A 243793-nucleotide genomic window follows, 5' to 3' on the forward strand; every position below is an offset into this window, starting at 1 on the left:
CATGGTCAGGGTGTCCACATATGAGACACTCATTCCCTATCATTCCCTATACCCTATTTCCAGGATATAGTTTGAAGGTGCATAAATGATGCAGTAACCTTATGTTATCAAACCTAAGCAGGTTTGGCTTAGATAATAGACTGCTGAGTGACCCTCTCTGGATAACTCTGTGTTCCATGGAAGAAAGACAGTACTGTATATAAATGTAATAAAATCGTTAGGGGAAAAGTGGTTATTTGTAAGAAAGGCCCAAATCTTGTGAATACTTTTATATCTCTTATTTGAATTAGGTGGGCTTTCTGAGGTTTGTACACATATGTAGAAATGGGCATAAATAAATAAATGAGACTGTTGCGAGTATAGTGGAGTCCTGAACTCTAGTTTTTTAATAAGATACTGATGTGCCAATTCTGTCATAAATCCAGAGCAGCAATTTCAAAGTATTTGTTTACCTTATACTCTGCAGTCTATATTTGCATAATTATTAAGTGGGAAGCATTAAACAGAAAATCACTGCTCTGTTTGAGATCTAAACTGAACTTGTATTTAAATTTATTTGTATTATAATTGAGAGTGTCATGGGGCTTTCATAGCTCTGTGCGGATGTTTTGTGCTGCCTTTGCAATAGTAACTTGAGCCTGCTAGATAAAATGATTTGCTTAAGATAAATGTTGCATTCTTCCTAAACCAAGACAAAGGGCTACTTGAGTTTGACATGTAACTGAAAATGTTGCAATGCTACAAAGAATTTCCTGATTAATATTTTTAGCACCACAAAACTGCAGTGTGGTATTTACTGTTAAAATACTGCATACCTGACTTTGCAAATGTATTTAGTTCAGTGACATTTCAGGTGACAGATCAGGCCCGTGCGCAACTCTTTTAGAGGTATTTTTGAATTCTAAACCTATCATTTGTTTCTTCACAGAAAAACATGGGGTTCCCCAGTGATCTCCTATCTAGCTATTGGTCATGCACAGATAATTTATTTTTCCAAGCCATGACTGTGATGACTTGCATTTGGTGGGACTTTCCTAAAGTGACAGATAATCTAGTTTCCCTAAAGAGCCTACACTTTGTATTTCTCTGGACAGGGGTATAATACTGTCAATGAATTGTTGAGAGTAGGGCAAATGGGTCGTAGGTAAGAGATTTTTGGGGTGTTTTTTTACCTTGTCACATTCCCCACCCCACCCCCACCCCAGAAAAGGTAAATCTGGATCGAATGGGAGGAAAACATGGGCTGGCATTTTGATGCTGGTAATGTTTTGTTGATGCTTCCAAAAACTTGCATGTATGAGCAGCAGCACCATCCTACATCCTAAGCACCAGTCCAGTCCCCTTAATATCCCCCACCCCCTCACAAGGTTTCGTGCATGAGATTAGGTCTCTCTAACAGAATCCTCAGAATCCTCATAGAACTACAATTCCAAGAATACTTTGGAGAAAGCCATGACCCTTAAAACTGGTATAGACATGTAGTATAGTTGGGTGGGTCCTTTGTGTTCCCTTTCTAGCTCAGAGCATCTGTAACCAGGTCAGGGGTAGAAGACAGGTATGCTTTACCTACCTCATCCTACAAACTCTGGAAAGGTTCAAAATTCACTCTGGAGAGTGAAGTACAGGAGTATTATTTGAAACAGAAGGAACGCAGCCCTGAGTCAGAAATGTCATCTTCAGAACATCTTCTGGTACCCCTCTCCCAATATGAACCTACTGGGCCTTCAGATCTTTATCTGAGACCCTTTTCCAGGTTCTTCCTCTGAGGTAGGCTAGGAGGTGGGTGACAATAAAGGGGGCCTTTTTTTTTTTCTTGCTGTGACTGCCCAGTGACGTCTGCCTGGTGTCTTTGGGGCCAAGTCAAGACTTGTCTTTTTTCCCAGGCCTTTAATAGGCTGAGTTGATTCTGTTTTATTGCCAGTGTGCTGCCAAAGCTTCCTATGGCTATTGGCAAGGGTTGCATATTGTATTAAAGAGTGCTTAGGTTTTATATGATTTTTTTCTTCTTCTTTCTCTTCATTGTATAATGTATTTACATCTATGCTTTAAATGCTGAAGATGTTTCAGGTAACTGGCAACTAATAAGCTTTTACTATTACATAAAAAAGGGCCATTTTATTGGTTTATTTGCATCTCTTTAGAAAGAGAGTACTGAGTAACAATGCAATTTTATGCATGCTTAATCATGAGTAAACCCCACTGAGTTCAATGGGACTTACTCCTAGGTAAGTGGGTATAAGAATATAGCCTTAAGCATTATTCCTATCCCTTTGTCCAAAGGAGGGTGAATCCTGTTTGGACTCAGAAGACTTCGTTTGTGATTTTGATTGGTTTTACTACCAGTATTAATTAGTCTGGGAATGTTTTATAGTAATTTTCAATAAGAATATGCAGAATAAAGACAGAAAGTTGAAATTGCTGGTGAGACAGAGAAGCTAGACTATATTTGTAATTAATCAATGGTTCCCATCAGGAAATTGCTGAAGGGTGGTATTGAGTTTTACTCAAAGCAGACACACTGAAATTAATGGACTTAAACTTAGTCATATTAATTTATTTCAGTGGTTCTACTCTGAATAAAACTTAGCTGAATAATACCCAATTGCTTTGCTCCGTTTTAATTCGGTGTCACAAACCACTACAGCCCCAGCTGCCCATCATTATTTTGATTTACTTTTTCCATGAATCTGGTAATTCAGCAGGCAGAGACAGAGTGAAGCTAGACCTCTTCACAATTAACAAAACTTATCTTATTATAAGATTGAAGACTTAACTTTCAGTGATGGGCAATTCGCCCTCATACTGAGTTCAGTGTATACAAAGGGCATCAGGAGGGATGTGGAAGAGGAACAAACAAGAACAAATCAGAGTTCCTCAAGAAAAGTTGAGGAAGTGTTCGCTGCCATCAACAACCACATATACATAGACACACACAAATTGTAGGTGTGCTTTCCATAGGGAAGTTTGCCTACCATTTCCTTACTTGATGACTTCTGTCAAATTTGTATGCATGCATGGTGACATGAGGGGCAGAGCTCATGTGCAGGCGCACATATGCACATACATGCCTGCACATCAAAAGGTGCTGAGGCAGAAGATTTAAAAGTTACAAAGCTCAGCTCAGCTACTAGTTTTGCTTTGCACATTTGCTGAATTTGGCCATAAGTTATACTATCGCTGTTGTTTTCTGGCGCTCTCCCAGATTTGTCCTGCTAAAAAGGCCTTTAGAGGTTTCAGCGTGTAGCACTTCCAACAAGCAGCTGGTGTAAATTTGTAAGAATATGTCCTAGTTCTGCTCCCAAAATTAGATTGTATCTCTGTAACCTTTTCACTCCCAAGCAGGCCTGAGCTCACTTGACAAGCATTTTTTAACTAACATCAATTCCTCATTGCAGCATTCAGATTACACTACCAAGGGAGTTGAGGATAAAGTCAAGCTTGGTCTTGCTGGCTGTGGCTGATGGGAGTTGTAGTCTAAAACATCTAGAGGGCACAAGATAGGCGAAGCAGTAGCTGAAGCGCTGGTTTAGGATTGGTGAGATCCAAGCACAAATCCCATTCAGCCTAGGTGACCCAGGCCAGTCAATAACTCTCTTTTGGCATTCTAGTGACTGGGTGGAGGAGCAGCTCATGCACTAAACCTGCACGCAGAAAAATGAGATTGACCCATTTGCAATACAAGACTCCCATCCAAACACCTATAAAATTGATAAGGTACCTTTAGTCCAATTCATTTCTGATGCAGGAAATGGTAAGTCAGTGATGAAAGAAAGGAAGTTTATTTATTTATTTTTTGCAGGGACACCACTATTATTTTATGACACTGGGAATTCATTGTTGTTCTGCAGTCACTCAGATCTCTTTTCAGTGTTCACACCCCAAATTTCTGCTAGGAATAAAAGGGAACTGCCTTAGTCCATATGGCTCATTGTTGTCATAATGGCTGGCAGCAGATTTGCAGGTGGGGAACTGAGCCTGGACTCCTTCGCATGCAGACGCAGCCCCGTCAAGGAATACTAATTAGGAAGAGGCATCTTTGTCTAGACACAGAGCACTCTGTGAATCTTCTCAGGCCAGCACATAACTGGGATTGAGGCGATGGCCCAGAATGGGTGGCAATCCTAACCACTCACAAGTAAACACCATTGAATGGGGCTTACTCCCAAGTAAGTGGGCTTAGGACTGCATCCTTAACTCGGGAAGGGGGGGGGGAGTGTGACGTGGCTTGCAAACCGATCCTATGCGTGCTTACTCAGAAGTAACTCCGTCACCCAATGCATGCAGGCAGCTGGGTAATTTTAAGACGCTGGCCTTAATGGTCTCGCCGGAGCTCACATGGCAATGAGTTATTTGCCCACTTCAGAGTTGGCGATGCTGCGCTTGGGGCCTTTCCGCTCATCCTGCGGAGCGAGGGGCCCCGGACGGACCTCTGACCCCCTGGCGGTCCCAGTGCTTCCCCGCACACTGATGTCCTAATTCCCTACCGAGCGCGCTGAGCACCGCACCCTGGACGCGCCCGCGGCTCCTCCGCTCGCCTGCCACGCGCTACCCCGAGCTGTAGCGCCGCGCTTTCGCCGGCCAGCTGTCCGTAGCGCTTTAAGAGAAGACGCGATGCTTCTAACCCCGCCCCTAACCTCGGCGGCCGCCTCCTCCAGGTCGCGTCCTAATTGGCTGACCAGGGTATGAATATGTATACCTCCGAGCTGTGTGAATGAGCCGCTGTCCCCTCCCTCGACGCTGCACAGAGTGGCTCAGTGTGCGCGCGGGTCGCTCAGCAGCTGCAGCAGCCGCCGTCCCGAGCAGAGCCCTTCTCGCGTCCCGGGAGCCGGCGCTGCCCTGCCGACGCCGAGCCAGAGGCAGCTCCTTGTCCCTTTGGCGCCACGGTCTCCCTTCCTCCCTCCCGGCCCGCGCCGTCTACGCGCTCCCTCCCTCCCTCGCCTCAGCGCCCCGTGTGCGCCTCCGTGCCAGCCCCGTCGCCTCAGCTCGGCTCTGCCCGCCCGTCCTTCGGCGCCCGCCGGGGAAATGCGGGGCCTGTCCGGCTGGGTGGTGCTGCTGGCGCTCGGCAGCTGGCTCCGGCTGCGGGCGAAGGGCGCCGTGCCCCTGGCTGACTTCTACCCCTTCGGGCCGGCGCAGGGGGACACGGCCACCCCGCAGCAGGACGACGGCGGCTCGGGGCTCCGGCCCATCGCCGTGAAGTTCCCCTTCTTCGGCGCGGCTCACATGGCGCTCTACGTGAGTAGTCTGCCCGAGAGAGACACCCCCTTCCCCCCCTCAGCCCCGAGGTTGCCTACCGCGGAGTAGTTACCCCGGAATGCTCTGTGCCTGAGGGCCCCTCAGAAATACCTTACCCAGCATACTTGGTCCTCGAAATGAAAGGGAGACTGGAGCGGGGAGGGAAACCCTACCGGGCTCACGGCGTGAGAGGCTTTTCTCCACCGACCGGGATGCTCTGCGTTGAGGTTTGCAATGCCACGCCAGGCGTGCTTTCGCTGAAGCAGGTCCCACGGCAGTTGGGTGAATCTCTCTCCCTCCCTCCCTGGGAATAAGTGCTCCGGGCTGCAGCCGGAGACCCTAAAGCAGGCTTGGCGCTTCAGGTGTTGTTGGGACTCCTGGCCGTAGGCTAGGAGTTGAAGCAGCAGCGCAAGGATGTCTGGAGGAGTGCCTCAGGTTAGCCAGCTCTGCTTTAAAGCTTATAGCATCTGAACTGGGCCAAAGGCAAGCGGGGATCTTTCACTGGCTTTCTCATTCCTAGGGATGAGTGTGGTGCAAAAAGCCCTGCCTTGTTCTGCAGCCAGGTAAAGGTGGTGGGGTATTTTGAAAAACTTGGTTTCTTAGACTATGTTCACATGGATTCTGTTCGATACAGATATTCAGTAGCCTATGTCAGGGATGAGGGACCACACATCTCGCCACCCCTGACCATTGCCCAAGCTGTCTGGGGCTGGTGGGAGCTTGAGTCGCAACAAGATATGTTCCCCATATCTACTTTCTGGAGCTCCTGGGGGACCAGTACAGATGAACCACAAGTGGCATGGTAGCTACTTTAAATCTGATTTCTGCAAACTATTGATAAGAAACATCTGCCACGTAAAGAACTGGGGTTTTTGCACACCTGTTTGAATGTGTTTGCTGCCTTTCTGCAGATATGTTCTCAAAATAGCCCATCAAAACATATATAAATAGGCTAAGTAATAGTGCACTGGTGGGTTTCCCAAAGTCCATCCATTTTTCTTCAGCACTTTGACTTTCACATGACAATCTTGGCTATGGGATTATATAGTAAATGACATGTAACAGGATAGCATGGTGGGGCTGAAATCCCAGTGAGAGGAGGCACCTCAAAACCACCAAAGAAGCAAAAGTGGAGGGTGGAGGTGGGGTAGGAGCCTCAAGATAGTGTCTTGAGATAGGATGCACCAGTGGTCTGTTTTAGATACATGTTTTTAATGTGTCTTATTTTGGTGTGCTGCCTTGACAATGTATTCTTGTTTATATCATTGTATATTGCATTGTTGTAACCTGCCCATGGTGAAGGATGAGTGATAAATTTTGTAATAATAAATAATAATAAATAAACGAGCATCGACTGATAATACCAGAAAAATACATGATAGGTACATCCAGACATGGCTTGATAATGTAAAGGAGTAGTTTACGATAGTTTTTTTTAACTCCTCCTTGAGTAAATCCAGATTAAATAAGGGGGTGGGGGATGGACAGATATTTTTATGCCTGTGATGCCATGTGGATGCTGCAGAAAATTGCAAGCATGAAGTGCCTTCAGCCCACACTCAGCACCCATCTGGAAGCACCTAATGACACTGCCCTTGAGGAAAACACTGAACCAAAGGCATTCTGACCAATCTGCACATAATTGGTTGCAACTTGCAAGCACCAACTTCGGACCTGCTCCTTTGCACTAAAGGGCTGTTGTCCAGCCAGCTGAGTGTGCTAGCCAGCAAGAGTAAGGTTACCAGACGTCCCTGTTTCCTGGGTGCAATCCCTGCATTTACAAATCAGTCCCCTGACAAAATCCATCTATTTAGTAGGAAGTTGAAAAATGTCCCCGGATTCATTGAAAAAATATCTGGTAACCTTAAGCAAGAGGAACCAAAGAGTTAAACTACTGCTAGCCACAAATAACTGTCATGATTCCAGAAAACTGCATGGTGGATTTAGAAACAAAATCTCAAAAGACAATTGCTTGCCATCTGTCTTCCGGGCCTTTCAGTCCTGTTACCATGTTTTTAAACTCTTCCCTCCACTGCAATCATGATCATTACAACAACAAAAAAATTCTTCCCATCTCCAAAAGCAGATTTTCAAGATTCTAATGACAGCAAATATACCACTAACTGCCTTGGCAACCGCATAGTCCGCAAGCCAGATGTTTGTACAACCAAAACCAAATTTCGTTAGCCAAGATAGTTAGATAATATAACTTTGCACTTAGGTTGGCTTTAAAGTTTGGTTTGTTTTCCAGCTGCTCTTTCCGTGTGCCTATATGACTTGGCAAGCGTTGGAGGTGGGATAGCCAAGCAGACTATTGGTTAGGCAAGGCTGTTGGGGTTGGATATAACACCAAGCCAAGGTTTGTAAGCCAGCAACAAACCATGGACTTCATCCTGTGGTTTTCCAGGAAACAAACCAAGGTTAGTCTCTGGAGCTGGGTCTACACCATGGTTAAGCTAAACAAACCATGGCTTAGCATTATGTGCAAAACAGGCCTGTGAGTAAAATCTCTAAAATCTGTTCTGATGATGGTTGGAAGAAAAACGTGCTGTGGTATATGGCTTGTGATCTAGTCTAGCCTGGTGGTAGTAAAAAAATAGCACCATTTACATGTTCAAAGCACTTCACATGAGCCTCACAACAACCTTCGTAAGGTTCAACAGTATTATTATCTCCATAATGCAGGTGGAGGGATGAGGGTGAAAGAGACTGATGCACCACATTATCAGTTCATTGCAAAGTGAGGCTTCAACCAAGGTCTCTCTGATTCATCTTTGTCTCTCGAGCTATATGCTCCAGCAAAAACATGTACCCAAGCCTCAATGGATTGGACCCTAAAGTTTGACAATCTGATCAAAAGTTTGTTAATCTAACCTAGTGCCTTCCAGAAGTTTTACACTACATCTCCCAGCCAGCACAGCCAGGTTGGGAAAGACAAAGTTAACTTTGGAAGGTCAAAGGAGGACAATTTCCTGCCCCATCTCCCCTCCCATGCTCATTGTTCAGGAGCCGCCCCCTGCCCCCCTGGAAAGGCTTTTCAAGGATCATAAGGGAAAGAATGGCACATGAAATTTCCTTGTCTTATGATTCAAGCCAATAACTGTAACATCCATTGATTCACAGTATTTAGACTGATGGTTTGTGCTGTGCAAATAGATCCTTGTTTTATACAACATGACTGGCATCTTTAAATCTAGCTGCCTTTTGCTTGGTTCCTTTTCTTTCTTTTTTAGGTCACTTCAAATTATTCCAAAGTCATATGGATTTACTTGGGGACAGTCAACAGTTTTAATTTAATTTAAGGCATCAAAGCTGTAACAGGATGTTGCAAATTGGCATGTCTTTGCTATATTTGGCAATTACACTCTGCCGCCAAGGGGTTATAATGGCCTAAAGATTCTGGGTTCAAGGAAAATCCTTGAATGGCTTGGCCTCTTCCACTGCCTAATTCTATTGGCTGATTTGACTTTGTTAGCTCTCTGAATATGATTTGTAATGCAGTGTTGCACCTTTGGGTTGTCACTGCCAGTACACGAATATGAGTTTGGCTGCATGAAACTCACCACAAGGACATTCCTGAAGAGTAGGTGTAAAAACTAGGTGACTGTAAAACCTTTTCCTTGCCTGCCATGATAGGAGACAGGAAATTGCTTACAATGATGACCAAGCAAAATCTAATTTCCTGGACACATTAATAGATGTTGACATTACCTCAGGAGAGTCTGTTACTGCAGCAACACAATCCAGTAGCCTTAGAAGATGTCTCTTTCTCTGCCTGTGAATAATTCACATGGAGGAGAGTCTTGTGGTTGAGCTTTCATTTAGTCTTGGTGCTATAAGCAAAGAGGGTGCTTCCATGATTGATAATTACTTCAATGTTTGTTTCAATTTCATGCACTGTCGTGACATAGGACAAACAAATGGCCCTCTTCTGTTCCATGCACAAACACCAGGAAATGGTTACCAATGCAGTATGTGTGCAGGGTGCAATCATTGACTTACTTGGAGGTCCATATTTGCTTACGTTCATCCTGTGTGAAGCTGTAGGTAACAGAGTCCTAAAATGAGAAAGCTGTACTGGCTTGGGTTTAGCTAGTCCGTTGTCTGGCATTTACTTTATCTGCTTATGAGGATACTTTTTGGAAAACATCTTTTACTAGCATGCATTCTTCACTGATCATCCTTTCCTGTGCCTTGTGCCCAAGCACTGTTTGTTAGAATATGGCAACACTTTGGTGCTGTGAGGAATACACGCCCTATACAATAACGCTCTTGGAAATGGATGGTTAGTATACTTGTGCATGGCTGGGGTCAAATAATTAATCAAGACTCTTAACCACTAGCACATGCTCTTGTCCCTGACTTTGCACTACATTTTAAAAATGCAACAAAGGGTCAGAGGCGCACCAAAGCACTCTCCTTCAAACTGGCTTTCTGGGCCTACTTTCCTGGTGGAATCTAACTGCCTTGCAGATGCAGGAGCAAGCCAGTGTAGCCATTGTCCCCCTGGAGCTCAGAGCTAGCCAGAGGCAGTGGAGGCATGCTGGTGTTCAAACCACCCAGTAGATGCTAAGGCAAACTTCCAACTATGGGCTCATCCAGACTACCTTTCGTGCTGTATTTCTAGGCACAGGACTGCACTTTAAAGTGCTATGTCCAACCCCTGCCCCCCCTTTTCTCTCTGATACTTTCCCTGTGAAAACCTGCTCTTTACCACTGAATCAGAGCACATGACAATCTCTAGAAAACCCAAATTGCTGTTTATTCTGATTCAGTGTTTAAGAGTGGGTTTTTGCAGAGAAAGCACAGAGGCGAAAAAAGAAAAGAAAACCATTCAGGCACGGCACTTTGAAGCTCAGACCTCTGCCTAGAAAGCATGGGGTAAAAGGTAAGCTGAGTCCTATATTTGGGCCCAAGGCAGATTTAGGGCAGCGTGATTGGTTTCGCTGCATGGGATGCAACCTTGGTATCCACATTATGTCTAGGAAAGATAATGGTATAAAATGCTGGAAAAAGTGCTGGCAATCAGTATAGACCAGGGGTCAGCAACCTAAGGCCCATGGGCCAGAAGCAGCCCACAGAGGTTGTTTGACCGGCCCATGAGCCACCCCCAAACTGAGCTGCTTGCTCGCACGCTGCACTAAACCAGCACGGTGCAGGGACTCGCTTTTGTGGTGCCGAAAACCGCGGGTGCGCACAATCTAGCCCACGGAGTGATCTCCACGGGACTGATCCGGCCCAGGCAAGATAAACCTTGCTGACTCCTGGTATAGACAATAAGGTAGTTAGACCAATGGTTTCACTCTGTAGTGTAGAGGATAGCTTCCTATTCCTACCCACTCCATGGAAAGTTTATAACCTAGACTACAGCTTGTGGTTAGTGATGGGGAGGGGAGAGAGAGAGAGATTAGCCAGAAGCCTGCATTTGGACAATATGGTAAGTGAAACCTTGGCTTAGCTCAACATGGTGTGGGTGTTTAAAAAAAGACCAGGAAGGCACAAAATATCTGATCCCCTCTCCAGGAGCCTGCATGATCCCAGTAAGTTATCATTTGGCTTATTGTGACATGTGAACCAGGGCAGCCTCTCTGTGTGATTAAATCTGGCTGCGTGCTAATGTCACTGAAGGCAAACAGAGTAGGGGCAGTGGTTCCTGGACAGGTGAAAATGACAAAGAGCTTTGCAGCATCTTTAAAGGATAACAGACTTACTGTAGCATAAGCTTTTGTGGACGCTCATCCCACTTAATCAAATGCATGAACTGTTAAGTCTTTGATTGACAGATACGTATACACCTGCCAGCTGAAGATAACAGTTCATGTGCCTAATTAGGAGTGCTGTGAGTCCAGGAAAGCTTGCACTACAATAAATCTTAAAGTGCAAAGAGATGCTTTGCTGTGTTTGCTGAGGCAGACTAAGATGCCTGCCCCTTTGGAAGTTGTGATCCTGAACACTCTTGCACTCTTTTCACACTCCTGAATATGCTTGTGGAAAGCAGTACTTCTGGTTGAGCTCTGTAGAGTTTGGAAAGAGAGCACTGCTAACCCCTTTGAACTGATATGTTCAAATTAGTAAGGAGTTATCCAGGGCAACCATGATAACTTTATAGGGGGGGTCTACAGGGAGAGAGCAGGACATAATTTCCTGTCAGTGATGGTTTATTTTGCTTGACCCACTTGCAGGAGTCCCGAAAGGGCTCCAAGGAGGGGGGCTAGATGAAGAACAGGAAGCAAAGCAATTCACTCCTAACCCCACCCAGTGTCTCAGTCCAGATAAAACCATGCAGTGGAATAAGCAGAATAGAATGGTCGCATTTTTAAAATACACTTTTATATTTTTATTTTTTAAAAATACTTAAATGCCAATGGAAAACCAGCACATTCATAAAATGTGTTTCCTTGTTCTGTTAGTTCCTGGATTTATCTGGCTTCTTTCTTTTACCGTGGGGGAGTATTCAATAATTGTACCACCCATATATCCACAGTCTGAGGTGGCACATTCCAATCTAAAACCTCTACATATTATTATTCCCATCAAACATAGGTAAGTGCCAGTCCTTTCTGTATCAAGAACAGTGCCATCCATGTACAGAAGGAAGGTATTAGCTAGGGGAACCCAAAGTTTTACAGACGTACAAACAATATTTAGAAATAAAGCCCTAAAACAGAGGAGGAGAACTACAAAACAGACCTAGTGCAGACTGAGCATGCTCTACAGCCATAGACCCCTCACATACACGGTTGTAGTGAAGATAAACTGGAGGTGGGGCATGTGTTGTTCTTTAATCTGATTGGACAACAAATGTGACAGCAGATGCAATTACTAAATAACATATATCCCATTCTCAGTTGCTGGAGACAGGTACAGGGACCACAGCACAGTTCTGGCTGTTTGGGTGGTAAGTGAGGGGACACTCTTTCTGCTTCCAAAGGATTAGTCCTCATTGTTTGTTGAAGGTTCTACACATGAAGCAGAAACGTATCTCACCAAAGTCAAGAATGGGCAAATGATTAAACAAACAAAAGCTCATTTTGCTCTTCTGCCAGTTTGTACACTTAATCTTGGAAACAGTGCCTTACAAACAACGGTGATTGCATTAAACAATGAATGTGGGAGAGAAAAGGTCAAGCCAGGACAGTGCAAACTACTTGCAGAAGAAAGTAGAAGGCGTAAGCGGATGCTAGTTGCAGGATTTCCATAGAAATGTCTTTGGCTTCCCACAACATCACAAGAAAGATCCAATGATGAAAAGCCTGTATGCGGATAGAACATTGGATAGTTCATTATATCAGGGGTGGGCAATTTATAAGTTACAAAGGGCTACACTGGAAGTACATAATTAGCAAGGGCTGTGTTTAATTTGCACATTTGAATATAATTAATGAGCAACTCGGCATTGGTAAGACCTCATCCGGAATATGGTGTTCAGTTCCTGGGCTCTAATGCCTTGAAAAGAATTGACAACTGCAGAAGTATTTGGAGAAGACCAATGTTGATGAGGAAAAGACCAATGAAGGGAGTGTGTTTCTGTAGAAATGGAGGTTGGATGGAATGTATGGGTGAGTTGTATGAGGTTGTTGGTTTTTGAAATTTTCAATGTGTCACAATAAGAGGCATAGTTTCTTGAAAGGACAAGAGACACAATGATTTTATACAAAGACAGATTGTGGTTCAACATTATGAAGGTTTTGAAATGGCCTTTCTTGTTGATCTCAGGAAGAAGCAGGCCAGGCATCTGGTAGGGATGCTTCATATTATCCCTTTGTCACATTTGTGTCCCACACTTTCCCTTTTAAAGCCCAAGGAGTCGCACATGAGGTTCCTGTTTTTATTGCTGTAGCAGCTCTCTAAGATAGGTTGGGTTAGGACACTATGACTTCACCAACACCACCCAGTAAATTTCATGGCTGGGTGGGATTCGAGCCTGTGTTCTGCACATTGAACCCCTGCCCTGTAGTTCTTATGCAACACTGGTTCTTGCAGGGACAGAGGCTGAGCTAAAAGAACTACCAGTATTATTCTGTTCTTGCTCACAGTTGGGGTTAGTTCTCATATGCAGCAGATGTGGTGGTAAACATGTTTCTAGATTGTACCACTTTAGACTGTAGGGTTTATGTGATATGAATGCTTCCCCATTTAAACCAGTGGTGGCTAGTCCAATGCTGAGGGCTTGATGCTGCCCTCCACACAGTTTTTTTCTGCCTCCCACCCCCAAGACCCTACTGAATTTGGCAGTGGCAGCTATAATAATAAAAGTACACTCCACACTGGGGTGGACAGAGAAGTTTTAAACTCCAGCACCCTGTTGGCATGTAAATCACCCCCTCCCCAGTCATCAGTTTGATTGTTTCATGAGCAGTGAGGGGTTCTAACCCCCTTCAGTTCATGTAAGGTTAGGCCACATCCATTGTTAACATGCAACCCCTGAAGGCTTAGCAAAGAGTGAATGCAGCCTTTAGCCACACACCCCTGGTTAAACAATACAAAAGGCTGAGCTACATACAGAAGATGAATAATAGAATCATAGAATTGTGGATCTGGAAGGAGAAAGCCAGACTAGAACCATACACTCTTGACATCTAGCTTTCTAGGAAATATGTTTTTCCCACTTTGCCTTTACCTTCTATGAGGAGCTAGTGTGGAGGGTGCTGGAATCAAGCAGGAACCACAGGCAGATTCTGTTCCCTCCCCACTCCACTCATGAAAATGTTCCAATGGCCATTGTTAACTTTTTGGTTTCTACTGAGATTAGCATGTGTGTGTTTTTTTCTTAGCCTGCTGTGTATCTTAAAGGTCAGTAAAACATACTGTAGTTGGTTTGACTTGTTTATAAGATGCAGTTGGATAGAAATGTTAAAAACATTACTAGCTATTTAAACGAGAGGAGAAGCCAAGGGTTTATTGATCCATGAAAGCATTTGCTTTTACTAAGAAGTGAAGCCAGTCAGTCTTTATTTTATTTTATTTTATTTTAGTATATGGGCAGTTCTTCAGAAGAAACTTTGCTACTTTGAAGCAGCAAAATATCATATATATTAAAACCAATCTGATGCTTCTGATTAATGGGGAAGAGGAAAAGTGGGACATTCTGGGATGGCTTCTGTAAATCCAGGACTGTCCCTGGAAAATAGGAGGGTCAGCAATAATTCTAATTTTAAGATATTGCACGCAAGAATCATATTATGTTGAAATAATGCTTGTGTTCTAAGCAGAACTGCTCCATGCTTATACTCACTGCTGTGACTGTCACTGCCCTTTCCCCACCTTAGGCAATCACCACAATCACCAACTTAGTTTGTGCTACTGTGAGCCAATAGTAGCTGTACCTCATGGTATTTATTCTTCCTGTGTGCATCCCATTCTAAAGATCTACCCAAATCCTTGCTCTTTATGTTTTTCTTCAGCCAGCACCCCTTTGTCACGTCCAGGTTCACTAACTGTTTATGCAACAATATCTGTGTTGTACTAGCTGGCTGTTGCCACTCTATACAATATGTCTGGGAGCTGCTTTGAACTTCCATTTGTAGTTGTTTTACTGGCAATCTTTCATCTTCTTTTACATTTGGCTTCTGGGAGCATCAAAGTCTTTTGTAATGTTTTGGTTCATATCCTGCCAGTGACAATCAATTATTCCCATGTTTGCTGTCATTCATATTCTGTCATAAGGTTCCCAAGCGATATGTACTTGCAGCTCTTTGTGAATAATTGTAGACCACAAACATGACGACTGTGTACTGAATGTACAGAAAGTCTGCTCTGCAAAATTTGAACTTCCAGTAAATATTATTGTTGACCTAAAATAGTGGATTTGGGAGGCACTTCCCAAAAGCTTGCCACATGTATTAATCTTGCAGCAAAGAAGTGGGAGCATTTTTGCAGCCAAAACCTTACAGCAGTTCTCCGTTCTGAGTGGCAAGCCCATTGCTGTGGGTTTTGATATTTACACCAGCAAACTTATAAGTGGATTGCATGCATATGTCTTTAAATATCTGTGTTCATGCATTTGTTCATGCATGTGTTTGCCCTAAGTGGGCAAACAGTTTCTCTTCAATTTTGAGGCAGGGTTTATGTTTAAAAATGATTTGGCATGCCAAATGAAAACTCTGCTCTAACATGCTCTCTAGTTTTAAAACAGATACAATACAGTGATGATGTTGCATAAATTTTTGAGATGCTGCAAGATTTAAGGGGTATGTGTTCAGGGACAGGGGACATCCATGCTGGAAATGAGTTTTTCCCCAGTCTTATTTTCTAAAATGGAAGGTTCTGATGTCCAATCCCATCTGGAAGCTGAGCCTCTAAACCATCTCTGGGGAACCTGTGGTCCTCCAGATGGTGTTGGCTCCAATTCCCTTCATCCTTGACCATTGACTGATGGCTGGGGTTGATGAAAGTTGGAGTCCAAAATCATCTGGAGGGCTACAGATTTCCCATCTCTGCTGGTAATACTAATAGTATAAGGATTCAAGACAAAAAGTCACATACTTGCACCCAAACCTCATGCGATGTTGGAGATCAGAGGTTGTGGGATACACAGTATTAAATGAATAAATACACCCCCCAATATTAAGCTGTTCCCTGTGGTGCCTGTGACTTCTCTTACTTGTAAAAGTTACAGTTTTGTATATTCGTCCTTATAATGCCAGCAGGAACCTACAAGCAAATAAAACCTTTCTGCCTTGTTATAGTAGGACTAATAACACTAAGGTAGGTTGATGAACTTTTTCTTAAAATACAGTACGGCTTTAGAAACCAAACTCAAATCACATTTGTTTGACATGCAGATCTCAAAATTCAGCCTTGACCTGCAGGGAGCAGCTGTTTTTGCTCTACGCTCTCCATTTAAAAAAAAAAAAAATTGGTTGCTTAAGGAAGAATTTTACATGCACATAATGGTACGAGGTGAAAAGAGAACTCCCCCCCCCCCACACACATTCCTGGTTTTGGCAGAATCTATACTTGAAAATTCCTTAATCTAAAAATGCTCAAACGTATCCACGCACCCCTCACTTCTCTCATCTTTGCTTCACCAGTTTAATTCTTCCCTTTGTTACCCTAATGTGTTGGGGTGTAGTTTTGTAGCTTGTAATAGTATTATGTAATAATTTTATAATCCGCCTGAGATCCTGCCCAGCATATGGTTTTGGAGAAGAGTTGTGTACTATTTTCCTTTCCATTGCTTATTGTTAGCGAGGGTTGGGTGTTTTGGTTTTTTTAATCAGTAAAATCACACAGCCCTCCTGCATACGTCGCCCCCACCCAGACCACACTGGCTGAGCTCCAATCTCTACAGAATGGCTGTAAAATGCTCCTATCCTTTGTAACCGAGCCAGACTTTTAGTGGGTTGCCTTTGGCAGTGCTGTAAAAGGCAACACCAAGTGCAAGGCAAAGATGAGTCAGGCTGAGAAAGTCTCCACTAGATAGATTTTCTTGGTGCAGTAAAAGCTTTCTTCCTCATGGAACATGAAAAGGGCTAACAGGGAGGCTAGAATCTCAATCACCACCCCTCCTCCTCAAATCCTATCCGAAAATGTGTGTGTCCATCCTCTGCCTTGCCTCCCAGGTCACACAGCTGGTCCCTGTCACTGATAAGGACTTGTTCCTGGCACTGGAAATGCTAGCAGTTGTCCTCTTTCACACAAGGAGGTAATTGAACAAATCCTTTAGCAACATCACACATGCACACTTGGCACTCCAGTCTGCCTCTCTTCTGCCCTCTTCCAATATGGAATGTGGAAGGGGGCTCCTTTTCAACATGGTGCTTGCAAGTGGCGGAGTGAATGAGCATATGTTTTAAATCCAAATCCTCCCCAGTTCTGAGCGATTTTATCACCGCCATGGGCAAAATATTTAAAAATCAACTCCTTTCTTGGTTGTTGCTCTGAAACTTTCATTATGAGAAGGGGACATTGACAGCAATAGCATTTATGCATTGCCTGCGAAAGGTCCCAGGTGCAGTTCTTGGTATCACCTGGTAAAAAGGATTGTTACCAGCTGATAGGAAATATCTTTGTCAGGGATCCTGCAGAGCTGTTGCCGGCCAGAGTAGACTGCACCAGCTTAGATGTGCAAATTGTCTGGCTTAATATAAGTTGGCTTCCTATTTTCGGAATCTTCCAACCCTATGTTGGCTCATTGATCTTGTCAGGCCCAGTTTCCGTCTCCCACACTCTCCAACATTCCAGCAAGATCGTTTTTTGTCTTCTACTGCCATTTTCCAGCGCCTGCCCATGACCAGGACTATACATGGTGTGTGTGTGTGTGTGTGTGTGTGTGATTCTAAAGATTAAGTGCAGCCAGTGGTAATGGTTGCAAAGCTCAAGCAGTTTTTAGCTCTATTTCTAGGCTCCTCTTGTGAGGAATCTGAATAGGTTTCCATTTTGTGCAGCAGAGAGCGGGGGGGGTGGGGTGGACTTTAAATATATGTATAAGATTTCCAGGTCCGTGGCAAATGCCATGTGCAACATTTGTCTTTTAGAAAATGAAAAACCAAAAATGTGGTAACTGCTGCTGGGTAGCTAGTAATACTGCATATCATTTTGCACAGTGTGTTTGACATTTTATTAATTCCAACAAAAACTAGAAAAAAACACACAAAATTTGGGATTTCTTTTGCTACCACTGGGACAATAAAGGCATTAGTGACCGTGAATTTCCATAGTGTCTGAGAGGACTCTCTCTTGGCATGCCTATCTCTAGTGCTGTGGGACAAAGCTCAAAAGAAAGAGAAATCTGCACAGGTAGGTGGAGCAGGGTACACGCAACTTAGAGTATTTGAGAAGCTAAGCTTGGATAATAAGTCTTATGTCTCTAGCCTCTAGCTACTTATATCTTTAAGAATTTTATCCTGAATATTGGATTAACAGCAAAGCAGCAGATTGTAGAAATATGAGGCGCCAACTACTGCAGCAATTCCTTTCGTGGCAGGAGATGAATGTACTTCTCCCGTTTTCACAGGTATTAACAGCAAAAGGTTTAAGCTTCAGTTTCCATTCGTGCATGATTTCAGAGCTGACCCCTACAGCCTGCATTTCATATGTTCTCCATAGCAATGTTTTATTTGGCAGTGACCACATGGGGAGGACTCGAGGGAACCAGAATGCACTAAAACGAAATAGCTTGATGCATGGGTCCTTTGGGAAGAGATGGGTGTAACTTTAAAGGAGGTTTTCCCTCATTAGCATACTGAACTCTGGTTTCTGCTGCTGGCTGTGGTGGAAAAGACTATGTGAACGGCCTACGTCTTGGCTAAGGCTCTCTTTCCTCACAAACTTCAGAGGTGAATGTGCGGGGAATCTTGCACAGCTTTTTCTAGTGGGCCGAATTGACACCATTGCAGTAGTGCTCTGTGCTGAAGAGGGAGTCCTGAGATTTTATCTGAAGATATGGTTAAGTCACTTCCCTCAAAAGCTTGCTGCTTATATTCCATGCTATGATAAGGTGATTTGAAGTGTAAGATTTAAAGGGACCTTTCCTGGGGTGTGTCCACACACACACACCCTAAATAAATATGCTTTGTTGACATAAACGTACCTGTTTTACAAGGAAGGAGAGTGCTTCAAGAAGCCCTGACAATCAGCTGGGATCAGTTCCACTATGGGAATCCCTATAGTGCAGCTGAGGGGGCAGAAGGAGGCTACCTGGACTCAAAGCACTTTAAATCCAAGCCACTTTCTGTGGAAAGAAAGAAAAAAATACTGCATTTTAAAACAGCATATATTTCTTTCCCTTTCCAGAGGAAGCAGTTTGTATTCAGTGCACTGGAGAAAGCACTTTGAATACATCTTATTTCTCTGCAGAGAGGAAAATGATCCATTTTTTAGAAGCATTTCCCCCTCTGCTTGAAGGACCAATCAGCTGGTTGGCACTGAAAGATCTCCAAAGGAGGCTAACTTAACTGCTGCTCAACACTTCCAGTACCTTTCTTTGGAGATGTGTTTTCATCGCCAAATACATCCACCTGTCAGCCTCCAGGGGGCAGGAGAAATAAGGCCTGCCTGGTGGATTCACTTCCCTAGCCCTTTTTAAGATGCTCAGCTGGTGAAATTAAAGCCTAGTTTATAAACTTGGCTTAACTGTACATGTGAACCAGGTTACTTTTCTATTGCTGGGGTTGAAGTAAGATTCAGCTTCCAGTCCAATGAGCTTCTATACGGTGAATGGCATTGGAGAGCAGCATTTTGTCAGCCTTGGTCAACAAAATGTATTGGGTCAGCTATGGTTCTGGGGGCTTTGGGTGGGACTTCTGGCCTATTTGGGATTAGCACCCACCAAACACATTGATCTGTATGAGTTCTTGGAAGCATAAGAATATCTACAGCTCAAAGTTGTCAGTCCTTGGTTTCATGTTGGATTTGCAGTAACACTGCAGTCCTATACAGTGGTACCTCTGGTTATGAACTTAATTCATTCCAGAGGTCCATTCTTAACCTGAGGTACCACTTTAGCTAATGGGTCTCCTGCTGTCACCGTACTGCTGGCACGCGATTTCTGTTCTCATCCTGAGGTAAAGTTCTTAACCCGAGGTACTACTTCCAGGTTAGCGGAGTCTGTAACCCGAGGTGTTTGTAACCCGAGGTGTTTGTAACTCCAGGGATTACACATTTACCTAGGTGCAGCAGACTCACTTCTGTGTAGACATGCATGTGGTTGTGCTCTACGAGACAAATTGCAAAGAAGTAACTGTGTTAAGGCATGCAACAAAAAATAAAAGGGCCTGTGACACTTTAACAAAATTGTGGCTGATGCATCTGGCAAAAGTGTCTTACAGTATTACAGGCTTATTGCTGTAATACATTTGTTAGTTTTTAAGGTGCCATAGTCCGAACATTCCAAAGCACCACTTGCTTTTTGTTTGTTGTTTTCCACTAAAGGAAAATCAGTACAACCTTATGGTGGGAGCGGGGAGGTCTTTCGAGTTTTCAAATGGATCCTCTGCTGCCAATTGTTTGAGCTATTGAAGAACTGTGTTTTTGAGCTTTCTTAAATGTCAGCCACTAGAGAAGGGCACCACATGTTTCCGAGCATGTTAAGCTGATGTTTACTTTTTGTTACCCCTGTCCTCCCCCACCCCACAACTCCCTCGTGAGTGTTAATAAGCTGCAGGGTTCACCCAGAAGATTGTGCTGTTCTTTGCACCACTGTATGAAGCTTGGGAATGTTCTATTTTTATCTTTAAAGACATTGGCCAGGATGTGACAAAAGCTCATCTGGAATAAGTAAAGATTTTTTTTCTTCTTCCAATTGTGGGGCTGTGACTTTTCCAGATAAAGAGAAAACTTCTAACTGTAAATGGGAGAGGCCCATTGCTCTGTAAGAACACCAACTGCCCTTTTTGCTAAAGTGGATTATGTTTCTTGCATGAGATACATGGGTGGTGTCCAGATTGGCACATATGTTTGTGGGTGCGTTACTTTTTGGATTTCTTCTTTGGGGGTTAGGTATTATTTGGCTTGGGAGCTTTCTTTCCCCCCTTCGTGATGTTTCTGGGTTTAATTTAGATTTTCTCCTAATTGTTTTGCTTTCATGTGTTGTGTTTATCATTTTCCTGCTCGGTTTCTTTTTTAGATTCCGAAAACAGTTTCTGCATGCGTGCATCATCCATGACATATGTCATCAGCAGGTGGCTCTGACAAATGGCAACAATTAGAAATGGGGCGCTCTCTGGGAAAGCTTGTGAACCCCCTTCCTGGTGTGGCTTCCTGCAGTATCTGCAAAGTGTGGGTCTTGTGATTCATATACCTCTACTCTGTACATACATGGAGCGCATCTGCATTTAATTTAGGAATGTGCATTTTCAAACAGAATCTAGATGCAATGGCTTTCCAAAAATAGTTATTTATAATTTGGAAGCCACATCTTAAAGACTTTGTTCAGCCAACTCTCCTAAAATATAAATGACAAGAGCATCTTCAGAGGAGTCCCACTCTAGAGCTTGCCTTGAATGGCTAGTGAGGAATGTTATCCCCTAAAGAAGGGTATACACCAGACTAGTTTGGAACAAACAAGAGGGAGTTCTTTATAATGCCATAGATGCATGTACAGTCTCTCACCATGTGAAATGGAAGCTGTTGGGCTACATGGGATAATAGTTGGATTGAGTAAATATGCAGTGTATGCCCCTAGGTGATCCTAGGCTATCTCCAACTTCAGCTGAGTGTGCTTAAGCTACATTCCTAAGCACATTTGTGTGGAAGTACATGCTGGTGCTGTGGGTTAACCACAGAGCCTAGGACTTGATGATCAGAAGGTTGGCGGTTCGAATCCCCGCAATGGGGTGAACTCCCATTGCTCGGTCCCTGCTCCTGCCAACCTAGCAGTTCAAAAGCACGTCAAAATGCAAGTAGATAAATAGGTACCGCTCCGGCGGGAAGGTAAACGGCATTTCCATGGTTCCATGGTTCACGGCATTCTGGTTCACCAGAAGCAGCTTAGTCATGCTGGCCACATGACCCGGAAGCTGTACCCCGGCTCCCTCAGCCAATAAAGCGAGATGAGTGCTGCAACCCCAGAGTTGGTCACGACTGGACCTAATGATCAGGGGTCCCTTTACCTTTACATGCTGCTAGAGCTTATTTCCAGTGAAGTGCACTTAGGACTGAAGTTTTAGTTTGCCATTTAAAACTGTGAAGGATGAAGAGAGACATCAGAAGGTGCCTATCTGGAGACGCTGCAGATTCAGTCAGGGATATTTTGCATGCAAACCAGATGCTCTATAACAGAGTTGCATCCTTTCCCCTTTGAACTTATATCCTTCCATATTTTGACTTGGTATCACTTAAGTTCCCCTGTATATGCATATAGAACTGATTTCCGCCCATGACTACGGGCAAGAAATGAATGAGCCATCTTGTGAATGCATGAGCCTTTCCTGAACCCCAGCTTTGCAGCAATGGGAAATAAAACTACTCCCTGCATTATCTGTTGTAGTCAGAGGACAAGGCTTGGTAGAACATTCTACTAACTCAAGACGTGCAAAGCATTTTCAAATGACAAACTAAAAACTCAAGCCTCCTTTTAAAGTAAACGCCACTGAAATCAGCAGCACTTACTTCCATGTAAATGTGCTGAGGCTCTCAGTGGCTGTTTGCTGTGACATCCTCGTTTTGTTTTGTTTTCTGTGGACATGCTCCTGGCATCTAAATAACCTGGATTGCTTTGAAAAATCCCAACTAGCTTTAGGCAGCTCTTTCTGAAAATCTTGGCCTCTGCTTCATCCCATATTGCTTTAATAATAGGAAGAATGTTCCCATGTGGACATTAAAAGGTTACTAAGAATTTATGAAACAGTAATCTTATTCCCCTTAGTCATGGCAATAACTCAACATGTGTTTACACAGAAGGGTTTGCCTCATACAGAATGCTGACCTGAGGGGTTGCTATACCAAATTCTTCAGCAATATGCTCCGGTAAGCTCTAGCCCTAGCATCAAGAACATGTAGAGGTTAGAGGGGTTTTTTTGTTTTTCATTCTCCCTGCAACCCAGCTGGGAAACAAAGCAACAGTGAACTGCAATGTGTGAAAAAATTCTTGGGCTTACAACCTTTTTTCAGGAAAAGTGTATGTTGATCAGTTTGAATAGGAATGTCAAAAAGGGTCACAAGCAGTGTGAATTTGTTAACTTTTGAGGTGGTTTTGCAATCCTTCTCTTACAGAGGTTTTTGAGCCATGTAGAACAAAACCTCTGTTGCTTGCTGGTGAGATTATTCAACACTTATTTTAACCATCTGGATGCAGGGCCCGTATTAATATTTGGCAGCTATGATTTTCAGTTAGCAAATCTAGAGGTTCTCTGGGCTAGTCATATCCACACTACGTTTAAAGAACTCTTAAACCACTTTAAGAATCCCAGAGAATTCTGGGAACTGTAGAATTCTGGGTAGTATAAGTCTGTGAGGTCAGCACTCTTGATAAACTTCAGTTCCCACGATTCTTTGGAGGAAGCCATGGCAGTTAAAGTGATATAAGAGTGCTTTAGATGTAATATGTGGATGTGACACAAGGGGCCATGTGTGTAGGCTGCCCTAGGTGTGCATGCTTTCTGTACATTACTTAGGCTGTGTACAAAGTTCAGCCTTTGAAGTGCTATTGTTTCAGGATTCCTAGAAGCAGTTTTGTAGGCATCACTGCAAGTGTCCATACCTGTATGCCATGCAGCCCACTTGAGGAGTTGTTAAATCATTGTCATCTGTACACACAGATGGCATGTCCTCTTCCACTAGTGTGCATTGGTATCATTGCTCCCTTCCCTATCAATGCCAACCTCACTCCAAATCAATCAATCAATCAATAAATTCAATCCTTCGAGTTTATTGATATACCAAAATGCTGGTAGCAGAAAAGGGATAGGTTTTGAAAACTAGGAAACATGTTTTAACCCGCATCAGCAGTCTAAGCATTAGGTTATATGATCTGACTTACTTACTATAATTTATTAACTTTGATTTATTAACTTTAACTTTTCTTAGCAGAAGCTTTTTGTGATAAGATTGCTCTCAAAGCTCTTAAACGTCATCTTATGTAGAACTTCATTGGGACTTATTTGCATGAAAAAATGTTTGATAAGCTGCCATACTCTCAGATGCATCCATAATTGAAACTGCCTTATTTTCCTTGCAAGAATTGGAGATACATACCTGGTACAAGTGGTAATCCTTTTTGAGTAGAGAAACAGGCCGTGTTAGGGCGTTGTAGGGTCATTTAAACAGACTATTGATACATGAAATAATAAGGGCTAAAAACCTCTTGTTTTCCTTGTAAATGAATCTCCTTTCAGCTACATTCCTGCCCATTGTTCACCCTCCACCACCAACCATGAATTCTATTCCTCTACTATAAAAACTGAAAAAAAACAAAAGCTCGTTGTCTTTCAGTGCCTTACATGATTTTGTTCCAATTATAAATTTGACAGGGCCAGTCTGATGAACTACTCCCAATGGGATTCCATTTTTGTTTTGAGTCATAAGATGTACAGTGGTACCTCGGGTTACAGATGCTTCAGGTTACAGACGCTTCAGGTTACAGACTCCGCTAACCTGGAAGTAGTACCTCGGGTTAAGAACTTTACTTCAGGATGAGAACAGAAATTGCATGGCGGCTGCGCAGCGGCAGTGGGAGGCCCCATTAGCTAAAGTGGTACCTCAGGTTAAGAACAGTTTCAGGTTAAGAACGGACCTCCAGAACAAATTAAGTTCTTAACCAGAGGTACCACTGTAGTCTTAAAATCTGTCCAATTGATGCTCATAAATTGTGCCAGAAGTGATATTGGCGCTTCCATCTTTTGCCTATGACAGTTCCATTTCTTTGAGCCAAAATGGTTCCTTCCTTAAAATCTCTCATGACCTCAATGACTTCTAAGAAGAATGCACTTGTATGTTTTCTCATGACTTCAGAGCTCCCTCTGTGTTTCTCTGCCATCCAGACTGCAGGTAAGCCCTACTTGGGTGCTCAGACTACTTGTGTGTAAGGAAACATGCAAGGGGAAATTCACTGCCAAGTCCCATTCCCTCTCAGTCAGTTTTGATCCTTCCATAAGCTTGAGGGGGACACTGCTCTATTGTACTTAATGCTGAGCTCTCCAAGCAATTTAGAAGCCCTGAATTTTCAGGGTTCTGAATCATGTGGTGAGTCTCTACAAGTAGAGCTGACTCCATACTTCAGACCTTCACCCTCAAATTCATTGTGGATGGTAAACTCAATGAAGGTGTTGTAGGCTTACCCAGCACACATCCCTTCTTCTCCTTTTGTGCTTCCTTACCTGTGTTTCACAACTGAAATAATACACATGGTTGTTTAAGCCCCAACCTTGTCATAAGGCCATCAAATCCAGGGTCTAAAATTACCTACCTATGATGTCCAGAGCATTGTCTTCGAGAGAGGCATCCTCCCTTTTCTCTCGCATAGGTGGGAATGCCTCTTCTAAGAAGATGGCTGCTATTGCTGAGCTTAAGCAGCCATGCATTCCTCCAGTCAACAGAGGGCAGGGTTAATACTAACAGATAGGGAAGATGCCGTTCCTAAGCTCAGCAGCTGCCTCCTCTGTGTTTTTTCTCTCCTCCTGCAAAAAGCCATGAAACTATCTCTCACGATTGTAGGCTTAGAATCCAAAGCCATCCATGTGCACATGAAGTAACTGTTAAGTAAAGAACCTTTTTTTTCTTTACCTATGGGACTCTGTGCATTTTTTTATCCTATTATGCAATGCTAGTGATGTGTGAATGAGACAGACGATGGGTGGTGAGTTAGCTCCTGCTTCCAAACTATTTTTACTCTACTCACACACACACACACACACACACACACACAATAAGTCAACAACTTTTATTTTTTTGAAACATATTAGCAATAACACATGTGTTCCCCTAACAAAACTAATGATTCTTGATTCAGAATGATTATTTTTCACTCATATGCATATCTAATTGATGAACTGACTAAAACTCCTATTATTAATTGACCAAGTGTCAGATCCAGGCTTAGCCGTGCTTAAAACATGGCACATTGATTTCAATGGGTCGACTCTAATGATGGCTAAGTTTGCATCTAGTGCTAGGGTTTTATAATTGGGTGGTCGCCCCAAGAGGAAAGTAATGTTGATTGTTTGGAGCTGGCCCTTACTGAGACAGCTTCTGGTAGCCAACCAATGCTCTTCAAGGTGCTCCTCTTCCAAAGCAGAGCACATGCAGGTTTCATGTTGCCTGTGTTAATCTGCTTTTAATCTGTTTTACATCTGCAGAGGGACTGGACTCTACATTCACTTTGCTGTGCTCTGCTGTACAATGATGCTGTGATTCGCAGGCTCTGCTTAGATTCCAAGCCCATGACTGGCCACTCACGCATATACACAAAGCATTATTTGAATTCAGAGTTTGCTCACCAGAGTGAAACAGCCTCCTCTCCTCACCTCCCCGCCTCCCAATGTCACACCTGCATCTCAGACCACATTCCATCCACAAACAAGGCTTTAGCTTCTTTCCCCAGCAGAATTTTCCTGCTCCTTTCTGTACAGGCCAGAGTTCAGAAGGTTTGTGGTTTCTTCTCATTCCAGAGAAGTGAGTGATCCTTGTGTGCACATGGAACACGAAGGAGTCACCAAGCCAGAGGGGGCTTCCTGGGGGTGGGGGGCAAAGGACTAACTTGGGCTTGGGTTTCTCTTGTGAAATGCTCCTTTCGGTGGTAAGCAAGGCACCGCTTGCAAAAAAACAAAAAATGTTGGCATGCCGCACATGGGGGCTCATTATTACTAATTCCCTGCCTGCTTTGGAAAATGCTACGGTAAAGAGAAAGCTGTCGACAAATGCTTTGCAGCATAGCCTCGCCAAACTCAATGGAACTTGTGGTTTAACTTAGGAACCCTCTAGTTTCTAGTCTTAGAATTGTCCTTGCCAACTTTGGAGTCAAAACTCTGCTGCTTGACCAGAGAGGTACACACTACAGAAACCATAATATGCTTAATTTACTAGATGATTAATCAAAACAACAATGTGCAATATACTAATAAAAGCAAATCTGAATCAGCAGCAAGATGGATGCCTTAGGTGACACAATTTGAAAGGGACAATAAGGATATCGTCTCCAAAGCTGCTGTGGGACCAGTTTTGCACAGAGGAGCCCGCATCAAGAATGCAGTGGCTGCAGTTAAAGCTTAATACCTTGCATGGAGGCATCTGCAAAGCAGCTCGCCCCTAGAGCAGGGGTGGGGAAGCTGTGGCCTTCCAGATATTGCTGGCCTGCAGCTCCTATCATCCCTGGCCATTGACCATGCCAGCTTGAGCTGATGGAAGTTGGAGCCCAGTATCCGTAGGGATGCAGCTTACTTCACATGATACAACCAGAGTCATTCAGTAGTGAGGGAAGGAGCAAGAGACCTTTTTCAATCTGGTTCTTCAAAAAAATGCCCCTCCAACCCAATTGGGACATAACCCAAATTGGTCAACTGTGATCTGGCTGTGGGCCCAGAAAAATGAATGTGATAATCACCCTTCTTGAACTGCAGCAGTTCAGAATGAAGGCAAGAGATTGCATGATCAAATGCTCCCTGCCCCATTGAAATTTTAGCAGGCTGAGGAATATGATTCCATTCCAGGTAGTTTTTTAAGCATTCAAATATGTAGTCAACACTAGCGTATTGAACTGTAAAGTCAAATGAGGGCTGTGCTGGATTACTTCTCTGAATGTGTAGATTGATCCTGGTTCTTCCTTTTTCATGTGGAAAATTCTATTTATTACTACCCTGCCTCCTGTATCTGTTGCGTCAGTCACAAATGTTGCAGGCTCAGGATATGATATTAATCAACAAAGGTGTATAAATGGAGTGAAACAGTCCAGCGTAGTAAGGAAGGAGGGATGACATCCTGCCCGCAAGGGTTTTGATTTTAAGAGAGGGAGTGGTGTCTCTCCTGCTCCAGCAGAGCTGCTCGTGTATATATACCCCGGTGTCTTTACCTTGACCAAAGAGGCAATAAATAACCTCCTCCATCTCCTAGTCCCTTCAGAATAAACCCTTTTGCCTCTTTAACATGAGGAAGTGAATAGTAAGTCCTGCTGCCTTGTGAGGTGAGTGACCCAAACGAACTGCACCCTGTTTGTTCAAATCACTGTGGCTGCCGCAGTTTTCTCAGCTGTTCCTCCTTCGTTCCTCCTTCCTTTGGCCCATCTCCGGCAGGAGAACAGGGCATGACTTGTTCTGCCTCCTTTCTCAGATCCCTTGGCCATGGCTCTCAAGCCCTCATGTGCAGCAAGCAAGTGGCAGGAGTGGAGAGAGTGGGAAGGGGGGGGGGTGTTTGAAAGGAGAGGCAGTTCCCTGGATTATTTTTTTGGCACACAGTTTTTCATCTACAAGCTAAAAGGGTGGTGTGCCTGCATTTTAAAGGCTAGGAGGGGGAACACGTACTTAGAAAAAGAAAACTTTCTAAAGTGTGAGGCTTGTCTTATGGGGCAGATCCTTCCTGAATTTTTCTGCCGTCTCTGCATCCTTTTTTTAAAATCATCAGTGGAAGGCATGCAAGAGAACAAACAACCTTCAGGCATAGCAATGTTTCTACCCTCTGCACAAAGTCAGGGCCCACAAGTTCAATTTAATTCAAATCCCCTGATTGTTTATCCTTTTTCCTTTTTCACCATGCCTCACTTTTTTCTCCTGTCTAGGTCAACAACAATGGAATCATTTCCTTTTTGAAAGAAGTGTCTCAGTTTACACCAGTGGCTTTCCCCATCTCCAACGACCGGCGTGTGGTTGCTGCTTTCTGGGCGGACGTAGATAACCGGCGTGCAGGCCAAGTGCATTACCGGGAAACTAAGGACCAAGCCATTTTGATGAGGGCCACTAAGGACATCCGGCAATATTTCCCAGAATTCCCACAGTTCTCTGCCCAATGGGTATTCGTGGCCACTTGGTACCAGGTCACCTTTTTTGGAGGAAACTCGCTTTCTCCAGTAAGTGGTGAATGATGTTGGCGTTGGGTATTGGATAAGGGGGTTATTTTCCATAGTGGATATTGGGATAACCAATGTGGTTGAATTACAACTCACATAATCATTGGCCATGCTGTCTGGCACTTACGGGAGCTGTAACCCAACAACTTCCGGAGGGTACTATGTCAGCTATCCTTGATGTATATTCTATTTCATGTTTTACAGTTGCAGACTACAATGTGTAATGAGCAGCTGAAGCAGTTAAACTTTTGTTTATTTCAAACATTTACATTCCACCTTTCCACTATGTAAGCCTTCATGGCAGATAAAAAAACATTGTGGGGTAGGGATTTGTTACACAATCCATTAACAAAAAGAATCACTTTTAAAAACTAAAACTATAAAATTAAAAAATCATAATAGCGGGCACAAGAGCCCAAACAGAAAGCATGTTGGAAAGTGGCAAAACGGGTTAACTATTAAAAACCTGGAATGCCCTTGCTGAAAATTCAGGCTCAGACCTTCTACCTCTTCCTGAGGTTGAATTCTGTAGAAGGCAGGTCCTATGGCCTGAGAAGGGATTAAGAACCATTGTGGCTGACTTTCCAGATAAACAGTCTGGCTCAGATTACTAATTCTGCAGTTTATTGTCGCATTTTCATTGCGGCTTTTGCGGTGCTGTTCTTTTTTCTTTCAGGTTAACACCTTCCAAATAGTCCTCATCACCGACGGCATGCTGTCCTTCACTATCTTCAACTATGAGTCCATCACCTGGACCACCGGAATGCATGCCAGCAGTGGAGGAGACTCAGCAGGCCTGGGAGGCATTGCGGCCCAGGTAGACTCCATGGTCACACCTTGCAAGCAAGTCTTCTTTCTAATACATGGCGTGCATTTTTCCAGACAGTAGTTTTGAAATAGCAAGGCAATATTTCCTCAGCCCCAATTTCTCTCTCTTACTCTCTCTTCAAAGCCATATCGGGGCCCTTGTGATAGAGCAACCACAGCTCTTTACATTGGCCAATGCCACATGGTTCCTTCCCATCACAACCTTAAAGAGCCACCCAGCAGAGGGGTGCAGCAAGTACAGCCTCCCTTTGGTATTCCTGCCCCCCCCCCAAATTCTGGTGTGCTGTTTTCTTTCTTTTAACCAGTGGCTGTTCAGATGTGTGAATTTACCACTAATTGATCTATGCTTGGCTGGCTGCCGGCTCTCATCTGAGCGTCTCCGGTAGGCAGGAAATTGCAGGTGTAAAGGAAATGGACCCATTTTCAATCCCAGAAATTCAGAAGTGCAGGCTTTTTATGACTGTAAACAGAGCAGTAACCACATGCTTTGGAATACTGTACAGTGCTTCAGGAACACCCTGCCCCAGTCCAGCCAAAGCAGGAGAGAGAGAGGAAGTTGAAAAGTTTTTCACCAGGCTTGTGACCAAGTTTGCAAAAACGTGCTGCTGTAACTCGCAAGGCGATAGTGCGCCTCGGCACGAGCACCTCACGGCTCAGCATGGCAAAGGCTTCTGCTTGGCTAGAGCTAGCAAATCTGTTCTCGTTTCACGGAAAGGAGCGAGAGTGTCCAAGATTCTCTTGGATTCACCCTGTGCAGATGAATGAGGATGAAAATAGGCTCAGCGTTCTGTGTGCGTTCCAGCAAGTGAGTCATGGATGTGTGGGGATTGCTGAGGCTTTATGGTGCCAAGAGCCATTTGGGAGAAGGGTTGCAATAAGTAGATCATCCAATCCCTCTCCCTGTCACCTTCCCCCCCCCCTTTTAATGCTGACAGTTCCTCATGTGTCATAGCCAAGATCTTTAATCATAGCTGACATGCAAAACAGTTACAGGATGCCTTCGAGGATCCTTGACTGCTCAGATGTTCTGAAAGCAACTGAAATCGAGGCTCCATTGTGATGGGTGCCCTGGAGAAAGAATGCTTGCCTCAAAAGAGCCTTGCAAATAAGTTGGTCGCCCACAAAAATGTGCACTAACTGCCAGCGAACATTAGTCATTTATGGCCTGAGAAGAAAGAGCGAGCCAGCTTCTGTAAACTTTCCTCGCATGGTGGCCACAGATAAATTATCTTCATCACAGGTGACCAAGCAAATGATTGTTTATATGGCTGCTCAAATAAATTGCATATATTTATTACATTCGTGTCCCAACTTCTTTTTATTTCCTGTGGAAATAAAGGTGGTATACCTAGGGGAAAGGAAATGAAGTCAGGAGGTTAAAGAGAACCTCCGAAAAGATATTTTCCTTTTTCTTTCTCTTTGTTTTTCTTCACTTCTTTCTCTTTCTTTGCTTCCCTTTACTTTTATTTCACTTTTTTATGTTGGATATTCTATATCTTTAATTCTGCTTGATGGAAAATAATTGTCGAAGTTGAAATTATAAAACCAATAAAAAAAATATTTACATACATAGAGTTCTCCCATTCAGGCACTGATCAGACACAAGCCTGCATGTTTGCTGCATCATGGGCCTTCAGACCATAGCCCTAGATCTTGCATGATAGGGAATGAATGGGAAAAGACATCCAAGTCCTGGAAGGAATTATTTTCCAGGAAGGCAAAGTGGGGCCATTTAGCAAACTGCTGCCCCCCCCCATCAGGGACTGGAAGAGTTGTTGTGCTGGGGGCTGCACTGCCTCTGATCCAAAGCAGGAAAATTTCAGGTGGGAAGTGGCTGTAGCAGTAACCAATATGCAGAGGAATGCTTCCCTTCCTTGTGTTCTTGCAGTCCATTCTTCTGCAGGGCACTGGGGGGGAAGAGAGAAGTCCCTTGCCTATCCCCACAGCTGCCCTGCTTTCCCCAGCGAGAGGTTTCACTCTCTGCCCTTGTCTCCCTAGGCAGGTTTCAATGCCGGTGATGGAAAGCGGTATTTTAACATCCCCGGATCCCGCACTGATGACATTGTCGACGTGGAGATGACGACAAATGTGGGTATCCCCGGGCGCTGGGTGTTCAGAATCGATGATGCCCAGGTGCAAGTGGGGGGCTGCAACAACACAAGTAAGAGGACAGCAGTTAGGTTTATTTAACCAAACCAATTCTTCCATCCCTTTTCTCTGTCCCTGTGAAAATCCCAGCGCTTATGAAAGAAAGGCAGCCGCTATGCAGCTGGGGTAGTTTGGGTGTGGCAAGTGGAAGCCCTGTTTTCCTCTGTGCATAAATATGGCCAGAAGGTCATAGGAAGCACTGGTGGAGGAGCCATTTCAAGCTGCAATTTGGGAGGATATGACTGTATTGCTGCATGAAACCAAGAGCGTATCTCTGGCTGCTGGAGAGCTATGATGTCTTTTGCCACTGCCGGCTCAAGTTTTAGAATGAGGCAAGGGGAGAACCTGGAGATAAATGAATGTAGGATTATGTGTAAAATGGGCCTCCAGGCTTAGAACTGCAAGCTTTAAATAGTAGATGCCCTCTGAATGGTTGTTCAGTCGTGGGAGTTGATTGGTCATAGAGTAAATAAGTGCAATCCTAGACATGTCTACTCAGAAGTAATTCAGTTGGGCGTACTCCCAGCTAAGTGTGTGTAGGATTGCAGCCCTGGTTTAATTGGGGTGGGCCAATTGGGGTGGGACTGTGAGTTAAGGTCATGCATGTTTGGTTTTCAGCTACTTTGGTGTTACCATAATATGCGATGAAAAGCAAAATATTAAAGATGGCCTTGCCTTTTAACAGTAACTGGAACTTCAAATGTATCTCCCAACTTACTTTGTTTCATGCACTTCTTCATTGCCAGAGTACTTTATAGCTGTTTCGCCTGTGCATGTGTGTGTGGTGTTGCTGTTTTGCATATCTGCTATTTAATATTGTAAGAATGGGAAAATTCTTAATAAAAAATTGCAAGAGAAAGTACACTTTTAAGAATCTAAGGGATTGTGTGCATCAGAGTTTACTGTGTGTTTGTAACTGATTGCGTTCTCATTTAATTTGTGTAGTCCACATGATGTTACCTTCCAACAGTACCAGTCGTGATGCTTTCCCCCTGCAAATCTAAATTTACCCATTAGGGGGATAATCTGTTAAATTGGGGAAAATCAGGCTCCAAACTGCTCCACATGGGGTTGCAGCAATGTGTGTGTGTGTGTGTTTGGGTGGGTGAATCAATCATCATTGCCAGTCCCCTTACCACCCCCACTACTGTATTTTCTGGCATCATTTGTCAGTATTTCTGGCACACTCTGGATGGGGGTGATGATGATGATGATGATGATGATGATTAGGATCCTTCAGATATGCATAAAGCTAGAAAACTGCACAAGCAAATTTACAATTGCTTGACCGGTTTAATTTGAATGAGGAAAAAGTGGATTACTTTACCTTTAATGCTCAAATGTGGAGAGGCTTTAACATGCATAAAATACCACATTTCAGCTCTGTGATCAGTTAGTGTAATCCTAGTAGAGATGTCTCTGCCACCATTTGCTTCTTTGGACTGCAGAAGGAAGATGCTCCTAGGTTCTACTAGAAATGTTGCCATTTGCAAATTTGTTCCATAGGGCTCGTAAAATACCTCTCTACAAATTGGTGAGGAGCCTAAATACAATATGTATTACAAGTATACTGTAATAGTCTTCCTCAAACTGGCTATTGGTGTATGCAATGTGAGAGTAACAGTAGTGCCCAGTTTCTTGTCAGAACAATTCCCCAACATTGGCACATATTTCCAAACAAAAACATATACCCAGACTTTACCAGATCTATGGCTACTTAGGCTCACATGAGTTCTCTTCTGACTCTGAGACCAAGACTTGACTAATCTGCCTATATTAAGGCTATGCACCTCTCTACAGCTCTCTGGGGCTATATTTCACCCCCTGAGATTTCCCCATCTTGGGAAATCAAGTGGTTTGCTGTCTGACTGTTTCCCAAACCATTTTGCCTTTGCTTACCATTGGTTCTTGAAGATCTAAGCTTATTTTTAAGCATGCATGCGCGCGCACACACACACAAACTTTAATTTTTTGGTCAAAGTGTTATAGAATGTTGCTGGCATTTACCCAGCTCTTGATTCTTGGTTTTGTCACCAAAATATTGTAACTTTCCTAAAGGCAAATAGCATGTCTTTGCAGAATGCATGTTATGGGGTGTGCGCAGTGGGACACAGAGCTGGTCTAAACTGTTGCATGTTTGAACGCTGTTCAGAATTTCTAAGCAGAAAGGAATACTGGTACAGTCATTAACATTTTCTCTTTGTGAACTACTAATAGTTTGCCTATAAAGAAGGATTAATTTGACATTTGATGGTCAAAATGATAATGTAAGACGTTTAGAGAGCAAACAAAAGTCTTGACATGAACAGCAGATAGCAACACACACACACAAAACAAACAAATGGAAACAAATTTAATATACAGTGTTCAAAATATTTTGAGATCGTACTATAACTTCCTACAAAAATTCAATCCAGTTTAAATGTGGATGTGCTAATTTGAATTGGAATATGGCACTTCCACCTATGAGCCCAGTGTGTTAATTTAATTACAGAGCAAACAGGGGCCGAAGGCCGCAGGGACAATGGAAGCTGGATCAGTTCAATGTTATTGTTGATGCAACACATTCTAGTAGTTCTCTAGCTATGCTATCATTTGTTGAACACTGGGTTTGCTTCTTTGTGCAGCATCGGTGTGCCTGACACTCCGCCCTTGTCTGAATGGAGGGAAGTGTATTGAGGACTGCATCACAGGGAACCCCTCCTACACTTGTTCTTGTCTGGCTGGCTTCACTGGAAAGCGATGCCATATTGGTGAGTCTTGCTCATACTTTTCTCGCAGTCTTCTATTGAGGGGCTTCAGTGAGCTTAAGAAGAACCTTGCCAGATCAGACCAAAGACCCATCTAATCCAGTATTCTGTTTTCACAGTGACCAAGTAGATGCTTATGAGAAACCCATATGGAGGACATGGTCCTCAGCTGTGGAATCCAGAGATGTACTGCCTCTGATATTGGGGATAAATAGCCATCACGACTATAACCCACTGATAGCCTTACCTTACATGAACTTGTCTTTTTGAAACAATCCAAGTTGGCCATCGCCAGACCTTGTGGTAGCTAATTCCACAGCATTCATCTATCCTGAATTTCTTCAGCTTCATTGGCTGATGGGTTCCAGCATTATGATAGATGGAGAAAATTTCAGCATGTATATTTTTATATACCTCTGTCATGTGCCCTCTCTTTTTGTCTTTTTTATAAACTAAAAAGCCCCAAATGTAGTAACCTTTCTTCATATGAGTTTTGCTCCAATCCCTTTAATCATTTTGGCTTCCCTTTTCTTAGGGGCTGCCCATCCTGTTTCACCACTTGCGGTGAAATGGGAAGGTTCTGCCCCCCCACCCCTGCTGCTCCCCCCCCCATCCCTTTCGGTGAGATTTTCCAGTGAGTGTGGACTGGGTAGAATTCTGCAGGCCAGGTAGAGATGCCTGGAAAGCTTCCTTTGGTCTCTGAGGTTCCCCACTACTGGTATAAAGCTTCTTCGTTTGCTAATATTTTAATTCATGTTTCTCTTGTTGGCTTATTACTGCCCACCTGCAGCTGCTCCATTCCTTGCTCTAGCTGTCCCATTCTTGAAGAACTGAATGCCCATGAGAACTGACCTATGTTTGTCTTTGGCATATTGTCATTACTAAATTAGCCAGTTACTTCTCTCTTGAAGTGTCAGGGTGAACGAGGAACACATTAAAGCTTTCATTTAATGAAGTCTGGGGACACTTCTAGAAAACCTCTTTGTTGAGTTCTCTGCTTGATTTGTTTGCAAGAAGATTAGATGATGTTGGCTAGTTAATAAGCATTTGTTCTGATTTGTTTTCAGGGAGGTTAGATGACATGTCAAAGAAAGTATTATCTCACACTTTGCAGTGCATTTTTCTGTCACTTTCCACGTGACAAAAGGTTTAAGTTTTGGGAAAGTGGGCTTTTTGCACAAGACCTCCAAATAAAATATAATTTTACCACCTGAATTTGTCGGTATGAGATTGTATGTCATCCAAAAATAGCAATAGTCTGGAAGTGCCCCTGGTGACTGCTGCCATAATTAATGCTAATAGCTACCGCAGTGTTAGAAAGTTAAACCTGTTGACCTTAGGGAAGTTGTTTCTAGCCTCTCAACTCCTATAATCCTCCACATTCAGGCTGTCGCCAGAGAAAAGGGTATATAACCCAAAGCATCTTAGCATAATCAAAAACATATAAAGGAAGGGTTTGTTTTCTGTCTTTGCATGCAATCCACACTTCTGGGAATGATGTATCCATAGTAGACATGCCTGGTTAATTACAGATGGTAATGCATGTGAAGTGTTTCGATTGAATGTATGAGAGCACACCCTACTTTTTCACTTCCTTCCCATTACCTTCCAGATGTGGATGAGTGTGCTTCCAGCCCATGTCAGAACAAAGCCTCCTGCATCGATGGCATTAACAGCTTCAGTTGCTGGTGTCCACCAGGATTTAAAGGAGCCACGTGTGAAGTTGGTGAGAAACATTGTGTAATTGCAAAAGGACAGGGAAATCAGATAACAGCTTACAGGCAGGTCTAGGTGGACAAAGTGTTTATAAAGGCATTCCAGTACCAGTACCCAGTACTTTTTTCTAGAAAAATAGGTGCCAGTGCTCACCACGAAGTTGTTACAGTAAGTGCCACACTTTTAAACAACAACAAAAAGAGGTGCCAGTACTGCATGCCCTTGAGTGCCCCCTGAAGAAGAAGAAAGCACTGCCAGTACCTCTTTATTTCAGTTCTAGTCTGGGGATGGGGCAGAAGTTAGGGATGGCCTGCTCAAACTATGGTACTTTGTGGAACAAATTGGGATAGAAAGCAGTTAGCAGTTGTAGTGTGGGAACTGTATGCAGGAAAGTTGTCTTTCTAATTCTCTGCTGAAACATTCTGAATCGGAAAATGTTAGACTGTACAAATCATAAGATGGTGTATGTTTAGGTGTTGCCCCCTCCCTTTAATCCTAGTGCCAGCATCCTTCCAAGTACTAGAGGGTGGCTAGTGTGCAGTCACAATAGTTTTTTAATCAGGTCTGGGGATGGGAGACCTTGGTGCAAAAGGTACAGGTGCCTTTCTGCAACACATATATACACAATCATTCCCCAGAAGAACAGAACATATGTTCCCACAGCCTGCATAGGATAGAAATATACTATGGCTGGAGAAAAGCGAAGAGGTAAATGTGATTAGGTTTTGTACATGCAAGTTCGTGTGTGTGTGTGTGTGTGTGTGTGTGTGCCTCCATGTCTCCCACACAGCTCTACCTGTGGCTGAATTAACCATGCAGCATACCTGAACCACTGCCCAGACAACACCTCTAAACAGAATGCCTTGTTCAGGGGCTCCTGTCTGGCTTGCCCTTTCCCAAACCAGAGCATTCCTTGGAGGCAAATCAAGTCAAGCGATTGATTCATTTGCCTGTTGATTGTTAAGAAAGTAACCATGCAATGCCCTTCACGGTGTGCTATTCACTTGGCAAGGAGGTAGGGAAAGGTGGACATAAATTTGGCATGTAAATGGCCACTAAAAGGAGTCTTTGTGGCTGCTGCAGGCATCACCATCCTCCCCAATATTATGAGAACACTCCAAATTTATCTGGTTTCAGAAGTTCAGTTGCATTTTTCCAACCTTGTAAGAGCCATTGACTGCAAACTATAAGGTGTACAACAGATTCATAGAAGGCGGTTGTTACCACAAATTGGCTTTTTGCAGCATCATTTTTTTCTTGCACAGAGTCTGAAGAGAGCTGTAATTGAATCATATGCCTAAGGAAGGCACTTGAGCTTTGGGAGACCATAACTTCCTATATTCTGCCATTTCCCAGACCCCACATAGCTTCTCACTACCTATGGTGTTACAGCCAAGAAATACTACTAATTCTGAAAGCAGGAGAAGCATGTCTGGGAAAGGGACAAACTAAGTCCCTTGTCTGAAGCACCCATGCAGCAGCCTTGGGAGGAAGTCACACCACACATGCTTGTTTGTATCAATGGAATGGGCAAATCTTTTGTGAACTAATTTAAGCTCCATTTCTTGTTCTAAAACACTACAGAGGAGTCTCCATGTGAAGCCAAAGAGTGCCAGAATGGCGGGGAATGCCAAGTGGCCAACAGAACAGCTGTGTGCCTTTGCCAGCCAGGTTTTACAGGAGAAGATTGTGAGACAGGTGAGCTAACAATGAATACATTTAGGCCACCAGTCAAGGAGACAAAAAGAGGTATTTGGAAGCTGTTCCAAGGTAAGTCAAGGGGATTCTACTATCAGAGGCTGGGCCGCAAAGAGCCTATGTACACACGTCCACAGTCCAGCAGCAAGCATGTCTTTTTCTGCATACACATGGGATTCTTTGCTCTCTTCCATTGAGTGGGCTTATGATACCATGGGGAAGCTTCACAACAGTGATTCCCAACTCTGTTTCTACCTCCATTCTCATGAATGACAACCCTTAAATCATCCATATGCAGAGACCTATATTTGTTTTAAACATGGCTAGGCCTTCAGTTGTGGTCAGGTGTTGATCTTTTTGTTGTTGTTTCTCCTTCGCAGAAATAAACGAATGCGATTCCAACCCATGCCTGAACGGTGGGCGATGTATGGACCTAGTGGACAATTACACCTGTGTGTGTGTGGCGCCATTCACAGGACAGCGTTGTGAAACAGGTGCCCTGATTTCATAACTGCGTGGTGGCACCCTCCTTCTCCTCCCCACATAGCCAGATTCCTCTCAGTGGCGGACTCTTTGCTCTGAGCCTCTCTTTCTTTACTCTGTCAGACTCTCTCCTTAGGCCCAGCCCTGTACTTATTGTTGTGTATAGTTATTCAGCTGCGTTGGGCTGTACTGAGGCTCCCTACTCTTCTCCGCTCTAGATCCTTCAGCCTGTGAGGGCAGAAACTGCAGGAACCGACAGACGTGCAACTATATTCGCCCAGGGCGCTACATCTGCACATGCTCTCCAGGCTACTATGGGAACAACTGTCAATATGGTGAGCAGGATGACCCCACATCACCTCAGAGAGATTGTCTAAATCAGGGATGGCAAACCTGTGGCTCTTCAGTTATTATTGGGCCACAACTCTCATCATTCCTGACTGTTCCCATAAGGCCGAGGCTGATGGGAAATGGAATCTAATAATATAGGGGAAACTGTTTCGCTATCCCTGCTAAAGTAGATTCATTGAAAAAATCTGTTCACCCTCATTTTCGTAATTGTGCACCCTTTGATTTAGGGTTTTGTTTTATGAAATTATTCAGCTACTTTGGATCAGATCTACTCAAATTAATCAAGTCATGTATTTATCTAAGGTTCTTTTGCAGGCTTCCACTACTGAAAATTCCAAAACACTGTAGCAACTATGCAGTTAGGATGCTTTTCCTGATATCCAACCAAAGTCCTTTGGGCTGCAGTTTGCACCCTGTTATCTTCTCCACTGTAGACATGGAGAACAACTGAACCCCATCCTCCTTCAGAGTAATAATTCATGTGTTTGAAGAACACCTAGCCCTTTTTCTTTGTGCAATTATTAACCGGGCATGTCCCCTCTTTCCCCATGTTGTTGATCTCTCACAAATATTTTGTAGGTGGGCCCAGAATGCCCAGTGCCTGCATGTCCAATCCATGTCAGAACGAAGGCACTTGCCTTGAAAGCAGCCAAGGATATGTGTGTGAGTGTGCGGAAGGATACACAGGCACCGACTGCGAAGATAGTAAGTGTACCCCAGTCTGTATACAAACTACGCATTCTCTTTGCAGGGAGGGGTGCTTTACCCAAAGCAGCTATGTTGCAGTCTAGCATGAAAGGTCATATGGACAGGGGAGCCATTATATTGAGAATTGGGTTTTCGGTTTATAAACACAACGGTAGCAGAAAAGCAAATTAAAATAATATAATATCAAAACAGGGGTGGGAGGGTGGAAGTGGTGCTGGTCAGTGTTCATAGCTTTTCTCACTTTCAGTTTACAGGGGTGTGAGAAAATGGCTTTACATTCAGCTAGGGATGGAGTTCAGTTTAGGCTTCCCAATGGAGGCAAGTTATTAAGAAACAGGCATGCATGGAAGAGATAAGTGTTCCCCACCATAATAAGTATGTCTGATTCAGACTCTGGCTTCTCACTGTTGCTTTGGGTAAAATGAAACCCCACCACCAAAAAAAAACCCCAAAAAACACCTCTTAGGGGAAATATGGAGAATTATGTGTGGTTGGGCACTAAAATATATACATGACCACTTGCATGTAGTGATGATGGCACACACATCCCAGCACAAGTTGCCAGTAGGGGAAGGACATGTTAACCAGTGCTAGAAACTCTCAATGTAACGCCAATATAATGACTTAACCTGAACTTCACACACACAATTTTCAAGAGCAACCTGTGATCTTGGCAAGTTCCCAGAGCCAACAAGTGCTCCAAAAGATGGCAGTCCTTTGGTTTCCATTAGGTCAAAATGGGTTGTTTACATCAGCCCCTAACTGTGGGACCACATTCAACAAAGTCAGAGGTTCTTCTACCTTTCTTTTTTATACACTTGTGTGGAGCAAGCTCTTCTTCTGATGATTCAGGTCCTATAACAGCCCTTTCCCAGTCTATATAGACTTCCATCACGCCGTTGCAATTGCTAATGCATCGCAACGTGGCCAGGTGGTACTTCATTTAATGGAGAGTCTCCTGTGCTAAATTTATTACACACTCTGCAGTATTGTGGGAGCTGCAATTTTCTCCATCCTATCACTACGTCTTCCTGTTCCCCACCCCACTTGCCCCTATAAGTCTTTTTTGCAATCTTCCATTTGGAGGCAGTGACCCCATGCAAGGAAACACTGGCTCATGTCATTCTCCAGAAGGAGAGGGGAAATGGGTTGAGTGTGAGGTACGTCTCTTACAAGAAGCAATGAGGCTCATTAGAGTCACTGAACAGAGCACAGATAGGACCACAAGGGAGCCTTTGAAAGGTGGAGCTTGATGACTCCAGTGGGGAGCAGCAGCAGCTGGTTTGTAATTTGCAGTCTCTTGGGTGTTAATTAAGGTAAATATCTGAGGTCATGAGAAAGGGAGTAAAGGTTCTGTCACCACAACACTTGTAGCCAAACCTAATCCAGTTCCCTCCCCACAGCAGCCTGAACAACACTCTGTTGGTTACTGGTGGGGGTTGTGAAGGCCTCAGTAGCTTGAGCTTTTGCTGGCACAGATGAGCCTCATTAGTCCCCCCCCCCCGCCCCCTTGGCTTTTTGCAGAGCTCTCAGAGGACTGCGAGTGTCGGAACGGGGGGAAGTGTCTGGATGGAAACGTCACCATATGCCAGTGCCCTCCAGGATATTTTGGTCTTCTCTGTGAATTTGGTAGGAATGTTGTTAATAGCTACTGATAGGCTATTCTGTCCACCTTCTGAATACTGGTTTCTGTAGCTCAGTAAAGCTCTCCACCAATGAGCTCTTGCTTTGGAGATAGATGAACATTTTTCAGACAGCTTAAGGCAGGTTGAAAATTAGGTTGTTGCTTGTGTATACACTCATCCCACTTTTACTTATGGCAGGGACATAGTCCATATGCTGTTGGACTCCATCTTTGATTAGCCCAGCTACTATGACCAGTGGTCAGGGGTGATGAGAGTTGTAGTCCAGTGAGACATGGTGGCACTGTGGTCTAAACCACTGAGCCTCTTGGGCTTGCCGATCAGAAGGTTGGCAGTTCGAAACACTGTGACAGAGTGAGCTCCCATTGCTCTGTCCCAGCTTCTGCCAACCTAGCAGTTCAAAAGCATGCCAGTGCAAGTAGATAAATAGGTACCGCTACGGCATTTCCATGTGCTCTGGCTTCCGTCACAGTGTTCCATTGCACGAGTAGTGGTTTAGTCATGTTGGCCACATGACTGGAAACCTGTCTGTGGACAAACACCAGCTCCATTGGCCTTAAAGCGAGACGAGCGCCGCAACCCCATAGTCACCTTTGACTGGACTTAACCATCCAGGGGTCCTTTACCTTTTTTTTTTAAGTCCAGCAACATCTGGAGGGGGGCTGGTTTTCCCACTCCTGGCTTGTGGTAAGTGGGTTTTGCAAAACCTGTTGGATCAGAGACAGCGGTGGGACAAAAAAATACAACCCACCATGTATACCACAGGAACTGATATTTCTCTCAAACCACTTCAACACTCTTAAATAATATTGTCCATGTCTAGCCTTTGTTTCTGCCTAAGACAGGAAAAGGCGACTCCTGTAGTGCTTTCGTTATGGAAATCCAGCTCTTTTTCAGTTACCAAGTCATCAAGATGACTCTGAAGATTCCCACTGACAAGGATAACTGTCTTGATTTTGAGTGTATCACTGTTACATCAGTCATGCTCAGTTTCAATCTCCCATCTAGAGATATAAAAGCTAAATAATAATAATAATAATAATAATAATTTATTATTTAGACCCCGCCCATCTGGCTGAGTTTCCCCAGCCACTCTGGGCAGCCCCCAATCAAGTGTTAAAAACAATACAGCATTAAATATTAAAAACTTCCCTAAACAGGAAATATTTTTCAAGCCAGCCATGTTTCCACAGGTTACACCCCAGTGCCCCCCCCATAAAAAAAAGAAATCTAATGCAGAGACAGTGGATAACATTGCATGACCCTCTCTGCTCTTCTGATCATCACCTGAAAAGCATAGAGGACTCAGTTTTCTTCTTCCTTGGAGTACTGGGTTGGGCACAGAGAAGTAAACCTCTTTGCCCAGCTCAGCACTGCAATGGTGAGTAAAATATACATGCACACTGCAAGGATCAGCTGAGGAGTGGAGGCGGGGCTCTTTGCATGTTTGTGTGAGAATGTGGGATGTCTATACCCACTTTTGGGCCACAGTCACTATAGGCATGTGGCCCCCAGGGGGGTTGCAATGGGGCAGTGTAAAAAAGTTAGCCTCCCCAGTGTAGAATCCTCTCAGAGTTAAAAGCAATTTAGAAACATGACATAAAATCTATTTTAAGGGAAAGTGCCTTCAGATCCATGTATCTGCTGGTTTTACTTGTGTGTTTCTTAATGCAGTCGTCACCCCAAAATGTTTCTTTAACTGTTGGGGTATTTTTAAATAAAGCTCGCCTGCATGGTACTGAGCTGCATGACAGGGAACTGCTGTGTGTTTGTTTCCTCCCCGCCACTGCAGAAGTGACCGCAACACCTTGCAATATGAACACCCAGTGCCCAGATGGAGGCTACTGTATGGAGTACGGTGGCAATTACCTTTGTGTGTGCCATACGGATTACGGCACAAACCACAGTAAGTAGGATAGGGAGTCTGGGCACATCAAAATGGGCTTTGAATCTGAGGATCAAGGTGGTGGGAGAATGCCCAGTATTGCATACGAGAGAAACTAATCCAGAACCCACTCTGAGTTGTGAATACTAGGTAGGGTCCATACCCTGCAACATAAATGAAGCAGTTTCTTTGAATGCAATAAAGACTTGGAAAGGTGCAATGCAGTTGATAGAACGTTAATTCTGAATGCCGTGGTGAAGCTGCATGTCAGAACCCCTTCTGAGCAATTCATATCTTCTTCTGTTACCTCCTGCTCTTCACATGCAAATCAGATCCAGGTTGAAGTCCCTGAGCAAATCGTTCCTTCCCTGGTAAATGAGATAAGAGATGATCTTCAGGACTGCTAAGTTTCCCTTCCATGCCTTCTGCAATTCTTATAATAATCAGCCCCACCCTTCTCATGCTAGTTGTGCTTTTAAAAGCCTGCAGCACATTTAACATCAAGTTTAGTTTGCAGTGGCGTAGCGTGGGTTGTCAGCACCCGGGGCAAGGCAAGTAATTTGCGCCCCCTAACCTGTGGATTTGCGCCCCCTAACCCTAACCCCCAGATGTTGCGCCCGGTGCGGCCGGGCCCCCCTGCACCCCCCATGCTACACCACTGTTAGTTTGTATCCTGAAAAGTGCTGTAAGCATGCTTTTTTTTTATTACAGAGATTGTGTAGCTGGTTTGCAGGCACTAGGAAGATCCCCATAAATAAATATCCTAAGAAACAAGGAGTTGTGGGCTAGAGGACCCCTGGGCTTATTAATTCAAAGATGTGTGTCCTTTTTTCCATGTCATTTAATTGAGCTCCTTTCCGTGGGGCAGGTGGGGTTTTTATTTAGCATCAGCCCATGTGAGGCCATGTCTGCTTTTGCAGCTGAGCCACCCTCTCCTTGTGACTCGGATCCTTGTCTGAATGGCGGATCATGTGAAGCTCAAGATGACTCCTACACCTGTGAATGTACCCGAGGCTTCGTCGGCAGGCACTGTGAGAAAGGTATTTGCCAACCCTGAATGGAAGAACAGAAGCTGCCTTTCCAAATCCTACTTTGATGCTATATATAGGACACACTATCATTTTTTTCCCTAGTGCAGGGTGATGGAATTGACTGCAGGTAATGTTCTTCCCCTCCTTTTCTCTCCTGTGGCTGGTCCAGGGCATGGTTCTCTCTCAGGTCAAAAAGACATTGTGAGAAGCCAAGACAAACAAAAAACAAAAAAAATTTCAGGTTTTACTAAAATGTATTCTTCTACACAATAACAGCAATGCAGTAAAACAGGGTTTCCCAAACCTGGGTCTCCAGCTGTTTTTAGACTACAATTCCCACCATCCCTGACCCCCATTCGTGCTAGCTAAGGATGATGGGAGTTGTAGTCCAAAAACACCTGGAGATGCAAGTTTGGGAAACCTTGCAGTAAAACAATTCTGAACGCAGTTAAAAAATAGAAATGGATATAGCTTAATAGCCTGGTGCCAACAAATTAGCACTTCCAGTTGCCAAACATTCAGAAAAAAACAGCTTCTAAACACCAAAATTATATTCAGCATACATTGTAAGGCAGAAAAAATGACATAGCAACCTACCGCAAATAAACACCACTTTCAGTTGCTGTTAGTCTGTTCCAGTTGAGCAACACTTTTAGTTGACATAACTGTGAGACTGAGCAACGGTGATGTGCAAAACTTAAGCTCATGCAGACATCGGGACTCCTGCTTTGGAAGCAAATTCAATAAAAATTAATGACGCTTTATGTGGAAGTACTTTTATTTTGTCTGCCGTGGATCTGTTGCCAGTCCTATTTCACTGGATTGGTCAGGGAAGGTGTCAGGGACACAGTTTAACCTGGCAAAAGGGCTAGAGGCCCATTGAGTGGAACTCCTCCTTCCACCTGTCTTTTAAAGGGGCTTGTAACAAGTACGGATGCTTTTTTCCCCTTCCCAGCAAAGCCAAAGCTGTGCAGTTCTGGGCCCTGCCGCAATGGAGGGACGTGTAAAGAATCAGATGGAGAATACCACTGCACCTGTCCTTACCGCTTCACGGGGAAGCACTGTGAGATAGGTATCTCCACTGCATGCACTGCTGCAATTTTAGCCGAGGGGATGGGGACGTAAAGGGACTTCTTGGGAGGTGTTAGGGAAATGTTTGCTATGAAAACTGGACCTTCTCTTTTCACAGGCAAGCCTGACCCCTGTGCCTCAGGGCCTTGTCATAATGGGGGGACCTGTTTCCACTATATCGGCAAGTACAAATGTGACTGCCTCCCAGGATATTCCGGGCGACACTGCGAGATAGGTATTAGTGTATTATTTATTTCATTTATGAATCACTTCCCATGAGGCATTTGCAATGTTGAAATATATATTTGTGAAACAGTTATACACACACACACACACACACACACACACACACATTTTAAAGCAACCGTAGCAGCACATCCCACATGGATGTTAACTGGGTTCAAGATCTCCATTTTGGAGGTTTGTTGAAAGAGGAACACCAAAAAACAATTGAGAAGGGGAGAGTTCCAAGTGTAGTTATGGGATTGGAGGCGTCTTTCACATGTGAGCAGCACATGTGAAAGAAAAGGCATGCCCTTCGGGCACTGACTAAGCCAGAGGCCTATTGACATTAGGCAGCAGGTATGGTTTCTCTCCCCAGAGGGTAAAGCCATCAGACGGGGTCTCCTTTTGGCAACCTAAGGGAGTTAAGAACATAAGAAGAGCCTGCTGGATTAGGCCGATCAGCTTCTTCATCTCACAGTAGCCAACCAGATGCCTATAGGAAGCACACAGGCCGTACCTGAGCACAACTCATAATGGCTAGTAGCCATCCAGTCCAACACTGTTGTTTTCTTTATTTACTTCATAAAACTTACACGCCGCTTGGTTGTGAAACCTCAGAGTGGTTTACAAAAGATATAATGGCAAAGTCAATAAAAGTTCAGAACCCTACTTTCAAAACATACAAAAGTTAAAATATTAAAACAGATTAAAAGTACCTCAACTTTCTAAGCATCTGGGTTGACTGAACAAGAATGTTTTATGCAGGTGCTGGAAGAGTACAGTGAAGGAGCCTGCTTGATCTCAATAAGCTGGGGTCAGGATGTTGAATCTCCAAGGAGTTAGAATTTGCTGAAATCCCTATTTAGAAACACTCAACTAAATGAATGAATGAATGAATGAATGAATGCATTGTTTATATTGCAGATTTGAGCAAAGTGTTGAAGATTTGATTGCTTTCCATTGTAGAGGTAAAAAGTAAGCTAGATGCCAGGCATGCTATGAAATTAGGAGCTGGATTTATCCTGAACAGCAGTCAAAAGTACTGATCAGTGGTCTAGGTTGAACCATAGGTGGATGCTCAGAACATAGCTGCTTGGGTGGAATAAGGTTGTGATAATTATGTGCCTTGCAGCTAAGTCACTGAACTTCTAAAAATTAATCATAAGCACAGTGGAATGGGCAGTTTCCATTGATTCTACAGTTCTTTAGGAGAGGAGGTTTAATCTTCTCCTTCCCTTCTGTGATCCCAATAGCAATCCCCTCTCCCTATGCTGCCTTTAGTGATTGGGGGTTGACAACTTCCATTGGCACCAAAAGGAGCTTCCACCCTCCATTGGTACCAATAGAAGTTTCCCCACTCCATTACTAACTGGAGCATGGGAGGTTATTTTCACTGGAATAGCTGCTGGTGAGGGAAGAATTAAATCTCCCCTCATATACTGCATTCCTGGAGGAAATCCAAGGGGCCTACATTTGTGAATAAATTCAAAATTCCAACATTGATGCAAGCCGAGCAGTTAGTGTAACACACAGTTAAGTCTCTGGTGTTGGTGGTGTAAAATATCCTGCAGTGTGACTGCATTACTAGGGTTAGAAATCATTTGTGTTACTGTCACATGTTGTTTCATTTTTTAAAGGTGCTTTTGTAAGCTCTGTTTGGAATACTAAATGGAACAATTTTGTATTGGTGGGCTGGGCTCTGCTTTCACAGCTCCTTCTCCTTGCCTCCTGCATCCATGTGAAAATGGAGCCACTTGTCAGGATCTTGGCAACAGCTATTTGTGCACATGCCCAGCTGGCTACACAGGAAGGCACTGCCAATCAGGTAAACACTTAGAAAGGTAAGGCCCCATAGTCAGCTGTGATAGGTCATCTGTCCTAGTACAATGGGCCATGCCAACATTTTCAATTCTTTTAAAAAGCAAAACCATTCAGCTAATGTTCTGGACTGCTTCCGGAGGTTTTTGGAAGTTCTGTCTGAAAATTTCAGCTTCTGTGAAATTTGTGTAAGGCAGGTTGGAACTTGCAGCTCAGATCCATGCTAATTATTTGCAGCACCACAAACTGCATTCGGGAGCTAAGAGCAGTGTCTCTTGGAACAAATGATGCTAACCACTGAAGGCTTGCCCTGGCGACATTAATTTTAGAGGCTGGCATTGCAGTTTTTGCTTCTCTGATGAAGGCAGGCCACAGCATGAGAACTTTTCTAACGTAACTCAGCAAGTCACTCATACAAAAGGGAATGTCCTTTTAGGTTCTGTGTGAGGAACTAGGCCTTCACTATCCCCAGTGCTCTCATCAGGGCAGAGCCCTTATTTACATCAGTGTTAATTGTGCAGCTCATAGACTATATAACAAATGCATTGCTCTATAACCTTTCTTCTTCCACCCCTCCCCCACTCTTTCTTTTCCTTATAGAGGTAGATTGTGGTACCCCCAAGGAGGTGAAGCATGCCCAGGTGGCATTTAACTCCACTAAGCTGGGCTCTCTGGCAGAATACCAGTGTGATCTGGGTTATGTTCTTAGTCCCCAGAATAACCCCAGGGTATGCAGAACACAAGGCGTCTGGAGTGACCCTCCAGAGTGCAACGGTAACTTGATTTTGTGTTTGAATGAGTGAGTGAGTGAGTGAGTGAGTGATCAGGTCCTTCTCAACTTCAAGCAACAGTTTCTGGTGACTTTAATATTTCATCAGAACTATAGTACTGTAGGGATGCGGGTGGCGCTGTGGGTTAAACCACAGAGCCTAGGACTTGCTGATCAGAAGGTGAGCTCCTGTTGCTCGGTCCCTGCTTCTGCCAACCTAGCAGTTCGAAAGCACGTCAAAGTGCAAGTAGATAAATAGGTACTGCTCTGACGGGAAGGTAAATAGCATTTCCGTGTGCTGCTCTGGTTCACCAGAAGCGGCTTAGTCATGCTGGCCACATGACCCAGAAGCTGTATGCCGGCTCCCTCGGCCAGTAAAGCGAGATGAGCACCGCAACCCCAGAGTCGGCCACGACTGGACCTAATGGTCAGGGGTCCCTTTACCTTTTATAGTACTGTACTGTACTCTTCAGTGTCTGATACCTGCCTATTGTTCTTGTGAGAAGACAAAGTGGAACCAGACCAGTGCCAGTTTTGGTTCCTGTGATTATTCTGGAGTTCTAGCATTCTTGTGTATCTTGGAAGTCTGGGACATGTAGTTGATAAAAGGAGAGAGGAAATCCTCTTGGGGAAACCATAGCACTTTTCAAGCTTAAGGAAACAATGATGCAGATAAGCCATTATAAAAGAACAATAGGTGCAAGCTGGGCAATGCTGACATAGCCCATACTGTGAAAGGGAAGCAACCCCTCTTGACCAGCAGCTAACGGGCAGCATGTTGCCCCTGACTAGTGGTGCTTACTGTGTGACTAGATTTGTGTTTGCACCTCTGGTTCCTGTTATCCCCGGTTCCCATGCTGCAGTGGGAGGGGTTGTTTCTAACATGTACCTTTCCTAATGTGTAGGCTGCTCCAATCCACATGTCCTGGTACATAAGGGTGGGATGGGTGTGTCAGTGTCTCTTTCAGGGCTTTTATGGTCTTCCATTACAGCTAGATGGTCATCTCTCCCCTCTCTGTTACAGAAATTGATGAATGCAGATCTCAGCCGTGTCTGAACGGAGGCTTATGTAAAGATCGAATTGCCACTTTCCTGTGCTTGTGCAAAACTGGCTATACAGGACACCACTGTGAGTTGGGTAAGAGAATGTGCAAGTATGTGTGCCAGAAAGTTGCATGACATTGTTGCCCATAGCACCACACTGGTGGTATGTCAGGGCGTACCACCAGTGTTACCATAAGCCCCATTAAGAAAGCCCTGGCCCATGAGGGACTTAACATCGAGCCATTTCTGAACCGGGATTATTTCCTAGGAGACTTGCTGTGGCCCAGAGATTCAGCAGCAAAGTTGCAGCTGGAACATCTGAGGACTGGTGGGGAGGCTTCTAATGCTTTTGCTCTCCCAGCACTTCCTGCATCTGCCACTGGCACTAGATCCTGTGAGAGTCACAAGCAGCAGCAGCAGCAGCTTAAGAAACCCAGTGAGGGACTAACATCTGGTTGCTTCAACAATCCATCCCAGGCCAGGAGCTCCAGCTGCAGAGTGGCATTTGTCAAAACATTGGAGAATTGGGGCATATGTGTGTGCATCGTTGTACTGTTGTGTGTTCAATGTTTTTAAATAAGAACTTTGGTTAGGGAGGCCGGGTATGCATACACCTAAAATAAAAATGTATAATTCTTTTTAGAGTACTCTGGTTTTCAGAGTAATGTAGCTCTTGGTTTTATTTATTTCCTCTGGGCGGTTAACAAAAATATAATAGGAGACCAAATCTAACACAGAATAAAATCAGCAACAGAGAGTGGCATCCAGCAGAACAAATAGAAAAAAGCAGTCAAATAAATATTTATGACTGAAAATTTTGAATTCAGAAAGGACCAGGAAGATTTTAGCAAGAGACCTGCCTTTCTGTATTAAGGTTCACCCACCTGCAGAATGGGAATGCTAAAAGACAAGAAGAGTTTTGCTTCATCAGGCTTAAAGTCCATCTAGTCCAGCATCCTCTTCCCACAGTGGCTATCCAGCTGTTTATGGGAATCCCGCAAGGAGAACCTGAGTGCAACGGCACTGTTCCCACCTCTGAATCCTAGCAACAGGCATGCAGAGGTATAATGCCTCTGACAGTGGAGGTAAATTCTTTATTGAGATGGTCTTGGTATAGCAGCTATAGTATAAAGAGGCATTATCAACAGCAAGCTTCCCCTTCCTCCTGACAGCAGTGAAGAGATTTAGCTGTGCAGTTCCAGGTGGGAGGCCCACTTTGGGCTAGGGATGAGAGAATGAGGAGATGGGAGAAAAGGACAAAAGCAGAAGTGATACTGATAGATAGATGATAGATAGATAGATAGATAGATAGATAGATAGATAGATAGATAGATAGATAGATGATAGATAGATAGATAGATAGATATAGATAGATAGATGATAGATAGATGATAGATAGATAGATAGATAGATGATAGATAGATAGATAGATAGATAGATAGATGATAGATAGATAGATAGATAGATAGATAGATAGATAGATAGATAGATAGATAGATAGATAGATGATAGATAGAGATAGATAGATAGATGATAGATAGATAGATAGATAGATAGATAGATAGATAGATAGATGATAGATGATATAGATAGATGATGATAGATGATAGATAGATAGATGATAGATAGATAGATAGATGATAGATAGATAGATAGATAGATAGATAGATGATAGATAGATAGATAGATAGATAGATAGATAGATAGATAGATAGATAGATAGATGATAGATAGAGATAGATAGATAGATAGATAGATAGATAGATAGATAGATAGATAGATAGATAGATAGATAGATAGATAGATAGATAGATAGATAGATATAGATGATAGATAGATAGATAGATAGATAGATAGATAGATAGATAGATAGATAGATAGATGATAGATGAGAGAGAGAGAGAGAGAGAGAGAGAGAGAGAGAGAGAGAGAGAGAGAGAGAGTCCAAAGGAAAATGAATAACCTTTACTGGATGAATATTTGGTGAAGGCCAGTGGATGAAGTCTGATCCTGCCCAGATGTCAGTGTCAGTTTTATGCAGAGATCTGTCATTATAAATTAATGGAAAGGGTTCCTGGAACCCCAAGGCCATTTGAACTAGAACACTGAGACTTAATAGCTTTCTGAACTTTTTCACAGCCTGTGTTAGTTATTTCTGCCGCCGCCAGATTTATACTGTTTTATTATCTCTGCTTTTACTATCTACCTTTTGATATTTAATCATTTATGTATTTTCCCATTGCTACTTGTTTTGATGTTTCTTACGGTTTTTACACGTAGCCTAAAACACTTCAGTAAACCGGGCGGCAGGTTTGAAGTAAAATTTAAAACCCCATGCATTTGTGAGATGCAGTTTTTGTTGCACTGCATAAGGAGAGTTATATTTCTCAGTATTAATTTGCCAGAACTGGCTGTGCACCACCTCCTAAGTTAACCCACCAGTAGTACTTCTTCTGTCTTGCCTGGATTGAGATTGTGTGTATTGGCTGCCATCCAGCCAATTACAGTTGTGTGAGTAATGTGAATGAATGGGTGTGCATCATAGTATATAAGGGAGTGGATGCAGGGGATGCTGATGAAGAGTTGATGGTAGTCCACTTGGGTTGCTGGCTTGTTGAGGTAGCTGTGATAAGTGTTGTGGTGGCCCAGTTGAATGCATAGAGGCCTTGGTCATGATGGTGAGCACCAGGAAACTAAGGCTACTTAAAGTTTAGCAGGACTGCAGTTCAGATAAACTGTGCCAATTAGGCTTCTACTCTGTGTGCTCTCTACATCTGAGCGCTTTTAAAGCTGTGTACACACTATATAGTGTGCTGGACTATGCTGGATTTCGTCATCAATGCTGGCCCTTGTGGAAAGATAACTGCCTAGGTAGGAGAAGTGATTGACATTTTTCAACGTTACACCATCAAGTTGGATTTGTGGCACTGCAGAGGGGTTATTTTGTACTTGTTGGTGCAGCACTTTGGTTTTTTGGATGTTGAGTGATAGGCCAAGCTTTACATAAGGTTCTGCAAAGATACTGAGGATGGTTTGGAGGTCATCCTCTGAGTGTGCGCACACTATGTTGTCACCAGCATACTGAAGCTCTATGACGGAAGTTACGGTAACCTTACTCTTTGCTTTCAGCCTGCTCAGATTGAAGAGCTTTCCATCTGTTCAATCTATGATTTCTACTCCGGTGGGGTGTTTCCCTTTGACAAAGTGTAGGATCATGGCAATGAAAAGAATGAATAGTGCTGGGGCAATAACACAACCCTGTTTAACACCAGATCCCACTGTGAATGCTTCACTTTGAGAGCCATTGTTATCTGCGATTGTTGCTGTCATATTATCATGGAGGAGCTGATTTTTTTGATGAGCTTGTGAAGTTGTTGTGTAAGTTCAATTCCGCCCAAATTGAAGATTTTGGCAGGTATCCCATCAGGTCCACTGGTTTTGTTGTTTTCCATTTGGTTAATAATCTCCTATCTTCCAATAAACTGGAAAGAGATAACATAAAACAAAACAATGCTTTTTAAAAAGCCACATTGACTGATTGTGGGGAAAATAACAATGTCATTGAAATACCCAAGTCATCTTCTTGAGATGTGGTATAGAAAAGCCCATCTTGCTAGAAACCATGCCTTAAAATATGGGGGGGGGGATAAACTTTATTATGTAACAATATTTCAATTGTGTTGCTTAATATCGCCTTGTTTCTCTGTGGAACGACTTTGTGACTGGGAGGAGAAATTGGCAAAAGCAAGCTTTGGATGATCAGTGATCTCTTTCATGAGAGTGTTTTCTTTAAACTTGCTGAACTGAGTAACAGGGGAAGACTGCATAACTTCCCATTATATTCATATTTTCAGATAGGAAAAATTCTGTTTTCAGGTATGAGAAATGAAGACACAAAACCAAGCCCAAGCCCTTAACACAGTTGACATAGAAAGCCCTGCCTTCTGACAGGAATGGAAGGAATGGCATGGGACACACCTACTTGCTTATTAAAGAATGGAGCAATGCAGGCTTGAAGAAATGCCATTGTCTATTAATGAGGGGGAGGGGTGCAATATAAAAACAGCCAGTTGGTTCACTAACCAATATTTTATAATGTAGTAGTTATTAATTTTCTTTATTCATATAATACATTCCTATCAATTCTAAAGTACTTTTAAACTTGCATAATGCTTCATTTACAAACTCTTATTTGTGCTTGCAAACAGGATGTGAGATGTGAGGTTTATTATTCTCTATAGCCTTTGGAAATCCCCTTCCTAAGGTCAATTATTAGTGCTAATGTGCTCTTAAAGATGACTGTTCATTTCTTAGGACGCAGTGTTAGCAGTTCTGGGTGTCCCTTTCTCTTTTTCCATCCCCACCTAAAAGCTGCTTTATGCAGAGCTGCTAACTTGGTAGGGTTTCTTCCCATCAACAATAAAATAGCCTCTTACCCTGGTGTCGGGGACCTTTTGGTGAATCCTGTGTGCTGTTACCAGGCAAGATTATATCTGTTAATGATGTGATGATTTTAAAGCATCAATTGGTGAAGTACCGTATTTTTCCGTGTATAAGACGCCCCCATGTATAAGATGCCACTTATTTTGGGGGACTCCAAATTAAGAAAACACCCCGCAGCACTACCCGTGTATAAGACGAGCCCCAATTTTAAACCTACTTTTTTGGTTTTTTTAAAAACACACCTAGTCTTATACACAGAAAAACACAGTAATTGCTGCATAAATGTTTGACATCAAACCTCCCTGCAACCCCATTGTTCTTTGCAAAAATAAATATTAATTAATGTACTGTAAACAACACTTACACCATCATATAGCTATAGCTGGCAAGAGTTAAAATTATCTTGCTTCTCCCCTCCTCCTGCCCCACTATTTTTGCAGAATTAAAACTGTTTTGCCACAACAGAGTTTAAGATGAGGAAGAAAAACACAAAGTTCTTCACTTTCTACCCCATTACTGCTGGTTTTCTACCTTTGATAGTGTTGTTGTGCTGATGAAGTCACTGTACTGCTCCCCCTCTCCCTTCTGCATTCTCTACAGAGATTGACGAATGCCTGTCTGATCCATGCAAGAATGGTGGGACCTGCACAGATCGACCAGGATCCTTTGCCTGTCATTGTCCTGAGGGTTTCATTGGAACTCAGTGTGAAACTGGTAAATAGTCTGTTGACCCTTCTTGGAACTTCTGTCACTACTTCCTACTAGCAATTCAAGATCACTGGAATCTCCCAAATATCCTTAAGCTGCTCCATCTGTTCCGCTGGTACTAACATATCCCACTTTCTTTTAGCATAAATTTCTTAATATTGGTAACAGTTCAGGTTCAAAGGCAAAGCTTTGAAAGAGGTTATTCTTGGAAAACCTGAGTTATTTTCTTTAACCAATTCAGCTGCCATAGGCTGTGTGAGCCTCACACAGTAGTCATACGAAAGTTAGCATTATTCTAACCCATAGAAAATGCTATTTAAAGACCTTTCTAACTCAGAAGGTTTCAGACGGCATGGTATCATGCACTAGCTGGCTAATACACATTATCAACTTTAAAAAATAGCAAGGTTGTTCTTTTCCTCAATTTGGATCAAAGCTGGCTTCTGGGGAAAATATCCAAATGCTGCATTTCATGATAGAATAGATACAGGATAGATAGGGACGTGGGTGGCGCTGTGGGTTAAACCACAGAGCCTAGGGCTTGCCGAGCAGAAGGTTGGCAGTTCGAATCCCCGCGACGGGGTGAGCTCCCGTTGCTCGGTCCCAGCTCCTACCAACCTAGCAGTTTGAAAGCACGTCAAAGTGCAAGTAGATAGGTACCGCTCCAGCAGGAAGGTAAACGGTGTTTCCATGCACTGCTCTGGTTCGCCAGAAGCGGCTTAGTCATGCTGGCCACATGACCCAGAAGCTGTAAGCCGGCTCCCTTGGCCAGTAAAGTGAGATGAGCACCGCAACCCCAGAGTCGGTCATGACTGGACCTAATGGTCAGGGGTTCCTTTACCTTTACTTAGATATAGATTGTGGCTAATGTTGTAGATAGGTGTACGCAGCCAAGGTCTCCCCATGGAAGCAACTCATCTGTAGTGAATGGCTATGGTCTAATAAGAGGTATGCAAAATCTTGAACAGGAAATTCTGTAACTCAGAAGTAAATGGTTTGGTGCTGCATGTAAGCAGCAATTAGACAGGCTTAAGGAAACATGCCACCATCTATCTTGAATTTCTGCTGATTTCTTATTTACCGGGGAGATTAATATACCGTGCAGATGGATGGCCCCAGGGAGGGTTTTCACGTGGAGCTAATGCACTGTACCACAGCAGGCATCTTTGCAAGGGATTCTCCACCAGATGCAGAGTCATCCTCTTAATTCCATGTGACACCTCCTACAGATATCTGAGTGAGTGTATTTATGCCCTCCAGAAGTGGATGCCTGTGAATCAAACCCTTGTCGGAACGGAGGAGATTGCGAAAATTACAGTGGCTCCTACCTGTGTGTCTGCCCAGAGGGCTTCTTTGGCTACCATTGTGAAATAGGTAAGCTGATATAGAATGGGAGCACACGTAGTACATGCAAAGGTTCTTAGTAGCCTTTTAGGAAAGGTAGATGTGGGGGGGGGACAGTATTTAGTCTGATTCTCTCCTGACATATTTTCCTAAGGGAGCCTGCACTGTCTTGAAGAACCACTGTTCTGAACTGTTCGTTTTGCACTTCTTCCCCAGCTAGTGACCCCTGTTTCTCCAACCCCTGTGGGAGCAGAGGCTACTGCCTGCCCAGTAACGGATCTCACATCTGTACCTGCAAAGTGGGCTATACTGGCAACAACTGTGAGAAAGGTAAAAAAGCCATTTCCATAGTTGTCTGAAATAGAGTCATTGCTAACCATGCTGATCCCAGAAAATGGTAGACATATAGCAGGCAATAAAATCCTTTTAAAATAGGTTGGGGTTTTTTATTGAGTTTTTCAAAATGAATAACATCACTTTTTATATTTTACAAATAACAGTAGTAAACTACAAAAGAAAAGGAAGAAAAACACAACATTCAAACCAACATTGTACTTTACAAAACGCAAAGCAAACCTATTCAGAAGGTGATTAAAATCAGCATCAGCTTAAAAGAACTAAAACACATGCAACTTCTATACAGTGGTGCCCCGCAAGACGAATGCCTCGCAAGACGGAAAACCCGCAAGACGAAAGGGTTTTCTGTTTGCGAGTTGCTTCGCAAGACGAATTTCCCTATGGGCTTGCTTCGCAAGAAGGAAGCCCATAGGGAAATTTCCGGGGACCTCTTTTAAATGCTGGCGGTGGGGAGCAAAGCCTTTCCCCCCCCTCCGGCCTTCAGAAGAGGTCCAGGAAGGCCGGCGGGGGCCGAAAGGCTTTGCTCCCCACCGCCAGCATTTTAAAAGCCGTCTGGGATAGCAGGGAAACGCTTCCTGCTATCCCGGACGGCTTTTGAAGGCAGGCAGGGGGGAGCAAAGACTTTTGCCCCCCGCCGGCCTTCAGAAGAGGTCCTGGACCTCTTCTGAAGGCCGGCGGGGGGCAAAAGTCTTTGCTCCCCCCCGCCTGCCTTCCCGGGGGCTTTAAAATCGCCCTGGGACAGCAAAGAAGTCCGCTGTCCCGGGGCGATTTTAAAATGCTGGCGGGTGGCAGCGCTGCCGCCCGCCAGCATTTTAAAAAACCCTGGGACAGCGGAGAAGTCCTCTGCTGTTCCAGGGTTTTTTAAAATGCTGGGGGTGGGAAGAAAAGCCCTTGTCCCCCCCCCCAGCCTTCAGAAGAGGTCGGGGGACAGACTGTCCCCGGACCTGGTCTGAAGGCAGTTTTCATAGGAACGCATTGATTGATTTTCAATGCATTCCTATGGGAAACCGTGCTTCGCAAGACGAAAAACTCGCAAGACGAAAAAACTTGCGGAACGAATTAATTTCGTCTTGCGAGCCACCACTGTATGTCTAAACATGCAACTTCTATTTTTTCTAAACAAAAAATGTTTTCATCAGGTACCAAAAAGGAAAGAATAAAGTGAAGGTGCCTGCCAGATGTCAATTGTCAGGGATTTCTAAAGTGTAGTAGGTGATGCCACATGAAAAGACCAATTTCTTACAAATGCAGAACAAGTATTACATGGCACCTTAACACAGCCAGTTTCACAGATCAAATCAGCTGAATGGGCATTTATGGTGTAAGGCAATCCCAGAAGTAAACCGGTCCCAAGCTGTGAAGGGCTTCATATATGTTTGTTGAAAGTTGGGTTACTTTGGTGATTCTTGTCCAGTTGAACTGAACTGAAACCAGAAGAGAATATCATTCAAGGATCCAGTGCTAGATCTTAAGAGTCAAATGAGTAAACTAATGGGAGCCAAGGGCCCACAGAACCTTGCTGTAGCATTACTACCCAGTATGAATGCTCATCAAGAACTTGTTCCTACTGGGGCAAAGTAGATGAGCACATTCCCATCTGTTGTGCTCATAATGCACCATGTGATGTGGATTCTCTTTGCAGATCTGCATACTCGGTATCCCCTCAAAAAAGTTATGAAAGTTAATGCAGTTCAGAATTCCATATTTGAAACACAGCATGTTTAACGCTAGCATTCTGCCAGTCTTGCCTTAATATATTAAGTTTATATTAATCATAAACTATGGATTCCCCAACCTTGGGTCCCCAGGTATTATTGGACTTCAGTTCCCATCATTCTTGATCACGCTGGGTGGGAATGATGGGGGTTGGAATCCAACAGCAACTGGAGACCCAAGATTGGGGAAGGCTGCCTTACCTGCTCCTCTTGTATGAAAAATACGATAATGAGATGAGGGAGGGCAATAATTCTGTTTGTTAACATGTATTATGCTTCCTTTTCTTTCATTTGCATTGACACCCTGAAGAGCTGCTGCCACCAACGTCATTAAAGGTGGAAAAGGTGGAGGAGACAGGGCTGACAATCTCTTGGCGCCCTCCCATGGACCCGGCTGCCAAGCAAATGATTGATGGCTACGCCGTGACGTACGTATCCTTCGACGGCTCTTACCGCTGGACTGATTATGTGGACCGAAGCCGTGCTGCCCACCATTTGCGGGCACTAGCCTCCGGCAAAGCCTACAATATTTCTGTCTTTTCAGTCAAACGCAAATCGAACAACAAGAATGATATCAGCAGGCCCGTCATGCTCGTCACTCGTACTAGTGAGTAGCTCATTCAGCGGGATAGAGTGGTGGGTGCAGAAATGCCTGGCTCCAGCAGTGAGGCAACTGTGTTTGCAGGTCTCTTTCAGACCCATAGAGGCACACAGCACGTTTCCCAAGCGATACGAAACAACAGAGCACAATGTCTTTTGTTTATAAGAGGAGTTTCTTCCCTACCAATCCGGTGTCATTGCTGTCACACAACAAATTAAGTTTATATATTCAAAACACAAAAACATTGGCCTGCACCCATGAATTTCCACTCCTCCACCCCCGGTACTTGTTCTCCTGCAGTGGCATCTATAGAAGTAAAAGTTGCTGTTAAAAAGAAATATGTAGTGGAAGTTGCATCTCCGAAACGAAACAATTGCCACACGCCACACAACTGTCACTCGAGAAACATTTGTAGAAGAACATCTTGTTTCGCAGTGTCTACTAATCCTTTAAGTATAATGATGTAATAGAGTCCAGAAGAGGCTAAATTGCTTGGATTTTGCTTTAGGTGCATAGCAAATATTGTAAAAGGAAGAAGGAGAAAAAAATGAAGGGGGAAATGCAATATCCATTCCCATTAACATGAAGAATCCAAAATCCATTAAAAAGTTAAGAATGATGCATCAGACTTATTTAAACATATGCATTTATATAAGCCATTGAAGTTGGTGTCCAAATGAGATTGCCGATTATAAGATATGTTCATATGTCAAAATGGACGTAAGATCTTCAGACCACTAATAGATGGTGGGTATTTGGGTTTTTCTAGTGGTGTTTGAAATGCCTCCAGCAAGGTGTTAAAGTGCTTGTTCCCTGATAGCATTCTATGCCTAGCTTTCTTCGCTAAGCCACCAGTAGTGGTCTCTGAACTATATGTAATAGCTGGCTTTTTTATTTATCTTTTTTTAAGCATAGAATTTCTAAGAAAAGGAATAAAAAATATAGTGGAATCACAACAGTGGATAATTCCACTGTATAGTGATGCTCGTTTGGAATGTATGTTTGCTCAAAGTAGAGTCCTGGCGGGCAAGGGAAATTCCATCTAATCAGAGAGTATGATTGAATTTCTTTTTTTGGTAGGGAAAACAGATGCCAACAAAATGACAAATGATCTTGGGGAAGATCTGCTTGCACTCTCTCCCCCCCCCCCCCGACTTTCAATTTTACTGAATGCTCCCCCCCCCCCACCAACGCCTCTCTGGACTTTAACAAAACATGCAAGGAGCATTCAGTAAAATTGAAAGACAGCATATTGAAACCTGATGAAAGAAGAGGATTTTATGCTCTTATAACCTGCAACAAGATAATGATTAAAAGCAAACGGAGAGGTGAAGCAGAAATTTTATATTAGGTAATGAGGCTGCCCTGAGAGATGTCGCAAACAATAGACTTTTTTTCCTAGAGGAGGGAAAATATCTCTGCCTCAAGGGCATGAACTGATAAAGCCAGAAAGAAACCACCCTGAGGGTAGATTTATTGCATAACTGTTATTATTTTACTCTGAAATTCTTAGTGATGCTCACTGTTTCGAAAGAACCAGATAGACCATTGCGCCAATCTCTTCTTCTATTGTGCTGTACATATTTCTTGTCAACCAGCTGAAGTTGGAGGCCTTTAATACAGAGCACACATTATGCTTAAAACCAGGCTTCCTCAACCTCGGCCCACCAGATGTTTTTGGCCTACAACTCCCATGATCCCTAGCTAGCAGGACCAGTGGTCAGGGATGATGGGAATTGTAGTCTCAAAACATCAGGAGGGCCGAGGTTGAGGAAGCCTGCTTAAAACCTCCTTGCTATAACTATTGTGTATATCCCATGAAGTGTTGAGGGAGCTGAGAGTCTCCCATCATTCACCATCAGAGACTTTTGCTGCTTTGTAATCCTTTAAGAATTATATAGAAAGGGCTTCACTGGTAGTTGTCCATCATCAGTTTAGCCTGTAACAATCCATTACTTTAGGCATTTCCATATGCAAGTGTGGTTTCTCCCCCATGTCAGTTATGCCACTTTGTCAACCTTAATGGGATGGGGATTGTACTGTTTCACATGACGGAACTAGCAGGATTGGTTGAGTGATACTGACTGAACAATCCTGGTGCACAGATAATTTATAGGAAACAATGCTGCAGATTTGCCATATGCATTCCTCTGTAGCCTTCTAACTCCTTCTATAGCTTGTGGGATATTTGCATGCATATGATGTGTCTTACTCCCATACTAGTTAGCACCCTTTGCTTTTAACTACTTTCCTACTCACTTCTGCTTTAGTCCTACAGCATTAAGTTGGCCACACAGGAAGCTGCCCATCTGGACGGAGCCTTAGTTCACAGATTTATACCATCGAGCTTTTTTTTTAATGCTCTTGGGCAATCAGCTGGTAACACCACATCGGCAGATCTCAGTTTGACAAATCACTTAGCGTATTCACAGGAACATCTTGCTGTTACCAGTCAAGAACAAGCCAAACGCTGTACATAGTTCATACATAGCAAGCCCTTCATCTCCCTCACCACTATGAGGTTATATGGAGCCTGTAAATAGAAGAAAACATGCTTTGAATAAGTATGGTGGCAATGTCTGCTGAGAGCCTACCTTGATGTCTGGGGCATTCTGTGGTTTCTATAAATTGTAGGTTTATCCTGGCTATGCTAATCCTCTGTGTGATTTGGCATTAAAGCTCTTTTAGGTAGGGGTTAGCTGTATTGGACTCTGCTGCATGGGAAGCATAACTCACTCTTCCTAGGTATTGCCATCCATGTGGGCTAAGGAGCTCAAGGTGGCATGCCTGGTTCTCCTCCATTTTATACTCACAGCAACCTGGAGAAACTATGACTGGTCCAACATCAACTCTATGGTTCTATCACCTAGTGAGCTTTATGTCTGAGTGGGGATTTGAACCATGGTCTCCCAGGCCCTACCCTTAACACTAACCACTACGCAACACCAACTTTACTAAGTGACTGTGCCATATGGTGTCTTATGGGTGACCCTTGAATGCAAAGAAGGGTCCCATGAGGTTGCAAAATGTCATGTCCTATACTCCCAGTAAGGGAGGGAGCCCTCTGCTGTAGAAGTCCTGCCAGAAAGCCCAGACTGACCCTTTTCTTCTGTAGGAAACTACTGAGATGAGAAGGAGGCCTCCAGCGGGGCAGGGCTCACCCATGAGGATCAAGTGAGTGTGTCACTGTCAAGTGGGGTGAGTCGTAACCGCCTCCTGCGTTTCCCCTCTCTCATCCTGCCAGGACCTCACCCAGTGGAGGGATTTGAAATTGCCAATGTGACTGCTACAACCATTACTGTGCAATGGGCTCTCCACAGGCTCAAGTACGCTACGGTCAGCAAGGTGCGTGTGTCCATACGGCAGCCGGATGATGTGGAGGATCGTGCTGTGGAGTTAAACAATACAGTGACAAAATACACATTCTGGTGAGCAAGAAGCAAGAGACTTCCTGGGGGTGGATGGTGAATGAAAGTAGGTCAGGTGGTGGCTTGTTACTTAGCCAGTCAGTGGTGCTGGGAGGCAATGAAGAACATAAAAAGACCCTGCTGGATTCAGCCATTGGCCTATCTAGCCCAGCATCCTGTTCTCACAGTGGCCAACCAGATGCCTGTGGGAAACCCACAAGCAGGACTCAGTACAAGAGCACTCTCCCTTCCCTTGGTTTCCATTGTGGTCCTGAGCTATTTAAGGCTTTCTAGGTCAAAACCAGCACTTTGAATTGGGCCCGGAAACTAATCGGCAGCCCATGCAATCAAGCCAGAATTGGTGTTATAATGCTCAAACAGTCTTCCCAGCTGAGCAACCTGGCTGCTGAATGTTGTACCAGCTGAAGTTTCCAAACCATCTTCAGAAGCTGCCCCATGTATAATGTGTTGTAGTAATCTAACCTAGAGGTTACCAGAGCATAGACAACAGAATTTAGGCTATCCCTGTCCAGATCGGGGTGCAGCTGTGCTACCAAGCTGGTGGAGGGCACTCCGCACCACCAAGGCTACCTGATCCGCAAGCGACAGCAATGAATCCAGAAGTACCCCCAAGTTATATACCTGTCCCTTCAGAGGGTATGTAGCTACGTCAAGAACATGCCACTTCCCATCCATTTGGTCTAGGGAAATGCCCACTAACAGTGCCTCAGTCTTATCTGAATCAAGGCAAGACCACAGTCCAGCACATCCACATATACAGGTGTAAGAAGTAGAGTTTTGTTTGACAATATACTTCAAAGCATCAGGTGACCCTACTCAACAATTTCATGTAGATTTTAAGCAGCATGGGGGATAAAATTGAACCCTGAGGAACCCTCCAAGGGGCTGAAGAGCACTCCCCAAATATCATCCTCTGGAAATGATAATCAAAGTAGAACCAGAACCACTGCAAAGTAGTGCCACCAACTCAGGCAGCTGCTCCAGAAGGTTACCATGGTTGATGGTATGGAAAGCAACTGAGAGGTCAAGGAGAAATTAACAGGGACATTGTCTCTCTCTTGCCAGAGATAATAATCAAAAAGGGTGACCAAGTAGTTTCTTTGCCAAAACCCTGATTGAACTGGATCTAGAAAATCAGTTTCCTCCCAAAGTGCCTGGATCAGGTCTGTGACCACCTGCTCAATAACCTTAACCAAGAAAGGGAGAGTGGCAACTGGTCAGTAATGACTTAAGATTTTACTATGGCCGCCTTCAAGCAGGCAGGGACCACCCCCTTTTGCAAGGAGGCATTAATCACCTCTCTGGCCCAGGCAGCTGCTACTTTTTTATCAGCCAACACATTCAACACATTCAACACATTCAACACAACAAGACTAGACTGTACTCTGGGCACCTCTTGAGATTTATCTGTTCTAACAGCGGAGTCAATTGATTTTATCCTCAAAATGCTTTGCAAACAAGTCACAGTGAGCTACTGTCGGTTCTGCTACTTCCTTTGGGCCAGACTGTACTATCTGGAAAAGCTCTGCCAGATGGCATAGTGAGGATGCAGTGGAGGCAGCAGTAGATAACTTCTTTGCTGCCTTCACTACTGCTGTTAGGCTAGATGATGAGCCCTCACCAGTGTTTTCTTCCACTTGCGTTCAAGCCATCTCCCAGCTTGTTTCATTGCCCTGAGCTCCGAGGTATAACTTGAGACTCTTCAATTAGAAAGAATTTGAGGCTCAGATGGGACGGAAAGGAATTTGGAATTGACATTGCTTTCAGGTATTTGCCTCATGCATTCAACAGCTCTCTGTGTGCAGTAGATATTTGTTCACATTTCTATCTGAGTGGGTAGTTTATGCAAGTCTCTGACTCAGCAGCAGTCAATAAGCTTGTTCTTTGTTCCCAAATCATAGCATCTGACTGAGACTTACCCAGCGTATCTAATCTTCCAACAGGGACCTTCAGCCAGGGCAGAAGTATCTTATTCACATGTGGACCTTGAGTGGCCTCAGTGCAGAAGACCATCCCACTGAGAGCTTTGCTACTGCACCCGTCTACGTGTGGACACGTGAGTTTGAGAGAAAATTCCCCGACTTGCTTCTTGCCTCCCCACCTTATTGCCCACTAACCAACTTTTTAAAAGCACATTTTCCCCTGTAGTGAATCGTACTTGGCCTGAGCATTAGGTTCAGAGTTGGAGCTCAAAATGCTTAAGGGTACAAGAGTCAGGTACAAGAGTCCTATTTAACAACAAACTCCTATGAGGCTATGTACCATACTACTTTTCATTAATATATGTTCAGAATAACTGAAAAGCTCTTTTCCATGTGTGTATATGTCCATTTTATATTTAATGTTGCACAACTGCAACTATCAACTTTTTTTGCTAGATTTTTGAAGCGCTTTAAGGAGGTACCTGCTAAATTTGGAAACTTCTTTTTGCAAGTGCAATTAGCAGTCCTATGGTACAGGGTTGTTGTTTTTCTGCAGAGCTGTTACAGGCATCCTTTGGATAGTGCCTATGACAGTCCTTCCTTTGTCCCCATGTCTCTGAACAGTTTCTCTTTCTTCTCTGGGAACGCAATGCCTGTTTCCTGGTAGAATCCCAATGGCCAAATAACAACTGAGCCACCCAGAGGCTTGCAGCAGCCTAAGAGGGCACCTTTGTTTAACCATTTGAGAAAGCATGGTGGAAAGAGAACAGTTTTGCCTCCAAGGGCTCCCTGCCCCTTGTTTCAACTGCCCAGTGGATGAGAAGAATAAAGGGCAATTGAAAGGAATTCCACAAGGATCTTCCTCCTTCTCCCTGAACAGGACCTCTTCCTCCTAGAAACCTCACAGCATCCAGAGTCACAGCCACCTCTGTTCAGATGGTCTGGGAGCAGCCCCTGGTTGGCACAGTGGAAGGTTACATCATCAATGTCACCACCAGTCAAAGTGTGAAGAGCCGCTACGTGCCCAATGGGAAGCTATCTTCCTACACAGTGCGTGACCTGAACCCAGGTCAAAGATATCGCCTATCAGTGATGGCTGTTCAAAACACAGATCAAGGACAAGTAACTAGCGAGCCTGCCCACCTGTACATTACGGCCTGTAAGTCCAGCCTCCCATTCCCCATGTTCATAGCTTCCTGCAAGCCTTTTGCTTCTTTTGTAATATGACATTATGTGGGCCCTAGCCTCTTAGGATGTCAGCATGTATATTCAACATATCGAGAGAGAGAGAGAGAGAGAGAGAGAGAGAGAGAGAGAGAGAGAGAGAGAGAGAGAGATCCATCTACAGTCATACCTTGGGATGAATACGCTTCAGCTTAAATATTTTCAGGTTGTGCTCCGCAGCGACCCGGAAGTAACAGAGTGCATTACTTGCGGGTTTTGCCGCATGCGCAGACGCACAAAATGACGTCACACGCATGCGCGAAAGTGGCGAAATGCGCAGACACACAGTCGCGTCTTACGTTCGCTTCAGGATGCAAACGGGCTCCAGAACGGATGCCGTTCACATCCAGAGGTACCACTGTACAGCAAAAGATAGTGTTGACCCATAGTGATTCTCTGTGATGAGGAATTTTCTAAGCGAGAGCAGAGAATACCCATTTTACATGCTGCTGCCCTGGGGATATATGAATGAGCAAGAAACAAGTAATTACAAAATTAGAAAGGTCCTCTTTAACACCCCCCTTGCTTTTGCTCATTTAGAATTTAATATCCTTGCAGATACTAAGAGAGCAAGTAAATTGTTGTTTTTCAACAACAGAATCAGCCAAGGAAGAGGGCTGAATCCAATTAGAATTGTGACCTTCGGAGGACTTAACCCATTCCCACAGTACTGTGCTGTCTGCTATTTTGTTGGTGTGGGAGCAGGGTCATTGAGAAATAAAACTACCACCACCACCGCACCAAAGCCTAATCATATCTACACACCCACTGCTGTAAATATTTTTAAGGGAGTAGGAGATCCAGCTGGAGAGGGGTCTCCAAGGCAGATCTTATTATGTGGGCAGGTTCAAGTGTAAAGAGGCAGTCCCTGAGGTACTTGAGTCCTAAGCCATTTAGGGCTTTATAGGTCAATAGGTAAAGGTAAAGGGACCCCTGACCATTAGGTCCAGTCGTGGCCGACTCTGGGGTTGCGGTGCTCATCTCGCTTTACTGGCTGAGGGAGCCAGAGTACAGCTTCCGGGTCATGTGGCCAGCATGACTAAGCCGTTTCTGGCGAACCAGAGCAGCGCACAGAAACGCCGTTTCCCTTTCCTCCGGAGCGGTACCTATTTATCTACTTGCACTTTGACATGCTTTCAAACTGCTAGGTTGGCAGGAGCAAGGACCGAGCAGCGGGAGATAATCCCGTTGTGGGGATTCGAACCACCGACCTTCTGATCGGCAAGTCCTAGGCTCTGTGGTTTAACCCACAGCGCCACCCACATCCCTTATAGGTTAATAGACGTACCCTAAATTGTACCTGGAGAAGGAGTTGGTGTAGTTGTATTAAAGCTGGCATGATTTGCTCAGTCCCAGTAAAACATAACCTTCTCTGGTCTGCAGTGCAGAAGGATGGCACCCCAGAAAGGCGCTGGAGCCAAACAGGGCATCCCCGTGTGCTGAGAAACCGGGTCCCCCCGGCATTCCTGCCAGAACTGCGTCTGCTTGCTGATCACAATGCCCCTGAGGAACCCTCACAAGCACCTAGGTAAAGAATGGGGCTCAGTTGCCATGCAAAAACGAAACAGATTACACATTGTGACTCATGAGGTGCTGAAATCGGAGTATGTCAGTTCAGCTGACATTATATCACAAATGGGAATGTCCAAGTGTTTTTCTTTTTAAAGGTTTACAGAGCTAGTGGATGGCAGAGGGAGGATCACCACTAAATTCAGCAACTTGCCCAGTAGATCTGTCACTGTGAGAACACGTAAGTGCCCTTCATCCTCCCTACTTGTATTCTTTGTCTCCTAGTGGTGCACTAATCCTCAGGCTAAGGTATTGTTGGCTTCCTTTTCTAGAACCTGAGGCTCCCATGAAAGTGGAAGAAAATGGGGAGGAATCAAAGAAACAGGTCAGCCAGGCACTGCACCTATCAGAACCTGAGAACAGCAAGAGGGAAAGTAAGTTTAAAGAGATAACAAGCATCTCTGGAATAATCCAGAAGTCAAAGATGGTACAAGGCCACACAAATAAAATGCACACATAAAAGATAAGTCTGCTAAAAATGAAAATACACTTAAAAGCCTGGGATAGCATCTTTGTCTGGCACCAAAAGAATAACAATGTTTGCAACAGGGGAATTCCACAAATGGGTTGCCATCCACCTTCCATTGGAGAAACACCTCAAGGAACAGGCAGTTTAGGGGAGAAATATATTTGTTGTGATAATAATTAGGATTACTCTCTTGTTCTAAAGAAATAGTAATTGCTGGATGAGCCCAGCTAGAGATAGAACTTCTCTCCTTTTTATTATTTGTCATATACTCTCACTGCTACTTAAACCACCAGTCAGTCTAGTCTAGTGTTCTTTGATAGGACCTCGCTGATGTGAATTGAACAGTAGACCATGATCTAACTACTACTCAGTCCAAATATATATATATTGTCTAGAACATTTTTGTAGGCATAACACTAAGGAGGTTAAAGGAGGATATCTTGCTGCTGTATGTGTAATCCTGAACGATATGCACAGGGATTGAGTATTGGTCTCTGTATATACCCTGATGGGATGTCATGTGGACCATTAACTACACTAACAAATCGAACAAAAACGGGCCATGTCTGATCAGTAGTGACATTCACAGGGATATAGAAAGGAACAGCAAGATAAAATTATGCATAGCCTGTTAAATAGTAATAAGCTTCTGTTTTAATAGAGACACATGTAAGGATGTGCACATGTATTTGTCATTAACAATAAAGTGCACTTCTTGAATACTGTTTTTTTCTGCAAGAAAATTGTCTCTTAGGTGACAAGTTATCTCGGGGACACTTCACAGACAATCCTAAGTTTTAGCTGGAGCAAGGGGAAAATCTTTCCAGTAACTAAGAACTAGGGATTGCTCCTTATGATGTGTACGTTACATTGCACTTTTCACCTCTAGCAAACAGGTTTTGTATTGTTTTAAAAAAACACAATAGAAGTGTGTGTGCACGCAAATGACTTTTTACTTTCTCAAACACTTTTTTTACTCCTGCTTTTTTCCAACTAGCATGTGGGCAAACTAGTCATATACAAGGTTGTTCTTTGGCTTGGTGGACTAACTCATGATCCCAGCTTGGGCACTTGCATGGTTGACTACACTAAATTATTGCAGTTGACAATTCCCACCCTCACCTAAAGATTTGACATAATAATGAACCATCCGAGGAGTTTCCCAGCCCCTGCAGGATCCCATGGCTTACTCCTGTACACAGGACCAACATACTTGCAAGTAACTGTGAAGAAAGCTAAGCAACTTGCCTTTGATTCACCTACTCTCAAATCTGAATGCTAGCTCCCATTTTCCTTTCTAACATAAGTAAGACATAGTACTCTGCCTGTTGCCTGGAAGTACTATTGATGCATGCTTTAACTGTTGAGTGCAAATTCCAGGATATATTCCTTTATGCAGCCATAATTTTTCCCTTGGCTTTTTTGCTGGCCCATGTAGGACCAGCATGGATAGCTGGCTTGGGTGAATATCTGATGTTTCCTCCCTTTATGGTCTTGATTTATGGGCTACTACTAAAATGAGGCTGCATTTTTAAGCTGTATTTTAAGCCGTATTTTAATTGTTTGTTGTTGTTGTTCTCTATTATGTTTTATTGTAATTTATATTTGTAATTTATTTATTGTAATTTATATTATATTTGGTGTTAGCCGCCCTGAGCCTGGCCCTGGCTGGGGAGGACAGGGTATAAATATTATTGTTGTTGTTGTTGTTGTTGTTGTTGTTGTTGTTGTTGTTGTTGTTGTTATCCCTTTCATCACCAATCACCAGGTGGCAAGCAGAACTGTTCCATAAACTTCTGCCAAAATGGAGGGACCTGTGTTGCTGGCCCAGAGTCTTATCACTGCGATTGCAATCCTGGATTCAAGGGCAGACAATGTGAACTAGGTGAGTTAAGAACAACACAGGCTTCTCTGGACTCTCCTAACGGTATGATACTATGGGTGCTTCCAGATGTGGATGATTTTAAATTGTTTAGTCAATCTTGACCTTCCTCCTAAAGGAGCCCAGGGCATCAAACGGTGAAGTGAAAAAACAAGTGATAAAATAATACAATTAAAAATAGAAAAGTTAAAATTTTAAAAACAACTAAAAACACGTGAATATTAGTAGCACCCAGTTGTTCCTGCTCTACTGCAAGTAGAAGAGCAACTCTGATTCCAGACTTTACACTCTGCAGCCAAGTGGGCAACCCCAATTTTCCCAGTGTGTATGCCATACAAAGGCACTGTGGGTTGGTGGTTCCTGTATCTGGGAGACCGGCCAGTTGCCTATTCTGGATGGAGTTCCCTCAGAAAGAAGAGTTTTGGGGTGCTTCTGGGTCCATCTTTGTCTGGACGCTCTGGTTGCCTCAGTGGCTAGGCATGCCTTTTACCAGCTACAGCTGTTTGTGGACAGGGTTAGTCTGGCCACAGTAATTCATGCAATGGTAACATTAAGGCTTAGTTATCACAATGCACTACCTTGGGCCTGTTCTGGAGGCTCTAGCTAGTGCAAAACGCTGCACCCAGGCAAGAAAACACTTCATGCAGTGCGTAGTCAAACTACAGAGCTTGCTCCCCCAGGAGGCAGTGATGGCCACCAACTTGGATGGCTGTAAAAGAGAACTAGACAAATTCATGGAGGAGAGGGCTCTCAGTGGCTACTAGGCAGGAGTGTCAGCTTGGCCCCCCATGTCGTGGGTGCGATGTGTGATGGTTCAGAATTTATCTGGTTAAATTCCCCTGGTGTGTGTCACCTGCTGACGTCAGCTTACAGAAGCTGGGCGGAGATAGAAGCTGGGCGGGACAATCCCTGTATTGTTCAGTTCCCCTGTGATCCTGAGGGGAGAAAGACGTACTCTCTGTGTATCTGAGAGAGAGTAATGGCGGCCAAAAGTGACGGACTTTGATGCTGTAATGTTTTAATAAAGAGCTGTAAATAGACACACCTGTCTATGTGTGCTTGCCTGGAAACTAGGCTGCTTTACACGCTGTGCTTCTACTCTGCTACAAGCCGTGACTGAGAAGAGACAGCAGGAGTTATTGCGCAGCTTCGGAGGAAGCGTGCCGGACCGCTGTAAATGATTGATTGGGATCGTAAAGCTGTCTGAGATCGCGGCCCTATCGATCAGGGGGCAAGATCGATATCTCCACAGGTTATGGAAGGTCAGCCAACGCTCGTAAAGCAGTCGGTGTGAGCCTCAGGAATGTTTTTGAAGTCAGCGGTCTGCGGCTGAGGAGCAGAACGGGAGCTGACTGGGTGCCGGAGAGCAAGAATGATTAATTGCCTGCTTCCGAGAGACAGTGAGAGCTCCTGATACACAGAGAGCTGGAGCTAAAAAGCAGCTAAAAGCTGGGAGCTGAGACGCAGCTGATAACGTTTCTCCACGGAAGGGAGAGCCAAGCAGCTGGTACGGAGTAAGTACAGCTTGGGGCCCCTTGGGAGAACGGGAGAAGATGGCTGAAAGCCAGAATATACCGCTGGAAAAGCTCACTCTAAAGAGTTGGGCAACGTGGTCCAGACAAATAAGGGGATGGTTCTTGGTCGAAGGGCTCTGGGAAGCAAGCCAATGGGAGCCAAAATCACCCCTTAGCCGGCCAGCAGCTGGAGCAGGTGAAGCAAGCTGTGGGGCTGTGTTGGCTGAAGATAGCCAGAGGCTGCATCAAGAGCTAGAGATGCTCAAAGCATGCGTCGATGCATCACTGAGGCCTCATTTGGAGGGCGTAACGACAGCGTGGGCTGCCTGGAATTTGCTGAAGGGCTTGTGTGAGGCATCAGCGAAAGGCCAGAGCCCAGGAGAGGCTGAAGGGTGCCCAGAAAGCCCAATGGGGGCTGAGACAGTGTTGGGGAGCTGTTGCAATGCTTCTACACGTCTGTGTGATGGACTGAGTCCTGGAGAGGCTGGACTGGCAGGCCCTGTTCCCGATGTCTTGGCCTCTAGGAGTGCTAGTGAGCAGATCGGGGGGGCGAAGAGTTCCAAAGGCAAGTTTAAAGAGCTTTCGCTTTGTGCTGAAGCAGAGAGGAGCTTCAGGGGGGGCCAAGCTGGTGGAAGGCGCCGTTCCAGAAGGAGGAAGGCCAGGCCAGCTGGGAGGAGCCCCGGGCAGTGTTTTTCCACTGGAGTTCAACGTCGGCGTGGCAGTTGCCCCCACCGGAGCAGAGAGCCGATGCAGGATGTTTGCAAAGACTTTTCCCATGGGAATCAGGCAGGTTTCCATGGCAACAGGCCTGGGAAGACAGGCAGGCGTGGAGCTGAGCCAGGTGGTTGTGGTAAACAACAGGAAGAGTCTTATCAAGTTTCTGCGAGTATGGCAGTGTTTGAAGACGGCCGAGTGAGAAATTCCGAAATGGCCTTTGTAATAGACTCTGCAGCTAACCGCAACATGGTTCCAGAGACCCCTGCAGTCGAGAGGTGGAATTGCACGGCAGTTCCGAAGGGACAGACTATTAAGTTCGCGAATGGACAGAAAACTAGAGTTCTCAAATGTACTAATGCCTATCTTTCTGTTTTACAGGAGACGGTGGATTTTTGTATTGTTCCGGAGGTTCATCACTGTTTGTTATCTGTGCCTTATTTGTTAAGTAAGGGGTTCAAGGTTTGTTTTGAAAATGATGTCTGCACAATCTCCAGAGAGGGGAGGTTACTGGCCAAAGTGCAGAAGGGACAGAATGACCTTTTCATTCTTAAAACGTCTCTTGGGGGTGAGGGGAAGGTTGAGAAAGCACAAGCGTTGCGTGCTACAGTTCCCAACCAGCGTGCTACAATTCCCGCTCATCATGTTACATGTGCATGCGTATGGCATCAGAGAGCGATTCACAATCCTTTAGAGGATTTGCAGGCGTTACCCGAGGTTGTTACAGGTTGTAAGATTAGAAATTGTCAAAGTGCCATTAATTGTGACACTTGCAAGCAAGCAAAGGTGAGAGGGTGCAGTTACCCAAAGGTGGAACGTGTAGCCACTAAACCTTTTGAGTTGGTACACATAGATTTGTCCAGTCCTGTCAAGGCACAGAGTCTAGGGGGGGCCAGGTTTCTGCTAACTTTTCTGGATGATTTCTCGCAGAATTCCTGGGCTCACGGTCTCAAATCCAGGGAGGATGCAGCACAGCTGATCAAGAGCTGGATTGAGGGGGTGGAACTAAGGTTCTCCACCAGGGTTCAAGCGATCATCAGTGACAGAAATGCTAAGTACACTGGTTCTGCGTTGCAGAAGTTCTTGCAGAAGAGAGGGATACGCCACACAGTTACTTCACCCCAGCAAGGGGGGGTGGCAGAGCTGAGGAGTGGAGCTCTGGTTAAGGCTGCACAGGTGATGCTGGAAGAAGCCAGGTTACCTCCTGAGTTTTGGCTGGAGGCTACTAGGGCTGTGTCATTCACCTGGAATCGTGTCTACAACTCACTGGTAGGCGACACACCGTTCTCTTTGTTAAATGGCCGCAAACCCCAGGTTCACTTTCTGCGGACTTTTGGGACTCCTGCGCTTGTCGCTTTGCCTAAGGCTTTGCAAGGGCCAGATGGAGCCAAAGTCCAGAAAATGATCTTCTGTGGGTATGAGCCAGAAGCCCGTGCATGGCGGTTTGCTTACCCGTCAGGTGATCAGAGTAAGGTGCTGATCAGTAAGCATGCTGAGTTCTTAGAGGAGGGTGTAAAGTCAAAGACTCCTGTCAGGCGTGATGTTCTCTCAGATTGTCTCTCTGACCCAGAAGACAGTTCTGATGAGGCGGAAGAAGAGGCTGAGGCTGCTGATGACGACCAGGTCACTGACCGGGGTCAGGAGCAAGATAGGGCATCTTCACAGGCTGTTAAGAGACTGCCCAAAAGTGAGCCTAGTTCTCCTGTGAGTGTAATGGAGAGGATTCGAAGACGCTTTAAGTCAGAGGGTGAATTCCATGATGCAGAGGACACACCTGCTGATCAAAGTGAGTCAGAGGGAACACCTGAGTTTGTGCCTAGGAGGTCCAGTCGCACAACTAAGGGTATCCCACCAGAGAGGTATCAGGCCACAGGTGCGTGGGTAAGTTTCGCACAGTGCGATTCTGAGAGTTGTGAGGTGGTTCCACAAATGCCAAACAGATTTGCCAAGGGAGGGCACAAGGCATTGGGGAAGGGATCGATCTCACAAGGTGTTACTGAAGATGTTGCACAGGTATCACGCAGGGACACAAGGGGGGGTGTGATGGTTCAGAATTTATCTGGTTAAATTCCCCTGGTGTGTGTCACCTGCTGACGTCAGCTTACAGAAGCTGGGCGGAGATAGAAGCTGGGCGGGACAATCCCTGTATTGTTCAGTTCCCCTGTGATCCTGAGGGGAGAAAGACGTACTCTCTGTGTATCTGAGAGAGAGTAATGGCGGCCAAAAGTGACGGACTTTGATGCTGTAATGTTTTAATAAAGAGCTGTAAATAGACACACCTGTCTATGTGTGCTTGCCTGGAAACTAGGCTGCTTTACACGCTGTGCTTCTACTCTGCTACAAGCCGTGACTGAGAAGAGACAGCAGGAGTTATTGCGCAGCTTCGGAGGAAGCGTGCCGGACCGCTGTAAATGATTGATTGGGATCGTAAAGCTGTCTGAGATCGCGGCCCTATCGATCAGGGGGCAAGATCGATATCTCCACATGCAGCATGAATGGCCCTGGCACCAAAATCTATGAGTGCCCAGCCCCTTCATGGGGAATTTTGTGGGTGCTCAGGCACCCAGGGAGTTAGCACCTATGCTACTAGGCATGATGGCTATGCTGTACCTCCACAGCTAGAGGCAGCAATGCTTCTGAATACCAGTTGCTGGAAACCAAAGGATGGGAGAGTACTCTTATGCTCCCTGGTTTCTAGTTGGCTATTCTTATACTCTTTATGTTGATGAGGAGAGACCACTGCAAGCAGATCACTTCAGTGCTCAAAAGGTTGGGCTGTCTGTCCATAGGATACTGGGAACAGGTTCGAGGTTCGTTATTAATTTACAAGGCCCTTAGCAACTTGAGTGTCCGGTTAACTCAGGGACTGTCTGATCCCTTAGATTCCTGCTTGATCACTGAGGTTCAGTGTGGTGTAGTGGTTAAGAGCGGTAGTCTCGTAATCTGGGGAACCGGGTTCGCGTCTCCGCTCCTCCACATGCAGCTGCTGGGTGACCTTGGGCCAGTCACACTTTGAAGTCTCTCAGCCCCACTCACCTCACAGAGTTTTTGTTGTGGGGGAGGAAGAGAAAGGAGAACGTTAGCCGCTTTGAGACTCCTTAAAGGGAGTGAAAGGCGGGATATCAAATCCAAACTCCTCCTCCTCCTCCTCTTCTTCTTCTTCTTCTTCTTCTTCTTTGAAGGGGTTGCTGTTAGTGGTCTCCTGCGGCTCAGATGCATAGCTTGTATCTATAAGGAGCCATGTGTTCAGGATGGAGGGCCCAGTTTTATGGAGCTCCCTTCCAGTTTAGCTGAGAGAGGCCTCTTCCCTGTTGAACTTCTGGCGCTTACTGAAGACATCAAGATTTCTTTGGTTATGGGAATAGAGTGCTCTCTTCTTCCAAACTGTTGGTTTAATGGGTCTGCTTATCTCCCTTCACTCACCAGCACTTGGGACAGGAATGAATTTAGAAGGCATTGGTTCTAAGTCAACCTGCCTTTGAATAATAGGAACATTTAACAATGCTTAGAAATTGGTCTTGAAATATCTCTCTCTGCTTATTATAGTCCTCCCTCCTTCCCTAACCATGCCAATTTCTCTCTTCAGCCTGCAAGAAGGTGCCTCAGTCTTGTACTCGGCTTTACTCAGAAACCAAATCCTTTCCAGTCTGGGAAGGAGGTGTCTGTCATTATCTGTAAGTACTGTCTCACAGAACATTAATTCAGAGATCAAATTAGCTCTCAGTCCCATTTTGATAGATGATAGGGCCTTGTACTCTCCATTTTTGTTGTCCTGCTATTAATCCCCATACACAGGAATATAATTTAAAAGTACATGAACCTCTGAAAATACAAAGAATTCTGTGAATTAAATATTCCCTGTTCTATCAAAAAAATGGTTCCTAGGATCCTAGAGAGGAGGCAGGAATAAACGCAGACAGTAAGCCAACTGAAGTTTGTAGTGCAGACATACACAAATGGTTGCAGAATGTGATTGCTGTGCAGCTTCTAAGATGTGATAGATCATGAATGATGCAAATGGTGAGCAACTCAGGGAATGGTGAGGAACTCATAATTTGGCTGCTGGTGGTTTTGGAGGGGCAGGCACTTGGGGGAAGACAGGAACTTGAGGATATACAAATGTCCATTTAGTGCTGGAGGTTTCTGTCAAAGTAGGAATGTTGGTGGAAATTATGGAGGTCCAAGCTATGTGAGAGGTTCACAACCAACATACTATTCAACTGTAGCCAGACTTTCCATCATTCCTACTCTTAACTTGCATTTGCTGTTGTGGTAGATACAAGAGGATCTACAAAGTGCACCAAGATGTCTGCTACAAGGAGAGCTGTGAGAGCACTGTTTCAAATAAGGCACACAGCAGGTAAAGGAATGTTGGTGGCTTTGTGGGAAGTCATAGCTGTGGGGAAAACCCTTGGAATGCAATATCCAACTCCTGATTTCTGACATTACTGATGGTTTAGGTTAGCAGCAACCATCTAATCTTGATGTTAACTTATGGGTTGTTTAGACCACTGGAGTGTTTAAACTTGTGATCATTTACTCAGTCAATATTATTGCTACTTTAATTCTGCTGCCATTGCCCAACATGCTGCTGGAGCAAAGTAGCATTTAGAACAAGCAGAGTATGTTTGAATGTTTTATAGATTTAACGTTCTCTTGTTTGTTTCAGAAAACAAAGTAACAGACACTGAAGCCATATAGTAAGTATCTTTGCAGGAAAATATAGGGAATGACGGCACCATAAACCTCTGTGCTGGATAAACCACAGAACAGGGTTGAGGAATCTGTGGCTCTTCAGTAGTTGGCTACAACTCCCATCCCTGATGGGAGCTGAAGTCTTAACAATAGCTGAGGCCCATAGCTTCACCAGCCCTGCTAGAGTTAGGGGTCTTGTAAGGAACAAGTTATCTAGAAGCTCGCTGGGTGGGGCATATCCTTTATCCTGCTACTTGCAGCAAATTCCTTTTGAAAAGTTTCCACAGCTGAGGATGTTGTGGGTGTTCTCTAACTGCATCATAATGGTGAACAAATGCTTTATTTATTTAGATTGATTTGTTTATTTAAAGTATTCCAAGAGGCTCTCAAAGTAGCTTATGAAAGATTTGCACATATAATAAAAATATAACTTGGTGACAGGTATCTTCAGGCAACATTCCGCCCCCCCCCACCCCCATCATTCTTTATTTTTCCTTGGTGTCACCAGGCCACAGGCCTACTGAGGTGAGGAGGGCTGAGCAACTGGATCTTGCTCCATCTATGGTGGAGCAGTCTCTTTGCTGGCAGAAAACTTCAAAATATTGATGGGTAGGTAGCTTGCTACTAAAGGAAAAGTGGCAGTGATTATTGACTACCACAGAAGATTTCATGAAAGGTATAAGGGAGACAAAGAAAACAGCACCCTGATCTTTTATTCCAAGCAGATGCTGGGCGTCTTTAGTACCAGAAGGCTCAGACATGACAAAGTGACAATCTCAGAAAATTTCAGAGAACACCTCAAGAGTGTTTATACATATCTGACACTTAGGCCTGACCTTTCTACATTACAAAGATAATTGTCAACCAGTTTTCTGCCTACTTCCCTACACATGCTGAGGAATGAAATGTCAGAAGCAGCCTTTAGCATTCTTTGATTCTGCTCATTGAAAGCAGCATTTCTTTCAAAGCTCTTTCAGTGTGACTGTGTCTCTCTACCCTCCCTAAAAAAATTCATTAATGGATCCCAAAGCTGTACCAACAGAATTCCTCACCAGGATTCTCCTTGCTGTGGGAATATCAAGGATCTGCTCACCAGTGGAACTTTGACATTTTACTAAAGAGTTCAGTGTAAATATGAATAACGAGTAAATCTGCTTGTTAACTTAACACAAGTGAAATAAACGTTTTAGCAATGAAATGGAGGAAGAAAATAATCTTTGTACCTGTGTTTTATGCATGCGCACATAATCTAAATGCTAGCTGTTGTGTTTTATTTTTTCCTTTGTAGGTTCCAGAACACTCAACATTTCTTCTAACTGGATTGGAAAAAAGGAGAGACCCTCCAGCAAGATCTATGGACTTTTCTTCCTTTGCCTTGTTCAGGAGGTGTTCACCAAATAGCCATATCCCTCTCTCTTTGGCAGGATTATAAGGGTCCGCTTACCTTTCTTCATAGCACCTGAATTTATACAAGATGAGTGACATGTTAGAAAAGTCTCTCTCAGGATTGAAGTCTATTATGGGCCACTTGCCGCAAGGGCAGAGCCTAAAGTTTCACCAGTGATGGAGATACTGGTTATATAATCTGTGGCCACTGGACTACCTTAAAAGAAAAGCAAGCCCTGAAACAAATGTTCTGGATTATTACCAAAAGGAGAACCTCCCTGGCATAAAATTTGATGTTCAAAGCTAATCACAAGTCTAAAATACTCCCATTTGCAAACAGTGTGTCTTTTAAAAAAACACTAGGTTCTTTTCCTTTGTTTTTCCCTTTGCAAGATTAGTTAATGAAAAGCAACAAATCTGACAGCCAGCTACTGCTGTGCCTTTTTATTGCTAACAAATTACTAGCATTTCAAAAGTTATTCTAGAGCAGGGGGGAAAGGGCTGCAGAAGCTAGAAGTCTATATCCATTTTCAACAACAGATCAAACAGGCTTTTAGTTATTCAGCCTGTGGACATGCTATTCCGTAAAGTGATTAGAAAATGCCATGCCTTAATAATTAAAAAAGTTGAAAACCCTTCTAACCACTCTATGAAGGGTAAATAGATTGCTTTCCTATTTAAGTCAGGATTGTGATCCCAATGGAGGAAAAATAGCAGAGCATGTCCTCCTTCTTCCCAGATGTTCACTTGCTACAACTCCCAAGAATGGCCAGCTACTCAAGGAGCCTTAATATTTCCTAGATTTGCGAGTTTGTATGACTAAATATAAAATTGTGTTTAATATACATACACTGTATATTTTATAAATTAATACAGCCAGAGGTTCAATTACAGTTTACCTATTATTATTCCCATAAGTGCTGGTAGCTCTCTAGCAGCCCATTCGGCAATTGCAAAAAAGAAAAAAAAAGGGGGGGAGCAGCCTTGTTCCCTAGAAAGCTAATCCTGGCAGCCTTAAAGAGTTGTATATATAGTTTCTTCAGCAAAAGATAGCACCAACCATACCCAGCAGGAAAAGGCCCTTCCCACAGATATCACAAAAGGATAGCCTCTAGGAGAAGGGCTCACTGGAACCAATAAACATTTAGGTTTATTCCAATTATTTACGTAAGTTTTGCAGCAGTATTAGCTAAAGGATCCCCCTCCCCACAGAAACTGCATTTTTCACTACAAGCCTTCTCAAAAGGCATGGGCTGTAAGAGAAAATCATATACTTAATATGACTAATACAAGATCTCCAAACTCTCCCCATTGCAAATTGTAGCATTTCGGTTGGATGTTCTGTAATTTGCTGTTTTATGAAAAGAAATAGAAATCTGGATTTCTCATTCAGGGAAGGTTTCTTCAGGAGAACTTTTAAGAAGGCCTAGCTTGTATAGATTGGCAAGAGTAGACACAACACCAAAGGACCACAGATTGCATTGTCGGAGTAGTGTTAAAACTACGTTTTAAGCTTTTCTAGCATTTTAAGCACTGATTTGTCTGAGCAGCCAATCATGTACTGCCACAATGAACCTAGGCATTGAGAAAATATGCATTTTCATGTTTCATTAGCAAGTAGAGAATTTATCATGCCCTCTGTTTCTGATGTTCAGGTTGTGAGCAGCTTATGTAGCCAAAACAGCACCAGGCTTTGGGGGGGGGGACTTAATGGTTTGCAAAAGTACAAAAATAAAATCATATGGGGGGGATGACTAAAAATGGACAGAACCCCAAAACAGCCATGAGGCCACACAATGCTGATGGGAGGGGAGAATTGGAATGAAGAGGTGGAATACTGAACAGATGCACTCCACCTGCTACAAGCACTAAAATCCCAACTGCTTCAGTTTAATTGGCTTGAGGGTACATGGAGGCAATCTCACTGTTAAAAATACAGCTTCCAAGGTGCAAAAAAAGGGGGTGGGGGAGGAAAGGGGTAGTAATCCCGTCAGCTAAATAACACATTTTTCCAGGCCCAGTAAATTGACAAAAATAGTGAGAGGTCCTCAAAGCCAGTTTCTTGTCTGCCACACAGCAACACTGGTTTTCCCCCCAGGCACAGTCTAAAGTAGAACAGTCTGTATCAAGTCAGTATTTTATAGCCAGATTGAGGCATATATAATGCAGCAATAAACTAAAAAAGATTTTATTCTGTCAAAGTTATTTTGTTTTGCATTTTAGATTAAAATACAATTTATTTAAAAGCTAGTCTGCTTCTTTAAGAATTCGTGAGGATGCCAGTTGGCTACCAAAATCCTGTTCCTTTACCAACAATTTTAGCAGTTGTCAGCCACCAACCATCAGCAAAACCTGTTTGCTATCCTGAGCATGAAATTTCTGCTTACAAACTGCACCTAGGCCCACATTTCCTCTCCCATAAATCGTTATCTATGCTTTGCTTCACAAAACCCATTACACCTACTTCTCTGTTCTGAGAACAACATCTGACTTTTTATTTTACAGCCTGCATTTCATCTTCCTTGACAATCCATCCCTAGCATTGCCTATTTCAAGTCCCTCAAAGAAAAACAAAATTGTTGCCATTCTTAAAAAGAAGTGCATTCTTATCCTCTAGAGGTGGGTAACCTGTGGCTCTTCACATGTTCTTAGACTTCCATAATCCATGACCTTGTTGGCTGGGGAGTTGGGAGAGACCCTGATGTAGAGGAATTCCTCAGTCCAACTTGAGAACTCCCACCTCAAGCTTACCCCACGATTCTCAGTGGTTCTAAAGGAAAAAGCCAAAGTAATAACAGGAGATCACAAACATTTTGGGTTCCATTGCTTTTACACAGCTGCTGAGTAGACTTTACCCTTATTGACCACCACCTCTCATATTTACACAACTGATGCATTTTCATTCCCCAATGTTCAAGCCAATTCTAGACTTGAACAGATTATACCAGTACCAAACTTTAGAGATTTTTAAATTTTATATACTTAGTCTGAATCAGACCCTTTGCCATCACTCTCTGAATCTGAGAGATCGTTTTTCTCTGCCGCTTCTTCCTCTTTCCGCCTCCGTTCTTCTTCACGGGCCAGCAATTTCTTAAATGTATTATACTCTTCCAATGAGGAACAGGCCATTTTTTCTATAAAGTCACTTTCAGAAGCTCTGATTATGCTTTTCAGTTTGGGGTTGACAACCTGGGTCTGTCCTTTCTTGTCAGGAGTTTGAAAGAGTCCCAACCGCTCCAAGAAAATAACCCGGTTTTTTATCTCAGCCAGTGATGCTTGGAACAAACCAGAATTCACGATTTCTCTGTGTTTAACCCCCATCCTGAAATAAGCAAACTGAGAAAAAGAAGAAGGAATCAAACCTTGAATAAGATATTATCAATATTCGATGCTAGACTGTGAACCAAGGGCTGGAAAGGGTTTATTATTTGGCTAAACGTGTTTCGGGATCTTTTCCTTTGCTTCTCTACTGTGCCTCTTTTCCTGCCTTTATAGTCAAATCAAGGAGGTTACTAGTTCACTAACACCAGTGCCATTGGATTTCATGATGTTTCCCCCCTAAAACTGGAAAAACATCTGAAGTCCTTAAGAAGCAGCTGTGGCAACAAAGGTTGAGACAAGAGTAGCCATCCAGAGAAATTCCATACAAAACTAAGAGTGAGATACCGCACAGCATGGATGGGCGTGCGTCTGCAAAATGGTTTCTTCTCTTCTTCCCCTTGCAGCCCAGCAACCCCTCCCAGATCTTGAGTGGGTCGAACAGATCCCAGGGTGCATGGGAGCTGATGGAGGAGGGGGAAACCTGAAATGTCATTGCACAAGCAGGCTTATGTTGTGCAAGCAAACGACCGTCACTTGATGTGACCCAAAGATATGAAGTCACAGCCTTTAATGCAATAAATTCAAAAGCATGTCCATTAGATAGCAGAGGAAAGTCAAATGTTACATTTCTCAGGGCCCACGTGAGAGATTCTAGAAACAAATCGATGGAATGGGAGGCACAAAAGCAAAGTTTATTCTAGCTTCCATTACCAATATCAGTACTTGGAAGAGGGGAAAGAAAAGATCCTATTTTTAAAGCACATTCTAAAAAATGAGTTATATGGAAACTCCCTGCTAAAACGTATCTTTGGTCTTTGCAAGATCTGTGAGTGGGATCTACTGCGACTGGAGGCCTACCAGCTAATCCACTCTGGGAATGTGCACTAACACTATATATTTGATATATAGAAACTGTCTATTATGAATTTCTGAAAATATAATGCAGCATACATTACCTGGAATTTGTATTCCACATCACCTAGCTCCTCCAGCAAAATATTTGGGCATGTTTGCAGAATTTTTGATATCTGCTGCACAGAGAAAAGGCATTTTTCTTTGAGGAGATTCTCTACGACCTCAATTCTCTTTTGTGGCAAGGTAAAAATTCTTGGGAAATGAACTGCCATGTGGTTAAGGCCCACTGTTAAAATAAAGAGGGAAAAGACATAAACAATCATACCCTAGGCTTACTTTTTTGGTTTGCTCCTCAGTACTCCCTGTGTACCTACTATACATACAGCCACCCAGTCCTTCAGGCTAAAAATGTTTCCTGAGTATATGTCCGGCTCATTATTTATTGTGCAGAACTTTGTGTATTTGCATGTGTATGTACTGCAACTGCACAATGCAGGAATAAAGGAAACACTGAGGAGCGAATGAAAAAGGAAATGAAACAATGATTAACAATACAGAAGGAATTCTTTAGACGGAGAAATACAACTTTTTCATATAAAACAAATTTGGAGAGCTAGAAGAAAGCTTGAAAGGAAAAATTATGCTTTTACATCCTTTTCTAACCCAAGTTTTATCATGCAAGCACTTTTAAAATCTGCAATTCAGTTTCAAACTTTCCCTTTTCTGTTGTATTTGTAGCATCTGGGAGCACCTGGAGATGCAGATTTGACCTTTACATTCCACCTACAATTGTGGGCCAAACTTTCACAGCTGGATCTAATCTTCTTTAAAAGACTATCTAAATCTGTGGTGTGTAAAGTGATCGATGAACATATATTTCTATCAACATAATGGAGCCATGGTTCCTATCACTGCATGTGCAACTTAATTTGCACCCTTTCCTAGAGATCAGATTTTCTGTCATTTATTCCATATAATGCCCACTAGAAGAGTTAAAGATAATGCTCACAGGCTCCAAACAGGGTTACAAAAATCCAGTATGGCCCACAGCACACAATTCAGTACAGATGTTCCACTGATTGCATAGCACAAAGCATTACCTTCCTTGAACGCCAGCCTCCTCAGCAGATCTGCACGGTCCTTTATATGCTTTGATGACATTCCCAGCAATTCAGGGCTCTTCTGTAAGACATTTAGTGTGGCGTCTGTGCTTAAACCCAGAAGAAGGAGCTCTGAAACGACAGCCAACCTGAGCTGAGGAGGTGCATATGGCTGCAAGCTGAACAAGTGTGTTATCTGAGCAGGGCTTAGCCCCATGGCCAAGAATGGATCTGCCACCTTCCCCAGCTTCAGGAGATCTGAATCAGCTGGTCTCTCTGGCTCTACTTGGGAAGTAGCAAGAGTCTCTAGAAACTTCTGAGAGGCTTCATTGGTGTCTGTTTTACAGCTTCCACGGGACACATTTGCTTCACTTTGTCCAGAAGAACTGGTGCCAGTCAATCTGCAGCCCAGGTGTTGAAGAGAGCATAGAAAGTCAAGTGGTGATGCCTTCAGATAAGACAACTGGATAGAGCGACAGGCAAAGGGGACAAATTTGTGCTTCTGCAAGACCTAAAGGAACAGACAACAAATTTTAATATATTATAAATTACAGTCATACCTCGGGTTAAAGTTGCTTCAGGTTGAGCATTTTTGGGTTTCACTCTACTGTGACCCGGAAGTAATGGAACACGTTACTTCCGGTTTTCAGTGCTCGCTTCTGCGCAGACGCTCAAAATGATGTCACGCATGCGCAGAAGCGGCGAATCGCGACCCGCGCACACGCAGGTTGCATTCACTTCAGGATCAGAATGCAAATGGGGCTCCGGAACGGATACCGTTCGCATCCAGAGGTACCACTGTATTGTGTTGTTCAGAAAACTTTAGGCATCAGAACTAGGGGACCAAAGCATCCTTGCAAAAATGAAACTACACAGTCATTCTAACAAGTTTTTCAAGCCATCAGACTAGTAGTATGAGTCCATGGTGGTCATTTACTCTGTCAGTGTTTGCATTACAGTGATGCCCACAAGCACCATGAAGACAAATAATAATCTTTATTTATAATCATAAAAGGGGTCATGGATTACTATATACAAAACTCAATCCGGTCTGGTATAAGTAACAAATACAATGAATCTTACACTGCTGATCCATCTCAGATCATTTGTTAGCCAACACTTGCAAAGCACCAGTTTCAAAGCAGCTCTCACCATCCTGTAAAGTAGTATGCTCTCAGAATCACAATGCGGACTAAATGTATTTTAACCCATTTACAACAATGGTGTCTGAAGATGGTTTTAAAAGGTAGTTTCCAACACCTCCAATTCATGCTTAAAGGTAAAGGGACCCCTGACCATTAGGTCCAATCGCGGATGACTCTGGGGTTGCGGCGCTCATCTCGCTTTATTGGCCGAGGGAGCCGGCATGCAGCTTCCGGATCATGTGGCCAGCATGACTAAGCCACTTCTGGCGAACCAGAACAGCGCACAGAAACGCCGTTTACCTTCCTGCCGGAGCGGTACCTATTTATCTACTTGCACTTTGACGTGCTTTCGAACTGCTAGGTTGGCAGGAGCAGGGACCGAGCAACGGGAGCTCACCCAGACGGGGATTCGAACTGCCAAACTTCTGATCGGCAAGTCGTAGGCTCTGTGGTTTAACCAATTCATGCTTACAGACTGGCAATTCTAAACTATATTAACTACTGTATTGTTAAAAACATGGCCATTTCCCCCAAATTAAGAAAATACAGTACTATGGACGTATATACCTGGGAGTAAGTCATATTTTACTTGGTGGAACTTACTTCTGACCAATTAAGTTTAGGATAGCCATTCACATACGAAACACTAAGCAAACCTTAGGAGGATATAACAGTGAAAACTAATCTATTACTTATCCATTTAAATGCTTGTATGTCCCATCTTTTTTCACCAAGTTTACTTGGAAGCTTAAGCATCAAATTTCAAACAACACAAACAAACCAAAACACACAACCAGAAAAGGAAAGGCGGAATCTCTAAGTTGCCATTAATTGACTAGATGCCCTTTCAGGCAAACTGCCATCTTGCTGCCATCCTACCCCCACAGGCAACATGGGGATACCAATACCAACTTACTATACACCCTTGTTGCAATGATTCAGTGATTAAAGTGCTGTTATTTACTTCAGGGGTGGGAAACCATTGTTTCCCCAGACGTTGCTGGACTACAATTCCTATCATATTTGCTGCATATTTTGGGATCTCTGCTTGGGTTCTCTCACCAAACAGTACTTGCCCCAAACCTGGATCTTTGCATCCAAGAAATTATTCTTTTATATATATATATATATATATATATATATATATATATATATATATATATATATATATTCCTCCTTACTTGCCAACCAACATTTAGCTGTTCTTATTTTATCTGTAAGCCACCTTGAGTCTCTGTCGGGGGAAAGGCGGTATACAAGAAACAAATGTATAATAAAATAATAATTCTAAAGAGGCGGCCGGAAAGGGAAGTGGGCAAAGTGCCACGGACTCTAATGAGAGCCGTGCCAGAAAAGCCTCTGCAAGGGCAGGAACGAGCCAGGCTGCAGGCACAAGAACACGCGTGTATCTCGCGTGTCGGCATGCTACCACGAACGGAAGGTTCAACGCGCAGAGGTAACGCTTGGGCTCCACTCCGTCCAGGCTGCCTCCCACCGTGAAGCTGGGAGTCTCTCGCACATCCGCCACGGGGCGGCGAAGCAGCTTGGGTTTCCCGTGAGGGCGCGTCGCCTCGGGGCCAGAGCTCCACCGCCAGGCCCTGCCGCCAAGCCTCCTCCCTACCTGCGCGCAGAAGCGCCCCAGCTGCGCGCCCCTCATCCTGCGAAGTTTCCTCTCCGGCGCGAGGCTCTCAGAGGAGGAAGGTGTTCGGGCAAACGCCTCCCCCCTCGGAAACGGAAGCTGAAGGGAGAGTTCCGCCGCGCGGTTGAGGGCTGGGGAACCTCTTCCCGTGCAGGAGAAAGCTAGTTTCAAGGGCAATTGAGTTTAGGAAGTAATCTCTGCTATTCTCCCGTAAAGAGTCGCTTCAGATGACATTTTTAAAGTCATACCCTTAAGATTTGAGTGCTCCGGGTGGGAAATCTAATGCACACACCTGTCTCACTCAAAATAATGCAGCTACACACGTCCAGTAGATGGGTTTGATCCCGGCCCTTGTTTACCAAAACCGTGTTCGCTTGGAGGCAAACGAGGGATTATTCACACCCCACTATGAAGATATATATACATTGCTGGATTTACCTGTAAGCTAAACAAGCTGTAGCTTAGGGCCCCACTCTTGGGGGTCCCAAAAAAATTAAAAGGAAAAAGCAACTGGATGTACATTTCCAAAATATAAGATAAAAAATAAAATAAAACCTACATACAGCAACAGTGTTTTGTGTTGTGTAGGCTCCTATGATGTAAGTAACGGGCCCCATCTGCTAGCCTGCTCCCTAAAATATCACTGGTCTGCTCATTTCTATATATAGGGCACCAACATTCTGCATGGACTGGTTGCATGGCAACATGTGCAAATGGCTTTAGATACCTATTAGGTCCATAAATTACCATATGGCATATATTCAAGACAAAAAACAGCTACAATTTGTTGTTGACAAGGGACAGCTGGACATATAAAGGGTCCCATTACCTTCAGTAGCTTAAGGCCTCATCAAACCTAAATCCGAACAGAAATAAAAGCTGAGGACAGTAGAGGAGACCTCATAAGATGATTAGCTGAAGCAGGGTTTTGAATTAAGGTTTCCAAATTACTACTGGGGGTTTTATGTGCTGGAGGGCCGCCACCCCACCCGTGAAACCGACACCAACTTTGAGGTAGAAAACATGATACTTTTCACAAGAAAACCATGAACAACGCTATTGTCTAAGCAGGTCTGGTGAAGTCCCAAATAGGGATTTATAATTGGAAACCCTGATGGAGCCCGCCACCATCATACACCATGTAATGAATGGAACTTCTTACCGGCCCCAGTGGAGGGGCATATCCTCCAACTAGCTGTCTTCCTCTACTCAAGGAGGGAAGCTGGAGAAACAACTGATGTTACAAACATATTGAAATTGTGTACAAAAATAAGATGAGAAAATAACTCTTAAAGGGTAATCTAACAGGCAAAGCCATTCAGTAAATTGGGATGGGCAGAAGGTAGATCATCTGGTAGCTCTCTGGATTATATTAAGTGGTTCAGAAAGGACGTATGGCAAATCTAGTACTCAGAACAAATTCCTGGGTTCAGAATTCTTAATGTATACCTTTAACATTTGGCTCAGGTTGGTAGATTTAAATTCTAATGAAAAACATAAGTCTGAAATCTGTCCACTCCTAATTTAAAACTGCTTGCGTACTACATATAAAACAAAGCCTTTGCCTACCACTCCTAGAGTTTACCATAAACATTGAGTCAACCACCCATCTCCTACTACCCGCCTGAGAAAAACCCCACCCCACCCTCCCGCTATATACAAGGGTCTGGTGACTTCTATTTCATGTATCTGAAGAAGTGTGCATGCACACGAAAGCTTATACCAAGAACAAACTTAGTTGGTCTCTAAGGTGCTACTGAACAAATTTTATATATATATATATATATATATATATATGCTTTCGTAGATTTTCACGGGTACAGGAATGCAGGTTTTGGTGTCCTCGGGTGTCTTCCCGTGTAAAAGTTGGGGTGTCTAGGCGACGTTTCGACGAGGTCTCACTCGTCATCTTCAGGCTGGTGCTTTCGGCTTCTTGTTACTGGAACAGAGCAGGATCTCAGTGTTTGAGTTCCTATAAATACTGTTGAGGGGGTGTGGTGTATAGCCTCCAATGTTCTGGGCAGAGAGGAAGTTCCCAGGCTAGTGTGCCTTTTCTTCTTTTGTTCCTTAATTACTTGAGGGATATCTTGAGTGATTTCTTGAGTGATATCCTGAGTACCACTTAGGTGGGTCATTAGGTGTGGATTAGTTGCTAAAGTCTTTGTGTCTTGACCTCTTGAACTTTGTGAAGAGTTTTTCTGAGAAGATGGCTGTACTGCACTTAGTTGTGCTCTGGCTTGGCTTCGTGTATAGGGGCGAGCTGTGGTTTTGTGGCCTGTGTCAGCCAGATCTGTGTAATGACCCACCTAAGTGGTACTCAGGATATCACTCAAGAAATCACTCAAGATATCCCTCAAGTAATTAAGGAACAAAAGAAGAAAAGGCACACTAGCCTGGGAACTTCCTCTCTGCCCAGAACATTGGAGGCTATACACCACACCCCCTCAACAGTATTTATAGGAACTCAAACACTGAGATCCTGCTCTGTTCCAGTAACAAGAAGCCGAAAGCACCAGCCTGAAGATGACGAGTGAGACCTCGTCGAAACGTCGCCTAGACACCCCAACTTTTACACGGGAAGACACCCGAGGACACCAAAACCTGCATATATATATATATATATATATATATGCTTTCGTAGATTTTCACGGGTACAGGAATGCAGGTTTTGGTGTCCTCGGGTGTCTTCCCGTGTAACAGTTGGAAACCTTCCAGCTGACAAGAACCTACGAGAAACTAGAAGTCCGAAGAGCCACCATCTTATGTGATCTCTTGTTCCTACGCAACTGCCGAGACAACAACTTAATTCCCACATGCTTCCAACTTAAATTCCATTCTAAAACCCCAGCTACCGAAAGGATCCTGAAACGAACTGAACTATCCCTAATCAGAAACGAACTACACAAGAAAAGATACCTACTAAACCAAACCAACAAAGATCTGCTCACTCTTCACCTCAAACTCTGTAACAAAATCCACCCTGCACTCTGGGACAAATGCAAACAACTAGCCGTCTGGAGAGCTGAAACGGAGACCTCACATAAGACAGACACACACACCAACAAACTCCACAAACTAGAGAAACGCCAGAAGCCCAGCCACCCTCCACAACAACCCATGAAACAAACAGTACATAACATATCAGACAGGATCCTCACCACAACTGAAACCAAAGTACTCTCCAAAGGTTTCAACTTTGCAGTCGCCCCGAGACGCATCCCCACGGAAAACATCATATGCGGAGTCGAAGCTAGCCTAACCAAAATCAACCCAGATGAAGCCAATAAAATCAGACTTGAAGTCACCAACATCCTCTGCTCCAGCAAACCACCCAGAAGCAATTTACACAAAGAAGAACAGAAAGCACTCACCAACCTGAGGAAAGACAACAACATAATCATTCTCCCAGCAGACAAAGGTAATGCCACTGTGGTGATGAACACATCGGACTACCAAGCAAAACTATCAAATCTACTCCAAGATCCTACCTACCAACCTATAAAAAACAGATCCCACCACCTATCTGGAAAAAACCACCAAATCCAAAATAAAAGCCTCTCCTATCAGTGAAGAAATCCAGCTAAGAATCATCCCCAGAGAAAAATCATCCAGATGCCCCAAACTCTACGGCCTCCCCAAGATACACAAAGAAGGAACACCACTCAGACCAATAGTCAGCTCCATAGGCTCACCTCTACAAAATCTCGCTAAATTTCTCGCCAAGCAACTTCAGCCCTATGCAGAATCCATCTCTTCACACGTTCCAAACTCCTTCCAGTTCATAGAAACAATAAAGAAGCAAAACCTACATCCTAATGACCTACTTGTGAGCTTCGATGTTGTATCTCTCTTCACACAAGTGCCCATTAATGAAGCCTTGACAGCCATTCAAAACAAATACAATCCCCCCGAATACATCTTGGACCTGACCAACCACTGCCTAACCAACACGTACTTCATCCACAATAGACAAAGATACAAACAGATAGAAGGAGCACCTATGGGATCACCCCTCTCACCGGTCATCGCAAACCTGTACATGGAACACTTTGAAACCAATGCTTTAGACAAGTCAGAACACAAACCCAAACTTTGGCTCAGATATGTTGACGACACCTTTGTAATTTGGCCACACGGGAAGGAAAAACTGGATAGCTTCCTCACACATCTCAACAGCCTACACCCCAAAATACAATTCACTATGGAAATAGAAGCCAACAACCAACTTCCCTTCCTTGACGTCCTAATCTACAAAAAAACCTGATGGCTCCCTAGGACACACTATCTACCGGAAAAAAAACACACACCAACCGCTACTTACATGCACAATCACACCACCACCCTGCACAAATAAACTCCGTAGCCAAGACTCTCATCTCCAGAACCAAACGCCTGGCTGACAAAGACCACTTGACAACTGAGTTACAGAATCTCTCAAATGTGTTAATTGCCAATGGATACCAGCAAAACAGGGTTACGAAGCTAATCCAAAAAGAAACACCCCCCAAAAACCAAGACACAGAAGAAAACAATGGCATGGCCCTCCTTCCTTATATCAAGGGCACTACAGATAAAATTAGCAAAATCCTCCATAAACACAATATCAAAACAGCCTTTTGCACCAACCAAAAAATAGCCAATATCCTCAGAAACCCCAAGGATAAAATCCAGTTGGAAAACCAAGGGGTCTATGAAATACCCTGCAAAGTCTGCCCAGCCACGTACATTGGACAAACAAACAGACGAATAAATGCACGTATCGCAGAACACAAGAATGCCGTCAAAAAAGAAGAAAAAACTTCCTCTCTTTTCCAACACATGAAAGAAACAGGACACGAAATTAATTTTGCAGATTCCAAATTGCTCTTTAACATGGAACATCACCACAAGAGAATAATCATGGAAGCCATCGAGATAGAGAAACACCCTCACAACATGAACAAGCGTGACGACACATCCCGCTTGCCAGACATCTGGAAATTAGCCCTCCCCACAAAAACTGACACCAGATCCAGAGGCACACAGAACGCCATCACCAATCAACCACACCAGACCCAAACCCAGACCCTCTCCACAGATAAATTACAGACACCATCCAGTAGCCAAACCATGGTGGCACCTCCGGATGCTGCACCCCCCTGCAATCCCTACACAGATCTGGCTGACACAGGCCACAAAACCACAGCTCGCCCCTATACACGAAGCCAAGCCAGAGCACAACTAAGTGCAGTACAACCATCTTCTCAGAAAAACTCTTCACAAAGTTCAAGAGGTCAAGACACAAAGACTTTAGCAACTAATCCACACCTAATGACCCACCTAAGTGGTACTCAGGATATCACTCAAGAAATCACTCAAGATATCCCTCAAGTAATTAAGGAACAAAAGAAGAAAAGGCACACTAGCCTGGGAACTTCCTCTCTGCCCAGAACATTGGAGGCTATACACCACACCCCCTCAACAGTATTTATAGGAACTCAAACACTGAGATCCTGCTCTGTTCCAGTAACAAGAAGCCGAAAGCACCAGCCTGAAGATGACGAGTGAGACCTCGTCGAAACGTCGCCTAGACACCCCAACTGTTACACGGGAAGACACCCGAGGACACCAAAACCTGCATTCCTGTACCCGTGAAAATCTACGAAAGCATATATATATATATATATATATATATATATATATATATATATATATATATATAAAAACTGCGTCAGACCAACATGGCTACCTACCTGACTCTCCTAGAGGTATTGCCTTTCTGACACCACCTCTTTTGTTCATTCTCGTAGAGAAAACTTTCCTAACATTCCTTGATGCAGCCTTCCTGACCCTGCTTTTGTTCATGTACCCCTGAAAGTGACATTTATTATGGTCATGAACCTCACTTGGTGTCCTGGTCCAGTCACTCAGTCTAATGCAACTCAACATTACTGCAAGGATTGGTGGAGAGAAGAGCTACATATTCCATCTCTTGTTCTTTGAAAGGGGGAATAAAAATACAGAAGTTTATTCTGTTCCTGTTGGAGAGGAACATTAGATCGTAATGGCAAGTGTGCAGAGCAAAAAGGGTTGCAATAGAAAAGGGAACAAAACTGGGCCACTGCTGTTGATAACAAGAGCCTTTAGTAAATGCATACAAAGCGATTCAGCACAGTTAAGATGTAAAATCATAGCCCTCAACAAAATACATTCTAAAAAGTTACGTTTTAAAATACAGCCTAAGTTAAAAGTCATGACACATGACTTGCTAGACCATTTAGCTTAAAGGTATCACAGCAGGTTAGAATTGTTTTGCTTCAATTCCTCCTCTCTTTAACCATGCTGTAATGTAGGGCAATTCATAAGCAGTTTGTACAGTAAACACTCCAATAACAAGTACCAAGATGCTTATGTAACTTTTAGGGGCAGACTATATTAGACTATTGTCTTAGAGGTACCTACCCAGCATCATGCCTGTTTGTGTTAAACAGGCACACAATGAGCGCTAACATGACTAGGTATTTTCTTCTCTTCTGAATAAACTGATAGCTTCCTTCAAGATAAAGGAAATGAAGGCTAGCATTGGCCTAGCATTTAGTTACCTCTAAATTACAGTTCAATAAAGGTGAAAGTAGTAGGGACTATTCTGTACATAATAATTTGCAGATAGTTATATTATTGAAGTGCCTACCTTCTAGGTGCATCAGAGCCAAATACAACTTTACCAACTCTTTTCAGAGTGCTCACCTGTCAGGTCATCCAGAAATGGAGCTGGTACAGAAAAGTAATCTAGAACACAGTTCACTTGAAAAATACGAACTCTTCCCAAAAGATTTCAAAACAGATCTATAAAATGTAGGTTGACATTTTGTTCTTAGAATATATAAAAACAGCTAATGCTTCCATGAAAATTATAATGTTGCCAATTACCTGCAGAATCCATATATATTTTTAAAAAGACTACTGAATATGAACTACCTAATGCCTGATTCTTTGAGCAGAATCGGTGTCCTTCTATGTCAACCAGCCAGAAATATCTGACTAGAGCTTTTTCTGGACAAAGGAAAGGATTTCAGTTTCAAATCCAATAACTGAATAAAGCTGTAGAAAAACTTTCTTTTCTCTGGTGAGCAAAAAAAATTGACCTCCCATTGATGTCTACCAGATACAAAATGTCACCATTTATATGTGAACCTCAGAAACAGGGTCAATCCAAGAAGCCAAGACATGGAGTGTTGTATGCTCCAATTGATACGTTTTTTGCCTTTGAATCGTAGATCTGCTCCAAATTGTAAGGAGGAAAATAGAAGCTCTTCAGAAACCCTTCCCTAGACAAGCCTTACTCAGTTGTCAGTTTGGCCAATACAAGGCTAAAATTCATAGTATCAGTCATCTCAAACAAAATGACACCACTTGTGGCTTCCCTTTCAAACATGCCTGGAGTATAGGACATCTACATCTAAGTGCCTAAAATCAAATACCAGTCCTATCCGTTCCTATCAGTTCATCACTCAATGCAGCTTTTGTAGTAAAGGTTCTGTTGGGATGAGTAATTACAACAAACAATATTAATGGCAAATGGGCCAGCTCACATGAATATACCCACTATGTAGGGTGGGGCAAGTGGGATTGTGGTTGCCTGACTATTTCCCTCCACCATGAGCACCTGCTGTCTCTTCTCCAGGGCTGCCAGATGTTCAAATATAGGTGTTGCTTGTATAATGCCTGCACCCACAAAATCCAGTGTATAGGTTTGAATCACATGGTTGCTTCCTAGATTCTATGTAGCATATTTGTCACGCCATTTGAGTCTATGAGCACTAGATCTTTTTGTGAATAGGCATTGTGAGAAGCCGGTACCCACATATACATTTCTAAGAAGCCTACAGGTGTGGCAGAGGAGTTCACAGTGAACAAAGTGAGCTACTGCTCTGACTCTGGTATTCCATATCACGTTGGCAGTATGTTTGTCAGAATTCCACATCCCCGGGGCATTTTTGTAAGGACTGGCAGGTGAGTGAGGAAATATTCTTCAAGCAAGTACAGAGGTAGATGGCCCTTGAGCTGCAGAGGTTGATGGCTCTTGCCCTGAGGCAGCAGTGGCTCCTGTCAGCTGGGAATCCATCAGCTCATAATTACTGGTGTCATCACTAAGGCTCTGCTCACTCTCCAGACTTGGGACTGCCCAGATACTACCATGGCTGCAGCCAGAGGAATTCATTTTGAAATGGTTGTTTTCTGAGGAGTAAAAAAATAAAATAAAATAAAAGCTATAAATGTATTGACTATTAATAAACACTAAGCCACAAATATTGTTCAACAGCCATTACATACTATTACTGAATTGCTCAGGTCGGCTGGCACTCTGCACATGCCCTAGAACTACTTTACTAAGCTTTGCAAGTGAATGTGCAATAAGTATGGGACTTGCAAACACAACAGGTGGAAGCAGACATTGGTTTATGCAAGCTATCCTCCCTAACCATCTTTTTGGCATATTCTTTTGATAAAACAAAAAGTGGGACAGTCATTTCCACTTATTCCTCCAAGTGCAATAGCCACTGTGGCATGCAATAATCTCCAAATTAAAGATCACCAGTACTGTACCTCCATATGTACAAGTGTAACTTGTGAGTTCACATACACATGCAAATAGGGACATGGGCAGGCCTGGTAACAATATTCCGTGAACAATGAAATCCTTACATGCCTAGGTGTAAATCCCACTGAACTCAAAGGAGCTATGTAGAAATATATAGGACTGCAATATAAAACTCTAATGCTGACTATGGTTGTCTAGGAGGAGTAAACCAACTTAACACAATAAAGTGTACATGCCAGCAGGCATACACTGATTTGAACTGCACAGCAGCCACACAGATCCATTTCAAATTATCAAGTCTAGTCATTCCTTTACAGAATTCATCGTAGACCTTTCTTGTTTGGAAATTAAATAAAAGTTTTGAAGATAGCTTTTCGAACCTTGTCTCCTACCTGGCTTGGCAGAGGCATATACTCCCTCCCATGAGTAGTTAGCAAGGTTCAGGGGTTGTGTCACCCAAGGATCCTCCACTACCACTTCTAGAGTTGTACGATCCTCTGGAAAAGGCTGCAAGAGCCCAGTCAGCAGATTCATCAGGTCTGAGGACAACAAGGAGATGAAATAATATCAGCAGCTTTTATGCTGGTTTTCAGCTTGCCTGTCAATTGTACTTAGATTAAGCACAGCCAATGCAAGTTTGATAATCTGAGCATAATCTTTAGCATCCATCCCCATAATTTAGAAATGTTGTACATATTCCTCCCACAGCTTCTTCCTCCTTCCTTCCTTCCTTCCTTCCTTCCTTCCTTCCTTCCTTCCTTCCTTCTGTCTTGCAGGATAACCTTTGCTTGGCTATGAAAATGACTGAAATGGAGCCAAGGTTGCCAAATACACACCTTAGACGGTGCAAAACAGACCAATACAAGTAGACAGGTGACTTTCTAGTTCAAAAGCTAGGACTTATGAACTATTCCATGAAATACGCCCCCCAAAAAAGTGGTTTTTAAGCACTGACATTCATTATTTAATAGACAAGACACATGAGAACAACCCAATAACTATTGAATCCCACCAACTTCCTGGCATGTCTGAGGGTGGACTGGCACATTACATGCATATGTGCATAAAAAACCCACATGGCTGCTTTTCCCGCCTCAGGATGGGAATCTGGAACTGAGAAGGGATGAGAGGCAGGAGAAAGGATGAACACCTTCTCTTCTACACAAGAAACTAGCAATACAGAAGTTTGGGTTAACTTTTACGACACATGGATAGCCGCTACAGCCAGGAAATGGTTATATTGTATATATATATATAATTAATGCCCAAGAACAATTAGGTTGGTGTTCATGTCACACCAATCATCATAGATTGAAGTATATGGGCACAATGGGCCAATAGTAATCACCTCTGACAATGCCCCATGATGATGCCTAAAGTCACAAACTAACCTGCAGCCTTGTATTTCCAAGCTCACTGGAGTCTTGACTGGAGATGGAGGGAGGCATGAAAGTGATCTACTTCCCTACCCTCTCCAGAGCATCCAAACAGAGCAAGGGGATATTTCCATAGTCCCATTCCCACTAACTGAAAACCCCATGTAACTTTTGGGGGGCATGTCAAATTAAATGCACACAGAAACCAAATATAGTTGACTTGCCCAAATTCCATTCCCCTTCCTTTCAGTCAGTAACTCTTTTAATAATTAGTGAAATACACACCATCCGACACTTTGTAAGGAGGTCTTAGTACAGCATCCATAGTTTCTTCCAGCTCACAAAAAGGATTTTCTCCAAAGACTATGGTATAAAGAGTTATACCAAGTGACCACATCTCCAGTTCTGGTCCCAAGTACCTATAGAAGAATGCATAGTTGGAGTCAATAATGTTCACACACACACATACAAAACTCAAGCAAATGGGGAATTTACTTAAAAGAAAATGCAATTAACTATCATGATATCCAGGCAGCAAAATAAACTGAAAATGATTCCTTACCAACAGCCAATATATTTCCCCTCCCTCCCTCCTACCCACAGCAGATATGGTTGAAGAAATGGTGGTTGTGGGTGGGTCTGTGATTGGTCAGGGATCATAGCTGTCAACCTTCCCTTTTTTTGCGGGACATTCCCTTATTCCAGTGCCGTTTCCTGCTGCTATCCCAGAATGTTAGATATCCCGTAGACTGTCCCCGGGACAGGTGAGGCTGCTGATCCCTTATTTTCAAATCTGAACGTTGACAGCTATGTCAGGGATTACTAATTCAGCAATAAAGAGCATGGAAGATAAAAACCACTCTGTTTTTCTCTACTTTATTCTTAAGTTTGTTTTACAGGTCCTACCCCCAACCAAATCAAGCTACTGTTGGGCAAGATCCATAGGTTTTCTTTCAAACTCATACATACGGATTTCCTGAGAGCACTTCTGGTGAGCAGTACTCAATTGTCCCACAAAACGTATAGAACAACTTGTTAGGTTCCAGGTAAGCAGCTGAGCCAAAGTCTATGAGCTTGATAGTGAAATCTTCAGCAATTATAATGTTCTCATCCTTGATATCTCTGTGAAGGATGTTCTTACAGTGCAAATAGTTCACTGCAGACACCAGCTAATGAACACACAGAAAAGACCAGAGATCAAAATAGGTATCATTGCCAATAATATTTACTAAATGTAGAAATATTATTTTGGCTTTCCCCCCTGAAAGGTTTAGCTATTTAAAAGAGGATATACATAATCATTTGATAGATTTGTTTTCCTCTTTTTTATAGTAACTGGTTATAATATTTATCAGTTTTTTAATCCCATCCTTCCTTCAAGGAGGTCAGAGTGGCTTACATCATTCCCCCATTTTATCCTTACAACAATCTTTTGATAATGTGATGACCTATATCAAAGAGAACAAGATGCATTTCTAAGTCTCTCTGAAATAAAATTTCCAATAGCATGAGGGGTTGTTGTTGTTGTTGTTTAAGTAAACAGCAGCTGCAGAAGTCCCCATTCTAACTGAGATTGTGACACAGGAAGTCTTTAGCCCCTACCGTGAGCTCAGTTCAAATCCCTCAACCACCATAACTATGTTCTTCTAGACAGCTTTCCGTACAATCAACTAACAAGTTGCAGATCCAGTTCATTCATGTTCTTTCTACAGATTTCACTTCAACCAACTCTTACCTGTCTGAATATGTAACTTGCCAAAGGCTCATCCAAATTAGGTTGGTTATCAATGAATGTGAAGAGATCCAGGCCTGACCCATGTCTCTCCATCACCAGCTGGAAGAACTGCTGGTTCTCAAATACATCTAGAACCTGGTGATAAAGAGTACTGCTTCAACTTCACACACTTTACACCCGCTCCCATCCCTCCTTGAATAGGAAATGATCTATTAAGTGCAGGCTTATGTCAAGCTTACATTATAGAACAATTAAAGTATATTCCACTGATCCAAAGACTAATAAGATCATGCAAATCAGGAATAAGCAATGGAAGTTTAGGAGGATTTCAACTTCCAAGGTTTTCTATGGAAACATTAACTAGATTCCTTGTACAGGATAACTACTTAAGCCACATGGGCGTTACTGTATGGACACCTGCCCACATGGTATCTATTAAAAGCCACATTTGTTAAATAGCTGTCTTCTAATTACATTTTCATCTTCTAACACCAAACAAAATGAATCTGTGCCACAACATCCAAACATGCAAGGAATTCACTACAGTGGTACCTGTGGTTATGAACTTAATTCATTCCGGAGGTCCGTTCTTAACCTGAAACCATTCTTAACCTGAGGTACCACTTTAGCTAATGGGCCTTCCTGCTGCTGTCACGCCGCTGCCACACGATTTCTGTTCTCATCCTGGGGCAAAGTTCTTAACCCAAGGTACTACTTCCAGGTTAGCGGAGTCTAACCCGAAGTGTTTGTAACCCAAGGTGTTTGTAACCCAAGGTGCCACTGTATATGAATTTAGATATGCATTTGCATATTGGATGAACAGTACCTTAATAATATTAGGGTGCTGCAGCTTTCTCAGAATTGTAATCTCCTGAGTAACTCTCCCCAGCTCAGGATCGTCTACCCAGCAGTAGTCCAATACCTTCCCTTTCCAAATGAACTTCACTACAGCCTGGGAACAAAGCAAAGCAAATGAGGTAAAGTTGGGGAGTAAACTACTTTAAATAAATAAAACCTTTAATTGATATTAACATCTAATCAGTGAATCTTAAAAGACTGTACATTTTCAGAACAATTCTTATTGGATTGGGGGGTGGCATAGTGGAGCTGTCATCTCTTGAAAAGCCTTGCCAGTTCACAGTAGCCAGCAATATACCAATGCAAAATTACCTAAGACTAATTTTCAGTTTATACAGTTATATAGATTCTCTAAGAGAAAGTGACCCAAAATATGAGTTTCCAAGTGTCTACTTATAGCCTGTACTGATAGGGTCACATGCATATCACTTTGGAAGTAATTCCATAACCACAAACCACTTTATTGTGGTCCATAGACCCACAATACACGGTACAATAGTAATATCAACAGTAAGGTGTAAAATTGGGCTTGCTAGCCAGCAAAGAAGGTGAATTCCATAACCACTGGGGCCATCAACAAGAAAGCTGTCTCTTCTGCCCACCAACATGATTCATCTTGCCTGTGAGCAAGCCCTCCGGCAAAGTTCTTAGCATATAACGTTTGTACATGTAAAAAGGTGGTCTTTGTGGTGTTTTAACTAATGCACAGATGTGCTCACACACATTCATTACTAGCAAGGAGAGAAAACACCAACTGAAAATTGCAGCAAAGGCTAGTTCCACTGACCCTTCTGAAATGCTGTTTATATTGAACCTGTGAGAAGCCACATCTACACAGAGCTTTAACAAATGTTAACAATTTATCTAGAGCAGTGTTTCCCAACCTTGGGTCTCCAGCTGCTGTTGGACTACAATTCCCATCATCCCTGACCATTGGTCTTGCTAGCAAGGGATGATGGGAGTTGTTGTCCAAAAACAGCTGGAGACCCAAGGTTGGGAAACACTGATCTAGAGCATAAACTCTTTAACACAGTGAACAAGACCTGAAGAAGAGCCCATCTAGTCTAGCATTCTCTTCTCATGGTAGCCAACAAAATGCTTTAGGTTGGTGCCACAAGCAGGGCATGAGCACAATACTCAAATCACTGGGGGTGAAGGAATCACTGGCAGAAAACAGTGTCAAGCAACTCACTTTGATTGGAAAATAAAACAGTACTATGTACGCTCATATCTGAACTCTGAAATCTAGATATGTGAAGGATTTTGGAAACTACTAATAAGCACTTCATTCCAAAAATCAGAAGGATTATCAATGAATAGTTCTGTTAACATTTGATAAGTAGTTTTGCTCTTTCACCTCTTTGCAATCCTTTTTGCACCTGGCTGTCCAAACAAATCCAAACGCTCCTCTGCCAATGAGTGTAAGTGTGTCATATTTCTTCCCATAGTCTCCCTCGCAAGCTCTCAGTCTTTCTAATTCTTCAGCTCTTCGTGAATTCTCAAACACAGGGGTCGCTTTGATCAACTGCAGCAGAAAACACAGACAGATGCTACAAAATCAGAGAACTGACTAACATTTGTCTAATCTAAAAAAATAATGAAATACCCAGTACCCTTTGTACAATCCTAGCAAACATGCCAGTGACCAGTCCCAGCAAACTGGCAATTCCAGCAATCATCACTAATTGCTAATGCATCATGGTCAAACCTGTCAGTCAGGCTTCCCATACCTTTTTATTGTTAGGAAGACTGCTCCAGAATAACCAGCAAATAGCTAGAAGGTGCCTGAGTGTTCTGAATGGGCTAGGGGGCATTTCTTCTCCTCCCCTAGCTAAGGATAATACAATATACCGGTAGGTCGTGGTGTATCTATAAAGCAGGGGTCAAGAATGCTTTCTACTCCACAGGTCAGATCCTTATTAGGATCAGTCTCATGGGTCAAATTTGACAGGTGGGTTCCCCAATGGTCAGCCACAAGCAATTATGATATCACATGACTGGCAGGTTGGCAACCCTACCATCCTCTCAAAATCCCTTGTGCAACTATTAGAATCATTTTTTATATTTGATTGCGGATGTTTTTTTCTGTCAGAAGCAGTCACTAGGCCACTGTATTTTCCAGTCAAAAGTTCCATCTACCTGCCGAAATGTTTTTGGGCAGCAGATTTAGGAATTGGCATTGCATCCCATTTCTTGGGATGCATCCAAACTAGTATTCTCATCATATTTCATTTCATTTTTAACCTTCATTAACCCAGCAATAAATCTTGGCACTCTTTTTTTTTAAACAAACCAAACTAAAGCAAAATGAAGCTGACTACTCCGTTTTCTAAATAAAACTGAATTTGTGAAATTACACCTGGCACCCATGCATGCTTCTGAAAATACAATGCAGTTTGCAAAAGGCCAACCTGACAATGGCGGGGAGAAGGCAGGTTTACACAGTACTGGGAGTGGACTATCTGGGGATTTTGAACTAAGTCAAGTTAGTTTCTGCCAGAAGCAATTGACTTGTGATACTAAGGGTAGATGAAATTCAACATCAAACCAAGGCAATTGTTCCACCAGTGCAAGCATTTCTGCTTGCCAGACTGAGCTATCTCTTCTCTCCTCCCCCTGTACAGTGTTCTGAGGGTTCTCCAGGTTCTCCTGACCCCCCAAGCTGACAAGGGAAGGGTCTTGCTGTGCTGGCTCCCACTAGTACAATTCTTTAGTTGAATGTGACCTAGAGTGTGTTGCACATCATATAGCTGGTTGTTTGTGTAAAAAGAAACAAACATACCAACCAGCCAAGTTAGCAGGTTTGCCTACTATTTTTATTTCATTCCCAAAAGTCAGGGGCAGGGCTTAAAACAGACAGAAGATCCAATATACTTACTTCTGCCAAGCTAAGTGCAGAGACGTCACTTAGGTTTGGGGAGGAACTGGCCAAACTGGAAAGTAAGAACTGCGTTTTTGCTGCTGCTTGTTTCCGACTCTGAAAGTGGTCTCTCATAACCCAAATGCAGAAGAGGGCAGCAGGGTCATGCAGTTCCACACGTTTCACTTCAAAGAGTATAGCTGCAAAAATAGAAAGCTCATCAAGAAGGCACTCTAATACCCTAAATAAATGGTGATACATATATTTATTTAAACCCTTACCCTGATAGCGAGAATCTGAAATTCACAAATGTTTTTTCACTGGATTGGCTTTTGAAAATATAAAGCGTGTAAATTCTTAAACATGAGCAAAAAGGGCTTAATTAAGAGCCAAGTAAATAAATAAATAGTAGAAGATGGAGTTTCATCACTGAATCTTTTCCAGCAGAAAAATACTCAGTCCTTTTTAAGAAGCAGGTTGATCAACATCATAAGCACATAAGATCATTCTAAAGCAACCCATGTAGGAACACCAGAGCTTTGGCCTTCAGACAGCCTGCTGTTCACTTTATAGGACTGACAAGCACTCCGACAGCTGACCAGCCCATTTGCAGTGTAAAAAGTTAACCATAAAGCTGCTTGATGAAAATTAAGGAAGAGTTGACAAGCTCTGCCTAAATATTTTGGCACACCAGAAGTTCTCTCTCCTAATTTCACTGCCAATCAAGTACAGATTGAATTCAAAATGTTAGTAAAATCAAATTAATGTTTTCCTCTGCTACTGTGTTTTTGCATTCCGATCGTGGATGACCAATGCATTAAACCACAGCTTGTCTCTTATTCTTGATTCAACAGGTTTGTTTTATCATTCCTTGCCCGCTTCGCTCACACTGAACACCAGCTTCATGTAACCTTTCCATGCACACTTATGCCCAATTAAATATACTAATGCAAGAAGCAAAAATGTCTACTTTGAACTTACCGAGTCGAGAACCATCTCTGTGGTAGCAGTTACCCGAATAGTTGCCTTCTAGGATCTCGTTGTTCAAAGTAATTGCTGAGGACTGTACAGCTTCTTGTTTCACAGGAGTTGATGTTAACTGTGCCATGCTCTGCTGCATTAACGGCATGAGATCTTCCTGGGACTGTACATCACTGTGCAGTGAACCTCCTTCTAAATGTTTCCCCATTCTCTCTGCAACACTTTTGTCCTCTGAAGCACAGCATGTAGAGAGGTCAAGGTCCACATACCCTGAATGCTTGCTAGAGAGTAAGCCCTTCCGATGGCCTATTGGAGAACCGTCGCACAGTAGGGGGTCTATCTGACCACTTACAGAAGTATTAATTTTCTGGTCCATGGGCCGCTCAAGATCTTCCTCACTTAACAATGGAAGCTTTATTGGTCTAGAGGCAGCAGAGAAGTCTGAATTCACCTCTCCGCTAATCCTCAATGTCAGGTCTGTCAAACCACAGCAAACAGAATCAACCTCATCACTTGGCTTTTTACCACCCACAATCTCCACTGCAGAGACATCACAAGGTATTGATGATCCTGCTGGAACGGGAAGGCTGCTGCTCCTTTCATCAGGTAACAAGGCTGATGAATCCTTTGCTGAATTTTCTAGTTCAGTATTTTCAAACCTCAAGCTCTTTCTACTACTTCTCAGATTTACTGTTGGCAGGTCATCTATCATCCCGTGAGTGTGTTTGGAACACGGGACTTGCTTGCTACACATGGGCTCGTCCAGTGTGGGAGTCCCACAGGACACCTGCACAGCATCACAAGTCACACTTGTCCCAAGCCCTAAATCCTCTTCTAAGAAGCATGTCACAGAAGTCTGATCACCCATGAAAAAATTCTCTCTTTCTGAAGACGTAGTGGCATAATGGCACTTCATGATTTCATGTGGTGAACCAGAACTGTGTATCTCCAAAGGGTCATCTTCTTCTTTATGAACTAGATCAGATGCGCACCTGGCAAGATTCTTCTCTCTCAGTTTAGTTCTACCTTCCAACATGAATGGTTCAGAATGAAATCGTTTCGGAGAATGTATTTTGTACTGCTGGCAGTCGTTTAGTTTTGCAGCCTCTGTCTCAGGGCAGCCTCCATCCTGTGAACTCTCAGAAGGCAGCGCTTCATTATGGACCAACACATAGTCCCTGCTGTGTAAAAAAACAAGTTACTAGTTGGGTCATAATGGATGAGGGAGCATCTTCCCCATTACGTTACATTCCTTGCCCTTCCCTATCCCATGGTGTAAGATCAGGAGATCCCACTGGAGCTGTCCAGTTCTGAACATCAGTGGCAGCTGGATACCCAATATCCTTTGGTAACTGGAAAAACTTGCCACATGCAAGTAAAACCTACCCATTCACTGGTGTGACTGACTCTGGAAGAGATGATACAACAGAAGGCAGGCCACTCCCACTGTCCAGCTGGGCATGGAACTCTACTCCACCGCTGCTCATTGTAGCGGCAGATTGGCACGTCATTATTTCATGTGAACCAGAATCACGCATATCCAATGGCCCATCTTCTTCCTCAGATGCACACCGGACAAGGTTTCTGCCTCGCGCTTTAGTGCTACCTTTCAACACACACTGTTCTGAATGAAACCGTTTGGGAGAACATACTTCGTACCGCTGACAGTTAGCAGGTTTTATAGTCTCAGTGCAGCCTCCATCACATCGACTCCCAGAAGGCAGCACGTCCTCATGGGCCAGCACATCGCTGGAAGTTGTATAGCCCCTGCTGTGAAAGAAGACAAGCTGCTGGTTAGGTTATGTTGAACGAGAGCAGAATCTTCACCACTCCCTGATAAAACATCAGAGCCAGCTGCGTTTGTAGTGCACTTTTGTGACTGTCAAAACCTACCAATTCGGTGCTGCAGCTGCCTCCCGGGAGGATAGCAGAACAGAACACAAACTACTCCCACTCTTTGGCTGAGTTTCCTTCCTGGTACAGAGTTCTGCTCCATCACTCCTTGCTAAATCCTGTTGCTCTTGCAGCAAAGCCACATCTCCAGCAAGAAGTGGGCGAGTGCCTGGAACAAAGAAAGAAAACTGTGGTAGGTTGCAAGTTTTCAGCAAGGCATGCACTGGAAGATTCTATGGGCCATTCAACATGTTAAACGTTTTTAATGGCTAAATGGCTCCCCACAATGTCTTTTCTGCTGGATATGAAAGGTTAAATGAGATGTAAGTGCTTAAAATGTTAAAAATTTAGCAAGTATGTCTTGTAACATTTACATACTGACATTTTAACACCTCAGGCAATCCTTCTGTAATGGCACCCAGAATGTGGAATTATTTCCCTAGAGAGTCAGCTGTCCCTTACAATTAGTTACTTTTAGGTGTCAACTCAAGACATACTTGTTTTCTCAGGCCTAAAATACTGGTTGAGAGGAATTGGCTGTTGGACTGTTTTGCAATCTGGAATTTGGCTTATGTTGTTGTTTTATTTATATATATATATAATATAATATAATATAATATAATATAATATAATATAATATAATATAATATAATATAATATAATAATAGTACCTCTCACAGTTAGCTAAAATTATGTTCTTGAAGTCTCGAGCAGGCCATTCTAAGGCTAAAAGAGCAGTTGTTTACGGGAGGGACCGGAACGCTGCTTATTTACTGTGGACTGCCCTTCCAGGGGGCATGCATCAGCCAGCCAGACAACAAAGGTTAACACCCTATTTCCTTGAATTGCTGTGTAGCAATTCTCTAGTGAGGAACAGTTTCTAGTATCAAGATCCATGAGACATATAAATTAAACCATGTTTCAGGTAACTCTGTGGTACAACCATTTCAAGTTGTTATCCTTTTATTTTTGCAGATGGATATGTCCGAAAGAAGTGAGAACAAAAAAAATTCTATCAAAAGAGAAAGTGTGAATATGACATTCCATTCATTATAATGTCAGACCCACTCCACAGCCTATTAAAAATAAAAAAGCATAGCTTTTTGTTGCATTTCCCACCTCCGTAAATTTACCTTCACTTCCTTCCACCATACCACAGCCATCTACCTCGGTTACTTTGAAGCCCCCAGAGGAGCTCACATTTTCTGAGTCCACATCGTAACTTTCTCTAGATTGTGGGAGTTGCAAAGAGGAATCATCAACTCTATCCATGTACTTATAAAAACCAGGAATCAAGAATGTGATGTTCTGAAATACAAAATAAATGTGATGAAATCCCTCTTTTACCCCTCACTGCATACTGAGAAATACCAGAATAATATGTGACTGAATAAAAATATCATACGAGTAATCTTTGTCCAATATGCACTTTAAAAGCCATTGTTGTACAATGTAGTTTGCTTCTGAAACTTTGAAAGTGAGTTCCCCCCTTGCTTTGGCAGATCTTAGCTAATTTCTGACAACTTAGTTACAATGCACCACTCTATATTATGCCACTGTCGAATGGCATCCCTCCACCCAACTAAACCTCAGCAATCAGCAGTGGACTGGATATACTTCCCAAGTGGTAGCATTCCCATGACTTCACCAGGATCTTGCTCTAGAGGAAAACAAAAGCAACAACAAAACAATACCTTCCCTAGCAGCTCCTTTTTCTCATAACCAAAGAGCATTAGAGAAAACGTATTGTTGATTCCATAAATTGTACCATCCGCTTGAACAGTGATTAGTCCACTGATGGTGGTGAACACCCAGACGGAAGCACGGAAAGAACAATCTACAGGGGAGGTGATGCTGGTCTCATCTTCTAAAATTTCAGCATCAGGTACTGGTGCAGGCTTATCTGCTACAGGGATGGTGTCTTCAACAGGTAAGTTAACTTCCAGTTTCAGGCTGAGAGGAAATGTTGTCCCCTCTCTTGCTCGGCCAACAGATCTCTGAATTTTGATATTCTGGGGAGAGGAAAAGAAGACTTGTAACATAATGCAAATTTAAGCAAATTAAAAGCTCAGTGACAGTGGCCAGGAAATCAGTCACATGAATTTTGGCTGAAGGCCTTAAATGACTATCACAGAGTTATGCACAAGAATCAATCCATGCAGAAAACTTTAAATCTTGTGTAGTGGGGACTAACAGATGGACAACAAAGTGGATCTTGTGAACCTTTACAATTACAGAAAGGCCTATATTTCAAGGCTGGAACTCTAAAAACACACCATCTATTACTCAGCAGTTTGAAGATCTAACTGCTCCCTCTGTATATTTGCATGTGTATCTTATAATCAACAATCTCATGTAACTATTTGGACATGGCTTATATTTATACATTTAGAATACGTTTTATGAATTGTTGTTTTTTATGCATTCTTATTGTTAATAAGAACAGACCCCCCCTTCCCCTTTTCCTTCTATATGCAATAAAGAAGAAAAAAGAAACAAATTACCCAAATAACATTTAAAAGAACAGCTAAGTACCGTATTTTTCGCTCTATAGGATGCACTTTTTCCCCTTCAAAAATGAAGGGGAAATGTGTGTGCGTCCTATGGAGCAAAGACACCATAGCCCCGCGACCCTCTCCTGGCTGCAGAGGTGACGCACAGCTATGGCAGCAGTCTCTTTAGCCGCGCGCCACCTCTCCAGCCGGGAGAGCGCACGTGGGGCTAAAGAAGCACCCCACAACCCTCTCCCAGCTGGAGAGGTGATGCGCAACTATGGCAGGAGCCTCTTTAGCCACGCGCCACCTCTCCAGCTGGGAGAGGTGACACACGGCTATGGCAGGAGCCCCTTTAGCAGCGCACCACCTCTCCAGCAGGGAGAGCGTGCGCGGGGCTAAAGAAGCCATAGAAGCTTTCCACTGCTCCCCGACCTGCTCTTTGAGGCTAGTGGTGGGCTTCCCCCCGCCAGCCCCAAAGAGCAGGTCGAAAGGAACCTGAAGCCTGGAGAGCGAGAGGGGTCGGTGCACACCGACCCCACTCGCTCCCCAGGCTTCCAAGGTAGCCAGCTGCCTGAAGGCGACTGAACGCACCTTAAACGGCACCTTGTTTCAGAGGGGGAAAACGAGGGGGGAAATTCTCCCCCTCTCTGCGCAGCGCCTCCTGCCACTTCGCTGAAGGGGCGCTGCGCAGAGAGGGGGAGAATTTTTTTTCCTTGTTCTCCCCCCTCTAAAACAAGGCGCGTCCTATTGTCCAGTGCGTCCTATGGTGGGAAAAATACGGTATAATTTACATCACGGTACCTTTGGTATTTTCTTGCCGGGTGTAGGAATTTGAACAGATGGAATCATGTCTGTTATGTACTGACCAACTACTTCTTCTGATGAGGCATAACCATAGAGATGAGCAAAAAGGAGGTCACAGGAAGTAATCTCTCCCTTAAAATGAGAGTTACAAGAATTAGGGTCATGAGGATACTGCATTCTAAAATATTAGTTCTTGACAGTAATTAAGGTAAAATGGCCAAAATATATGCAAAGAGGGTAAAACTATTCAGCACCACTAATTCAGCAGACTTGGTCTCAATGAAATGCCACTTTAAGATGGATGATGAACTTCCTCGTGGTTGTTTCTTTTTATCCCCTGAAATCTAGCTAATTTAGATGCATTTGTTTTATTTACAATATTTTTAGGATGATTTTCTGTCCTACAAAAGCCTCCAATAAGAAACAATAATTATTAAATCACATTTTTTTAAAAAAATACAATCATTTACTTTCTTGAGTGCCTTGCAAAGCCAAGCAATCCCTTCACATCAACAAAAGTTCCTTACCTATCTCAAATTACAGCAGCAAGGTTAAATCATTTCTTTAAACAATTCCAATCCCCAGTTTGTTGTTTTTAGGGAGCCTCCAGTCTCGTGGGCCTAATGAGACACGGTCCTAATTTGACCCACAAGGGCATTTTCCCCAAACCATGCCCATCTGTTATATATCTGTTATATATTCCATTATACAGGAATGGAAATCTCAGCTTTAAGCCTATTCCAAATTGTTCCTTGAGCAACTAGATTCACTGGCAGTCCCTATCAGCTGATCAGCCTGCCTGCAAACCCCACTGAAAACAGCTTCACTAGGGAGTTCTTCATCACAAATCCTCTAGTATAGAGGACCTCCAAAAGGGACTCACAATAACCACCGATCACCTGATTAGTGGTGCAGAGAGCCTCATTGAAGTTTTCTGTTTGCAGGCGTAGTTTGATTTCAAACCATAACTGCAAAGAGACATTCCACCACCACCACCACCAGTCTGCAGAAGAAATGCCCATCTGTGTGCATAAACTGAATCCAAATCACACCTGCAAATGGACTTCAAAGTGACCTCTCTGAAGTTGGTACCTGATGCCATAATGACTTAAGATGATAAGAAGGCAGGCAACACTGTCCACCTGTCAAAGGTTAGCCCAAGGGAGGTGGGGAAAGGGAGGATCCTGCACACCAGCCAGATCTAGTTTACCAACCCATTTTAAGCAAAATGTTGTTCAAAGGAAATGGGTCATATGAAAATCACTAGCACAAAACAACTGATGAGCATTTAATATATATATATATAATGACAAAAATTGGCTGGTAAATTGCTTTGTGTGTGATGAAAACCAAAATTGTTTCAATAACTCCTAGTACCCCATAACTGTAATTGATAGCTAGTTGAAAGACATTGCTGCAATTTAAGCTAACTGGATACTCACTCTGCTTGTGAAGAAAACAGAGGCAGAAAGTCTTTCCACAGGCTCTAAAACCACCACACAGTACTGACTGCAATGGGTTTTCATTCTTCTCATCCATACAGAAACTGGGATCTTTTCATTGCTATGGGAAATAACATCTACCTATTGATAAAAGACAGTGTTAAATTTCTAATCTGTAGTGCTTAAAATTTGATCAGCCATGTGACAAACTTTCAGTGACTGACTTTCAATGCAAACCTTTTGTGTTTTTATTTGTGGAATTTTGCAAATATAATAGCTTTACTATATGGGATGTGCAAGTGTGTAAGCAGATATGCATACAGTACATTACTTCTGAAGTAACAACTTTTAGGTGTTTAAAAACCGAACAAATTTTAAAGTACCACTTCATTAAATATGAGCAAGAGCAGCTTTATATTTACATGTTGGCTTCCTATAGGCCCTTCTGTGGCTATTAATACCTATATGAGTAGTAGTAAAAATTCAGAAATTGTAGCATATACATTGCTGCTATGATAAATATTCTGTTCTCACGTACCACAGTTCCAGGAACTACTGCTTCATATTCAGCATCATCATGCTCTTCCTTCAGTGCTTCCATAATATCCCAATTGGATTTTGAAATCATCTGAGATAATTTCTGGCCAATCACCTCCTGAGTACTGTAACCAAGAAGCTTGCAGGCTTTGTCATTTGCAACTAGAATCTAAAACAGAGGAACAAGAAAAGCAAACTCAGCTTTTCTTCTTCTGTTAAAAGTAGAGTTTGATGCTATTTCAATGGGGAATGAGCTCTTAAATTTACATTGATAATCCAAGTTACTGTACTTTGTACAGAAGCATTCTTATACATGCTTACTCAAAAGGCAGAGGGGAGCAACTGTAACTTTCTCCAGATCATGCCCAAAATATATGACCAGGACAAATGTCTGCTAATCACTGTTTCACAATTTACCCTCTAAAAGAGATACTGTTTTCTTTCCAGTTTTATCTGCGTACTGCTCAAATAAATGTATTGTATAAATATCCCATTAACAGTGCACCATAGCCTTGTTTGCTAACATGCCTTCAGTAAGTGATTCAAGCTAAAATACCAACAAGTCAGACAACTAGCAAACTACAATATTATGGGTTCTCGGATATAGGCAGCAATCTCCAGTTAAAAGAACAATTACTTAATTGGCCCTTAACAATAAAAGTGGCATACCAAAAACAGTTATTACCAAACCACATCCAGCCCCATTTTGGTCTACAGTTTTAGAGACATAGCCAGCTGCAGCTGCTCTTAGTGAAAGGGGCTGTTTGCAACTCCAACCATACACAACAATGTAGCAGCAAAGCGAAAAATTATCCATATAGATCCCATTACATTTTCAAGATAAGACATGGAGTAGACACTCTTTTCCAATATTAAAAAAGAGCAAAAGCAGCCCGACACTATTCTTTAGCTATCAGCCAGCTTCCTTTCACCCCAACTTGGCTACTCATTTAACAAACTAGTTAGCAAATTCAAAATTGATTCAGTAATCTGCCTTGCCTCTGTCCCATGCTTCAGCTGAGCTGTCCGATTTTTTTTTTTAGTTAATTTGTACAGCACAACAAGGATGTTCATTCATTTGGATGCTAATCTGGTGCAGTATCATTAATATTTTTAAAGTTTCAAAAAGCTATGATCAGCTTTTTAAAAGAAGAAAAACTGTTCCAGAAAGAAATTTGTGACATTACAGGGATCAAACAACCTGCCTTCTGAATGGCTGACATCTGATTTAACAGGAAGAAAGATATTAAACCCTCACCATAAAGTCAGTGCTCAAGAATAAACTATAAACCTGTACAAACTGTAGGCAGTGCAATTCCCCAGTTCAAGTTACGTACATCGCTACATGCATCCGCATACTACCATTCCTCTAACCACTTAGTTGTGCAGCGGCAGCTTAGTCACCAAACTTTATTACACTGGGCCAAGACTCCTCACTACACCGGTACAAAGTGAAGATAAGCACTCTTGTACAAGTCAATGAAGAAAATACTGAACTAGGTGGACCAGTGCTTTGACTCTGTGTAAGGCAGCTTCTGTGCTCACATATTTGGGGTCTCGTCATGAATCAGACTGATATCAAAGGTTGCAAGCATTGTTAATGATTTTTATACGGTTATTTTACCATAGTTTTCTACATACCACTAAAGAGAATATTTGTATACTAACAAATGTACATGTGAGTCTTTAGGAAGTGGGGGGGTAGTTTTCTGCATCTGAAAAGTATGATTATCTTATATTAGTGCTGCACTATTAAATTACAAATATCTTTAGTTTGTTTGATTTTTCCCCCCCTCACACACTCTGCCTGACCCAATCCAAAACCACTCGTTATGATGCAAATGAATTACTGCAATATATGTATAGTACAACTACAACAGGCTTTCCTACCCAGGGGTCCTCTACATACACATTCACAGTGTGCAATTGTGTGTAAGGTAACACTTTACAAAAGCTAATTATTACCTCAGTTGTTCTGACATCCACAGTGAAAACAGCTTTGTTTGGGTTGCGCACAGCAGTTGCCAGAGCCTGGATGGATTCTTCCAAAGTCAGAGCATTTAAGAGAGAACATGAAGAGGTACTGCATATCGAGCAAGAAAGGGAATTGTTTTCCAAATGAGACCAAGTGTTGTGCAACTTACTAGCACAGATGTTCTGGGCAGCTAACGAAGATAGGCAAAAGGAACTCCATCCATTTTCTGAGAAGAAAGGGGGGGGGAATTCCACAAGTATCTGTCATTAAAATATATTATTAAAAGATTTCAAGACAACCACGTATCAACTGTTAAAAAGAAACATAGTTACAGGCAATAATTTGTTTTTTAAAAGTTACAGGGAAGAACTAAGCATGAGAAAAGATTAGAAAGGCAATTGTGTTTTAATGAATTAACCTAAAGAGACAAATGACTCATTCTCTGAATACTGTCTCAGAAAGCACAGGGCACCTGTACCGGATATCAACCATTATATGACAAGATCCCATCAGTGGGAAGGAAAGGATCAATAATGGCAAAATGCCAAGCATCTAGTCAGCAAGGCTCAGCATATTACAAAAAATCATGGCATGCCTACAAAAACATTCACAATTCAAAGACAATTATGATCTGTTTCTGTCCAATTTTCCAATAAACTCCTCTTTCGTTTCTATCCCATTCCCTTAGTGTTCCTTTCTCAAAGCTCTTTTTGAGAAACACAAGCATGTCCGCATGATTAAAGAGTTGAAAATTACCCCTCTGTCTTTGACTAACAAGTACATTTCATACATCTCCACCTGCCAAGTAATCACCTGACAAAGATGTTTTCTTCTTGCAGAGCCTGGAAAGCCCACTCTTCCTTTTCTTGTTTATCCAGGGAAATGACTTGCTTAGTTCTTCACAGACACCAGGATGGGACAAGGCTATTGTAGAACCCACAAGGGCCTCTTTGGATGGTGACATGGTCATGCACGGACTAGAGCACTTCCGCCTAAAAAATCCAGCCTCTGTGAGGGAAACAGAAGTTGCACATTAATATCTCAGGCTGTACATAGCATTCAGTTTGACTGAACAATATTCTGATATGTTGGTAAAGAGGCAGCAGGGCAAAAACAGGTATTGTGGGGCATGGGGAAGTTGGACAGCAAAGAGATGGCCAGTGAACATAAGACAACTCAGCAGGAGAAGGATGACCTGAAGCACTGAAACAGGGGATAGAACTAGACAGAAGCCAGCAGAAACAGATGCCATTAAAATGCTTAACAGCAATTACAGTTGGAAAACAAAACCTGCATTTAGGCAAACAGCAGCCAGGATAAAAGCTACTGGGTTTGCCACCCAAATTGGCAATTTATTTCCCTAGTGGAGAGCCTACCAAGAATGAGCTGGTGGGCAATGGTCGAGGCTGCTATTAGCAGTGGAGAAAAGTGGTTGAAATCACAGCTATATTCTGACAGCAAATAACCCCCATCACATGATGGGAAAGGGGCACCCAAACCAACCCACATTGTTTGGGAATGTAGTCATTGACTGATAACAATCGGGTGTTTCCAGAGTCTACTATATGGAAGCAGGGGAGAACTAAGTTTACCCAAACAAGAAGGAAGCGCCCTCTGCGCATGTTCAGAGGTACCCTTTATATTTAAGCCTATATGTACCGGAGCTGGTCCCTGGGGCTGAAGACGTGCTCCGGGGCTGAACCGAAGCACCTTCCTTCCCGCTCATCCCAACTTCTCTTCACTCCTGCCCGACTTCAGACGCAACCGCCTTCCTGCCCGCCCGCGGGTTTCCAGGGGTCGACCTGAGTAGGCCGAGAGCAGAGTCTAGAGCCAATGAGACGCTGCAGAAGTAGCGACGGACAGCTGGGCAATCCAACCAATTTCGAGGCGGGGGGCGGAGCCAGCCCCCGCGCTCGGAGACAAAGAAGTAGAAAATCCCGCGCTAAACGGTTGCTAGGGACGCGCCAGAAACGTTTTATAGAGCCATGGGGACGGGAGAGAAAGAAGCCCAACTCCGTCGCTTCCCAGTCGTCAGGCGGGGAGGGAAAGGGAAACATGACGACTTTCTCTTGCCCAGCGAAGAACTTTCTCAGCATGAATTTCTTCCACTGCCTTATACACGTTTCAATATATCTGCATGTTTATAGTCCTCACGCACCTTGTGGTCCTTTAAACACAGCATATTCCAAATTCTGAGTCTCTGCATTCCCTCGTCGTTAAACAGGCACTGGATGTGTTTTCGGGTCAAGCCAATGAGCCCCTTTCTTCCGTGCTATACGCAGCTTTGACTACCCGTCGCCTGTTCCCGCCCCGCCGCCCGTTTTTATTGCCGTTTCATCTTCCGCCCGAAAGTTATTTCCCCGCCTTTTGGTCTTCCTTTCTGTATCCTTGAGGCCAAAAGCCAGCCACCCGCCACCACGCTCACTTATCCTGCGTTCTCCTTCTTGCCCCCGCCTTAGTATTTACCTCCTGCTCAACTCCTCAACTCCAAAGCTAACAAGCAAATTCTGGGCTTGAAAAAGCTTCAGGAGGCACCTGTTTGGTTCCGCTTTACTCAGACCGATTAAACTGGGGCTGCGTATACACCTGAAGCAATTTTAAAACACGTTTCCCTCGCCTCCCCACCAAGAACCCCGGGGACTGTGATTTGCCCCTCATGCTACAATTCCCAACAGCCTTAGCAAACTACGGTTCGCAGGATTCTGCTGTGCTCTGAACATTTCCCTAGGAAATTCATTTCTGTTTTGGGGACCATTCTGTGGGGGGGGGGGAATAGGCCTATAGAGATGCAGAAGCAAGGAGTTTCCCCTGGGGCATCTAAGTTCTCAAATCCTGGCAGCAGGCCAACCACAGTAGTCAAACTGCTGGCAAGCCAGCTGGTCTTCCAACATACCCACTGCTGCTGATTATCAGAGCTGGCAAAGCCCTGTGCAGTTTGATTTCAAACTGTGCAGGCAAAGGAAAGCAGAGGGCAGAAGACTATGACACCAGATGATTGACAGGTGGGCGACCTTGCCTACCTTTCAGGTGGCCCATGGGGGTGAAGAAGAAGAAGAAGAAGAAGAAGAAGAAGAAGAAGAAGAAGAAGAAGAAGAGGAGGAGTTTGGATTTGATATCCCACCTTTCACTCCCTTTAAGGAGTCTCAAAGCGGCTAACATTCTCCTTTCCCTTCCTCCCCCACAACAAACACTCTGTGAGGTGAGTGGGGCTGAGAGACTTCAAGGAAGTGTGACTGGCCCAAGGTCACCCAGCAGCTGCATGTGGAGGAGCGGAGACGCGAACTCGGTTCCCCAGATTACGAGACTACCGTTCTTAACCACTACACCACACTCGCTCTCAGAAGGAGGTAAAGATCCAGCCCACTGAACAATCCAGTTTCCCACCCCAGTGTTGAGTCCAGACAGTAAGATGGGGTGGGTGTGTTAATTGGCTCTATGGTGCATATCAGGGCACCATTTTATCATCAATGCTTTTAAACATCTATATGAAGCTGCTGGGAACAATCATTAGGAGCTTTGGGCAGGATGTCATCATTATGCTGGTGCTGACTACACTCAGCTCTTCTCCATTACATCTTAATCAGATGAGGTTGTGCGAGTCCTGGACCAGTGCCTGGATGCAGTGATGGGCTGGATGAAGGCCAATATACTGAGTCCCAAGAATAGCTTCCTAAAAGAAGCAGTGGTGAGATTTCTTTTATTATTATTATTATTAAAAAAAACAAACCTCCCTGAATCCCATGGTATTTTCAACCAGTCTCCAATCTTCCATTCTTTGGCAAGGTGTCAGGGCTTCCTGGATGAAATGGATTATCTGGATCAATTTCAATCTGGCTTTAAGTCTGGCTATAGAACAGAGACTGCTTTGGTCACCTTGGTGGGTGATCTATGCCAGGAACTGGACAGTGGGAATATGTGCCTGTTGGTGAGCTACAGCTCTCCCAGCTCGTAAATCACCACGGCCGGATTCCACTCCACCACACTGCCCAGCCACGGAGACTCTCCAGGTCCTCCTCGTCCACCGGCATTCTGGCACAGCTACTCCTTCGCTCATTCACAGCAAACACTCTGGCACCGTACAGCCAGACCTCCTCAACACTCTGCTCAACCTCGCAGCAAAAAAACATTCTGGGCGCATGACCTGTCATGGAATTCTACTCATAGTGATCCAGAGCAGAACTCCAGTGTATAGTGAGCAGAGCAAAAACTTAAACACATTGCAGGATTCCCAAAAAATAGACCAGAGACAATTAATATTTCATCCAACAGAGCTTTACTGCTACTGAAGACAAATGAGCATAATGGTCACAAATCCAATACATTTAGGATTGCCACTATCCATAAAAAATCCAGTTGCAGTAGACTTAACTTAAACTTAAAATAACTTATAATAAGACTAAAGCTTAACAATATACTGAACACCACACCAGAAGAGAGATAGAAAGATAAAGTGAAACCCTCGCCTATTTCTGGCTTATTATAGTCAGCATGACCTTGACTGAAAGAGATAACAGACCAAGTTTAAGCCAGCTGTACTCAGCTTCTCTGAAGGAATAACGCAAACATCATGAATCTTCTGCTTGTTTCTTTCACACAGAAAAGCTTCCAGAACCCTCTTGAATTAATCAGAACAGGAAATATCTCTACACATCAGATCAATACTTTTTGTACTAAAAAATGCAGACTGACACTGTTGGGCCTCTCAGCAGATCTTGGGGTGGGATTTGGGGGCACTATTTTACAATGGCTCCACTCCTTGGAGGGGCAAATTCAGGTGGTGATATTGAATCCCAATTTGGGATATAAATACACTAGATAATAATAATCTGTTTTGCTGTGTTTTTAGATTTTGATTGATTTTTTTTTTAATGTAAGATGCCTTGGGTCACTCTGCGAGAAAAGTATCTAACAGATATAAGAAATATTTAAACAACTCTGGCTCATTACAAAAGAAAGCTCCACATAACAAGCCATTAATTAATGGAATTCACTGCCACAAATGCTATGAACTTGGATGGCTTATAAAAGAGATGAGACAAACTAACAGAGAATTAGTCTCTCAACATGGTCATTTGGGCATTATATCTAACAGAATCTCCATATACAGAGCCAGTGTACCACTGAATACCAGTTGCTGGAACGGGGCCAACAGCAAGGGTTACTGGATTGTTTGGTTACTGTTGTAAACCACCTTCACAGATAGTGGCTGGGAAACCCAGCCAGATGGGCGGGGTATAAATAATGTATTATTATTATTATTATTATTAATAATAATAAATATTAAAACAAATGAATTGTAAAAAATACAGAACAGTAACACTAATATACGTCTTGCTGTGGGTTTCCTGAAAGCAGCATGTTGGTCTCTTTCAGGGCCTTCCCAATACCTTTTGAGGCCTGTGGCAAGACATGCCACCTACACTTCCCTGCCCCCACCCCAATAGGGTGGACGGAGCATCCCAATATGGGTTGCCTCAGGTCACCTCATTGGTGCTCCAGCCATGCTGGAGCAGCAAGCTAGCTTAGTTGCTGCAGGGCGGACCACATGGCACACCTTTCTGGCCACTTTCCACCCTTCCGAATTTGCTGTGTGAGGCAGCTGCTACACTCTGCCTCATGGTAGAGCCGACCCTGGTCTACACATATTCCTTTGATCCAGCAGGGGTCTACTTGTGTATGCATATCCATAGTTACAGTATATGCATTTGATATATTTGGCAAACTTCTGGCGGGGAGAGTAAACAGCACAACATTGCAATGAAAGCTGAAGAAAAACAGATGAGCCCATAGACCGCACACTAAGATCAGCCACCAAAACCCAGTTATCCAACACAGGAAGTGCAAGCACCTCCTCCCAAGATCTCCGGGGATGGGCGAACGGCAGGGAAAATGTAGTTTAGCCCTTTCCCTTCAGCCACCCTTATTTCCCCCATTCCCCACACCCCCAAAATTCTTATTTTTTTTTGTTATCCGAATTGCTGGCATGGAGACAGCCAGCCTTCACATCCCAATCCAGGGGCGACCATGACAGCGCGTCCCTACAGCTGACCGACAAGCACTGCGGGGGACGTCCGCTGCCCATCCAACCCCCCTGAGATTGTTCCACCCGTATTTCCTTGGCTTGCCGCCGAGTCTCCTAAAGGAGAACTACATTTCCCAGAAGGCCGCGGGTCCAGGCGCAGGCGCAAGAACCCCCCTGGGAGCCGCTGCGGCGAAGCCGGCCCTGTGATTGGATGCAGGCGGTTCCGATCGAGCTGCCCATTGGCTGTCCCGAGCGCTGTGCCCGATGCCGGAAGGGGGAGGGGGTGGAAAGCGTTATGGCGACGACGGTAGCTGAGACGGAGAGCGGGGAGGGCGCGCAAGAGATGATGGAGGGTGAGAGGCCGGGCCGTAGCGCGCGGGGTCCGAATCTGGGTTGGGGCGGGCGAGGTTGGCTTCGGCCGTTGCGGGGAGGCTGCGGTTCAGGAGCCGTTGGGCGTCGGCGTTTCGCGGGAGGTGGGCGCTGTGGAGGAGGCTCACCGTGTGTTGGCGGGGAACCTACTTATGGGTGCAGGGGGGGCATTGGGAGGAAGCATGGTGGAATAATGGTATTGGGCAGGGGAAACGGGGGGTGTATGCAAAGCAGAGGCGGGGGGGGGACTGTAAGAACCTCCCCGAATCTATATCCATATCCAGTGCATGTTCTGCATGCAGCTTGTTGGGTCTCTCTCCCCCACCCCCAATTCCCCCCCCCCCAAAAAAACACTTGGGTGTCTGACTTCTGTTACGCTGTTTGCGTGACCTACAAAATATATCCCTCCTGACACTGCTAATATAATTTTAAATGGGTGACATCTTTTCGAAGAAGAGGTATCTGATAACCCTCCCGCCAGATTAAGCGCTACCACTAAGTGGTCACTGGAATCCTTGGTGTCCGCAGTTTAAACTGACACACAGACGGATCTTTGATATTCTTTAGGACCCCATTAGTTGCTTCACATGCTGCCTCTTGCCTCCCCTTCAGTGCTTTACTTTACCTTGGAAAATAGTGCATTGAGGTGTTCTGTATGGTAATGTAGGAATTGAAATTTTAATATGTATGACTCTCTTGTACTGTGAACAATAATGTGTTACTGCTTTTTGTGGGGACAGGAAAATTATTTAGGAGAACTCTGTTCTTGGACCTTTGAGGAGGAATTGCTGGTTTTGTTAGTATTTAAGAACGATGGGTTATGAATTATGAAAAAATATTACTCTGGGGCTTTTAATCCCAAAGGCCAGTAACCATATTAAGGCATTAGACCAGGAAAACAAAACACAATGGGTGCTCCATCAGTAGTGCAAAAGAGCACTGCTTTGGCCATCTCTATGTGTGTTGTGTTGAAGAACAGTAGGAATAGTCATCCTAGCGTCTTAGTACTTTCCCCAGTCATTACTAATTCTATTCTGCAGAGAGCAAAAAATATTAAGAGCTGAAATTTATTCACATGCACTGTTTCAGTAATCCTTACAGCAACTCTATATGTTAGGTGAATATTATGCCTGTATTACAGGTGCAAAATTAAGACTGACAGAGTGATGTGCCAAAAAATAGGGAAAAGAGTAAGTTTATGATGCAAGCTAATCTGAAATTTGAATCAAAAACATCCTAGGGCAGGCTCTACTCTAGGGGTGGCAAAGTTCACGCTTGTTCGATCTGTTGTTTTTTACTAGAACCCCAAAATCTGCTGACAAGAAGCAAGTGCAAATGATGTACAGTTATAATTAAAGGGTGTCTCTGAACACATTCTGAACCTAAGGATTTGTTTTCAGTACTGTACCAGAACTGAACTGAGCTCACAGTTATTTAACACAAAAGTTCACTTCTGGTTAGCTTTCTTCATTTTAGCAGCCCAATATTTTATTTTATTTGGGGCAGGGTTTTTTGTTGTTGTTTCTCTTATTTAACAATTGGAACTTAGAAACTCTATCTGAATTACTGCTAATCATCCTGAGATCTACTAGTAGATACAGATATGCCTTTTGCCCATACCTGCTGTACCAGTTCCCTCCTGTAATCAAATCTATGATATAGATTAAGCACAGAAATTTTAAAAATGAGTCATCTTGGTCCCTAAGCAGGTAATTTTAAAGTAAGCTCCATGTAGGCTTGATATACTTAGGTTACTTTGTCAGATTCTGTACAGCTACTTTTTTCTTTAACATCTGTTTAGACTTTGTGATGTTGGATACATATGGCAAACTAGATGTGTATGCAGTGATCACACATGGCGATCTGTGTGTGGTTGGTCCTCTTTTTCTCACATACATAGTATGTGCAGGAAATTCATAACATCTGAAGCAGTCCTGAAGTCTGTGGTGGTGTCTTGGAAAGATTTCTATGCCATGTGTTACATGAAGTAATTATAATCTATACCTGCAGACTAGGTGGAGAAAAATGTACAAAAATCTTGGCAGGGTGCTCTTTCCTTCTCACTGAGTTGCCATAGAACAGTCCTTGGGCATCTGGTAATAAGGTTTCTTCAAGGAAGCTTTGAGAAGAGGAATCCTTGTTTGGGCTAATGTAGTAATTTATAAAAACAAAGATCATGTAAGCTAAACACACATGATAGTTCTATGCTCCCCACTTGGATCCATAGAGAACAATTACAAGTCATGTCTTACTTTTAGCTGGAAACTGCGTGAATATGGCAGTTAGCTAGTAGCTTGTGATAGCATTGAGCATTCCAACTAGCGATGTTGTTCTTTGAATCCTATTTTAAGGCTATAGACATCTCTGCATAATACCTGTGGGTGAGTCCTGTTACACTCAAGTCTTGTGGCAACTTAAAGCCTAACCAATTTTATTGTGACATAAATTGCTTTTTGGACAAGACTACTTTAATCACTGAAAGCTTATATGCCATAATGAAATATTAGTCTATTGCAGCAAAATCAACAAAGAATCATGGCTATTTCTCTGGAAAGAGATGAACTTAGTTGGGCATACTTGTGAGTAACCATGCATAGGAGCAGGCTGCCCTTCTCTTATGTTGCAAATATAGAAATTCCAATAGCAGGAGTGGAGAGGTTACCTGTGCCTCTCCAGATGTTGTTGGACTACAACTCCCATCATCCCTAACCATTGGTCATGCTGGCTGGGTCTGATGGGAGTTGGAGTCTATCATCTGCAAGATGGTCACAGGTTCCCCACACCTGCTTTAATACTATTAGTAGCTTATATGTGTGTCATTGTTTGCTTCCTTCCAGAAATAAAACTTAATTACAGAGTGTTTCTTTTACACAGTTGACAGGAGGATTGAGTCTGAAGAGTCGGGAGATGATGAAGGGAAGAAGCAAACGGTTTGCATAGTAACAGACCTCAGTCAGCAGAGTTTGAGGGATGAACAGAATGGCGAGAATTCAACAGGTAAACTGTTATTCAAGAAAGAGAGATCATATGCTGGTATACACTTGAAGACATATCATAACCCATCACTTTAAAGCTTTAGGAGATGAGTTAAAGCAGGAGTAGCTGAACAAGCATTCCCATCATCCCTGACTACTGGCCATGTTGACTGGGACATATAGGAGCTTGAGTCCACCGACATACAGAGGGCCATAGGTTAACCACCTATGTTTTGGACCGCATTGTTACTCATTTTCTGATAGTGTGCTGCTGCTGTTCTTTGATACACTAAAAACTTAATGCACTTTGATATAAATTAAGATCTTCTGGGCTGTTGTAGAATATAGCTGTTCAGTCCCTATGAGCAAGATTTTTTATTTTTGTTTCTGTCTTTTTCACCCCATATAGCATCCACATTGGCCTCTTTGTAATGAGAAGTGGTTGGTTGGTTAGTTCCTTGCCTAGCAGAAGGGTGTACATGGTTCAAAAGAGCTGAACACAAGAAGATTCACAATTGTTGAAAGTGAAGTTTGAGCTTATGACCTCTAATGGGTCTGCTCAGTAATTTTCCCCCTCAAAGTCTTACAGGAATACATGTTTGAGCATGCCATCTTTTAGAAGCAAACAGTGGTGTTTGGGCATGCCTGTGTCCAATGAACAGCAATTAAGTCTCCTCTAATGTTTTTAATGTGATTTAAAATTAAATTAAATTGAAACGCAAAACAAAAGATGTTTATGGTTGATACTTTAAGCTCAGTACCTTTTCTTGTATTTAGGCTACTGTAACGTTTTCATTGTGAAATCTAATATTGGCCATCAATCAGTTTTGTTGAAATTCTTACTTTGCAGAAAAATTGTTTGTATTTGGCTTGATTTGAGAGCTCCTACTTTAATGATGGGTTAGAGTTCAAACTATTGGAGAAACTGTCTTGGCTGTTTCACTCATCCAAGCTGTTCTTGTTCTAATCCAACCTCTTCCTTCTGATTCAGTGCAGCACCCATAATATGTTTTAGAACTTTCTGCTGGCATTCTGTTTTGACTTGGAAATCCAAAAATAAGCTAATCAGGTATAATAATATGCTCCTTTTTCAGCGAAGTTTAATTTGGGGCTTTTGCAGGCAAAGTCAGACTGGAACATTTATTAAAAGTCCTCTGTCATTCAAGGCAGAGATGGACAGCTTCCCTGCTTGCTTCAACTTGCTACATTTGGATAACCTGCAGAGTCATATAAGGACAAACGAAACTAGAACATGCTGGAAATTAAACCCACTGTGGTCTGTCTGAATCCAGAGCATAAGCATGGGTAAAAATACCTATTTGTTGCATACACTTTTTCTTAATCTGCTACTGAATGGAAAACAGAATGTTTCTTAATCATCCCATTTATAAAATGTCATACACCTTCTTGCCAATCCTAATAGCATTTTTCTTAGTTATAGCACACACACATATCCACAAAGAAAATGTGGATCTTTTTGTATGTATGCACACCTTTCAGTATAGAGGCATATTCCTGCAGTGGCCTCAAGTCATACCAAATTATAGTTACCCTCCTTGAAGGGGTTATAAAGCTGGATTGTGTTAGGTAACACTACATAAGGAGCCCATGTATGCTAAAGAGATATCCAACATTTGGGGTGGAATTGAACATCACACTATTACAAATGTTCTGTCTGCATAAGAATATCAGCTTACCAGGTGGAACGATCCCCGTTCACTGTTCTGGGGTTTCCCAGCACCCTCAAGAGCCAATTTTGGGATGGGGGGAGCCCCAATGTGTGATCCCTTAGTTCAGTGATGGCCAAACTTGGCCCTCTAGCTGTTTTGGGGCTACAGTTCCCATCATCCCTGACCACTGGTCCTGTTAGCTAGGGCTGATGGGAGTTGTAGTCCCAAAACAGCTGGAGGGCCAACTTTGGCATTCACAGCCTTAGTTGAATCCTGCCTATTGTTTCCAACCTATTGCATAAGAAACATCTGTTGTTCCTGGAATCTATTTCAGATGGCATATGTTATGTGGAGTTGAGAAACAGGAGAGCGAGAGTTTTGTATTTAGAATATCATGCTAATAATATGGCAGATGCACCAATTAATATCTGAGGTGGAATGATTATGTTTAGCTGGTGATAATGTGAGGTTTAGCTGCTGATAACATTGCAGTGTTTAGTTGGTGAGCTATCACGATGTTGAAAACCAGATTTCACCTAGCTCTTACACAAATTGTGATTCGCGATATATTGCCACCTCAAATATTATGAAACAATTATCACGATGTGAACATACCAGTTTTGGACAATATTTCACCCAGTCCTATCATGCATTTTGAAAATTCTGTGAACAATCTGGGCATAATGGCAGCATTTGTCTGGCTGTGAGTCTGGCAGGAACTTCCTGAACAAACTGCTTTGCCACAATGGGTGCAACTGGGAGTAACTGAGATGATTGGAACAAGCTCTAGTATTGTGTTCCTAATGCTGAGATAGCCTACTGTTACACAAATGACTAGTTTTGTATTAATTGCCAAGACCACTGTTGGGTTTTTTCTAATCCTGGCCTGGGGCGGGTTCATAATCTGGCATGCAAGTTTGGCACGGCAGCCTGCTTCTTTCAGCCCAGTTTGTTTTGGGCTGAGGACTTGCAGCCTGTATTTCATCTCCTGCACATGTGCAGTTTTGGCATTCTGACAATTTTGAGCTCCTTTATTGTACTTTGCCTACGTCCCTGTGGTGCGCTCAGAGGGAATTTGCTTTCAGCCTCAACCACATGGTGGCAAAAATGTCAGCTGACTTCCCAACAGATTGTGACAACCGCTTTGATCATGAATATTTGCTAAATTAATAATAGGCGAGGTGGGCAGGTGGTTGCTTTGTATGTGTTTCAGTATTAACTGAATGATGACATTTTCACAGCAAAGTGTCTCTTCTGCTGGCTTGTAGTGTTGGAGCTGCACACTGCTCATCCCTAAAATGCAAGAATTCTTGCTTTACTGGATTTCAGAACATTGGTGGCTTAGGCAACTATTATTATATCGGATTGCTATCCGTATTTGTCCATGAATGAAATATACTGAGATGAATTCAGTGCTATTATGATCATTCTGTCAGCACAAGCATTTCTACTTGACGGTGTGAACATGCCCCTCTCTTTCCCCTACACACTGCTTTTGGGGTTCTCCCAACCTTACACACACACACACACACACACACACACACACACACACACCAGAGTAGTTTTTTTGGAGGGGGTAGGTAAGCAGGATTTGTCATGCTGGCTCCCGCTAGCACAACTATTTAGTTATATCCAGTTCATATCAGCCATCCAGTGCTTATCAGGTGGTGGGAGTGTGTGTGGAATTCGGGGGCATAAAAGTCGACTGTAGCAGAGTAAATAGGCAAGAGCATCCAGTTGTTTTCCCCGCACCTTTCTTTCCATTGGCCCTTCTTGCTTCCTGTAGCTGATGATTTGAGAGCGGAAGCTTGCAGAAAAGGATTTGGAGGAGAGAGGGTGGCTTTGCACATAAGAGAGCAGGTGTGGGGCACCTTTGGCCGAACTACAACTCCCTTCAGCCCCAATGGGGCCAATGGGATGGTGGAAGTTGCAGTTCAGCAAAATCTGGGGAGCTAAAGATTCCCCTCGCCTGAGTTAGAGCAAGGGGTAACTGGCAGAGTTGTTTATGAGATCAGGAGACCAGCTCAAGAGGGGAGGGGAGCGAACGGTTCGGTGGGTGTCACAAATCCTGTGTGCTGGAATAAATGGCTTCTGTAGCCTTCCTGAGTCATTATTTGTTCACAAGTTTGTCATTGTCTGAGGGGGAGATTGCCATGAGCCGGTTAGTCCTGTCCCTTCCATTGCATTCCTGCTTGCTTCTCCTGCCACATGTTGGGAAAGGAACATCTATAGTAGGAAGCTCCTTTTACTTGTGCAGGTTCTGTGCACAACTAAGAACCTTGACATTTCAAGGTTGTAAATTGCTTGGGGAGCCTGCACAAGTACAGTTAGCTTCCCACTGTCAATGTTTGCCCTTCCATGCTTGGAAGGTGGTGAAACTGGGGGTGTGACAGAGGAGATTGGAGCCCCTGCACTCTTCTCCCAAAGCAAAAACAGGCCGCAAAACCAATAAATGCATTGCTGACAAACTTTGTTTTGAAATAAAGAGAAAGAAACTTCAGTTGCTTGGCTGCTACATTTTGGAAACGTCCTTCATTGGGAACACGTTTTATATAACAATTTCCATCAAGTACTTGAATCACAATACTGGCTTCTGTTTACTATAGTGGCTGGTGAACTTGATGGAAATTGCTATACACCTGGAGTTCCTTTTTTCCTGCTTGTTCCTGCTCATTGTGTTGAGGCTTGAATGCCTGAAGAGGGCTTATGTTGCTGAACATTACGTGAAGGAGAAAATCCACCCACCTGCCAAATGGAAAGCTTGCATGAATTATTCAGCACAAATCTCTGAAGTCCACCTCCACTCATGCATACAGAGTGAGAATTGCATTTAGGAATGAGGTTGGGTTTTGAAGGGGGTGGGAATCAAAGCAGCAAAACAGTTTCTTCAAACAGCTGGTAATACCAGGTTCCCAGTGTACTCTAATGAAAAAAGTGAGACCTAATAATATAGCTTGCAAATGTATCTGGCTGACTTTAGTCATGAAGAATGTGGCTGTAGTTCTTCAGGTGACTAGACCAAGAAATTGGTGTTCTGCCACCAGATAATCCTTGTGATTTTTGTTTCTTCCATTCCAAAAACTGTGCCATGTTACCCAAAGGGAGCAGGCTGCAAAGATGGCCGATGACTAATCTAACATTTCTGGTAACAGTTATATAGTTTGTACAGTTAGCCACTTTGCCGGCTATGACTTTCCTCCTTTAGCCACTGAAGCACAACTTCTGTTAGTGCAATGTTGTAAATGTACTTTTTTTTTTAAAGGGTTCATCAGTATTGCTTCCTTCAGTGTATATCACACTTCTTATTGGCAACGTGACCACCGGGTTAGGAGGCCTAATCCACTCTGAATACGTTAGGTGTTCCCTCTCTCTTTTGAAGGCATTCTTTCTTCTATGAGAGAGCTGACATTGCAAGCTTGAGTTCAGTTGATGAGCAGCATGGGGTTTAAGCAGAGTGCATTTGTTCTATTGCAGCTGAAGCCGAGACGCCGGTGGATATGGAGACGATTAGCCTGGATCCGGAAGCAGAGGTAATATAGATTTAATTTCCATTGTAGCAATACATGGGAAGGGCCCACCGAGGAAGAATTCTGAAGCCTGTGTGATCAAGAATTTCTTTTCAAGAGTTAACAGATTTCCCCCCTTTAAAATGTATATTATGTTTCTGTGCTGAGATCTAGCGCAATGGTGGACAGGTATTTGGTATGAGAAGAGCTGGATCACAACAGCAGAGAAATTGGGGAAGAGAGCTTCAAAGGCAACAAGATACTTTGCTGATGGAAAGTTGATACAAAAAGGGGTAGAGGCATCTGCCATTCTCCTTTTTGTCTTTGAAGATCTGCACTGTCAAGCTGTTTTCAGATTCGTTGGTATGGTGGAAAACTTTTGATTAGACAGCATGTCAAAGGGGCTCCACTTTCCCTATAGAAGACTAAAAAAAGGAATTAGCTGCCTGCTCTGTGTGTCTCATTCCCCAAAATGCAAAAGCAAGTGGCACACATGGTGTATTTATAAGCATATAGTTGAAAAGCATGTAACTAACACTTTCCCCACAGGATTTTCATTTCATTCAATCCTGAATGCCTTGGTTGTGATACGTTTCAGTTCTCGAACACCGGAAACCTGTTTCAGAAGCCGAATGGGCTTCCGGAATGGATTTTGTTTGAGAACTGAGGAACCACTGTACTATGGTAGTAATGTAACCAGAAGGAAGAATCGGGTGGCTTTGTGTGTTGACAGACATACATTTGTTTACATATTTACATAAATGTACATGTGCTTTTTAAAAAGGGGAGGGGGCAGCCAACTTGCTTGGCTGATGCATGGGGAGGGATTTAGCCTGACATCTGAACTAGCATTGATATCACCGTGTACATTTGACTTTTCATGGCAAAGTTGAGGAGCTGGGCAATGTCCCACAGAAGAAAAATAGGGCCAAATCCTTGTGTTTCTGATTGCTGAAAAAGATGTAATATATTCAGCACAGAGCCCCTTCTTTTAGGAAAGAGATGTGAGTCCTGCACAGCAATTGTGCTGATTTGTTTCTCTCTAAGCAGAAGGCCCTTGGGCTTTGAGGGTTTCCATCTAGTTAACAAAGGCCAGCTTTTCTGCACACTGATGGTATCACCCACCCTTGCAACCCGCATGCTATAGGCCTACAATCTACCTTCATGCTACTTTAGAAGTAATGCTGAAATAAACCTTTGTGTGAATACTAAGACGGCTTGTGGCTTTTTATTGCCTTTCAGGATGTTGATCTGAATCACTTCCGAATTGGCAAGATTGAAGGGTTTGAGGTGCTCAAGAAAGTGAAGGTGAGACTCTTAAGGAGCACTCTCTAGTTGAGCTGATACGGCTCTGCCATGGTTGTGTAACTGAGAGTATGCGTGGCAGCCAAAGTACTTTGCTATATTTCTCTAGCTAGAGGGATGCAGCATAATGGAATAAAGGCTGCATTTGAGAAGAGTGACGCAGAGGGCACCCAGAAGTACACTAGTAGCATTCCACTGTGGGTCAAATTACATATGAAGAAGAAGAAGAGGAGTTTGGATTTGATATCCCCTTTATCACTGCCCTAAGGAGTCTCAAAGCGGCTAACATTCTCCTTTCCCTTCCTCCCCCACAACAAACACTCTGTGAGGTGAGTGGGGCTGAGAGACTTCAAAGAAGTCTCTAGTCCAAGGTCACTCAGCAGCTGCATGTGGAGGAGGACCATGACTGGATCTCCCAAACTCTTTAAAAAGCAAATTTGAAATCAGCCGCTGAGTGAATTAACAGTGAGCGAATGAGCAGTGCTTGGGTGCAAGAATGTTCATTCCTTCACCATACCCTAAGCATTTCCTCCAATTCAAATTCTCATGCGCACACAGAGCTACTAATAGTTTCACCATGAGAAAAGGTAGACACAATACAGATACTAATATCCACTTCAAGGGCAATTTTAAGCTGGAAAGTGGCATGAGTGCAAGCCTCATTGACCTGAGCACAGTTGTTTTTAGGCTTTATAAAGGACATTGGAAGATCCAGTAATTTGTACCACTTAGTTTGATTCACTATCTCCTTAGCTGGGCTGTGCAGTGGTATGCTATAGATGAAATTTCATTTTCGCCTGGCCCAAAGACTGCCAGGATTGGCAACAACGTGTGTCCCCCCCCTCCCGCCGCCCCAGTGAAAATGCACAGTAACCCTTTTTGGCCACTGCAGCAGTCTTCATCTGGTGGGGAATGGGTGGAGATATTAAGAATTGGTGGAGGAGCAGGAGAAGAACAAATAATTTGAGTGAGGGCAGCATCCACCTGCAGAGAACTTATTTTCAAAGCTGTTTCATACACCGTATTAAGTGCATCTGTTGGGAGTGAGACTTGTGTGTTATTGTTTTTACATCCTTTGTTTATCTTCTCTCTACACATCAGACTCTTTGTCTCCGTCAGAACTTGATTAAGTGCATTGAGAATCTGGAACAGTTGCAAAGTCTCAGAGAACTGGATCTCTATGACAATCAGATTCGAAAGATTGAGAACTTGGAGGCCCTGACAGAACTTGAGTGAGTACCTAGGCTATATAGGGCTTTAAAGGCTTTAAAGGTAATTGCCAGCACTTTGAATTGTCTTGGAAATGGACTGGAATCCAGGAAAGTTATTTCAATATTAGTGAGAGATGTTCCCATGTTTGTCTCCCTCTCTCAGAATAGCTATCCTCATTGTAACATGCTTCTTTTCCTGGATCATAGATCTTATTGTAGCTTGCATGGCTATGTAAGACAATGGCTTCATGCAGACACCATTCCATTGTTAATTCAGACATTGTGCCTAACTATACTTAGTACAAAACATGGTTTTTGGTTGCGTGGCCAAATTTGTTGTTCATATAAAGAGAGACTACAAGCTATCATCCCACCTGCAGAAGCTTCTTTCAGCCAGTATATACAAAGCTCTTTGATTTCCTCAATCTGTTGCTGGACTGCAATCCCCATCATGCCATTCTGCTTGCGGAGGTGATGGTCGTTGGAGTCCAACAACATATGGAGGGCCACAGATTCCCGCCCTCCTTGGTGTAAAGAGTGAAGTTACAGATTTAGACTGGGGGAAATCCAAGTTCAAACCTCCAGTGAGCCATGAAGCTTGGACCAGTCCCATGCTCTATCATCATACCCCACTTCTGAGTCATTGTGAAAGTAAAATAGGTACCAGCTACATATATAGCACTATGAGCTCTTTGGAGCAAGATTGGGATGCTATGCCTTAGAAGATATCTACATTTTAAAGTATTTTCCTTTGTTTCCTGTTTAGGGTCCTGGATATTTCGTTTAACATTCTACGGCACATCGAGGGGCTGGACCAGCTCACTCAGTTAAAGAAACTCTTTCTTGTGAACAATAAAATCAGCAAAATTGAGAACCTAAGCAACTTACATCAATTACAGATGTTAGAGCTGGGATCTAATCGAATCAGGGTAGGTATTTGATGGTGGTCTGTAAGGATCCGTCATTGGTATAGCTGAGAAATCAACCATATCAGACAGGAGTGGGGAGAAGTAAAAACTTTCAGGTTGCAAATGTGCTGCTGCTGACTGCAACAGTGACTTCCAGAGGGAGACTTAAGAAGCATGGAAGAAGTGTCCATTTGGCCTCCAAATGCTTTCCTTGGCTACCTCCCTGATTTCTGTTAAAAAGGGTGTTGCTCCGCCTTCTGAGAACAACTCAAGAAAAACATTTTAAAATGCAAGAGGGAAACTCATTACAGTGTTGATTGTGGTTGGCACATGGTGCTTTCAAGCAGCACACAGAAAGACAACTTCAGGTTGTTACATAAGGGGACCCAAACTTTGAAAAGTACTGCAGGAACAAAGGCTTGTAACTGTATACTACTGACAGCATAGATTTGAAGGTGGAAGAAAGCCAAACTGTAGACTTGGCAAGATCAGATAGTACATTAAGAAACTATGATTTTAGGAAACAACCCCCCTCCAAAAAAAAAAAAGATAATGAAAGTAGGGTAAACAGCTGATAAGCAACAAGAAGTTGAGTGGAACTAGTTATGTGAAAGCGGCAACTCAAGCTAGAAGATGAAATGAAATTTTGAGACACAGATAAGCAGAATATTCTCTGTTCCAGTACATAATCAAACATCAGTGAAATAATATGACTAATAACTATTTATATTGAATAGTCAGCATTCTCTCTTCCAATCACTTGTTTTGAAAAATACTTTTAAACATAAGATACTTTTTATTTCTTTTATTGACAATGCTGACCCTGTCTCCACCCCTGAATATTCTGGCAGGTGGAATTATCTCATTGTTCCAGCTTCACATGGATTCCCCAGGTGCTTAATAATTAAGAAGGTACATCCTGCTAATGGGATTCTGTAGGCCACTTGTTCTGAGTGAGCCGCCCTAAAGATTCTGCCTTCTTAAGGAATTTCTTCTCAGAGCTTCTTTGGGAGTCCAAATGACAAAGAACTCAAACTTGAAACTGAAAGTTGCTGTTCTGCAGCATTTCCACACAGCTTAACTATGGATACTGTGTTAGTTCAGCTTGCTTGACCAGTGCAAAGTTGAAGTCATCAGTCATACAGCATGAGACTTCTGATCTGAATCATCTCATGAGCCACCTTCAGCATACAAGTTTGTGATAAAGGAGTGGGTGGGGTGATGTTGGGTAATTGACTGTGCTACAGTCTTACTAAGTAGTGAATGTGTTGCAAGAGGTTTGCTTGCTAGAATCCAGGATTGTAATGTTTACTGCGGTCAATTTGCAGGCAATTCAGAATATTGATACGTTGACTAATCTGGACAGCCTGTTTCTGGGAAAGAACAAAATCACCAAGCTTCAGAACCTGGATGCATTGACAAACTTAACAGTGCTTAGTATACAGGTATCAGCCCTGGACTTCTCATTCCATTTATTTATTTATTCATTTATCATGTCTGCTTTTCTCCTTCATATGAACTTTGCAGCAGTTTAGACCTTTCAAAACTAGAATGACAAAAGGACCAGTAATCTCTATGAATGAAGGGAGGCAATTATAGTTATAGTTCAGATTGTGGAAGGAAGGAACTGTCAACCAGTTCTCTCAGCTTATCATTTTCCAGTCTTAAAATGAGTTCTCTACATTTCTTCAGCAATTTGCAATTGAAAAAAATGAAAATTCTTCAGCATCTTAGTGTGAATTTATTCTAATAAACACATTTGTGTATACAGTTTTGATTAATGTACAGATTTTTACAAGCAATTTCTCCTGATGCATTTTTGGTATGATATTGTCACTAATAGTTTCATTTTTATGCGTGCTTTCCTCTTAAGTAATGTCCATGTGCCAAGGTGTACATATGATATAGTGCAGCTGCACAATGACTCCAAGACTTGTATAAAATGTGCCGTGCAAATAGAGAGACATGTAATTTTTTTACCTGAAAAGTCTGGTTCTGTCATGTTAATCCATTTTTTATCACCACCCTAGAGCAATCGGTTGACCAAGATCGAAGGGCTGCAGAGTTTGGGGAACTTGAGGGAGCTGTACCTTAGCCATAATGGCATAGAAGTCATTGAAGGGCTGGAAAACAATGTGAGTTGCATATTTATTGTTATTTATTTGGCACCATCCTTGTACATGCCATTTTACAAATAATGAGCAGTCAAGTTTCTACCCCAAGAGGCTTATAAACTAGACACAGACGCAAGGGAGGCAACAGAGGAAGGGGACAGAAATGGGGGGGATATGGAAAGATCACACATTTATTTTAGTTACACATGTATAGGCTTAATTTCAGTAGAGCATTGGGACTAGATAGTTGTTCTAATGACTTCATGGAACGGGTGAGTTTTGAGGAAGGAAGGAGTTGCATCCTAGAGACCTCCTGGAATGGCAGCTGAAGGATACTGGCCAGCAATGAGGAGAGCACAGAGTTGTGTGTGTGTTTGTGTTTGTGTAAGCAGAGTCTTTTGAGGGAGCAGGAAACCTTTGGATTACTGAAGGTGATTGGAGATAGATGACTATAAGCCACAGGCAGGGATATGTCTGGATAGAAGTGTGTGGAGATAAAGGAGGAAGGCCATGGAGGGATTTAAAGGTAAGGGAAAGAAGCTTGTGTGGTGAAGAGGAAGCTAGTGTGAGGATTTAGGAAAGGGTGTTAATGTGGTCAGTTACAAGAGAGGTAAATAATTTTGGCAACAGTACTGGATAGAAGTAGGGAAACCAATGTGAGGAAGCAGAAGACCAGCAAGGATGATGCGTAATGTGAACGTGAGCTTCTGCCAAAGGCGAACAAACAAAGGGTTGTATTTTTTGTGCTGTGGGAAAAGGAGAAGAATAGAGTATTTAGCCACGCTCGGTTATATAAAGCAATATTGAGGGAATTCCAGCACACTAGTAGTATTTTGGGAAGCGGCTTGTGCTTTTCTCTTGAGGCGTTATATTTATCAAAAAAAAAATTGAGTTTATGTCCAAAATTGGCCTGCTAGTTCTGGCCAGTTCAGTAATTTTTTCCAATCCTGATGTTTAGATGCCAAAGGTCAAGTAGGGTTATACCTTAGGGAGAGCAGTTGACTCTGCAGTATGTATGGTTGATGAACTTTGGCTATTTTGCTACATGGCATGTCCCTTTATGCCTATTAATGTTTTGTCCAAGGATGCACAGTTTGCAAGAAGACAATAATGAAAATAGAGACTAAAGTTTTCTTTATGCTTGTTTCAGAATAAATTGACAATGCTGGACATTGCGGCCAACAGGATCAAAAAGATTGAAAATATTACCCATCTAACAGAGCTCCAAGAATTTTGGGTAAGTCTATGAGAGGGAGACCAAGAAGTGCTCAAGGACCAGCAGCATAGCCACGATGGCTATGTTTGGTCTCCACTGTCAGAGACAGTGTTTGTCTGGGAATCATAGGTGGGCAGAGTACTGTTGTGCTCATGTCCTGCTTGCAAGCTTCCCATAGGTATCTGGTTGGTTACTCTCTAAACAGGAAGAGCTGGACTAGGTGGGACATTGGCCTGAATCAGAAGGCTGTTCTTAAGTTTTTAGAATGGTGGTTTAAGACCCTGATAACCTGATCTAGTACTGTCGCTGATGGTGTGAGAGAGTTTCCAACTCTCTAAAGTTCTGCAGTGACAGAACTTTAATTCCAGGCTGTCCTGCCAAGCGGTCAGAAATTGGGGATCCAGAAAGGCACCTTTAATACAGCGCTCAAATAAAATTATTGTACTGTATTTTGGGGAGAGCGGATGTCATTCCCATACACTGAATTTGCATGTGTGTGAGAGCAACAGCATGGGAAGCTGGGCTCGAATAATTAAGTCTACCACGTGCTTCTCAATCCAGTCAAAGGAGGAACAAGCATGCATCCTCCTGTCCCCACCCTTGCCACTTGTTGGGCCTTAGGACTGCTCCTTAGCTTATACCAGTCATGTGGGAGCTGCAGCAGCAAGGATTCCTTTTGTGCCATTTGACTTAATAGGAAAAGCCCTGGCCCATCTAGGGCCACGACCGTGAGATTAAGAGTCTATTCTTTACCGACTCTCAAAAATTGCTGGCACTTTTCTTTTGTGTGTGTTTTACCCAGATGAACGATAACCTCATTGAGTGCTGGAGCGACTTGGATGAGCTGAAAGGAGCCAAGAACTTGGAAACAGTCTACCTGGAGCGAAACCCACTGCAAAAAGATCCCCAGTACCGACGCAAAATCATGCTGGCCCTTCCATCTGTCCGGCAGATTGATGCCACCTTTGTCCGGTTCTGAACCCTCTCCAGTCCCTTACCTCCTTCCTTCCTTCCTTCCTTCCTTCCTTCCTTCCTTCCTTCCTTCCTTCCTTCCTTCCTTCCTTCCTTCCTTCCTTCCTCCCTCCCTCCCTCCCTCCCTCCCTCCCTCCCTCCCTCCCTCCCTCCCTCCCATTCAGAGTGTCACAGATGGGATTTTCATCCACACTTCATCCTCTGTCTTCAACCCTCTGACACTTAAAGAGCAAACGGCTAACCAAGAGCACTGATAACAGACCTTGCGTATAATGCACACACTTGTTGTTTTTTGATTATTATAATTATTATTATTATTAAATCTTAAATGTGTGAGATTTCCTGGTTGTGACAGTGTCTGTTCCTACTGGGCAGTCTAGTAGCATTTCAGAGATGTACTCTGAAACCTGAGCATTTTCTGTCTGTAAAGTGTTGGGCGCTTCTGTTCTTGCAAAATTGTGTGGTGACCCATTGGTCCCCTAAGCTCTTTCCCTGTCACTGACACCTAGTAGTAATAGCCCCTGAAACAACTGTTCAGAGCTGAATAGCATCAGCGTTGTTTTACATATTGAAATAAGCCCCGGAAATGGGGACAGGGAAAGGATGCTCACACTGCGGAATGCAATCTGTAATTCTGTTCCCTTTCCTAAACTGAGGAGGCAGGACCATCTTGGATAGCCTGTCTAATGAGCATAGTAGCAAGAAGTTGCAAGCCAGCCTCTATTGTGTAGTTTAGCAGCTTCTTCCAGTCTACACTTTGATCTGCATTCCATAATGTAACAGCTGGGTGTTGTACCTGTCAATATTTGCACTGGAAATGATAGGTCACATCCTGGTTCTTCTCATTGTGCAAGCATGCCTGTATTCCATATGCTTCTATTTGCCATTCTAGCCCTCTCATCCGCAGGCGTGCATTCTAATGGGATGCAGTTTAGCAGCATGACGTTTCCATTTGTTTACATGTACTTGAACTACTTGGATTAGATGACCCTCGGGGTCCCTTCCAAATCTATGATTCTATGAATACATTGCATTCCTCCTGCTGATTTATAAAGGCAGACTCCTTTATAGTGGCAAAACGAGCTGCACCACTTGTGTGTGAAATTCATATGGTGTTAATTTGTTGGGAATGAGGGAAGAATTAGCAATTCTATTGATGATCAAACTGTGACTATTATTGCCAACTAGTTGTTTTATTTATTACAATTAGTTATATTTCTCATGCACCTTTCAAGATCTAAATCCTACCAAGGCAGCTTACAAGTAATATTCAAGTGCATACCTCAAAAACACAATAAACAATACTAATATATTAAAATACATCAGAATCCTTCCAGAGCAAATCTAGGGGTGGGGTGTTCTCCTGTCTCCCGTTCCTAGAAGCCTTCCTACAGGAGAGTTGATGGTAGATTATCCTGGTGGGAAAAGGGGGCAAGAGAGTAGGGAAAGGGGTCAGGGTGAGATGGTGCACAGTTTTATATCTCTTATTGTGAAGTTATCTTTCAGCAACTCTTGAGAGAGCCCTCGGCAAATAGTCAGAATATATTGGTTTGAAATCGTCTTTGCAGAACAATTTTCTCCAAAAAACTGAGGGCATTACATTGTAACAATATGGCTGAACAGTGAATTGAACCTGGGTCTTCTTGGTCGACCTAGTGCAACGCTGTATTCAACTTATCCCATGGCTCTCCTGCAGAGAGTGCCGAACTTTTCTTCAGGAAAGCAATTCCGGTCAAGCTGAGCAGAGTAATGTGTGGTGCTGTACTGGCCTTGAGTAAAGAGATTTCACTCCTGAGAACTTGGCACCACAGACATTGCAATCTTTATTGATCATCTACCTAAGAGTTTTCTCTGCATGTTGAAGTGATTTCTAAATTGACCTCTCTGTTGTACCCCTGCAGCAGTATGCACTAGTCACAAGAAGGAATCAGAAAGCTGAAGAAAAGCCAATGGAACAGCTGGCATCTAGAGGAAAGAACTGGGAGGGGGGAGCAGTGTTAATGTTAATACCTTTCAAGTTTATCTTGGAAATAAAATGTTAGTTCAGTTGAGGACACAAACCACAGGGAAATGGAACCTATAGAAATGTAGAGTTTAAGGTAGACGTGAAAAAAGTTGATGCTCCACTATGTGTATGACTTGCGCCTAAATGTTACCCATCTTGATTGATCCCCGGGTACCTGTAGGTGTGAGGAATGCATATCCTGTAAAATTAAGTACTCTGGTTTTCCTGGTCCTTTCCTTGCCTGTGTTTTCCCCAGTTGCCTGAAGGTTTTCCTGTTGTCTGAAGACTGAACTTAGAAGTTAGTTAGGTTTGTTGGTTTCAGAGCTGCTGAATGCCAAGCTTTCCATCACTCTCCAATTATGATCTCATAGGCGACGGCTTCAGAACTCTCACGTCAGCAGCAGCAGGTGAGGTTTTAACAACTCTCCGTAGGACAGATTGTTGTCTAGGCCCTCCCCAACCTGGAACCCTTCAAATGCTTTGGATTACGGCTGCCCTCCACCACAGCTAATGGAGGAAAAGGCTATCAATGGTTACTAGTCATGAGGAATGTGTCCTACCTCTCCTATTGGAGACGGTTTGCCTCTGAATACTATTTGCTGGAAAATGACTCCAGAAGAGAGGCCTATTTTGCCTATGTCCAGCTTGGGGACTTCCCATAGGTAACTGATTAGTCACTGTAGGGAACAGGATGCTGGACTAGAGGCCTTTATTTGCATCCAGTAGGGCTCTTATTAGGAAACAGGAGGCATCCAGTAGAGTGAAGGAGCAGTAGTCCCTCCTCCCTTTTTTTCTTCCCACCTCCCCTTCCTTCCCATTGATCAGACAAAGACTCACTTGACATGCTAAAACCTGACAAAATGTGGCTGCTTACATTTATGCTCGGTTCTACAGATCCACACCCTCTTACCAAACAAAGGCAAGGTCCGGTAAAATTATTAAACAGGAACGGTCTTGGGAACCTGCCTGCAAGTTTCAGATTCCTCCACCTTATGCATACACCCAGGAATCTCTTGGAGTGGATGGTGAACGGCAACAGAGTGGAAAAGTAGAGCAGTGGCATTTTACTGACTTCAAAACTCAAGGGAAGGAAGACCAGGAGGAGGAGGAGAATAACAGTACGTTTAGCATCCTTTGTATTTCCTTGGAATCTCACGGGATACGTGCAATGGAGCCACTATCTGATAGCAACTCAGCAGAAGGAGGGAGAGTATGGACACAGTAACTTCATCAACATTACCAGGTATTTTACAAGCAAACCTTTCTGCATATAAACTGGAAAGCAATGCAAAGTAGTGTTTGGGCATCAGGGGTGTTTGGGAATTTTGAACTTTGATTGTCATACCATGACCAGATTCAAAGTCCCTCCCACCTTGCATTCACCCCAGCTGAACTGGGAAACTCAGCTCCAGTCAAGCCTAAGTCTGTCTCCTGCCTAGATTCCTTGTTTTTTATGTCTGTTTTTTTGCCATGATAGAATTTGACACCATCCACAGTCTGAAACAACTGGAGTGCAGCAGGTAGCTTCATTACAATAGCTGCATCTGTCTAATGAAGTGTTGGTTCAACACCATCCACTAAAACAGGTAGCCAGTGTGAGCTCTCCAGGTATCATTGGACTACGGCTCCCATCATTGTGCCATTGTAATGGGCTGGTGGGTGTTGTCGTCCTACAACATCTCCAGGGCACCACGTTGGCTACCCCTGCACTAAAACCCCAAGCAAGCAAGCAATGCCACAAACTGCAGAGTAAAACTTCAAACTCACTAACCTAATCTGCTTGGGATGGAGGAAGAAATCCTTCCAGAAACTCAAATCACAGGTCAGCCCAACCCAACTTTGAACTTGTGGCCACCACTGAAAGAAACTGCTAGGGTGCAAGTCCCCCTGATGTGTTAGCTGTGAAACAGAAGGGCTTTTATGTATTGCAGTGGTAGGATGTTGCTTTATTTATTTCTCAGGTCCCTTTGGCATTGGGCTGAGCATATTTCCTGGTGGCGGGAGATGGGAGGGAGAAAGACTTGCAGCAGGACATCTTCTCACACGTTTCTCTGGATTTCATCTTTGAGTCTGATCTGTACTAGCACTAGTTCTCCAGGGTTTCAGACGAGGGTATTTCCCAGCCCTAACTGGAGATGCTGGGATGGAACCTGGGAAAGTTCTGCATAGAAAGCACGTATTCTACCACTCAGCCTTTCCCCCACTTGCACTAGTGGACATCTACATCAGAGAGATGCATTCCATCACTAGTTCCAATGCAGTACAACCCTGCGTTTGTCTAATGGGATGTAAGTGTTATTGCGTTCAATAGGACTTAACCCCCAGGTAACTGTGTATGGTAGATGTGACTAACCTGTAGCCCTCCATATGTTGGTGGATGACAACTCCTAACATCCCTGGCCCTGGCATTGCTGGTTGGAGCCAATGGAGTACCAAAGCATCAGGAGCTCAGAGAACCACAGGTGAGCAGGATTGCAGTCCTGCTCCAGAGAAGTAAGAAGAAATATCTACTTTATTAATTTATATGGGATATTTCTAAACCTACCCGGACCCTGAGATCATCTTCTGGGGCCCTCCTTCATGTGCCGCCTCCTTGAGAGGTCCAGAGGGTGGCAACATGAGAACAGGTCTTCTCTGCAGTGGCTCCCCATCTGTGCAATGCTCTCCCCAGGGAAGTTTGCCGGGTGTCTTCATTATACACCTTTAGGCACCAGGCAAAAATGTTCCTTTTTAACCAGGCCTTTGGTTGACCTGATCAACATCCCATACCCATTTAAAATGTGGCTCTTTTTGGGGGGGGGGAGGGTTATTATTGGGTTATTGCTTTTAATTTTATTTTTTATACTGTGATCTTTTTATGTGAACTGCCCTGAGACCTCCAGATATAGGGCGGTATATAAATTCAAATAATAATAATAATTAAACAAACAAAAAAAACCTGTTAAACGTTACCAAATACCATCCTGTTGTACAACTGCAATAAATAAAACCGTTAAAAACAAATTTCCAAAGAGAAATTGGATACTGTCCCCAAGACAATCTTCAGTTATTTATATTCAAATGGTTTGCATCGGTTGTGAAAAAGAGCTGGACATTGGTGCAGGATTCCATAATTAGGAAGCCTAGTGTAGAATTTGAAGTCCATTTAGGAAGTTTTTTCCAAATGGTTGAAAGGCATTAATTAGTTCAGGTTTGCTATCAATTCACCATGCAGTGAATGCAGCTTTTTTTTTCTTGGAAGCTAACATTTTGTTTCTAATTTCACCCTCCAGTCAACACACAAACTGAAGTAATAGAGCCAATAACCACAACTAGCCTCTTGTCCTTTTCCTGAATCCTTTCTGGTCAGACAGGTTTATACTGCTCATTTACCATAGTTACACAACCCCAGCTGAGCTGCCAGCTGGCAAATTCAGGAAGCTGTCAATTAAGGGTGAAGTTTGCTTTCACTTCCTATGTTTCTAATTCGGACCCTTGATTTGAATTTCAAAGCCAAGGTGTAAAAGAGCTCAAACACAAAATCTGCATGTCTGTTGTTGTTTTGAAAAGATATATTCAACATTTTAGTTATGTAAAATAGTCTGGCATGGTTTTGCTGCTGCGTATCACTCACTATATTGGATATGCACTAGGGCAGTTCAAGAAGAGAGTTTTACAGCCGTTGTCCTGGCCCTCCCTGCCGAATAAAGAACTCAAGCTCCCAGTTCAGTTTCTGCCAATGCATAAATCAGATCGGTGCAGAGGTAAAGCACAGATTAATTACAAGGTGCAGCACAAGCTAAGCCATTGATCCAACAAGCCACATGCCCCCCTGCACCTTGCTTTTTGAAGGGCAGGGCGAGCACAGCATTTAGTGCAGCAAGCAATGGGAATCTCTGGAGTGAGCAAACAAGCGGGCGCTCCTCCCTTTACACCTCAACTACTCCCTTGCCTATCCTCTCTCAGCTAGACCCTCCCCTCATAGCTTTGCCAAACCCCTCTGTGAAGCGGCTCTCCCCCTCCACTAAAGAGCTCACCTGAGCCCAAACTGCTTGCTCACTTGCCTACCACTCTGTTATCATGCTAGAGTGGGCATGGACACCTACTGGTGGTCACGCAATTTGCAGCATGACAATAGCCTTTTTAATATGTCTAGGAACATTTCTTAACCCGAAACCGTTCTTAACCTGAGGTGCGCTTTCGCTAATGGGACCACCCACTGCCAGCACGCGATTTCCATTCTCATCCTGGGGCAAAGTTTGCAACCCAGAGCAACTACTTCTGGGTTAACAGTGTTTGTAACCCCAAGTGTTTGTAACCCGAGGTACGACTATTCTAAAATTATAAATAAGACGTTTGTAATCTCAGCAGAGGCATCCTGTGAGGGCTTCTGTGGTTAAAAGGCGGCCGTTCCCTTTTTTATTTCTCCCCTCCCCCCCCACCACAACTAAGTCCCTCATGACAATGTCTGAGGAGAAAATTGTAGAGAGCAAAGGGAGTTCTAGGACCAGCCATAGCTTGGATATACAGACATAGTTCCTCTCATCTAATCCCATTTGATCTTCTATGCTCTCACGAGTTTAGAATTCCAGGATATTGGGCAGTATATGCAAACTAACAAACAAATAACCACTTGGAAGAGCTATCCCCATGTGCATGTTCATAACTCTGGCCTTTACTGGCTGGAGGAACAAGAGAGGCTACCTTAAGGGGTTTGGCTAGCTAGAGAGCCTTTCTCAGCCTCCTTCCTTAAGTCAACTTTTCTTAGGTTCCAAGTCTAAGCGTTTAAAAGTTGTGGCTCAAATTAGAACACGAGTGTCAGTGAGTGCATATAAGAGTTAAAATTCCTTGTAGGAAAAGCCCTTCAAAACTGCCTTTGGGCCTGCTCCCCAACATTTGAAAGTCAAATCCATAGGTATTTCCATTGTTTGCCTAGCGAAAGGAAATGTCCGTTCTGCTGCTTAGCAGGCTGCTTCAGTACATCTGGTGTGGTGTTGACTATTCTGGCAGTGAACTACACTGAGCCATTTCCTTCTTTCTGGCTACTCAGGTTGCATTCCTAAAAGGTGGAAGCTTTAAGCAAGTGAGCGGGTGTCTGTGGCTACTCTGACAACACTGGCTATTTTCAGACGTGACTTGAAGGAGCTACGTCTGCCTGCTTTTCTTGCAGTGCAGTCCTCCAACTGGACTTTTGGCCACGTGTGCTTACCATACTCTTCCTTCCCCTTTCCCATATGACTTTACCAGGATGTTCTGCTGCCTTTGTAAGCAGCTGGACTGGTTAGACAGGGAGCAGATTGCCAGCAGTAGTGGTTGCATTCAAGCTGTCTTCCTGAGGAGAAGGGGTGGGAAATTTTCTCCTTGCAGCACACATGCTTGGACTCTTCTGTGCTTTCCTGCACACTAAGTTGTTGGCTCAATTCCTCCTAGACGGCTTGATGGTGGCATGAAAAATAAAGATGCAGCGGAGAAAGACCAAAGAGGATGACACTCTGATCACAGATGAGCAGGATCTCCAGGAGGCCGGTTATGGGAGCTTAAAGACCACAGAGGACTACATATATGAATTCATCACCTTGGGCCCCGAGAAAGTCTCAAAGCAGACCACATATGAAAGCTTTGCTGATAACTATGGGCAGAATATAGAGGATGCCAAGGGTGGGAGGCAGCCCTTGAGTTACCCTGAGGTCCCACGGGTAAGAAAAAATTACTTGTCTTTTTTAGGGTTGAGGAAGAACTGACTGCTTAGGTACATATTTTCTAGGCAGGGGTGGGAAAACTCTAATGGCCTTCAGGACTCTATGTGCCAATCTCCACCCAAACCCCCTATTCCCAGGACTCAGGACTCACCCCTCACCAGCCCTGCCTTGAGTGTTTTTGCCTCACCATAAAGTTGTCCTTGGACTCAGATAATGTCTCTTATCCTTTGTACAGTAGACTACATTCCAGTCACACAAGAATTAGAAGTTCCTCCTACACACGCACCCCTTCCTATCTTCCAGGGCCGGTGAGAAGCGTGGCCCAGAAAGGAAGAGAGACTTAGGGAAAGTTCAAAGGGCCAGACGGAAAGGCTCTGAACACCACCTGCTTTAAAGTTAGAGGCACATCTTCTACAGCAGGGATTCTCAAACCATTTTCCTCTGGGCCACACTTTCAGAATAAAAATTTGCTCACACCACATTTTTAAAGTGATAAGATACACTGGAAAACAAAAAGAAACAACTTGCAGTGCTTTTAAAGATCCATATCCTGCAAATAAAAATAATAATATTTCGATCCTATCCTATCCTATAGGATATGTTTAAATATTTCTTTGATTGCCTCTGAATCTTCCTGCTGCACTTGCCACCCTCTCCTGCCACACCAGTGTGGTGCACAACACTCTTTGAGAACCACTGTTCTAGACAGTATTGTTACAAAAGCCCGGCGCCTGCCTCCTCCCTCTGCCAAGCAGTGGCCAGAGCGCATGGGGTCACAGGCACACATACAGGGTCTGTGTCCCTTCAGAGAACAGAAGGCACAGTGGAGGCTGCCATGCTTTAAGAAATAGGGTTTATTTGTCTATTAATACCTTCCATCTGCATGGAGGGCGTCCAGATCTTACAGCATGGCCCAGAGCATGGGCAGGCAAACTAGGGGCCGGATCCGGCCCAATCACCTTCTAAATCTGGCCCACAGACGGTCTGGGAATCAGCGTCTTTTTACATGAGTAGAATGTGTCCTTTTATTTAAAATGCATCTCTGGGTTATTTGTGGGGCCTGCCTGGTGTTTTTACATGAGTAGAATATGTGCTTTTATTTAAAATGCATCTCTGGGTTATTTGTGGGGCATAGGAATTCGCTCATTCCCCCCCCCCAAAATATATATATATATATAGTCCGGCCCCCCACAAGGTCTGAGGGACAGTGGACTGGCCCCCTGCTGAAAACGTTTGCTGGCCCCTGGCCCAGAGCATTGCAGGCAGGCCTTCCTTCACCCTCACCAAGATGGACCTCCCCTTTCTTCCTCTTCCTTTTTCCCAGAAGCCACTTGCCCTCCCCCAGAACAGTTACCCTGGCAACCTTCCAACTCTCCAGTCTCTTGTCACACCTGGGACAAGGAGTTGTTGACCCTCAATTGCTCTCTGTTGTAATGCTAACAGCTCTGCTCTTCCCTCAGCCAGCCAGACTGGTTTGCATAAGGCTGTCCAGGAATCCCCCTGCAGTTTCTTATTCTCCCTTCATATCACAAAGAACCCCAAATCCTAGCATTTATTAATTTCTAGGGTTTAGAGGAGTCCCCCCTATTTCTATAATAGTATAATTCTATAGAGCCCTATTGTGGAGGAGGTGAGCAGGGATGGGGCGGAAGGTGTTTTTGCCCTCACACTTGAACTGTTGGGAGAAGAAAGGTACAGTGGTACCTCTGGTTAAGAACTTAATTCGTTCTGGAGGTCCATTCATAACCTGAAACTGTTCTTAACCTGAGGTACCACTTCAGCTAATGGGGCCTCCCACTGCTGCTGCACGATTTCTGTTCTCATCCTGAAGCAAAATTCTTAACCCGAGGTACCACTGTATTGAGGCGGAACAACCCAGCCCTCCACCAGCCAGCATTGTGATATCAGACCTGACATGAGAAACCTCTGTTCTCTAGCAACAAGACCTAGATTGATTTACACCCCACTTTATGTGAGTGGGATTCCACTCATGCCAAGGGACTTCCTCTTCTCCCCCTTGAAACCCCTTGTGTCTCACAAAGGGCTGCTCTAGTAACAGTTCCCGAACCCTCACGAGCAGATTTTGAGGGGCACTGGGGTGGGGGAAGGACAAAAAAATGAATTTCTGCCAAGCAAGTAGAAATCTGTTCTGCTCATGCACACAGCTTTGAATACAACTCATGGTTACTGTATATGACTGGTATATTATTCAAACTAGCTTGTCCTTGTTGAGGAAGGAAGGGGAATAGGCAGATTTGGATGTAGTAGTACAAGGTGGTAAAACTGGGCATGAGAGAAGCTAAATGGTAGTTGGGTCAGCCCTACTGTGCAACAAAGTGAAGCTGGTGGCTTTAGGAAGTGGAGTTTAGGGGAAGAGATGAAGGTACGGTAGTATTTGGTGTCTCATGGAGGGAGACTTTTTCAAGTGCTAGCAGGTGATTTGGTGCTCTGTTTCAGATGCAACAATGGCTTGAGCCAACATTGATAGGTTGTTTCATCCCTCTTCTAACTCTGCAAAGTGAGACGTTCAGCTACAGGAACTTCTTTGAGGTTATGGTAATAGTTGTGGAGGGCTGAGGAGAGCCATTGATTGTATTAGCACGTAAATGATAAGCCATGAACCTTGCATGCATCCTAATTGTTTCCACTTCATGTGAGTGGGCAAACAATCTATAATAGCTTAAGGTTGTGTCCCAATCCAGGATTGTGGTTTGTTTCTTCTAGGCAAGCCAGGATTCATAAGCCAGCAGCAAACCTTGGCTGACAGCAAGGCTAACCATCTTGGTTTGTTAGAGAGAACAAGCCGTGATTCCAGGATTTTCCTTTCCAGATGATTTACCCACTTGCATGAAGGGTATAGTGAAACAGATTAGGAGAGATCAGGCTGTGTGCATCAGTGTGCAGCCCATGCAAAGCGCAGTATATTAAGCCAATGTTCTTGCTTTGGCATTATGGGCAAACACTGCCATACTGAGAGATTCAGCACTCAAGACTGGAGCAGCAAATTCCTGCTTCTTGTATTTTGGTGATGATTTGGACTGACCAAAAATGATGGCACCATTCTAATCTCAATTCAACAGCTAGTACTGCTGGACTGAGAAATATGACCCTATCTACTTTTTCATTCATTACTAACGTTTTGTTTACAGAGGAATAAACAAGCGCCATTAAGCCATGCTGTAAAGAGCACTGCGAACCTCTTCAGTGATGAGACAGCCAGGATAGGTAAGAGAACACAGTTCATCACTAAATGCACAAGCTGGGTAAAGATTTCTGAGATCAGCAGGACTTCCCTTTTGAAAGGATATCATAGAATCATAGAATTGCAGAGTTGGAAAGACCTGAGGGTCATTTAGTCCAATCCCCTGCAATGCAGGAAGCTGAACATGTAGTTCCCCATCCAATTTGAAACCATACCCGAACCTACTTAGCTTTACCAATGTGCTAGCAGATTTATTGCTGCACCACTAGGAGGTGGTCATTCTTGAAGCAATGCTGCCTCAGTTCCTTTCCATTGCTCTGAGAACTCAGCAACTCTCTTATAGACACGTTTTACAAGTTTTATTCTTTTTGCAGATTTTAACTTGTTACAAAACCAAAAAAAATAAAACCTGAATAACATACTTAGTTATTCAGGTTTTATTTTTTTGGTTTTGTAACAAGTGCATATAAAACCCCCAAAAGTTCAGGAACACAGTGACTGGAAAATTGATTTGTGCATGAGTTCCTACTCCTAACTGCTGAAGTATTACTTTTCTCAACATAGTCAAAGTTAACCCCCCCCCCAATTTTCTCTTTTCTGTTCTGTTCTTAGATAGAACCATATATGATATTGAAAGGCTGAATTTGTTTTGAATGTTTTGTAATGTCGATCCTTCTTTTTCTTTTAAAAATCAGTTAAAAACAAAACAGAAATGTGATTTTCCTGTGCATTTGCGTGCTCTAATTGGACAGCAGGAAAAGGTGATAGGTAGTGCAGCAAGAGTGAGTCCCTAGTCTGTTCCTACCTTTCCTGTAGCACCCCGCTGTCATCTAGGATTCCCCTATGTCCACTCCATGCTGTTCCCCATACTTAGGATGTGACAGATGTTTAGGGTGACTAATTGCCTTCCTACTTGGCTTACTGCTGATGTTATATTTGTATTGTCTGTGTGTGTGTGCTTTGTCTCAGACTTTATTCTGGTATGGGAATCAGATTACCAGAATTTGGAAGGACAAGGTGATGTGGCTGAGAAATCAAATCGAAGGCAGAAGAGATCGCTTGAAATACATAGTGTGTGGCGAGAGAATTTTCTGAAGAAACTCCAGAAGAAAGGGATTAGAATGGAAAAGGTAACCGGACTCTTCTGTTCTAGTATTTTGTGGGTTTTGTTTTGGTTAAGTGCTGGGTGTAGCGGAGTGGGGGATGGAAGAGACTTCTTCTTTTAGCTTTTCTTGATTGTTACTGATGTATCTGCCCTCCTCTTATTTAACCCTTTTAAAGTTCCACTGCTCAAAATTGTACCTGAAGAGTGGAGGGCAAAACAAACTCAACTGTAAGCTCAGCTCCAGTTCCCCTCATCAACAGAGCCCTACTGGTCAAAACTGTGGCTGTGTTTGATTACTCACAAGGTTAAAAATTAAAGCATAACAATACGGGTGGGTCAATCTACATCCTTTCTGTAAATAGAAGTCCCAATACCAACATTTTGTGTATTTATTTTATGGAATTATTTACACCCTGCCTTATTTGTAGTCCAAAACAACTGGTAGGCACCAGATTGGTGAAGACTACACTAATGCAATGACATGGTTCCAGACATTTTTTTTCCTACTGCATCACTGGTTTATGAATGTGTCCAGTACTGTGGATATGACTATACCTTTATGGCAACCTGTGGGTCCCTGGATGTTTTGGGACTACAACTCCCATCACCCCTAGCTAGCAAGGCCAGAGCTCAGGGATGATGGGAGTTGTAGTCCAACAATATCTGGGGACTCACAGGTTGAGAACCGCTTCTTTATGGGATCAAAGCTAGTAAACTCACTTTTGGGAAAGGAAAAGTTGAGATTAATTTCAGCATAGTATAGCTGTATGAAAGTAATGGAAACAGCTGCCCTATGATGCAGAGGGCTACATACATTTGTCCTCAGCTGTAGAAGATTGTTTGAGTGCCTCATTAAAAAAATACTTGTCTTGCAAAGAAACTCCATGTAGCTGACTGACCCTAATGCTTCCCATCTCCTTTTTCCTTTCTAGCACATTGCCCAGAATGCAAGGAAGCTGGTGCACTTTATATTGCTGAGCGCTCCTTGGAGTGTGCTCTGTTATTATGCTGAAGACCTCAGGCTGAGGGTTCCCTTGCAGGTGAGAATGTTATGCAGCTTAAATGCCAGTGGGTCAAACTTTGTTCTCTGCTTAGGTTGTAAGTTTCAAGGTGGCAATGCTTCTGAAAACCAGTTGCTGGAAACCACAGGAGGGGAGAGTGTTCTTGTGCTTGAGTTCCCACAGGCATCTGGTTGGTCACTGTGCAAACAATATGCTGGACTAGCTAAGCCAGGTCCCTGCAGTGCTTGTCAGAAGCCCAGTCCTGTTCTCAGCATGACAGTGTAAGTCCAGCAACTCTCTTAGCCAATCTCTTGCAGAAGCTGGCTTGACTTGTTTTTTAGGTCTTGCTGAATCCGTTAATCAAACCCCACATTTACTAATACCAGAAATTATGGGGAGAACCTGGCAACCAATAATTTTAGGAGAAAGTTTCCACCTGCAAACCCATAACAATGCAAACAGCAAATGGGGCAGTAAGATTGTTGTTCCTGGACTGTGTCTTATCAGACTGCAGGTGGAGGCGGGGGGTTGCATATTTAAATGCTACCCCATTAAAAAGGTTTTCTACATAACATTCTATGTTGGAAACAAGAGTAGGCAAGAATCTGATTGTGGAATCTAGTTTCTATGTACAGGCTTTTGTTTTTATTAGGCAAAAGGTTGTGTCATTTGGTCCTCCACCAAAAACCCATGGGTCCCCTCTTCCCTGAAACTGGGCTTGAAAGAAGCATTCTGTTGTAGCCAATAGAATAGTGTTACAAAAGCTAGGTGCCTGCCCCTCTCTGCTGAGTGGTGGCTAGAGCCCAAGGGGTCCCAGGCACACACACAGGGTCTATGTCCCTTTGGAGGATAGAAGACACGGCGGAGACTGTTCTGGCTTTAAGAAATATGGTTTAATCACCTATTTCCACCTTAAGTCTGCACTGATCTTATGGTATGGTGCTTTCCTGAAGCAGTTGTGCAAGCAGTTTTGCCAGCATCCCCTTCCAGCTTTTCTTCCTCCTCCTTCTTCCCGGAAATCTCTTGCCCTCCCCCAGAGCAGTTACCCTGGCAAGCTCCCAAATTCCCAGTCTCTAGTCACACCTGGGGTGGGGGGGGGGAGGAGTTCCCTTGTATTGTTAATGGCCCTCTACGAACCGTTGCTCAGTCCCTGCTCCTGCCAACCTAGCAGTTCAAAAGCACGTCAAAGTGCAAGTAGATAAATAGGTAGCACTCCGGCAGGAAGGTAAATGGCATTTCTGTGCACTGCTCTGGTTTCGCCAGAAGCGGCTTAGTCATGCTGGCCACATGACCCAGAAAAACTGTCTGCGAACAAATGTCGGCTCCCTCGGCTAGTAAAGCGAGATGAGTGCCTCAACCCCAGAGTTGTTCACGACTGGACTTAACTGTCAGGGGTCCTTTACCTTTTACGAAAAGCTTGGCCTATCGCTCAACATCCAAAAAACCAAAGTGCTGCACCAACAAGTACAAAACAACCCCTCTGCAGCGCCACAAATCCAACTCAATGGCATAACGTTGGAAAATGTTGATCACTTCTCCTACCTGAGCAGTTATCTTTCCACAAGGGCCAATGTTGATGCCAAAATCCAGCATCGCCTGAGCTCTGTGAGTGTGGCTTTCTCCCAGTTGAAGTGCAGAGTGTTTGAGGACCGGGACATTCACAGGGAAACCAAAATGCTTGTTTGCAAAACTATCATACCACCAACTTTACTGTATGCTTGTGAAACATGGACCACTTAAAAACGCCATCTCCAACTCCTTGAAAGTTTCTATCAATGGTGTCTCTGAAAATTTTTACACATCACTTGGGAAGACAGGCAAACTAATACCAGTATACTGGAAGAAGCAAAGATCACCACTGTTGAAGCGATGATTCTTCAACATAAACTTCATTGGACTTGTCATGTTGTGTTGATGCCTGATTATCGTCTTCCAAAGCAACTACTCTATTCCGAACTTAAAAATGGGAAGTGTAATATTGATGGTCAACAAAACAGTTTAAAGACTGTCTCAAGGAAAATCTTAAAAAATGTATTATAAACACCAACAATTGGGAAACACTTGCCTGCTAGTGCTCCAATTGGAGAACAGCCTTTACCAAAGGTGTCATGGGGTTTGAAGACACTCGAACTCAGGACGCAAAGGAGAAACACGCAAATGCACACCGTGATCAACTCCTGCCCAGAAACCAATGTCCCCACTGTGGAAGGATGTGTGGATCCAGAATTGGCCTCCACAGTCACTTACAGACTCATTGTTTAAACCGTGTTTATGGAAGACAATCTTACTCGGCTACGAGTGATCGCCAAAGAAGAAGAGATTGTTCTTTTGATAGCCATAGCTCGCCAGGTTGGTTTGCATAAACAGCCCAGGAATTCCCTGTCTGGTACATATCCCCATTAATCAAAATCCTAGTACGGTATTTATTCATTCTTAGGATTTAGTGGGGACCCCCCCCCCTAGATCCATAGCAATAGATTCTGTGTGTGTGTGTGGTACCCACAAATGGGCCCAAAAATGTTGCCAACCCCTGCTTTAACAGAACCTCAGGTTCTTTCACCTTCTGCTTGGTCTTGCCTGTGTTATTTCTCTTTCCTCCCTGTCTGTTAAGAGTGTCCCCCTCCCTGCACCTGCTTAGCATATACAGTAGAGTTATCTGTTGTTTTATCCCTCAGGTTGTGCCCAATATTCAGGCTGTAGCTAACTGGTCTCACAGGTTGCTGGTGAAGCTGGGCATCCCCAATATGCTCTATGATGAGGTTCCTAACTTTCCCTTGGATTACTACACCTGTCATTTCAAGGCAAATAAATTACCCTGGTAAGAATTTGGAATTAATTATTCTTTGACCCACCCTCTTCCCAAATTAGAGCAGACATTCAGCTATATATAAATGTCACTATTTTGGTTTTATTTGCTGTTTTTGATTTTCCGCTATCTGCTGCTTTCATGTAGCACCTTCTCGTTGCTTTTATTGATGTTGGGAGATGGCTTTTGGAAAGCTCCCTCAGGAGCTCTTCATGTGGAAAAACAGGGCAAAATTTTAAGAAATACATCTTACTACTGGCTTTAAGGTTGCAATTCTATATCCACATAACAAGGGGTAAGCCCCATGAAACTCGGATGGACTTCTTAGTCGACATGGTTAAGACTGCAGTTTGTGGATAGAAAAAAGTCACAATACCAGTCATATTTGGGAGTCAAGTGTACCTTAGTAAACCCATGTGAACAAGATACCTCATGGATGTTATTAGGCATGACCCCACTTGCAAGTTTAAAAATATCATGCCTTTATTGAGACCTTCCCTTTTCCAATAAGACAATATAGTTACGCAGAAGTTTTGTTTTTCATGTATTACAAATACTTACCTTTTAGGATACATCTCCTTCCGAGTCTGCTTACAGTAAACCTTAAACTAAACTTTAATCTTAAAAACCACAATGAACAATATAAATATATTAAGAAGTAATCAGGATCCCTCTAACAAGGCAGTTGGTGATAGAATGGCCTAGTGGGGTGGGGGAGGGGAGACCAAGTGAAACGGGCCTTGATGCCATCTTTTTCAATATCGCATCCTTCTCTCTCTAAAATGTTCTGCACATTGATGCTTGTTTTATATTCTATTATACATCACCTAGAGACTTGTTGCATGAGGCGGCTGATAAAAAAGTAACTGGGGTCAGTAGTGCCTCACAAACTATATGTGAGGATCTGAGGGCTTATGTACACTTTCCTTTCCTCTGCTCTTTCCAGGCCAGGTATCCTCTGAGATTTAAAGCTCTGTGGCCGAAATCCTTTTTTTCTGCTCTGGAGCTTTCTTTGCAAAAAGCTGATCTTTAAAGCTCAATTGGAGCAAACATCAATCCACAGAAAACCCAAATTGACGTTTGCTCCAATTCAACTATAAAGAGCGGGTTTTGTGGAGAAAACTTGGGGCAACACAATGCACCCCCGCACGCTCTGACACGGAGCATTAAAGCATGGACCTCTGCCTGGAAAGAGCATGGCAAAAGCTAAGTGTGAATAAGCCCTAATTGTCTCAGAAGTTTTTTAAACACACACATTATATTTTACCAATAACTTCTCCTTTTCTCGGGTTGCATACACATTGCATATACATTTAAATCACATTCAAAGTACATTTCTCCCCTCAAATAATTATGAGCACTGTAGTTTACCCTTCAGAGACTTACAATTTCCAGTAAGCTTTAACAAACAACCATTTTCTTGAGAGAGAAAATATGCTGTGAATGCGCTCTAAAGTTTCAGTGTGTATGCAGCCTTGGTGTTAGAAGTGGTAGGCTCTGGGATATCTGAGGCTGCCTCTCTTGACATTCCTGGTGATCTGCATATGTGTCTAGTCTTTTTTGATCAGAGATCTATAGTCTAGACCATGCAGTATTCTTCATATTTGTTAAGGATTAAAAACTATTACAGTGGTACCTTGCTTTTCGAACATAATCCGTTTGAGTTCTGAAACGTTCGAAAACAGAAAACTCAATAGCCGACAGCTGGGCCTCAGGATTTTGCACTCAGCAGAAGCCGCGTGGCATGTTCGACTTCTGAGGCATGTTCGAAAACCGAAGCATTTACTCTCGGGTTTACGGCATTCGAAAACCAAAATGTTCATCAATGGAGACGTTTGAAAATTGATGTATTACTTTATTTGGGATTAAAAGCAATTATTCTCTCCTGCTTTGAATTTTCAGTAAGTTGTTGTTGCTGTTAATATTAATCATTTCTCTCCAAGGTTTCTTGGGAGTGAACATCACGATACCTTCTTCAACACCACACAGCGACACAGAATAGTAAGTCCCAAGTCCACATGGTGAAATGAATGCAAGCCTGGTGAAGTATGCAATGGGAACTGGAACTTTTGACTGCAGCTTCAGCACTCTTGATGGGTTTTGATATCCACCCAGTATGGTTACTGACTGGGCACAGAATCAAACATACAAACATTTCACTTTTTCCCCTCATCCTGGCCTTTATTCTCTCTCTCCTTATTCAGTTTTTATCTGCTATTTTCTTCTTTGGTTGTGACTTTTTCTCCCTTCATCTACAACGCCTGGCCTGTTTTGCCATTTCATTGGTCTCAAGATTCCCTTTCCTACTTCTTAACTGAGTGTAGCAGGTAGATTTATCTGTGATGACATTATGTTAAAAAAGGTAAAGAAAGAAAAACCAAGTACAGTACTGTCATCCAAATTAAAGTATAGCCAGACTCCTGATAATGAGAGAAGGAAATGTAAAGTGAGAAGTAGAATATGAACAGTTAATCAGAATGATGGTGGAGAGGTACTATTGCAGATTTACTTTTTTAAAAAATATGGATGATGGCTGCTAACTGTAGAAGTCAAAATAACCTCTTTGTGCTTCCCTTCAGCTATATGAGATCCTGGCCACCACGTCATATGGCAACCCAAAGGCAGGGCAGGTTGGAATAGAAAGGCTGCTGAATGAGGAGGTCTTCACAGCTGCATTCCCATTGCATGATGTAAGTTGGCAAGTGCTCTTCCTATTCCACTTTCACATGGGTTAGTTAGCCCATAGTGACACTGAAATAGAAAACAGGGAGATTTGAAAACATGAGCAGGCTGGCAGTGGCCTCAGGCGAAGGTCTTTCCATCATCACCTGCTACCTGACCCTTTCAAAAGTGTGGTGAACCTTTGGCCCTCCAGTTGTTGCTGAACTACAAATCCCGCCTGCTCTGTCTATTGGCCATGCTTACTAGGGCTTGGCGCTGTAGGTTAAACCACAGAGCCTAGGAATTTGCTGATCAGAAGGTTGGCGGTTCGAATCCCTGCGACGGGGTGATCTCCCATTGCTCGGTCCCTGCTCCTGCCAACCTAGCAGTTCAAAGGCACATCAAAAAGTGCAAGTAGATAAATAGGTACCACTCTGGAGGGAAGGTAAACAGCATTTCCGAGCACTGCTCTGGTTTGCCAGAAGCGGCTTAGTCATGCTGGCCACATGACCTGGAAGCTGTACGCCAGCTCCCTCGGCCAATAAAGCAAGATGAGCGCCGCAACCCCAGAGTCGGCCATGAATGGACCTAATGGTCAGGGGTCCCTTTACCTTTACTAGGGCTGATGGGAGTTATAGTTCAGCAACAACTGGAGCACCAAAGGTTTCCCTCACCTGCTTTAACTGGAGATGCCAGGATGCCTTCTGCATGGTAATGACCCTGCCACTGATTTTGTGGAAATGTATGTCTCCAAGGACATCACAAAACTGTTCACTCTCATGTATACAATCTTCCTGAAACAGCAGAATACAGGACGTGCTAATTATGTATATAGGAAACAGGATCCTATGTAAAGTCTAGAGTGGGAGTTGTATACAATGAGCTCCACTTTAGAGTGCACTTCCTTGCTGCAGACTGCTGTTTATATTGGCTAAACAGTTGTGCCTACATATTACCATAGATGGCAAAGAATCAAATGATCTCTTTTAAATCTTCAGCTAGGTCTTTTAAGTAGGCATTTTGCTCCTTTACAATACTGTAGTAATTTCACAAACAGAACTTCATTAAACCCAAGGGGAGGCTTCTTCAGGTATCTGCAATGGCACAGGAAAAGTGAAACTAAAGTAATTATTTTGGCCCTAGACAAATGTTACGGAACATCACCAAATGCAAACAAATAGATATGCTGGATTCTTTCCTTGTAGCCTAAAAACACCAGCCTTATTTGGCTTGCATTTGCCTTTGATCTGTCTGCATTTGGAATGGAATAAAGATTTGCAGGACTTGCTGAGCTTTCAAAATCTGAGTTCTGACCTACTTTGGGATCTAAACAGCTATTTGCTTTATTTTAAAAATAAGTAAATTTGATGTAGCAGAGTTTGAGAACCCTGGCTTTAAAGCTCATGAATTATTTTGACTGTGCTGCAGATAGTTGGGGGGGAGAAATTCAGTTCAGTTAGCATCACAATGCGAGCTTACCCAGTTTGTTCTTTCCAAAGCAATACATGAACCAAAACGCAGCCTTCCTTCAGAATTTGCAATTGATGTGGAAAAATGGGAAACTGGACTTAAGCTTGGAAAGATGAAAAACTGAGTGAAACCAAATTTGACAGATTCCTTCATCCCTAGCTGAGTGTAGAGCATCTGACAGGGTTTTGGCAAGCAGAACCCACCCCTTTCAGTTATCATCTAAATATCTCCTTGATTGTTCGGAAGACAAACAATATACTTACAGTTTTGGATTTTGTTCATGCAATTCTGTGAAAGAGTAAATAGGTTTAATACTGGGCACCCCGTTTTTTCTGTTACAAATGAGGAAGCATTGTTTTTTTGTTTTTGTTTTTAAATACATATTAAAATTATGACCTATTCATGAAGGCTGCAATTGATTATTCTATTTTTAAAAGATACGTTATTCAACTCTTAACAGGGAATTTCTGCAAGTTAATATAAAACACAGCACATTTTAAACAAATCTGTACTTGATATGGGTACTTTCCCTCTTCTGCCAAAAGGGTCCCTACAAGATTCCCCAGAAGGAGATTCCCCATATTCAGCTAAATCAGAGGCAGATTCTTTTCCACTACTGGGCCCAGTGGAGTAAGTGGAATAAGTACCAGCCATTGGATCACATCCGCAGGTACTTTGGGGAGAAGATTGCTCTCTACTTTGCCTGGCTTGGTGAGTAAAAGGCCGCTTATGTCCATTTCCCTAGCATCTTGTTCTAGTGCCAAACTGAGCCCAGCGTGGTTATTCTGAAATGGATTTCCCCTCCTATTTGCTCCATAGGCCATAGCTGTCAACCTTTCCCTTTTTTAAAGGGAAATTCCCTTATTCCGAATAGGATTCCTTGCAAGAAAAGGGAAAAGGGACAACTATGTCCATAGACATGGGCATGTCAGTCAGTATAAACTGTTAGCCTGTTCTCCAACATGCGCATTTTAGTAAGCCAGGTAACTGGTAATGGAGAACTGGGGGCATTTCAGCATTAAAGACTTTAACTGGTTTTGTAGTCATTCCCTGGAACTAAAGGAATTATGGTTCACTGGAGGAAGAGATCTGGAACCTCTGACAACAATATAGTTGTCAACTATTCTATGGGAAAAGGCATGACTGGGTAGTATAAAACCAATATAAGTCTGTAGTGTAGAATAGTGTTTTAAAATCGTGATTCATTTTGCTGTATGCGACTAAGAAAGTTTGCCCATGGAGGAAATAGATCAGTGCTTTTCTTGCAGTCAGAATGCACCCATTCACATCCCTAGTCCTAGCACTTTGCTATGCTTGGAAATATAAGGCTTTTTTGTAAGATGGGTCCTTTCCACAAAATGAATTAAATTGGTTCTGGAAAGCAAGTTGGTGATGGGTAACATTTAGACATAGGTAGTGAGGGCTCCCCTTCTGCAGTTCTAATATGCTTTTACCTCTCTTCATTTAGGTTTCTACACTGGGTGGCTTTTGCCAGCAGCTGTAGTGGGGACACTAGTCTTCATAATAGGCATATTTATGATGCTTAATGACATCCCTACGTAAGTTCTAATTTATTCTCTTCTTTCTCACTTTTCTGCTTGTAAAACCATTGACAAGCCATTTGGCTTTGTAACCCCCGGCTTTTTCACAGATCTGGAGCAGAATGTGGCAGAGATTTCTGCTCATTAGAAATAAGTTCCTTGGGGATATCAATAGAATGTGAATGGTGGCTTTGCCTATGCAGCTAGTGTTAAGTAGTACCTAATGTGGCCATACCTATCCTTGCAAGAATGGGAAAGGCAGCCTTAGGAACAGCAAGAGCCAAAGGCCTGAAAAACAAAGTGTTTTTTGAAGAGAAGCTATGAGTCAGTAATTTTAATGTGGTAGGTTAATTGCTTTTTTCCTACCCTTTTATTTTTGCTCCCATCTGCACAACAGGAAGGAGATCTGTACCAGTGAGGGGAAATACAACATGTGCCCACTCTGCAAAGTCTGCCCCTATTGGAACCTCTCCACCATTTGCCCAATGTTTCAGGTACAGTTTGTGGCTCTGGGACAGCACTGATTCAAGCATAACGGTGAAGCATTTGTCAACACTTCATTAAAGTCATGAGTTAGATTAGGAGTACGTTGTGTGTTCTCAGATAAAGGGTTACACAGAAAAGTACATTGGATTTACTGTGATATGCTGATCTTCTACACTTCCATGTGGTTTAGATAGCCTCCTCCACACTTACTTTGCCTTGAGCCTATGTACTTGCCCACAGACTCAAGGCAAGACATCAGCTATGTGCTATCAGCTTCCATGTAAAAAATAATTTGATCCAGCCTCTGTTGATCTTTCACATTGCGTAACACGACTTTTTGAACTCAGGGCTTGCTTTTAGTGCATAATGCAACTAGCTCCGCCTTTATCTTTTGGGGCCAAACTACATGCAACGTCAGCATGTCTTAAAATGTAGGTTTGCCTTTAAATGCATGTAAAGTGGGTGACTGAGATTTAAAGGGACTTGTGGGCAGGGAAGGTTTAGCAGGAACCGTGTTTGTCCCCCTTTGCTTCTTTAAACCACACCCCTGCTCCTTTGTGATTTGGGTAGAACTGCATTTTAAAAACTGGGCTATCTGTAGTTTGCCCTTGATACAAATTCAACTCTGTCCCAGTCTAAGAGTGTTTTGGCACATGCTTAAGTGCAGCTCCTTCCCTTTTCCCCCTATTCTTTTCAGGCTGGTCGCCTCTTTGATCATGGTGGGACTGTCTTCTTCAGTATCTTCATGTCTTTATGGGCAGTCACATTTCTTGAATACTGGAAGCGGCTGAATGCTACCTTGACATACCGCTGGGACTGTTCAGACTTCGAAGATATCGAGGTACTAGTCTTGGGGGGGGGCTCTAATACCACAAAAGCCCAACGGTGACACGGAGCCCACTTCAGGTTTCCTTTGTTGTAGGAACGTCCACGGCCCCAATTCACTGCTACGGCACCCATGACAACCACAAATCCAATCACTGGAGCGGAGGAGCCCTATTTCCCCACACGGAGCCGTTTCAAAAGAATCATGGCTGGATCAATGGTCATCATCATGATGGTGAGGGAGCTGCTGTTTGAGGGTGGAGGCGTCAAATAGGATGCAATCCTCTTGAGTAGGGATAGGGGAGCAATTTGATACAGTTCACATTTAGTGGTGAATCTATCTAATCTGCACTTTCAAAAACAGCATGAGAACTGAAACACAGGCATCATTTGAAATTCGTACTTATCTGAATTTTGCAATACAGCTCTCCAACCAATGTTTACAAAAATGCATACATTAGGTAAAAGATGTGTTCAGTTGAATATATTAGTGAACATAACATAAAAATGCATTATATTAAATCTGCTTAAGTCCAAGTCTGCTGTGGCTGTGGGAGAAGCCAGAGCCTCATGGATGTTAATGCCCACTATCATAGGCTCAGGTTGTATATATGTGTAAATAAACCATATATCATAAAGACATTACAGTCTCTACTGTGCCTCATTTCTAAAAGGAAACACATACCCTGGGTAAGTGCACCTGGTACCCCTTGAATCTCACACCACTCAGGGAGATTGAGATGGCATGTAGCAATATGTTATTTCTGCCCTCACGTCCTCTCTCTTGGTTACCACTACTACTTCTTGCTTTTTGTTTGGATCAAAAGCCAAGGAAAAAGCCACTCAGAAGGGAGGAAATCGCGGTTTCTATGTCTGTTGTGGCTTCTATGGTCATTATTGATGACTGACTCCTCACTGACACTCTTCTGCCTCACTAAGGGCAGTTCCACACAACACATTTAAAGCAGACGATTCCCACCAAAGAATCCTGGGAATTCACTGAGTGACTTTAGGCGAGTTGCCATGTCTTGCAACCTAACCTACTTCACAAGGTGGTTGTGATAAAAAGTTGATTCTATGGAGGAAAGACATGATGTAAATGTAAACTGATAAAAAGAAATAAAAATCAGATAAAACCACATGTCACCTTGAGCTCATTGGAGGCAGGAAGGATGGATATAAATGTAAGTAAATAAGTAAAAAAAAAGTCCTCCCCAAGTCAGATCCATTTACAATAATAAGACAGCAAACTCATATTATTAGTACTCATTCAGCCTGGTTCTGTCTTCAGATTGCTGTGGTGGTGATGTTCCTGATTTCGATAATCCTTTACCGGGCCATCATTGCCGTAGTTGTAGCCAAGTCTGGGAAATACCTTCTTGTAGCTTCGGTAAGACACTTCCATGACTCTCTACCACTCTAGCTTAGGTGTGCTATTTGCATTTGGACTTCACATTCTCTCCTGTTTCCCCCTCTTAGGCTTCTCGTATTGCTAGCCTCACTGGCTCAGTGGTGAACCTCCTCTTCATCCTCATCCTATCAAAAATTTACACTTCATTGGCACTTTTTCTTACCAAGTGGGGTAAGTAGGCTGTATCTGGAAACACCGAAGCAGGTTCTCAACCTGAAGGTGCAGCTTCTTGAACCAAAACATTAACCCGGGGCTTGAATTTGTGGGAGAGGGACAGGGGCAGGTAAATAGAAGATCTTTATTGAAATCCACAAGCCTTACTTCCTAACTCACCCTAATATTAACTAAATTGTGCCTTGCCATAATCTTCTAAAAGCACCAGCTAAAGTGGGTGGCACTAAACGTTTTTATGGTGGTGCATAGAATCTCGAATCCCCAAAAGAGGATTTTTTTACTATCTTCTTAGTGCTTGGTTTAGATCTTAGCTGTGAATTTTGGATGACATTTTGGAATATTGTCTTGCTCTGACCTTTATAGTTGTTTAAAAGTCTGCCTCTTATTTTTCCTGCACATTCTTCCTGTTTAAATTTTGGGATCTTGATTGCATGACCATCTCCCTCATTAGTAGGCAACCCTCTACAGACATCTGCACTCAGTTCACAGGCATCCAGAGAAGGGTTTGAGTGAGTCTGGGGGCACAGCCTCACTCTCCTTCCATACAGTACCACTACATATAAAATAAAGGCGTGAATATGGCTTAAATCAGAAATTACAAGAGTTGTTTTTTGTCCATCTCAGCCACAGTATTTAATTAAACTAGAAGGTACTTGCAACCCACAATGTGCATTAGAATTCTGTGACACTGAGATGGTTGGGGGTGGAGTTTGAGTCTCCTTTGTTCACTTAAAGAACTAAGGATGCTTCTGTTGTGATTTACCACTGAGAGGACTTGGAAGTTCCCACCATTCTCGTGGTACTCTATTATGTTTTTTCTTCCATAGAGATGCATCGTACACAGACCATGTTTGAAGATGCGTTCACCTTCAAGGTGTTTGTCTTTGAGTTCATCAATTTCTACTCCTCTCCCATCTACATTGCGTTCTTTAAGGGCAGGTAAGCTGTTTTGGAGATGGGCAGCTTCTCTAAAATGGATGCCATTTTCCTTTGTGGCCTAGGCATACTTGAAAGACTCATCTGCACCATTGAAATATGCCCCTACTACACGCTCAAATTTGTATCCTCCTTCCACATAATTCTGTTTCCATAACATGATATCCCATCTGCATTCAATTTAGAGAACAGGACTACTTTCGTTAGTGTGGGAAGGATACAGACATACTATTGCCTTCATACTATTGTAGGCAACAACAATAAAAAGCTCTGCAATGTTTTTCAGCACTGGGTCTCCAGGTGTGTTTAGAAAAATCATTAAACTGCCTAACCAAATCTATACATATATATTTTTCTATGGTGTAGATGTTGGGCTGAAACTCCCATCATCCCCAGTCAGCTTAGTCAATGGCCAGGCATGTTGGGAGTTGTAGTCCAGACATATCTGGGGACCCAAGGTTGAAGAGCAGTAGTCTAGGCCACACAGAAAGAGAGTGGAACTCAAGAAGGTGAGGACTTCTAGCCGTTCTTTTGAAGTTGTGGTCTTGCTCCACCACTCTTACCCTCATCCAAGTTAAATTCAGTAGCAAAGTGATGCTTCTTCTGATCCAGCCAAGTCTCAGATGTAGCAAAACTCAAAATTCAGCAGGAATTCTAGCTGCAAGTAGTTGCTATTGATAGCCATTGAGGAAAAAGTGAGGCCCTGTTGCCATCTACTGCCCAGAAGTAGTTATAATTTATAATGCGAATCCTCAGCGGTGAGTATTAAAAAGTCAGACTGGTGTAGGTGAACACAAGACTGAATGTGCCAGCTATGTTAGTTTGTGATGTTTGCAATGACCTGGGGATCCTGAATCCAGGCATAGCTGGAAGGTTATGGTGGAAAGACTGATTTCTTCAGGTCAAACTAAATATTATGCATAAATAGTAAAACTCTACAGACCTTAAAAGAAGAAAAAGAAGCCATTAGGAGGTAGTGGTTTGAAGTAGAGAAGTCCTGGAGGAGATCTTGACCTGTAAGTAAATGTTGCATATAAATGTGTGTAATAAAATCAATTGGACCATCTTTAGGACACATCTAAAAACCTGGCTACCTGTGAGGGTGTGAACAGGCAGGGGAAAGGTTAAGCACCTCTCAAGGCTTCTCTGCTTCAAATTGTCCCTGGCCAAACTGACATTTTCTAAAAAAGAAAAGGGGAAAAAAGAAAAAAGATGAGGCCCTTCTGGTTGTTCTGCAACCTGCAGAGATCTTTTTGTGCATTTTCAGTAGGGAGGCTTTCTTATTGAATTAAGGCAGGCACCAGCACTAATGGCATTTTGGTGTCTGCTAAAAATCATTTGTTCTTTTAAACCTTTGTTGGACATTGATATTTCGACCCAATGTTTGCTGCCATGTTATTTATTCTGTAAATAAGTTTTAATGTTGTTTTGCACACCACCTTGTGATTGTTGTATGAAAGACAGTTTAGAAATCATTAAAATAAAAATCAGCAAGGGACCGTTGCAGATTCTTATGTACATGCTTGGAGAGAGAGTGGGGAATTCCTGCCCCCCTTTCCCTGTAATGTGCTTGGACCACCTGAAGTTAGTGCTTTTCAGGATTATTGCTGTACAGTGGAACCTCGTGTTACGTACCGTCCTCCTTGCAAACCCTGCGGGTTACGAGCTCTGCTAACCCGGAAGTAGATGCTCCTGGTTGCAAACTTTGCCCTGGGATGCGAGTGGAAGTCATGTGCCAGCAGCGTGGCAGCAGCAGGAGGCACCATTAGCGAAAGTGCGCCTTGGGTTATGAACAGTTTCAGTTTAAGAGCGGCCCTCCGGAATGAATTAAGTTTGTAACCGGAGGTACCATTGTACTCCTCTTTTCTATGAGTCTGAGGGTTGTGTTGGCTGAGCCATTTGAGGCAGCAAATTGTAGGAAGGCGCCTTGCGATTGGTTACAGTAGATGGCATTCTGGTCTCTTTATGCGCAGAGTAGGGTGTTTATGCCTCGTGTAAAGAAAGACCTTGCAGCTGACTGTCTTGGCCTTTTATTTTTATACTTTCTTCACCTTCAGGTTTGTAGGCTATCCAGGACGCTATTCCACATTGCTGGGTATCCGCAATGAAGATGTAAGTATCTAAAAAGAGAGCAGTGCAGGACATGGACTCTAGAAATAACAGCTGATTAGGGGTTGTTCTAGAGTGGCTGGCACCATTAGCAGCCTGTAAGGTACGTTTAAGACTGGAGTTAAACTCTGTATAATAAATGCAGCAATAAAATAAAGAAGGCACCCTCTTTGCCAAGGAAACAGGGTCAGCCATTCCAAAGGCAGAGGCCAGATAAAGAGGGCATCAGGCTCAATGCTGGGAGTGGATGTTTCTCTAAAAACCAAAATAATCCCTCTTCTAGCTCCATCTATCCAATGTCAAGTGCTTTTAGCCAGATTATTATTATTATTTATTGAATTTATATCCCACCCTTTATCCTTAAAGAGCACAGGGCAGCAAACAGATATACCATTTAAAAACAAAACAAAGCAGAAACAGATTTAGACGTTCTGAAAGCGATTACATTAAAGGACATACAATTAAAAAGACTCATTCATTCTTTCCTTCCCCGATGTTTTAATGTGGTGGAAATCTTTTAAGTAGGCATGATGTGCTCTGAGACCCCAGTGTTTGGTGTAGAGATTCCCAGGGGAGTAGAGAATTGAGGTTTCCTTTTCACCAGCAGCAAATGAAGTAGCTAACCTGTCTCTAGACTGTTTCTCTACAGATGAGGGATCACATGACTAAATGCTTCTCCATATAATTGTTTCTCTGCTGCATCATCCTTCTAAAGCCTCTCTCTGTTTTCTCCAGTGTGGTCCAGGTGGCTGCCTCATTGAACTTGCCCAAGAGCTGCTTGTCATCATGGTGGGAAAGCAAATAATTAATAATGTGCAGGAGCTCCTCATCCCGTGAGTCTTTGTGATCTTGTGCTTTGCTGCAATGGACTATCCAGACGTGGCCAGACCTGTAGAGAATCAACAAGATGAACAGACATATCATTCCCCAAAATATATAGATTTTCACTAATGTATTAATTTTTGTGCACATTTCCCCCTAACATAATATACATTTTTGTAAAGGTTTGGTTGGAGAACTGCATCATAAAATCTGGATAAGTGCAAATTTTGAAGGAAGGCTATATTTCCGTTCTCATGTTGTTTCAGGAAGTGCTAATTTGATATGCTGCTTTAAATGCAAACTGAATAATCTTTTCTCCTCCATCCCTACCTCAAGATGTTGTGGCACTACACCTCTGTCAGCCCTAGCCAACATGGTCCAGTGGTCAGGGAGGACAGTAGTTGTACTTAAACAGCTTCTGAAAGATGCAACGTTAGTTACTCCTACTCTATAGATTCAATTCTGGGGCTAGATCAAAACTCTGTCTAGGCCTAGATGCAGACATGTAGCTACTAATTGATCGTCTCTTGTTGAACAATAAGAGGGCAAAACCTGAGCATGTTAACTGTGTCTTCTTGCTCTCCACAGGAAGTTGAAATCATGGTGGCAGAAGCGGAAGTCTCACTCTAAAAGGAATGAGGGCCAGGAAAGCTCCACGAAGCAGCTCTGGGAGAGTGATTACGAACTGCTGCCCTATGAAGGGCTCTTTAACGAATACCTGGAAATGGGTACGAATCATTTGGGAAGGAAGGAGATGAGCAACTGAGGACAGTTTCCTGACAGTTGAGGGCTTAGTCTGTGTAAGTGCGTGAGGCACACTGAGTCCTGTATCTCGCTTTGACTATACCATGTTCTCAGGTCAACCGTTCTGGTTCAAGAGCACTTGTGCTTGTTCCACTCACCCACCAGCTGGTAGCCCTAGAGGAGTGACAATTAGAATACATGGGGTCAAAAGCTTTACTCAGGTCAAAAGAGTGCGTGCATAACCTCCTAAGAAAAGGAACAACTTAGCAAATGCTATCCAAAGTTCCTGTGGACAGAATTCTTGTATGGGCTCACCTACATTATCTCCTGCGTGGGATTTCTTTGTGCTTGCCTTCCCTTATAATGTCTTCTTTCTTTCCTCTTCAGTCCTGCAGTTTGGCTTCATTACCATCTTTGTGGCCGCCTGCCCCTTGGCACCTCTCTTTGCCTTGCTCAACAACTGGGTGGAAATTCGCTTGGATGCTCACAAATTTGTTTGTGAATACAGGCGGCCGGTTGCTGAGCGGGCCCAAGGCATGGGCATCTGGTTCCCTATCCTGGAAGTCATCACACACCTGGCAGTCGTTAGCAATGTGAGTAGCGCTGGGTCAAGGTTCTCTGCGTGCAGCAATACTGAGCTGACTTAACGGTCTGACTTAATAGAAGGCAGCTTCCTGGGTTGCTATGACTTTGCGGAAACTTGATACACATGTTGTGTAAAGAAGTTGGAGTAAGACAGAAAAGGGGGTGGATGTGTTCCATTTAACACCTGGAAACGAAATGGTTCTTTAGACAGAGACCATTATTGTGCCCATCTTCTTCCAGGCCTTTCTGATTGCCTTCACCTCTGACTTCCTCCCTCGACTATATTACCAGTACACTCATGCCAGCGACCTACAAGGCTACATTGACTTCACCCTGGCCTATGCCCCAAAATCTTTTGTCCTGGAGCACAATGTCACATGCAGGTAGGATCTCCCACTTTTCTGTCTCAGCTGTCTTCCTCATGGGGGACACTGGACAGGTCCATTGCTTCAAAAATTAAACAGAGGGCATGTTCTTGAAAAATAGCTTGCCTATTTTGGGACAAAGTGTTTTCTCAGAAAATCAGATAGTGCAGGATTTTTTTAAAAAATTGGAGGGGAGAATCATGGACCACGGCACATGGAATAACATACCACATACTGTCATAAACATCTGGTATGGCAACCATCCCTTGTGGGAAAACTGGTATAATATTCACCAAGAAACCAAATACAGTGAGATGTGTTTACTCAGACGTACGTCTCTATATGTTCTGTGGGAAACATAGGAAGTTACTTTATATCAGGGGTCACCAACCCTTTTGAACTAGTGGGCATATTTCAAATTTTGACAAAATGGTGGGGCCATCAATTTCAAAATGGCTGCCATGGGGGGGGGAGCATAACACAAAATGGCTACCATGGTGAGTATGGTATAGGACGCAGAGGCAAGTACCCCAATACAGTGGTACCTCGGGTTAAGAACTTAATTCGTTCTGGAGGTCCATTCTTAACCTGAAACTGTTCTCAACCTGAGACACCACTTTAGCTAATGGGGCCTCCCACTGCCACCGCGCCGCCAGAGCACGATTTCTGTTCTCATCCTGAAGCAAAGTTCTTAACCCGAGGTACTATTTCTGGGTTAGCGGAGCCTGTAACCTGAAGCATATGTAACCTGAAGCGTCTGTAACCCGAGGTACCACTGTACAAGGAAAAATATACAAGGTAGCCACACCACTCTACAGAAATTGCTTAGAGGGCACCCACACATTTTGTCTTATAACTTTCTTCCTAGGAGGACTAGGTGCTGTGTTGGTGACCCCTGCCTTATGCAGAGTCCGACCATTGGCTTCAATATTGTTCACAGTGACTTGGCAGCAGTAGTCCAGGGTTTCAGGGGACATTCCCAGTCCTACTTAGAGATGCCAGAGACTGAACCTAGGTATTTCTGCATGCAGTGCATATGCTCTGCTTCTGAGCTATGTTCCTTCCCACCAGGCTTGTTCCCAGAAAACATGCATAGGAATTGCAGCCCTGAAAATAAGCATCTTTTGGCTCCCCCCCTTGCTATAACCAAGTGGACAGACAACTTAATATTAATATTTAGAATGACAACCAGGATCTGAATGCAGAAAATCTACTCAGGTCTCTCTTAGTTTAACTAAAGGGAATTTAGTGGTGGCTTACAGGAAGGCATGGAGAGAAGCAAGACATTTAGTTTGTTTCCTGCAAATGTATGGTTGCTATGCTGACTACTTCAGGGCTACTCAGCATACCTCTTTAACTTACAGCTCTATCTCCTCAGGTACAGAGCATATCGAGAACAAAGTGGCAGGTATTCACTAGCTTATTGGAATCTACTGGCAATCCGCCTTGGCTTCATAATTGTATTTGAGGTTTGTTTCCCTCCAAGTGTCCCCAAAATGCTGCTCTACAAACAAGAGGTCCCATTCACATCTACCCACCTATTACAGCACTTACCATATTTGGGCAGTCCTGTTTGGATTACATCACATGGTGGTGGAAGGAAAGGGGTTGGGGGAGATGAAATGGTTACTGGAATATGCCCCTGACCCAAAACATAACTTTTTGCACTGGCTGACTTGTTGTTTGCAGTCCTAATGTCATTATTTGTTTATAAAGACCCAGTGTCCTACAGTAAGGTAAAGGTAAAGGGACCCCTGACCATTAGGTCCAGTCACAGACGACTCTGGGGTTGCGGCGCTCATCTCGCTTTATTGGCTGAGGGAGCCGGCGTACAGCTTCTAGGTCATGTGGCCAGCATGACTAAGCCGCCTCTGATGAACCAGAGCAGCGCACGGAAACACCATTTACCTTCCTGCCGGAGCGGTACCTATTTATCTACTTGCACTTTGACTTGCTTTCAAACTGCTAGGTTGGCAGGAGCAGGGACTGAGCAACGGGAGCTCACCCTATTGCAGGGATTCGAACCGCCAACCTTCTGATCGGCAAGTCCTAGGCTCTGTGGTTTAACCCACAGCACCACCCGCGTCCCTAGTGTCCTACAGTACAAGATGTCATATGTTGACTGGAGCCTCGGAGACAAGGTTCAAATCCCACTCAGCCATGAAACTCACTGGGTGATCTTGGGTCAGCCCCTGTCTCTTCACCTAACCTCTCTCATACTATTGTTATGAATATAAAATGGGGAGGGAATAGAGTCATGTACTACACCTTGAGTTCCTTGGAGGAAAGGTAGGATATAAATGTAATAAATAAATAATCCTCTCATTCTGAATTCATTTCAGACATTGGCACGTAGGCAACTCTGTTGTTAGTGTGTAGGACCTTAAAAAAAAAGGAGCCAACTGTGGTTGCAAAGAGGCTATTTAGCTGCCTTAAGTCCCAGTCTGGGGAAAAAAGGCAGGTGATGATGATGATTTCAGGAACCGGTGCTGAGATGGCTTTGATGGAGCTGCCGTTTCTGCAGAATTTAGCAGCTACTGCAGATCTGGTCCAGGCAAGATGTTAAATCGCTCCAACTGGATGAGGTCATTGCTACATCCTGGTCAAGAGTCTACTGACAGTGCCACCAGGATGTGCCTTGTTCTGTAAATAATCTACAAATGCACCTTCTTGGTGCTTGTGGAAGTCCTCTATCCCAGCTTATTCAAAGGGAAATGGAATTTGTATAGTAGAGCAATCTGTATCCCATGGATAGCTTGCTCTGTGCTGATCTGTACGTAGTACAACACTAACTACTTTTCTATTGAGTTTTGGTGTAATAAAGGTGTCACATTTTAAGACCACTGTAGTAAAGCTACATGTGCACTAGTCCTGCTTTCTGGGACACAGGAGATCCCTTATCATCTTTGATAAAGCACCCCTTAATTGGTGAGATAGGCTCCAGTCATATTTTCACTGCAATTCCATTTAACTGGCAGGGTGGAGGGAGGAGAGAACACATACACTGGAGTCAGACATGCAGCAGGATTCCCCATCCATCTAGTTCTGAACAGCTGGGCCAGATTGCTGCTGCATGGTCCTGACTTGCTTGCTCCCACTCTGGCAAATTGGGTCATTGACTATCTGCAGCTTTCTTGCCTCCTTTTCCCAGCACGTGGTCTTCTTTATTGCACGTCTGATTGATATGATGGTGCCCGACATCCCAGAAGTGGTGGAGATCAAAGTGAAGCGAGAGCAGTATCTAGCTAAAGAGGCTCTGGCTGAGAACAAGGTAATCGTTTATTTTTAAATATTATTTTGAATCGGTACTTGGATTTTCTCTTCCAAAGACCATCTAAAGTGCTTAATGCCATAAACCTTAACCAAAACTGAGTCACACTGTTCCTGTGGTGAATCCCCTTCTTTGTCTCCTGGAAGAGGTTTCCTTTTACAGGACTAGGTAAAGCAGCAAGGTTCACTTGCTGTCAGAAATATAGGATGTCAATTTCCCTCCCTTTCTCAGTAAGCAGCCTTGCAGCTTATGAGGGTAAATATAACCTTTGTTTCCTGTCTGGCACATGAGTATACGTCCATTGGTCTTTGTCAGGGAATCTTAAGTCTCTGTGCCCACACTGTGAACCATGATGGGGGAACAAAAGTGCTCAAACACAAGAGTAGCACCTCTACCCTACCTACATTCCTCCCCAAATAACCTATTTTTACCTTGATACTGTATTATAGAGTTGTATCTGGTGAACTTGTCCTTCTGCTTGCACAACAGAATTGCCCTACTCCATTCCTTGCGTGTTTGGGAGTTCCCCCAACCCTCCAAAGCAGATTTGTTGGCGGGGCAAGTAAGTTCTGTTGCACAAGCAGAAGTCCTTGCACTAATTGGACAAGTTCATTAGGTACAAACCCACAGTAACAGTGTTTCCCAAACATAGGTTTCCATCTGTTTTTGAACTACAATTTCCATCATCCCTGGCCACTGGTCCTGCTAGCTAGGGATGGTGGGGGTTATAGTCCAACAACAGCTGGGGACCCAAGTTTGGAAGACTGTGTTAAAATAATAGCATAGTAATTTTCTTGTATTAGATAACTAGTGACACCGGTCTATCTGTTGTGGGGGGTGTACCTTATTTTTGGAAGCTGGTATCAAGAACTGGAAATTTCAGCTGCTGATTGTGTTAAGTTCCAGCCTGTATGTCAACACCAATCTTTCTGACACATGCCTTTTAGGGGAAGGTCTTATATTTTTCCTAGTATGTGTCATTTGACAAAGCAAAGTAAGATTCTGGAGGTTGGCTCACCCTTTGATCACACATACGGCTCCTCTGCTATCATTCAAAGCATATTGTGCCAACAATCTATGGACAACTCCATAGAATTTTTCTAATAACAAGCCAAGTTTCAACTCTCTTGGTCTCAGGTGTGTTGACTTCAAGGTATTAGGAATTTTGGGCTTACTTTTTTGAAGCAACTTTACTGCTGGCGTGTTACGGTTGAGTGAGCTCTTTGCTTAAACTGCATGCTCCAATTACTTTACCGTATCTCAAGGATGGCAATATTGAGGTTTGGGTAATAAGCAAATTGAAATGTAAGCTGTGTAGAACTGACACAGCTATGTATCTTTAGGTGGTATAGCAGCTGTCAGTGCACTGGCATCGCTTACCTGGCTTCCCATCACAGAAGTCACTGTAGGGCCAATCTGTCATTCCACCTACAATGTGTTGACCTCACCATCATTGTCTTGCCTGTTAGTTATCACCAGCCGTTGGGAAGCCAGGTAAACAATGCTTCTCTACCCTGTTGACTGTTGATTTCTCTTGTGACAGGCCCTCACCGAAGTGATAGATGTGAGAAATCCAACCCCTCTGGCAGAGAAAGCACCATAGTAGGCTCACGATGCTGAAAGACATTCTGGTTTTGATCCAGGCCAAGTTGCCAAGCTTCTGGAAGAGCAAGGGGTGGGGAGGTGAGCAGCCTAGAAGAATTTGACAAAAAGTGACACTTCTCTGCACAAGTGCTGTACTGTAGAAGAAGACTTGGAGCTTTTAAAGGCTTCAGGAATTTGATCGATCCAGCTGCTGCTTTAAGGACTTTGAGAAGTGTTAACTTGGCAAAGGACAAGATATACATGGACAATGGATTAATCTAACCAACCCATCCATCAGCTCTGCAATCATTTGCCTAACTGAACAGCTTTGTCCTCACGCCCAAGAAGTGATTTCTACTGATATTTATAGAGTTATAGTCTAGCAGTGAGCACAGAGGAGTCCTACATTCCTGTTTACAAAGAGGGAGGGCTGCTTTTTAACTTGTGAAGAAGTACTGCTTAGCGACAAGGAATCTTCCAAAGAGGGAAGAAGCTGCATCACTTGAATGGCTTATAAGAGTGAGAGCTGCTCTGATGAGCTAAGGGCAGATTATTGGAGAGTAGCTGTGCACTTTTGCTTAGTATGCAGTGGCCAGCTTAACAGAAGATTACTGCTTGAGAAGGCAACCATTTGAGAGCTTGTACTGAGCTTCACAAGCTGCCTGCTCCCCTCTTCCTCTCACACAAGCAATACAAGACTGAGCATTTTCTGCACATCAGTTTGAATCTGCTTTAGCTGGAAGCTGCAATGTGGCATATGCCAAATACTAGTGATTGCAATCATGATTAAACAGTACCCCTGCTGACAGCAAATGGACAGAATCTGTCCAACATTCAGTATGAACAGCTAAAAAGTGCAAGTTCTTTTACAATTGTTTGGAATTAATTGTGAAAGGTTAAGAGTTAGCAGCTGTTCAGTATTTCATTAGGAAGGCTGGTAGAAATTTTGAATTAGTGACTTCTTAAAAACCCACACTAAAGTATACAGAAAATAAAGACAACCACTCAAAAGCTGTTTCAGGTTTTATTTTATTTTTTTAGAATTTATAAAATTCCAGTGTCATCCATACTCATGAGCCTTTATACATGTTTTGCATATAATCTCCAAATTCCAAAGTTAAGGCCAAGGGATCATTGCCATGGAAACATAATATGGAAGACATTAAGAGGACATGGAGCACACCTCCGCAGAGCATCTGCTGCAGACTACATGGGACAGAGGGGGTAGAGTACTCTCAACAGTTTGAACAAATGGCTGGGTTGGGGGCCATGCTCAATGGCAGTTGAAGCCTAAAAACACATGTGCAAGTGATGTGACTGACATTCAGACACCAGGTATACTACTGGCAATACATTAAAACACTACTACCCTGTTTGTCTCCTGCTCAGATAGTAAGAGGGCTTGTCCTGCCCCAAGTGGAATTAGCATAGAGAAACAAATCTCTCCTCCCTTCAGCTAGGTTTACTGAAAGAAAGAGGCTTTCCTTCCTGTTGGGCTAGCGGTCAAGAAAGACAAGAGCCTTGCAGACCTTTTCCCAGTATGTATTAACGGGGGCATAAGCAATCCTGGGGTTCGGTTCTTAGCTAATGGCTCAGAAAAGCTCTTTGGAGGGGAAGGGAGGCAGTAGGCAGAGAGCAGAGTTGGCACCAGACCAGCCCTGGCACCAGCACCTTCGGCAGAAAAGATATATATATATATACCATGTAATGGCTGGAAGAGCAGCTTTAATACAAGCAGCCTTGTATCTGTTTATGGCAGCAGCTAGAATGCAGAAACTACTGTTGTATGAGGGACATGACAAAAGGACAAAAACATTTGCTGCCAGACTACAGAAAGGCCTTTGTTGAATGTAGGTATTCTCTCCTCCCCTCCAAGAGAGGCTTGATTTAAGACTGAACTGCAATCCAGCTTCTTCAATTTAAGTGAGAGCCACTCCTTACCTGCCTCCCTCCCCAAGGCCTAACTTTTTGTCACAAGACTACAGGCCAAATTATGTGACGTGGTTAAGACCATCTTAGTAGGAGGGGATGTTTGATGGCATGTAGCCAGGCTGAAGCCACACACAGATCCCTCTGCTCACAGAGGAACAACAGTCATGATAACAGGAAGCAAGAGGGGCTTGACTGAAGAAGCAGGCCACTGTCATTCCGGCTTGAGGTAGAAAGAAGGCAATAGTAAAAAGCAAAAAAGACACACTCTGAACCCTGGTATTTAAATGCCATCACTATCAAGCCTGGGGAGGGAAAAAGAGTAATGTACCCTCTAACACCACACTAATAGCTCACCACCTTCTGTGACATGCTACCATGGCACTTTTGGTTGAACCAAGTTTTGTTAGACCCAATAATACTGTCAGTTTTCTGGTTCCACTCAGCCATACTACTGCTGGGAAGGGAGAACAAAAAAGAGTGTACGTGTCCAAACACTGGTGATGAGCCGCGATTCAATACTCACACCAACAAGGGGAGAATTTTGGTACACTCAGCGATGCAGACTAACACAGCAAGGGTTATGCCCCTCTTAGCACTTCCTGGGGCCGTATCTCCAGGCTGAACCTCCACCTATCCATTCTGGCCGATTTCCTCTCCCATAGCAGTATTAGATGGGTGCGTTTTTTGTTTGGCAGTTGAAAGGGAAAAGTTGATTGCACTCTACAAAGGTAAGGCCTTGGAGAAACAGGGCAGGAGGGGAAAAGAGCAAATATTTTGGCTTTGTAGAAAGTTGAGGAAATGCATTTCCTGAGGTTGAGAGACAGGAAGTAGATTCCTAGCTGCAGTGAGGAGATCTCCTAATGGAGCCTAGAGTGCTTTTTGCAAGGTGTACCTGGGAGGTTTGGTTACTACACCATGGCCAACATGAGATTGAGTGAAAAGTTGAAAGGCAAAAAAAAATAATGTATGTGTTTTAGGTTGGAATCTACGTGGAAAGTTTCTTCCAGGGCAAGGAGAAAGGAAAGAGTCAAACTGAAGCATAGTGAGGCCTAAGCGCAGGGACAACAGAGAACCTCAAAAGGGGTAGCACTCTAGTTTCATTAAGAGACCCCCATGGGCAATCTGCACTGGATCCAGCCACTAGATCAGAATTCAGAAAGGAAACCTTGTGGCAGGTGGCTGGACAAGATTGCTGCTTCCACGCTATTACCGCTTAGGACCCCAAGGTAGAGTTTTGGGGGCCACCTGAGCTCCAAAACTTGGGAAATCTTCAGAACTGGTCATGTCAGGGGCCTGTAAGGAAACAAAAGCCAAAACCATAACTAGTACAAGTGCTATTGCTGCATTAAACAACATCACTGACTGTACAGGAAGAGGAACTTAACTTCTCTACAGATCACTACCAGCCCCGAAAATGCACCAAGAATGATAAGCTTTGAAGGTAGTGTCTCATCCACTGCTACTACAGACAGCTTGAGGGAAGATTTTTCCAACAATAGTAAAGCAGCCTCTTCCAAGATGAGCCTTTAAAAAAAACCAGCTGCACACTCAAGAATGAGGGCAGAGCAATACAAACCTCCCTTCAAATGGGGTGGGTGGAGGGTTTGGACTGGAGAGAGGGAACTCTCCAGGCTAAAGCTGGCTTGGTCTCACTGCCATCATGTGACAGCATCAGGCCCAACTGCCCTGCACCCCTTTTTCTGTGGCAGCTACCCTGCCTGCAGGGAATGAGGATATAGAATAGAGTTCTACAGTAGTATGATGCAGAAGCAGGATGGTGGAGGTTGCAATAATCCACACCAGTGTTCATAACCCATTGGCAATTTACAGTTTTTTTATGAGTGGCGCTGGGAGGAGTAATTGGCTAGGTTAAGATGTATCTGGCCTAGCGTCTCAGGTTGTAGTGCAAAAATTCCTGGCAGCTAGGGGGAAACAGACACTGTTGGAGGGCAGGTATTGGGAAGAGAGGGAAAAGGATAATAAAAACAAAGGATGACAGAAGAGAGGGGCATACGTATTGCGCTTTTCAGGGGTCAGGTGTGTATCGACTTCCATAGTCCATTTTGCACCTGTGTGCTGGCCCCCTAACCGGATACAAACATTATGACAACAAAAGTGGTGCCAGAGTCTCTCGCACCACTCCATTTCCCCTTTCCCCTCCTTTTTTCACTCTACACACTAATAAGAGGATTGACTCTTAACATCATAATGAGGACTCATCTCTCCAGCCGAAGTCCTGGCCATCCTTTCAGTACAAAAGGTAACTATCGAGGAAGCAGCACCTACCTTCTCGGTGTTTCCTGGTGTCCAGGGGGCATCTCTCACGACAAATCCCTTTGATGCAGCCTTAGCTTCCCCATGAGCAGGTGGTTTCATGTAGACTTGCATTGCCTCATTGTCCACCACATCTGCCAGCTGCAACACCATACAAACAAGTGTGGTCCAAGTTAGAGATGTTTATCGCAACACAAATTCATGTGTATTTCCCCACACACACACACACTGCAAAAGGAGCAGTATTTTCTTGATATCACCCATATGTGGTGTATACATAAGATGCAAGCTGAGAAGTTTGGAAGGTCCACATACTGGTGTCTCTCAAGTACTAAAAACTACATGGATTTAAGAACTCTGACACTCACATATTCCTCCTCCAGGTTCAGGATATGATCAATGGCTTCCTCCACATTCTCAGGGAGTCCAGTCACAGTCACACAATTTGGATCAGCAGCTCCACTCTGGGGGAAGCGGATGTCCACCTGGAATGACAAAGATTTCAGATCAGCTAACAAATTAAGAGAAAATAGGTCTTTAATTGTCTCATTTCCCTGCATGCCATACACCAAAAGGCTAGAGAAAGCAGAGTGATGAAGACAATACCAGAATATTGAGCGGCCTGGCTTAATTTGTTTAGGTCCCCATATAATAGCGATGGGAGAATCAGTAGTCTTCAAGACGGTGTTGAACTACAACTCCCATCACACCCAGCCTGCATGGGACAATCAGGGATGATGGGAGTTGTAGGTCATCAAGATGGGCAGCGGGATAAAGTGGCACACAGGCTCCCTATCCCTGGCATATAAATCAAGTTGTAGTCATCTTTTCACAGTTGTACAGATTTTGTTTTCTGTGCAGTGACTGAGTGGAAGCCCTGTCTTGTGCAATTCAGTTGAATCATCAACATTTTTTCCTGACATGCTCTTAAAGGTGTTTGAACACCATCTACAGTTACTCCTAAAAGCAAGAGTGCATGTCTGTGCAGCCACTAAGTTATTTTCTCACTACAGTTGTACATTGGAAGTCGAACGGAATCTTTTCCGGAAGTCCGTTCGACTTCCAAAATGTTCAGAAAGCAAAGTGTGGAACTCCTGCAGCCAATCAGAAGCCACGGAAGCTCCATCGGACGTTCTGCTTCCAAAAATAGTTCACAAACCGGAACACTCATGTTTGGGTTTGCGGTGTTCAGGAGCCAAAACGTCTGAGTACCAAGGCATTCAACACCAAGGCTCGTGCTCATAATCTCACTGCACAACCAACCAAGTGCCAGGGTTCTTGAATGCATTCATTACACTCAGCAAAAATAAACACCTCTGTTGTCACAGATGACAACATATGTCTATCAGATACCATGTGCCCTTTACATACCTTGAACTCATCCATGATCTTGCGGATGGCTTTTCCCCGCGCTCCAATAATGCGGGCATGAACACGATGGTCCAGAGTGATGTCCTCAGATACCATCTGCTCCAATTCACCAACAATCTTCATGATGGCATCTCGGGCAGATTCAGTATTCTTCTCATAACCAGTGATGGTGATCTGATCCTGGGACTGAGGCGGAAGTTTGAAGAGTTAGTCCCAGGCCCTTAAAGACAGCAGCACATAGCACAGGCCTCTGTGGCACGCAAAGGCCAATAGCCTGACAAGGCTGCCAAAGAGGCCATGAGGGAAATTGAGCAGACGGTGCTCATTGGAGCTCTGCTCAAAGGAAAGCCCCCTCCATTCTGTGGATGTGGGTAAACAGCCTCCGCCATACCAGCCGCTCTCGCAGAGTTCCTCACCTGAGATTCATCATCCTTATCTGGAAACTGTATAGTGACATCATGCTCTGTGCGGATTTGAGTGATCACAGCCCCTTTCCTGCCAATGATTTTAGGGTGGTATCTGGGCTCCACAGCAACAGTCAGCTTAAAATTTCGCAAAGCCTAGAACGATCAAGAGGGATGTTTTTAAGGAGCTGCACAGCTGCTGCCTCTAATTAGGTGAATTATTTGTATCCAACTTTGGTAAATGTCAGATTTAGCTACATAACAAAGGAGTCCTCATACAATAGTAAAAAATATGTTTAACTCCCATCACCTAGAGCTGATAATGCCTTAATATCAAGCCCTTGCTCACATGGTTTTAATTTTTAGAAAACGTATTGGAACATTGGACCTGAATCACACAAAACTTGCACCTTGCATTGTAAACACTGGTCTTCATAAGAAGTATTATCTTACAAGCCCACAGAGCATCCCTGCCTCCTGTTGTCTCTCCCATATTGGGAGAATACTTTTGCCTTAGCCTTCCACTCTCTTCTAGGTGGCAGCGATGTTATATAAACCTCTTAGATTTAAATCTTAAAAGGTAAAGGTAAAGGTACCCCTGACCGTTATGTCCAGTCGCGAATGACTCTGGGGTTGTGCACTCATCTCGCTTTATTGGCCAAGGGAGCCGGCGTACAGCTTCTGGGTCATGTGGCCAGCATGACTAAGCCGCTTCTGGCGAACCAAAGCAGCGCACAGAAACGCCGTTTACCTTCCCGCTGGAGCAGTACCTATTTATCTACTTGCACTTTTTGATGTGCTTTTGAACTGTTAGGTTGGCAGGAGCAGGGACCGAGTAACAGGAGCTCACCCCATTGCAGTGATTCAAACCGCCAACCTTCCGATCAGCAAGTCCTAGGGCTCTGTGGTTTAGACCACAGCGCTACCCACGACCCATAGACTTAAATCTTTTTACTCCTAATTCTCACGCTCCAAATTATTAAAGCCCTTGGCTCATTTTTCCTCCTTTGTTTTGCTTTATACCATCTCTTCATGCCCACACCAAGCTTTTCCTTGCAACCAGACTCAAAATTTCATGATTCAGAAATGTTGTTTTGGTACATGGTCTGGGACTTCAATCTAAGCTTCAACTGCAAGTTCTGCCAATTGAGGCAGTGCTAAGACAGCAACAGTGACTGCATGGCAGGAATACATACTAACCCAGAACTACAGAGAGCCACACTCCTCACCTTCCAATATTAGGCATTAAAGCATTGTCTGCATTAACTCATCCTGCTTAAGGCTGCTGACAAGATCCCACAGTCTCTTCCCACAGCACCACTCTTAAATAAAGCAGGACTAAAATATAGATCTTTTAATTGTTTTTAATATGACAAGGCAGCTGGGAGAGACTGACAAATCACAATGGTTCCGGCACAACACATACCCGATCCTCTTGCTCAGCTTGCAGCTCCTTCACCCTCTCAAGAAGTCTGGCCTTGGCACGGTCCAGGTTAGCAGCAAGCCCACTGATAGAGATGATGTCAGACTGAAGCTCTGGGGCAGGGACTTGGATGTTCACCTACAAAAAATTCCAGGCAGCTATCATTATGCCAGGAGTGGGCAGTTGTTGTATAGGAGCATCTTTGCAGCCACCCATAACCTTCACAATCAATATTTCTTCAAAGAACTGGAATTCTCAAGTACTTAAAATTGCAACACCCCCCCCAAAAAAAACCCACTCTTAATGTATCATTGCTGGGTTTATACAGGCTACTTTAGTTTCTTATAGCACAAAAAAACACTACAATGAACAACAGGAAATATGTTATTGTACATCTCAGGTGCATGTTGCAAACACATGGAGGAAAAATTGTGCTTGACCTCTTCAGTGGTCTTAAGACTGTTTCAACATTAGGATAATCAGTAAGAGTGGTATTCATATTTTGGCCTATCTGTTCTCCAAAGCCCCAAAATGGAAGGAGTCAACAGAGAGCCTGCTCACCTCAAACTCGTCCATCATTTTCCTGATTCCAACGCCCTTCTGACCAATGATGAAACGATGAAGGTCAAAAGGAACTTCTACTTCAATGGTAACTGGAACCAGTGCCTGAAGAGGAAAGGCTGAAATTACACCAGCTGCAGAACTTATAAGCAAAAGAATCACTTTGTCAACAAGTACTTGTCCAGAACCCACCAAACAAACTCTTATCCCAGCAACACATGAAGCTGTCAAACCAAAGCCATAGAGTAAAATAATATTCAAGATATTGAGTGTGGGTGCTGCATAAAATGTCCCACAGATAATCACCTCAAGAGGTCAATTATTTTACCTTTTCCACTCAGGCCAACATCCTGCTTCTTCAGTGGAAATTATTTAATAGTCCCTGCAGCCATGTACAATTAAAAGATCCTTATGATCAAAATATGGCTGGGCCATTTTACAGCACCTAGTAAGCAAAGCTGTATTTTTTCAGGGCATAGCAGCCAACAAATAATCTTACCTGCAGGGCTTCTTTTGCTGCCTCACACTTCTCTCGACGACCAGAGATTATGATAGTATCACATTTCTTTGGGGAGCCAGGATCTGTTTCTTTGTTCTCCTTCCCTTCTCCACCCTCTTTGCCATTCTCCTGGGCTGGCGACTCTGCAGTGGGAGCTATGATCACAGAGGTGAGAAGAGTGACTACATTTTCAACTGGTTAGCCTGAAGTTGCCGGCTTGTTATCTCCAGGGCACCCAGGGGTATGGATTGTTCTCACTGTAAAATTCCTGGCCTAGGCAGATCATAGAAAAGCCATGTCTGAAGTGCCACTTATCATTATCCTCTGTTAAAAATGCAAGAGCCAACTTCCACACCAAGTTTCTTTGGTTTCCCAGTAGTGATGTCTGGCTGGCTGGCATCTTGGATGTGGCCTACTGCTCATAAATGAACTACAAAGAATTACCCACATAAATTGTCAGTTCTCAATGTGTGGTGGGATAGCCTTATTTGGAGAGGCACAGAATCATTAAGAGTTTGCCATGTTTTCCCTTCTACCTTGGCTTTTGGAAGACGATTAACCAACTCTGAAAGTATGCTGCCCTTAAGACAAGTCTGTAGTAAATGGAGGCCACATTCAGCCGACTCCCAAGGCAACACATCTGGGTTTAAGGAAATTGCGTTGCTTAAAAAAAACAACAACCCTATGAAAAATACCCATTTCACTTCTAAAGCACGATTACAGATTTTCACAGCTCTGAAAGCATCTCAGAAGATATGAGGCACTTTTGTGTTGCTCCCCACCCCCGCAGGTGCCTGCTTTTACTGGCAGGCTTGTAAGATCTCGTACCCACGTTCTCCTCCCGGTCTGGGAATTTGATCTGAACACCATGGTCGCGGGTGATCTGCTGGATCCTGGAACCTTTGGGGCCCATTATAGAGCGGTGATACTTCTGAAGAATGGTGCATTCTATTGTCACCTGGGCTTCCTAGGGGGAGGAGAAAAGAATTTATTCCTATTTTTATCCCACTTTCCAGATAATGATTGCCTCCCAAAGTAACTCACATCAATTTTAAACTCTACGGGATGAGATGATCCCTCACTTCCTGTGTGTGCTGTTTTAGGGTGTGACCTGACCCCACCAGAGCCAATCTCAGGGGGCCCAGCCCTATGGGCAAAAGGACACCCTCCTGCTGATGAGGTGAATCCTGCTCAATATTTTCAGAAGATTCGTGCGTTATACCATTTTTATTACTGTGATTTTTATCAACTTCTCACAGTGTCCTTCTGCGGCGTGCCTTCCAATACTGCCAAATGTTCCTTTTAGAATGTCTCTGTTTTCCTTGACAATCTCATCTCTGTCCTTAGGACAGCAAAGTTCTATGGGGTTTTTGGTTATGTATTCAATCTGCCAGGATCAGATTGCATGCTGTACTGCATTTATGAATTGTTTGTTTGTTGACTATAATGTGTGCAATAATGGAAGAAAAGTATGACTGCTAGGAAATACATGCCAGGGTTATAAGAAATTAAATCACAAAGAACAGGTTCCTGCACGTCACGGTCAGACTGTTCCAGCAAACCCTTTCTTTACTTTGGCTGCAATTAGAAGGCTATAATTAGTAATTAAGAATTCTTGCCTAAAGCTTAGAATCTAAAGAGGCTAGTTTCTCAGGTGTTATGAGTGTTTATGATACACCCAGTTTTTGTTTTTTTTAATAAATGCTAGACCAAAACAGAAACAAAAACACCTAGACTAGAAAAAAGTGACCATGGGGAAGAGAGGCTCCTCTAACATGGACACTCACCAAGTCATCAATGATCTCCAAGATGCGCTTCTTTGCCGCTTCCACACAGTCCTTTGCTCCTTTAAGGGTGACCTTGTCACTCTGTGTGCCGGGGCGTGGAAAGCTGACCATCACACCCCCATACTCCTCTGCAATGGTCCGTAGCACCTGCCCTTTCCGGATGACAAAGTGCCGGTGATGCTTAGGGTCCACCGTCATGGAATCTTCAATCACATTGTCCTAAAACACACAAGGCATCGTCATTGCCTGAAAATTCTCCAGGGCAATTATCTCCCTTAAGTCCATATGTCAACATCAAAAGGTTATGAAAAGATCCTTTTCCTCACCAGGTTCTTGATGAGCACTTCCAGCTCCTTCTGGGCCTCTTTGACAGCTTCCTCTGTTCCCATGATAGTAATCAGCTCCTGATCTTTGTCCTCCGAGGTGGGGAAGATAATCCGGGCACCAGTATTATCACGCACCTTGCGGATGTTACCGCCTCCTTTGCCAATCAGGAACTTGTGGTACTCCGGTTTGGCACGCAAGTCCACAGTATAACTCTTTGTTTGCTAAACAGCAGGAATAAACAAAAATAAACACATCAGGATTTGGAGGTATTTCTTTACATTCTTGTTGCCATTTCTACTGGAGAAAACTAATATGACAGTCCTACTGAAAAATCTGTGGAGGTTAACGGCTTTGAGATCCAGATGCTCGGAATAAATCAGGTTAAAAGCCCTTTTCAAGGCATGAAAGGTAGGAGTTAAGCAATGTTCATACACAGAAGCAGAACTCTGTTGGCAGGTTTCAGAGTTGCACTATTAGCTTGCACAGATGGTCGGTCTCTGCACTGCTCTGGGGTTTTTCATGACACCCCCAGAGCCAAATTCAGTTGGGGGGGGACATGGGTGGGAAGCACCTTTGCACAGGGTTTCTGCTGACGTGGTTTGTTAGGTGAATCCTGCCCTGTATACTTAAACAAACAAACACTGCAGTCCAGCAAAAGTCAAATTATCTGTACAAATCATGCTAAATTGAATAAGTTTGCATATAGCTACTTTGCTTGTCACAGGAAATATTCCAATGGCTCTATAAGCAATCCCCTCTATGCATGTGCAGCGGGTGCTCACGTTAGAGAGGATCATGCCCTAAATATATGTACAATGAATACTTTTTCTAAAGTTAGATGATAAAACCTGGGAAGCTGTTTGATGTAGAGTTAGACCATTAGTCTACCTAGCTCCGTATCATTTACTGTGTGTGGCAGTGGCTCTCCAAGGTTTCAGAAACAAGCCCTTTCTTGCCCTATCTGGGAGATGCCAGGAACTGACGCCGGAACCTTTTGCATGCAAAGAAAGTACTCTGTCCCATCATTTCAGCGCTCTTCCACCACACCCTCAAAGGGCGGTACAGAGGAGAGTAGAACCAGAGAAGACTTCTGTTCAAATCTCTGCTTAATCCCTGACACTCACTGTGACCTTGGACAAGACACTTTCTCTCAACTCTTAACCACCCCTGAGAGTTGCTACGAGGGCTACCTTCAACTGCACCGAAGAACGAACTGAGAGCTGCATATGTAGTAAAAGACAAATGAAATGCTTCGTCTGCTAGAAACCAGGAAAGTATGCCAAAGAAAGTGCTTTGAGATTCTGCATTGGCTCTGAATTTGCCTCTAGTGGAGAGACCAGCCTCAGGGCTGCAGACAAATGGAGTGAGACATTATAGCTAGACAGAGGAGCTCAACAGCAGCTTGCTGTTAAGTAACCTGACAGGGCCAAACGCCCTGCCATTAAATGCAGCGTAGGCAGATTCCACCTGTTCTGCAGATTTAGGACATGCTGTTTTCAAAGCAGCACCTAAGAACTTGCACGTAAAGGGTGTTTATTTAGTTAGTAAACAGAGAGAGTCAGTTCTGAGTAGCTCAGGATGAAGCCTGGGCCTGTAAAGTTCCAGGAAGTTGCTCTGAAGGCTCCAAGAGAAGCCAAAATTCCAGACAAGCTGCATATTCTTTCGTACCCAGCTGAGTCTCCAACAGAAGGAAGGAGCAGCTCAAGTTGCCCCCCCCCTTTCAAGTATAAATATAGTCAGCTGCAATTATTAAAGCAATGATCCCCTGCTCCAAACACTAGACAAAGCGAGCGAGGGAGAACTTTTTCATAGCACAGTGACGTACAATAAATTCTCAATCACCTTTAGCAACCCTGTTGGATTAACTATTAGCAAGAAGGGAATAAATTTCGGGAGCAGCCATATTTTAGTGGCAGAGTAAATGTACTGCATGTCTGATCTTTGAGTCCATAGTTAAATTGCCTTTAGGTAGCAGGTCCAGGCAAGATCTATGCCTGAGACCCTGGAGCACTAATTCTAGTTAGAAGAGACCAGGAGTTCTCAAACTTTCTATCCCCAGGGATCACTTGAGAGAGCTGAAAATTTCTAAGGCCCATCAGTCAAAATATGATGGTATGGGGCACAGCCAGCGACAAAATGGAAGCAGAGTTTGGCATAATAGGCTAGCAACTGCCAACTTTATTTCCTATTAGTAGTTAATCCCCCACTGGGAATATGTAAATTTTTGCCGCAGTGATTTCCTTGTGACCACAAATCCAGAGCTTATCCATAGGAACTGTGCCGGCAGCACCTATTTTTCCACATCCACGGTTCCTACCTTCTCTTCTGCCAGTTGTAGGAGCTGTTTCTTGGCCTTTTCAACGTCCTGGGCAGGGCCCCTGATGGTGACTGTATCGCTGCCGGAGCCTTCTATGGGGAAGTGGATGTGAACCCCACCACATTCCTCCATGATGGAGCGGATGAAACGACCTTTGGCACCAATGAGCGAGTTGTGCAGCTTGGAAGGAATGGAGACCTCCACCTCTGCAATGTTAGCCTGGGGCAACAGCAAGGGGGCAGGGAGAGGCACGGACAGAAAAGAAGAGGTATTTAGGCTTTCCCCCCTCTTCCCTCATGCAGAGAAATTGTAGGAAGGCACAAAGAACTCCCTCTCCCCAACTATGTGCTCAGGAAGTCCTCCCCACCCTCATTATTTCTTATTCAAAACTAAGACTGGCAGAGGGAATCTGGGACTCATGCCAGGAACCAGCTGGATGTGTCAGCAAATGACAGTCACTGACTGCATCAGGCAGCACTACCCCCACAGAAGCACGCCTATGTGCTTCAACACGGAGTTCTAGGGGAGTGTCCTCCTCACAGCAAAAGGAATAGCTGTTATTCAGAGATACCTTCATATTAAACCTCAGATCAGATGGATGTAAGTTGAAAAATCCTGCCCTTTCGTCTCTTTTTTACAGAGGTCCTCAATTCATTGCATATTAAATGCACACAGAACAACCTGTTTAGGTTTCTCTTTTCTCAGCTGCTGGTGAAAGTGGCAGAAGGAAAGTGGAGAGAAGAACTGAAGCATCAACAGCACATTGCTTAAAACATACCTCTGCTGCTTTCAAACAAATACCTAAAGAGCTAGCCACAAAATATGGCTGGCTGCTCAATTTCTGCATGCCAGCGATGAGAGGGCAGATATGACATGGCAATTCTTTTTGCCTGAGAGGGTTCTATTTAAAGGTAAAAGATTTCTGATCCAGTAGCAGGGGGAAAGCAGGCAAGAGGACAACCTGAAAATGCAGGGATGTGAAAGCTACAGTCCTCCAAATGTCATTAGACTGTAATCATCCCTCATCACCTTTGGTTATGCTGGTTGGGACCAATGGGACTTGTAATCAAACAGCAGCATCAGAGGGCTATAGGTCCCCCATCCTTGTGCCAAAACAATGTGTTTCAGATATACTTTGAGATCTTCAGCATGGAGGGGTTTCTGGCTCTATGTTCATTCTACATGTTTACTGTAGAAGATGTACTATATAAACATATTTATTTTATGGTCAGTCAACAAGGGTTTCCATAGTATATAGTGTTCAGTGGGTTGTTGTTTTTAGTTGTAGCACACACCGTACTACATGGGGAGGGGAATCCCTTGAGGAAAAGCTTCCAAAGAATCTAAACTGCTGTGATTCAAGGACTTAAGTGCAACTCTAAATCAGTAACTGACAGAAACCTCCCACAAAGCCACCACCACAAAATCTCTCTTGCAAATAAACAGTGTGATTATTTCTCAGAACTGCTACCTCTTCAAATTTGACTTCTGGAATTTACTTCATAATCCCTTTCCACTTGAGGGTTACTGTAATACAAGCCCAAACATCTTCCCAGCATTGTGACCTTTTGATTATGTGGCTTTTATCAGGAACAGTTGAGGGGCAACCAAGATCTTTTGATTTCTGGATGGCAGTTCACCTGGAATATTTGGTGAGTGATGTCCAATAAAGCCAAAAGGAAAACTAACACACATGCCCCCAAGAAAACCAAGACGTTGCCCAAGAAAGTTGTGGTTTCTCTAAGGAAACTGAATCAATCTGCATGCAACTATTTTTTTTTACTGGAATTGGTAATAGCTGTTATGCTGAAAGGGCTGTTTGTCTTACCAACTCTTTTTGGATGGAGAGAATCCGATTGCGAGCAGCTTCACAGTTGGCTCTTTTCCCTGTAATGATAATTGTCTCCGAATTGCTGTTCTCTGCTGGGAGATCAATCTTGGTGCTGCATTCTTCACGGATCTACAGCAAAGACAAAAAAAAAAGTTAAAGGAACAGACATGGCTGCCTCCTGGACCAAATATCTAACAGGAGGTATCAGAAATACTGAGAAGAGAAGTAACAAACTACAAGGATAACAAGGAAGAATCAAGGAAGTCTCACCTTTTTGATATTTGCACCTCCTTTCCCAATGATGTTCTTGTGGAATTGTTTGAAGATGGGAACTGAAATGGAGTAGCTGTTTTCAACCTTACAAGAAAGGAAGCATGGATGAATGAATGGAATAAAGAACAGACACAAAGTTGTATGAGCAAATGTGACTTTGCCTATGTTTTACTCATTTCTCTGGTGAAGTCTTCCTTTGCCCACGTGGTTTGAAAGCATTGCCAATCCTCTGACTCACAGTGCCAGCAAACCCCACTTTTGGCAGGGAGCTATGTCTTTTCCTGACTCACACTCCATGTCCTAAATTACACCAGCTGAAGCACAGGTAAGTGTGGCTTGCAGGAAATGGCCTCATGAGCCAAAGGAATAACCCTGCTGGATCTCATTGAGGAGTATATACCTCTGGTTCCCCATGCTTGATTTAGTAGAATGCTTAGCACTAACAAAGCCCCTGCATTTGCAAACCAAACCAAAAGCAGAGGCAGAGATGATCACCTACCAGATCTGCCACCATCTTCTGCATGTACTTTGTGCATTTTTCCACCTCATTCTTGGGTCCTCTAAGTTGGACAATGTCACTCTTGTGTGAGGGATCTGGGAAGTTGATAATAACCTACAAGAAATAGTTAATCCAAGATAATGTTAAACAGGTTGCTGAGTCCCAGGAGGTTATTTCCCTACTGTGGAATTCAAAACTCAGAGTTTTCCTCTGTGCTCCAAGACATGGCCCTATACTAGTTATTGCTATATGATATCATCTTGCTATAGGTGAATTAGCACAATGTAATATGAGTGAGAAGTAGATAAAAGAGAAGGAACAGTAAAATAAAAACCCCACTCTGCTGCAATAGTTGGCTAACACCCACAGCCACCCTTTTTTGTATGTTTCTAAAACAGCACCTCCAAACATTATTTCTTAAGAGGCACAGAAATTAAGGAAGGAAGGAAGGAAGGAAGGAAGGAAGGAAGGAAGGAAGGAAGGAAGGAAGGACCGGGATAGGAGGCTGCTTTACTTTGGACGACTTCAGGTGAGACCCAGTATGCTTTGAACCAAAGACAGAGCTTTGATTTTCTAAATTATATTATTGATTTCATTTCTATACCGCTTTATATTTTAAAGAAAAAAAATCTCAAAGCGGTTTACAGCACATTAAAACATCAATTAAAATAATCCAGAATAAAACATTACTGGAGAAAGTCAAACGTAAAGTTTTGGCTATCTCCTTCCCGCTATGTAAGCTGAAAGAGACAGTGTTGTCTTGACTTCAATGAAAGGCTGTTTTACATTTATGAGGAGAGGGATGTGTCAGAAAAGCATGAAAGAAGGAGCCTCCTATGAACAGTTGAAACTATTTTGAGGGAGAAAAAAAACACAGACAGGATGTACCAAATAGGCAATGATTCTGCCAACCTGATGCCTTTTTAAATTTTAAATAAAGAAATATTGGGGCCAAGTGAATGTTCTAGGACATTAGAGTTGCTGCGGAGTGTGAATAGGAAGCCACTAGGGGCCCCATTTAAGAGCACTATGCAACCCCGAATTGCATGGGGGTTCCATTCCTGGTCACCGCATGCATCAGCAGGACGTGCGCAAGACTGCCTCGCCCCACACCTTTTAGGCACTGAAAATGGTGCAAGTGTCAGCGGTCACATGCATGCTGATCACGTGCAAGCGGGGAGATGCCTGTAATCGAGTCAATATAAAAATACATTTTAATCTGTCTCTCTGTCGTGTGTGTGTTTCAAAGACTTTTGTTACCTCTGGAAATTTATCCCGGGTATCCCGAATCCGTTCACCCTTCTGCCCAATGATAGTTCTATGGAATTTCTGGTCAATGATCAGGTCCTTTGTGCGTTCATTTTCCTGGGGAGGAAAAATGGGGCGGGAATCTCCATGATTAAAAGTCCCCATGTTTGAAACACATGCTGTATTTCATTCACACTTGCACAACAGGCAGATCTACCAACCAGTCAAGCTGCAAAGTTTGACAAACCCACAAACGTCACCACAATGACGCACCACCCAGGTAGAGAGATAAAACAGAATCGCTTCCCTGGTGTGTGGGAAAGTTTGGCAGGAAGCCTCGCTAGTAGTTAACACTTCTCTCCTGGACACAGTCCAGTTCTCCATGGCTCACCATACGCGATGCAAGTTCCAGCAGCTCTCTCTTGGCCTCTTGAACTCCCTGAGGGTCTCCTTCAATTCTGATGAGGTTGCTCTTCTCATTGTCTGGAGGGATCCGCACAGACACTTTGTACTGATCCTTAATCCTGTTGACTGCAAATCAAAAAGATTCTGCTAAGAACACTCGTCCACTGCATATGCTCTGCAATCAAGGCTTCAGAGTTTCAGAACAAGAGGCTTTCTCCTTTAAGGATTACTTGCGCTGTAGGAGACACTGACCTATTCACAGAGGACAAACTAGTAGAGGGGGGAGCGGGATTTCAATGCTTAGTCAACACGATGTTTTAAGAAAGAGACACATATCTTCCCATATGAACTGTGTTCATTAGAATAATTAGGAATTGAGTGGGATGAGGCATGCAGAGGTTATTTCCCCAAGATCCCCCCCCCCATTTTCTGTTATCTATTCTAACCAGAAACAAACTAAGGAAGTTTCTCAAGAAGGACCTCCCCATTTTTGCAGAGAGCACATTATTAGTTCTCCAGAACACCTCAGTCCTAGAGACCCGGAAGTACAGCTAGAGACCCAGAGAGATGAGATTGTAGATTATCTCTAACAGGGACAACAGCAACGCATATTACACACACAGGGAGACACTGAACAAGCGTTTAACTCACTGTTGGCTCCACTCTTTCCAATGAGATGTCTGTGGAATTTATGGTCAATATTGATTTCAGTATAATCCATCCGGTTAATCTGCAAAGAGCACACCACAGTTAGCCAGAATCTGGAGCAAACACATACCCCTCTAGCCGAGGAACAAAGAACAGAAACAGGACAGCAACATCAGCCATGACACAATAGATAACTAGCCACTATTAGATCCAGATGTTCTGTTGAGGAAAGTAGCTCAAGCCTGAGCAAAGAGCACACAGCTTGGGGACACTCAGCAGTTTCACCATCACTTGACCCAGATTATGTTTCTAACACAGCTCTTTGTTCCCTTTATGGCCATTCCATTGAAAAAAATCAACAGCCTCCTTTTGTCTCCAGAACTGCAGTCCTAAGCACACATACCAGATGTCAACTCCACTGAACTCAGTGCACTTGCTTTGCTATGGAATATAAGTTGCATATTTAATCTAAGTAGGAGGACACAATATGAGGCTTGATGGTTTTTCGTGATGGCTTGCATCTGTACCTTCCATTTTGAAAAGATGGCCACACAAAGTCAAACTAGGGCTTCTTAACTCACCAGATCCTTGACCATGTTCTCAATTTGTTCTTGAGCCATGTTGACATCTTCAGTGGGTCCCTCCAGAGTGATTCTATCTTCTCCTTCAGTGAATTCTATGTGAACCTTCCAGTAAGGGAGAAAATTCAGCATCAGCATGAAACTACTGAAGAGGGATCCATGTAATGGCAGGGGAATGAATGTGGCAATGTGGCTTTTGCCTGCAAGCGAAGATGCTGCAAGAAACCCCTTGAACTTGTGTTTTCTAAAGATGGGAAGGAGGGGTAGGATCTAGGGAACTACTTCATGGTTAAAACCATGTGCTGAAGCCTTATTCTAGCCAACTGAAGCTTTGGGTGAGAGACAGTTGCCTAGTAGAACAAAGCTTTCTTTGAGGTGGCGCTCCATTGGTGGAATTTCCTCCCCAGCCTCACTCAACAAGCATCTACTTGACTAAACCTTAGGCATGAGCTACCCTCTTTTTACAGATGGTATCACATACTAACAGCTGGTCAGAGCCATTATAGCCAGAAAGACCTAGTAGGTGCCAATCTTTTATTGTGGTATAATGAAGTGTGGGATATAGCCTTTTTAGAAAAGCTTACATACAAATTAGGAGTTGGAAGAGGACAAAGCAAAACAATTTTTTGTGATATGGGATGTATGGCTTTATTTCTTATGTCCATGATGATTCACACAGCTTAAATCTGCACATAATAAAATAATATGGTTGATTCAGTAAAATATACTTCGACTAAACCGTGCTCCACTTTTTCCAGTATGTATATCAATATTTAATTTCAATGTATCTTGCTCTAATCGTCTTTTTAGAAACTGTATGGAAGGCCTTCATCAGTACACTTCTGTTTCTCTGTATTTTATAACTTTCTGGGTTTTTTATATTCTTATTCTGTATAATTTTAAAAGCTGCTCTTTAGTGAATGTTCAGAACAAGGTGCTTCAACACTGTATTTTCCCATCAAATATTTAATTAATAGGTTATTTACAGGAAACAACTTAGGCATTAGTTGAAAATTATATGCAAATCTTTAGCAGCACTACATTTTTTCACTGGCTGTGTTTAGCTGCTATTTGGCCCTATTTGTGGTGAATTTGTGTGTGTGTGTGTGTGTGTGTGTGTGTGTGTGTATTCAAGTGTCTCTGAAAAGCTAATCCTATCTAAAATGGGAGATGGTGACAAGTGGAATCGGCTTTCTCATTTTCTGTCTTGCTGCCAACTTAATTTCTCCCAATTTCACAAGTGTAGAAGTTACTTGGAATCTCAGGCTCATGTTTCAGAATGCCCCGAAAGTGTGGTAAAAAGCCACAAGGGCTTTCAAGGTTTCAATTTCTCTATTCCTTCTAGGAAGACCAAGATGAGACTCTTTGCAGACTTTGTCCCTCAGACTACAAGTCTGCCTTTCAACACCAATAGGTGAGAATTCACTTTCTAGGTGCTCATACCTTTGGCATTTGCTGGGTGATTTTGGCCAGGTTTTGCCCTTTCTTGCCAATGATGAAACGGTGAAGCCAAGAGGGGGCGGAAACAGAGGAGACTGTGAAACTGTTGGCCTAAAAAAGGACAGTATTGTTATGAAGAAATTTAAAATTCAATTAGCAATATGCATTAACTCAAACCACTCAGATGCTGGATCACTCTAGTTCCCATCGCAATCCAGTATCCTTAGCTGAAGGATCTTGTCTGGTACCAGACAAGAAGTTGCAGCGTTCAGCAAAACACAACAGCTTAAGAATATTATTGTATTATAACAGCTATCTATTAGCACTTTTATGCAGCATTTGTGAAAGTTTATTATCACATAACAATTGCCCAAGGCCCAACTGTGGGCCTCACCCGAATACCATGAAGCCCACACTGCACCTGAATTCAAAGCTCACCCCCACCCCGCCCAGCGAATTAGCCCTAGGAATAGCTAAGTGGCACTCCAATAGGAGCTCTCCTCACCTGTTCCCAGCACTAAACAACTTAGTGTAGCAGGGGGTAAGCACATGACAGAACCTCCCCATCCCTGCACAGAGAAAGGGTGAAGGCTGTCTGTCTGTGTCTGGGGTAGGGGTGTGGAATCTGTGTCCAGTTAATGCCCGCTGCCACCACCCGCTTCACTCACATGCAGCAAAAAATGTTGTCCCCATTGTTGACTGTAACTGAACACACTATCTGCATGTATTCTGAGCCATGCTGCATTCCAGCAATTTAGCAATCCTAACAAATGTACTGACTACCAGAAAGGCCTAGCTGCGTGGCAACCTGGTTACCTTGGCATAGACTTCAGTCAGTGCCTGCCCAAGCTTTTCAGGTTCGCCACGCAGTATCACAGTCTCTGAGCTGCTGTCTGTGGGTGGTATCTCGACTGAGACTCCAGTTTTCTCCAAGATCTCCTGCAGGGAGTTCCCTTTGGGACCGATGACGTACTTATGCTGGGACTTCTTCACCTCCACAGCAATGGTGGTAGTCTTCTTCTTCTGTAGGGAGAAAGAAGCTAGGGCATCAGTTATAAGGACTAGGGAAAAACAAAGGGGGTGCGTTGGGGAAGTCACCAGGAAATCTCTAGGATTAGAAATGGGGCAGACCAGAAAAGGAAACTTGTCTGTGTGTGCTCTAAAAGGAAGGGCTGGATTTTCAAACAAACAAACCATGAAATATGCTAAGAACACAAGCCATCTTCTTTGTCTTTTTATATAGGAAAGACACAGAACAACCACATCTGTGAGCAGTTCAGTCCGCCATAAAGGCTTCCTGTGGTTTTGCTTCAGCTACGACTTTAAATACAGCTACATAATCTTGATTAGCTAATCAAGCCATCAGTGAATCTGTGTTTGTGCATAAGTTCCAGTGAGCAAGTCTCATGATTCTGTAGGTAGTGTGCTCTCCTGGTGTGCATCTGTCGCAAGCTGCAAAGAATGAGAACACTATACGTCTGTCCCAATTCACATTTGTGGAGGTGAAGGGAAAACTAGACAGGGAAGAGCACCCCACAAATCAGAGGAAAAAGACAGCTCAGGGCTGGTCTGTGCAATGTGGCACTGCTCAGAGACCACGAAGAATCTTACCTTCTCCTCGTAGATCTTCTTAACACAAGCAACTGCTTGGGCCAGCTGCTCCTTTTCTCCAGTGAAGACTATCTCCGTTCTGTTGACGCTGGGAGGTGGGATGTTTATGCGTGTCCCTGTCTCCTGCATGATCTCACCGACCAGCTTGTTGAAAGGGCCAGCAATGAAAGGATGATATACCTTCTCCACCTCCAACCTTTCAACTGCACGCTTATCCTGGGAAATAAAGCAATATGTGCACGTTCTATTGTTTTTCCTACACAGCAAAGCCTAATATTGCAAGGAAAGAAGTGTCCCAAGCAGATGTTACCAAAGGATGTCAAGCCTACAGGAATTTCACTGAAATTCCTATACTCCTTAGTGTGAAGCTCTTGAGACTGATGTTCACATGCCTCCAACTTTTCCTGAAACATTATTCCTCCCTTCCCCAAAAGTGGCACCTTGGATAACCTGACCGGGCTGCAGACATACGGCTTCTTAAAAGCAGAGCCTGGATTAGAAGTGCTGTGGAGTGTGGGATAAAGGAAGGACATTGAAGGCAGAGGGAACTCAAAACAAGAGTCCAGAAGAACAAGGAAAAGAGTGGGGTGCAGGAAGACTATAATATGACACAGTTCACCGAGATTGCTGCATCAGTGTTTATTCTCAACATACCACGTAATCCCCAAATATATGGAGAATGGAACAGGGGACTTGGTTTTGTTTTGGACAGTCTGTGGACAGCATTGCATATGCAGTAGTTGAAATTGCAGATGCAAGGCAACTGAAATAACCAAAAAGCCTAGGAGGTAAAGGATAATCTCCATATTCCAGAGAACCCAACTCAAGAGTAACCTGTTTCCCAGAAACCCTCCAATTGTCTAACCAGCCTCATGCCTTAGGGCCTCTCTACATATTGATGACTGTTGTGGGAAACATGGGTATGTTATATGTGCGTTTCCTGGAGTTGTCATCAAAAGGTGGCGCCACCTAGAGTTTAACCCACAACTATTTGGATGCAGGTTGCTTCTCAGCATGGTTGGACCTGCACATTCCATATACATGGCAGGTACTAGAGAGCAGCATATAGAGTCTTGGGCTGCAACCTGAATCCAATCCACCCTTAAAGCTTTGGGGAGCCACCATTGCACCCGCTGCCTGGCTACTCACTCTAGCTGTGGGGTGGGAGGCAAGATGCTCAGGCAGTCTTGCTCAGGTCTCACAGCTGATCTGGCCTACCATCAATGCTTGTATGCCCCTTTGCAGATAGCATCCCCACCAGTTCAAAGCCTCAGAACAAGGTGCTCCAAGGGCAGAGAGGGTGTGGGACTGAGCCACATCTGTTTGGTCTTACAGGCATCACCAGACAGCATCTGTCCCAATCCAGACCTGATCACTGTGCTGATGAAAGAGACATTTGGATTGCTCTGCCCAATCCTACATAGCTTCGTATACAAAACATCTTGTTGCTCTGTTTATCCAGAAGTCCAAATGATGTTAATGGAGCTTATTTTTCAGATGTGCATGTTTAGGGCCATATATTTTAACCGCCTGGAAAAGCAAAACAGCAGTACCTGTAATGTCTTATTTGCTCAATAAAGTTGCTTATAAAACTACCCAATCTGGGAGTTGTTCTGGTTATTGTAAATGCTCTGCAGAGGCCAAGAGTAAGACAGCTTGTCTTAAAAGTACTCCCCTCCGAAAAGGCATAACAATAGCAATGTTCCTCAGAAGCAGTAAGGGTGGGAATGCTGCTTACCTGCTCAGCAGAGATCAGCAGGATCTCATGCCGCGCCTTCTCAATCCCTTCCTTGGTGCCGGTGATCTTGATCTGGTTGCTGGGGTCATCCGGGCGGGGGATCTGGATCTTAGTGGCAGTTTTGAGCTCAAGGTCCTGCAACTTCTCTCCACTTTTGCCAATGACAAAGCGATGATGCTCCTTGGGAATGGGCACCGTTGCTGAAGCCTACAACAGACATCAAGATGCGGGATGAAGCTCCAGGCCAGTTCCATGACACGGATGTGTCTCTGTCACCTTAAGGCAGGGATGAGAAAACCTGTAGCCCTCGGCCTAATTTCATGCAGAAGTGAGGGGAGAGGAGGAGAAGGAAGTTGAAATGGATGGTGCAATGGAAGGAGGGGGAATAAACCCTCGGCAACTGAGGGATAGAGACTTCTGTCAAGAGCTATATGCTTCTCTCCCGGCAGACTGCTGTGTGGGGGAGTGTGTCTGCCCACCACTAGCACCTGACAACTTATCCCCAAGAGAAAATGGCTGTATGTGTACACACACACACACTTCTCCATTCCGGCCCTAAAGGTTGGGTTGACCAATCCAACAGAGCTGTTTTGCCCTGAGTGCCATAATGGAGGACAGAATTTCAGCAGTGCAATTTCTCCCACCATATGCAGGCAGCGGCGGCAGGGGACTGTGCATGTCCAAGTTCACCACTGTATACAACTATCAGAGATAGGAGGTGTTTATCCAGCAGAATCAACTAATAAAGATATTTGCATGAACTGTACTACTTGAGGTTTCAGGTAGAAAAGCTCTCTGTCTACTGGCATCAGGCAGGCACGTTTGCTGAGCTCTTTTTAGTGCCTGCTTAAATCATTTTTTCTTTAGGCAAGCCTATCCAGACACATAGATGCTGAAAAATTACAATCTTTTACTTATTAATTATTGATCATTCCAATATTTCTGGTAAACCACTTAGAGGTACCTACATTTGTTTTTTTTAAAAAAAATATGTTTGACTGCTTCCCCAAATTAAGAAAAATAAAAGTCCCTGCCAAGTTCTCCCAGGCACACATTCTGTCCACTCAGCTTTATTAAGACTCAACCTAGCCTTCTCCCTCCCTAACATAGCATTTCATTCAGTAAAGTTATGTGGGTAGGCGAATGCCGTGCAGACTCCCATCTTCATTTAAATTTCTCAGTCTTCACTGGAACAAAAGACTCCCAGCTGCAGTGTGAACTGGAAACACTTCAGAACCAGCTCAACCACTCAGGCTAGCCTGACTGTATGATCTCTAGACTCCAATGTTATCACAGATGAAGCATAATTATGTTGAACATACCCCTCAAGCTATTTCCTGTGTCCTTTCTGAACCTATTAAATTTTAGATAGAACGGGATATTAATATTTCCCTTGGTGGAGGGCATAATGCCCAAGTAAGAGTTTTCCATTGCCAGAGGGGCTTATGGGATAAATCAGGATGCTCTAAAGCCCTGACCAAGTGTCACTCGAAAACTTAAGTCATGCTGTCACAAATACAGAGAGTTAGTTCAAGGTTCTCATTTATCCAAACACAGAAGTTCTCAACTGCAAGCTAAATTCTGGTGGTTGGCAGACAGGCTACAGAAGAGTTGAGAATATATGTACTTGCCCATGCACCCACTTTCTCTTTCCTGGTGATGGAGACAGAGCTCTGCCCATGATTTTCATAGCAGGATTTCAGACCAGGCAGGCAAAAAATAGGTCACTTAATGTCACTGTGATATCAAGTGAGTCACCATGCCAACCTGTCAAAATTTGGCCCACAGTGTGTATGGAGATAAGGGTCTGGCCTCAGCCAGCCAGTTCTAGGTCCCTACCCGTTTTAGACAGTTACCAATTCACAAGACAATCCATCGTTTTATACTATAACTGCTATGTTTACTCAGCTACCTTTGAGGGACTTCATACACCTACCAAAACCTTTTGACAGATGTCCTCATGATCACCCCATCTACATATTTACTGACATCCCACCTTTTCCTAAACACAATCCATTCTAATAGAATTCTTTGGGCCATCAAGTCCAAGCCTCTGCCTTGGTACATAATTAGCCAACAGCTTAGGGTCAATGGGCATTAGCCACCTTTAGGGATGCAACACCCACCACAAAACGACGTAGGGGACTCAGTCCACTTTCTCTCTCTTGCCAAGGGAGTAAGAGGGTTGGATGCTGCTCTGCCCATCACACATGCCTTGCCTCTCTTAAGATAGCTGTAACATCTCTCCTCTAATGTTGCCAAGTGCTTTACCACAGAAAGCAGTGGGGAAGAGATCCCAATTTCAATGTATTTCCCCACCCCCTCCTCAGGGAGCACTGAGCTTTTGGAAGAAAAAACTTTGAGGAGTACACAGTGCTACTGTTCACCATAAAAACTGATCCCATTGTACCTCGTTAACACCCATGAATGCACCATCTATAACCACCACCAGGTTCTGGCTTCTGGAGAGATTACTTGCCTAACATTGGCTGCTAGAAAAGTATGTGGGGAGCCATGGTTAATTAAACTGCAATTAGCTTTTGAAGCTCCAGTGACCTTCCATGCACTTAAGATGCACTGCAAAAGTGAGCCGCCCTACTAAAATCTATGTTTGGTTTTATGAGCACCCACGCCTTGTGGAAGGTCACACAGTGGGAAGAGGAGAGAACCAAGTTGCTCACCTGTGTCTGAAGCTGAGCTACGATCTTCTTTCGAGCCTTCATCACTGCTTCTAGCTTGCCAGAGACCATGATCGAGAGTCCCTGATCCTTTGCGAGAGACAGCTCCAGGTGAGCTCCCGTCTTCTGCATGATGTCCAAGCAGATTTTGGCCTGCTCCCCTTCCCCAAACTGGTTCATGTCCTTGTATTTCCTCTCTTCCAGCGGCACATGGAACACCTGCTCAGGTAAAAGGAAGTTTTGTTCAACTTAGAACAATGGTAAATTTACTCCCCTTTTGCAGATGAGCAGAGACACTTCTGCTGTAACAAGACACTTAAGCACTCAACTGATAAATACATACTGGGCACAACCCTCCATGATGTGATTAAGTGAACCCTTAGATTTTAACACAAAAAGATACTTAACTTTTAGAGTGGAGGCTACTTTCGGAGGTCAGCTACCCTGACCACCCCTTTAGTTTAGCACAGGATTAATGTAGCATTCAGGGCTCTGATGTCACTAACTGAGTAAGGTCAATATCTGGGAATGCCTCAGACTACACCGACAGAATTCTCCAAAAACTGATTGATCAAGCAAATGCCGTCCTGCTCCAAATAGTCTTTAAGCTAGCTCTGGTCACTTAGTTATCTTTATTGCAACACTTTCTCGCCTGCAACAACATGCTGGAGGGTTACTGAAAAGCATTTGTCTTCAAAGCTTACAGTAGAAAACCAAGTGTTGGGTAAAAGAGGAGGGAAATCCTCTTTTGTACTGACCTGAGTGATGACAGAAGCCTTGATTGGTCGGATTTTGCTCCAAGCACCAGCAGGTTCCTGGGCTGGTTCCAAACATGCTGCTTTCTCAGGGAGAGGAGGGAAGGCATCCTTGTAAGTTGGAGGGTCATTTTCTTCTTCAGCATTTAAAGCTGCAACTAGAGTTGAGCAAGCAAAGAAACAATGAAGGATTTCATACACAAATAGTGCTCACCCTGCTGATTTCCAAACACGCTCGAGTTCAGCGGCAGAAAACAAAGGCCAAAACTTCTAAAAGAAATGATTGAAACCACCAAACAAAATTAAGCAGCTTTCTCTTTGGTAAACCACCAGTGGTTGTTTCTGTCTATCAAGCGATTAGGAAACCTTTATCTTTTGTGGAAATCAGAGTTCATCTTGACATTTAACACACATGCCCTGGACCCTCACCACCCTTTTTCTTACTGCAGCCAATGGAATTATGGGATGCAGGTTTGGCATGAAGAACAAGTGGATGATCAGTTCAGTCACCTCTAGTGTCAGAATGACCCCGGCCTGAGAGTTAATTCCAAACTACTTATTGACACTGGCTGTTGTGTAGCCGACCTCTTAACAACTTGCTGAATTGGCAAATTATTTTCTTATTGAGAAAGGGAGGACCAGCAGCTAACTGATCTTCCTCTGCTTCTTTTGTTAATGTTTTACTTGGGAGGTAGGACATATTTTGCTTGCAGGCTGACCCATTGGTGCTGCTTGACTTCAAGGAGCCCTTGGCCATCTATAAAATTCATTTCGGCAATTTTCACATGGCTTCATGCATCGACTTGGGAGTCCCTTGACAAACTAAACTGACCTGGTACCTGATCACGCTTATTAAACCCCATTCATTATTCAATTTACACCTGCCTATCACTTACACTACCTTGTGACAAAATAGTTAGATACTATTTTCTTGATAAGAGCAGCTAACAGGATTGTATGGAAGAATGATTAAACACGGTAAAGTTAAGCAGTGTTGGCTGCTGCCCATATACTGTAACTTGCTCAACACAGCACTATGAAGGACAGAGAAGAACAAATATTTAATCGTTTTGGTGGTTGTGATAAGGCTTCCAATATAGAAAAATAGGATTAAGAAAGTCCAAAAGATCGTTTAGCTCACCCCCTTCTCCTGATTAACCTAGCATTAACCCATGCGATGAAGTGTATATAAATACACCACATGGAGACAGGGTGCACATTAAGGAACAGCTTGACAGAATGAAAAGAACTAGGAGAAAGAACCTGCAGGTCGGACAACACATACAGTGGTACCTCGGGTTAAGTACTTAATTCGTTCTGGAGGTCCGTTCTTAACCTGAAACTGTTCTTGACCTGAAGCACCACTTTAGCTAATGGGGCCTCCTGCTGCTGCCGCACCGCCAGAGCACAGTTTCTGTTCTCATCCTGAAGCAAAGTTCTTAACCCGAGGTACTATTTCTGGGTTAGCGGAGTCTGTAACCTGAAGTGTATGTAACCCGAGGAACCACTGTATTCTGAGCCTCTCTTACCCTTGTATTTTGTTGTTAGCCCTTTACCACACGAGTATCAAACTTACTGTCTCATTCAAGCAACAAAGACCCCAGGACTGCATTCTACTTGGCCAACTCTATGGTAGCTTGGCCAACCCTCCATCACCAAAAGGAGTATGGTCAAGGAATAAGTGGGCGAGGCCACACACACAGTATCTACACAAACACACACGCCTTGTAAAAGGTTTTAATGCTTTCACACCCCAGCTGAACCCTCTGGGAAGGTTCTCCCACTATAATTAGACTAGAAAAGGCCTTATTAGAAGGCTCCCCCAGCCTAAATATGGTGCAAGGGGCATTTCTGGAGGTATGTTAACTTTTCCCTTCACAGCTGTAACCCCCATCCCCTTCTGTGCCATAATTAGGCTTGAAAAAAGCTTTCTAAAGGAGAGAGGGGAAGTAGGAAAAATAGCAGATGATGAGGGCTGGGTAGGGAGGCCTCAAGGGCCACATCCAGCCCTCAGGCTAGTGGCTCCCCAGCAAACTGAGATGTTTGCTGGGGTCCCCAGCAAACTGAGATGTGTTAGAAACTGAGATATGAAAGCTAGGAGCTAAATGGCACCTTAAAGCTAGGTTCTGGGCGCAACAACAGAATTTCTAGGCACTCTTTTCTTATAACAAGAATACAAAGCTGAAAATGAATGAACCGTAGCTAAAATATTATGTTCATTTTTCACATGATCTAGTCCTTCCCCTGCCCACCCCCCTAATATTCTGAAGAGGGTCTCTTATCCAGTCTTCAGAGAGTAGCTGGAAGTGAGGAAACAGAAAAAGGTCCTCCTTTCCTTCCACTCTGCAGTTTTATCCTGAAATCTATGGTGCAGTACTGCGCCCAAAGCTCAGAAAATGGGTGCTTTAAAGAAATCCCCGGTCACAAAATGTGCCTAGAACAATGGGAGTTTTGAACACTGCCAGCAAAGTAATATTTGAGTATGTAGTAGAAGCTGAATATGCCACTTTCATGCAGAAGTTATCAAAAAGGGATTTTCCAGTAGCCTTGCCTTGCAGTCTTACCTTTCACTTGCTGCTGAGCAAGGCCGCTGCGATGTTCAGCAAAGCTCTCCTGGGTCAAAACTGCCACGGAGCTCATGGTCGATTTCCCACCCACGCACAATCCGGGTATGCCACTGGTAGCGCAAAAGGGGAAACATCGTAATAATTACTAGCAGGATGCATTTAAATAGGGAGGGGAAGTAGAAGTGGCGTGACTGGCTACTTGCCTGGCACAAGCTGAAACTGTCCCTAGCTGAGTACCTCTTCCTAGCCCCAACTATTTCTCCTAGGGCTGTAAGCAGTGCCTTTCTTCCCAGCCAGCCTGGAAAAACACTGATCCATTGCTTTCGCTGCTGCATGGTATTACTTCCAGTTATTCCTTTGAGGCTGGGAAAGGTTGCTGCAAAAGCACTTCTCCTTCTGGAAGCAACAGTAACATGCCCACCGCCTCCTCAAGCAGCCTTAAACGTCAGTGACAGTAAGTTGCACTAAAATGAGGAGCTGTTGGTTGCATTTTTAACATTACAAAATATAAAATGAAAAGATGTTATCTTGGGAAATTGTTGACTAAATCAGTCTGCCTTTGCTGCATCTGCCACAAATGCAGCATGTATTTTTACATGTTGTAAGGCAGAGAAGCGAACATTGGCCTTATATGCTCCCCCCTAATACACAGAACCTTCAATATGACCAGAACCTAAATCAGGGCTTTAGGTGCATCTACATTACTTCACATGCAGGGTTTAGTTCCTTTGCCAGTCTGATAGCAACAGCCAATTCTAGATACGTTAGAATAAATAGAACAACCTGATTTCTTTGAAAGAGCAATCTAGCCAATAATCACTTTGCGATTGTCAGAAAGTAAAGAATACCTGGAGGTGGGGACATATAACCCCAACCATCTTGGTTAATTGGGCACGTACAAAACTCTCTAGCACTATTCTGAATGCAGTTATACAAAGTTAGCCTTCAACTGTCCCAGAGAACAAGTTAATTGTGTGCCATGTTAAAGGTACTTACTTTTTAGCCCTGCTGCCTCTTAATTATAAGAATTAGGAAACAATTTGTGAGAAAGGGAACATAATCTCTTTTCACTTTATCTACACAATTGTAAACCTCTTTTCTGTCCCCCTTAATTATCTTGTTTCGGAGCTAATCTAGGTATTTTAAGCATTTACACAGAATTTCTCCCCTTAATTGTTTTATCCTTTTTTCTACTTTTAACTTGGGTATTATTGTTAGGAGGAGGTGGGAATATTCAATGTAAGGGTTTAGCAAGAAACACTATTTTTTCCCTTTCCTTCTTACTGGAACACTAAAAACAATAATTCTTAAAAGCAGCAGCTGAAGTTCATTCCGCATTGGGCACGGACCATATTCAACTGTGTGGGCTATAGTTTCCTTTTAAAATACCAGCTTTAAGTGCAAGCATGCATGTGCGCAAGCACACCTTGAAGAACCATTCTTTGTTACAGGTAATTGCAGGAGTATTTCAGTTAAGTCATGTGAAATCTATGAATAATTAATGGGCACTACTAAAAACAAAGGGGGTAGTGAACTCAATAGCTTTGCTAGTGCAACAGGATTTCCCCCTCTCGTCCCCCTGCAACACCCCCAAACTGCTCACAAGGGTAGGGGGAGACCGCCAGAACAGATTGCATGGGTAAAAGCCAAAATATTTATACTATCTGAGGAGAAACCATATTGCATGGAGGGGGTGGGGAGAGGTGGAGAACGTTCCATTGAGCAAAGAGAATTCCTTTCACGGGTTGAATTTTCTTAGCGCTACACTGAATACAACTCCTAGCGTTCAATAGGACCATGGGCCAGAAGTCTGACATACAAACTTAACCACATAGATCTGTAAACTTACCAGCTAAATGGTCAGTAGCCAGAAAGTCCGTCCTGTGAGCTGCCTGTTTGTCAGCCTGCCAGCTTCTGCTTTGGGGAAAGAAAGAAACAGTAGTTACTCTGCTCTAAGAGTGCTAAAATTCCTTGAAATCACAATACAGTTTCATGAGTTTGGAAACCACTCAGGTAAACCTGAATCAGGATCCGAAGTGTAAATTATTATTTTTCAATAATGAATTTGCAACCTGCCTTGCATCAAATGTACTTCCCCACAAAAAGCAAAATACAGAACAGACAAGTAAACAATTTAAAATCAACACACAAAAGGAGGAAACGTCACTGTTCATATCCACATTTCAGCACATTCTTAACCCACTCATCCACATATAATCTGAATGCTGAACATAATGAATCTATACAATCAAAAGTTATACCGGCAACACTTAGTATTTTATTTCTAGAAAAATAAAAAATTGTACTAGCATTTGGGTGCAACAGTACAGCAAAGTGTTCTGCGTCATCCAAATAATCTCATCAATTTCAAACAATAATTTAAGATTTCCTATGGACTTAACTGCCTGTCCATTCTCCAGCACAAAACTACCCAACGTAATTTTAGGCTAAGAAACAGTAAATGAATAGCAGATGTAAGATATGAATTTGAAGTTTCATGGCTGTAAAAGCATCTGCAACTGGGTGACACACAGAGAAACTAACAGATTAAAAACCTGCCAAGAAAACGGACATCAGTCAGAAGATAGGATAACAAGAGTTTTATTAAATCAGCTCCTGGCAACTCTAAGCTCTGATATGTGCATGTGCGCGCACACACATACCAATGCCCAACTTGTGCACATGTGTATGTGGCTGGCATTTTGAAAACTCTACATGAGGCAAGAGCTCCAAATTTGACCAGAGATCTTTGTTTGAAAACAGACAAGTTACCAACATATTTCCAACATCCCAACAGGAGTTCAGTGGGAGTTAGATGTCTAACTACAAATACCTGTGCTACTGGGTAAAACTGATCAAACCAGCTTAGAAAAACAGCAGCAGCAGCAGAGACAGTCAGCATTTATGGGTAGGGCCATAATCTACTTTGAACATTTCTTGGAACAAGTGCAATCCCAGCAAAGTCAGCTTGAACGAGGCTGGAGCATCTTTGTATTTCCTCGCTTTTAAAACTAAATTTGAAATGCACAGCTGTAATCACCTAAGAAGCATGTGATCGCTGCTCCAGAAGGAAAATGAAGGACAAGGATAGGAACCTAAAACTGTAATTGTTGGGAAATGACCCAGAAGGAAGAGAGCTGAAAATTTAATACAAATACATATATTTTAGCAGGGCTAACATGCTTGCCACTCAGAAAGCTTACAGCATTAACACAGGGCACTAACATCAGGAATTTGGTGGCTCTATGACACAGATCTAGGCCTGGTATTGGTAAATAAAAGTGGATAGATTTTAAATGGTAATCAAGAATGTATATACTGAATCATGACAACTGACTTACTGTGAACAAAACTGGGGTACAACACAGTGTTACTTGCACCAGGGTCAAGCTGGGATAGACTAGAAGAGCATGTGCTCTGCATGAGCCAACACTGAATATTCATGTCACTATTCAAGGCCTGTCACTGCTTTAGACAAGGTGGCTTAACAGAAAACCAGTGTGGCATCTGCACTATTGTGGGACAGAAAGTACATCTGCCGGCACATGTGGCCACAGCTCAGACTGCAAAAACAAATAATCTGTCCTACAACCCTTAACGGAAGAAGATTGTCAAGGAGTTCATGTTAACTATGCTTCCCATCTATTTTATCAAACTCTTTAGAGCTTCATGGAGCCATAGAATTGTAATGTACACCAAGGGTCATCAAGTCCAACCCCTTGAAATGCAGGAATTGTAGCTAAGGAATCCCTGGCAGATGGCCGGCCAGCCAACCTCTGTTTTAGGTTAGGCTGACAGAAGACGGCAACCACCCCAAGGTTGCACCCGGTGAGCATCACAGCCAGGCAGGGATTGGAACCCTGGTCTCCTATACTGGCTCTCAAGAAAAAGGTACTAGGAGGACTCCAGGGTTAATCATGACTGACAGGCTCAGCAAGCTGCAAAACAGGAACCGTGGTACAGTGCTCTCCTTACTTTTACTGTCACTAGCATACAGAGGTCTGACTATGTATGTTCTCCCCTTGGTCTGGCCCTATTCTCAAGGCAGTCGTTCTCCTGGCTCTGCCACCTTTTCTGGCCCCCAACACCCTATGCTCAGAACTTCCTGCTAGCTGGGTATGGGTTTAGTGGCTTAACTTTGTTCCAGGAAGGCTGAGCTCAAGTTGAGACCGTTTGGGTGCTGTAACTTGATTTAGTGCCTGCCTGACAGGAATGTAACCTCGTGGCACAGCTGCTGGTTTCATCATGCCCCCAGAAGCTGCACAGATTTGAATGGCAGAGGCTTGAGAAAATGTTACTTATGAAAACAATGAAATGGAATAAAACCATGTTCAAAGCATGCTCAAAGAGGCTTACAACATTGGGGGGGGGGGGAGAAAATCATTGGTTTTCAAGCAGTGTGCCTTGGCACCCTGAGGTGACTTGAGGAATGGTCTGAAACGTTGCTGTATGCTATGGAGATTAGACCAAGGCACTGCTTTAGCAGAATATAATAAAATAATATTGGGCAAGGTGAAGAATGGCAAGGGAAGGCAACAGACGGATGGGAGGGGAAATAGCTGCAAATCACTTGGCAATGCCAGAATTTTGTAACAGCTGGGGGTAATTCTGATGTCAGTTCTTGCTTCCCATTAATAATAATAATAATAATAATAATAATAATAATAATAATAATAATAATTTATTTATACCCTGCCCGTTTATTTATTCCCCAGCCACTCTGGGCAGCTTCCAACAAAGTATTAAAATACAGTAGTCTATTAAACATTAAAAGCTTCCCTAAAGAGGGCTGCCTTCAGATGTCTTCTAAAAGTCTGGTAGTTGTTGTTCTCTTTGACATCTGGTGGGAGGGGGTTCCACAGGGCGGGTGCCACTACCGAGAAGCCCCTCTGCCTGGTTCCCTGTAACGTGGCTGTAACAGTGAGAAAACCGCCAGAAGGTGGAGACGCTCCTTCAGGTATATGTACAAGATGCATGGGGGAACTGAGATAAAGAATAAAAGACTCATGTATGTTAGACTAATGCCTGACCATTCCAGTCATCTTTACCCATTTTCTTGTTTCCTCCATGTCTACGTAAGACAGAAGTACAGAAAGTTATTTTAAAACAAAGACAAGAAACCTACGATAGGACACTGCTAAGTCTGTCTCAAGCATCTTATGAGGAAAGCAATGAAAGTAAGAAATTACGATACAATCTGGCTTTGGAGGGCAAGTCATCACCTATTTCATGTGTGATCTTTAAGAAAGAGAGTATGGCGCTCTTGGAATAAGAGGGCAACTTGGCTACACGGGTTGTAACTGTCGAAGAATAATATCATTAATGGCTATTAGCCATGATAGCTAAGCTCTGCCTGCACATTCAGAGGCAGCAGTGCTTCTTCTGAACACCAGTTGCTGGAAAACATAGGGGTGGGGAGTGTGCTCTTGGGCTTGAATCCTGTTTGCCAGTTTCCTGTAGCCATCTGGTTGGTCACTGTGAGAACAGGATGTTGGACTACATAGACCACTGGCCTGATTCCACAGGATCTTCCTAGATCATTATTAATGGCTGGCCGGTTTATTCAAATCCTGGGGCCACAATGAAAATACAATGCAAACTCATGTGTGTATTCTAATTATACTACTAATAAATCTGCATTAACATAATGGATGTTAAGCCACAATTAGTGAAAATATTGCTATCTTCAGTTATGTTATGCCCTGTGGCACACTGCCAAACGCAGATGGCTGTTGTTTAAGATTAGGATCACTTCATCGATCAACTGCTTATCAACGTTTAACAAAGAAAACATTTTATCTCAAAAGTATGCAAGCACTGCCAAAAAAAGAAGCAAAAAGGCAAAGTGCTGCAGCATGGATTAATTTAAAGCAAGGTGAAATGAAAGTTCTTTTTCAATTATTCATCCAAAATAATGTCTCTCACTGTGAAATTCACGTTTCCTGGCTCCTATAAAAACAATGAAAGGCATTTGTTTAACACTGAGCAGAGCCCAGGAGCATAATTCAAAACACTTTTGTATATGTGCAACAAGCACTGTAGAATTACAGCTGCATATACATGCACAAATAATAATTTACTTTTAGTCTAAGAATACAATCCTGAAAAGCCAATAATTAAATATAAAATTTTGATAGATACAAAAGGAAGAGGTGCTTTGCTCTGCCAGACTTGCAATTGTACGAGGCATCTTGTTTGTGTTGTTTAAAGGAATGGACTGTATTGGATAATGCAGATATTTTAGACTTGGAAGGCCAAGACTTAAACTTCATCAGGCAGGTATGTCTTCGGTATGAACCACATTCTCAGGAAGACTTTGTACAGAGTCTGGGAGAAATATAAAAATCTGCTAGGAAAAAAAACACCCCACATTGAAGCAATTACAATTAAGAGAGTTAATATGGATAGACAATGGGCGACTTACAGGGAATTGTTGGACTTTGCAGGGGGCGAACCCAGACTGAAACCTATGGAGAACTTAAGAAGCCAAGTAACAGATTGGGTACAATACCACCAAATATATGGTATGTTTAAGGTAGACCCAAAAAATGTTTTTTTGGACCAAAGCTCACAATTTGAAAAAGAACTTTTACAAAGTAAGGATAAACTTCTGTCTAAAATGTATATTTTTTTATCAGAATGGGAAACAATAAACAAGCCAGAAGAGTTTATGAATGCAACAACAGTGGCCCGTGTTCTGTTAGCCCAAAAATGGAAAGTGAGCGAAGTCCCTTGTACAGAGGACTGGACACTTATGATGTTAGAATATGCAGAACTTGCAAGAAGAAGGTATATTTAAAGAAGAGTGGGAAATATTTAATATATGGAAAATAATTGTACACAGCTGATCCATTTTATTTGCTTAGTAAAATGAAGATAAATGAAGCACACTGCAAAGTTCAAATAGTTGGAAGACTTAAAACAGGAGTACAAATATCAACCATAGAGGCTTCCATGCATAAACCAAGTGACAAACAGTTCAGCATATCCTACCTCCTTGCTAGTCTGTGGTTGCAGAAAACACATGACTTGTGACTCACTCCTCCCCAACAATTTTTATACATATACAGTGGTACCTTGGGTTACAGACGCTTCAGGTTACAGACTGTGCTAACCCAGAAATAGTACCTTGGGTTAAGAACTTTGCTTCAGGTTGAGAACAGAAATTGCACGGTGGTGGCAGCGGGAGGCCCAATTAGCTTAAGAACAGTTTCAGATTAAGAATGGACCTCCAGAACGAATTAAGTTCTTAACCCGAGGTACCAATGTAAAAGCAGCCTTTGGTTCAATATAATTGATAGGGGATCATAATACCATTTAAGCCATTACAAGAAAAAACTTTTAACATTATTCAAATTTACTTTAAAAACAGCAGTGTCCTTTTAATATATCTTTTTTTAAAGGGGAGGGAGTAAATTCTTTGACTGTGTGACATCTGTTAGTCATACTCAGAGCAGATATATTGAAATTAAGTTATTTAAGTCACTTAAGTCCATCCATTTCAAGCAATCTACTCTGAGTTTGACTAATGTTGGATATAACCTTATGTATTTTATCCTGTCCCCTGAGACAGGTACATTTCCAATACTGGAGATCAAATAACTCTTCACTTCGAAATTCTCAGGTGGCATAGCAAAATAAGTAAATAATAGATAGTATTACTTAACTGAGACAGCCATCTAGCGCTACTTTTGCAACATTATCATGTTACTTTTTCAGTATGTGCCTCACCTGTTTATTTATTCATTTATAGAAGGACACCCTGCTCCTATACAACAAGTCTTTGCTCCCACAATTTCTTTGCAACCCAAAGGCCTGGATACTGCCAGTGCTAGCCACTAGAAATGGTTACAAACAGCAAAATAAATAAATCCTAACATTTCATACCCATGCATTTGTTATTTCTAATCCTGTTTATACACACCCTACTCTCTAACTTCTCTTTGCAATTAAAAGTCAAACTTTTAAAATTTTGTAATAAAAAAAATAAATTAAACATGCCCCATTTATAATAAAGAACTGCAAGGATCCCCCCCACCCAAAGTCTTGTACTATTTCACGGAGAGAGAGAGAGCTACCAAAACATATGGGAGGAGGATTTTTAAAATCAGCCAGCTGAAAGAGAAATGCTTCACGAATCAAAAGCTGAGATGTCAGCAGGTGGAGAGGCAGACTCCTAAGGTTACAGAGACCTAACAAGCAACAGTACCAAGCTCACGTATTTTCCATTTTAGCCAAAGAACTAGACTACAGGAATAATTATCCACTTTGCTCAAAGAATGGTCAGCAGGAAGAATTAAGAGTACGCTTGCAGAAAGAAAGTTAGGTTATCCAGTGGTGAATCCACCATAAAATTCTCCTGTATAAGTCCCAAAGAAATGAACAGGCAGCAGCGCTCTTGCATTTCAATGGGTTTATGCTGGGCAACATATTGGTGGATTGCATCCCTTGTCTCATTTGCAGCAAAAAGGAAGATTTGTGTATGACCTTCCCTCCTCTGACACAAACAGGAGGAGACTCCCAGAGGCAAAGGAAACTGGTGATGGATATGGGGATAAGGATGGATATCAAACCAGAGAGATGAAAGGTGAAAGAGGACAGTGAATTTGGAGCATTCATCACTGGCAGCAAGTTGAAGAGCAAGACTACAGCAGAACAAAGGGAAGCATAAAAGAATTCAGCTCTGGGTAGCAAACTGCAAATGCTTCATAAAGGAAACTGAAAAAAGTAGATCTGCACACATGTTTGGACCAATGTTATTGGGGGAGGGGAAAATAACGAATAAGCCACATAATTATTATTTTTTTTAAAAAAACACATATTGAGCAAGCAGCAAACTCCTGTTAATTCCGTGGAAATGGTTTCTGTGCAAAACACAAAGTATGCATGCACCCTACATGTCTAGCTATAATTTAATTTTCAACAAGATCGGCGTTTTCAGACAGCAACAGCAAATCATGTGGCAATTTAATCTATTTTAATTTAAATGGTTAGCATTTTGTTAATAGAAGCCATTATATATAATTAAATGCAGAACAAAAAGGGCTGAAACACTACACTTCGAAGTCCTGTTGATTACAGCAAGGTCAAACAGAACAAACATTCCAAATCACCAACTATTTGTTCTCCACAAACTGAAAAGACCCGAGCATGCTTAACACATTTCTCTGGTCATTCCTCGAATGTATCAAAGTTTAAGCTTTTTAAAGAGGAAGCAGCAGTGAAAAGAGCCAGAGGTTTTAAAAGCCTTATGTGATCAAACTTGGACTTGTCTTTGGATTAAGTGTTATGGAGTTGTGCTGTGGTAGTTAGAGTGTTGGACTATGACCTGGGAGACCAGGGTTTGAATTTCCACTAAGCCATGAAGCTCACTGGGTGACCTTGGGCCATTCACCATCCCTTAGCCTAACCTACCCCACAAGGTTGTTGTGAGAATGAAATGGGGAGAAGAACCATGTACACCACCTTGAGCTCCTTAGAAGGAAAAAGGTGGCATAGATATGTAATAAACAAACAAACCTTCACTTTTAAGTCATATAGATATAGAGATAGATAGATGATAGATGATAGATAGATAGATAGAGATAGAGATAGATAAAAAAGCAAGTAGAGCCAGAAATCATGTCTGCCCCCTTGTGCAAGAACACAGGTATGGCCGTTCCATCTATTAGGTTTCCAATGTTTATTTATTATAGTAAAGAAAGGATTCATAGCTAGGCAAGACAACACCAGTGCTTCAACTGCAAAGTACATGATCTTGCAGAAAAAAGCATCTACCTCCATCCTAAAAAGCAACAGCTCCGTTTTTTGTCGATCACCATCTCCTGTAAAGGCGTACCTTGGTTAGCGAACTTAATCCGTTCCAGGAGTCAGTTCGACTCCCAAAACCATTCGCAAACCAAGGCACAGCTTCCGACTGGCTGCAGGAGTTTCCTGCACTCAAGTGGAAGCCATATCGGAAGTTCAGCTTTCGAAAAACGTTCGCAAACTGGAACACTTACTTCCAGGTTTGCAGCGTTCGGGAGCCAATTTGTCTAGCAACTAAGCCGTTCAATAACCAAGGTATGACTGTATACTGCATCCTTACTTCCCCCAAACCTAGTATTCCCAATACACCACCCCATGACTTTATATGCACGCCTGCTAATAAAAAAATGACAACATAGCTAGATCCGAACTCAATATCCATCTCATCAAAGGGCTAATAGTGCTTATGGATGCTCAGGATTGGGCTGCAGGCTTTTTGCCATGTTAATGAAATAGCTGCCCTGTCTACTTTTTCCAAGGTTTGGCTTGCTAACTATTCTGCCCTCATGGGATTAACCAGGGCTCCATGTCACATAAGTTTCCACAGCCCAAAGTTATAGGTCCTAAGACTTTCAGTTTCCTGTCATGAAACCCTATCACCAAACTCAGCCCTCCAGATGTTTTGGGACTACAACTCCCATCATCCCTAGCTAACAGGACCAGTGGTCAGGGATGATGGGAGTTGTAGTCCGAAAACATCTGGAGGGCCGAGTTTGGGGGATGCCTGCTCTGTCACAAAATGAAAAAGCTTATCAGGGTCTACGAGGGTAAAAAGGCTAAGTTATGCGAAACAATGGTGATTAGTAAGAAATAACTGGTCATTTTAGTAACCAATCCCTCATGAAGTAGTATGGTTGGCAGTTTGGACCAGTTCCCATGCAGGGTGGGAGGGCCGATCTTAAAAAAACCACACACCAAATAAACAGTGAATGTCTATTTGTCTTCTCAGAAGGAAATCTACTTTAGTACAGCTTACCCCAAGGTACAGTGGTGCCCCGCAAGACGAACGCCTCGCAAGACGAAAAACCCGCTAGACGAAAGGGTTTTCCGTTTTGGAGGCGCTTCGCAAAACGAATTCCCCTATGGGGTTGCTTTGCAAGACGAAAAAAATCTTGCATCCCCCCGCGGGTTTTTTTCGCTTTTTTCGCCCTTTTCTTAAGCCGCTAAGCCGCTTATCAGCTGTTCCACTGATAAGCCGCTTAACAGCTGATCGCTGGAAGCCGCTTGACAGCTGTAGCGCTAATCCGCTAAGCTGTCAATGGGCTTGCTTCGCAAGACGAAAAAACCGCTATACGAAGAGCCTCACGGAACGGATTAATTTCGTCTTGCGAGGCACCACTGTAAATGTGAATTCTTTCACAATGCAGTTGGGTTACAGTTCTAATGACAAAGAAAATGCTTCATGCAACTTATTCATTCATTCACAAAAACTAGGAGATAACATGCAGGACACAATGAAAAACCGAGTTTGTTCTGTTAAGGGCCAATCATATTCAATGACCCATCTACAAGTAATTATTAATGGAAATAAGGAGGTTATTTTTATTGCAACATATGTTTACAACATAAACATTAATATGGAATGAACAGTCACATTGGAATGAATGGTAGGAGCAAGGAATTTTGTTTTGTGGTATAAAAAAATGTAAAAACTGTAACAGCCTGTTTTTATTTTATGTACTAACCTGAAGGGAGAGAGAGTATTTCTTAAGACTCTGGTTAACATCCCCGCCCCAAGAAAGCCCATTTTAAAATTAATACATTTTTACACCTGAAAGAGTGTATGCCTATCTCCCAAGCCGCCTGTTATTTAGAGGGAGAAAACCTTCAGAAGGGTCCTGCAGCGTATCAGTGTCAGCACAGAGCCAAGTGTAATTTTCACAAATGCCACCTCAGCACTGCCTGTACCAGAGACCATTCACAGCTTGGGAGGGGGAGGGGAAAGGATAATCTTAAAGGGCTAGCAACCCTCTGAGAAAAAGAATTGAAAAGCATCCTTGTATGCTAAAGAGTGCTACAGAAATGAGCAAGGATAGCAATCCCCATTTGTCTGCTGCAGCTAGAAGCTTAAAACCTCGGCAAGGCCAAGTTCTATACTGGCTTGCCTGGGTTTTGTTATTTGTTGACTGGCTCATAAAAGTTGTCTGTCAGCACCAGCAAGGCCCTGACAGGATGCCATCTCCTGATCTGCAGTAGCCTGCCGGATTAGCCAACAGTTTTTGACCCGGGGTTTCGTTCTAAACCACACGCCACGGACACAGAGGTACTCCGCTCCACAGCCGACATAATTTGTGATATAAGCCATACTAAACCTGGGCTGAGCAAGAATAGCAAAATCACACTTGTAAAACCATAATTTAACACAGGAGGTAACTGTAAAGATACAGCAGCTAGGCCAAACAAAAGCAACACCACACAGACCCACATTTGTGGCAAACAGATTAGCCACACATTTCTAGTGGAATACAGCATTAAGTTTGGCACCAGTTAATTCTACAGCAGAAAAATGATCTTCCATTTAATCCGTTTAGTAAAAGTTACCCAGAATATAGAATTCTGAATAACATCACCCATAGAAAGAGTTTAAAACAGAGAAAGATACACTTTTTCATTTATGATAATGAGCAGCTGTTTAGGTTTTTTAAATAACTCCTTCAGACAGAAATAAATTCACTGTGAGCATTTACTATGCATGCGTACCCCTAAATTCGAAGACATCTACAGAAGAATGATCCCACTGATTGGATTTAAAGTAGCTGGCTTTGTTAAAAGAAGAGTTAGGTGTGTATAAAATAGATTCAAAACAATTGCTAATCTATATCTATTTGGAACTTACACTTTCAAAATTAGTTTGGCTTGAAAAATTTATGAGATTTAGATAGGAAGGCTTTGAATAACTCTAAATATATTGAAATAATGAGTAACAAGCATTTTTATAAGGCACATGGCATGAAACAAAAGACTCAATATTCTCTACCATAAATCCTTAGGATATCTCCAGCAGACGCTAAATCTCAGACATATCCCACTGGTTCAATATGGTTTTTGGAAAACCCTAGCATTAGTTCCATAATTAAAAAGCAGTGGGGTAGGAGAACATGCATACAAAAAACAGGAGGCCAAACTAGACAAGTTCCCATCCCCAGATCAAATCCATGGTGGCTGAGACTCACCAATTCTGCAAAAGCCTAAATATCCCTTCAACGGTGTGATTAGTCTGTTGACATCAAAGCATTTCCAAGTCTCGGACAGCCACAAACACATGCCAGACTGTGCAAGATCAGGGTCAAGACGTCTTCCCAGCATCCAACTCTTTCATGGTGACACTAACGCTTTATTACCACATACACACACCCTTGCTAGACAACACCCAGCCCGAGAACTTCAAAAGCACAGCAAGGCTTCTTCTTCTATATGGCAGACTTCAACGCCACCTTTGCACATGAACCAATTTTGAGTGATTAAGACCTGCTCTGTGAGTCAACCGCCCTCATTCCCATGCAACTGCAGAGTAGAATACAGCTTCTGAAACCTCCCCCCCCGCTCCTGTTTCCTTGGGCCTTGCTTTTATTCATGGCCATTACTTCACTGTTTCTTACATGTGCTAAGAAACAAGGTAATTGTAATTAAAGCCTGCCCTACCCTCCCAGGCCTACCTACCAACCCAGGGAACCAGTCTCACTGGGAAGGCACCAGTGTACTGAAAGACAACCAAAGAACTGCAGGCAAAGCCAACCTCAAAGTTACTGGTGCGGTGAACACAGAAAGGGAGAGAGGAGAAGAGTGAGGTTTTCATGAATTCTACAGGCATGTGTGTTATGAGTGATTCAAAATTCCTGGCTCCAGTTGAGCAACTTGCAATAATCTCTGGAAAGGTGCCCATATAAACCTAAGATCAGCAAGCAGCCTACATAAAGTTACAGTTTGTCCTTTACAGGGCAGTTTTGTTTCTTGTGGGGTCTGGAGTTTGCCAATAGGTGCAGAAGCTCACACAAGGAGGGCAAGGCGGCAGATGGTGCCCCAGTTACCTGTAGCCTCACAAGCCAAGCCCAGGAGGCCCCAACAACGCAGACCCTGACAAGCTGCTGCAAAGTCACTGTGGTCCTGTTCACTGCTGAGTACAGCAAAAGCACCACTACTTTCTACCCACCTGCTCCCACCTAAGACTCAGGGGGAAGGGGGCACAGAACAGTTGCTGCTTGCATTCCCCCCCCCCCCTCATAAAAACAGGTGAATGAGTGGTGGATGCAAGGAACAGCTGCCATGTTCTCTAATCACTCATTGTTTCTCTCACTCAGTGAAGGGGCCCTTGCCACTCATTTGCCCTCTTTCACAACAAACTGCTGTAGAGAGGGTTTCACCTGCTGGGTCCAATCCCCACAACTATGGTGCCCAAAGAGAAAGCACAGGTGCAAGCTGCTCACTCAATGAGCGGCCACCTCATCCTCTTGTTTGCTCACCTATGCTTTCTGCTCCAGAGAAGCGGACACGGAGCAATGGATCCAAACTACAAGAAAGAAGATTCCACCTAAACATTAGGAAGAACTTCCTGACAGTAAGAGCTGTTCGACAGTGGAATTTGCTGCCAAGGAGTGTGGTGGAGTCTCCTTCTTTGGAGGTCCTTAAGCAGAGGCTTGACAACCATATGTCAGGAGTGCTCTGATGGTGTTTCCTGCTTGGCATGGGGTTGGACTCGATGGCCCTTGTGGTCTCTTCCAACTCTATGATTCTATGCTCTGAGTGGCGCAATGGTGGTGGATGCCTAGTGATCTGGCCTTTTCAGTCAAGCCAGTGAGGAACACACCAGGTGAGGTGCTGCTGTTGCTTGAGGGTAGCCAAGCATCTCCAAGCACAGAATCACCCAAAAATGCTGGGAAAGGGTCTGTGGGGAGAGGGTGCTACTGTGTGTAAGGCGCTGGGAGCAACTTCAAGCAGGCATCGTGCCTGCCACAGGGCAGTGCCACACGCATTGCGGCCAACCTGTCAAGTGGAAGCGTTGAAACCTGGCCCAGTAAGGAGGACTGAGCTCCCTGCAGTGCGAAATGAGGTGGCTCCTTCTTCCACCGCCACCAACTGGCCCCTGGCAAGCCTATGCTTACCCTCTGAGGGCCACAATGGTCGGGACTGGGCGAGAGGATATCTCAGTTGGTAGAGCATGAGACTCCCAATCTCAGGGTTGTGGGTTCAAGCCCCACATTGGGCAAAGGATTCCTGCATTGCAGGGTATTGGACTAGATGAGCCTTGTGGTCATTTCCAATTCAATGAAGACAGGAACGACCAAGAAGCAGCTCCCAGACCTTCTCTCTCTCTCCCTGACCAGTGCCAGAGGACCTACTCCTTCCAGCCATGCTGCCCACAGTGTGTGTGTGTGTGTGCACACATGTGCAATCTTATGCCCGCTTGCTCACTTTCTTGCTTCATTCATGTAGTAGACAGGGATGCACTTGAGAGGAAAGAGGTTGTCGCCCCCCCCCGTCAAAAAAATATCAATACTGTAGGCAGAAGGAACCTCCATAACCTGCAACCAGCCCTCAGGGGGGAGAATAGTCTAGCAGGCTGTAGGGCCGCGTCCCGCTTTTGCCCTCTGCAATGTCCACATCAGCCACAGGATTAGGAATGTTGCCTGGGGCCCTCCTGCAAAATGGAGCGGGGTGTGTGGAGAGGATAGAGTACAAAGCCTCTCGTTTCGCCCCCCTCCCTTTCCCGGCTTTTTCTTCTGGCTCGTTTAAGGTCAGGAGCCTAGGACGCGCCGGCCAGGAGAGGGAGGAGTGGGCTTTTTCTTCTTTTTCCTGCCGCTGCTGCTCCTCCGCCCCCGTCGCTCCTCGGAGGAGCAGGAAGAACCTGGCCAGGAAAGTTGGTGCAAAGTTTTGCGGCTGAGTTGGGAGGGGGAGGAGATCCGGCTGCCGCGCGCCTGTGACACGTAGCCCGATCGGTTCCCCCGCCCCTCCTCCTGCTCCTCGCCTCCCTGCCGAGGGGACGGAGCCCCGGCGCGAGCGTGCGCCCCGCTCGGGCCACCCTCCGTCTTCCAGGGGGAGGAATGCGGAGAGAGGGGCAGCTCCGCAGGGGAGGACGCGGGAGGACAGCCCGTGCCGGCGCCTCCTCTCTGCCTCCACGTCGGCAAGCAGCTCGCTCGCTCTCTCCTCCTCCTCCCAACCCTTTCTTTCTCTCCGCTGCCCCTGCTCCGCACCCCCGCCCCGCATTCCCGCGGCTGCCGCCGCCTTCCCGTCTGCTCTCCCGCCACCCCCGGCCCGCGCGCCCGCCCTCCTGCCCCGTACGTGGCACTCACTCCGGCCCGTGCCTGCTTAGCTCGCTCTGCTGGAGAAGCCCCGAAGCGCTCCCGGGAAGGCGGCGAGGCACCTTCCCGTCTGCTATATGGGGGAGAGGCTGCCAATCCCAGGCTCACACGTCAGACGAGCCGGGCCCCTTCCCTTTCCCTTCCTGGGAAGGCCCGGCCCAGCTGCCAGCGACTGGGGAGGCGCGGAGAGGCGCTGGGTCAAGCGACGCAGCCGCTCCCGCCCGAGCTGCAAGTCCCCCAACTAGCCCCGCCGCCAAGGGAGGCGAATTCTCCCATTTTGACTGAAGGGAAGGGGGGCGAAAGCCGAAAAGGAACTCTTCCACCTCCTCCATAGCAAAACGTGGCGACCATGTGCACGTTTACTCAGAAACAAAACCTTGGGCATGTATTCCGAGGAAACGTGTAAAAAGTTCGTGCTGCGTGCCTGCAATCCTAAACTCGCAGACTACCACGGAATAAGCCCCCATAAACTCTTCAGAGTCAGAGTGAATATGCTCAAGAAATATAGGGAACCAGGCAGAGAGCCTTCTAGGTAGTGGCACCCACTTTGTGGAACACACTCCCACCAGATGTCAAAGAGAATAGCAACTACCAGACTTTTAGAAGACATCTGAAGGCAGCCCTGTTTAGGGAAGCTTTTAATGTTTAATGGAGTATTGTATTTTAATATTTTGTTGGGAGCCGCCCAGAGCGGCTGGGGAAACCCAGCCAGATGGGCAGGGTATAAATAACAATTATTATTATTATTATTATTATTATTATTATTATTATTATTATTTACAAATATTCAGTTTTAATTGTGGACCTCGGACGTTCAAATCAAAATACTTTGCCTATAATTTCAACATAGGCACAGGAGGCAGAAACCGCCCACACCATACGTTCCAACACATTTAAAGAACAAGGCTTACCTCAAATAATTCTGGGAGTTGTAGTTTAAGGGGGCAGGAAAAACTCTAGGGGTTAGATACCTGTATGAGAATGCCTTGTCACCATAACCTAGTGATTCTTGTTACAGATAGGTAGCCGTGTTGGTCTGCCATAGTCAAAGCAAAAAAAAAAAAAGTGTGCATGCACACGAAAGCTCATACCAAGAACTAACTTAGTTGGTCTTTAAGGTGCTACTGGAAGGAATTTTTTTTGCTTTGACTAGTGATTCTTGTACACAGCACATAGGTCACATTTCATAGGTGGTTTCCTTACAAGTGGAGTTGGATAAAATAGTGCTCTTGGGGAAAAAGTAGGGGAGTGTATGGAACAGCAGTACAGTACTCCATATTGCACCAACCACTCGAGTAGGAAGTAAACAGTTGTACTTAATTTTCAACCATCAACTTTCTTCTGCCAGTAATTAAATAAACAACAGTAATCTAAGAGCCACATCACACAATACAATAATCACCTAAATCTACCCTTGACTTTTAGAACCATTATTTCTATCTTCAGAAGATGGACAACAATTACCGGTATTTACCCTCTCTTCTGATGTTTAAAGTATCTGAGAACTGTTAGCATATCTGTTCCCACTACATCATCTTTTAAGTTGTTAAACCCTCAAATGTTATTCAGCATTTCTTCATCTAAATATGCTTCCTAGAACAGTTATCGTTTGTGTAGCTCTCATAAGATTTTCTTTAAATTCAAAATTGACAACATTCTACTTGTACTGGGATACACAGAACTGAAAACAACTTCAGATGTGGTTTTACAAGCACCAGGCAGAGCAGTAGTACAGTACTATTGCTCTGGGTCAACAAGACATGATGTTCCTGTTGATACAGACTAAAACAGGTTTGGTCTTATGTGGCATTACATCATATTGCAGACCTGTCTTTCGTTGTTCATCCACTACTTTATGATTCCTACATTTTTATCTGAAATGCTGCTAGTTGGCCATCTCCTTATACTTGTGCATCTGATTATTACCGTATTTCTTACATGTAATACTTCATATAGTAGTAACTATCTGTCTCCTTTTCTCAGTCCCTTCAGTATCATCTGATCCTGGAACACTGCCAGGACATGGTTTGATCTCTCTTTATAGTCTGATATTGATCCACATGTTGCAAACCTTGCACTCACTAGCTAAACAAATAGGTGCCCAATTCTCTCTATGTAATACGGAGTCTGTTGCCTGATTCACATTACCTAGTATTACCGAAATATATTATTCTTGAATATTTATTGCAAATTGTCAGCAAGGAGAGTGCTTAACAATGGGCCTGACTTAGCTTGGAATGGCATGGGTGTAAATAAATCCATGAAAGAGCAAAGTGGCTGCAAACTGCTTTTTAGGAGCCCACACATTTGAATGGTCCCAGTAAGCCATAGTTTGGCTTACCGTATCATGTGAATGAGGCCAGTATCAACCTGTCTTTTAACCTAGACAACATACCGGTACCTTGAGGTTTCTTGAATAATGTAATGAAAGACCAAGGCTGTCATTTTAAGCATGTTTAAGGAATAAATCCTATTAATTACACATGCTTAAAATAAAACCTGTCTCTTCTGCATCAGTTTGTACTCTCCCATTGTCTCCCAAGACAGACAGATGCCAACATCAAAAGAATCATATTACACGTCAAAAGACACAGTCCAAATGCATATCAGCTGCATTTTTATTTGTTCAGAAAATGTGATGTTATGACAAAAAATCAGAAAGAACAAAGCTGTGTTTAGACTAGTAAAACAGTCAAATATCACTGTTGAGCAGCAACTTTTTATTGTGGCCAGTCTTCCCTATTCACTCAGGTTCACAGCTTTGAGTCAGGAAGAAAGGAATGGTTAGGAATTAAGTAATATAAAGACAACCACTTACACAAGACCAACTCCTGTGCAACCACATATATGCATGGTGCCGGGAAATCAATAAACAAATGGATTCAAGCCTGGAAATGGCGGGGGAGAGCTGGAGAGTCCTCGTGGCTTTTGAGGACACCCTTCCCAGAGCCCAAAGATAATGTCAGTGAGGTGACGGGTGGCACAGGTGGGCTTAGTTTAGGCTGCTCAGCCTCCCCACCTAACAGCTGACGTGGGGTAGTGCAACAGCAGCCAACGCTTTTCCACACATCCTCTAACCTCCAGCCAGCCCCAGAGCTTCAATTCTAGATCTGGATATTTTTGGATCCAGTATTTTTGATCTGGATTGGAGAAAGAGTGGCAGAGAGGGTGTTTAAAGGGTGTTCCCCAATTACGCAGTTTTCACCTATGTGCACGGGGTCCCAGAAAGTAACGCCCACATGTGTAAGGGGGGAGCCTGTATTGCCTTTCATAGAGCTTGGTTCACAGTACATAATTTAATTCCCCAAACTGCACATGTCCCCTTTCTCTTCCATATGCTAAAGCAAAATCCTCAAGTATAGAAAAATCCTCTAATATCAAATATAGTTAAATGCAATCAAAATAAGTTGTGCTTAGAACATTGCCATATCTCCTTCAAGAAGTACAGTGGAACCTTGGTTCCTGAATGGCTTAGTTGCTGAACAAATCAGCTTCCGAACGCCGCAATCCCAGAAGTAAGTGTTCCTGTTTTCAAACGTTTTTCAGAAGCCGAACATCCAATGCAGCTTCTGCTTGAGTGCAGGAAGTTCCTGCAGCTAATCGGAAGCTGCGCCTTGGTTTTTGAATGGTTTCAGGAGTCGAACAGACTGCCGGAACGGATTAAGTTTGAGAACTAAGGTACCACTGTACTCTTTCGTTGCTAGACTACCACCATCCAGCTAGTTCTAAGCTCCTCGGAACCTGGTGTGAATTCTTTTAACTTATTCACATAGTACAATCATCTTCAACTAGAAAAGTGTTTCACAACTCTTCCTGTCCAGCCTCAACGGCCGAGGTCACTATATCTATGAATGTCAAAACATGCGAGAAGGAAGGGAAGTGCAGCATTCTAACGCTAGACAATGTTGCATCTCCATATTCACTTCAAAAAAATAATAGTAGTAGTATTAGTAATCATCATGAGTATAGTGTTTTCAAGCGTTTAAAGTGCTTAGCACGTGTTATTCCTCTCTCGCCTTTTAAAGTTTGCAATTATGAGAGAAAGTGTGGGCTGGGTGCGCAACCATACCACTAGGGTCTTAAACGCATGCTGGTCCACACTGAAAACAGAACACTCTTGAGACCCATGTTGTCACACTGAGGGGCTCTTCCATGCTACTTCACAGGAACTGCCTTCTCCATCTTGGCTTTTAACAATTTTAACATTAAAAGCCAAGGCAGAATATAACTTCCTTTCCAGGTAACTGCCCCTACAACAGCAATCCATAAACTTTCGTGAGAATCAAATACTCTCTTGAACCTCTCCAGGCATTTCTCAGCCAGATCTCCATTTCACCATGTTTCCTTGCAATGTTTTCCCTAAACGTGTTGCAACATTCTACAGAATAAACCACACAATCGATCACATGTACTGCTAATAGATGGTCTGCAGCAAGATTAAATCCATCACAGTATAACAAGCTACTAGATCTCATTCTGTTGTCTGTGCAAAAAAACACCCTGACATTTAAGCAGATATTTTACATCCTTCAAAATATACGGTTGCAATACGAGATGTGACCTAACATGCCACTAACTCCATGCTGGAGATAAAATATATTCTGGAAGGGTTCCATTGCATCCCATTGTTTTCTGCTCCTAATGTAGGAATTTCTGGTTGTGCTAACATGTCACAGCATGACTTCAACAGGATTTAAAGTTTCCAAATGGGGGAGGACAGCTTGTCATAACTTGCACCTCCCCCACACATCAAGATCAGACATCCTGTAGGAGGATAAAGAAGAAATTTCAGGGGAGGCAAAAGGTCTGTCTTGACCTGCTTACCCTCCCATTGGATAAAACAAAACAAAAAATCCTTCCAGTAGCACCTTAAAGACCAACTAAGTTAGTTCTTGGTATGAGCTTTCGTGTGCATGCACACTTCTTCAGATACAGTGTGCATGCACACGAAAGCTCATACCAAGAACTAACTTAGTTGGTCTTTAAGGTGCTACTGGAAGGATTTTTTTTTGTTTTGACTATGGCAGACCAAAACGGCTACCTATCTGTAACTCCCATTGGATAAAACAGCTTCGGTAAGACTGATTTGCCATTGTTCGCTCACGTTTTCTCCTCCTAGGAAAAGTTGTTTATAGTATGCCCTCACCATTCTCAGATTATTAGGATGACACAAGTCTCAAGCAAGGGAGCTTACAAGAGGCACAACAACTTTGTAGTAGGTAGGGGGGAAAGAGAAAACAGGTCTGCATTGTGGATTCACAAAAAGCAAAATTTTGCAATGAGTAGTTTCACTTAGGCCCTTTAAAAATCAGTATTTATTTCTTAAAGGCCAATCTAAAGAACGTAAAAACAATTCTATGAAGTGTGCCAAATAGAAATCAATTTCTGTTACTAATTTTGGAAGAACAGGATTATCCCAGTTATCCAAGAAGGATGTTTAACCCAATCCAACTGTTCCCAGAAACAAAAATGGCCAGAAAGCATTCATCACATATCCTAATACATGATGTCTTCAATCAAAGAGTGATGGGATGGTTTACTATTCAGGAGGCCATTACCCCTACGAAGGTTAATCATAACACATCAAGCCTCTTGTCTGTAACATCATGTTCAGCTGACTATAGCATTCTTCAGATTGAAAATGGCTATTAAAGTTCTCAGAGAACTGGTTGTCTGTATCGGGGTCCCCAACCTTGTGACACATGGGGGCCATATTCGAGATTCCAATGCCTAAAGAGGGTGGCAGCTTGAATCAAAATGGGACTCAACATTATTAGTTTGCTAATCAAGGTCAAAAGTAAAAAGCCAGAGGTCAACAAAGAAATGTTAACCTGAACTCAATCCATTTTGAAACAATCTAAGTATTATAGAATCTATGTCCTCATATAGCTACACATGCTTACCTGGTCATTTCTGTGGTTGTTTTCTGTTAGCCAAGGCACTGATGTCCAGGTTAAAGTCTGTGACAGACACTCTTAAAATGCCACGTAAATGTCCATTTATAAGTTTTGACCCACACTTGGATTTGACAATTTTAATCTTTGAAAAAAAATATCTATGTGGTGCCAATATATCAGATAGGCCAGAATAAAAACTATTTAATTTGTATATGTCACTGGGATTATCATTGGCTTGCAAATCAACGAATTTCATCTGAAAATAATTCACTTGCCTCTTCCGGTGCCACTTCAAATGGATTCGGAAACATTCCTATATACAGAGGCCGCTATGGTGCTACTTGGAGGCCAGAAGAAACAATGAAGCTGGTGTATATTTGCAGGGGAAGCACAGGACAGTGGCAGTAGATGGTGTCCCACGGGACAATGAGAAACAGTGTAGGGCTGAAGGAAAAAGCCAGGAGAGTAACAGAAGCAGCCAAGTAGCTTGGGAGCTGCCCTGAAAGTGTTTGGGGGCCACCTGCAGCTCAGGAGCCACAGGCTAGGGACCCCTGGTCTACATATAAGACCAGGGGTCTTATATTTATCTATTCTTGCAAAACTTGTTTCTGGTAATCTCAAAGGGCATCCATATGAACAATGTAATGGTATGATTAATTTATTCATTCAAGGAATTTGTGACCATAAAGATGGCTAAGAGTTTGTACAGTGGTGCCTCGCAAGACGAAATTAATTCGTTCCGCAAGTTTTTTCGTCTTGCAGGTTTTTCGTCTTGCGAAGCACGGTTTCCCATAGGAATGCATTGAAAATCAATCAATGCGTTCCTATGGAAACCGCCTTCAGACCAGGTCCGGGGACAGTCTGTCCCCCGACCTCTTCTGAAGGCTGGGGGGGGGGACAAGGGCTTTTCTTCCCACCCCCAGCATTTTAAAAAACCCCGGGACAGCAGAGGACTTTGCTCCCCCCCGCCTGCCTTCCCGGGGGCTTTAAAATCGCCCCGGGACAGCGGAAGTCTCCGCTGTCCTGGGGTTTTTTAAAATGCTGGCGGGCGGCAGCGAAGGGGGGCTCCGCTGTCCCGGGGCGATTTTAAAGCCCCCGGGAAGGCAGGCGGGGGGGAGCAAAGACTTTTGCCCCCCGCCAGCCTTCAGAAGAGGTCCAGGATCTCTTCTGAAGGCCGGCGGGGGGCGAAAGTCTTTGCTCCCCCCGCCTGCCTTCAAAAGCTGTCCGGGATTGCGGGAAGCGCTTCCCTGCTATCCCGGACCGCTTTTAAAATGCTGGCGGTGGGGAGCAAAGCCTTTCGGCCCCCGCCGGCCTTCCTGGACCTCTCTTCTGAAGGCCGGAGGGGGGGGGGAAGGCTTTGCTCCCCACCGCCAGCATTTAAAAGAGGTCCCCATAGGGAAATTCGTCTTGCGAAGCAACTCGCAAATGGAAAACCCTTTCGTCTTGCGGGTTTTCCATCTTGAGAGGCATTCGTCTTGTGGGGCACCACTGTAATTACATTTGAAGATATAATGCTGCATGATAATACCATCAGTGACTAAAGCTGTCTTATCCAGTTTCCCCCAACCTGGTGCCCTCCAAATGTTTTGCAGTATAACTCCCATCATCCCTGGCCATTGGTGATACTGGCAGGAACAATGTTTAGGTCTAACAATCTTTGGAGGGCACCAGACTGGGGAAGGCTGGCCTAGCCCATGCAGCAAGATAGGCTTAATACCTGAGGGTTCAGGCTTGCGTAACTCCACTTGCCAACTCACTGCAGGCCCTCTGGCATACAGGACACTCAGCACAAGATTTCCACCTGACAGTTTTCACTTGTGCGGCAGTCTGGACAAAAATAACAGGGATTTCTTCTGAGGAGATATTCCGGCCATATACGTTCTCCATATGCCAGTGCAAATGAAATAAGTTCTCACTTTTCTCTTGGGTGAAAGTCTGAAGCCTTGGGAGAAGGGAGCGATTGGCCAGACATGACAGCTGGTTCATTATCCAAGTCAACATTTGTAGACCTCTGCCACATCTGATGGTTAAAGGTAAAGGTAAAGGGAGCCCTGACCATTAGGTCCAGTTGTGACCAACTCTTGGGTTGCAGTGCTCATCTCGCTTTATTGGCCGACGGAGCCGGCGTTTGTCTGCAGACAGCTTCCGGGTCATGTGGCCAGCATGACTAAGTCACTTCTGGCAAACCAGAGCAGCGCACGGAAACACCGTTTACCTTCCCCACAGAGCGGTACCTATTTATCTACTTGCACTTTGATGTGCTTTCAAACTGCTAGGTTGGCAGGAGCAGGGACCGAGCAACGGGAGCTCACCCCGTCACGGGGATTCGAACCGCCAACCTTCTGATCAGCAAGTCCTAGGCTCTGTGGTTTAACCCACAGCGCCACCCGCGTCCCCACGTTTGATGGTTATTTCACCATAAAGCTGCAATTCAATACAAATTTATCTACAATTTAGATCTATTAGTTACTTGTGCTCAGTATTATTTAACTGCTCAATATGAACTGTGTAAATGTGTTGTTTCAAGCGATATGAAAACTTTCATACACTGTACATACACCTTTCACCCACAATATTCATTGGTAGCTGGAAGTTAAATATCTGTACACCAAACTTTACCAATAGGTATCTCAAGGGATGAGAAGTAGAGACATCACCTTGCCATCAAAGGTTCCTATAGTTAAAGCTATGGTTTTCCCAGTAGTGATGTATGGAAGTGAGAGCTGGACCATAAAGAAGGCTGATCGCCGAAGAATTGATGCTTTTGAATTATGGTGCTGGAGGAGACTCTTGAGAGTCCCATGGACTGCAAGAAGATCAAACCTCTCCATACTGAAGGAAATCAACCCTGAGTGCTCACTGGAAGGACAGATTGTGAAGCTGAGGCTCCAGTACTTTGGCCACCTCATGAGAAGAGAAGACTCCATGGAGAAGACCCTGATGTTGGGAAAGATGGAGGGCACAAGGAGAAGGGGGCGACAGAGGACGAGATGGTTGGATAGTGTTTTCGAGGCTACCAGCATGAGTTTGACCAAACTGCAGGAGGCAGTAGAGGACAGAGGTGCCTGGCGTTCTCTGGTCCATGGGGTCACGAAGAGTCGGACACGACTAAACGACTAAACAACAACAACAACAAATCTCAAGGGAAAGGAAATTTTCCAAATAGGGAAGGTAAGAACTGCTTCTGTTGTTAAACTGATTTACCACATTCAGAGGGTCATACTTCATATTTTGTCCATGCACACAAGTCCTTCACACCTTCCTTTATTATGGCTTCAGCAATCAAGCGAGGGAGTCTCTAACCATGGTTTATCATTTCAACAAAGTCAGGAAATTCTGGCTTTTAACTTCAGTAACTATGAGTTACTAGCCTGGCTTGCTCAAAAGCTGGTAATCACAGTTCCCTGGTACAGATGAAATGGGAAACCAAGATTAATCAGTGAGACTTCCTAGTTTGATTACTCATACCACAAAGGGAGGAGTGAAGTTGCTGTGTACATTAAAAAGGCTTGTACATATCTCGGCTTATTAAACAGAGATAAAATCATCCCAACTAGACAGTTATGTAAGCAATCTTAATATTAAGAGTAGTTCCTTCATTTGAAATGTTTATGGATGTGTGTTTAAATTATCTGCATTGCTTAAGAGAAGTGAAAAGCTACAAGGGACAAAAAAAGCATTTTTTTAAAAATGGCTGTCTCAGCATTCTTCAAAAAGTTATAAGGCAATAGTTGAATTCATGCTATCTGACCAGGAAGAATACTGAATTATTCAAAAAACCATAATTCACCATGTAGACCATGGGTAGGCAAACTAAGGCCCAGGGGCCGAATCCAGCCCAATCACCTTCTAAACCTGGCCGTCTGGGGATCAGTGTGTTTTTACATGAGTAGAATGTGTCCTTTTATTTAAAATGCATCTCTGGGTTATTTGTGAGGCCTGCCTGGTGTTTTTACATGAGTAGAATGTATGCTTTTATTTAAAATGCATCCTTGGGTTATTTGTGGGGCACAGGAATTCGTTGATTTCCCCCCAAAAAATATAGTCTGGCCCCCCACAAGGTCTGAGGGACAGTGGACTGGTCCCCTGCTGAAAAAGTTTGCTGACCCCTGATGTAGACCATACTAGATACAAGTTTTTTAAAAAATAAAATACTGTTAAATATGCATGCTGTATTTTGAGTATGTGAAGAGCCCATTTCCTTGCATTTTTAAAATCTACATTCTGTTGGTATTTGAGACAATAAGTGACAGAGACTAGGAACAGGATAGGAACTGGTAGTAAGAGAGAAGTAGAAGCAAATGCTGTTACACATTTAGGCTTCATTGAGGAAGAATGCAAGTAGGGGATATGACTGCAGACCAAACTTTAGCAGTGTATGTCGGAAATGAAATTCTAAATAGTTATTCAGAAGAAAGCTGTCATTCAGACAGTAGACCTTACTTCTACGTAAAAACACACAGGATTGTGTTGCATGTCCCATCATGCAAAACAAGAATTGCTTTAAAGTAAATTTGCAGGGGATTAGCAACTGAATCTGCATTTTCTGTTACTCACTAACCTGATTTGAAGAGTTCCATTTCAAGCTCTTCAAATTTTGCTGAGATCACACCAACTCAAATTCTGCAAATGGTTATCTTGCAGTTCATACCAGTTCCTAATCATTTATTAGTAAGTTAAATAATTCTTGTCTAATTACAGAGCTTTGGAAGTTTCTACCTTTGTTGCAAAAATATCCTGCTTATTTCTACTCCTCTGCATCTATTCTTTTATTCATTAGCAAGCTACCAATTCATAACATGCAAAGCCAGGACTACTAATAAGACTGGTAATGTTGTCTTGCTGCAGTGCATTCTAATGCATGGCTACTCTAAAGTAAGTCCTGCAGAGTTCAATGAGACTTATTTTCAGATACGTATAACTAAAAAAATCTTAAATAAATGTTATAAAAAGATATAATAAAATCTGTAAAGTGGCAAATGGGGAAGCTATTGTAGCCTGGGCCAACATCAAATTAAAAAAAACAGCTGGCCTTTGTAATTTAAGCACAGCACAAAACCGAGGTGAAGGGCTTTTCAAAGCCAGAGATGTGTCAGCCTGGCAGAAAATAGTATGAACAAGTGCTAAATTCTCCATTGTATGGGTCTCAGTAGTCCATGAACATAACAGGGTCACCAGGTGCAAAGGAGAGCAGGGCTTCTGTACATTACCAGTACCATTTGCTAGGTGATTGGCATGTAGCGATGAGGAAAGACCCCATCCCTTTTGTGAGAATTGTATCTGGCTATCCTATAGTAGGGAACATTTTACACACATGATTTTGCTTCTGTGGGAGTGGAAAATGCGGGCTCGAGATCACTTATAGTTTTCACGGCTTGCAATGAATTACTGGGTTAAGAGACAAGCGCAAGGTTCATATTTCGGAACCTAATACGAAGTAATGCAAAGGAACCCCCACAGCTGGTCACCTCTAGACTATCCCCCTACGACCTCTCATTCCCGCACTCTCTATGGTACTGGGCAAGTGACACCACGTGCCCTCCAGCAGCCAATTGAAATTGAAGACACCATAGAGTTACTAATGAGGGTTAATATCGGAGCTCCCGCGCGTTGCAGGCCCTGTTCCGGTAATGTGATCTCGCCATAGCCACAAAACCTTCATGAAAAGAAAGGTCAAACTAGCAAATTGCTCCGTGTAGACCTTTACCGCTCCACGCTTTACGTTCTGGCTGGCCTGCGGGAGGCATACGTTCTTACCTCGCATGGGCTCGCAGCACAGCTATGCCGAATACGAAGGACCAGCCGCCATCTTGGTAAAGGAAAGGGATTGTGCGTGACCCGCCAAGATAAAGGGGGAAACTCCTCCCCCCATCCTTGCCCTCGGGTATCACTATAGCAACTGGGGGAGGCGGGGCTGAGCGAGCCAGTATTGGCTGAGTCGCGCACGCGCCTTTGTTACTACCCACCCCCCATGCTTTTGTCGCGTGCGAAGGCTGGGCCGCGGGGCGGGGGCGCTTTTCGCGAAGAGGCTTGTCTTTGCCTCACGCTGCGGATGGAGACGGGTTAAGGACACAGGCCGCGGGAGGGGGGTGGGAAGGCGCCAGCGCGCATGCGCCGCGGAACTCCGTGAAGCGGTTGGGCGGGTTCGAAGATTTGCGGCGGCGGTTTAGCAAGCGAGGACGGGGCGCGGCTGCCAGGTGAGGCGTTGCCCGTGAGGAGGTTCTCTCTGGGGCTGGGCAACCGCGGGGGGATGGTGGCCACGGGCTCTTTCCCTCGGCGCGCGCCCGTGTGCGTTCGTGTGGCCCGCTGGGAGCCTCTGCCTGTCTCTCTGTGAGGCGAGGGGGGAAACCTCGCTTTTCAGGCGAGAAAGACCCCGCCCCCCCCCCGCCGCCCGCCATCCCTTGCTCTGGTTTCAGCCCCTCCGCTGCCTCCCGGGCGGCATTTTCGCCACGGATGGGAGCAGGGAAGAGCGGGCTGGAAGGAAATGGGGAAAGGGGTGTGTGGGGAGGAAGGGGGTTGCGACTGACGCCGTATCTCCGCCGCCAAAAAGGCAGATGGGTCAGCAAGTTTATCCACGAAAACGCATCGGGGAAGGGGGCTCTCAAAAACACTTGCGACCACTGTATTGTATGTAGGCTGTGTGTGTGTTTGTGGAGACTAGATGACCATTGGGTGCTCCTTCCCACGCTACTATGGGTCAAGCACGGGATGGCGAGGGAGGAAAATCGCTCATGAAATTGGGAAGGGTTCATTACTCCTCCAAAAGAGACGGGGGCGGGCGGGGGGCGGCTTGCCCTCGAAAGTGGAGGATTTCAAAAATGCCATTGCGGAGAAGAGCAGCACAGCTGTGCTCGCTCTGTGTAGCGACAGATTTCCGGTTGGAGATGTGTCGTGTGTGCTGAAAGAGCAGGAGTGACGTGCTGGGTGGGCCTTCTAGGGGGCAGTTTGCAGAGGATGTGCGATTCTCGCTTACGGAGTGGGAGTCTTGATTACGCTCTCCCGACTCCTGCATCTATCTGGATAACTTCCTCAGCGCTTATACTTCAAAGTTGAGTTACGAGCGAAATGAAAATTCTCCCCCAACAATAGCTCTCTACTTGTGCATGTATTGAGCTATAGGGGCAAAACCTTTGTAGGTTGAGGACATGCTGGGTGGAAAGCTCTCAGGGGGCCCACATTCCAGTCGTGGGCGGGTTCAGCTCCATACATAATTCTGATGTCCACAGAGAGCTATTTCCTATTGAAACAGGCATATGCAGTATTTAATTATTAGGAATTCCACTCGGATTTCAAACTCTTATTCTGCAGGATATTATGGATGTTGGTGCTTAAGTCACAACTTCAAAATGTGTTCCCAGAATTACACTCAAGCATGTAGATATGACATTATTAAAATACTTTTCCCATTTGAACATTTTCTTTTATTATAAAAGATGTCCGTTTGGCTGTTAATAATTTACCCATTCATATATGTTTGGTATTTATGTTACTTCCAGCATTTATCATATCATGACCTAGTGGTTACTATCTAGTCAATTCTTGAAAGATGATATTTTGTGGAGGTTAAAAAAGAGAACGCACTACCTTCTCAGTTAAGGTTTTTATTTTACTCCAGTACTGTTTTAGTACAGGGTCATGTACTAACCATGTGGTTGACATCTCTTCAGTTTTTGCCATTTTACCAAAATCTCTTTCACTTGCTCCTTTTCACAGAAATTTAATAAGATTTTATCAATTGTAAACAATTTTCTGTGGGGTTTTTTTTTTCCAAATTTTGTATAATCTCTCAAATGCCTGCTTTTAAATATCTCAGATTAAAACTGATCTCTCTCCCCCCCAGATTCTTCACCTCCATAAACATGTCCAAGGTAAGATGTGCCTTTTCTCATAACTATTTTGATGGTTTGTTCTTTGCAGGCAATAAACACTTATTTGATACTGGTGTGCTAAATTAACTAATGAAGGAATATAATCACGTTGCTTTTATACTCTCTAAAAATTCTCAATGTTAATCCATGTTAAGTGATGGATTGGATGGATTTTTTAAAACTACTTCTACCTCTATGGAAATAAAAGTCATGTTTTCTCCCGCAGTCTTTTTACCATGTCACTTAGTACTATTTCTATTATTTTAAAATTATTATTTCCAATACTTATATGTCACTTTTCACCATAAATTGTCTCAAATCAAGTTACAGAACAATAAATAAAGCAGTGGATAAGTCAAATAATATGCTGCTTAAAAGTATAGAAACCACAGGTAAACAGAAAATAGGCCTAATAAAATTTACTTTAAAGCCTTTATCAAGCACCTGAATTTCAACAGGTCTGATCTTAGCCAACTTGTCTGATCTTAGCCAAGGTGAAGTTGCACAGAGCTGATTGCACAGCTCCTGGTGGACATGAGCTGCGCATCTGAGTCATGTGGGGGTCAACAAACAAAGCATCCCCCAAAGATCTCTGTGAGCAAACTGAGGTGTAAAGAATCAGGCACTCCTTAAGGTATCTTAGACCAAAAATCTGTGTATATTTGTACAATAACCTTTAACTTGGCCTGGTAACATCAGCAGTCAATGCAGGATTTTAAGCACTCAGGTTATGTGCTGACAGTAGTCTTTCCCCACCAAAAGTCTAGCTGCATAACTTTACACCTGGAGCTTCCAGACTAAGCACAAAGGTAGCACCACGTAGACTGCATTTGCAGTAATCAAGTCTTGAAGTTACCAATGCATGAATCGTCATGGCCAGGCTATCCCTATCCAATAATGACCATAGTTTGCATATCATCTGTAGCTGGTAAAATGCTCTCCTAGGCATTGAGACTGCCTAAGCCTCAAGTGAGAGATGGATTCAGGAGCATCCACAAACTACAAACCTGTTCTTTCAGTCTGAGTGCAGCCACAGCCAGAGGAAGCAATTGGCCATTTTCCCAGACAGGGGAACCACTCACTCACAGTGACTCCTATTTCCGGGGTTCAGACTAAAGTTTATGTTCAGCCTTTCCTAACTCAGATGTTATGGAGAAATAGAGCTACATGTCACCAGTGTACTGATTATGCTTTGCCCCATAACTTGTAATAGCTGCTACTAATAGCAGCATATTGACAACAAGATTGTGCCCTGCGGTACACAATAGCACAAGGATCATGGGACTGAGACGCAACCTCCCAGTGTTATTCTCTGGGCACAGCCCTACAGGTAGGAATAGAACCACTAAAAAGTGCCCCTAAAACTATCCAACAGAACTAGTCCTGGAAGATACTGTAGCCAACAGTATAAAAAACTGCTGAGAGCCCTAGAAGCAGGAACAGATGCACTCCCTCTGTCCTGTGTCTGGGCCAAACACTCCTCCTTACTTTTTGGTTGAAAATCCTGGCTATGTCAGGGTTGGGAATCAGAGGCGTACCTAGGGGCTAGCAAAACCCACCCCTTGTCGGGAACGCAGAAATCGGATATTGGATTATGGAGTGCATGACGTATATATGTGTGTGACAATGTGACGCTGCTGTCATGGTGAGATCAAATGCAGGAAAAGCTTCCTGTCCTCTGCAGTAAAGTGATATTTCCGGGTGGGGGAGGGGACGTGCCAACACAGCTCCTTACCAAGGGTGCAAGGGACCCTAGGTACACCTGTGTTGGGAATTCTGTCTTAAAACAAGCCAGAGTTTGTTAATGGCAAAGAGGGGCAAGGGAAAGGATTTCAGTCCTGATACTTCTGTTGTAATAAATTGTGGTGCAAGAAGCCTGGAATGGTTTTTTTGAGCCAGGCCAGACTCCACAATTGGAATTAAGAGGAAAGAACTATCAAAGGAGGTGTAGAGAGTAGAGTAGGTAGCTTTTCCATGAACAATTTTTCCACCTCAAAATAGTAGAATGTAATAGTATTTAATCTTAATTTTACATTCTTTTCTTTTCAGCAACAGCCTGCTGAAAAGTTTACAAATCCAGAAACTCCTGGTTATGTTGGATTTGCAAACCTTCCAAACCAGGTTCATCGGAAGTCTGTGAAAAAAGGCTTTGAGTTCACCCTTATGGTGGTTGGTAAGATCACTTTTTATTTTAATAAAGTCGAATTTAGTAATTATTCATAATTTTGTTCTTGAAGGTCCTGTATAGACATTATATCTGAAGTAATCATTATTCACAAGAACTAGCAGGTATAAATCTGAACCTATTAAAGAATCTTTAACTCAGTTATAGAATAGTGTGCCTGCTTCCATTGCTGAAATCTTTTTTAAGGTTCTCTGATAGCAGGATTCGGAAATGCCTTTTGGGAAGTCACTTCCAATCAGAGTACAGTACTTGCTTGCTTATTATTGCCTCTCATTATTAAAAGGCAGTTTTGTATGCGAAAAATCTGAAAAAATAAACTTTAAAGACTTATTTCAAGATTCTTATAATACATGGGCTTCAAAAGCTGTAGCAGCAGAAACTAGTAACATGTTCAGGACCTGCTCCCTAAAATGTAGTGGACTTCAGGAACTCTTCTGGGCGTGTTGCGGCCAGATTTCAAAGATGCTGCAAAATGGCCTAAGTGTTGCTGCTCCATAAAACAATTTTTCTGTCTATATCCTCTGTGAGCAGTTACCATCGTTATGACAGGTAATCCTACACATGTGAGCTCAGAAGTCAGTCCCATTCTTTTCAGTGTACCATCATACATTAATGATGTTCCAGTAATCTGGAGGTAATATTTTCTCTAAACCTGTTGATTATTATTTTTTAAAATTACTGTACAATCATTTTGCTACCAAACTTGCATAAATCAAGCATTTAAGTAAAATTAGGGAATCAGGAAAGTTGATCATTCAACTTCTGGGTAACCCATTCAATGCTCTAGCATATGAAAGAATAAATGGTTAATGTGGGATTTCAGATAAAATTGTCCAAACGCTTGTAAAGATTATTATAGTGATGCTAACCTGCAGTGCAAATTAGATCCATGCCACCATCTGAAATAATGCTGCCTTCCATTCCAAGACCTTCCTTAGTTAATTATTTATTTATTTAAAAGATTTATAGCCTGCCCCTCTTTGATACTGTTAACAGGGCAGGATAACAAAATAACATTACACAAAAAATTGCACACATTTTTTGCCATATGCAAATTAGTAATCTCTTTTGCAGGTGGTTTGGAGTTCCCAAAAATAAGTCTGGGAACACACACAAGTACTAAGATGTCTGATAGGCAGAATGTCAAGATGTGAAGCTTTCCCCATAACTGGGTTTCTCCCAGAAAGAGCTTGTTTCTACATGCAGGGAACACTGAAAATAATTGTCACAATACTAACTTATTTAGAAGGCGTGCTTTGTAAGCCTGAAGAATATTAACTGTTCATTGTCTGTTGCCAAGTTTGAAATAGGTAACGATGTACAAAAGTGAAAGGTCCAACCTTCTGCTGATTCATTAATATGTAATACTTTCTTACGGTTTTATTTTCATATTGATTCATAGGTGAATCTGGCTTGGGAAAATCTACTCTAATAAACAGCCTGTTCTTAACAGATCTCTATCCAGAAAGAATAATCCCAGGAGCAGCTGGTAAACATGAAATTTTGGTGTCTTCTGTTTTTGAATCTTATTAAACACTTAATTTGTGTAAGCCAGGATTGAAAAGTGGGGGGACTTCCAGTCATGGGTGCTTAATGCAGTTTTGTACCAGTTAAGTGCCTTGTTCCTTACTCCATGTGGTCACAAAAATACACAAAGCTTTTTGCAGACACCTGAGCAGTTGAAAACCATTTCATGAAAGCCACTTGGCTGGTTTGAACATAATACAGTATTAAACTGTAGTTTAGCATGAATGAGACAAGGCATGTCCTGGGCTCATGTCCTCTTCCTTCCCTCCCTCTCTGGTGCAGCATCAAGGAGCTTAGTATTGTTATTTCAGTGTAGTTTGAATTCAGCACAGTTTAGGGTTGAGGCATAACACTAAATTGAATTTTATCTAAAACAACCCAATCCCTTCTCAACCACTCTCAAGGGGATAGGGCATGAATCCAATGCTCACTGTGACTCATCCTCATAACCTTATGGTTAAGCTGGACATGTGAATAGGACCACTGTTTCTGACACAATAGTCCTAGATGAAGGCTCTTACTTTTTTATAGTAAATCATTTATAATTGTTTCCTTTCATCTTTCCCCTTTTTGATCTTTAAAAAATACTGATAAAGTTCAAAAGTCAGAATGCAATGCAGTATTCCTGGTGAGGGAGTTGTTCCCCATATCCTAACTCTTTTAGCCTTGATGGTAGGCGTTGTTTATTTTGCCCTTCCTTTGTATCTTGTAGTTTGAGTCTCTTGCTTTTGACACTTGCATGTACAGTGGTGCCCCGCAAGACGAATGCCTCGCAAGACGAAAAACCCGCAAGACGAAAGGGTTTTTCGGGTTTTGCGACGCTTCGCTAGACGATTTTCCCTATGGGCTTGCATCGCAAGACGAAAGCCCATAGGGAAATCTCGGGGACCTTTGTTTAAATGCTGGCGGTGGGGAGCAAAGCCTTTTTCCCCCCTCCGGACTTCAGAAGAGGTCCAGGAAGGCCGGCGGGGGCGAAAGGCTTTGCTCCCCACCGCCAGCATTTTAAAAGCGGTCCGGGATAGCAGGGAAGCGCTTCCCGCTATCCCGGACGGCTTTTGAAGGCAGGCAGGGGGGGCAAAGACTTTTGCCCCCCCGCCCGCCTTGGGAAGAGGTCCTGGACCTCTTCCCAAGGCGGGCGGGGGGCTTTTGCCCCGCCTGCCTGCCTAACCGGGGGCTTTTAAATCGCCCCGGGACTGTCCGGGGCGATTTAAAAGCCCCCGGACGGCTTTTGAAGCCTCCCCCCGCCGCCCGGCATCGGGGCATCGTCCCGATGCAGGGCGGCCGGGCAGGAACGCCTCCCCCCGCCGCCCGGCTTCGGGGCATCGTACCGATGCCGGGCGACGGGGCGAGAAAGCCTCCCCCCGCCGCCCGGCATCGGAACCATGTCCCGATGCCGGGCGACGGGGCGGGAAAGCCTCCCCCCGCCGCCTGGCATCGGAACCATGTCCCGATGCCGGGCGACGGGGCGGGAAAGCCTCCCCTCGCCGCCCGGCTTCGGGGCATCGTCCCGATGCCGGGCGACGGGGCGAGAAAGCCTCCCCCCGCTGCCTGGCATCGGAACCATGTCCCGATGCCGGGCGACGGGGCGGGAAAGCCTCCCCTCGCCGCCCGGCTTCGGGGCATCATCCCGATGCTGGGCAACGGGGCGAGAAAGCCTCCCCCCGCCGCCCGGCATCGGAACCATGTCCCGATGCCGGGCGACGGGGCGGGAAAGCCTCCCCCCGCCGCCCGGCATCGGAACCATGTCCCGATGCCGGGCGACGGGGCGGGAAAGCCTCCCCCTGCCGCCCGGCATCGGAACCATGTCCCGATGCCGGGCGACGGGGCGGGAAAGCCTCCCCCCGCCGCCCGGCATCGGAACGATGTCCCGAAGCCGGGCGGCCGGGCAGGAAAGCCTCCCCCCGCCGCCCGGCTTAGGGGCATCGTCCCGATGCCGGGAAGTGGGGCAGGAACGCCTCCCCCCGCCGCCCGGCTTCGGGGCATCGTCCCGATGCCGGGCGGTGGGGCAGGAACGCCTCCCCCAGCCGCCCGGCTTCGGGGCATCGTCCCGATGCCGGGCGGTGGGGCAGGAACGCCTCCCCCAGCCGCCCGGCTTCGGGGCATCGTCCCGATGCCGGGCGGTGGGGCAGGAACGCCTCCCCCAGCCGCCCGGCTTCGGGGCATCGTCCCGATGCCGGGCGGTGGGGCAGGAACGCCTCCCCCAGCCGCCCGGCTTCGGGGCATCGTTCCGATGCCGGGCGGTGGGGCAGGAACGCCTCCCCCCACCGCCCGGCATCGGAACGATGTCCCGAAGCCGGGCGGCCGGGCGAGAAAGCCTCCCCCCGCCGCCCGGCATCGGAACGATGTCCCGAAGCCGAGCGGCGGGGCGAGAAAGCCTCCCCCCGCCGCCCGGCTTCGGAACGATGTCCCGAAGCCGAGCGGCGGGGCGAGAAAGCCTTTGTCCCCCCTGCCTGCCTTCCCAGGGGCTTTTAAATCGCCCCGGACAGCGGAGAAGTCCTCCGCTGTCCCGGGTGATTTTAAAATGCCGCCCGCCAGAAGAGGTCGGGGGAAGGCGTTTTCCATAGGAACGCATTAATTGATTTTCAATGCATTCCTATGGAAAACCGTGCATCGCAAGACGAAAAACTCGCAAGACGAAGAGACTTGCGGAACGAATTAATTTCGTCTTGCGAGGCACCACTGTATTTGCGCATCAGAAAACCTTTTTGGGCTCATAGCAAATTGTGATCAAGGCCATATGGATTGATCTATTTTAGGGTGGGGGAGCAGATGTCTTTCCTTTTGTACCAGAAGGCCTTGAAGACTTTAAACTTTTTAATTCTACAATATAACCAATACAGTGGAACCTCGTGTTACGTACCACCCTCCTTGCAAACGCTGTGGGTTATGAGCTCTGCTAACCCGGAAGTAGATGCCTCTTGTTGTGAACTTTGCCCTGGGATAAGAGCAGAATTTGCATGGCGGCAGCAGGAGGCGCCATTAGTGAAAGCACGCCTCATGGTATGAGCAGTTTTGGTTTACAAATGGACCTCCGGAACAGATTAAGTTCGTAACCGGAGGTACCACTGTGGTTAAAAATACAGATTATTTTGCTGTTTGTGGCTCAGCTGTAGTTTAGCTAGATACTTAGTTACTGTTAATTATTGATCTTGCTTCAAAGGCTTTTGATCTTGCCTTCAGCCACCCTGAGATCAATTTTGTTTCCTTTCCAGAGAAAATTGAAAGGACTGTGCAGATTGAAGCTTCAACAGTTGAAATTGAGGAAAGGGGTGTAAAGCTCCGTCTAACTGTGGTAGATACACCAGGATACGGTGATGCCATCAATTGTCGAGATTGGTATGTTATATACTTGACCATAGGTCAAAAATGTGTACTCAAAGATGTTCAGTTCTTGAATTCATTAATTGGCTTGTTGGAAACTTTATTTCCTTCGATATATTTTGAATGAATTGTCACTTGCTGAACTATTATTCCTTTATGTATTGGTTAGTGTATTTAGCATGGGTTTCCCCCTCCAACCACTTTGTGATCAAATCTGGAAAATGCAGTATATAAATCTACTGACTGATTATATGTAATAGGTCTGTTTGGGGCAGGCACTGAAAAACTTAATTGTGATCAGGACCTCCATTTTCTTCCACTCCACCAAGTCCTCTTTCAAAACCTGATTTCATTCTGTAAGTAATGTCTTGCAGCCTCATAGTGCAGCATGCTGTGTTGAAACAGCTTCTACTTCTGTTCTTTAGCATCTGTTGGCTGGAAATACTGTGTTTTTGTTTGTGCTCATTGCCAATTCCACAGTTCAGTGTGCATCTCTTCATCATTTCCTAACTTTCTTGGACCTCTGTCATATAAGCATAGGATTGCATTTAAGGGTGTTTCTCAGCTGATGGTAAATCTTCCCTTCGTGCAACAGAGCAGGAATCAATTGTCAGTGCTCCCCTGTCCCCCCCCCAAAAAAATATCCTCAGGAGGATACGTCAGCCTTTCTCAACCTTACCATCAACTGAGCAATACATTTGGAGTCTTATATTTGGTGGATATACATATTTTGTTTATATGTATACACATGCATGTACATGTGTACTTTTTTGGAGTGGCTTTAAAGTACTATTAAGAGTTTCATTCCTTTTTGATACTTCTCTTTCTAAATAATTGCTTGATTTGACATAAGCAACTATTGCCCAGAATTGCAGAAAAGGGATGTTTACATAAGCGTGATATTTTATTTAAGTTTCAGGACCATTATATCCTATATTGATGAGCAGTTTGAGCGTTACCTTCATGATGAGAGTGGTTTGAACAGACGGCATATTGTAGACAATAGAGTTCACTGCTGCTTCTATTTCATTTCACCATTTGGTCATGGGTATGTATAGCAGTACTTGTAGATTTGTAGTAAAAAAATATTTTATGCAGTGGCCTAATCTGTATGCATAATATTAGGCTTTTTAATTTTTAAAAAACTATGTAAATAACTGAAAATTCTAACGTTATTATTTTTAGACTTAAGCCCTTGGATGTTGAGTTCATGAAAGCCATACACAACAAGGTGAATATTGTGCCTGTAATTGCAAAAGCCGATACTCTTACTCTGAAGGAGCGAGAAAGACTGAAGAAAAGAGTAAGTTTTGGCAAACTTTTCAGTTGTAGTTTTTCGTGTCATGTTGAATCTTACTCCAAGGAAAGCTTTACATTTCAGTAGCTGTTTGGATGTCATGGAGGGATGCGGGGGGGGGGGGGCTATTGCACCTCTGCCCAGCTTTAGCAAGTACAGTCTATGGACTGCCCCAAGTCTGTAGGGTTCAAGGAGGCTACAGTCTGGTGTATGAAATTACAAAACAATGGTAGAATAAGTCAAGCATGCAAAGTCAAAGACATGACAGGGTCAGGCATGAGTAATCAGTTGAAGTCCAAAACATCATCCAGGGTCAGCATCAGGAGGAAGCAGGAGTCAGCAGCCAAGGAGATCTAGTTTAGGCAAGATAATTCAGGGAGCTAGAGTTCTGTGCTGCTCCAGCAGCTAGGAAGCTCAAAGTAAGGGTTGTTACAGGCCAGCTGCTGGTCTTTAAGGGTATCCTTACTCCCAACTTGGGGTTTTACTTCCAAGTTACAAGGTGTCTTAGGGCTCTCAGAAACACACTTCATTGTGGGTCTGTGGCCTGGACTTGAATCTTTAGACACTTGAGCTCTTGAGGACAAAGATGGTTCAACCTCTCCCTCAGACTCTTCTAATGGCTCATCTGCTGGTTGAAATGACAAGAACGCAAAGGGCATCTCTGCGGGATCGCCTGGAGATGGCTCTGGGGAGGCTGTTGGGATCTCTAAGGCTAGAGACAGTCTTTGGTCAATGGGAGATCTAGTGTGTTCTCGAGGGAGTCATAGGGCCTTCTGGCGGTTCCCTCACTGCGAGAAGTGAGGTTACAAGGAACCAGGCAGAGGGCCTTCTTGGTAATGGCTCCCACCCTGTGGAATGCCCTCCTGTCAGATGTCAAGGCAGTAAACAACTATCCGACTTTTAGAAGACATCTGAAGGCAGCCCTGTTTTGAGAAGTTTTTAATGTTTGAAGTTTTGGTATAAATAAATTATTCTTATTCTTATTCTTATTAATTGTTGCACTCCAAGTCAGGGCTTGGCATAACAGCCTGCAGCCTTTGAGCTTGGCCTATATGTCTTTGGTTTTTGTTTAATTTTGTTCTGTTTTTTGTTTATGCTCAGATTCTAGATGAAATTGAAGAACATAGTATCAAGATATATCACTTGCCTGATGCTGAATCAGATGAGGATGAGGACTTTAAAGAACAGACCAGGCTTCTGAAGGTAAAGCCTGTATCAGTGGTGGAGAAACAGTGATGCATTGAATGGATCAGATGCTGTATGTCCTCCTCTTTATAGACTGTTCCCATTTGTCCTCAAGTTGTAAATGAATCACCTTCAGATAAGATTTGTCCTCTATTGCAGTTCAGCTACACAACTTATGCTCCTAAGCTCCCATGTCTAATAAAGTAATTGACCACTTCATTTGAATGATTGAGATGGTGGTTATTGCTATGGAACTACTTGCATACAAAAGTATCATATGGTTGTAACATACTTGTTTTATCCTGTTTAATTTCAGACCAGCATTCCATTTTGTGTAGTGGGATCCAATCAGCTGATTGAGGCCAAAGGCAAAAAGGTTAGAGGTCGCCTCTATCCTTGGGGAGTTGTTGAAGTGGAGAACCCAGAGCATAATGACTTCTTAAAGCTAAGAACCATGCTAATGTAAGCACGTTACTTTACTTCATTACTTTATCCGTTGTTACTTCATCTTCCCCACATAAACATTCAACGAGAACTTTTAAGGAGGCTTAGTATCTCTCCCTGATTAGTAACAGGATTAAAATAATTTCACGGGGCAGAAGTTTTCAGAATCATCACTCTCTTTAAATGCTATACCACATGGCAAATCTAGAAATAATCTTGCCAGAAATTTTGCTGTTAGATTTGACTTTTGGCTTGGGCCTTGCAGAAGTTAGCTAATCTTGACAAACAATATAAAAGTTGAAACTCCCTATACTGCAGTGTCAAACAGCCATATAGGGAATGTGCTTTTAAAAGCATTAGCTGAATTTACATAAATTTGCTTGGTTTGGTTTGCCCTATCCTTTCTCCTGACTGTTTAGAAATTGGACCACAAAAGAAAATGAGTTGAATATGTGTTCATAGGTTAACTGCATGGTTTATGGAAATGATATTGATGTTGTTGTCTTTAGCATGGTTATTTTGTCCAGAATTAATATTCATCAGTCAGATTTCTATAACTTTACATTGCATTACTTCTTCTAAAGTTAGTTTTTAAATGTGTAGTTTTCTGAGAAGGACTGGACAGGGCTGAGGGTATGACAATTCCCAAGATTCTTTGGGTGAGGCCATGTACTTTATAGTGTGGGTGTGATATTAGCTTTGCTAATTTGCATAAACTATGTTCAGAACTGTGTGTGAAAAGCTAGCCTTGGTGATCCATGGGTAAGACCTCTGCATCTTGTACAGGTCTGTTGTCCAGGATGATTTCCCCCTACAGAACGTAAAAGCACAGTCCTCAGACTCTCCCAGCTTTTCCTACTCCCCAACCTTTTCCTCACACTGCATATTTTTGCCAGAATTCCTTCACATCCATTCTAGCTCTTGGTCACAAACTATATATAGCATTGTGCTTCTTTGCTTTTCTAGCACTCACATGCAGGATCTCCAGGAAGTTACTCAAGACCTTCACTATGAAAATTTCCGTTCTGAAAGACTTAAAAAAGGTGGCAGGTTGGTACCTCTTCTTTGTTTCTGCAGTTCCATTGAATTGCATTGATGTGTGGTGGTGATACTTTTCTTTCAAAAAGATCTAATAAAAAGCTATTTCTCTGCCTAATTGTTCCTCTTCCTTCCCTGTAAATAGGAAGGTTGAAGATGAAGAAGTTAACAAAGACCAAATCTTGCTGGAAAAGGAAGCTGAAGTAAGGATTTTATTTTTACTTAAAATACATCTAATACCTCACAATTGATGTTTTTCTTTTATTTCCGTGTTCTCTTGAGGGGACAAATGCAGTCACACTTCCATTGAAGCCCAGATATATATTACCCATGCAAGACCTATCTGGTTCTCTGCCCCAGACATATCTTGCCAGAGGGTTGGGGAATGCTCTATCAGAAGAGAAGGTTAACTGGTGCCTCAGAGTTCAGTAAATCTTGTACTTTGTCCAGTGCTTACTGTTCAATACATTTCATTTAGTGGTGAAACAAGCACAAAGAATAAATTTTAACTATGGTTTGTTGTAGGGGGGAAAAAGTTCAGTTGAAGAAACTAGCTTATTTCAACTAACTACTGCTAAAATTAACTTCAGTTAAGGGTTCAAATGCCATGCTCAGCTGTAGTTAATATGAAGCATAAAAAGAATCTTCCAATCTCCCCTTGGCCAAGCCAGAAGTGAAGTAGGAGGAGAATTAGTCTGGAGTTCACTGCAGCTCATTCTCATTATTCTAAACCATGGGCTAGTGTTCTGTTTGAGCATAGCTTTTCTGTCTAGCAGTTTTCATTTTAGAATGTCCATGGCTGAACTCTGCAAGTTTCCCATCTTGCTCTTTTAATGCTAAATTATTTTATTTGTGCACTCTGTACAGACACACATTAGAAATTGTGATTCCAAAAAACATAAATGAAACCTTCATTATTGCAGCTTTAATAGAAATTGCAGCTGCAAGCTTTCATTTGTACGTTTCAAATTAACTAAGGCTGTGGTCCTATGTACATTTAATTGTGATTAAATAGCACTGAGTTCAATGGATTTTAATCATTTGGCTACCTGTTAAGTGCTTGCTTTTTATTTTTTGAGACTACTTTGCGACTATGAGTACCATAGTCTTTTGTAATGAGGAAGGAAGAAGAAAGCAATTTGTTATACTCATTTTTGCAAAACAACAACAACACCTGCAGAAGAGCCATATTTTCAGAATAAAAACACGGTAAAGATTGTATCATTTTCTTCTAGCTCCGTCGGATGCAAGAGATGATTGCAAGAATGCAAGCACAGATGCAGATGCAGAGGCATGGTGGAGAAGGAGACAGTGATGGCATCCATGGGCACAAAGTTTAAATTATTTGGTAAGAAACATTTTAATAGAAAAGCCATTATCTGTAAAATACTGCTATGCAGGAAAAAATACTGCTATGCAGGAAAAGCAGGGTTGTGTGTCTTAAATACACATTTTGACTTCTGGATCAGTCTTTGTGTAGTACTTTCTACATGCTTGTGTTAGTTTGCGTAAGTGCATATGGCTATCCCTGCTCTAGACAAAGCCTATGTAGTGCCCTCCATATGTTCTTGAACTGCAGTTCCCATAATTCCTGGTCATCGGCCATGCTGACTGAAGCTGGTGATGGTTACAGTTCAGCAGCACCTGGATAGCCCCCATGGGCTGCAGTGTCAGAAATGTGGTAGTTCTAAGTTAGCCTTGTAAATTTTGCAGGGCTGCACATGCCACTACCCATTGTGCCCTACATGGAATCGGGCCTTTAAGACCAGGAAGAGAGAAAACATGGAGGCACCTTAGTACTGTGCCCTCGTTTCCTCAGCTTGGAAACGTTGTAAGAGCTGTGGAGGGGGCAGAAGCTTTTTCAGTCCCGGGGGCCTCATTCCTTTGCAGGGAACCTCCTGGGGGTTGTATTCTAGTAGTAGGGAGAGACAGAGGTAATAGAGAAGTTCGGCAATAGAAGTGACTCTCTTACCTTTGAACATGGGAATGTTCTACATTTAATAGAAGTGAAGAAAGACTTTGGCTTTGAGGCAATAGAGATATGTTGTGCTGAATATGTAGTAATGGAACAACCCATGTTACTTTAATAATAATAATAATAAATTAATTTATTATTTATACCCCGCCCATCTGGCTAGGTTTCCCCAGCCACTCTGGGCGGCTTCCAACACAATATTAAAATACAGTAATGCATCAAACGTTAAAAGCTTCCCTAAACGGGGAACAACACAGGGAGAAGGAGATTTAAACCCCTGTACTATAGACTAAATGGGGGCAATTTATTTTTCTACCTCCACTTAAGACATACAACTTCGTGCATTTACTTCATGCACCTACAACTGGAGGGTGAAATAAGGAAGAAGAATCAAATAGTTAAACAAGGGAATTGTGGGGTGGGGGTGGGGGAGAGATAGGACAAAAGCTAAAATAGGGTTGATAGCCACAGTTTTAGTCTTATTAAAAAATTGGTTCACTCAGGCAGGAATAGTGAAAATGGTGGAAGAAACCTGCCTGACAGGAATTTACATGGTAAAAGAGTTTACATGTACTATAGCTTACAACTTTTTAGTGGAGAACTACAGTGGTGTCACTTTGATGGCATAAAGCACAGATATAACATACATGCCACTCTTACTTTTTATAAGCAATACTTGTATCAAGAGTCTTACTTTGAGCATTGCTGCTCTATAGATTCATGGCTGAGAAGCTATTTCAAAATTCGTATTTGCACTACAGCTCCATTTCAAAATGTAAAGGTAAATTAAATAACAGTTGTGCCTTCCAATATTTTCATTTTGGCAGATACCTTCATGAATTGGAGCCATTTGAGACTTGTGACACAGTGACGTATTTTGTGAGGAGAGATGCTTATCCTGCTGTGACTTGGGAGGTCCATTCACATTCAATGTGCAACTGTATTGTCATTTCTGTAATGCCTCATTTGAAAACAACTTAAGACATAGTCAATATTTTAATGTTATGGTGTAATGTGATAGGTTTTTTTTAACTTTGGTTACTACTCTTTTACTGAGCTGATTTTACTACACTGGCTACAAAGATATATATACTTCCTAGCTAATATTTTTCATCTGAATATGGATTACTACCACTATTTTGGGTTTGTTTTTTGCACTGAAGGAATCAACTGATCATGATAACAATCTTGAGGTCCAAAGTCCGCATATGAGCTTTGAATTTCCTCCACAGCCTTCCCTGATACCCTAGTGTGGCTAATGTGCATACAGTTTTAAGACTACTTTAAACCACCATCCCCACAAGTATCATATGGTTTTTAATGCTCACATGAAAGATCAGTGCTGGGAGCTTTTGCTGGAGAAGACTGTGACTAAAGCCTTGAGTGAACTTTTGGTCCTTGGGATGCAGTTCTTTGCATGTAGCTGATCCAGTAACAATGTACGTGACAAAATGGAATTCTTCAGTGCCATTTTTTCTTATATTTAGTAGCATATAGAACTCTGTGCCTGTATCACTCCTGCACTGCCCTACCTTTCTAAGGTTTGTAGTCATTTTTTCAAGTAGCTACCGCACATGAACCTTTTGTGTTTTTATCTAAGAAAAACCAATATAGTTTTTAAAGGCATTGTGCAGTTTAGAAAGCAAATCTTATAATATTTCAGGGACTTTGTCTTTAAAAAGGTCAAATATTTTTAAAAGTAGCATGATAGACCAGTCTTGGGCACATACTCTGTAAGTGAAGGAACAGTCAGGATGCTGGTAGCCTCTTTATCTGCAGCCCCAAAATGTCCATGCATGGGCATTTGCACTGTGCTTGAAAACAAACACATCTTTTTAGTCTTCTTCTTAAGGAACAACAGGAACTCTGGGGTGAATCTGTAGGTTGTGTGCTGACATCCTGCTCTTGGTTGCTTTCACACCCCTATTCTGATAATCTGATATGTTTCATGTCCTTATTCTGTAATTTGACAGAGTGTTAAGGAGAACAGGAAATCTGTTGTTCTTGCATGGGTTTGCAAATAATGACAGATCAAGCTGAAGATGTACATACAGAGTAAGCCTAAAAGCTTGCTGGTCCCAGCAAGTAGCAATAATTTTGATTATTAAAAGTAAAGCAGGGAAATACCCCATGTGAACTTGGTGGCTTATTTTGACAATTCTGCAGAAATGGATATTTGCAGTTAAAAAAATGAAGTGATCCTGCTTAATCATTAAATTGCATTTCCCCTTTATCCTAGAGGTAAGGTAAGAAAACAGATGCTTGTTCTTGAAGCAAGGCTTCATTTACTTGGTTTTTGGTAACGGTAATAAGATCTTACTCTCAGCTTAGTTTTTATTGCCATAAGTGAAGGAACATTCAAATTGAAAAATGTATGCAGAGGAGGTGCAAAAACAACAACAAAAAACAGCCTGTTTTTGGCTCTATTTGACATACCGCTCAATTCAGCCATTGCTATTGCAGCATATATTGTTACTAAACAGTACACCCAGTGCCAAAAGGCTGAATGTGAATATCGTCATGTAATTCTGACACTATATCTAATGATTATATATAATTTCCCTTTAACGCTTATGTTACCATGTTATCTAAACTGTTACTTAAAACTCCACATAAACAAGTTAAAATCCCAGATCATAATAATAGGATTTGTTACAAATATAATTTGTAAGAAAGGTAAGAGAAATGTAGAAGCCTAGGGCTAAACCCAGAGCAGCCCTACATGCAAGGGGCTGTGTGACAGAGGACTCCACATAGAGGTGAAGACATTTTTGCTGATTTCTCCCCTTCCTGCAGCCTTCCATGCCTCCCTCTATGTTTTGGAGCCCCTCCCACCAACTCTTCAGAGTAGATGTTCAGATTGTAGATAGGAGGAGGTGAAGGGGGAATTGGTACAAATTGCCACCCCCAACCCTTCCTTTTCCCCTGGAATTTGTTAGTGCCATTCAGAGGTCTGGGTCTAACCCAGAATGTACATATCCTAAGTAGAATCAACAAAACCTGTTTTAAAATATTCTAGGAAACTGTTTTTACTAAAATGTGATCATAATGAAACAAAGTTTAGTTTAGTATCTCTTTTTATCCTCCTTTCCTCTTCCAAAGTAGCAACTAAAATCTCTTTGTGTCCCATAGAGCATGGTTGTATTATATATGCTTACATAAATATTATTGGGGTTAAATTGTTCTACTTATTTTGAACACACTTCAAGGGACTTTATTTTGCCAAGAACATGTTCACACAATATCCATGTTTTATATAAGAGGTTACTACAATAATTAACCATACAGCACTGAGATGGTAATTTTTCAGTATTAGAAAAGTTGTGAAAATGTAGTGTGTGCCAAATAACTAGTATAAATCTAACATTTTATTATAAATACCTTTGTTTTCATTAAATAATCTATGAAATTCTTCCATATGTTCATCTGCATGTGTTTGTTGGTTGCTTTGATTAGAACCTCATTACATATTAAGGTTTTACCTGTGGGATTGTATTTTGAAATGTCTTGGCTTTTTATGATCACTTGTAACCGTCCAAACTGCTAAATTTTAGTTACTAAATAGTTACAAAAAATCTTGTTTGTTTTTTTTTAATTAAAAGTTGAGTATCTTTAGAGATGTGACTGTTTTGAAGCAAGCTTAAAAAAATTCAGTCTGCAGAACTTCAGAACCCATTTCTTCAAGAAAAGTAACAAACATAGTTACAATTTTACAAGTATATTGTTACACTTTTTATTGATTTTTCTAAAATATTTGGATATTCCAAGGGCTAATTTTTATATGACAATATTAACATATAATTTTCCTGTACACTTTAACACTAGCCAAGACTATTAATAAAAATAATAAATCATAATGGGTGTGTCTGCTTAATTCATTGGATAAGTTAAGAATGAACAAATGCTTGTATGAAACATGTAAAATTGTTTTGCTGCTTAAGATAAAGCTTCTCTAAATAGCTCTGTGAGAGTGTGAAATAAAATAACTTGTGTTCAGTACTTAAAAGCATTTGTCTGAATAGAGAGATGTAAAAAGTGGAGTCCCTCTCAAGGACTGGTATTGGGACCTGTCCTTTTAACTAGTTCATAAAGGATCTAGAGTTAGGGGTGAGCCGTTCCAGATTTGCTGGTGATACTAAACTGTTCAGGGTTGTTAAAAAGATTGTGAAGAGCTCCAAAAGGACTTGCTTAAACTGAGTGAATGGGTGTTAAAATGGCAAATGGAATTAAATGTAAACAAGGGTAAAGGCAAAATGTAAACAAAGGGTAAAGGCAAAAGGTTCATCAAAATCAACAAGGGGATAAAGCAGCTCCCCATTAGAAAAGGTTGCAG

General features: G+C 43.4%; 7 protein-coding genes and 1 long non-coding RNA gene across 18 annotated transcripts; 4 read left to right on the top strand and 4 right to left on the bottom strand.

The window, feature by feature from the left end:
- Window positions 1-4748: 4748 nt before the first annotated feature.
- Window positions 4749-78996, top strand: SNED1 (sushi, nidogen and EGF like domains 1). Of its 3 annotated transcripts, XM_081910305.1 has the most exons (33): window positions 4749-5232; window positions 28379-28666; window positions 29343-29483; window positions 31493-31655; window positions 34270-34395; window positions 36005-36118; window positions 37693-37806; window positions 38187-38300; window positions 38508-38624; window positions 39220-39345; window positions 40873-40977; window positions 42784-42897; window positions 43797-43916; window positions 44863-44979; window positions 45097-45213; window positions 46915-47028; window positions 47622-47795; window positions 48815-48928; window positions 53878-53991; window positions 55246-55359; window positions 55546-55659; window positions 57712-58008; window positions 61247-61430; window positions 63374-63486; window positions 64233-64511; window positions 65960-66104; window positions 66244-66326; window positions 66418-66519; window positions 68383-68499; window positions 74311-74398; window positions 75001-75084; window positions 75394-75424; window positions 76708-78996. In XM_081910305.1, exons 1-32 carry the CDS (start codon window positions 5023-5025, stop codon window positions 75413-75415), a joined length of 4344 nt encoding a protein of 1447 aa, XP_081766431.1. In that variant the 5' UTR covers window positions 4749-5022; the 3' UTR covers window positions 75416-75424; window positions 76708-78996. The 3 variants fall into 3 exon arrangements, with proteins under 3 accessions (XP_081766431.1, XP_081766432.1, XP_081766433.1); XM_081910306.1 differs by lacking the exons at window positions 4749-5232; window positions 28379-28666 and having other exon boundaries at window positions 29351-29513; window positions 31497-31655; XM_081910307.1 differs by lacking the exons at window positions 4749-5232; window positions 28379-28666 and having other exon boundaries at window positions 29351-29509; window positions 31497-31655.
- Window positions 75815-84956, bottom strand: MTERF4 (mitochondrial transcription termination factor 4). Of its 3 annotated transcripts, XM_081910525.1 has the most exons (5): window positions 84143-84340; window positions 82082-82592; window positions 81083-81267; window positions 79788-80141; window positions 75815-76878 (listed from the first exon to the last, which is right to left on the bottom strand). In XM_081910525.1, exons 1-4 carry the CDS (start codon window positions 84245-84247, stop codon window positions 79788-79790), a joined length of 1155 nt encoding a protein of 384 aa, XP_081766651.1. In that variant the 5' UTR covers window positions 84248-84340; the 3' UTR covers window positions 75815-76878. The 3 variants fall into 3 exon arrangements, with proteins under 3 accessions (XP_081766651.1, XP_081766652.1, XP_081766650.1); XM_081910526.1 differs by lacking the exons at window positions 75815-76878; window positions 84143-84340 and adding an exon at window positions 84848-84956 and having other exon boundaries at window positions 78978-80141; XM_081910524.1 differs by lacking the exon at window positions 75815-76878 and having other exon boundaries at window positions 78978-80141.
- A 6015-nt stretch (window positions 84957-90971) lies between these two features.
- Window positions 90972-112214, bottom strand: PASK (PAS domain containing serine/threonine kinase). Its single transcript, XM_081910304.1, has 19 exons — window positions 112062-112214; window positions 111216-111410; window positions 110393-110628; window positions 108429-108596; window positions 107891-108031; window positions 106446-106580; window positions 104844-105161; window positions 104283-104457; window positions 103150-103318; window positions 102643-103026; window positions 101257-102437; window positions 100294-100475; window positions 98773-98940; window positions 97384-97509; window positions 96558-96692; window positions 95792-95991; window positions 95108-95241; window positions 93839-93985; window positions 90972-93082 (listed from the first exon to the last, which is right to left on the bottom strand). Exons 1-19 carry the CDS (start codon window positions 112126-112128, stop codon window positions 92877-92879), a joined length of 4467 nt encoding a protein of 1488 aa, XP_081766430.1. The 5' UTR covers window positions 112129-112214; the 3' UTR covers window positions 90972-92876.
- A 4407-nt stretch (window positions 112215-116621) lies between these two features.
- PPP1R7 (protein phosphatase 1 regulatory subunit 7) lies at window positions 116622-132708 on the top strand. The gene is made up of 10 exons (XM_081910523.1): window positions 116622-116777; window positions 119668-119790; window positions 124913-124968; window positions 126187-126252; window positions 127351-127481; window positions 128227-128389; window positions 129697-129813; window positions 130399-130503; window positions 131633-131719; window positions 132501-132708. Exons 1-10 carry the CDS (start codon window positions 116636-116638, stop codon window positions 132675-132677), a joined length of 1167 nt encoding a protein of 388 aa, XP_081766649.1. The 5' UTR covers window positions 116622-116635; the 3' UTR covers window positions 132678-132708.
- Window positions 132709-134476: 1768 nt separating this feature from the next.
- Window positions 134477-135004, bottom strand: LOC309369634. The gene is made up of 2 exons (XR_014168197.1): window positions 134851-135004; window positions 134477-134648 (listed from the first exon to the last, which is right to left on the bottom strand). It is a non-coding gene; the product is annotated as an uncharacterized lncRNA (long non-coding RNA).
- Window positions 135005-135187: 183 nt separating this feature from the next.
- ANO7 (anoctamin 7) lies at window positions 135188-168462 on the top strand. 3 transcript variants are annotated; one of them, XM_081910372.1, is made up of 24 exons: window positions 135241-135918; window positions 140085-140350; window positions 143503-143578; window positions 144525-144685; window positions 145593-145700; window positions 148337-148479; window positions 150411-150468; window positions 151047-151157; window positions 153144-153309; window positions 154067-154157; window positions 154537-154633; window positions 155323-155466; window positions 155548-155685; window positions 156742-156840; window positions 156930-157032; window positions 157863-157974; window positions 160029-160083; window positions 160816-160913; window positions 161491-161630; window positions 162034-162239; window positions 162472-162614; window positions 163975-164065; window positions 165748-165867; window positions 167411-168462. In XM_081910372.1, exons 2-24 carry the CDS (start codon window positions 140114-140116, stop codon window positions 167468-167470), a joined length of 2757 nt encoding a protein of 918 aa, XP_081766498.1. In that variant the 5' UTR covers window positions 135241-135918; window positions 140085-140113; the 3' UTR covers window positions 167471-168462. The 3 variants fall into 3 exon arrangements, 2 of the variants coding, with proteins under 2 accessions (XP_081766498.1, XP_081766499.1); XM_081910373.1 differs by lacking the exon at window positions 135241-135918 and adding an exon at window positions 138294-138418; XR_014168181.1 differs by lacking the exon at window positions 167411-168462 and having other exon boundaries at window positions 135188-135918; window positions 163961-164065.
- A 2-nt stretch (window positions 168463-168464) lies between these two features.
- Window positions 168465-224513, bottom strand: HDLBP (high density lipoprotein binding protein). 3 transcript variants are annotated; one of them, XM_081910312.1, is made up of 28 exons: window positions 224378-224513; window positions 198470-198534; window positions 196618-196730; window positions 194057-194211; window positions 193302-193517; window positions 190621-190827; window positions 188883-189098; window positions 188088-188294; window positions 187275-187382; window positions 185832-185936; window positions 185254-185332; window positions 184589-184728; window positions 184210-184314; window positions 182950-183063; window positions 182448-182534; window positions 182175-182306; window positions 180347-180565; window positions 178029-178250; window positions 177703-177921; window positions 176744-176882; window positions 175916-176070; window positions 175417-175521; window positions 174859-174993; window positions 173445-173588; window positions 173029-173214; window positions 172026-172142; window positions 171670-171798; window positions 168465-170676 (listed from the first exon to the last, which is right to left on the bottom strand). In XM_081910312.1, exons 3-28 carry the CDS (start codon window positions 196691-196693, stop codon window positions 170590-170592), a joined length of 3804 nt encoding a protein of 1267 aa, XP_081766438.1. In that variant the 5' UTR covers window positions 196694-196730; window positions 198470-198534; window positions 224378-224513; the 3' UTR covers window positions 168465-170589. The 3 variants fall into 3 exon arrangements, with proteins under 3 accessions (XP_081766438.1, XP_081766440.1, XP_081766439.1); XM_081910314.1 differs by having other exon boundaries at window positions 198470-198537; window positions 224378-224461; XM_081910313.1 differs by lacking the exon at window positions 224378-224513 and adding an exon at window positions 212715-212810.
- On the top strand, window positions 224313-240460 carry SEPTIN2 (septin 2). Of its 3 annotated transcripts, none has more exons than XM_081910528.1 (13): window positions 224313-224433; window positions 226461-226488; window positions 228538-228661; window positions 230076-230162; window positions 233413-233536; window positions 234435-234569; window positions 234707-234824; window positions 235920-236021; window positions 236320-236465; window positions 237414-237497; window positions 237631-237688; window positions 238721-238833; window positions 240288-240460. In XM_081910528.1, the coding sequence occupies exons 2-12, from the start codon at window positions 226480-226482 to the stop codon at window positions 238823-238825; spliced, it is 1092 nt and encodes a 363-aa protein (XP_081766654.1). In that variant the 5' UTR covers window positions 224313-224433; window positions 226461-226479; the 3' UTR covers window positions 238826-238833; window positions 240288-240460. The 3 variants fall into 3 exon arrangements, with proteins under 3 accessions (XP_081766654.1, XP_081766655.1, XP_081766653.1); XM_081910529.1 differs by lacking the exon at window positions 224313-224433 and adding an exon at window positions 224677-224817 and having other exon boundaries at window positions 226434-226488; XM_081910527.1 differs by lacking the exon at window positions 224313-224433 and adding an exon at window positions 224677-224817.
- The last annotated feature ends 3333 nt before the right edge of the window (window positions 240461-243793 follow it).

This window comes from Podarcis melisellensis (genome assembly GCF_964234715.1).
Source record: "Podarcis melisellensis genome assembly, chromosome: 5".
Lineage (NCBI taxonomy): Eukaryota > Metazoa > Chordata > Lepidosauria > Squamata > Lacertidae > Podarcis > Podarcis melisellensis.

What these genes read in the sequence shown, in the direction of transcription:
- MTERF4 (XM_081910525.1), bottom strand. Translation starts at nt 84,247, where the DNA reads ATGATAGGAATTGTAGTCCAGCAACGTCTGGGGAAACAATGGTTTCCC. An exon ending in GAGGCTGGCGTTCAAGGAAG is followed by an intron (nt 81,268 to 82,081) that starts GTAATGCTTTGT and finishes TTATTTTAACAG; the next exon opens with TGGGCCTTAACCACATGGCA. An exon ending in ATGTGGAATACAAATTCCAG is followed by an intron (nt 80,142 to 81,082) that starts GTAATGTATGCT and finishes TCTTTTTCTCAG; the next exon opens with TTTGCTTATTTCAGGATGGG.
- PPP1R7 (XM_081910523.1), top strand. Translation starts at nt 116,636, where the DNA reads ATGCAGGCGGTTCCGATCGAGCTGCCCATTGGCTGTCCCGAGCGCTGT. An exon ending in GCCTGGATCCGGAAGCAGAG is followed by an intron (nt 124,969 to 126,186) that starts GTAATATAGATT and finishes ATTGCCTTTCAG; the next exon opens with GATGTTGATCTGAATCACTT. An exon ending in TAACAGTGCTTAGTATACAG is followed by an intron (nt 129,814 to 130,398) that starts GTATCAGCCCTG and finishes TCACCACCCTAG; the next exon opens with AGCAATCGGTTGACCAAGAT.
- SEPTIN2 (XM_081910528.1), top strand. An exon ending in AATAATCCCAGGAGCAGCTG is followed by an intron (nt 230,163 to 233,412) that starts GTAAACATGAAA and finishes TTTCCTTTCCAG; the next exon opens with AGAAAATTGAAAGGACTGTG. An exon ending in AGACTTAAAAAAGGTGGCAG is followed by an intron (nt 237,498 to 237,630) that starts GTTGGTACCTCT and finishes CCCTGTAAATAG; the next exon opens with GAAGGTTGAAGATGAAGAAG.
- PASK (XM_081910304.1), bottom strand. Translation starts at nt 112,128, where the DNA reads ATGAGCGGGAAGGAAGGTGCTTCGGTTCAGCCCCGGAGCACGTCTTCA. An exon ending in AGCCCCAGGGACCAGCTCCG is followed by an intron (nt 111,411 to 112,061) that starts GTACATATAGGC and finishes TTTCCCTCACAG; the next exon opens with AGGCTGGATTTTTTAGGCGG. An exon ending in CTGTTTTCTTCACAAGCAGA is followed by an intron (nt 106,581 to 107,890) that starts GTGAGTATCCAG and finishes TCTCATTTTAAG; the next exon opens with GGAGAGATTACTTCCTGTGA.
- HDLBP (XM_081910312.1), bottom strand. Translation starts at nt 196,693, where the DNA reads ATGAGCTCCGTGGCAGTTTTGACCCAGGAGAGCTTTGCTGAACATCGC. An exon ending in TCTCCATCCAAAAAGAGTTG is followed by an intron (nt 180,566 to 182,174) that starts GTAAGACAAACA and finishes CTGTTGCCCCAG; the next exon opens with GCTAACATTGCAGAGGTGGA. An exon ending in CAGCAAAAGAAGCCCTGCAG is followed by an intron (nt 175,522 to 175,915) that starts GTAAGATTATTT and finishes TTTCCTCTTCAG; the next exon opens with GCACTGGTTCCAGTTACCAT.
- ANO7 (XM_081910372.1), top strand. Translation starts at nt 140,114, where the DNA reads ATGCAGCGGAGAAAGACCAAAGAGGATGACACTCTGATCACAGATGAG. An exon ending in GGCTGAGGGTTCCCTTGCAG is followed by an intron (nt 145,701 to 148,336) that starts GTGAGAATGTTA and finishes TTTATCCCTCAG; the next exon opens with GTTGTGCCCAATATTCAGGC. An exon ending in CCATTTGCCCAATGTTTCAG is followed by an intron (nt 154,634 to 155,322) that starts GTACAGTTTGTG and finishes TATTCTTTTCAG; the next exon opens with GCTGGTCGCCTCTTTGATCA.
- SNED1 (XM_081910305.1), top strand. Translation starts at nt 5,023, where the DNA reads ATGCGGGGCCTGTCCGGCTGGGTGGTGCTGCTGGCGCTCGGCAGCTGG. An exon ending in GGATTACGGCACAAACCACA is followed by an intron (nt 42,898 to 43,796) that starts GTAAGTAGGATA and finishes CTGCTTTTGCAG; the next exon opens with CTGAGCCACCCTCTCCTTGT. An exon ending in GGGGAAGCACTGTGAGATAG is followed by an intron (nt 44,980 to 45,096) that starts GTATCTCCACTG and finishes CTCTTTTCACAG; the next exon opens with GCAAGCCTGACCCCTGTGCC.